At 34.9% G+C, this 288,358-nt stretch overlaps 1 protein-coding gene and 1 long non-coding RNA gene across 5 annotated transcripts; one reads left to right on the forward strand and one right to left on the reverse strand.

The window, feature by feature from the left end:
- Positions 1-5,632: 5,632 nt before the first annotated feature.
- On the reverse strand, positions 5,633-8,913 carry LOC141519962 (uncharacterized). Of its 2 annotated transcripts, none has more exons than XR_012477489.1 (3): positions 8,775-8,913; positions 7,547-7,684; positions 5,633-5,869 (listed from the first exon to the last, which is right to left on the reverse strand). It is a non-coding gene; the product is annotated as an uncharacterized LOC141519962 (long non-coding RNA). The 2 variants fall into 2 exon arrangements; XR_012477488.1 differs by having other exon boundaries at positions 8,702-8,913.
- A 458-nt stretch (positions 8,914-9,371) lies between these two features.
- Positions 9,372-98,087, forward strand: RAB11FIP2 (RAB11 family interacting protein 2). Of its 3 annotated transcripts, none has more exons than XM_074233556.1 (6): positions 9,372-9,929; positions 19,773-20,209; positions 20,928-21,396; positions 35,112-35,438; positions 68,860-68,905; positions 79,164-83,523. In XM_074233556.1, exons 1-6 carry the CDS (start codon positions 9,577-9,579, stop codon positions 79,389-79,391), a joined length of 1,860 nt encoding a protein of 619 aa, XP_074089657.1. In that variant the 5' UTR covers positions 9,372-9,576; the 3' UTR covers positions 79,392-83,523. The 3 variants fall into 3 exon arrangements, with proteins under 3 accessions (XP_074089657.1, XP_074089658.1, XP_074089659.1); XM_074233557.1 differs by lacking the exon at positions 79,164-83,523 and adding an exon at positions 98,069-98,087 and having other exon boundaries at positions 9,373-9,929; XM_074233558.1 differs by lacking the exon at positions 35,112-35,438 and having other exon boundaries at positions 9,375-9,929.
- The last annotated feature ends 190,271 nt before the right edge of the window (positions 98,088-288,358 follow it).

Genomic DNA, 288,358 nt, shown 5'->3' on the forward strand with positions numbered 1-288,358 from the left:
TCAGTGTCTTTGGCAATGTGAAAAAAACACTTGAGGATTGATCACAGTTTTGTGTTTATTTTCAGAAAAAGAATTGGAAGCTGCTCAGAAAAGGTTAACCATGGCAGCCTTCCAAAGGGTAAATTAATTCTCAAAGTGCAGGATAGTGATCAAATCTATATTCCCCTCAAGGGTGAAAGTTCTGCACTCATTGTTTCATCCCATGTTCTTTACTTTAACCAAATAAACATCAGAGATACCATATTATTTACACCAAACAGAAAAGATGTTTCTGATATGAATCTTTGAAAAATTTAGTCAAGACTGGTAGAAACCTTCTAGCTCTAGAAATTATTCTGAATTTCTGTGTCACTCTAGAGAGGCCTCTTAATTTGTCTGAGTTTCAAATTTTTATGTAAAATGAAAAACACAGTTGGGCTACATTTCAGAGAATGATTGATAAATGATTTCTCATTTAGAAGCATATCTCATTGAATTCCCCTCCCTTTTCTTAATTCTAACATGATTTTATAGATTTATAAGATGGTACAGTTAGTATGATAGTTTATAAGTATATAGCACTTTACAAAACTTTATTATTTATTCCTAACAAGAATTCTGTGTGGTAGGTGCCCTTATTGCTTACAGTTTTTGGTAAAGGAATCAAGGGAGTCAGAGTAATTTTGACTTGTCCAAGGTCATACAGATAGTGTTTGAGATAATATTTCAACCTGACTTATTTCAATGCTCTATCCAATAAATTATGCTACTCCTTTTACATGTGATAGAGTCCATTGGTCTTTAACAGTCCTGCCAGCAGGTAAAGGACCAAACCAGATTGGGAAGCTCATCTAGTGCTAAAGGAAGATTTGTTGAAGAGGGAGTGGATTGTTTACAATGAATAAGTTGCTCTCTGCTACCATAAGAAAATGGATAGTGCTCAACGAATGAGTAGTGATCATATTAGATGTTTTTAGCATCATCTTTGTTGAAACCTTAACTGACAGTTCTCAGTCTTTAAAAAGCAGTTAAACATTTTAAATTTTTTGTCACTAGAAAGTTCTTAGGGTTTCCAATAAGAAATACTAAGCCAGATAAACTATTGTTTCCTGAAGGTCTAGTTAGGCTGAGTTTCTCTGAAAGCAAGGAAAGTAATTTTGTCTGCATTTACTGCATTAAGAATTGATGCTCCATAGAGCAGTTGGCATAAGTCATTGAGCAGAAGTCTAAGTTTTAGATTCTGATTTAAAGATTGTGCTAATATAGAGGTAATTTATTTTGGAAACTGGTTAGTACCTTATTTGTAAACACAAACTTTGAAAGTGTTTATCACCTTTAACTATTTTTGAACTGTTGTCATTTTTGTATTTTGTATTTTTTTTAGGAATCAGTCTTTCTCCTGACAGTTAATGAACATTTATTAAGTGCTTAATGTGTAACAAAGACTATGTTAAGTCCTGAGGACACAAATAAGAAAAGGTCTTTGACCTGGAGGAGCTTTGGACAAGTCATTTAACTTAGAAACCTCAGGAATGGAATGGAGAGTGGAGTACTGTACTTAAGATATATACTACGCCCTGTGCTAAGTACAATGAATACAAAAAGAGAATGTAAGGTAGCTCTTGTCTCAAGAAATTCACCAAATGGATACAATTTGAGATCCCTTCCAGTTCTAAATCTAAGTTCTTAAGAAGCTGTATTGACCTAATTTCTTCTGTATTATTTTCTGTATAAGGAAAGCAGAATAATTTAATAGAAAGATTATAAAGTTTGGAGTGCAAAAACAACTATTTGAATCCAGTCTCTGCTACTTATTATCTGCACAATCGTGTGCATTTAGCCTTTTGGAAACTCAGTTTAGTCTTCAAAATGAGAGGTTGAGTTGAATGATTTTTAACCTTGACTCGCTCTAAATATTATGAAGGTCTTTCTTAAACTATTTATTTATGGTGCTAAAAATATCCAAAATATTTAGTGGAGAAAAAAATAACCAGTGATATTACACTGGTAGAACATAAAACCATAGTTTTATTGTATTACCTTGTGATAGTCTCTTGATTTCTTTATTCCTCTGAGTAGTCACTTGGAGAATACTAATTTCCACTATGTAATGTAAATAGAAACTTGAAGTCTCTGAATCTGTTTGCAAGATATGGTAATATACTTGTTTATTTCCAATGGGAAAACACTTCAGTAGTAAGTAGCATAAGTACTCTTTGGAACCTTTATAATGGAAAGAACAATGAGTAAATATCAAGATTTGTGATTGTAGTTCTGGAATATCTACAATGTTTCTGAAATTTTCCTCTGTGACACTCTTTTGATGGGTAGTAAATCAATTTATTGATTCATTTTTATTTCTGGTTCAAACATTTTTATTCATTTAAGCAGAGATCATATGCTAGTGAGTTGAGGATTAAATTTTTTCCACTAATAAATATAGACTTTTCCCAAGCTCTCATCTTTGGAATGGTCTCAGACATTCCAAGACATATCATTAGTCACAGAATAATAATGTTACTCTCTTTCAATCTGGCATCTTGTTATACATGTCATTCTTTTTTTCTTCTTAAAATACAATTTCCTATATCCTAAAATGAGTGTTTAAAACAATTGGAAACGCATAATGGTTTTGACCAAGATTCTTTACAAAGTTAAAGCATATATGTCATCTGACAACAGAACAGATATTTTGACTGCCATATAAAAATAGTCTTTTACCCTAAGAAATTCTGTATAGTAAGTGCACTTTGAGCTGCTCCTGTCTAACCAAGGAACCTTCAGGAATTTGGGGATATGCTTTTTTTTTGGGGGGGGGGTTGCAAGGCAATGGGGTTAAGTGGCTTCCCCAAGACCACACAGCTAGGTAATTATTAAGTGTCTGAGGTCACAACATTTGAACTCAGGTCCTCCTGAGTTGCACTCAGGGTTGGTGCTCTATATCCACTGGGCCACCTAGCCACTCCTAGGGGATATGTTAAACATCCATTTTCACAGTCCCTATTCAAGTGAGTCATAAAAATAATTCAAGAGTTAAATAAAACAACTCTTTTGTCCAAGGATGACCACTCATTTTTGAACTAAAGAATCACATGAGAGACACATCTGCCTCTCCTTTGGGAACACATACCTGGTCATTTTGTGTTTATCCAACATTCATTAGGCTAATTATTCCCAGTAGCCTTTTCCCAAATAAACAATGTTTTGTAGTACAATCTTTCTTGTGCCATTAGGTCAGCATCTACTATATCAGTTACCTCAAGTCCCTTCTATTCACTGAGTATAGCCTTTGGGGAGAATCTTTGTGGTCAAGTGTCTATTGCTTTAATCCCTTCAACCAACATTACTCCATTGTATCTTTTCATTTGACACACACTGTACTTACACCTATGGTTCATTTAGTTAAGCCTTTTGGGATTGTGATATCCCAAGCTCACTGTTTCTCAAAGTGTTCTGTCAGACTCTACTTGGCATCCAAAAAGTATCTTGTAAAGAGGAATTTCTACTTGATAGTTCTTGTCATCTGGCCCTTGATGGGTAAAGATGGATAATCCAGAATTTTTCATTAGATAACAGATACCCCACTCCTCCTCAACCATCCCTAAATGTAGTCTGGTTTAGGATTTCCAATCCATTCTCTCAATAAGCTACATTTAATTCTGGATACAAGTATTCAAATTGTAATATATGGGATTATCTTGTAGCATGGATGTCTCCTTCAACTTGATTTTCCAAAACTCTTCTATTTTCCAAATAGGTACTTGAAATATGAAGGGAAAAATGTTTACCAAATTCAATTGTGCTTAGTCAAGGAATAGGAATATATCTAGCAAAACAAAGGAACAAACAATAAAGATGCATTCCCTGAAGTTGTAAATATGATCAAGAGAGCTCTAAATATAAAATGGAAGGGGAAGCACAAAACTACTCACATAAATTTGCCAAACTAAAAACTGTATCAATTATAATTGAAGAATTGCATAAGTAGACCAACAAAATTCAAAGGAAAGGATATCTAAAATAAAACCAACAATAAAACTCTTGGCCTCAGATATCCATATACAAATGCCAAAAGTATGTGTAATAAAGAGAATGAAATGAAGGTTCTACTTTAAAGAGACAAATTTGATCTCACAAAATTAAGCTTCAGGGGGTGGGATTCATGATTGGAATATGTTTTGGAACAGGCATAGCTTTACTAAAAAATGGAATAGAATAAATAGGGTGGTAGAGTAACATTATGTAATATGAAGTTATGCTTATGTGAGAGAAAAAAGGTCTATGATGGGGAAACAAAGTGAAAAAGCATTTTGGTGAAGATCAACAGCGGGAGAAACAGAAATAACATTGTTGAAGGAGTGTCTAAAAGACCCCCTGAAAACAAGTAGGAATTAGATTAGTAGTTGTTCCAACTTTCAATAAAGTAAGAGAAAAATTCTATAAACTATAGTCCTGATATTGATTTTCATACATGGCAAAGTCCTAGAATATATTATTTAAAGGTATGGTGTGTGTGTGTGTGTGTGTGTATGTAAGAATTTAAAAAAAGAAATGGTAATCACTATGACATCCATATAACAAGTCATACCTGATGAAATATATTTTGCTTTTTGACAAAGTCACTATGTTGACAGATGAAAATACTGTAAGTTTATAAGTATTTTCTATTTAGTAACATTTTTGGACATTCATTTTGGACATACATTTAGTAACATTCTTGGGTCTGAATCAAGTTTTTCATAATACCTTTGATAAGATAAATATTAGCTAGATATTAGTAGGGTCAGGCATTTTGAATGACCTTTCTCAAAAAATAGTTATTAATGAAAAGCATCAGAGGGAGATCTTGGTGTATGCTCAAAATGATCAACATTTTGAAAAAAAAAAAGAAATCAATGACATAGGGTAGCTGTCAATTTTTCATATGTCCTGGAGTATGGAAGAATAATATATTGAATTGGAAAGTCTGGAAAGCCTACCCCAAATTCTTCCTCAGTCATTTACTAGATATGTGATTATTGTTATTTAAATTTTCAGAACCTAATTTTTTTCTTTAAAATGGGAATAATAAGACATGCTTTATCTATCTCCATCTGTTAGCATATCCTATCTTCAGTTATCAGGACCATCAGAAAGGGGCTTTATGCAAAGACCATACAGAGTAATAATACAGCTGAGGATGAATTTTAGCCCTTGGAATAAAGTCTCCACCCTACTTTCCCTTTTTAAACAGGGTTAAATATAACAATGGCAAAGCTATTTTTTTTTCTTTTTTAGACAGAAAGACTGGCAATTTTCTGAACCTAGTAACTACTATCTATCCAATTTCTTTGAAGCTTCTCTCAAGGTAGAGGCTAAGACTACAGTTTTCTCAAGCAGAGTTTCTTGGGTCTGAATCAGGTTTTGCCTCTGAGTACTGATGCCACTCCTTTCTACTTAGTTTAACTTCATTGCACCCAAATTGTATTTTCCTATATTTTTCCTTCTCTATACTTATCTGTATTATTCCCTGTTTGGGAGATGTTTTCATTTATCAGTCTGCTAACGGCCTACTTATTTTGCCTCACTGAAATCTAACATACAATCAAGACATTACTCTTTCAGAATGAAGGACACAACAAATTTCCTAGCACTTTGTATAATCTTTCTTTGTAGTTAACTATAACATATTTATCTGTATATGTGTCTAATTAGCTTAATTGGAGTGAAAATTCCTTGAGACCAAGGACCACATAGTCTGGTCTTGTTTATCTTACTTAGCTTTTAGCACATTTAATGACAAAGAAGGTATTTAACAAATGCTATTGATGAGCCTGCAGGGTCCAGAGTTCTGAATTTGCCAAAAATAACACTTTCAAGTAGGTTTTCTTCTGGTCCTTACTTGGGAAACCTGAAAGGAAATTTAGGTGATGTGAGAAAATTGCTGAGAAATTCACTTGTAGGGCTGCTCTCTTAGTTAGCATGGAATTATGCTAAGTGTATATTATTTATAACATTACAATGGACCATTTTACAACTTCTACGTTAGACCTTGGGCAAGACTATATATTATTTTAAAAATATGTTATTTTCAAAAATGAATTGAAAAAAAATTATAAACATTTATAATCATTTAATAAAGTTTATGTAGCAGTTTGTGTTCAGAAACATATTCAATATAGCTTATTTATGCATTATTATACCACAAACTTCACAGACATCTGAAGCATAACTTTTTATGAATGCAATTTATATATATGCAATTTCCTTTAAAATAAAACCTCATAAGATGTTTAGAGTTTAACTATCAATTTTTTAAATAAATTCTACCACTAAATTGATCTTTTTGAAAAATTTCTAAGAGTCAACTTCTTTATAGCTGACAATTGCCCACTCTGGGTTACAGATAACAGATTTACGCCTATAATTCACATTATTGATCTTTGAATCGATTTGACTTTCCATGCACAACCCCCAAGTCCCATCTTAGAAATAATAATATCATCATGTTCTCTTACTTGAAAGTGTTATATTTTCCTCTTTTTAAGAAAAAGCCCTTGGAAAGACTCAAAATGCATTTTCTTTTGTTCTGAGATCTTTCAGTCTAGGATTATAATGTGGATCTCTAGTGTCTGATAGCATCATCAAACAACATCTAGTCTTTAATGAGACATAGTTCCCTCTATGTATAGAGAGTCATGAAAAGCGTGTGTTTATGTGTGTGTAAGAGGTGCTAAAGGAGTAGCAGAAATAACCTACACCTTCAAGAGAAATCTGTTCTTAAAGTTCTTCAGCTCCCTATAGGCTTGAAAGACTGGAAGATATGGGCAAGGTCCCTAGTATAGTCTTTTATCTCTGTTGTGCTGTTCCTCAAAGTAAGTACAGCATCTCTTCTTTTCCATGATGATAAAAGGGATAATTTTCTCTCTCTTCAAGTATTTTGCACTAAATATTCTTCACATACTTGCAAACATAAAACATTTCATGTAATTAACATGCCCCCAACTTCCCTTAGCGTCTACAGTTCGATTCAGTTCTGCAGTAGGGGCCTATTACTGAAGTAAGTGCTACTGAAAAGGGAGGAAAGGGAAGGGTCATTTAAAGTTATTTTATCTGAGGACATAAAAAATGTTCTCAGATAGTGAGCCTTTGAATGTTGCCTGAATATTGGAACAAAACTTTAAGCTATGAAGTTTTCAAAGTGTGAGTGAGCTAAGGAATCATAAATTTCAAAAATATTGATTGCCTTTGACATCCAAAGAATGCCCTATATTAGGTGCTCTGAGAAACACAAAGATATATGACATAGATCTGATGATTAAGGAGCTTGTAGTCTACTTGGGAAGATAATTCAGCTTTAGCTATATTCAGGACTTTTGTGTCCACCCCCCCACCAGCCCTCCAGGTAATTTTGTCTCCCTCCCCCCCATCAGAATGTAAGCTCCTAGAGGGTAGTGATGGTCACTTTTGTGTTAATTAGGAGCTCTTAGAAATGTTTGAATGACTGCCTTCGTGTCTGTGTGTGTGTGTGTGTGTGTGTGTGTGTGTGTGTGTGTGTGTGTTCTAATTTAAAGGAGAATAGACTTACATGTGGTTACCAGGTGAGTCAGAGACTAGGCCATCTAGAATACAAGTCTTCTGACCTCTACTATTTCTGCTGGGACAAGCTACTTCCAAACCCACAGCAGCAGCAGTCTCCAGCCCTCCATTCCACTGAGGTCTAACCCTAAACAAAAGAAAATCAGATACCCATTCATGTTCAGATAAGATTGTCTGGGCTAGGTCTTATCTTATTTGACTCCAGGTGGTGAAATCTCATTACTAGAGAGTAATTCAGTATATAGGATTTAGAGGTTACCGGTCAAACTTTTCTTTTATATATAAGGTCTGTAGAGATGAAATGATTTCTCCAAAGTTACAATCAGTGATTAGGAACACAATTGGGATTTGAATCTTTATCTTCTGACTTCAAATCCAATTAGGATCGTAGGGGAAGGGTTGGAGCAAAATCTTGATAAGGTCAATATTGGACTATTGACTTTGAGTGGTTAGGCAACCCGAGCTTTAAGTCTATTACCTACCAACCTTCTGCCAACTTAGGGGATCCACAATTGTTTGTTAGAATGATTTTGTCTACCTGGGAAGACAAGGGGAAATGGGCTGGGGAGTAGTCTTTGATATATAGTTTGTTTGATTTGCTTGAATTTATTTTCTAAATATTTAAATTTATTTGGGCCCATGATGTTTCCTGTTAGGTTTCTTGGAGGGGCAGTTTCAAAAAAGGTTTTTGTCTCTACATCGCATAATGCATTCCACAAAGTTAAGACGAGTGTTTTCCCAATTGGATTGCCTAATCTTTTTTTTTTTTAGGTTTTTTTTTTTTTTTTGCAAGGCAAATGGAGTTAAGTGGCTTGCCCAAGGCCACACAGGTAGGAAATTATTAAGTGCCTGGGACTGGATTTGAACCCAGGGACTCCTGACTCCAAGGCTGGTGCTTTATCCACTATGCCACCTAGCCGCCCCGGATTCCCTCATCTTTTGGCCTTTCTCTGAGCCTCCAAAATTGAGGGAATCCTTCCTTGTCGTCAACCTAATGAAAAGAAATACTAAGGCAGGTGGGATGTGTGCTTTAGTTGGTTTTCCCCATCAGTCTGCCAGCTCCCTGAGGGCAGGTGCTGTTTTCTGTCTTTGGGCAGCCCAGTGGCGCTGAGTTCGAATCCGACCTCAGACACTTAATGATTACCTAGCCGTGTAGGCACTTCACCTCATTGCCTTGCAAAAAATATATATATATATATATCTCCAATGCGGCATACAGTACGCCCTTAATGGATGCGCGTTGCCTTGACGACTAGCCGGCGCCCTGGGTCGGTTCCCGCCGTGCCTCAGTTTCCCGCTCCTCCGGCCCTTCCCCCGCCGCGCCCCCCTCGGCCGTCCCAGCGGCCCGGCGCGGCGCCGCTCCCATGGCAACCAGGGAGGCGCCTGACCCTTCACCTCCCCGTCGCCGCGCCCTTCCCGCCCCCCCCGTCACGTTCCAACATGGAGAAGCCCAGACCGGAAGTGCCGCCCGCGCCGCCGGCCGCCCGCCCACCCAAGGGCGCCGCCGGGCCCTAAAAGGAGCCGCCAGCCCGGCCCGGCGTCCCGGCCCATCGCGCCCGCAGCGCCGCGGGCCCCGGGGGGCACCGAGGAGCGTGCGAGGGGAGGCGGCGGCGGCGGCGGCGGCGGAGCAGGCCAGAGGGGCGGCGGGAGGGCGCGGGCCGGGCGCGGGGCCGGCAGGTGCGGCGGCGGCGGCGGCGCGGGCCGGGGGCGCGGAGGAGCCCCGCACCCTCCCGGCGGCCGCGCCCCGCCCCGCGCCCGGGCCGCGCCGCCGCCGACCCCGCGGCCCCGTGGGGGGCAGGGCGCGGGCCTCCCGGGGATGCCGGGCCCGCGGCTCCGCGGGGGCGCGACTCCGGCCTTCCCCGTTATCGTTCCTTTTGGACAGGAAGCCCGCGGAAACGGGGCGGCCTTGAGCTCATTATTATCATAACACCCGAAGACTCAGGCGCGGGGGGCATTTTCGTTTTTATTTTTAGCCCCCCCACCCCGTTGTATTGGGGGACCCCCCCCCCAAAAATCAAAATGATGCTGTCGGAGCAAGCCCAGAAGTGGTTCCCCACGCACGTGCAGGTCACCGTGCTCCAGGCCAAGGGCTTGAAGCCCAAAGGCAAAGGGGGCACCAATGACACCTACACCATCATCCAGCTGGGCAAGGAGAAGTACTCCACCTCCGTGGCGGAGAAGACCCTTGACCCCGTGTGGAAAGAGGAGGCCTCCTTCGAGCTCCCCGGCCTGCTCATGCAGGGGAACCCCGAGAAATACGTCCTCTTCCTGGTAGTCATGCACCGCTCTTTGGTGGGCCTGGACAAGTTTCTGGGGCAGGTGGCCATCAACCTCAATGACATCTTTGAGGACAAACAGAGAAGGAAAACGGAGTAAGTCGGGCAGTTTATTTTCTTGTTTCCGCAGTGCTTTAAAATACAGCGTTTTTGTTTTGTATTTGAAAAGCACAGATTTCCCAAGTGTGACAACTTTTAGCCATTCCGGGCACAGGAGTCAAGAGTTTAAAAAAAAAAACCCACGTGTTCCATTTGATCATGTCTGCTTTATTTTAAAATAATTATCCTTTTAGAAAATGCAAGTCTTAACCTTTTTTTTTTTAGTAATGACTTTTAATAAATGAAGTGTGTACCTTGCAAGAAGAGAGCTCTCCTTTTAACCTTTTAGAATTCTAGGTAAGTATGCTTATAGTCTTGAAAATTAAATTAATTAAAGAGATAGGGTACTTACAAAGCTGAGTAGCCTCCAGAAAAGGATATCAGATGTCTTACTGCTATGTTTTAATATTACAGTTCAATTTAGAAAGCTTAGAACTTGTTCCATTTTAGGATTACATACAGAATAGATCTTGATTATTTCTCTCTCAACTGTTGCTTCCTCTCGAGACCACTTACTTAATATATTCGAAGCATTTGGAAGTCTAGAATTTCTAAGTTACAAATGTCTCCTTTCTGACCTTGAGTATTCTAATAACTCGTCTTTTATATTTTCATTATATCCATGCCAGCATATTACTTTGAAATTACTTCCACAAAAACTAATGGACTTGGACCATACTAAGTGCTTCAAGATTAGATGCTGATTCAATTCTTATGATGAAGCCCTTAATAACATCTTCATTGGAAACAGGGCCTTCTTAATATGAATATTTAGTCATGAGACCTATTTTTAATATAAACAATAAGTAAAAGCCTCAACACAAAATATTAAAATGAAAGTATTTCCAGAAGTAGGCAGTTAACTTCTAATTCAACTTTTAACCTAAGTATAAGTATGAGGAAATAATCAGTTTGTTATATTCTGGAAAGAGGTACATTCAGGTCGACAAATGTGGAGGAGACCAATAGAATGTTTTGAGGGTGAGTAATTCACTCATAACTACAATCAAATTTCCTCTTTGAAAATCATTTGACTAGTGTGAATTAGCCTAATGACATAATTTGACATGCTTTGAATATAAATGCATGGACTGAGGTACATTTTGCTGCAAAACTTTTTTTGGGGGGGGAGGGGCCCATATTCTAAGGCCTAACCCAAGGTTTGTATTACTGATAAGAACTGCCAAGAATGTAAGAAGGAAAGTGATAGTAACTGATTATTCTCTAAGTAGAATATTGCAATACACTTTGCATTTCCTTTTAAAAAGAATTTTATTTTCCATTGAGCTTTTTTTTAATAGTATTAAGAGTTGTTAAGTTGTTTTATGAAATCTTTTATATGCATGTTAAAATTGCTTTATTTTGTGCAAGTTAGATAGTGCTTTTAATGTTTTGAATATAGTATTTAAAAGTGTCATGGCCAAATTTCTTATGCTGCATTTTTTTCAAATTTTATGCCGTATTTACTTTAAAATATTTAATAGATCATGTGTTATTGACCTTGTATTAAGAGTACATTTTCCAACTATAACTTGACCCAACTACAAACTTAAAAATTCTTAGTTCGAAATAACCCTCAGTTTTCCTTGATCCAAGATCTTTTCTTATGCAGAATCATTTATCCAAAAAAATGGCTGTTGACATTTTAGTTTTTACATGCAAAAAGTTTGCATGTATATTTTGACTATTTAAAATTGACGAGTATTGTTTCAAATAAAATTGTGACTTTAAGGTACATTAACTAGGCCTATAATGTTATTGTATCCAAAGTGATTTTTTTTTTCTTATGTTCTGTGTCTTTAACGTTCTTTGCTCTGTGTGGAGATGAATGGGCACCAGGTCGTTTGATGAAGTGTCTTTATTGGTAATATTTCTAGTTTTTTAATATATTTAATAGCTTCCTCTTTCCAGCACAGCTGTACATATGGCCTTGCATAAGACAGACTTGAGTCGCTGGTGTATTACAAAAAAGATATTTAATATTCTGCACAATGCTGAACCTTGTCAGCAATTCCCAAGTGTTTTTTAGAAAAATCAATATGAGTGATGAAGGCTACCAGCTGATTTAGGATTCCCATAAAAACTACAGGGTGACACTTTTTCCCCCTTTGATATTGAACTAAAGAGAAATATTTACAGGTTGACTTATTCCAAATTGCATTATGATAGATAAAGGATGGGATTCTGTAAACTGCTTTCACTGACCTCACTCATCACTTTTTTCCCCTTAAAAGAAGAGAAGATGGCTGAACCTGAATAATTTAAGCATGGGCCTCTAGAGTACTTCAGTCTTCAACTTTAAAAGCTGGCTGGCTTGGTGCAGCCATGAGACTTGAGAAAAATGAAACCATGTTTAATATAAATGGTATAATGAAATTGTGCATGCTGTTATGTAATATCTATTGCTCTTTTATAGCAATACATTGTATGTTTAATGCTCATGAAAAAAAATAGTAGTTGGAATCCCTAGAGTTAGATGCAGACATGAGCTTTTTAAAACTTCTCTGTGCAGCCCTGCCAGTGCACCTGCATTCTGGCCTCTAGCACCCTTAATGCCAATCTTTTCCCCACTTCTGACCAAATAGCACCAATTGTTTGGGAATAGTTCCCACATGTGTGGTGATTTTTCTGACATGGACTAGTGCCCACTAAAAATTGAACTGAGGCCATATTGAGTTTAAATCCAGGACTCAAGAGATGGAAAAAAAAATCAGCATTAATCCACTAAGCCCCAAATGCTATGTCTTCATTTTATCTTCAGGAAGCCTGGGAAAACAAATGCTATCTCTAGAATGGCTCTTGAAGGTCTCATTAAGACTTCCATGTTATAGCAATATAAAAAGAACATCAAAGCAACTGAAATTACTTCTTTATGTTTTAGTTTGTGGATACCTTTATTGATCTGGTAAGGGACTTGTATAATTGCTAGACTACATCTACCATGTACCCACCTGAGTGTAATCTTGTTTACATTAAGTTCTTATTTGTGCTTTCCATTAAAGTTTGCCCGAAGCTTTAGAATAGAGATTCTTAACCCTAGCGTATCTGAACTTAAAAAATACTCTTTCTGGTCACTCTTTTAATATACTATGTCAGTTACAATTTTATGCAATTAAAACACTTCTGAGGAGCAGTCTACTGGCTTTACCACACTGCCAAATGGATCCTCTGCACAAAGACTATCCCTGCTTGGGAGGTGTTTTATAACTTGACTAATTCTAGAAATATAAAATACCCACACTACCAGTCATCTTTAATCTCTGCTTCCTGATAATTAACCAGTGTCCTAAAAATTAAATATATATCCTACAATAAATGTGGCTTAATTGATATTGGATTATCAGAAAAAAATGCTTTAGAATGTTCAAAGGGAATTCAAGTCATTAACTTTTTTTTTTTCCTTTTTAGTTTTCATTTGACTGTGTACAAGCTACTTCACCTCCTTGGGCCTAAGTTTCCCATTTAGTAAAATATGGGAATTGAACTAGGCAAATCCAGTTTGAAATTTTATTCTACTTCTTCTCAGTAAATCTTTTTTTTCTAGGATTTAGAGAGATAAGAAGTTGAAGTCACTGCTGTCATAGAGCTTAATGTCTAACAAAATATGTACAATAATAACTCAAGTCAAATAGTATATAAGTCAGTGTGTTGACAGTGGAGCTCCAGATTTAGAATAAGATATAGTTTTGAGTCCTGGCTAAGCCATTTAATGCCCATGTGACTGAAGGCTAGTAATTTTACCTTCCTCAGCCTCAGTTTCCTTTTCTAACTCAACCTAACTCATTAGTTAGGATCAAATAAGATAATGAATATAAAGAGCTTCATAAGTCTTGAAAGTGTTTTATAAATGTCATTTATCTTTTTTATTATTGACAGTTAAAAAGTACTTTGGTGCTTTAGATGGAGCAATTACTTGAAGGTATAAGACTACCATTTTTTAAAGCAAACGAATATCTATTAAGTGAAATTGTTATGCTTACATTTTGTAAATTGTCATATTATGTTCTTGTCAAACATTTCACAGATTTAGGGTTTTTATGTATAGATTCCATAATTCTATTTTCCTTTATTTTCCCCTTTAGTCTCCTTTTTTTTTTCCATCTTGTTATAGTTCTACTTGTGCTTAATAAGTATGACACCTCTGGATATCATTTATTCATTCTCAATGGATATGTGATGCATTTATCTATTTTAGTAAATTGCTGTTTGTGATGTGTTGTATAACAAATGCATTTCTCTATGAATGTCAATTATTTGATAATTGATAATTCCATAACTATTGACAAGGCAGTGATAGATATTCTTTGTTGGTTTTTTTAATATCCTAAATTCTATGAAAATTTTAAGGCTATTGTCTTCCATTTTCTAGTTCATGTTATTGGATTTTGTATTTGCTTCAGATTAGTGCTACAAGGTTAATTCTTTTTTTTAACTTTAGGTCTTTTATTCCTTACTCAAGTTGTTTAACATTGTTGATTTTTAATTGCTAGTATTGTCTATTATTTTCTGAAATTTTCACTAATGTTAGATGCTTATGAAAGTCAATAGAAATTGTTTTTCCTGAATGATAGCATTGGAGACCTGAACACTTACTTTGAAAAAGTTGAAGTAAATTATGGGCATTATGCACATAGCAAGATTTCTAGATTTTAAGAATTTAAAAAAAAAGTGAGGCACCAGAGCATTTCATAAGAAAGATAAGAGATAAATTCCAAGTCAGTTGCTTTTTGTCTTAGTGCCTTTGATAAAACAATGATTGTTTTTCTTCTTTTGGTGATTCAGGAGGTTAGCATAACAACGGACTAGGAATTAAGAAATCCAGAAAATTGACTACTGCAAACTTGTTTTATGACCTTGGTTCAGTCACTAACTCATCTGGACCAACAGTTTTTCAGTGAAAGTTGAAGGGATTGATTAGAATGATTTTTGACATTTTGTAAAAATCTAATAAGGTGCCTTTTATGTTAATAATAAAAGTAATATAGTATTTAAGTGCTTTTATCATGCTATCTCATTGGTCTTCACAATAACCTCATCTTACTAGATAGTCTTGCCTTGTGGTAGAACTTATACTTCAATATTTTGAGGCCAAATCTAGATCTCTTTCTACTATACCATAGATACCTATCCCTAATAGTATTTCTATAATTAAATAATAACTAATAGTTTAGAGAAATTTTCTTGGAGGTCTAGTATTCAAGTAGTGATCAAGTTCTCAATGTTTGATTTTTGTATATTTTTGTCTTAATGTATAATAGGATTCTACTCATTGTTAGGTCCTGTGCTATGAGCTGAGATATATATATAGCACTTTGAAAATTATATATGTTAGGTATCATCTAGCATGGATAAATTTTCACTCATTCATATTTTCTTATTTGGTCTCTTTTGTGACAGACAAACTAAAACTGAATGGCTTAAGTAGTCATGAGCTTTGCCATGGTGTCCTGAACATTTAACTATAGTTGTATATGTTCTTGTAGCGACATTGGAGAGATCACAGTCCTGAAAGTACATTATTTCCCATGAAGAAAAAAAAGACTTAATAGATTATATTGAATAATTTCTTTATATATAAAGTCAGGATCAATAAATGGCAGCTAATTTTGCTTAATTTATATGTAATCAGTGAAAATAGGAGAATGTGATTACTTTAATGGACTATAATTTTTATTTCAAAATAATTTATGCCTCATTCATTTTATAGAATCTTAAATAATGTTACTTATGGATAATTTTATTTCACATATAGTTCTATACATAAAATTCTTAGTTGAGTCAACTGCAAGGAAGGAGGAGGAAAGAGAAATTGAGAATGAACTTGTATATAATTTCATTCAAATTACTATTTTTTAAAATACATATTTAAAAAGTAATGATTGAACATTCTAGTGCTTCCACCCACTGTGAAGAACTAGTGATATAGTGATGATTGTGTTTGGTGTAGCATATTTTGGGGTCTCAGGACAACTTTATGTTATAGCTCTCTATATACACTTAAACACTTTGACTCTCTGGCTGTATTTGTTGGAATAAATGAATCATATATGGACATCTGCAGAATTATTGTAATATCAGTTTTCCTCCAGTAATGTTGAACACTAAGATGTGTCCTGTTTGAGTTTCCTAGATTAACTATAGAGTCTATATAAATCAATAAAGGATATATTAATAACAAAACTTTTGCATATCTATTCTCTTTCAGTTAGAAAATCTAAAAGTAAGTGGAGATGTAAAGTATCATTACTTAAATTCATCAGAATATCACACCTTGCTTGCCCTTGTGCTATTTAAATATCTAACTCCAGGCCACAACTATTTTAGATACTTTGTTCAGATGTGGCTATACTCTCATTTCTTGTCTTGTCCATTAGACAAAACAAAATCTCTATGTTTACCTGGTACCTAGTTAATGTAGTAGCTTGTGTCTGGCACATTATGCCAGAATTAGGCATTCAATTCCTTTTTAACTAAAAAAATTTTTTTAGGGTTGACTTTCCAGGTTGCTATCTTCCTCCTCTTTAAATCCTTTGATCTTTGATCCTCTGACATTGACCTCCATTCCCTGGCTCCAGGCATTCTCCCTGACTCTCCCTCATGCCTGCACTTCTCTCCCTCATTTTTGCCTTTGGTTTCCTGGCTTTCTTCAATTTCCAGCTAAAATTCCACCTCCAGGAGCCTGCCTGGATTCTCCTCCAGGCTGAGGTCTTTCCTTTATTGATCATCTCTAGTTTATCTGCACATATCTTCTTGGTACATATTTTGTTGTAATGTTATCTTCCCCTTGGAGAGATGCCTCTTGAACAGGGGTGCCTCTTGTCTTTCCTGTATCCTTGTAGCCTTGGTAGGTGCTTAATAAGTTTTGTGATCTGTGAACCTGACTATATAAAAGACTTCTGTGTTAACTTGATTATGAAGTACAATATCCATTCTTGCAGAAGAGTTATTTAAACAAAGTTAATGAGCATTTATTAAGCCTTTACTTGTGCCAGGAAGAATATATATGCTCTTTTGCAGTGTGCTATGGCTATTTGTCTGTATTTTTTTCATGGTTGGTTAAGAATGCTATAACTGAAACCTAAATAAATTATGTTTTGCATGCTCCATTTAAAAATGGCTAGTATATTAGAATGAAGTATTTGAAAATATAAAACAGTTCTATTTTGAAATAGTTTTTAGTATTTCCACTTTTAGTGTACTATTGTGTGAAGCACAGCGATGCTAGCAGGAGACATTTAAGCTCTTTTTTTCTTGATAATCTTCTCTCAGTTTATTAGTGACCAGGGTCTCAACATTTTGCTTAGTCCACATATTTTATAAAAATTCAATTCAACAAACATTTATTAAGCTTCTCTTGTGTCCAACGTATTGTTTTAATCATTGAGGATGTTCCCTTCCCCCTAAATGAGCCCTTACCATCACAGAGTTTTCAATACCTTTTAGTGGGGTTATGGGTGGTGATAAAGGGAATTGGGGAAAAATGTATATAGAAAATATAAAGTATAAGTAACATTTAATATAAAATATAAATAATTTCAGGGACTTGGGGCCAGGTCTTAACAATTTGAGGAGATTCATGAAAAGCTTCATATAGGAGATGGCACCTGAGTTGACACTAAACACATAGGAGGGGGAACTTTCCAGATGCAGAGATCAACTCCCGTAGGTGTGTAGACATTGGCAGATTGTCTTCTACATATTAATTTGGATGAGAGTGACTGGGATAAACATGAAATAACTTTTAGTCATAATGGTTGGAGCTAGATTATTAAGGTCTTTGAATGGCCAACAAAGAAGTTTGTATTTGACCCAAGAGGTAATAGGAAATCCCTGAAAGTCTGTGAATAAATGAGTTATATGGTCAGATCTTTGCTTTAGGAGCTTAGTCAATTTAGGAATGAATGTTGAAAACTTTCTTTACATGTAATTGGGTGAAAAGTTTAGAGTTTTATATATATTTATATGTATATGTGTGTGTATGTATATATATATATATATATATATATATATATATATATATATTTAATGTGTGTGTGTGTGTGAGAGGAATTTCAGTATTGCTGTTTGTGTAGAGGATGGATTAAATTGTGAAATAAATAGAAGCAAGATGACCATTTAGGAGACTTGAATATTTCAAGTGAATGATGAGGGGAGAGAATAGGGCTAATGACTTTGTGAGAGTATACGGAAGTAAAAAGGAGATGTGTAGGTGTGCTTCTTAAGATTTCCCATCTGATTGACTTTGAGTAGGAGATGAAAGAGAACAAAATTAATGGAGTTGGCTCCAAGATGGCAATCCTAAATCATTGTAGGATGATGATACTGTCTATAAGGCAAAGGGAAATTAGATGAAGACATGGGTTAAGGAGAGAAAGAGAAAAAAAAACCATTTTGGACATGTTGAGTTTGAATCACTTCTGTGACTGTTTAGCTCAATGTTGGTAATGTGAGCTCCAAATAATAATAATAATAATAATAATAATAATAATAATAATAATAATAGCTAGCATTTTGAAGGTTTATTTGACACATCTCTAAGGTTTACAAACTTATTAGATAGGTGCTTTTATTATCTGCTTTTTAATCCTGAGGACACTGAGATAGAGAAGTTAAGTGACTTGCCCAGGGTCATACAGCCTAGGCCAACTTTGAACTCCAATCTTTCTGATTCTAAGCCTAGATTTCTATCTTTAGCCCTACCTCATGTAGATTTGGACATCATTTGTTATGGAAGTGATAATTGAAGCCATGGAAATTGATGAGATCATACAGGAAAGGGGGCAGAGGAGCAAGGAGAGATTTTGTCTTTTTTTCTTGTTTTTATTTATGAATCTAATATAAACGTATTGTAAGTACCTTGTATTATATTGTCATGTGATCTCCAAAGTTACAAAATTATTCCTCATTATGGTGAGTTAAATGTACACATTGTACCCAGTTAGTATTTTTAGTGCTGAAGGACTTTGGGAGGCTCATTTTTCAGAGAACTTGATCATTATTTGTCATTGTAAATTGCCTAACTCAAAAAGAATTTTTATTGTTGAGTGCTTTCAGATTCTCTCCTTCAGTATTTTTCAATGTCAAGAAAATTTACTTAGTCCATTAGCAACACTTATCACACATGGAAACATGTTAGCTATTACTGATAAGAATTTTAAAGGTGAGTGATTTTAAAACCATAAAAGAAAAGGTCACTTAAAAAGGTATATTGACACTTCTGTGTTCAGGCCTATTTAGCTAGCTTCATGTTCATGGTGCAGAAATAGTAGGATAAGTAATATGAAAATGGATAAACTTAGAAATGTACAACATAGCTTGTTTTGAAATAGAGATTTATGAAGACCATTTATATGTGGAATTTTTGAGTTTTTGTCTAATGCAAAGAAAATATATCCTACCATGTGTTATCTTTAATTTTTAAGGCCTTGTATATTATTATTCTTATGTGGAGTGTTTTAATATAGATTGACTTGATGCATGTATTTGTTTTAGAAATAGCTGCTACTCTCCCTTATTTTTTTTTTTTGACTTCAGAAATTAAGAGGTGTTACACTTTTAAAATATCAGGAGAAGATAATTGTAGACATATGGCTACCTTCATTTGATTTGTTAGGGTAGGGGATGGGTACTACATAAAACTCTATGTATTTTTAAGGAAATTTAAAATATGCAAACTTTTTAACATATGTTTTGTGGTGCTTTATTAGGTCTTGGGGTTCAAAGATACATTTATTGATGGGAATTTTTTTGAGTATTCTATGATTCTGTGCAAATAATGAACTTAACAGAAATATGGGAAATAACATGCCTGATTCAGTCCATTTTCCCCTTCTTTTTAAGGTGGTTTAGGTTAGAATCCAAACAAGGGAAAAGAGCCAAAGACAGAGGTGAAATAAAGGTCAACATTCAGTTTATGAGGAACAATATGACAGCCAGTATGTTTGACCTATCAATGAAGGACAAAACAAGATCTCCTTTTGCAAAATTAAAAGATAAAATGAAAGGTAGAAAGAATGATGGGACATTTTCTGATACATCTTCAGCAATCATTCCAAGTACTCATATATCTGATGCTAACACTGAACTTTCAAGTAGTGATACACAGATGAAATCCAAACCAAAAAAGCCTTTTCTTTTGGGACCTCAGCGACTCTCTTCAGCTCATTCAATGTCTGATTTAACTGCATCAAATGTTTCCTCAGAGAAATTGAAGACTATTGGTCATACACATCTTTTCAAGCGCCAGTTAGAATCTTTCGAATCTGTTGAGGAAAGTGGTAAGTAAAACGTTTTATTAGATATTTTGTAGAAGTTTGAACTACCCTTTGATTTTCTTACATATAATTTTTAAAGTTAGAAAATGCTTTTTTCTTTTTTTTTAAAGTTTTTAAATCTGAGTTCTTTTTAATCCTTTTATTATTAGCAGGTAATGTAAATTCATTTCTATTTAGAGCAAATTTTTAGCATGAATTCTTTGGTTTTTTTAAAACCTCCTTTTATGGTCCAATTCTCTTTTATTGCTATTTTCCCCCTATATTGAAGACTTTATAACATTTAATTCTGCATAGATTGTGTTACAGGATACACACTTTTCTGGGGTCAAAAATGTCTTTGAAAGTAAATCCTACATGTTAAAAACAAGTTTAATAGTAAATGATTTTAAAAACCCACACAAATCCTTGAAATACTTTTCAGCTTTCTCATGCCAAGAAGATACGCTGACACTACAGTTTGTTTACATCATGTTTTGTCTGAAGCTAAGAATTTACTAGGCATGTGTTTAGTAATGCAATAATTGTCATCAGCTTAGAACCTTATGCCATTATACAGTGGCTTTTTAAAATGCATTATTTTACAGGATTATTTTTAAGGTTAATATCTTAAAATAACTAATTGCTCAACTTCTAAAAGCAGAACCAGTGTGCACACTGAATGTGTCAAATAGTATGATGTAATGTCTCACTGGCTATGTATTAACTACAAAATTGTTTGCAGGAAGTCTCAAATCTCCACATAGAAGAACATTAAGTGCTGATACTTCTAAAATCAACCAACCTGACAGCATAGTTGATGAAGGTGAATCGTCTTTTGGAACACAAAATGACCCATTTACAAATGTGACTGCTTCATTACCCCAAAAATTTGCAACACTGCCAAGAAAGAAAAATCCATTTGAAGAGAGCAGTGAATCATGGGACAGTGGTGTGAATTTATTTTCAAAATCAGTTGAAGTCAAAAAAGAAAATAAAAGAGAGAAAAGGGAGAAAGTTAGTCTTTTTGAAAGAGTGACTGGGAAAAAAGATAGCAGGAGGTCTGACAAACTTAGCAATGGGGGATCGGACAGTTCTTGTGACTTGAAGTCACCTAATGCATTTGGTGAAAATCGCCAGGATTATTTTGATTATGAGTCTACTAACCCGTTTACAACAAACTTCAGGACTACACACATGATGCCATCTTCTAGGTAAGATTAATCTTGGAGGGGGTGTATAGTATTTTAAAAAGTAATGTAAATGAAGGAATAAAATAACCCAGATGTTTGCTTATTTTAAATGCTTTTGCTTTGCCACTCATTCAGTTTAAATTATGACTTTTGTTTACTTTTTAACAGTGGTTTTATACACACACACACACACACACATATCCAATGTCCAACAAATCCTTCTCACTGTTTTCTTACAATTTTTAAAAAGTCAACAGATTTTAAGGAATGATTGATAATCTTTTGGACGAGATGTCGTAATTTACTTGTTTTGAAGTAAGATTGTTATATTGTAGATATTAATGCTTTAAAAGACCAACCCATGCCATATGCATTGAGAGGAGGAACAGACCAGGTGTAGTCTGTAGACTACCTTACACTTAATCTAGATAATATTTTTGATCTTTGAATGAGGAGACATTTTTAGAAGAGAGCAATTTAAGATTTTGTAACTTATGTATTTGTTTCTTTATTCTGTAATATCTCCTGAGATTTCAAATGGATAACTGTTGCTTATGAAATAGTTATAAAAAAAATCATAGCACTATGACTCTCAAAACCAGAAGTAGAATTAAGAATTCTTGATTCACATGTAATGTAGTAGTCTTTATCTGTCAAGGAATATTTGAATTCATTCTTTATTTTAAAGTAAAGTATCAGATATTGAAGACTATGAAATATATTGTTTTAGAGAGATTTGCAGTAATTTTATGTGGAAAAGCAGTGATGAGATTTTGTTTCATAAAGACAAAATCATTTCTTTATATTCTTTTCTTTGAGAAAATTGCCTAACTTCAGAAACTTGGCTACCTTATCCCACCCCTCACCCCCTTTTTTTTTTTTTAAAGTAAGGAAGAATTATATTAAAAAATATTGCAGTTTTCTGTGTTTGAACTCTAATATACAGAAAGAACTGTCAAACAGATTTGGTACTACAAACTTAGAGATAATGTATAGTTTTTTTTTCCTTGAGAAAGATTAGTTGGTTTGCTGTGGTTTTAAAAACTTTGCTGGATTTTTTTATCATGATACTCAAAAGAAATTATCATCATATAGTATTACCATTTCAGTTCATTGAGAATTACATATACATATATAAATATATTTCTGCATATATATTGTTTTAAAATGTCATTTTCTTTATATTTTAATGTCTCATTTCAACATACTGTAGTTTTATATTTCATAAAATAAAAATTAATACAATGTTAATTATGAAAAGAATTCATTTTCTAGATAAGGACATTGAAGTTCAATTAAGCCCAATAATGTTTAACATTTACATAATGCTTAAAGGTTTTTAAAGGTTTGTAATATGATTTATGTAATTGACATCGCACAACTTAAAATAGACAGAGTTGAGACTGAAACCCAGGTATTAATACTATCAAATTCTAGTTCTCATTCCATTATACTATTCCTTCCCCCTTTTGCCTTTTTTTTTCTGATTTCTCTTATATAACATTTTATGCAAAGGTTTGGTCTAAGACAAGATAGTTACTTTAAAGGGCCTGAATGAATTTTGAGGAACTTTAAATTCTAATTAAATGGAAAAGAAAGGTAGGTAGTAGGATAAAGATTTTTTTTTTAATTCTAAAGTGTTAAAGACTATATGGCCTAGGTGAAATTGGTGTGTTCTGGAATCGGATTGTAGCTGTTTGCAAATTAACCCAGTTTGTAAACACTGTTAAAGAGTTTTGAAAGCAAGAATTCCATTTAGCCAGATCTATGCTTGCCCAGTACCTTACTTCAAAGCTAATGCAGAATTTTCCATTAAAACTGGGCTGTTTCATAATATAGTTAAATTTTACAGTGATGAATTTAGGTTATAAGTGACTATTTTCATTAATGATAGACTCTATAAAATACCATAGATTACAAATTTCTTTGGAATCTAGGAACTAACTTCAAAACTTGAACAGAAGGAACTTTTTGGCCATCTAAGAAAGAAAAACAAAAGGAGGAAAAAAGAAAATAGATCATAGCATAGGGCATTGGTTCTCAATATCAGATTGAGCACCAAATTAGGGTCACTGAATACTGACAGAAGAAGTCTTTAAAGAATCCTCTAAAGAAATTCAAAGACTGTCTCACCAACTTCTAGATAAGGTACTTTTGATGGCAAATATAGGAAAATGAAGATAGTAATTAATGATTCCTTTCCATATTCTATCTTTATAGTTCAGGTAAGATTTCCCTTAAGTGTAATGTCATAGTGCTTGGAATTTTTCAAACCCTGTAACGCAGCATGGCATAGTATATAATAAATTCATAGTGCATACCTTTGAGATTATTATTTTGCTAAAAATTTCATCCGATAAAAATGCATAACAAATAGTGATTGCTGGTTTTTACTGATAGTGTATAAAAGGATAAAGAATTGGATATTGACTTAAGAGTAAAATGTAGATCAAACCTTTTGGAAAATAACCTTATCTTGTACATACATTCAGAAGTTATTTCAATACTGAGGAAGGTCTTTTTAAAAATTTGTCTTTTGTTCTTAATTACTTTCCCATCTTATTATCCCTTGTAGTGATAATATAATTTAGTTGATTTTTCTTATTAAAAACAGGAGGAATTTAATCTATTTATTGTTCGTGATGATTATGCATTGGATTATACATTCCAACATGACATGTTGTTTGAATTGTTTTTTGTTAAGGGTTCAGAGTTACCTGAGCTAGTTACATTTTCATTGGTTCTCTTTCCACTTATAAGAATGTTTTGGTCTGGGGAACCATAGGAACTGAGAATCTTCTATTTGAAGTACTTGATTCATAACTGAATTGAATGATAATAGCTGACATTTATGTAGTGCTTTAAAGTTTGCAAAGCTCTTGAGATATCTCTTTGATTTCTAACTCTATGAATTAGTAGGTATTATTATCCTCATTTTCTAGATGAGGAAAAGGCTAATAAAAGGTTAAGCAAATTTCTGATAGTGGCATTTGAACCCAGGCTTCCTGAAACCAGTTCTAATATTCTGTCAACTACGCCCATCAACTGTCCACTCATTGCCTCCATCTTAGGTTTATCTTAAGTGAAGGGTACAGTTTATTTTGCTAGAGAGAACTCTTTGTACCAGGCAATCTGATTACGTTAAGGAACAAGTTTAAAGTATTTCCTGGTTTATCACTCCTTAACCAGTAGAGCCTGCAAAAGGGGAAAAAAGACTTCAGATTATAGGATCATAGAGTGAGAACTTAGAGGTCATGGTGCCTACCCCCTCATTTCATAGATGAGAGAAGGTGGAGGAACAGAAATTAAGTGATATGCTGAGGGTCACACAACTAAGTTTCAGAGAACTTGGTTGTGTCTCTGTTATCATGGTGGTGCACACGGTAATGATGGAAATTTTGATCTGTCCTGACTGTATATGCCACTAGAAGATGGGTTCAAGGTGTCCCTTGGCCCAGACTAGCTGTGTGACCTTTGGTGAATCACTTGATCTCTTAATGCTCAGTGCAACTTTCTAAGACTTGCAGAGGAGATGCTAATTTATTTATTATTTTTTTGTGTTCATTAAGGGCAGGGCACTGTCTTTAGCCTCTTTAGCTTCCCTAGCTCATTTAGCACACAGTAGGTGTGGTACTAATATTTATTGATTGGCAAGTTCCCCATGCCAACAGATGCACTCCCTGCCCCATCTCTTAATTGACTTAATTTTTGTTATTTCAGGTATTGTTTCCTTTGATCTTAACTGTAATCTGAAAAGTACTTTGCTGTGGTATGATATACTTAAGGAAAAAATTGCTAAGTTGGAGATGGAGAACCTAACAATTTGCTGTTGATTTCTTTCTTAATCCTGATTTTTTGGTTACGAGCACAATTTTTATTTCTTTCTTTGAGTTGTTCTGGGAAGTTCTTGGTTTTTTGCTCCATTATTTTCCTAGGTTCTCCCAACTGGATTAATCATTCTAAAGCATTAATTCTACCCCCCACCCTCCTACCCCCTCCTCATTTTCAAAAATTTACAATATTTTTGCCTATTATATCAGATTTTAAATTTCTCTGCTTATCCTTTAATACATTCTATAATTTAGTATCTGACTAATCCAGATCTATCCATTACCAGAAGCCAAAATGCTCTTCCTAGAGTGTCAGTCCGACCATGTCATTTCCCTGTCCAATAAACTCCACTGACTCCCTGTTACCTTCAGGATCAGCCACTTGAAACCTTTATCACCTGGGTCCAAACTCCATTTCAAGTTTGATGGTCTTTACCGCTTTACATGAATCACACGATCCATTCAAACTGGCTTTTTTTTTTGTCCATACATGACTTTACAGCTTTGATCATTCTGCAGAGTCCAGCTCCCGAATGTGGAATGCATCCCCTTCTACTCCTTTTAGGAATCTTTGATGTCTTTCAAAGTTCATTTGAAACATTAGCTTCTACAAGAGCCCTCAAAATGAGAAGCGCCTGCTTGTCCCAAAATTGTCTAGACTTGAACTTGGTCAGTTGGTGAGCAGTGATGAAGTACCTTCTGAGTACAAGAAAATATTGAACATGTGAGGGAGGCAGCATGTGGGTATGCAGCACAATATAGAATTGTATATGGGATGAATTCAAGGGAGTTTTCAGGAGGCAATCAGAGTCAGTAAGCATATATTCAGCTCCTGTTGTGTGCCAGGCACTGTGCTAATTGCTGAGGGAGGCACTGGCAGCTGGAGGATCAGAAAGGTGGCATTTGAGTTGTCTTAAAAGAAATCAAGGCCTTCCATATGTAACATGGGACGCTACCATGATAAGTAGACCAGTATGATTTGAATGTAGTATGTGTGGAAAGAAATACTATGTGATGAGACTGAGAAGATAAGAGGGGGTAAGTTGTAAAGTGCTTTGAATCCTAGAAGTTTATATTTAATCCTTCACATAAAAGAAAGCTGCTGGAGTTTATTGTTAGGGGAGGAATATCACCAGATCTACCATTTATTATTTTAACTGAATTTTATTTTAAAGATCTACCTTTTTCCTTTTAACTCTTCTATGCCCATTGAGAAAAAAAGAAAAACAAAACCCCTCCTACATATAAACATTAATTATTAAGCAAATAAATTCCCTAATTAACTATGTCTAAAAAAAAAGTTTGCTTTCTGAGTCCATCACCTCTCCTTAAGTAGGCTGCATATTTTATCATGAGTCGTTGAAATTGTTTGGTTGTTATGTTTAATTATGTTATGTTTAATTAGAACTTCCAAGTTCTTCTGGTTTTGCTCATCTCATACTGTGTCATTCTGTACAAGTCCCAATTTTCTCTGAAATCATCCCCTTCACCATTTTCATGCAATTTGTAGATAGGTTTAGCTAGTCCTTCATTTATAGACATTCTGTTAATTTTTACTTCCTTGATACTACAAAAATATTTTTGTACATATGTTCCTTTTCCACCTTTTTTGATCTCTTTGGAGTATAACTCTAGTAATGATATTAAGCTAAGCCAAAAGTTATACACAATTTAATAGCTAACTGCTAGTTACATAAATAGTTCAAATTGCTTTCCAGAATGACAGGGCAGTTCACAGCTCTACCAACAATACATTAATGTACCTGTTTTCTCAGGGTCCCTCCAATATTTGTTACTTTCCTTTTTGTTGCTTATCTTTGTCAAACTGATGAGTCTTGAGGTAAAAGTTTTGATTTACACTTCTAATTACTAGTAATTTAGAACATTTTTTTCATATGGCTATTAATAGCTTGAATTTCTTCTGAAACCATGTGTTTTGTCAGCTATCAGTTGAAAATGGCTCTTGTTATGCATTTAAATAGTAGGATGTCTTACTACCCAACAATTGTATGATGAACCTTTTTTTCCTCTCCATATTCTACAACTGTTGAAGTTACAAAAAAGTGATAATTTTGCTTCCTTTTTGCCTGTGTTTATTGACTCATCAAGGGAAATCACTGTGAAGAGAGGGACCACCTTCTTCATCACTTTTAGTAACAACTGCTGACCAGCTGCCACCAGTAGGCATAGGAACCTCAAAATTGGTTGTGCTTCTAGTCTAGCCCTCACAGATATCATCGGAGAAGGAGCCACCAGCTGTTACTGATTGTCACACATAGGCAGACAAGCAAGCCTGGCTGAAGCAGCTGGGCACTCAGAAGGAGAGATGAGGGGGACAAATCAAACCACCTCCAACTTTTTGACCAATATTTTCACTCATACCTTGTTGGAGACAGCGCAGAACATTGAACCCCAAGAACCTTGGGAAGAGCATTGTTTCCATGCCTGTGGCCATCATTCTGGGAATTATGAAATTCTGCATAGAGATTCTGCAACCTGGTAACTATTTCTGAACAGAAAATTCTTATGACCAAAGCCTTAGCACTATTTAGTAGAAATGGATAAATGATTTTAGCAATAAAATTATGGAGGTTGCTCCATGAGGATCATGAGACTTAGCTGAACCCTTCCATAAATGGTATCTCTACTATTACACTGTGAATTCCTTAAGAGCATGGATTGTCTTAATTTTCTTTTTGTAACCATAGTACTTAAATTTGTTGCTTTGTGTTATCATAAGTGTTTAATTCATTCAAATAGCAGTGCTTACAAAAGATAAAATAATTTCTAGTTTATGAATCTTTAATACTTTCACTTGAATGAAAACAATGTAGTATAAAGGAAAATATAGAATGAAAAATATTTTCATCAAATATCCGATAGTAAGAGTGTAGGAAATATATAGGATTGTCAGATACATATAAGGTTAAAAATCATTTACTAATGGATAAATTATCAAAGATATGAATAGTTCCTAATGAAAGACTGCTCCAAATTACCAATAATAGCACAAATGCAAATCAAAACTGAAATTTCACCTTACACCCAACAAGCTGGCATAGATGACAAAAGGTTTATAAAAAGTCAGTGTCAGAGGAGCTATGAAAAGGCAGGCACACTAAAGCATTCTTCATTTGAACTGGTCTGACCATGTTGTAAAGCAATATATAATTCTGAGAAAGTGACTAAAGTTTATATTCTAAAAACAGAAAGGTTCCATATATAGCAGCAGTTATTCATGATAACAAACACTGGGACAAAGTATTAGACAACTGGTGGATGATTAAACAATGTACAATATGTGAATATAATGTAATAATAACTACAGTAAGAAATGAGAATTCAGAGAAGCATGGGAAAATACAAGTTGGTATGATGGGTGAAATAAGCAGAAGCCAGAAAAGAACATACAGAGAGCCATACAACAGTGTTAAATAAAAAGCAAAAAAAGTTTGAACCTTGAGTAGCTGTTAATGACCTGACTTGGTCCTAAAAAAATGTTGAGAAAACTCTCCCCCATTTCTATCAAGGGTATATAAAATAGGTTGCAATATACTATCAGAAAAGCAATGATTTGTGCATCTTTTTCTCTCCTTTGTTTTTAAAGTTTTTGATACAAGTGATCATTAAATAGGGAATGTGGGGAGAATATATTTAGCAAAGAAGAAGATATAAAAACAATTCTGATAAAGTAAAATTTTTAAAATTAGGGGGAAAACAGTTGGAGAACAGTGGAAAGAAGAAATGGAGAATGGAAAAAAAAAACAACCTAAAAGATTTATTAAAAGAAAAAGTAGGGGCGGCTAGGTGGCGTAGTGGATAAAGCACTGGCCCTGGAGTCAGGAGTACCTGGGTTTCAAATGTGGCCTCAGACACTTAATAATTACCTAGCTGTATGGCCTTGGGCAAGCCACTTAACCCTACTTGCCTTGCAAAAACCTAAAAATAAATAAATAAACAAACAAACAAATAAATAGAATATAGAGAATAATCCCAAATAAGGTGATATCTGCTCAGATGAGCATATGCTCATATGAAATTTGCATATGTTTAAATTTTTTTAGTTATTTCTATTTGCATAAAACTAGCAAAATTAGAATATAATTAAACATCACAGGATAAAACCTCAAATGAAGGACCTGAATTACTTGAGTACCATAAATGAAATATATATCACTCTTTAATTACAGAGTGCTGATTTGTTCCATCCATAGCAGCCCTGAGTCAGATTGTTTCCACAAAAAGCAAAGAGAAGGGCGGCTAGGTGGTAACAGTGGATAGTGTACTGGCCTTGGAGTCAGGAGTACCTGGGTTCAGATCTGACCTCAGACACTTAATAATTACCTAGCCATGTGGCCTTGGGCAAGCCACTTAACCCCACTGCCTTAAAATTTGGAAAAAAAAGGCAATGAGAAAATGGGTCACTTTGGAATTGAATATCCACCTATATAGAAGACTGGGCACAGAATTAAAAAAACCTGGATTTATCTGTAATAAACCTAAGCATATGCCTCCTATGCATTTGAGTAGGAGATCAGATTTCCAAACTAAAAGACCCTGCTCTGATATTTCATTCAGGGTTAAAACTGCTTGTCCAGCTTCAGCCTCAGATATCTTTCTACTTTAGAGCATAAATCTGAAAGTATTTGGGACCAAGAACTTCTAATAATATTTTTTATACAAAATCAGAATCTAAAATAACATTTTATACTGTTATAAATATGTGTATATATGTATATATACATACACACATACTATTACATGTTATATACATATCTACTGTTTAGAATCCAAAGGAATATAACCCTGTCAGCTACAGAGATGGCCACTAACACACTTATAAACAGCAAATTGAAAACAATTAAATTTAGAATTTTTTTCAAAAAAATATTCAATAGATGATAACACTATACATGTAATATTCCTAGAAGCCAAATCAAAATTAAACTCTACTGTAATCATTTTAAAGTCAGATGTTGATTTATAAGAATCATTCTCTTTTAAAGGAATATCAATGTATAAAGCATTTTTAAAAAAAAAAGTCTCGTCAGGGACCAGAGAAGAACTTGATTCCTCCATCCCGTCAGAGCAACCTGTTCACTTTAGCTATGGGCATCTCAATGTGTTGTCCCATGTCCGGTGCCTGAGAGCTCCTTAATTACCCAAACTCTGTCTCCGTAGGTCTTGTTAATTACCGTCCCCTGCCTGGGAGGACCTTGTTACTGGCTCGTGGAGCCTCTCTAAAGAGGCCCCAGCAACACATGGAAATTAAAGATGCTTTTCTTTTAGCACCTGTCAACTGCTGTAAATTGAGAAATTTTCACATCAGTTTATTGGACTTACAGCAGTTTTTGTGGGTTTTTTTTCTCATTTTCTTTCTTTCAGTAAAATAACTTAACTTTTTTGTTAGAGGTTTCTGTTTTGTTTCCTTTCGGTTTTGAAGAATATAGATTATCAATCTGTATTATAGTCAGCAGGGTAGAATGGCTTGTCGTCTGCAAATTAAACCACAGGGAAATATAGCACTTAATGAAGAGTTATTATAATGAGTATTGGGATGATAAAGAATAAAAGTTTCAAGTAGTGTCCAGGGAGTTTATGCATAAAAGTTCCCTGTTACAGTAAAGGGAACTAATACTAAATATCTAAGGTCTTATTCATCTTACATTGACTTCATGTTGTAAATCCCTGGGTACTAATACATTAATGGATTTTAAAAGCATTGGCTACAAATTTTCACAAGTGTTAGAAACTGCTCATAAGTAAAAAAAAATCATTCTTAGGACTGGACGGTGAGAGAATGGTAATTATTAGCTTTCACAATTAAACTATGTATTTTCAAACTTAGAACAAAGTAGATTTAAACAACCTTTCACATGATGTTATAGATACACCACTTTATGATAACAGTTTACCTGTTTCTTAGTCATATGACAATATTTTAAATATTTGAAACTTAACCCTGTTTATGTGTGAATCATGGATACATTCTAGGTTACCAATTCATATTGCCATCCAAAAAGCATATTTTAGACCTCAGTTTTAAGAAAGAATACCTAACAAGTTGCTTTGACTCTAAAAAGGAAGAAAATATCAGCTTGATATATGGAAATATAAGTTATTAAAGGGACAAGTATGATTTTTTTCCTTGTCCTCTATACTACTATGAATAAAGGATTATTAATCAGCCCACATTAGCTAATTAGAAGCTGGAATTAATCTTTGTAAATTGCAAAGTGAACTAACTATATGTCCAAGTAACACCAATCCTGTTGGGCGCAATGTTAGAATGTCAGCTACTGTGATGATATTAAAGAGTATTGACAAAATAATATCATCCTAAGAGAGTAAAGTTTTTGTGATTCAGAAATATATAAAAACTACTTAACTACATTTAAGCAGGTATACACTCTCTTCAGATCAGAAATAGTAGCCATGTTCCCAAAGCAAAATTCTCTAGGTAAATCATTTCCCTGAAATTCTACCGTTTTAAGGAATGGTACATTCCTTTCACTGCACGGATTAGTTCCTCTCCATTCTGTCTCAGACCACTTTATTTGAAAAAAAAATTTTTTTAATTGATGGCTTCCATTAACATCACATTTCTGAAGAAATCCTAGTCCTTCCTTTTTTTTCAGGAAGCCATTTCATGAAACAAAGTTTAAAGAAAGGAAAAAAAATAAGAATAATTTGTGTGATATTCTGTAGCCACAGTCCTACATTCAAGGCAGTATGTGCATTTTCTCAATGCTTCTGTAGGACCATGCTTGGTTTCAGCTAAGTTTATATATATTACATATTATTTCAATTTACATTGTACCTTAAATTCTTCCATGATAACACAGAGCCTCAAAAACTGAAGAACAAATTTTTTTTGTTTTTGTTTTTTTTACAAGTCAGTGGGGTTGTGACTTACCCAAGGTTGCACAGCTAAGTAATTATTAAGTGTCTGAGATCAAATTTAAACTCAGGTCCTCCTGATTCTAGGGCTCTATTCACTATGCCATCTAGCTGCTCCTAAGAACAAAATTTTTAATAAGATGTTGCTATGCTAAATACTCATAACCTCTCTTCTACATGGACCAAAAGCATTAAAAATAAAAAAAAAATCTTGCAGAAATCAAAATCATGTAGAACTGAGTTATATGTCATCCTTGCTACCTAGTTATTAGAGTTTTACTGAGGATGCTTCTTAGTGAATCTCTATTCTAATAGTTTTATTTTAGTATAAAAAGCATTATTTAATCACATACAAGAATGTTTAGGACATTAAATATAAAAGAGTGGTAGGGTAAGGGCTTGTCTTAGTATTATTTCTATCTGAAAGCCGCTGAAAGAGATGAGAACAAGTTGATAATAATTAAGGTTTGCAAAGTGCTTTAATTTGATAACAACAAATCTGTGAAGTAGATGTGATTATTATCTCCATTTTACAAGTGAGATAACTGAAGCTGGCCATGCAGCTAATAAATATCTGAGTGGGATTTGAACAGAAAGGAACAGAAAATAAAAAAAAAATAATATACTGAACTGATAATGCACCCTAGATCTTAGGCCAGATTTCAAAAGACTTAGGGAAAAGATAGGATTGTTCTACTGACTAAAAATGTACAGGGTAGGTTAGCCCAAGAATGAAAGACTCAAAAATGAAATTTGGAAATAATTTTCCAAGAGAAATAATAATGAGGAGGAGGAAAAGGAAATTGTTCAAAGAGACCCGTGCAAATCCGGAAGAAAGTCAATCATACACATGTATAAGCAAAGGCGGTAATAATAGAAGAGTGACAGAAAATGCTAAGAATTTTAGTAGCACTAAAGCTTAGCATGAGCTGAAGATAACAAGGAATGCCAAAAGTGGCAATGACAAAGGGTTTTTGAAGGAGCTGGTATTCCAAGGGAACAGTTAGAAGAGGGTTGGTGCAGCAGCTTAGGATAGATGGAATGGTAAGAGAAAATAGAAAGTATATATACTCACATTTTATTTTCTAGTAATATTTTCCTTGAAAGAAAAGAATTTTTTTTTTGTAGTGAAAAGGACAAAAACAATGGCTGAGAGTTGTAATTCAAGAGAAGGGGGAGGGCAGGTATTGGTACTATTGAGTTTGAGTTCAAGAAACTAGACTCTGATTCACTTCAGGCCAAGGTATTTAAAAAACTGGAAGATCCGAATGCTGAGCTATTGTCAGTGATCTTTTAAAAAATCATGTAGATTGGGGAAGGTATTACAATGCATGAAAGATAAAAATTTTGAGTTTTCAAAATAGGGAAGAGAATAGAACCTGCAAACTGTAATTCAGTACATTTAACCTGAATTCTAGCTGAAATTAAAAAAAAAACTTTAAAAAAATTATTTAGTAGTGAACTTCTAGAAAATGAAGGACCTGTCACCAAAAGACTTTGAATTTGAAAACAGATCGTGCCAGAATAATTTTTTTCTGATATTTATTAATCTGGTCAGAGTAATTATCATGTATGAGGTTTATCTACATTGCAGCAGAATATTTGAGTCTCTCATTCTAACCTTGCAGACAAGATGGATAAAAAGAAGCTAAAAGTGTAGTTGGTTTGATTTGAAAGTATGGGAGTATAAGGCAGGAATTTTTTTTTAGCTCAGTTCTCCATCTATAATATGCTAACCTCACATCTAAAAAGAATGCTGAAACAGGCTGTCATAGAGCAGTCCAAGAAGAAAATACAATGAGTCATTTTCCAGCCTAGGTCAACATAAATCTTTGGGTCCTGGTGCCATTGAAGCCAAGAAGGTATTGACTCAGACTTTAAGCCAAATGAAGCTAAGTATTAGAACTAGAGCAAGAAGCAATAATGAATCTAAAAGAGGACAGATCTGACTTGGCAAGGAGAAACAACCAATTGTTGCTCTGACTCTTCAGCTCTTCATAGACCTAGTATGGTCTGAGGAAGAGCCCTGCAAGAAGGGACACCTGACCTGGGTTTGAGGCTGAGTATTTTCTCAGTGATCAGGAGTAGAAATGAGTATGGTTCTTACTCTTGAGCCAGATCTTGGATTTTTGCCTTCAACCCAGGCTGAGGTTTGCAGCTGAGTAAACATGGAGAAATACTCAGACCAAGGATGAACCTGTAATTCTATCACTCTGAACCTACATAATATTGCAGCTAACTGAAAGGGGCAGGGACAAACCTACAGTGGTGTTGCCCAGACTCAAACCCTGGTCAAAAGAGCTTGCAAAAGCTTAAACCAAGAAGACTTGAGTCAAAAAATGATACTGACTTGAGCAAACTTTAAGTCTACAGGTCATGGGCCTGAGATGCCTATGAGAACTTTGAAGAAGAAAACACTGAATTCTTGAAGAAAACAGCAATGAGAACTCAGAAAATTCAAATCCGAACCAAACAATTCTTATATATTCTTTCCAGAGGTATACAGAACTGAACCATAACATGAAGTCCAAGTTCAGGAAGAGAATATTAAGATTGAGTAGTATAAAAAGATCCACCCTAAAGCCTAAAGAATTATTATGGCGACAAAGACATTCAAGATATACTTGGAAGAAGAATCACTCCCAGAAATATATAAAGTCACAGAAAAAAGTACAGCTTAGTCACAAGGTCAGTTAGAATTCTTAGAAGAAATTTGAAGCAAGAATTTTAAAAAGAGTCGAGGTACAAAGTATTAACAAATTGAATATAGCAATATACCACAAAGATGATATTCTGTGAGCATATTAGATATATACTAGGAATGTGTAGGATTGGTTCAATACTTAGTAAACTTGGTAAAACAAATTACAAACGACAAAAGTATTGTTCATCCTTCAGTTTTGAAGAGGACCAGTGACATCATTGGGTGATGTCTTGACTCAAGCATGAATTGGATTTAAGTGAGGCACAGTTGCACAAAGTCACCAGCCTCACTTTCTCTTCCAGAGTCATCCAAGTCCAGTGGCAAGACAAACATCAAGAAGACTGGCGCTGGCTTGGGATGCAGTGGATGACCTTGGCATCTTCGAGGTCTGACCAAACTCGAAGTGCTCCACGACGCCTGCTTCAACCACCTTTATGGCCTATGAAACAAATTGTTCTCATCCAACCATTTGGCCGAGGGAAGTCTTCTCATGCTTGGGGTAGACATCTCCCTAACTCACTGACAGGTTTGAAACCTGTTAGTTACCCTCAACCTGGTTTAACCCATCTGCCAAGGAGGTTTTACCAGGGTGTGGTCACTGGACCTACTACAGCTTCTTGGAGCCACAGGTGAGAGTTGGGTGAGGGGTAGATCTCAAAGTTGGATGAGCAACCTTGAAAAAGGCTCAGTAAGCCTCCACATTGAAAGTGCTAAGCTTCCCCCAAAATCCCATTACTGTATTATAAGATGCAGAAAGCTTTTGTCCAAACACATAGTCTTATGATATTCCTACTAAAAACATGGAATGGACCTCTATTTTATATAATTAAGAACTATAGATCTGAAACCAAGAGTCAACATTACATATGAAATGGAAACTTAACAAAAGAAGTAAAGTGAGGATCTCCACCATCACCACTATGAATTGAAATAGTTAGAAATAGTAACTAAAGCAATGAAAAAAAATTGAGGGGAAAAATAAGCACAGAGGAAAGAGTAAGCCCTTTTGGAAGTAAGATGGTTTACTTCTAGAGAAATATAGAGAAGCAGCTAAAAATTAACTGAACAATAACTTCAAAGTTAGTAAGATATAAGAGAAATGCATATGAATTCTTAGCATTTTTGTATAATACCAACAAAACCCAACAGGAAGATACAGTCAGTGAAATGCAAAAATATGCATTTAAAGTACAGAGCATACAAATTTTATGGGATTTCACCTTTCAAGACAGACAAGAACTATATAAATTCAAATCTAAAATATTCTTTATATAAAGACCTAAGTAATTGGAGAAATAATAATTATTTGTGGCTAGAATGAATCAGCATAATAAAAATGGAAATACTATTCTAAATAAATTTACTTACTAATGAAATTACTGAAAAATATTACAAAGTTTAGAGAAAGAAAAGATAATTAAATTTAACTGGAGGAGTAAAAAAAAAAAAATTTCAAGGGAAATAATGACAAGAAAAATGGGAAGGAAAGGAACTTAGCAGTAACAGTTATCAAACTATACTGCAGATAATTAATCACCAGAATGACTTGATACTGCTTAAGAAATAGACTGGTCCATCCATTCTGGAAAGTAACTTGGAACTATGCACAAAAGTTTCTAAATCCAACAGTGGGCCTAATGCCCCATTGCAAGTAGAAAATGACTCATGTACAAAAATATTTAGAGACTCTTTTCTTAATAGCAAAGACTTGAAAAGTAAGGGGTGCTCATCAACTGGGGATTGACTCAACAAATTATGATGTGCATATATATATATGTGTATATATATACATATATGTATGTATGTATTATACAACAATACTTATGTCCTGTAAGAAATAATCCAATGATTAATTTTAGGGAAACCTAAAAGATTTGTAAGCTGATGCAAAGTGAAGTAAGAGAATAATTTGTGTACTAAAAAGCATTGTGAAAACAATTAACTTTGACTAATTCTTATGAATATGATCATTGATTCAGGAGGACTGATGATGAATGGTAATGGACTCAAGATGCAGAATGAGATGGAGAGAATGTTAGTTTTGCTTGCCTATTCATATTTATTACAAAAGTTTTGTTCCTTTTTTTTCCCCTCTGGGGTGGAGAAATTGTGGGAGAAAGAAAGTAGATTTTTGTTCACTGAAAATTTTTTTTAAAAAGATGTCTAGATCCAAAGAGTTTGCATTAATAATTCTTTAATATTTCCATAGTCACTTGATAGGAGGTCTATAATAGAATGAATCAAAAATTTGTCCCTGTTCTGGTACAATTTTTTTCTTTTTATCAATGATTTGGGTGAAAATTAGATACTAGGTTTTTCAAATTTATCCCCTTGATGATGCTGTAGGGGCCAGGCTAGAAGCAGGTCTGGTGGTTTGGAGGACAGTGCTTTTCCCAAGTCCTTTAGTTATCTCCATCAGGGTTCAGTGGAAGACTAGTTCTGGTGGTATTAGTTTCTCTTGTCTAGCACTACTATCTCCATCCCTTATTTTTTTCTAGTTTTAACTGAAAGATGCCTGATCTTGTTTTCCTTAGCTTTTTAAATTCAGAGGTTTGCCTTTTTAGTAATAGTTTAGGATTTTTGACAAGGATAATTATCCTGGAATGATATTTCAAGCTACTAAGAGATATTTGCTCTATGTGCTAATTAAGTATATTTTATTTTAACTGCATATTTGTGCTTTCCTCTCCTCTTCTCTCCACCAAAACTGCCCACCTACTTAAAACATTCTGAAGTCTTTTCAAACATTTGAATGCTATTTTACTGGCATTCAAATCTAGTTCAGTTTGTCTTAAAAATGTGTTTTTTTTAAGTCATGTTCATATACTTTTCAAAGAAACTTTGTTTTTGATCTGTGTTCCTTTTTTCATAATTTACATTCAGCTAAAGTCTTCGAATTCTACAAAAATAGTTGACTTAGAAAGATAGACAAGAATAAAGATTACTGTGCTATCCTGTGTATCTTTCCTCTTGTGCTACTGCTTGTTTATTTTGAAGATAGTTCCTAAAATTTGAACTATTATTTTGTGTGAAAAAGATATGGCTCTTTGTACTTTTGAAACATCAGTCATTATAACTTTTTTCATGATAAAGGTAAGTTCTTAATAAACAAAGTAATATTGAACTAATATATACTTTCTGCTGCAGTTTGTTTTCACCTGTTCAGTGTTCCTTCCAATGATTCCTTCCTATAAGTAGTCAATTATTGATTACACTGACATAGACTGTAATATAGCAAAAGATTGCTGAATGATCACTACATAGGCAGTGGTCAACACTTTAATTCTGAGAGAATTTAATTTTTAAAATGAATTTGTTGAATTGGCGAAAGTGTAAAAATAGGTACAAGACTTTTAATTGATTAGGGCTATATTGGTGCTGTGACTCATTTGGAGAAGTATGTTATTTCTTAGTGATAAAGATTGAGATTGATAATGAATTCTATATTTAGCATTTTGAAAATATTTTATGTAATTTAAAGAAATCTAACAAAATAGAATGTTTCACCTCAACATTGCTTCATTCAACATTTAGTGTCAGTCACTATGGTAGGCAGTAGAGATTTAGAAACAAAAATTTAAAAAACATTAAAGGGAGTTTAAATTCACAAAATGAATGAATCATCCATATCATCTTTATAATCATTGCAGAATAATAGAATTAGAACCTGAAATTAAGTCTTGAATTTACTACTTAGACCTTCTATATCCTTGGGGGAAACATTTAAAACACTTTGGGGCTTATTTTCTTTATATGTAAAACTAAAGGGTTTTACCTCTTAAAATCCTTCAAGCTTTAAATCCTCTATCCTATTATCATTATAAAAAAAAGAAATAAACTAGTATACTTTTAATAAGCATTCACACCTGGTCATTGATCTTTGAAGATATTGTTCAAAGTACCTGCTCTCTAATAATTTTTTAAAAGATAAATTACATTGACATAGAGAAACAAACTATCCATGACACAGGCAACTGGGTGGAGCAGTGGATACAGTACTGGACCCAGAGTCAGGAAGTCTCATCAGCCTGAGTTCAAATGGGACCTTAGACACTTAAGGTGAGGGAAGCACTTTGTGATTCAGTTTTTGTTATTCAGTTGTTGGCCTCTTTGTGATCTCATTTGGTGTTTTCTTTAAAGGTACTCTGGAGTGGTTTATCATTTCCTTGTCCAGCTCATAGTACAGATTCTGTTCTGTGCTTTCTTCTTTTTTTAGAATTATTTCACTTGTTGACCTCATTAACTCTTAGGTTTCAACTATCATCTCTGTGCAAATAATTCTCAGATTTATTTGTCTACTCCTAACTTCTCACCTCCAGGCTTTAATTTCCAACTGCCTGCTGGACATTTTGATCTGGATGTCTTCTAGATAGCTTAAAATTAACATATCCAATTCTGTGTTTATTATCTTTACATACCAGTCTCCTGCCATTGAGTTAAGGTGAGATAATGCCATTCCATTGAGCAACATCTTCCTGTTATCTAGGCCTCTTGGGAAGTAGAAAAATGTCATTCTATCATATTTCAGTCTCTTGATTAGTCTTCAAGATCTTAGGGAAGAAGAAAAAATATCATTCCATTACCCATTATTCTCCTGCCTTTCCATCATTCCATCGTGCTTGGTCCCCATCTTGCTTCCAGATCTTTCTTGGGAAGAGAGAAAACAAAATGTGACTTCCAGTGTGCTAGGGAAGAGAAGCACCATTGCATCTATTCTTCAGCCTGGTCTCCAGCTTGGAGGAATGGGAAGTAACATTGTTACTTCAGTTTCCTGCACTTTTTCCCCTTACCTGAAATACATAAAGGCCTTGAGAGAACTATAATCTGAGACCAATCCTCCATGAACAATTAAAACCTACCTCAACTTCCTGATTAACAAAATACCCTCTGATGTTTCCCTTTCCCATCCTAGTGATTCTGAACGCTCTGTCTTCATTTGGTCCTGTTGCTTTGTCCCCTTTCCTTCACTAGTGTCTTATTCTAGAACTACCGCCTCTTCTATTTTGTCTTATGGAATGTCTGCCGCATAGGCAACAAATTTGCTTTAATCTTAAATCTTTTCCTTTCCCATTCCTTCTGTCCTCTGGCTGTCTTTGGAATATTGGCTACCTTCTAATGAGACAATGGCCTTAGCCTCCCAGTGCACTGGCTGTACCTTCCCTTCCCCTAAACTCACTGGACAAGATGGAGAAGTTAGTCTTTGTTCGCCATTGTCACTCCCTCCCAGTGACTTCTTTGAGGCTCACTTGATCCAAAGATACTGCCTGTTTTCCTCATAGTTACTTGCCTTTTTTTCCCCTCAAAGAGTTCATGTCCTGACTCACAGTCTTTCCTCCTCTTGTTCTCTTTCTAGGGGATTTCAACATACATGTTGATAATCTTCAAATAAATTCCCAGTTTTTCAGCTTAATCATTTCATAACCTACCTCTCCAGTCTACCGTAGCCAAACACAAAGATGGGTCATACACCTGGTTATCATTTTACTGAGCGACATATTAGGATTTTCTTCCCCTGTTCTCCATACTTTAATGTCCCATATTCAGTCTGGATACATAGATGGCCTTATTAATCTCCTAGGCATCTCATATCCATTCCCTTCTCTCCACTCAAACAGTCACAAGTTTAGGATCTCATCACGGAGCCCCAAGATTATTTTAATAATGGCCTAAATTATCTTTTTGCTTCTAGGTGCTGCTCTTTCTAATACATTTTCCAAACAGCTTTCAGAATAACCTTCCTAAGTTGTGAATGTGCCTCCCTGCTCAAACACCTTCAGTGCCCTTTTGCATCTTGGATTAAATATAAAACAACTTCAGGAACTCTGACTCTACCCTACCTTCCCAGGTTTCTTTCATATTACTTCTTTTCATATGTTTTGTATTTCAGTCAAATGGGACTGTTAGCAATTCACCTTCCTCCACAGTGACTTTTCATGGCTTGTCATCATTCCTGGAGTGCATTTCTTGCTTAAATTCAGTTTTTTTGGTCTCTTCATTTAAGGTGATCCTCAGGGATCACCTCCCTTAAAAGACCTTCCAAATAATACCACTTTTTACTTTCTCCTCAGATTGCTTTTTGTTTACTTCTCTGAGACCATGGTATATCTCCCATGAGCATAAAATATCTACTTGAGACCAAGAACTACTTAGGCTTTATATTTGTTTCCCTATCACCTCATGTAGTGCATTGTATTTGATAAATGTTCATAAATTACACTGATGAATTCATTCTTAATGTATTTAATTGTATCACCAGGTATTTGGCATTAAAAGGGATCTAGGAGAACTTAAAAATGATGACTGACATAACCTTTAAGGTTTGCAAAGTATTTTTTTGTACTTTATTTTTTCAATTACATGTAAAAACAATTTTCTGCATACATTTTTGTTAAGATTTTTTGAGTTCCACATTTTTCTCCCTCCTTTTGTTCCCCTCCCCCTGCTCTAAGAGAAAGTATTTTACATTCATCTTTTAATTTCATACTAACTGCTCTGGGAGGTAGTTGTTAATATCCCCATTCTATACATAAAAAAATTAAGGCTGAGAAAAAGCAAACCAGAATCACAGTTTGAGATATGATTCAAATCCAAATCTTGCGAACTTCAAGACCAGCACCAATGCATTATCATAGTACAACCTCTGTAGTATTGTTGGCAATGATTGACTTCATTGGAAACTTTGAAGAACCACGTCTCCTATTTGTAGAAGGAATAGAAGAACCTTCTGTTCATCCTAGTCCCTCCTAATGTGGATGACAAATTCATAGCTCATCTTTTAGAAACTTTTGAAAAATAAGTTAAAATAGGAGTGTCTTCAATTCCTCCTTCCCCCTTCAACCTTCTTCTTTCCTGGGTGTTATTGTCCTGTTCAAATCTCACTTGTATACAATTGTTTGCATGTTGTCTTTCTGTTAGATTGGGAGCTCCTTGACAGCAGGGATGATCTTTGGCTTTTCTTTGTATCTCCAGGGCTTAGCTTGCTTGTGGCAAGGTCTGGTTGAATAGCTTACTGATTGGTCCCCCTGCCTCCAGGCTTCTCCCTCTCCAGTCCACCCCTCATTCAGTTTGCTTTTAAAACCCTTCCTAACCTAGTCTCCTCCCTCCCACTTCTCTGCTTCTGGCACTAGATTCCTCATCTCTCAACCATCTTACTGTCTCCACAGGTCCTCAGCTTGCCTCTCCTCAGCCCTGCCTCCTAAAGGTTTTCTGTAAGAAGTCTTTCTTGAATGATCTTCCTTTATTGATTATCTCCAGGTTATCTGATCTGTGTCTTGGTTTTCCTTTGCCTTGCAAAAAAAAAAAAAACAAAAAAAAAACCAATGGGATTAAATGACTTGCCCAGGTTTCACAACTAGGTAATTAAGTGTCTGAGACCAGATCCTCCTCACTCTAGGACCCGTGTTCTATCCATTGCACCACCTAACTGCCCCTGGTCTGTGTTTTGTTGATGCATCATCATATGCTTGTTGTACCTGTCACTAGACCATAGCTCCTTAATAGCAGAGATTGTGCATTTTATCTGTTTTTGTGTCTCCAGCCATTAGCATAGTGGGTGGTTAATAAATGCATTTTGCCTGAATGCCTATTCCTTTTTTGAGCTCATGAACTCAAATCTTTTACTGGGATTACTTTTTTTGGTTTGGTTTGTGTTTTATTACTGATGATTGTACTTCAGATTAATAACAGCTAGTAATAGAAAGTAATTTGAAATCATCTAATTTTAAGAGGAATAGAAACATTTCTGTATTTTTCCTTACATGTTATAATTGATTTTGGTGTTAACTTTGTTTATTTGGTGAACTGTATTTTGATATCTTTGGGTACTCAGTGTATCAGTACAGATTACAACCCAAACTATCATATCATCATTTTTGTACAAAAAATGCACCCCAAGTTTAACCCTTCAAGTTACAAAATTTATGAGCTTAATATTAAAGATTTCTTTCCACCTAACAAATGTTTATTAGTCGTTTATAAACACTTTTGTATTATGTACATTTACATTTTGCAAATGTATCTTTAACTTTTTTATCAATTCTTACACAGGAAGCTATGAACTACTTAATTTCTAACAGGTTTATAGCTATATTTGGTCCTTTAGGCAATTTTGAACTAATTAGTATATTGTATAGTAGACTACTAAATATAACAAACTTTTTTTAAAATCTAGTGCAATTGATGAATGGAATCTTTTAATGTAATTAAATATACTGATTAATAGACAGCTACCATATATTTTTATATCATTGTTTTTAAAAACCAAAATATTATAAAATTCATTCAAGATTGAAAAACATGCTCTATATTTTTCTTTTTTTTGTATTGAAAGCATGTCAAGATTTTGTATCTGGGGGTTATTTATAATGTGAATGAATAATTCTAGAGAATAGAAAATGATTAGGAAGCTTGACGTTGTAGTGGATAGAGTGCTGAACTTGGATTCAGCAAGACCTGAATTTGAATCCTGCCTCAGACACTGAGTGACTGATTCTGGGCAAATTATTTACAACTTTTCTTAGCCTTAGTTTCCACAACTAGAAAATAGGGATAAATAGCAGCTACCTCAGAGAAAGTTGTGATGATCAAGTGAGACAGTAGATGTAAAAGCACTATATACCTATTACCTGTTACTCTGACTTTTGTGTTTACATAAGGGCCACAGTTCTAGAGGTGGAGAAGACTTTGGAGATTGGTTGTATTTTATCTAAGGTGATATAATACAGCACCAACATTTTCAGAGAGTTTTTATTCTGGGGGGGATTTTCCCACAGTGTTCTTGAGCAAATTCTTTAATCCTCTAAACTTCACTGCTTCCTTTTCAGTTTCTTTTTATGTGTGGTCTTCCCCCAGATCTCCATTTCTTAATGTACGCAAGAGTTTCATAAATGCTTGTTGCCAATCTACCTACTCACTGTCCTGGAATTTTATTACTGAATGAATGCTTTCTGTTTTAAAGAAGAGACTATAAATAGTCTGATGGTCACCAGGTTTGGGCAACTATTGAACTGTTAACACTTAGATATTATTGGAAGAAGTAGTACAGACTTTCCAGTGAGAAAAATCCCTATTTTGATAGAGGCATAGAGAAATATCAAGGGAATATATTTTTTAGAAAGATTTTATTTTGAGTTTTACAATCCCCCCCATTCTTGCTTCCTCCCCCCCCCACCCCCCCAAAGGCATTTGGTTAGTCTTTACATTGTTTCCATGGTATACATTGTTGTCAGTTGATGACAGAGAAATCATATCCTTAAGGAAGAAAAATAAAGTATGAGACAGTAAAAATACATAATAAGATAATGTGTTTTTTTTTCTAATTTGAAGGTAATAGTCTTTGGTCTTTGTTCAAAGTTCATAATTCTTTGTCTGGATATAGATGCTATTCTCCATTGCAAATAGCCCCAAATTGTCCCTGGTTGTTGCACTGATGGAATGAGCAAGTCCATCAGGGTTGATTATCACCCCTATGTTGCTGTTAGGGTGTACAATGTGTTTCTGGTTCTGCTTATCTCGCTCAGCATCAGTTCATGCAAATCCTTCCAGGCTTCCCTGAATTCCCATCCCTCCTGGTTTCTAATAGAACAATAGTGTTCCATTACATACATATACCACAGTTTGTTAAGCCATTCCCCAATTGAAGGACATTTACTTAATTTCCAATTCTTTGCCACTACAAACAGGGATGCTATGAATATATTTGTACAAGTGATGTTTTTAAGGGGAATATTTTTAAATCTTTATCAAAATCACCATCAAATACAGAGCAAGTGATGGGTTAATACACACATTCATATAGATATGATTGCATTATCTTGAGTTTCTGAGGGAAAAAGACATCTTTGTAATAAGTAGAAACAAAGAATTTTTATGGTGGACTTTAGGCTTGAGTTTGAAAAATATTTTCCTTATGAAATTTATTATGACATTTCTTTCTTTTGGATTTTTCTTTTATTTTTCCAATTACATGTGAAGATAATTTCCAGATTCAGTTTTTGTGAGATTTTGTGTCCCATGTTTTCCTTCCTTCCTCCCCTCTTCCCCTGGCATTAAGTAATCATATGATATAGGTTAGACATATACAGCTAGGTTAAATATATTTCTGTATTAACATTTTTGAAAAAAAAAAGAATGTCATATCTTTCCAAGAGAGTTTAGTATACAGTAGGAATTAATACCTAAGAGATTTTTGATTGAGCTTTTATTTAATAGTATGTTTTCAGAAATCACAAGTTTTCTTCCCTTTCCCTAGTTGGAGTATTACTGAAAAATCTGTGTAAAGTTATCTTTTACATACAGTTGTATTGTAAATGTGTTATTTAAAAGACCTCAGAATTGAATTTTGATATATGAGATCATCATCTCTTAATTTACTTATGTGGCATGAATTTGATTTTTTGAAAAATTCTTTTTCATTCTATTCTTGAAATGCAGCTGTACCTTTTAACTGATTCAGCTTCAGAAAATTTATTTTCTAGATGGTTTAAAGAAACATTAATTGTCCCTAAGAATGAACCTAAATAAATTAAACAAATTGTTTTTAAATAAATTTTCCACAATATGACTACAACTCATCTTTGAAGATTTATTTCATGTTAATTCCCTTCACACTTCAAAATGTTAAAATAGTCTATTTGTTTTCCTTGAATTAGACATTTCATAGTAAATCTTTGAGCCTTCAGACAGGCTAATCTCCCATACCTGGAGTACAGTTCCCTCTTCATTCCCATGTCTTAGATTAGTTAGCTTCTTTAAAGGCTCAGTTTAGGTGGTACCTCCAGAGCAAAATTTTTTCCTGATTTTTTACCTCTTCAACTTCCCACAGTTTTCTGTCTCTTCATATTACCTTGCTTTTAGGTTATCTGTGTCCCTTTTGTATAGCTATCTTAACTCCACACTGCCAACAAAATGTAAAGATTGAGTAGATAAACTATTTGATCTTGGTTTGGGTACTTAGTAGCACTGTTTTGCATATGTCAGGACTAAAATGAAGAAACTGGAAAAATGGAAATAATTGTGTTTATTTGGAATTATACATAAAGAAGCTTAATTCTAGGACCTGGAGGAGGTAGATAGGGGAGTGGGAAGGAGGAGAGTGAGGAGTTATGAGGCCCTTGCCATGCCTCTTCATAAAAAACTCTAATGGAGTATTCTTTTTTTTTAGGTTTTTGCAAGGCAGATGGGGGTTAAGTGGCTTGCCGAAGGCCACACAGCTAGGTAATTATTAAGTGTCTGAGACCGGATTTGAACCCAGGTACTCCTGACTCCAGGGCTGGTGCTTTATCCACTGCACTACCTAGTCGCCCCATCTTATGGAGTATTCTAAATGAAGGTTTGTTGAAGAAGCTGCTGGGGCCCCCTTTTTTTAGTCCAGTTTCTTTTTTGCAATCTTTTTTTTGCTCTGCCATGAAGAACTCAGATATTAAATTTCTATGTTCTGTTGGCTCTGACCAAAATTGTCTTTCCATCTTTCTTTGAGAGCAAATCTCAAAGTTTGTCTTTTCTCTTGTTCTAGAAGCAAGCACATAACTCTTCAGATAGTTAAAGAATTTTTTTCTGCTAGCAAGAATAATTAGAAAATAAGACAAATGATCTTCTTTATTGGTCTTGCAAGAACAATGGGAATCAGTGAATTTCCTGGATGTTGTATTAATAGGAATTGGGTGAAGAACTTCTTTCAGAGTGTAGTTTTTGGGAAAAGAAAGAAATGAAATGGACTATAGCATGGGCTAGAGAACAGCAGTGGGAAGAGAAGATTGACATTAGAAGATGATGCTTCTTTACTCCCCCTTTTTTAGCAACATAGCAAACAGTTGCTGTTCAGTTGTTCAGTTGTGTCCAATTCTTTTTGACACCATGGACTATAGCAAAACAGACCTTTCTATTCTCCACTTTCTATCCTGAAGTCTGACCAATCTCATATTTGTTACTTCTGTTTGACACTATCTCATGCTCTCATTTTTGCCTTCAATGTTTCCCAATATCAAGGTCTTTTTCCAGTGAACCCTGTCTTCTCATTATGTGACCAAATTATTTAAGCTTAAACTTTAGTATTTGTTCTTCCAATGATAATTTCTTTTTTTAAATTTAGCAAATATTTATTGAAAATTTTATAAATTCTGTCAAACATAGCCAGTTAAGTATACAAATGCATTTCAGTAATACATATGAATGATTTAAGAATCATCTATTTAACTTGTCTCTATCACTTGTTCAGATAATTTTAAACATGATTAGAATGCAAATTGAAATGTCAAATAGTATAAATTATTTTTTAATTAGCTGCTTTAAAAACTCAGTACATAGTAGGGCCCCAAAATATTTGGGATACAATTTTTCATTTTTAAAAAGTTCATTATTAATAAAAGCAGCTTGTTCTTAGATCCAAAATAAGACTATTATAAATAAATATTTAGCGATAACTACTTTGAAGCTCGAGTACTTAGAGATTTATTTTGATATCAGCCAATGAATAACCTCTCTTTTTTTTACTCTCAAACTGAATGTTGCACTTTTATTATACTGAGTTTTCTTTGATATTAGAGGAAAAAATAGCAACATGAATAATGCTCCAAAAATAAACCAGTTTCTTTAAGTTTTGAATGATTTGACCTTCTTGTTATCCATGGGATTCTGGAAAATCTTGTGTAGTTCCACAATTCAAAAAGTGTCGATTTTCAGCTTTCCTTATAGTTCACTTCATTATTTGTACTCCATACATTATTTCTGGAAGAGCCAAAGCTTTGACTATACAAACTTATGTTGGCATGATGATGACTCTGCTTTTTAGTATTCTATACAGATTTACCCTAGCTTTCTTTCCAAGGCACAAGTGTCTTAATTTCATGGCTGTAGTAACTGTCTACTGTGATCTTTAAGCCCAAGAATATAAAATCTGACATTGCTTCCATTTCTACCTATATTTGCCAGAAAGTCATGGGACTACTTGCTATGATCTTAGTTTATTTAATTCTTTCACCCTCATCAAGAGGCTTCTTAATCTTTTTCACTTTTTGTCATCAGACAGGTATCTGTAGTTCTGGGATTGCTGATATTTCTTCAGGCAACCTTAATTCCAGATTTTGGTTCATCCAGTCTGGCGTTTCACATTATTACTTATTCCCCCCCCCTTCCCTCTCCCTCCATTCCCCATTATCTATCCCTTTCTTTTCATTTTTCTCTAGGGTAAGATAGATTTCTATATCCTATTAAGTGTGTATGTTATTTTTTTGAGCCATTTCTGATGAGAATGAAAGCTCATTCATTCCTCCTTGCCTTCTCCCATTCTATTCCATTGTAAAAGCTTTTTCTTGACTCTTACGTGAAATATGTTAGCTCCTTCTTCCTCTCCTTTCTCTTCTAGGACTTTAATTTATCACTTATTGATTCCATCTTTTTACTATATTATACCATTACATTCAGCTCCTTCCTGTGCCTTATCTATATATATTTCTTCTGTCTTAAAGCATGCGTTTCCATGTTTGGTTCTAAGATGATCTGGTACTCCACATTCTGTCATATTTTGTTGTGATCCATGTAGTCAGTGAAGTGGTAATAGATATTTTTCTGTAACTCTCCTGTTTTTTTCAACAATCCAGTGAATGTAGGCAATTTGGTCTCTTTCCTGTGCCTCTTTGAAAACCTGCCTGTACTTGGTCTATACATTGCTTAAACCTTTTTTTTTTTTTGCTGAATCTTAAGTATCACCTTACCGGCATGTAAAATGAGTGCAGTTGTTTGGTAATTTGAACATTCTTTGGCATTTGCCCCTTTTAGGATTTGGAATGTAAACTGATTTTGTTTTTCAATCCATTGGTAACTGTTGAATTTCCCAAATTTGATGGCATATTGAGCACTGTACTTTGTTTTAAATAGCTCAGCTGGAATTCTTTCACCTCCACTAGCCTTATTATTTAGCAATGGTTCCTAAGGCCCATTGAACTTCTCAGTCTCCAGGTTAATCTGACTCTAGATCAATAACCATACCATTGTGATTTTTGGTGATGTTAAGATCTTCCTTTTATAGTTCTGTATATTTTTGCCACTTCTTAATATGATTTACTTCTATTAAGTAATTTTTGTCTTTTATCACACACTCATGTTTGTGTGAAACATCTCCTTGATAGCTCTCATTTTGAAGAGACCTAGTCTTTCCCATTCTGTGGTTTTCTTCTATGCATTGCTTATTTAAGAAACCTTATTATTTTCTAAAATTCTGGTTCCATTGAGTAATATTTTTACCTTTTACTCTCTTGGTAAGGCCTCATCAAACAAACATTTTACTTTCTTGCTCTTCTTTTTCTTTGTTGCTATATGTTGCTGTCTCCTATACAGTATTGTAAATCTCTATTCATAGGTCTTCAGGCATTCTTATCTGCCAGATATAATCCCTTAAATCTATTAATCACTTCTACTTCATATTGATAAAGAATGTTATTTAGGTAACATCTATATGATCTGATGGCTTCCCTATTTTCTTCAATTTAAGTCTGACTTCTACAAAAAGCTCTTGATCTGAGCCACAGTCAGCCTCCCCCCCACCCAGTCTTGTTTTAAGAACTTTTTTCCCCTTTGGCTGCAACAAAAGAATGATTTTGATGATGTCCACATATAGAGTAACTATCTGAGTTGTTGAAAAGGAGTGTTTCCTCTCACCAGTGAGTTATCTTGACAAAATTACTAGTCTCTTGTCACATTTCATTTTTGTATTTCAAGTCAAACTTGCCCATTATCCCAATTATTTTTTAATTTCCTACTTTAACATTCTAATCTTCTACTCTGAATGTGACTTCTTTTTAAAATTTTTTTTTATTTTGCAAGGCAATGGGTAAAGGGACTTGCCCAAGGTCACACAACTAGGTAAGCATTGTGTCTGAGGTCAGAGCCACCCCTTTTTGTGGTATTTCTTCCTTTTTTTTTTTTTGGATAAGAAATGAGTTTTTTTTAACCTGTACAAATTCATTATTTCAGCAACAATTTTTTTTATTTTTTTTGGCTTTTCTTGATTTATTTTATATTATTACAATAATCCTGTTGTGAGAGTAAATGTAAGCCCTCCTCCCCCCAAAAAAAGATGAGAAACCTCAGTAATAGTGAGAGGAAAAAAAAGTCTTTCAGTTCATATTCAGATTCCAATGTCTGTCTCTGTCATGAAGTTGTCTTCTTTATCATAAGTCCACCAAAGAAGTTGCTTCAATATTTATCCCACAGTTGCTATTACTAGCTGTAATTTCCTCCACTCTTCTATTTTCTCTCCTTTAATCCTGTCTCTGTTCAAAAGTGTGTATCTGAGTACCCTCTCCCATGATCTTCCTTCCCTTCTATTACTTATTCCCCCCCCCCCTTCCCTCTCCCTCCATTCCCCATTATCTATCCCTTTCTTTTCATTTTTCTCTAGGGTAAGATAGATTTCTATACCCTATTAAGTGTGTATGTTATTTTTTTGAGCCATTTCTGATGAGAATGAAAGCTCATTCATTCCTCCTTGCCTTCTCCCATTCTATTCCATTGTAAAAGCTTTTTCTTGACTCTTACGTGAAATATGTTAGCTCCTTCTTCCTCTCCTTTCTCTTCCAGGACTTTAATTTATCACTTATTGATTCCATCTTTTTACTATATTATACCATTACATTCAGCTCCTTCCTGTGCCTTATCTATATATATTTCTTCTAACATCTCTTATAAATGAGGAGGTTCATATGAGTTATCAATATCTTCTTCCCATGCAGGAATACAAACAGATCAGTATCATTAAGTTCCTCATAGTTAGTCCTTCTCGTCTGTCCTCTCTGTCATTCACCTGAGTCCTGTACTTGGAGATCAAACTTTCTGTTCAGCTTTGGTTGTTTCAGTAGGAAAGTTTGAAAGTCCCCTGTTTCATTGAAAGGCCATGTTTTCCCCTGAAAGAGGATGTTCAGTTTTGCTGGGTAGTTGATTCTCGGTTGTAAACCAAGATCTTTTGCCTTCTGGAATATCTTATTTCAACCCCTATGAGCCCTTAATGTAGATGCTGCCAGATCCTATGTAATCCTGACTATGGAGTCTCGGTAGTTGAATTGTTTGTTTCTGGCAGCCTTTTAGAATTTTCTCTTTGACTTGGAAGTTTTGGAATTTGGCTATAATATTCCTGTAAGTTTTTCTTTTGGGATCTCTTTCAGGAGGTGATAGGTGAATTCCCTCAATTTCTATTTTACCCCACTGCTTCTAGGATCTCAGGGCAATTTTTCTGTATTATTTCTTAAAAAATGAATTCTAGGTGCTTTTCTTGGTCATGACTTTTAGGTAGCACAATAATTTTAAAATTATCTCTCCTTGATCTGCTTTCAAGGTCAGTTATTTTTCCAGTGAGCTATTTCACATTTTCTTCTAATTTGGGGTTTTTGGGGGGCATAGTTTTATTTCTTCCTGATTTCTCAAAGTCATTGGCTTCTTTTAGTCCCATTCTTCATTTGAAGAGTTATTTTCTTTACCAGCTAGCCAATTCTGCTTTTTAAGGCATAATTCTACTTCTTTGCCTTTTGTGTTGCTTTTTCCATTTGGCCTAAATTGGTTTTTAACATATTATTTTCTTCAATATTTTTTGGCATATCTTCAAAGCTTTTGATTTGGCTTTCATGATTTTTTGCATAGCTCTCATTCCTCCTACCAATTTTTTCTCTACCTCCCTTAATTGCTTTCCAAGGTCTTTTTTGAGCTAATCCACAGCCTGAGCCTATTTCTCTTGGAGGTTTTGGGTACAGAAGTTTGATTTTGTCATCCTCTGAATCTTCCATGGGACCACATTAATTTTCTATGGTCAGATTCTTCTTTTTCTTTTGTTTGCTCATTTCTTCAGCCTATGATTGATTCACCACACTTACAAGGCTTTGAGGTTTTTTGGGGGGACAACCCACAGGGACTTTAATTCCTCCAAGGTTTTATGAGAGGCTCTGAGCCCAGACTGCAACCTGGATTTGGGAATGGGCAAACAGCAGAGTCCTGACCCAGGGAGAGCAGAAAGAGACCTCTGTAGTCTCCCCTGATACTCTTACCATCTGTGGGCTGCACTCTGGAGGTACAGACTGACTTCCCCATTCCTGCTACAGGTTCTCACTGCAGGGCTGCTCGGAGGCCAGAGCTCACTCCACCCTCACTCTGATGTGGCAGAATTCTCTCACCACCCCCTTCAAGCTATTCCCGGTGATCCTGGGGCCAGGAGGTCTGGAAACCACCCCCTCTGTGTCCCAGGTACCCCCAAGATCTAGCCACCAGGCCCAGTGGCTTTTTCAACTCCTGTCCTGGTGAAGTAGATCTTTCCTGCAGAACTTCTAAGTTGTCTTGGACTGAGAAATTGTATCAGTCTTTCTGTGGGTTCTGCCCCTCTAAATTTTGGCTAGAGTTGTAATTTGATGATTTTTTTGGGGGGGAACAAGTTTCTAGGAATTCCTGCCTTAGTGGCTACCATCCTGGCTCCACCCTCTTGGTGTTATTTCTTTTTTTTTTTTTTTAGGGGTTTTGGTTTTTTTGCAAGGCAAATGGGGTTAAGTGGCTTGCCCAAGGCCACACAGCTAGGTAATTATTGTACACAGCTAGGTAATTATTGTGTCTAAGGCTGCATTTGAACTCAAGTACTCCTGACTCCAGGGCTGGTGCTTTATCCACTGCACCACCTAGCTGCCCCTCAATGTCACTTTTTGAGATTATTTCACAGTACTGCTTTTCTAATTCTTTTATTGACTGTGAGGGCTACTCCGTTCTTCTAAGTGGTTCTTGTCCCACAGTAGTATATGTAATAATTACCTGAATTTAATTCACCCATTCTTGTCTTTTGAAGTTCACTGACACCCAAGATATTGATGTTTAACCTCTCCATCTCCTGTTTGACATTGGTTCAGAGATCTTTCTTAGTTCTCATGCAGTATTGATCTTTACAAGCTTCAGACTTTGCTTTCCTCATAAGATATATGTAGTTGAGCTTTCTTTTGTCTTTGTTCCAGCCACTTCATTAGTACTAGAGCTACTTGTAGTTGTCCTTTACTCTTCCCTTGTAGTAATTGGATACCTTTCCAGAGGGTTCATCTTCTGTTGTCATCTGTCTTTTAATTTTAATATTGCTCATAGGATTTTCTTGACCAAGATACTGGAGTGATTTGCCATTTCCTTTTGTCATCTTTTGTCAGAACTCTTCACTTTGACCTGTTCTTCTTGGGTCCTGCACAGTATAGCTGCTAGTTTTTCATTGAGCTACAACAATCCCTTCTGTCATGACAAGACAGTGATTATATATATAGGAGGACATAGCCAGCAGGCTGTTGTTGTAAAATCAAATACTTATGTAGTATAAAGAGTGTTAAATAAGCCAAAGAATATTAATAACTGGCAGTTGGATTTATGGGGAATTAAATTCAGAAGGAGTGAAAATTACCATATTTCCCCATGTATAAGATGCTCTCATATATAGGACACACCTTAATTTTGGGGCCTGAAATTTGAAAAAAAAAGTATTACATAAAGGTACTGAACTCAGATTTTATTCATCAACTTCTCATCACCATCAAAACTTCCATCCATGAGCTCGTCCTTATCTGTGTTTGATGATGAATCGCTGTCTCAGGAGAGACTCTGACTGCTCTCCTGCCTGTGCTCTGGACTGGGTTGACCACAAGTACTCCCTGGTCAAGTCTGGTGCATGAGTCTGTTTCATGCACCTGAAGCACAAATTGTGTTCTTTTTTGAAATCAGTCACTTCTTTTTTCATCAGCATTTTTTTTTTTTTTTGCCTCATACTTAACCATCTTTGTGAACACAGGAATTCCAATGACTCTTTGCTCTTCAGGCCATGTCTTCAGTTACTTTTCTAACTCAGGTCACTTGACTGGCTTGCCTCTTATGGCCTTCTTCTACCATGATATTTCTTCTCAGAGCCAGTCTCAGATTGTTTTCTCAGTTGGAGGAGGACCCAACTTAGGTTCAGCAGCACAATTTCCATTCACTTTTGCAAACTAGAGCACTTTGAACTTGAATTTAGCACTAGACGAAAAACTTTTCTGAGCCATTTCTGGACAGAATGTGGCAAAATGTAACCTAATATAACTGTAACAAATGTGAAATAATAAGTGCAAAGACAACAAATATGAAAAAAAAATGGGAAATGCAAGTAGAAAATCTATAACCACTGTATAAGTTGCTCCCAGTTTTTAGACCCCAAAATTTTCAAAATAGGGTGCATCTTATACATGGGGAAATATGGTATATACAGGATTGATAAAGGGAGAACCAGTCTTAAGAGACAATGAAGTGACCAGATAGATACTTATTGAGATGGGGTATGTGAGGAAGAATGGAGAATGAATGTGGACTTGGCATTCCAATATCATAACAACTCTGTTTGGGAGCAGGAAGGGGAAGGATCCCAGGAAGCATTGGGACCTATAAAACCATGAAGAGGAAAGGAAATAGGGACAGAACTTCTTAGTGTTTCCAGATAGGAAGGGAAAGGTGGTTTTTGTTTTTTTGTTCTTTTTTGGCCACTGTGCTGGGAGAGGGGTCAGGGTAACATTCCTATGAGATCATTTGAATGGAAGTAGGATGTATTGCCTATGATTCAAAATAAAGGAGTGCTTGTAATGAATTCAATTAAATTTTACTCTCTCAAAATCATCCATCAATTAAATGGATATATTCCCATTATTATAATCATGTACTTGGCATTGTGTCATTTTGTTTCCTTTATAGGATAACTTTGGACCAGAGATGTGGGGTTGAGCCTCCATTGCTAAGAATGTATTAATATTCCTGTTGCTATATTTATATGCTGCTATCACTGTTCTCTTCTTTTGAGTCTTTGTATTGCTGATGTCACCCTGTGAAGTCTCAGCCTTGGATGACTCCCACCATCTGCCACCTTTGCTCCTATTCACATGCTTTTGAATGTAGGTGGAAAAAAATTACACAACTATTCTGACTTGGTCCACTACAAGTTAACATTACATAACTTGAGCTGTGCCCTCACTGCTACTTTTAGGCAATCCTTTCGCTTCTCTCTTAACAGGTCACTCTCCCATTTTCCACATCTCTTATAAACTTTTTTATCCCTCCTAAATCTTCCCTGGCTTTGAACCTTACCTTGTATTTTATTAGAAAAATTGAAGCCATTTATCATGAACTTCCTCTTTTTCCCCTGTTCCTCATCCTGTGTCTCTGAGTTGCCTTCTGCCACTATTTCCTCTTCCTCCCTGACTCATAAAGAAAGCCTTACCCTTCCACTTGCACAGACAATCCCATTATGTTCTATATCCTTCAACAGATTGCTCCCTCCATCATTATCTTCAGTTTCTCACTATCTGCTGACTCTTTACCTACTGCCTACAAATATGTGCATGTTTCTCCATCTTCAAAAAACCTTCCATTCCCATTGTTATGCTCTGTCTCTTCTGCTTTTGTGACCAAACTCCTTGTAAAGGCCCTCTATATTTGATGTCTCTTCTCTCATTCTCTAACCTGTTGCTTCTGACTTCGTCATTCCACCAAAATTGCTCTCTCCAGTGACTTTTGTAATTACTGTATCCAGTGACCTTTTAAAAATTCTCTTTTTTTCTGGACTTCTGCAACTTTTGACACTGTAGATCATCCTCTTCCTGATTTCCTCCTACTTGTCAAGTCTCTTTTGTCAGTCTCCTTTGTTGGATCTTCATCCATAACCACTAACTATGGGTGTCCCATAGGGCTTTAATCCAGGTCCCTCTTCTTCTATGCCATGTCACTTGATTTCATCACTTCTCATGGAATTACTTATCATTTCTCTTCTGATGATTCTCAAATCTTCTCCTGCCCTCACCTCTCTGCTGACCTCCAATCTGGCATCTCCAACTGCCTTTTAGAATTGAATATTCAATAAACATCTTAAATTCAGCATATCCAAAGGTGAACTCATCATCTTTCCCCCAAGCCTCCCATCCTCCCCTTCCTCTCATGCTGCCACCAACCTGTGGCCAACCTCATTCTTGGACTGTTACTGAAACCTGCTGGGGGTTCTGGGTGTTTCTAGTCTCTCCTCATTCCAGTCCATCATCCATCTGGAAAACAAAATGACACAAGGACAAGCATATGATTATCACATGGGAGCATATTGCAATACATTTTTCTTCTGAAGCACAGGTCTTTCCCAAACTCTGTGAACTCCAGGGACTCATATCCACAGTTCTTCCCAGTCTTTCCCCTTCCCCATCTTCTTATGCAAACTTCTTAGAAAGACTGGTCCAGGAGCAGTGGTCTCCTCAAATAAGACTTGTCTTGGGTATTTTTCTCTGGCTTTTCCCTGTGCTTACAATGCTCTCCCCTCTTTACCTCACTTCAATCCTATCATCTGAGGGAAGAACTTTTCATTGTCTCTAATTCTAATACCTTCCCCCTTCTGATTATTTCCTGTTCGTGGTTTGTGTTTGCTTTTTGTCTCCCTGAACCAATTGGGAGCTCCTTGAGGACCAGGCTGTCTTTTACCTCTTCGTATTCCCAGGACTTGGTACCGTGCTTGGCCCATAATAGGCTCTTAGTGAATGGCTTCATCCAGATGTTTTGTAATTTAGCTGACATATGCTCAAGTGCTTTGAGGACTATCTAGGATATCTAAAACAGCTGAACTTCAGGGCATGAAGGTGGGGAGATAAGATGTATTTTCATGAAATAATACTGTATGTGGTAAATATCACATTGTAGTAAATAAATACTAGAGACATTCAGAGAAGGGAAAGGACATTGTTAACTGAAACTGCCAAGGCATGCTTTGTAGAAAAAACTGGACCTGATCTGGATCTTAGAGAATGGATAGGGTTTGGAGAAGAGGAAAGGAGGGCACAGAGAAAGTTCTGTTAAGCAAGAGAACCAAAATGAGGTGATATATTTGGAAATAGAAATATAGCACAAGTTACTACATAGTTTAGAGTGCTATGTTTTCATCTACATTTTTAAACATCTTTATTTTTTTAAAAAAAATCCCTTATCAACAATGTGATCCAAAGATTTTTTTATCCTTTTATCTGAGGTACCTTAATTTTATCTGTAGATAAGCTTTTCAATTTAAGGTAGCTAAAATGATCAGTTTTATCTTTTGTGATTGCCTCTATCCTTTATTTAAGCATGACCACTCTAGATATTTGCAATACACTTTTCAAAAGCACAGCTATAAGTGTAGGTCTCTATTCCATAAAACTCATTCTTGCTAAATCATCAGTAAATTATATATAGAAAAAACTGTCAAAAATTAATATTATATTGTTTGTTGTCTTTTTCTGTGGAAAATAATTTCCGTTTTCTGTTAGAAAGAAAAAATAACTATATGTATATTACTATTTAGAGTATGTGATATTAGACAAAGCAGTAAATTCACTCCCAACAGAAATTTCATAGGTCTGTCTGAAATTTTACATCACTGATAAACTAATCTTGGTTCTCAACAGTGTTTAAACTAGTAAATTTTCATATCATTTGGGATTATACCTGATTCCAATCGTCCTGATTCTTATCTGGTCACTGGATTCAGATGACTCTGGAGGAGAAAGTGAGACTGGTGATTTAGCACAGCACCCTTTACTCATATCTGATGTACTTTGTCATGGCATCTCCTCCTTGATGTCATAGTCTTTGAGAATGAAGAACTATCTATCATACCTGATAGATTTTTTTTATTATGTAAGTAATAATAATTCAACTGCATACATTTTTTCCTTTTTGATAGTAAATGGCAAAGTATTAAATCTCACAGCCATCTAATTTTGATAAATAGTCCGTCCTTTCACAGATTTCTTTAATTTGTTTTATTTTATGGTTTTTATCAATATTCATTGTTGGAAATTTAAAAAAAAGCAGCTACAGTTCTGAATCTCTTGTCCATTATCTTTACTGTTACTGACCACAAGTTTAATTGTCTTGCCTGTGAGATCTCATAAAGCTGCCTATAGGGCTGTTTTTTCCTACGAGAATATTAATGAGTAATTACTGTTTATCCCTAAGGGCTTTTCTATATTAGATTCTATTTTGTCATCCTTTTGGGTTCATTGTACTTGCACAAACCCAAGGGAGATGAGCAATGTTTTAGTCTATAACACCATTAATTTGGGATGGTAGTTAAGTCTTCTTTTAACAAAAGCAGAAACCTGATAGAGATAAGTCTCTAAAATTCTCTAAGGTTAATAATGTTCTGACATAGTCTAGTTCACATTTATATCTATTTTTTCTTTATTTCATTGCTTAATTTTTATAAATGTTAAAATAATGAATTTTCAAAATGTAAATATGTTTATATGAATGAGAGGATATTTACTATGGGACATGTTTATACTCTGACCCCTTCCTGAAGGAGATGCATTTTATTGAGGTGATATAGCAACTTTTTATCCTTCCCCATCATCAAAAAGAATTAGGCAAATACCCAGAAAAAACATGTATGACATAGGCTATAAAAGGATAAGGAGAAAAATTTTTCATTTGGATTTTTCTAGCATTTTCTTGCTTTCTTGGACTTATAGCATGGGTCAAGAAAAGAATTTTCCTTTTTCTTGTCCCCTCCATTTCCCTCCAAATGTAGTTATAGGCAGATAGTATGAGAATATTTGCTTGCCTAGGCAAGCCTGAACCCTTGACAGTGTTTACTGTTTATATTGTTTAGGTATGTTTTTACCTAAAATACTCACTACTATCCAATGATACTGAGATTTGGATGTTTCCAGCCTTGGCAGTAACCTGTCGAATTCAAGAAGTCAAGGACTTCCAAGTCAGATGCTAGCATCCCAGACCTAGAAGAGTATTGATACAGTATTGCTTCTCAGAAAAAGTATTACAACTAAGGAGATATTAAATCTGACAGGACTTTGAGAGTCCAAACCATGTCCCTGACCAGCCAGGAAATCTGGACCTTGTGATTTACTCAAACAGTGCAGGTCCTTTATGATCATAAAATAACTTTCAGCATCGTCAATTTTAGTAGTCTTCTCTAACTTTTTGGACAATATAATGGGAATTTTGGAACAAATTTGAGTTTTTGAAATAAGCATTATAGTTTGTACTAACTGTACCCTAACAACTTTTCCAACTAACTGTTGCCCTTTATACTTAAAGACAAACAAAATACCATCACTATGTCAAGGTCATTGTACAGTGTGTTTGACTGTGAATTGATCAAATTAATATGACCTCAGAAGGTTCTACCACAGGTCATATTTAAACAGTCTGTGTGATTATTTGGAATGGGGATGTCTTAAAATTTGTTCATCTCATTAATTTTTGCTTTGCCTATAGAGCATAGTGCCTTCATTGATGTGGGCCATGCTGTACTGAATAGACCTGAGCCAGTGTCTTGCTTGTCTTATGAATTCCAAAGTTCTTCAGAGACCCACTGAGAATGTATTTGTAACACTTCTTCAACCCTTTGTGCAAACACTTGCCTTGTATGAGTCCTTTGTAAAATAGTGTTTTTAGGCAAAACATGTGTTTTGCATTTGAATAATGTGGGCAGCTCATCAGAGTTGTACTGTCTGCAGTAGAAATTGAAGGCTTTGGTAGTTCACCTTAAGAAAGACCCCAATGTTTGGTACTTTATCTTGCCAGGTGATCTTTAGAATCTTCTGAAGAAAATTCAAATGGAAACAATTCAATTTCCTGGCATGGCTCTGACAGACTGTCCAGTTTTCACAGGCAAACAAGATCAGCATTACAGTTCTTCTTTCCCAAACTTTTCTTCATAGTTTCCTAAACATGGAGCTAACTGTAGCAAGGCATGCATCAATCTCATCATTTATGTGCATATCCCTGGAAAGTATACTCAATTATCCATAGCATTTAGAATTTCTCCATTTGTTGTAACCAGTGGTCTCACATACAGATAGTCTGGTGCTGCTTAGTGGAGAACCTGTGTGTTTTTGATGTTAACTGTTGGACCAAATTTTTTTTTCCTAAATATTACATTTTTTTAAAAAATTTTCTTTTTAAGTTTTTTTTCTTACTCCAGCTTCATACTAAAACAAGTTTCAACATTTACTTCCAAATCCTTGAGTCCAAAATTCTCTACCTTTCTCCTATCCCACTCTCCTCACTGAGAAAAGCAAGTTACTTGGTATAGATTAAAAATGTGAAGCCATGAAACACTACAATAGTCATATTGTAAAAGTAAACATGATTCCCTCCCCACAAAGAAAAAAGAAACTTTAAGAAAAATAAAATGAGGAAAAAAAGTGTGCTTCAGTCTATATCCAGATACTATCAGCTCTTGCTTTGGGATGGATTGCATTCTTTATCATAAGTCCATCAGATAAATTGCTTCAGTATTTTTCTCTCACAGTTCCTATTGCTGTCTATATTTCCCTCCATCCTATTTGCCCCCACTACCATTTATACTATTCTCTTTCTCCTTTCACCCTATCCCTTATCAAAAGTGTGTTGCATTTAGCTACCTCTCTCTCACATGATCTTCCGTCTCTTCTCTTCTATCACCCAAACCCCTCCCCCCGCCCCCTTCTCCTATCCCTTTCCTCTCTTTTCCTTTTGCATAAAATAGATTTCTATACCCAACTGAATATGCTTATTTCATCTCTGAGCCACTTCTGATGAGAGTATAGGCTCATTCATTTCCCCTCATTTTTCCTTCTTCTGCTCCATTGTAAAAGCATTTTCTTACCTCTTTTATGTGAAATAACTCATTCCATTCTACTTCTTTTCCTTTTTTCCCAGTATATTCCTTTCTCACCCATTAACTCCATCTTTATAATATATTGTACCTTCAAATATAGCTTCCCCATATACCTTGTCTATATATGCTCCTTCTAACTTCCCTAATATACGATATGGTTCACATAAATTATCGTTATTATCTTCCTATGCAGGAATATACTCAGTTCAACATCATTAAATCCCCTCATAATTTGCCCTTTCCATCCACCCTCTCTGTGCTTCACCTGAGTCCTGTACTTGGAGATCACACTTTCTGTTCAGCTCTGATCATTTCAGTAGGAAACTTTGAAATTCCTGTTTCATTGAAAGTACATCTTTTCCCCTGGAAGAGGATGTTCATTTTTGCTGAATAATTGTAATCCAACCTCTTTTGATTTCTGGAATATAATATTCTAAACTCTGAGTCCTTGATGTAGATACTGCTAAATCCTGTGTAATTCTGACGGAAAGTCCATGATATTTGTTAATTTTGGCTGCTTATAATATTTTCTTAACTTGGTAATTCTGGAATTTGAGGATCTTTTTCAAGAGGATATTGGTGGATTCCCTCAATTTCTATTTGTACCCACTGCTTCTAGGATGTTGGGACAATTTTCTTGGATTATATTTTGAAAAATGAAGTCTAGGCTGTTTCCTGGTCATGACTTTCAGGCAGTCAGTAATTTTTAAATTATCTCTCCTGGATCTGTTTTCCAGGCCAGTTGTTTTTCCAATGAGATATTTCACATTTTCTTCTAGTTTTTCATTCTGTTAGTTTTGTTTTATTGTTTCTTGATTTCTCACAAAGTCATCAGCTTTCCTTAGCTTTACTCTACATTTTTAAGGAATTGTTTTCTTCAGAGATCTTTTGTAGCTACTTTTCCATCTGGCTAATTAGGTTTTTTAAGGTATTCTCCCCATTGGCCTTTTGCACTTTTTTTTCCATTTGACCCAAATTTTCTTTAATATTTTTGGTAACTCCTTCACCAGGCTACTGGTTTTCATGATTTTCTTGCATCACTCTTATTTCTCTTCCTAATTTTTTTTCCTACCTCCCTTGCTTCCTTTTCAAAATCTTTTTTTTTGAGCTCTTCTATTGCCTGAGACCAATTCCTGGTTTTTTTTTTTTTTTTTTTTTTGGAGGCTTTAGAGTCCTGCCCCAGGGAGACCTCTGCATTTTCTCCCAGCCCTCTTAATGTGTGGACTGAGTACTACAGAAGCAGTAGCTGGGTGACTCCAAGACCTTTTGCTGGTTCCTTGGGAACTGGTGTATGCTGAGGCCTGCACTTGTGTGGCAGAGTTTTCCCACTGATCTTCCAAGTTGTCCTTGCCATCTCTGGGCTGAGAGGTCTGGAAAATGCCCTGCTGCTATGGACCCAGGCACCCTGCGGGCTGTTCCTGGATGGCTAGAGCCAGTTTGCTTCTGTGCCATGCCCCTTTCTAACCTTGGTGTTATAGTCCCTTCTCATGGATCTTCCTGGGGTTGGAAAATTGTTTCACTCAGTCTTTTCTGTTTGTTCTGTACTCTAGAATTTAGCCAGTTGTTATTTAACTGTATTTGGAGTGGTCTGGGGGGAGAGGTCCCAGGAGTTCCTGCCTTCACACCGAGTCATCTTGACTCTGCCCTGTTAGGCCAAAATTAACATAAGTGGCAAATACTCTGTTGTGTCTCAGTCTCTAGAGACTACTTTTAGTGCACAACCATCAGCAAAGAAAAAGTCATGTACCACCACATCACTTTAGTTTTGGCTTGTAGCCTTTTCAAGTTAAATAACTTACCATCAGTATGGTACCTGATCTCGATTTCATTTTTGCCCTTTTTGAAGGTATCTGATAACGTTGCTGGAAACCCTTTGTTAAAAAAAACCTGGGGACAAATACTCAGCTTACTTCATTCCTTTTGTTACTGAGAAAGCTCAAAAATATCATCCATTATCTAGATCTTGACAAGCATACCAACATACAACTGGCATACATTATTGATGAACTTCCCTGGGCAACCAATTTTTTTTCCCATAAACCCTCAACTGACTTTTTTAAAAAGGCCTCAATGAGATTGATGAATATTGTGTACAGACTTCTGCTCTGCTCTGGGCCTTACTTTTGGAGTTGTTGGGCAGCATACATCTTATGGACCATTTCTTGGCTCTTTCTGAAGCTACAGTGACTTTCAAGTAGATGATCATCTTCCAGGGGAAGGATCAGTCTGTTAAGAAGAACTTTGGCAAGAATCTTGCCAGCAATGACTGAGAGACCCATCTGCCCCCTCCTCCCCTCTCTCTTGATTTTTTTTTTTTTTTTTTGCTAGGCAATGGGCTTAAGTGATTTGCCCAAGGCCACACAGCTAGGTAATTATTAAGTGTCTGAGGCTGGATTTGAACTCAAGGTACTCCTGACTCCAGGGCCGGTGCTCTATCCACTGCACAACCTAGCTGCCCCATGATTTTTTTTTTGGTGAACAATAATGGCATTCTTGAATTCTTGGGAGATAACCTTCACTTGTCATATAGATGATTTCAGTCAGTTTTTGTAAATGTCAACCAAAATAGAATTAACAGTATGAGTTTTGCCATAGGAGAGTGATCTAATGGCATTCAGAACTTCAACTGGATTTCCAGTTAGAGAGGGATTGACTTCAACTTGAAGTATAGGGCAGTGATGATCTGTTGAGCATAATTTGAACTAGCTTCAAGTCCTTATCACTAATGTGACACCATCATCATTGAGTAGTTGAGACGTACCATAGGTCTTTTGATCATGTCTGCTTTGAATTTCTGAATGGAAACTATAAGCCCCTTTAATCCTCCTTTTTAAAATTGCTTTCTTTAATTCAGTTTTCCCCCCTTCAATTAAATTCTATTTCTATAAATTAAATTAACATCTAGTTCTATAAATCATTATGTAGATAGTTTGAATTGTATAATGCAAAATCCATAAATTTATCTAGGTAATATTGTCATTTTTATTAGATAGACACATTTCTATGTGATCATTGTTTTGCCAATTATTTATGTTGATCTGTTTCTTTGAGAAAAGACATTTTAGTGTATGTAAAATAAATTATATTGGCTTTGGTAGATTGATGTTTTTGGTAGTTATTTTGAACAAGATTTTTTTCTGGATCTTGTTACTTCTATTTGAAATTCTGTTGATTTTTATTGACTTATCTTTTATGTTACTATTATGAAATTTTTGGTAATTCCTGGAATTTTCTAAATATACCATCATATGATAACCATGTTATTAACAAAGAAGGATACTTTTGGCTTTTCTTTGATTATATACATACATACACACACACACACACACACACACACACACACATATATAGGTGTGGCTTTCATTTTTTCTCTTGTCTTATATTAATAACACTTCTAGAACTGTCAACAAAATGAGGAAAGAGTAATTCTTCCTTTATTTCTGAACTGACTGGAGAAACATCCATACTTTAGCATTACTAAAAAATACTAGGTCTTGATTTTTAATGAATACTTTATCTTTCAAAAAGATGTTTATAAGCTTATGCTGTTAGGTTTTTTTTTTTTTTAATGCATAAGTGAGTGTTGTACTTGGCTAAGCTTTTTTATACCTGTTGATATTCTTTTTCTTGTGTTTTTGTTTTATCCCTGATATAAATTCCAGCTTGATCGTAATAAAGGAGTTTGATTTTTGGTTTGGGTTTTTTTTTTTTTTTTGGTATATACTACAGTATTTTTGAGAATTTCATTTAAAAAATTTTAGTAAGTATTCATTATTATGTCCTTTCATTGCTTTATATTTCCTTGGTTTAACTTTTGGGTCTGTAAGTTATCTCTTAAAAAGAGATAACTAAAAGGTTTTTTTTTTATTTTTGAGAATAATTTGTATAATATAGGTATTATTTAGGGCAACTAGATAGTGAAGTGGATAGAGTGGAGTCAGAAATACTCATCTTCCTCTGTTCAAATCTGGATTGAAAGGTTTTCTAGCAGTGTGAACCTGGACAAGTCCCTTAACTCTTTTTGCCTCAGTTTCCTCATTTGTAAAATGAACGAGAAGAAAATGTCAAATCCCTTTAGTATTTTCCAAGAAAGTTCCAAATGATGTTATGAAGAGTTGGACAGGATTGAAAAATGTCAAAATAACAATTCTTTTAAAATTTGATAGAATTCTCCTCCAAATCTATTTGTATACAAATTACTCTGTATCAACTCCCTCCCTTCACCACCCCATCCCTCCATCCCCAGTGGCTGTTTTGTAACATTCTAATTCCTTTCCTGCAGTTGAATTATTTAAGATCTATTTTTGTTCTCTTAATTTGTGTGTTTAATGTAGTTGTCAGTTATTTTCATGTGGTCCAATTTATCTATTTTTCTTCTGATTTTCTGGATTTGTTGTTTCTAAATTTCTATTAATATTCAATTCAGAAAGCTTCTCTCTTATTAGTGTATAATAATAATGATGATGATGATGATAATTAGCATTTATATTAGGGAATTTCTAGAAACCAATTTGATGCTATTTTATTCTGTAATTTTTTTATTCTATAAAGAACAATTTGTTTTCTTTTAAAAATCTTTGATCCTCTTAGCTCTCATATAAAGGATTTGTAGGAAATCTTGAGTAATAATTATATTGTTTTGGCTATTACTACCATAATTAATCTTTTCAGTACTTTATAAAGACTATGATTCATCTGACCTATTCACATCATTTTTGTGTATTCATAAGAAGTGAATAAACAATGCTAATTTAAGGAGTCATTGTTTTTAAAAATTCCCAAGGCAGTCTATACATTCAGAATTTTAAATGTCTAATATTTTTTTCAACAGAAATTATAAAAATTTTCAATCATAGTAAAGTAAAAATTTCATGCTGCGGAATATTTTATTTAAACTTTTTTTGTAAAAATTCTTCAGTACTACAAAATTTAAATTTATTATCCTAAAATTCAGTACAGATGATATTTGTATATTTTTAGAATCTCAGAATTTATTCTGTATACTCTTTTTAGAAACACCTTTCTTTTAACCTGTCAGCAACTCAGTTGAGCAGTCAGATTGTATTATTCAATATCTTGTCTGACATGAGGACAGCAGGCCAAAAAGAAAGATATCACAAATTGGTGCCACACTTCGATAAATAAAGACATTTTATTTTTCACCAAGCTAATTCAATCCAGTTCAGTTAACTCATTTTTTACCCCCTTAAGGACAGATCAAAAAAAGACAATCCATGAATGACTGAGTTCATCATGTGTTTGACACATCAGTGTGAGAATAAAAAGCAGACTACAAGGGAGAGTTCCTGTCTTTACACTTTAGACAACAGCCAATAAAAAAAGGCCTCCTATTCAGCTATCCTTTATGTAGGGAGAAGGGGCAGAATGCCTCAGATTACTGTTGAAAAACAGGTATAAATGGGAATTGACCAGGACTTATTCACTAGTCACTTTTCCCCTTCTAGTTGTTACCTTATTATTATAAATTCACCATTAACTGTTCTCATGTTTTTTAGGTGATCGTTGGTTTTCACAGAAGTTACAAAATCTTTAGACTTACATCGATTGGGCTCCCAGTGTTTTGCAACCATTTTGAATTATTTTACCTTATAAGTGTTTTAGATTATTTTTGTATTATTGGTATTTTTAATAGCAAAACAGAAAATTGCTTTAAAAAGATGTGCATATGATTGACTATGTTATAAGGCCAAGTAGAATAAAGTAAAAGCACATTCAATTTCCACTAAAGATTTTTAGTTCTTGTGAAATTATTAAAACCAGATTTTTCTGGATCTTTAAAAACAGATTTTTCTGTTTTTAGGTCATGTAGATTTTGCCCTGAAACTTTTCCTTCCTTTCCTTCCCGAAAGGTATCCTTTATATAATAAAGAATTTTCTTAAAAGGAAAAAAAAGAGGAAGATAAAAAAATCAGTAAAAACAATCAGTACCAAACCAAAAAAACCTTGACATCATATGTAGTGTTATACCATAGTAGAACCCCTACCCTTGAAAATGTCTTTTTATATTTTATTTTTAGACCCAAGTTTGTTGATTATAATCAGTGTTCATTTTCTATTTTTGGTGGTTGTTTCCATTTACATTATTATAATCATTGCCAGTATTGTTTTCTTGGCTCTGCTTACCCTACTTTAAATCAGTTCATGTAAGTCTTTCTGTGATTCTCTGTATTTAACATAGGCATTGTTTTTTACAAGAAGAAATATTTTATTGCATTTATATTTCATAATTTCTTTAGCCATTCTCCTAAATAGTAATCTCCTACTTTGTCTATCTTGATACAAGATAGTGCTGCTTCAGATATTTTGAGATTATATGGAGATTTTATTTTTGTTAGTAGGCTTCTTAGAATATATATGCCTAGAAGTGTAATCTCTGAGTCAAAGGCTTTGGATATTTTAGCTACTTCATTTGTTTAATTTCAAATTACTTTCTAAAATGGTTGTACTAAATTATAATTCTTCCAACAGTATTGTTGGTATATAAGTTTACTTGATATTTAACTGTAGCAGAGACTCTTTCCATTTTGTCATTTTTGCTACTTTGCTTGGGTGTTTGAATCCTCAATTTTGTTATTAGTGATTTGACAATTAGTGATTTATAAGTCTAAAGGACTTATAAATTTGGTATTTTATTGATCCTTTTATCTTGATACAAAAATTGTTATATTTGCTAGAAATAATATAAATATTGTACAATCAAAAAGTGAACATATGACTAATATGTGTAAGTACCTGTTTCTCCATATATACAAATATGATATGCATATATAACATATGGATGTACACTAACAATAGAGAACTAGCCCATTGCATCATAGTCAGATGCAGCTTAAGATTATTATTTTTTTGCATTAAAGAATGGTTTCTTATGTTTCTGATTCTCTGATTCATATCTTTTTTTTTTTTCAAACAAATTTGATCAATTACAGCATCACACTACTGCTTTGAGTCCAAGGCTATAGTCAGCACTTAAAAAAAAAAGCTGCAAATAGAGGTATATTTTATCTCTGCTTTTCATAACTTTCTTTGATTATCTAGTCCTCAGTTTACTTCTTCCACTTGCTTATAAGACATAATACCAACAACTCTCTACCTTCCATCCCAAACTTATTTTATATGCATTATATTTAATGTTCTTTAATCTATGTGCTTTTAATCTTCATTGACATCTCTGTATTTTGTTTGACCATCTTGAATAAAGAAGATCATAGAAATTATTTGCTTTATACATTTTGCTGTGCTTTATATAATCTGATCCTAAACTCATGGTGTTGTAGTATTGCTATTATAATGACCTGACCAAAAGCCTGAGAGAGAGCCCTTGTCTACAAAGAATCACTGTATGTTGGACAGAAAATACTATGTCTTGATATTAGGCTAGTAATAATAACAAATCAAACTTTAGGAATTATAGTGGTTTCTTTGGGGATTATCAGACCTTTACTGTGTCCAATGCAAATGTATGTTATGTGTTATCATATCTCTATTATATGATTTTAAAAACAGTAACATAGTGTTTATGTTTATTTGAATTTTGCCTTTGATATCCACATTCTTTATGTACATATCAAAAAAAGTAAAGTCAAATTAATAATTCTTACAGAAATCCACAGTCCGTTTTTAGGCTTAATTGTGTTGTGTTTTGTAGAAGGTACAGTAGTTTTAAATAATCGTTGAAAATAATTGATAACTACGCATTCAGTTGCTCTTATTTTCCAAATAAGTTTTTGGTCACTCTTCACTTTTTCAAGGACAAACTTTATGGCAAAAGATTCTCATTGTATTCAGAAACAATACTAATTTCTGCTCTTTGACTTTTTAGTATGAATATTTAAAGTTTAAGGCCAGGAATAAGAAATACTTATGCCAAGAAGTGGTCCATGCAACTCAGGATTGAGTCTTAGCAGTAGAGTGATATGTGGAAGGCTAATTTTGCTGAATCTATGAATTAGATGACTTTTGTCTCATCTTTGCATTCTAATATCTTTAAAATCCCATATTTATTTAATTCTTCAAAGATTCATATAAAAATATCTTGAGATACATGTATTTTCTAGTATTGCACATATAGTATTAATATTTATCAATTTAATTTTTGTTAAGTATCTTTGTAAATATTATTTTTATATTCATGTTTACTATTTTAGGAGCAACAGATTTAAGTTTTCATTTCTGAGGTGTATATATAAATATGTAATATTTCCAATTTTTAAATTTGAGATTGTGAATACTATCATTGTTTTCCTCCTATTAGTTATTGCTTGGGATGTTACCACAGAAATTACTTTGATATTGGTTTTAAAGAGTACAAATTTGCATTCAATTTAAACTATACCTACTGTTTGACATTTATGTATATTTTTTTCCTTACTCAGTTTTCATATGAAACCACCAAGCAGTGAAGATCTCAGGAAAATACTGGTGAGTAACAACATTACAAACTATTGAAATTTTTCTTTATTACTAGAGGTACTGCTAATGTTTCTATAAAATAATATCAAAGTACAAACAATGCCTTGTGTATTTAATGTAACAAGATGTGGGATCGACACCCAGCTATAACATTTTTTTTGTAAATAGTCTAATTACAGTTAAAGAGTTTTAAGGTGAACAGAGGTGTATTATATGTGTCCGTATATATTTATGTATTCAAGAATATGGAAATAAAAAGTGCAAGAATTTTTTGTTTATTGTAAAATGGATAACTGAAGCGAAGACAATACTGGAATAGCTTGAGTATCATATGTGAAAAGTATTCAGTTAATCTGGTTTCTGCAATCCAAGAATTCATCTTTTTGCAAATATATTTGTCTTTTGCTCTGATGGCAAAGATTCTCAGTATTCTAAATATCCTATTACCTTTGAAGACTTTATAATCAGATATATTTAGTGCCAGAATAAATGCTTTTTTCCTAGTATTGAATGTTTTAACATTTCCTCAATTTATTTCTTCTGGTTCTACTTCTTTTCTAAAGTAATATCTTGAAATTCATTGCTTAAAGTTAGATTTTATTTGCAACCAACTTTGCACATATTAAAATAAATGATGAGTTGCTTTAGGAAAATATAGGCAAGTGTGGCCATGGTCTTGGTCTTAAAGTTCTCCTTTAAGAGCTGAAACTGGGACTTTATGCTTGAAATCAGTTTGTTCTTAATGTGTATGATGTAGAGGAATACTATTAAGATTTTTGTAAGGTGATAATCACAATTTATATAATGTGATGCTTTTAACATGATGGATTTATTAGGATTTCTTTTATGGACTGCTCAAATTATTTTCTAATTCTCAAACTGAACAGAAAGCATTATAGAAGCAGCATGACTTTGTACTGTTTTGTAAATGAGTTATAAGTTTTGAAGTTTTATAAAAACCTAAGTTACTTTATATCACAGACTAATAGGAAATGTCAGAATAGATGAAGTCAGCCTTTGATCAGATAGTAAACTGAATTTTATCAGCCAGTTACTTAATCTCTAACAAAATAAAACATTAAAAAATTGACTTAACATGGTAGCTATTGTCTCTAAAGTAACCTTAATTACAATTTCTATGTGCTTGTAAATGTACTTCCTCAATTCATGTAATTCATTGCTGTAAAAGCATCTTAAAGAAATAAAACATGAAAATTGTTTTATTTAAAGGATTTAAAGGTGATAAAAGAATTCCTTGATGTGTGATTATTTTTCTTTAGACTACTAACTATCCATAATGACAGTTAAAGGATTACTAGGTGTTGTTAATTTAATGCAAGATATAATTAAAAGCAGAAAATACTTCCTTATACTGGTTGTTTTTTGAGGAAAAAATATTTGAAAAATTTTTATGAAGATTATAGGATGTTTGAAGTAATTTACATTAAGTTCTCCAATAATAGCAATCTACCAGGTTATTTTTTTTTCCCTCTGGACATAGTGTTTTGTAATTAAGTTTGTATGTCTTATATTCTGGTGCCAACACTTGTCTCTGAAAGCACAGTGTTTAAACAGGAGCAGTAGCCAGTTGAAAGGGCAGTGTGAGCTCTTTAAGGCCTAATTAAGAACTGAAAGGGAGATGAAGGGAGTAGGACAAAAGATGTGAAAGTAGCTGAGATGATATTCCCAGAGCAAAGTTCCTCATTAGAACAATAATGAGATGATCAGAGAATGCCAAGCCTTCATCTTATCTCTCTCTCTCTCCTCTAGTTGCCTTGGATGTCAGTTAGTACCCCACCAATATTTGGTTACCAGGACAACCTTTCTTTAAATCTTTAGCTATTTTGAGTCCTGGTAATTTGCTTTTGTTTAAATTTAAGTATTGAAAAAGATACACATTTCTTAGTTAAAAATGCAGAAATTTGCACATAAAGGAAAATATAGATTATCTAGGAAATCAACATCTTATGAATGTATGTATTAATATAAAAAATTTGGAGTAGATAACATTTATACTAGTTTCAGTATTTTTTTACCCTATCCTCAAATCCTTAAAAGATTCCCATGTGGGAATTTTTATTGGTGGGATGAGGTAGGAAGATGTTTTCATTGAATTTTAGCATAAGAATAAACATCTTAAAAACATGTGTTATGTGGCATAAACTAGGAAACAACGTAGAACAATTAGGAATCTCATTGAATGTTTGTTTTGGAGTTTTGCCAAACTATATTTTTCCCCATATCTCTTTTCCAAAAATAGTATATAAACTATTTTTATATGATTAGAAAAATTTTATATTTGAATTACAATTTAGCTCAATAATAGTGTTAATATTGTTCTGTTAGTAGATAAATATATTTATTCTTCATTGAATTCTTGTATTTCTATTTTATTCATAAGTGAATATTTTTGCATCCTTATAACATCAAATGATTTTTTTATTTAGGTTAAGTATCAGAAAGACAATATGAAACTTTTTTTCCAAAAATAGTCACATAGTTTTCTAATCTGGAATAAAATCTGGCACCAAGTTCCAACTGTGTTTTTAATTACTGTGCTCTTTCCCAGAATATAGCTTATAATACATGTGTTCCTAAGATGTTTTCTTCCGACAGAACTTCATGCAAAATTTCTGGGACAAAATACTCACTTAAACCCAAGAAACATTCCAGGAAATATACTCAAAAGTTTATCTAGTGGAAGTATTAATTTCTTTTTGGGGGCATTTTACTTCTCAGAAATTTGTCTATACTTTAGTGTGTTTTGATTCTAAAGACTTAGAGAGTTCTAGAAAAATAAGATATTTGGGGAAAATTAAATTTCCACATGCTAATGTTTTATAATGGTTAATTTAAGCTTCTGATTATTCAGTTAGTTTTGAAATCTATTATTACTTATTTCTGTTTTCAAAAAAGTGTTTGAAACAAAGGTTTTCTCTATAGTATCTTATAATATCAGTATTTTTGGAATTATTGCAAAGAAGTTTGAACAGTACATTACAAATATGGAAAACTGAGTGTGTGTGTGTCTGTGTGTGTGTGTGTGTGTATGTGTGTATGTGTATAATGCATAATTTGATTATTATGAGCATGAAGTTGATAGATGAATGTTATAGTTTGTCAGAATGAACAAGAATACAGCCAGCAACTTCATAATTTATCCTTTGCAGTTTTATTTATTTAATTTTGCTGCACCTACTGATTTGTTGCAGAATCATTAAAGTCCCTGGTAAGGATAAATATTTTAGTGTGACAGTGAAATCTTAGAGTGTTTCATTACTTTTATAAACACAAATACAAACCACACTGCCTAGAATCTTAAACTTGGAAGGAAACTCAGACATCATCAGGAAAAACATCATTTAACACATTAAGAAACAGAAGTCCAGAGAGTTCAGTATTTCAACTTACATTATTATGACTAAAATGATCTATTTGAGGTTCAGAATTTAAGCTCCTATTTCTGAATGGATCCTTAAAGGCCCATATAATATTTTTTCCTACTATGAGAATTGCTTGGAACAACCTTTATCACCCTACTTTCAAGTTGTGCTTGCTTAATTTTTTTTCCTTATAAAAATAAGCTCTCCAGGAGGGGGAAAAACCCTCAAAAATTAATTTTATATTGGAAATGTTTTTTTAGAAATATTTTTCCTTAGGTATATTTCTTAAATACATGTGAAATCATGTACATTAATTTTATTTAAGGCAGTAGGCTTAAGTGACTTGTCTAAGGTTACACAGCTATGTAATTATTAAGTGTCTGAGGCTGGATTTGAACTCAAATCCTCCTGACTCCAGGGCTGGTACTCTTATTTACTGTACCACCTAGTTGCCTTGAAACTGTGTGTGTGTGTGTGTGTGTGTGTGTGTGTGTGTGTGTGTGTGTGTGTTTATATAGTTTGATATTTTAAACATATATAATTTGATAAATGAAATATGGAATTAGATATTTTCAAAAGATCATTCAGAAACTTAGCCAATATGTTTAGGCTAGATTTACAAATTGAATTATTGTACATTGATAGCTATCACTAGTTGAAATCAAGCTAGTACTAAAGATATGTATCCTACACCTATTTACATATTCTTCAGAAGAAAGTTGATTACATGGATAGGAGTGAAAAAAGTCAGTTGCAGCAATTTAGCAGTTATAATATTGACCTCCCAGAAATAGATTGCACCCCCAAAATATTTCATTAAAAGTGACCAAAAATACATACTTTTAAAACTTATATAATCTTCCTTTTAAAACTGATCTATTTGGGAGAAAATTTATTTTTTCAAAGCTATATAAAAATGTTTGCCACATAAAATGTAAGAAAATTTAAGAAAAAAATGGGTATTTTGAGCGTCAAACTCTAAAATTTGGATTTTCACATGTGTAAGGCTAATACAGATAAATCAGTCAACAGACATTTATTTGGAATCCACTTTGAACTGGAATCTGTAGTAAGTACTAAGTGGTACAAGAACAGAGGAGAAAATAATAATTTAAAAAGTTTAATTTGAAATGGAAGAAACTATGGCAGCCTTTAGGTAAGCGGCAACTCTGAGTAAAAAAAAAAAACAGATTTCAGAGATGTAGTGGAGGGAGGAAGATTTGGCAACTGATTATATTTGTGGATTAAGGGAGAGTGAGAAGGTAAAGATAATCTTGGGATGGCTAGGTGGTACAGTGGATGGAGCCACCAGCCCTGGAGTCAGGAGTATCTGAGTTCAAATCTGGCCTCAGACACTTAATAATTACCTAGCTATGTGGTCTTGCGTAAGTCACTTAACCCAATTTGCCCTGCAAAAACCCTAAAAAAAAAGAGAATCTTGATAATGAACGTAAAGTTAGGAACCTTGGAGACTCTGGGTGCCTTTGACAGGAATGGGGAGTTGGAAAAAGGGAACAATTTGGGGAAAAAGGTAAACTCTGTTTTATATATCTTGAGGTTAAGCTCTCTCTGTGACATCAATTTGAAATATCCAATAGATCATTGGTAACACAGAATTGAAACTCTTAGAAGAAGCCAGATGTATGTCAGTGTTTTTATCTGATGGATAAAATAGAGCTATTTATGTATAGATTTATGTGTATCTATGTGTGTGTGTGTAATTATGAGTAGTTAGTAAATAGAAAGTAGATGAGGACCTATGCCTCATTCTCACTTTCTTCTAGCAAGCTGACATTCCCCATACTTGGGCTTCTTCTTGGGCAACTCTTTGATTGCCAAGCTTAGAAATTTCACTTCCCAATGAAACTCCTACCCTTGTTAAATTTTCATTGTTTTCCTACTTATCATCTAATCTTTTACATTGAATTCTTTTGTGCTGCTTTGCAATTGAACCTTTGCCTAGGAGTTAATTGTAAGCACAGGTAGACTTTTAGATATTTTAGGTATTTTTTAGTTTTTTAAAATGGAATTTTCTATTCCATCTCTTCCTGCTGAATTTTGTTAATAAAAGAGTGATGCACAGAAATGTCAGTAACTCATGTACATCTATCTTACACTGTTCTATTTTGTTTGAAATTATTTTTCAATTAATTTTTAGTTGATTCAAGGAATTCTCTATACCATCATGTCATGTCATCTGCAAAAATCTTTAATTTTATTTTCTCTTTTCCTATGCTTATTCCCTCAAATTTCTGTCTTGTCTTATTGCAATAGCTAGCATTTATTGAACTGAAAAATAGTGGTGAAAATCAATATCCTTGTAATACCCTTGATCTTATCAAAAGACCTCTAGATAGCCTCATGGCTCAAAGTTTTAAATAGTTAAGTATCATATTGAAGAGATCTATTTATTTCTGTGCTCTCCTAGTGTTTTAGTAGAAATTAGCTGCCAAATCTTGTTAAAAGTTTTTTCTACATCTCTTAATAGAATCATTATTTTTATTGTTCTTGTTGATACAGTTTATGTGGGTACTTTTTGTAAGCAATCCTGATTTGTAATATGAATTCATCCTGCTCATAATGTATAATCTTTTAAATACAGCCTGTTTCCTAATATTTCATTTAATTTTTTTGTTAATATGTACTGGGGAATTTAGTCTTTTCTTTCTTTTGATTCCTCCTAGTTTAAATATCAGGATTGTAGTTGATCTTTAGTAAGACTTTGTCTTTTCCCATTTTTCAAAAAAACTTTAGTATTAAAATAATTGTCCTTTGAATATTTTGATAGAATACTTTAATAAATTCATCTAGTCTCAAGTGATTATTATTTGAAGGCTTGTTAATGACTTGTTCAGCTTCTTTTCTAAGATTGAGTTATTGAAGGGCCCTATTACTTATTTTGTTAAAGTATATGTTTTATGTTTTTGTAAATATTCATCTATTTCATGTTAATTTGACAGTTTCATGGTCATATAGTTGGGCAAAATAATTTCAGATAATTTTATTTCTTCATTTATTTATCTAATTCAAAATCTACTTATTTTTGAATTGATAATATCCTTAATTTTAAGGATTTCTAATTTAATTTATTATATATTTGTTTCTATTGCTTTCTATTTTGATATTCTTGATATTCAGAGATTCTGTTTTGGTGTTTATTTGGGATTTTAATTTATTGGTTTTCTCATTCTTTTTTGTTGCATGCTGTTGAGCTTTTATTTCTCTTTTGTTGATGAATGTATTTAAACATTTTTCTCCTAAGGATCAGTTTGCATCATTCCAAAAATTTTGATACCTTGTCCCATTGTTATTATCTTTATTGATGAAATGTTCTATTTTTCCTTTGATTTGTTTTTTGACTGTCCATTTCTTTAGAATTAGATCATTTCACTTTTAATTTTTAATCATTTCAGTGGCTCCTAAATTGTATATATTTTTTAATGCACTGAGGACATTGAACAAGTTTAAATTTTCTGTGGTTTTATGAGGTTTTTATGCTTTTTATACTTGATCAGTTTTTATAAAGCCTACAATGTACTGCTGAGCATACGTAGACTCCTTTTTATTTCCATTCAACAATAGCCATAAATATGTTATATATCTAAAATTCTATTCTGTTTTATTTTTTATACAATTTGACTCAGACTAAAAGATGTACATAGAGGTTTGTCACTATCATTCTTTTTTTTTTTTTTTTTTTTAAAATTTTGACAAGGCAAATGGGGTTAAGTGGCTTGCCCAAGGCCACACAGCTAGGTAGTTGTTAAGTGTCTGAGACCGGATTTGAACCTAGGTACTCCTGACTCCAGGGCTGGTGCTTTATCCACTATGCCACCTAGCCACCCCTTGTCACTATCATTCTTTCCTGTAACACATGTAACTTTTTCTTTAAGTATTGGTTACCTCAGTAACTAAACTCATTATTTCAGGCTGTTTGAAACATTTTTTCTTCTTTCATTTGGAAGGTCTGGATTTTGTCTTTGTTTTTGAGAGTTTTCATTTTGAAGATTGTTTCAGGAAATCATGAATTCTTTATATTTCTACTTAGCACACTTTGGTTCTCATTGATTGTCAGTTTTGTGATTTTTTTTTGATATATGATACATAAGTTTTGCAGTTTGTTTTTCTTTTCCTTTTTTTGGATCACAGCTTTTTGACAGTTTAGTGATTCTTATCTCTGCAATTTGTTCTTCAGATCAAGGTGTTGTTTTTTTTTAGTTTTTTGTAAGGCAATGGGGTTAAAAGATTTGCTGAAGGTCACACAACTAGGATTTGAACTCAGGTCCTCCTGATTCCAGGGCCAGTGCTCTATCCACTGTGCAACCTAGTTTCCCGTTTTTTTTAATAGAAGTTTTTTTATTCCTACTTTTTCCAGTCTTTAACTTTTCAGTGTTTATCTTACGATAGAAACTTCTATTCGAGCCATTCTAAAGGATAGTGTTGTTTCTTTGGATACGGTGTTGCACTTTTTAAGTTGTTAATTCTCTTTCCAAGTTTTTCTTTTATAGTACTCATTATTTTCCAATTTTTGTCTGTTTCTTTGATTTTATTATAAAAATAACATTAAACTCTTTATTTTAAACTCCTAAATAAACTTTTGATTCATTTCTTCCAGGAAATCTAACTGAACTTTGTGTCCAGGTTGTGTTTTTCTTCACAATTTTGATTGAAAATATTTAGGAATCATTCTCTTATGAGTTTTGTGTCTTATATGCTCTTGTAATCATTATAGCTTTTTTATAAAGGTGGGATTCTTTTTTCTTTACACTCTTCTTATAGCCTTAGTTCCTGAATTTGGACTTTGTGTTAAGATCCTGCACCCCTCATGTCAGGAGGGAATGAATGAAGCCTCACTTTTTACCAGAAGTTTTTTCCTCTTTAATACTAGTCGCCTTGTCTTGTTGATTATTTTCAATTAAACCAGATTGGATGTGGGTAGTGAGAAGTTCAGGGGACTTTCCTCCTAAACTCTCTTCCTCTGTTTTGATATCCTGAAGAAATCAATACCATTCATGGTCTTCTCCCTCTGCCTCATATCCTAGATCAGGGCTGTTCAAAATGCAGTCCCACCATGGGTTTACTAAATGCTTTAGTAAATGAAGTCGAGGTACCACAGAGTTCTCATTAAAATGACAGATCAAAATATTTTGTCTATTGTTTAATAAAAACTCCTAAAAAATAAAATTGGACAGCCTTGACCTAGATGACATCTATTCCTCACTATTTCCCTACAACCCCATCCCCATTTCCAGCAGATTAAATAATCTGTTGCCAAATGGTAATATCTTTTGAATACGCTCCCTTCTCACTGTGATACTGCCACTACCCTGGTGCAGTTTTTCACCTCTTACTTGGACTGTTGCAAGTAGCCTGCTAGTTGGTCTGGCTGCCACCAGTTTCTCTCCAAATCTAGTCCATCTTCCATTTAAGCTGTTAGGGTAATTTTCTTTGCATAGAGCAACCATCTCTCTTTCTCTATGTCTCTTTCCCTTTCCCTCACTTCTCCCCACCCCCACCATGCACAAGTACATACACATGCATATACACACACCCTTCCCCCTTTTATGAACACTAATGACTCCTTAACTTCCAGGATTACATACAAAACTTTGTTTAGTATTCAAAGCCCTTCATAACCAAAGACCTCCCTCTCCAACCATTTCAGTCTTCTTGCAGCTTATATTCTTTTCCCACCTAGTCTTTGATCTAGTGATAACTGCCATCCTTGCAGCTCTATGAACAAGACACTCCATTTTTTAGCTCTAGCCATTTTCTCTGACGATCACTTGAGCCTGGAATGCTCACCCTCCTGCTTCCTGACTTCCTTCAAATCCTGTCTAAAATCCCACCTTCTTCAAAATGTCTTTCCCAATCCCAATTTTGGTGCCTTACTTCTATTACTTGTTTGTCCTGCATTTGACTTGTTTTTATATATTTGTTTACTTGTCTCCCTGATTTAGATTGTTAACCCTTGAGTTCTCGAACCATCTTTTGTCTGTCTTTGTATTCCTAGCCCTGAGCATAGTGCTTAGCACTCAGTTGACTGTCCATAAATTCTTATTGACTGTCCGAATGGTCACTTGTCATGCAAGTTAGGTTTACTTTTTTGAGTGTTGAATTACATTTCAAATTTAATATTCTGTAGTTTTGTGATTTTGTAACCTCAATCTGTATTGCTATTTTTAAATACATTGAGTATTTAAAATAGAGATGTCATCCTTATAGGTGAGGCCTATACTTTTGATTACATTCTACATCAGTATCTTATATTATGAATACTATTTGTGTGTTATAACTCTAAAGAAGTGAAATTTATGCCCATAAGCCACTCATGAAAATATTATCACTTTATGTGGAAGCACATTATTACACATAGAGATGCTTGAGAAATAAACTATTCACTCTTTATAGTTTCATTCTTTTAAAATTTCTACCTATTAAGTTATTTAGTAGATTTAAATCATTACTATGTAGCACTTGATTCTAATTATAAGCCATATGCAGTTTGTCAAGGGAGATCAAAAACAAAGAAAGGAAATTTAATTCAATTTGAAAAACAATAAATTGTAAAGAGTAGGCATTGTTATTAAAATGAAAAGAAAGCAATGTACTGATCAGATGGAAACTAAATAGGTATACTCATTTTTAAAATACCTTCATGTAGATTTTTATTAGAGATTTGGATAAGCAAATACATACTCGTGCTTTTGTTGTAGCTAAGAAAAATATGTAATAAATGTTTCTTTTTCAGAATTGATTGACAAGATTCATTTCCATTCCTTCTTTGTCTCCACCTACCCTGATGTCCCAAAGCCTTTGTTTGGACCCTCTTGTTTATCTATGAAATAACATCTAATAAAATAAGTATTTTTATCCTGTTCCAGGATAGCAATCCTTTTGATGCCACTGCAGGATATCGAAGTCTTACCTATGAAGAAGTAATACAAGAACTGGTGAAACACAAAGAACTACTTAAAAGGAAGGATACCCATATTCGTGAACTTGAGGACTACATTGACAATCTTCTTGTAAGAGTAATGGAAGAAACTCCAAGTATTCTCAGAGTGCCATATGAACCTTCAAGAAAAGCTGGCAAATTTTCTAAGAGCTAATAAATTAGTAAAACTGTATTTCAGACTTTAAAAAATTCTAGTGGAAGACACTGTATAATAGGTTTAAATTTTGTTGTTTTTTTCCTGTTAACTTCTCAGAAATTAGTTTAAATTTAAATAATAGGGATTGCCAAAAACGTGTCATCTTTGAAGTGAGCTAAATAATATGAATCTTTAAAGGAAAAAAGGCTAGTATCTCTAGATTGTGTAACTTTTCCTTGAACATAAATTAGACCTTCTAAGCCCACTTCCCTACTTTCTGATTAATTTATTGATGCAGACATTTACCTTAGTAATAGTCATCTTCCAAAATGCCTATCTGTTGCAGATATTTTACATTATTCAGATTCTGCCTTCTGAAATATGATGTAATTTATTTTTTTCAGAAAGCAGTTCGAGAATATTTCACCACAGAACTACTAATTACATATATCCACAGATAAGCATTTTATATTTATAATTGGTACTTTTTAAAGGCTGAATTCCCATGTCCTTCATTTGAATATCGGAATGTTTTATTTATTGGTGCAAAACAGAAATCAATTATTAGTATTACTGTTTATGCAGAGACTCTTTTGAATCAATTCTAACCATGTGATACTTGGAGAGTGAACTGTAATGTATTGTAACATTCTAAAATCCAATACTGGTATTCATCAAAAGAAATGACCCAAGAGTGTTATACTTATGTGATTATCTTAGAATATTTCAACTTCAGGATGTTAGATATTTGTTGTAATTCATCATTTTTTTATCCTAAAATTTGAGTTTTGTGTGAAAAATATAAATTTGGTAACAGACTAATAAAATATAGGGGTTTTCTTTTTTTTTGTAAAGATATTGCATGCTTTTAAAGATTGTATGAGTTGTTAAAATGTCAAAGAAAGAAGGAAGAATAGAAAAGATACAAATACTTGAAAATTTATAATAATGGGACATGAGATTTTAGAAATGAGCATAAAATTGGCAATGTTATAGGAATATTGACAAAAGCAAAATTCATTTTAAACATTGAGTTTCAGGTTAGGGATTACATTTTAAACCCCAATAAAGACTAGATAAAGGGACTGTGAATTTTTAGTGTACATCTTTACTCAGAGAGTAATATATATTAATATTTCTTGAAGGCTCAATTATTGATATGTTTTTTCTTCTGGTAAATTTTTCATCACTCTAGAAAGCTTAGTAACTTCCATAGGGCATCTTTAGATATGGTAAAATGCATGTGAAATTATTCATTATTTCATATGGAAATTTAATGGTGAAAGAAGAAGCTACTGTTTTGTTTTTAGACCTAGTTCAGTGACCTTAAAAAAATTATTACAGTGATAGGTTAAGAAGGAATCTTTATCTTCTTAATGTTAAGAAGCTAAGATCATTTCATTTTGGAATGTATCTTTCTAAACCCTCTTGTCCCTGTTCTTTAATGGACTTTGTAATTTTTCTGACACAGCTCAATTTCACTAAAATATATATAATAAAATAGATATGATTCTTTAAAAGAGCTTGATTAAGAACTTCTTTTTAAAACACAATATTTAGAATTATCTTTTTGGTCACTTTAATATTTGTGGCCAGAGAATAATGAGTGTACTTATCCAAAGGATCTGGACCCTCCAAAGCTGGACTTAACAGCATTTATGTATTTCTTTTAACAGAGCATCACTTAAAAAAATTCTGAAATAATTTTCCTAAGTTGAATATAGTTAATTTTATAAAATTATGAAAATGAGAAATGGAAAATTGGTTTGCCCATTTCCCCCCATTTGCTGTTTAGTCTTTAGAATCTATGACTATACCTCAAATATCAATATGTGATTTTTTTTTTTAAATTTGAGGTCTTGATGACAAGTAATTTTGAATCTGGTACCAAAGGTTATGATTTTTATCATTGTGATTCACTTAAATTTTTAAAAAAATCAAACATTTCTTAATTTTTTTTAAAAGATCAAAATACAAGGTTGGGGAATGTTCATTTTTGCCACAAAAGTTCTCATATTTTAGTGAACTTTGGCCAAATATGCTTTTGTATAATAAATTAATGTTATTTTTGCCATAGATACCCACATATCTTATGCCATAAGTATGACACAATCAAATTTGCTTTAAAGGAGAGAGTTATTTCCCTGCATCAAGAATCAATAACCTATTCATTTTTATTGCTGTAAGCCACAATGAGTATTATATTAAAATTTGATTTTTATTGCACTATGTTCCACCTGAAACTATTTCAGTTACTGTTTATTATCACTTAATGTGACTTAGAGTCAAATGCTATTTTCATTATAATTACATTATAAATTAGTGTAATTAAAAGGAGAGAAAAAAACTACTCCTCAAATTTTGTTTATAAGTGAACTATCTTTAATCTGTCCTTGGTTGAAATTAGAAACAAAACTCTTCAATTTCTAGAATTGCAAAAAAAGGCAGAAAATAATATCTTAGCATTTTTTGTATGACTTTATAATTATTCAAATTATTAGAGATTTGATTATACATTTTCTTAGATTACTAATTTAGAAATGGTGGTAAAATTAATGAATTTAGTAATAGAAAGTATGAAACTTATAGACACATTTTTTTCATTTTTGCACTGAAACATCTACTCAAGTATTTCATTAATCTTTTAATCATAAAAAACAAGTTACACAATATATCTCAAAACCTTTCATCTGAGAAACTTAGATTGTATAAATTTAAATGTTTCAATTTTATAAAATCACTTCTATGTATGCAAATTTCATTTCAGTATTAATTCTAATTTAGTGATAATAATATCAGAAGTATTTGCCCACAGTTAATTCTTTTAACTTTCATTTTTGGAATAAATACCAGGGTCATATCTTAAGAGTTGTAAATAAAATGATAACTTATTTCCTATTCATGAAGAATGTTTAACATTTAGTTGTTACTTTTTGCTGCTATAGTTTGTACTGAGCTTTGTTTTGTTGCCTCTGTATGCATGAATGTAGCATTATCCATAGATTAGCCATAACTACATCTATTGCTTTTGGCAGGAAATCAAGATCTAGTTGTAATTTTCCTGCTGTGAAAATGTTGCCTTGTTCTTAAAAAGATTTCATAAAACCTAAGCAAAAATAAGCTCATCAGTGAATGACTTGCTTTCTTCACATGTGCTTCCCCTACCCCCAACTTCCTCAAAGTGGGATGCATTTTCTTTGACTAGGAAAATCTTAAAAAGAAACAAGAACTGCTTTCTTTAATATATCTACAATAACTGTTGTATCAGAGGTTTTATTTTCTTCTATAGCTTTTAAGAAAGAGCCTATCTTGAATTTGTAAATCACACTAAAACTTTTTGATGTTCATATACTCATACATCTTGTAGATATGGTAGGTGTAAGTTGTGTGTGTTAAAATGAACTTTAAAAGCATGTTGATTCACTTACTCTCTTTGAAGTAAGAGGTGAAGGATTATGGCATTGCTAGTTCATGATACTAGATTTAAAGGTCTGTCAGCACTTCCATTGTAAAGTCCATTTTAATGGATTTATAACTTTAATAATCCAGATGTAATCATTGGAAGTCTTTAATATGCAATAGATAGCACCTTAACTAATCTACATATGAAGGGTTTTCAGATGCATTTATTAAGAAATGTAGAAGCTCTTCAAGCATTAAACTAGAGTTGACATCATTTATTTCATTTATTTTCTATGTCAAAGAATCTACTCTTATGTGGAATTGAAATCTGTTACAAATAATACATTTGGGCTTATTCATGTTAGAAGCTTCCAGATGTTTTGTATTTTGAAGTATGAAAAATTGCTGCAGATACTAGAATGTGTATATTTCGCAGGTATGCAAAAGATATAAACATTATTTATAACAGAAGAGTACATACTTGTCTTACTAAAAATACTGTAGTAACTTGTACACATTTTTGAAGGTGCAAAACTCACAAGTATATTTAAATATTGTATAATGTGACACCAAATTTATGTAATCTGATGCATGAAGAATCAGACTTTTATATCACACTCAGTAGGTATTGATTTATTATAGCTGATTAAAGTATGTAATCTTAATATAATTGTCTATAATTTTATTTAATTGCCTGTTTAAAATATTAATAAATTTCCAAAGTACACCACAATAGTTTTCTTTTAGTTTAATATTTACATTAGCATGTGACTTACACATTGTTTGTTTAGAGTGTTTTAATTTACTGTATTCTGTAAGAATGAGTATAAATAAGTATGAAAGCATTTGAGAGAATAGTAATAAATCACCAACATATCTTCTATGCATTTGGTACCTTTAGACACTATTGTTTGAATAGAACATCATATTTTTCATCTTTAGTATGGAAGTACAGATTAAATAGTAATTACATATGTTATTCAAGCATGTTAATCAAAATTAAATTAACACAACCTTAAAATACTGTATTTTGCACATTTCATATATTTAGAGAAGTGGAAAACTTTAGAGACCATTGAGTCCAACTTTCTGGAAAAACAGTAAAAACTGAGGCTGAGAAAGATTAAGTGGCTTGCCATGACATATACTTAATAAGCGTCTAAGATAGCTTTTGAACTTAGTTTTCTTAACTCCAAACCCAGCACTCTGTCCATTGTCCTGCTACCAGTGATTTCTAACTTAAAAAAAATTAGGGTGCAAATAAATGTACTTTAAATAACTGAATTGAGAGGACCTGAAAATTTGTCAATTATAATACCTTACAATTTATATAGGAGTTGAAGTTAAGTATTCCAAAGTATATGGGACATTAAAGTACTCAAATCTTGAAGAAAAATTTATCTAGTTTTCATTGGCTCCATAAAAAAGTAATAAAGAAGAACACTACCAAATAAGTTTTTGAACTTCAGAGAAAACAAACATAATAATTATAGATTATTCAGTGGAAAATTGTGTAGAAAGAGATACTATAGAATCATAACTCCTCTCTGCACTTCATTCTGGGACTATTGGAATAGCTGGGTCTCTGCCTCTAGCTTCTCCTTATGCTAGTCTTTTATTCATTTGGTTTTTAAATTCATCTTTCCAAGGTGTACATCTGACCAGGTCATCCTCCCATTCAGTGGCCCTCTGTCATTTCCAGGATCACATGTAAAGCCCTTCATAACCTCATCCCCTCCTATTTCTCAAGTGTTCTTATACCTGTATTATTGCTGTTGGGCCATTAATCTTAAATATGCTTTGAAGCAAACTTTGTGGTCATTGAATTTATAAACCTTTTCCTCAAATAGATTACTACCAATTTGAGTGTATAAGATTCATTTTCCTTGAGTATTCTCCTAGTTGTTTCCCTGCCTTTTCACTGTCTCTCACAGTCTATTATGGAGCTGATCCACTGGCTTTTCTGACTTAAATTAAACACTTATTTAGCATTTATTTTCTTGACTGAGGCCACTAAATGGAGAGTGTGCCAACTCCAAAGTTAGTAAGATTCATCTTCCTGAGTTCAAATCCAATTCTGGACACTAGCTATGACCCTTAAATGAGCTGGAGAGAGGACTGAATAACCACGGTGTTAGGTACTGGAGACATTACTTAAGTGATGTCTTGAGGCAGTATAGAATAACGTAATTCTCACTTCAGACACTTAACTTTTTTCCATGTCTTCAAAATGGTGATCATAATACTTATACTACCTACTTCACAGAATTATTGTTAGGGAACGTCACTGCAAAAATTTTAATGGGAAATAGTCCTTTTATTAAAGACAAATTTTAATGGACCTGTGCCTTTTCATTCTATACATTATTTTTTTTTTATGTTTTTGCAAGGCAGATGGGGTTAAGTGGGTTGCCCAAGGCCACATAGCTAGGTAATTATTAAGTGTCTGAGACCGGATTTGAACCCAAGTACTCCTGACTCCAAGGCCGGTGCTTTATCCACTACACCACCTAGCCGTCCCATTCTATGCATTTTTTTAACCATGATTTTCCATAGACCTTTCATAGGGCATCTATCCAATAATGTGATAGTTTTGCCTTATTTTTTATTTTTTAACTAAAGATTTTATTTTGTTAATTTTTAATATATATTTTATTTGTTTTCAATTACATACAATGGTATCTTCTACTAATAATTTTTTTTGTGAGATTTTGAGTTTGGCAGTTTTCTCCCCCCCCCCCCCAACAGAATGCAATCTGATAGAGGCTTTACATTTGTATCCATGATAAGCATAGATGGAAACTGAATGTGTTGTGAGAAGAATCAGATCCAAAAGGGCTTTCCGTGATTCTTTTACTATGTCTCGAATGCCAGTTCAACATTTGGAAGGTCCATTTGTTATCTCTTAACATGTGACCTGTCCACCTCCTTTTTTGGCTGTGTATTTCATAGATAAATTTTATGCCTTTTTTTTGAGTCATTATTAGTCTTATATTGTTTCTTTTTTTAAAGACCATCATCTGTCTCTCTTCATTGCCATTTGAATCCCAGCAGCTGAATTTTTCTTTGGAATTCATTATCTTGTCTTTTCCTTATTTTCTCCTTATTAAGCTCCTTCACTTTTTTCCTAGTCTTTCTTTGAAGCAAAAAAGTTTGCTTGACAAAAGAAGACTAGAGAAGAGTGAAAGAGTTCAACTGAAGAAGAAATTTGTGGAAGAGGCCAGAGATTGAATTTGGATTGGAGAAATTTTGAGGAATATAGATGAGTGACTGGACCTAAAGGAGGAGAAAGGACATTGAGAAGGAATGGAGAAAAAAATGACTTGGGAAGGTAGCTGGTAAGCAAAGTAACACATTCATTGTGCTTGAAAGTAATTCATTTTAGAGTATAGTTGCAGGGTTTTGTTTTTGACAAGGCTAACATGTCAGCTTTTCTTCATCCTAGAAAAGATGAAGGGTTTTGGAAAATACCTCTATACTCCAGATGACTGTAGAATAAGTTCCTTTAATAAAAGGAAATGGGAATGATTTTCCTGTGTGAAAAATAAGTGAGATGATCTGAAATGGCAAAAGGGAAATTCGACCTGTCAAAAGGAAAGAAGGAACACTGAATACTTGGAACCAAAATTAATAAATAAAATAAACTTGAAGTTCTTTTCTGAAGAGAAGGGAATCAGCTCCTTTAAAGAAAAAGTGGCTATTTTGTCCTCTTCAGAAAGATAAAAATAGGTCTACAGATCCTGTCAGGTAAGAGGTCATCCAGTAGGATTCAGCCAAAAAAAGGAGTAATGTTTGGAACTTGATAGAAATACTGAGGTAGCTGTCAAGCTAATAGTAATAAAGAGGATTTTTTTTGCTTTCCTGAGGCATAGATTTGAGACAGAACCTGTCAAAAATAAATACAATAGACTTCTGTTGATGTGGGTTTGTACGATGCTGACTAAATGACTCTAGAAAGCATTGCCACAGATTATATTCTTCAAGAAACTAAAGACTAGGGCAAAGATAGTATTTTCATCCATGGTTCATATTGAAGGAAGAAACAGCTTTAGAATCATAGGTTTAGAAAGCAAACAGCCAGTTAAGATAATTAAGAATGGGGTTTGGGATATCTAGATCATAATGTAAAATATAGAAATTTTAGATTTCTCCCTGGGTATAAAGCATTCCTAACACAGAAGCTGGTATGATGTGATTTACTTGGACTTTTAGAAATCTAATTAAAAGGTCTTTAAGCTAGGGATTTTAGTGAGTAGTGCTACATAGGAGGAAGAATAGCTTTTGAGACCTTCAAAAGCTCACAGGAGACAAAATTCAAGAAAGGAGCTAATAGTGAAACCCTTGGCTTTGAATATATATACTTTTATGCATACACATTACAAGTAAGATGCAAACGGTTATAAAACAATGAAGCAAATTTGGTCACTGAAGGATCACTGACATTTGGTAAAATAAGACTCATAAAATATTAAGTATATACTTATTTAAAGAAATATCACTCAGGTGAGGAAATATAGAGATCAGATTGGGGAAATAATATAGTGGAGAACATTTAGGTGAAACTTGATAAAAAGTAGAATAAAATGATTTTGTCATCTGGGTATACTGTAGGACATAGGTGAAGTTTACAAAAGGAAAAATTACAATATGAATTCATTTTTACCAAAGGTAAAAGGGGGCAGTAGTTGTGGTAGGATCAGACAGGAAGTGGTCATTCCTTACAGAGTTTTGACTAGGAGTAAAGCCAGGAATTAAGCAATTATCCAAGATTTCTGGTGACTAATTTTCTAAGAGTTCAGGGGAAGGATTGGTAGGATCTTGTGAATGACTTTCTTAAGGATCAGAAGCAGGAATGAAATTTTGAAGACAAATATATTCTTCTGCCCACTTAGATTTTTTTCAAGATTGGTATTTTTCTTCTTAATAATATTTTTTTCCAATTACTTGTAAGGATAGTTTTCAATGTTTATTTTTGTAAAACCTTTTAACCCTACCTCTAAGATAGAAAGTAATCTGATATGTTATATATGCACAATCCTGTAAAACATTTTCATATTATTCATATTGGGAAAAAATGAATCAAAACAAAAGGGAAATAACCAGAGAAAGAAAAAGAAAGTGAAAATAGAATGTTTTGATCTGCATTCAGGCTCCATATATTTTTCTCAGAATGTGGATGGTATCTAAAGGACCATGACAGGTCCTTTAGAAATGTCTTTAGTCACTGTATTGTTGAGAAGAGCTAAGTCTATCTTAGTTCATCATCACATAATTTTTCTTTCACTGTGTACAATATTTTAGTTCTGCTCACTTCATTCAGCATCACTTCATGTAAGTTTTTCCAGGTTTTTGTTAAATCTGCCGGTTTATTAATTCTTATAGCATAATTCTATTACATTCATACACAAGTTATTCAACCATTCCTCAATTGATGGGCATCTTCTTAATTTCTAAATCTTTGTCCCCACAAAAAGAGTTGCTATAAATATTTTTGTACACATAGTACTTTTCACCTTTTTTTATGATCTTTTGGGCTATAAGATCTAGTAGTGATGTTGCTGGATCAAAGAGTATGCACAGTTTGATCGCCTTTGAGCATAGTCCTAAATTGCTTAAAAGACATATTGTGGGTAGCTCGGTGGCACAGTGGATAGAGCACTGGCCCTGGAATCAGGAGTACCTGAGTTCAAATCCAGCCTCAGACACTTAATAATTACCTAGCTATGTGGCCTTGGGCAAGCCACTTAACCCCATTTGCCTTGCAAAAACCTTAAAAAAAAGACACTGAAGCAAGAGAACACAAAAGATGAATACAAATATGGGGCACAGTACTATGTGGCTAGTGTCTAGACTTCTAAAGTTGAGAACGATCTGAAGCTGGTGAAAAGGATTAAAGGATCCACTGTCCTAGGCAGATTTAACAATGCTTTAGATGGGGTTTTTTTCCCCCTGCAAAGGAGAATAATATCCTAGGTAGGGAGGGAGATAAGAGTAATTAGTTACCCTTCCAGGACCCAGATGAACCAAGGTGTGATGACCGAGTCACTCTGGAATCATGGCAAAATCATTGTGAATAGTAGAGATCCTGCATTATTGGAAAGTAAAGGGGCAGATATTTCCATATTTTAAAAGTGGGGGCAGAAGAGATGGAATTTGCAAACTCTTAAATCCATGAGATTGATTCCAAATCCTGACGAAAATATAAAGCAGGTTTTTAAAGAGTTGGTTAGTAAATGAAAAGAGCTGTAATCAGCCAAACAACATGGTTTCATCAAAAATAACATTATTTCATTTTTTAATACGGTTATCACATTGGCCATCAGGGACTGTTGGAAATGAACATATATTTTATTTAGTGCAGCATTTGATAAAGCCTTTGTGTTTGAAGGTAGTATGATTTAATGTGATACATTTAGAATATAGGCTTCCTGAGGATAAGGAACGCTTATTTTTATAGCCCCCCAATACCACATGAAAAGCCCAGACATTTAATCAGTGTTTATTGAATGAATAGTAAATTATTCACTTGCTGGAGTGTTCCATGGGTCTGTGCTAAGCTATGTACTGTGAATTTATTAAGCATCTCTTCATGGTTCTCGGAGGCTGGGGATTAAAAGAGAAAACAAAAACAATGACTGTCCTCAAGGATTTTACCCTGTGTAGGAGGAAACTGCATTTTCACATGTGAAGAGACTGTCCAGAGTAGGGGAATGCTAGACAGAGATCAGAGGACCTAATTAACTCTACCTTTTACTGCTTATGTGACCTTGGACAAATCATTCTCTGGGTCTCAATTTCTTCATATGTAAAAACAAGGATATTGGACTAGATGGTCTGTATGATCCCTTCTAGCTTTAAATATGGTACTATTATGTTAAATACATTTTTTTAAAAAAGATGTGCAAAGTAAAAAAGTAATTTTGATGGAGAGCACTAGCTTTGGGGGGAAAGAGGGATAAGGAAAGCCCAATATAAGATGGGGTGATCTTTGGAAGTAATCTGGTATTCTATGAGATGTAGTAAGGAGGGGTTTTCCCAAATAACATTGGGTCCTTTAGGAAAATCACTTTAGAATTTATGTGGAAAATGGATTGGAGATAGGGAAAACTTAACAATTAGACAATTAATTGTGTTAATCCAGATGAGAGGTAATGAAGTCCCCATGTGAGGTAGAGAATGAATAGAGAAGGGGACAAATATGAAAGGTATGGTGGTTGACAACTGATTGGCTATGGGGAGACGAGCGTTGAGCAGGAGATGTGGTAGAATTTTCATTTATGGAAACGACTCTTGCAATGCCTTTACTTCCCTGTCTCAAGCCCTTTCTTACTTCAGTCCTTTCATTCAGCTGTCAAAGTTTAGATGCGACCATGTAATCTTACTATTTAGTAAATCCCAGGGATTCCCTATTTTTTGAGGATCGCATATAAAATGTTCTGTTTAGCTTTTAAATTTCCTCATAAATGAACTCTACATACAATGTGTTTCCCCCCCTCACTTCATAACCACAATGCCAGTATGATTATTCATCTGATTCTTAAGCGGTATAGCAACTCACTGACCTTTGAATATTTTTCTCATTAAAAATATTAAGAATTAAATTAGTATTGATAAAGTTTAAGATCTATGTGATCCTTAGTACCTTCTAGCCCCCCTGTTCTGCTTCTTTGCAACCATTACTTTTTTAAATTTAAATATTTAATTTATTTTTCCAGCTACATGCAATGATAATTTCAACAATCATTTTTTTGCAATGTTTTGAGTTTTACATTTTTCTCCCTCCTTCCTTTCCCTCCTCCTGGCAGGTTATACATGTATAACCATTGTTAAACATAGATCATATTAATCATGTTGTAAAAGAAGAGTCAAATTCAAGTAGAAGAAAAACATTAGAGAAAAGAAAATGACATATAAGATAACTTTTAAAATTGAAGGTAGTAAGCTTTGGTCCACATTTAAATTTCAGTTCCCTCTTGGATATGGATGGTATTTTCTTTCATAAGACTTAAAGAATTGGCCATCATAGTTGATCATCACCCAGTGTTGCTATTAGTCTGTATAATGTTCTTTTGGTTCTGCTCACTTCACTCCACATCAGTTTACACTGCAACCTTTATTACTGGAACTAAAGGGACTATCCAAGACTGACAACCATTTTGTATTTTTATTTGCTCAAGCAGTTGTAACCAAAGAATGTAGCATGTGCTGGCCCACCTTTCTGTGATGAGCATCTTTTATACTTGTATAAGAGTATATACTTTTGTACATCTGAGGTTATATAGCTGGGAGCATATATGAAACCTATTTAGCTTAGTAGATTAAAGTACAGTTTAAAATAATAGCCATAGTTTTGGGCAAGATAATTCTTGAAATAAGACAGACTATCCAGCTCCTATATGCCAACAAAACCCTACAATTTACCTCAAACCAAATAAAGATCAAGAAATTCAATAAGAATCAACAAGTGACTTCTGTATTAGAATTGAAATTAATCACTGCCAAAATCTTAACTTACAGTAAGAAAGAGGGCTAGCAAGAAAATCAGCATCTACACAGATTTATTTCCCAGGATGACCGATAATAGTTATTGGTTGAGCACATCTGTCCAGAGGCGAAAAATCACCATGATGGGGATATTAGAAGCCTTGGAGACAACAGTGAGTAGGGATCAACATAACAACTGGGACACCTCAGTGTATGAACTCTTGAGGTCCCTGAGATTTTATCTTGACATACCAGATAGACCAGTGCAGTGATCTGAACCTCAAAAATCACTACATTTTAATCCAGGGAGAAGGTTCTCAAAGAAACTGAGGGGTTGCAGAGCAAGACCATGAAGGACCAACTACTCAGCCCATATCCAAAAATGGAATAGAGGATGGAACTGAAGTACAAAGTTTCAATTCAGGAAATAAAGCTTAAGAAATGAGCAAATGCAAGAAAATGTTAAGCAGTATTTAATTTTAATACTTATTCTTTAATATTTTAAAATTATTGTATCTCTAGAGATGCCCCTAAAGAAGAGAATAACTTCATTAACAATATAGAGATAATTGAAAAAGATGGATTTTTTTCACAGTGACTACACAAACAGATATGAGGCAAAAGATTAAAAATTGTGAAGGGAAAAAAAAACTAGAATCCACTAATTAGAAGTAAATGGTTCCAAGAGAGCAAAAATCATTAGAACAAAATCAAAATAGAAGAGAAAAACGTGTCAAAGTGAGATAAAATTAAAGTCAATGGGTATCTGAAAATTATGATAAAAGATAATTGGGCACTTTAAAAAATCATAAATGAGAACTTGATCTATTAGAATCAAGACAACATAGTAAGGATTAAAAAGAATCCTGAAAGGAACTCCAAAAGGAAATGTGCCAGCAATGTCAATAAAAATGCAATATTCCTTTTTCAAAGAATTAATACTGCAAAACATCCAGACAGTAGTTCAGGTACCAAGGAACTACATTCAAGATCACACAAGATCCAGAAATTTCTCCTGAAAAACCAGAGGAGATTTTGGTATAGAATACTCTCAAAGGCATCCAGGCTTACTATCAAGAATAATTTAGCAAATATCTAAGTAAAATCTTATGGGATGAGGCTTAAAGATTAGAGAACTTGAAAGCATTTTTGATGGAAAGAACAGAGTTAAGTGGGAATTTTGAAATGAAAAAATACAAGAGTCAAAAGAAATCTAGAAAGTTAAATTTCTTTGAGCAATTGGAAGGAGTGCTAAAATAATGATATTGTAATATTAAAATTATTTTTTGGGTAGGTGCTGGGAAGAGAAGGAATAAACATCCCTGTAGAAGCTGAGGATCTTCAAAGGGCATTGAGGGAGTTAAATAAGAAAAATAGAGGTCCTGGAAGGTTCAGTGGTTCTGTTCTGGGGCTTTTGAGAGGAGAAAGAAAGAAAGAAAAAAGAGGGTAAAAGGAATATAATATAGAGAAAGGAGCAAGGAATTGATAGCTGATATATCTCATTGAAGTTCATGAGAACAATATAAAAACAAAAAGAGCGGAGGTGAATCTCACTTATCTGCAATGGAAAAAGGAAGATTGAACATATACATATAAACATACAGTTTAATTTGATATGTAAATATTAGTAGGGAAATAAACGGAGATGGTGAGTGAAGAGAGAGTTATGAGAGAGTAACTTCCTAATCCTGAAGTAGATTTAAAGCAGGAAGGAGGGAGAGAAGCTTAAAATAAAAATTTAAGGGAATATCATAGATTGTCTCTGGAAATTGGAATAATTGGAAAATGACTGACTAAATTGTGGCATGTGAATGTAATGGAGTATTATTTCACCATGAAGAAAGGATAAAAGAATTTCAGAGAATCTACAGAATAAACTACAGAATAAATCTACAGAATAAAGTGAGCAGAATCAGGATCAATGGAATGACCAGGATCAATGGAATGACCCGGATCAATGGAATGACCAGCCTTGTCTCCAGAGCAGCTATGATGCCTATGTTGAAACTTGTCTACATTTTGACAAATAACAGACATGATGCAAAAGAAGACATACATTTTTAAACAAGGGCACTATAAGGATTTCCTTTGCATGGCTAGGACTTTGTATGTCTTTTTCTTCCTTGGTTTTAGTGAGGGGAGAGGGTGTCTGGGGGGAGATGATTAGCAATCATGATGCCCACCCCCCAAAAAAAGAAACATTGAAAAATTTTTTAATGCACAGAACCCCCCCCCAAAAAAGTTGAGGAGTTACAAATAGGTAGGGGAGTTTTGAAAGTAGCATTTAGAATGTTTTAGGTACTTTTTTAAAAAGCAAATTGTATAAAATGGGGATTAATAATTTCACATGCTATCCCTTTTTTGCACAGTTCCCAGCACATAATAAATGTTTAATAAATACTTGTTTATTTGTCTTGATTTTTTATGATATTCATGAGTGAAAATACTATATTTGATGTTTAAGTTCAGGTTAAAAAAATTCAAGCTATTAAGTATCACTTGTCCAATCCTAAAATTTATTAAAGGTTTTAATTACTTATGAGGATAAAATAGTCATTTTCTCTTTAGAATGGCTGCCACATCTATAGTAATAATAATAATACTACTATGATTGATTGTTGTCCTTTGTTCTTGAAGAGGACCAAAATGACATCACTATGTTGAGGTCAAGGTACAGTATATCCAGCTGTGGCTGATGAGACCAATGCAAGCTCAGAAAGCTCTACTATAAGTAGGGAACAGAAAGTCCGTTTGAACATTTGGAATGGAGATGTTTCTAAATTGGTACATCTTATGTTTCTTTTGATCTACTGTAATTCTGCTGTGCTCATAAAGCACATCACCTTTGACATGGGCATGCCATGTTGGTGGCAGTAACTTCCAGGTCTCACAATCAATTCCAAAGTCTTTCAGAGATACCTTGAGATTCTTTTGAGGGGAGAAAGAAAAAAGAGGGTAAAAGGAATATATTATATAGAAAGGAGCAAGGGAGTGATTGTTGATAATTCTCATTGAAGTTCCTGAGAACAATATATAAACAAAAGAAGGAGTAGAGATGAATCTCACTTATCTGCAGTGGAAAAAGGAAGATTGAATATACACATGCAAACATACAGTTTGATATGTAAATATTAGCAGGGAACCACTTCTGATCTGTGTGGTATATAATATATAATAATACTTTTTGGTAAGGTCTTTATGATTTAAATATATATGTACATATATATGATTTATGCATATACATATATGATTTAACTTTGAAAGGTGTTTGCAAGATTTAGAGGCATGGAATATTTACATGGAATTTACATGGAATATTTTTGTATTTTGCAATAAATAATATTTAAATATCAATTAAATACATTTTAACTATATGTTTCTAAAGTAAAGTAATCATAATTGTTATAATTTTGAAATTGCTATCAAATTTTTGTTCTCCCAGAAAGAAGGAATGGCAAATTGTTGTTCTCTATCATCTTCTGAATTTTAGTTTTTCTGAAATCTCTCATCATTTGTCTAGTATAAATGAATAATTCACAATTATTAACTAAGAGATCAGAACTCTAGATATTCTATTCTGATAAAAATAGCATAATATTTATAATGTACTTAGAATAGTAAGTATTTAATAAATGATTATTTTCTTCTTCACTTCCCTTGAAAAACTATTCCTAAACTTTACTGATTTCTTTAACATAGAAAAAATTTCATTTATAATCTGAATTCTTAGACCTTGACTTATATATATATGCTTGATTCATATCCTATACATAGAAAATCTAAATGTTTTTCAGTGTCTTCTTATGATTTGGAGTTGATTTTGCATTTGGAAAGATGGTGTGGCATAAAGAATAATTAAGAGCTAGATTTAGACTCAGATTTCAAATTCCATTATGAATATTTACTAACTGGATCTTCCTAAATAAATACACCAAGAACAACAGTGATAAAAGTCAAAGAGAATCCAAATTCAGTCTAAGTTTATTAATATTTCCACAAAAGAATGGTATACTCCATGATAGCTAAGGCTGTGGGGGTTTGACTCCTCCCTTTTTATGATAAAGAACAGTGTCTATTAACTTAAGCCCCCTTTATTGCTATTCTGGGCAATTTCCCTTTCACTCCAAGATATTGAGAAGTTGGGTGACTGTTACTAATGTCTCCTTTTGACTGGAATGAATAAAAAGAATTTAAAAGAAGCAGCAAAAGCCTAATGTTTTTAGTGTGGGAATTATATCTTAAATAGGAGATACCTTTTGTACTGGAGAAGTATGGAAGGGAAATAAATTATGTGAGGGTAGAAAACAGAAGTTAAAGCCAGACTTGAACAGAAGGAAACCATAGGCATGTTAAAAAGAAGTTTGGGGAAATAACTACGGATTTAGAAGTCCAGCAGAAACAGAGAAATTGATGTATCAGTTTCAAATAATATTACTCTTTATGCTTTCCTTTCTTACTTGAAGAACTCCATTGAAGATGGATACTACTACTTGTAGTGTTGGAATATTGATGTAGCCAGCTGCATGGTATTTATACAAGTTGCTTCTGATTCTCTTTTGATCTTGGTTATATCTTTTGGGGATGAACACTTCTATTTTGTTTGACTTATAAACTTAGAAGACTAAGTAATACCAATAATAGGTCTAAAGAAATAGCTTAACAAAGGTGATAGCAGAACTCAGTTGAAAAGACCTTATTGTATTTCTTCTCTTGATAATATCATCAAAACTATTTGGTATAGGTTAAAAGAATAAAAAATAAATGTAACAGATTTGGTACCCACAAGATCCATAGTAGCATAGTATTCAGCAAGCCTAAAGACTGCAAATATTGGGTTCAGAACTCACTATTCAATTAAAATTACTGGTAAAATTGGAGAGTAATGTCAGAAAAATAGATTTACAACAGTAACTCATACCACACACCACATTGGATACATAACCATAAAAGATCACATTTCTCTAAAAACAGAAAAGAAAGGGTATTTTTATGGATAGAGGAAGTGTTCTTGCCTAAATAAGAGACAGCATAAGTGAGAAAACAGATAATTTTCATTCCATAAAATTTAAAAGTGTTTAAAATAAACAAAATCAACACAATTAAAATGAGAATTGATATATATATATATATATATAATAAGACAATAAATTGTGACAAGTTTCACTGATTAAATCCTTATATCCAAGATATATAGAAATTGATCATGCACACACATATATTCATACATATCCATACCACAAAAACCTGAGATGATTATACAGTCATGTTGGCTACTGTCTTGGAGTGGCTTAGAGGTTGAGGAGAAGATTTTACTTAAGACAGTAAGGTCTTACAAATACTTGTATTGGTAGATGACACTGTGATGCTTACCTGACAGAGCCTCTTAAAAGAGATTCCTTATCAATCAAGAGTTTAATCTAATAGCCACCTAGGAAAAAAACAAGTGTTTATAGAAAACCTATTGTCCAGACTGTATTTTTCAGTTGAATTGACCATCCTATGGAACTTGTCTATTTAAAAAGATATCAAATTTGATATCAGTAACTACTATATACCTATATTTAGATAATTTTTAACAACTTAAAAATTAATGCTGAATTCTTTGTATCTTTTTTAAAAATAAATTTTGAATTACCTTTTGTTTTTATATACATTTTCCAATGTATCTTTTCTGACCCTTTCCCAGAGGGCCACCCTTTATATACAATGAATAAAAAAGAACAAGAAAAATTAATTAAATCTATGGAAAAAAAATCTGATATTATATGCAGTATGCCAACCCTCCAAACACATAGCCCTCCTCCTCAGCAAAGAAACTATGGATTTGGTACTTGGAAGCAACTAGGTGACATAGAGGTCTTGGAGACAGAAACACCTGAGTTTGATTCTAGCCTCAGTTACTTAACAGTTGAGCTCAGTTTCCTAATCTGCAAACTTGGAGATAGATAATAGTGGTACCTATTTCATAGGGTTATTGTGAGAATCAAGTGAGGTAATGAATATAAAGCACTTTGTGGGTCTTAAAGAGATATACAAATATTAACTATTATTATCTTTTCTCTGGAGCTGGGCTTGTGTCATTATAATTTTGCAGCATTCAGTTCTGTTGTTCTTTCCATTTACATTCTATTCATTGTGTTTTTCCCCTGGTACTATTCACTTCATTTTATATTGGTTCATATAAATGTTTACAAGACTTTTCTGGATTAATCTTATGTATCTTTTCCTATAAACAATAATATCCCATTATATAATGCACTACAGTTTGTTTTTAACCATTGGCTAATCTATTCATATCCAATTTGTTTCCAGTTTGTTTCTACTGCAAAAAAAGTACTGCTATAAATATTTTTGCTTTTAGAAGTCATTATTTTTGACAGTGATCTTGGTACAGCAGAGGAATTTCTGAGTCAAAGGATAAAAATTCCATCTTTTAAATAATATTCTTCCAGTGGCAGCAAAGTGACCTAGTATTTAGAATACCAGCCCTGGGATCAGAAAGACATCTTCCTTCCTGAGTTCATTCTGGCTCCAGACACTTAGTGTCTATGATTTGTGACTTTGAGCGAGTCATTTAACCTTAAAGCACTTCATCATTTCACCATTTGCCTCAGTTTTCTCAACTGTAAATTGGACCTAATAATAACACCAACCTCCTAGGGTTTTTTGTGAGAACAAGTAAGATCATATTTGCAAAGTGTTTTCTTAGCATAATGCCTGGCCCATTAATAAAGACATTTTTCTTCTTTCCTCTGTCCCTTTGTCCTTCCTTCCCTCCTTTCCATCTTTTGCTTCTCTCTTCCTTCTAGTGATGTTTGGGTGGAAGTCATGGAACATCATTATCTCTGAAGAATTGAAATTGAAAAGTACTGAAAAGACAATGGAGAAGAAAATGGTAGGTTGGCTACCACAGGTTTTCAATGGTTGGTGGTTGTCCTTCATTCTCGAAGTAGACTAAAATGACATCACTATGTTAGTATCACTTCCATATGCTTGCTTTGTATTTCTCCATAAAATAGTCTTTTTGGCAAACACACATTTGGCAAACAACATGGCAAGCCCAAGGGATTTGCACTCTTTGCAGTAGAGTTTGAATGTTCAGCTCAATAAAGGTGTTCAAGTGTCCAAATGGTCTTCAAGATCTTCCTAAAACAAATCAAATGTAAGATCTTCCTAAGACAATCTAAAGAGAAGTATTCAGTTTCTTGGTATATGAAGATATCATCAAAGAAATGTATGAACAAAAAAATGATAAGTTGGAATACTAATGAGAACAAGGAATCAGTAGTCATCTTGGTTTTTTTTACATTAATGTCTTTCTTATGTCAAGAGAACTTGATCAATGCTCCCCCTAATAATAATAGATGGTCCATATATGATGAACTTATAGGAGGAATCTCACAAGGTAAGCAGGCACCAGTGGGTTATGGTCCAAATTATTAGAGAAACATACAAATTGGTGAAGTCATGGTCTATTGCATCATAACATATCTAAAGAATACACCACTGGCTTGGCATGGGACAAAGAGAAATGCAAGTGAGGCTAGGAAAGATGTGGAGCACTGATTACATGCCTATGTCAAAGCAGAGTCAGAATGGAGTGCTGATTTAGATGAGGCCAGGCAGGCCAATAGAGAAATACAGATAAAAATGCCTCTCTAAAGCAAGCAAGGAAGAATTTGCAGATTGACAAGCTGGGTCAGTGTGGATAGTGGAACAGGTTATCAGACCATGGCTAAAAGGTGGAGAAAGGTCAGAGACAAGTCAGAATTGCTTCCAGAGGGACAGGTGATCAAGGGAGATTCATGCTAAAAACATTATTCCCTTTTAATTATGCTTTTTTGAGACCTATCTCAGTGGATGGAATCTTAGATCTAAAGTCAAGAAGACCTGAGTTCAAATTCTGCTTTAGACACTATATGATGTTTTGACCCTGGAGGATTGTCTGCCTCTAGTAGCACCTCTATCCCAGGATTGTTGTGAGGATCAAATGAGATAATATTTGACAAACCTTGGAGCAGTTATATAACTATTATATAAATGCTATTCTTAAAACAGGTCAGTTTGTCTTGGATCTAAGGAAGCCTAGACTGTCAGGAGTTCCAGTTAGTCCAGATTTCCTTTTTTTTTTTTTTTTTTTTTTTTTTTTAGGTTTTTGCAAGGCAAATGGGGTTAAGTGGTTTGCCCAAAGCCACACAACTAGGTAATTATTAAGTATCCAAGGCTGGATTTGAACTCAGGTACTCCTGACTCCAGGGCCGGTGCTCTATCCACTGCACCACCTAGCCACCCCTAGATTTCCTTTTAAAGTAGTTTACCGATCCTTCACTAAGAAGTCCTCTCTGTTTATCTCAGGAAGCAGTTCCCTGTTCTCAGTAGATCGGCCACAGAGAATTGTTTATGTATATAAATTGAAACTATTAAAAACTAAAATTTGGAAGGAACTTTTCCAAATTAGAGTTGGTTTCCGTTATCTTTGCCCATTATCATGCATAACTGAAAGTCTAATTGATTGCATTTCTAAGAAGCAAGAAAATGAAATGTCACTTTCTCACCCACCTAAACTGGGGCTGCTAATAAGTAGGGGAAGATGGTAGGTAGATGGAGAGAAGAAGCAAGTGGCCTAGATGATCTAAAAACTAAAATGGACCTTTCCTAAATAAGTGAGATTATGCTGCAGACAAATAAACCAAAAGAAATATTGATGTATCACAAACAGCTGTTGACTGATTCAAATGCAGTATTTTTAATTTAATTCAACCGCTTCTATAATATTCATATTGGAAATGTCTTTATTAATGGACTGTTGCTGTGTATAATCTTTATGATTTATAAACTGTAAACTATTTTAATTCTTTACTCATATGTTTACAAAACTATGTTTCATATAAAACTATAAAACATGTAGCTTTTAAAGACCATCTGTTGAGTACATATGCATAATGTGCATTGCTGTATATACAGTAAATACAGCATGAAATTTAAGAAAAGTTTATGTAGAAAGCATAGTCATGAATTTTCAATGTGAATAACTCCTTCGTAAAATTAGATTAATGAGCATTTTTTCCCTAAATTTATTAGAACATCCAAAGCTGAAGATGCTATCTTCCCTTGGGCAAGTTAAGAATATGCCAGATTCTAGGGAAATGTAATCTTTTCTCTCTATGAGCTATCACTTTAACTTTTAGAATTTGGGGAGAGAGGGATATGGATCTGTGATATTATCAGTGTCCTTTATACAAACTCCCTTCACCAGGCAGATGGTTTGAAAGTTTGTCCTAATGGTAATAGAGAGGGTACCTGTTGTCAATGAATGATTTGCTAAAGGTTACATAAGCTATGTATCAGAACTAGGGTTTGAACCCAGTTATCTCTGGGGTCAATCCCTACACATAATCCCATGCTGCTTCATTAGAGAGTAGTATGTAGATGTGTGTACATATAAAGATATGTGAGTCATTGAAGTTTATTAAGATTTTGCTGGGCAGCTAAGTGGTGTAGTGGATAGAGCACCTGCCCTGGAGTCAGGAGTACCTGAGTTCAAATGTGACCTCAGACACTTGATAATTACCTAGCCCTGTGGCCTTGGGCAAGGCACTTAACCCCATTTGCCTTGCAAAAAACCTTTAAAAAAAGATTTTGCTAGTGTTCAAGGACTAGACCTCTGGTGTAAAGGCTTGCCATTCAAAGTTGTGCATGTAAATTGAAACTATTTAAAAACAAAAATTAGAAATGAAATTTTATAAATTAGGATTGGTTTCCACCTTTGCCCATTATCATACATAACCGAAAGTCTAATTAATTGGCATTTCTAAAAAGCAAGAAAATCAAATGCATTTTCTCATCCACCTAAACTGGGGCTGCTAAGAAGGACAAATGGTAGGCAGATGGAGAGGAGAAGCAAGTGGCCAACTGTCACCTGTGGTTCTAAGAGGTTGTAGCCTGCCCATAAGTCATACCCTGATAAACCATCTGAGCAGATGGGCTTTACCCGGGTTGAGGGCAAATGATGGATCTTACACCCATCGATGAGTTTATGGGGATGTCTATCTACTCCAAGCCACACCATTGCCAGTTGTTTGACTTTTGTCCTGCCATTGGATAAATTATATCTGTTTGTGTGTGTGTGTGTGTGTGTGTGTGTGTGTGTGTGTGTGTGTGTGTGTGTGATGTTGTCTCCTCTATTAGAATGCAAGTTCCTTGGGAGCAAGGCTGATTTTTTGCCTTTGTACTGCCAGTACTTAACATAGTATCTGACCAATTTGAGTGATTGATTTAATTTTGATAGATTACTAGATCTGTTAATATTGATTGGGACAGTGCATAAGTCTCTCTTCACTGATGAAGAGAAAATAGTGACTCAATGCTCTAGACCAGGGGTGGGGAACCTTTCTTCTGCCAAGGGTCATTTAGATATTTATAACATCATTCAAAGGCTATTATGTGGTCAAACATTTAATTAATTTTCTCCTCAAAAGCATCTAGATTTATTGAATTTTGAGTCCTATCAGCAGTTGGCTCGACAGTTCCAGGCCAATGAGACCTGTGGGTCAGCAGTTCCCCACCCCTGCTCTAGGTGTTCCTGAGGGGTGAGGTTGGTGAGAGAGCTTGGGGAAAAAAGAGATTCTTTTTCTGGCTTCAGATTTCCAGGCTCTTCTCCAGGTCTGGTCCCTGGAAGGACAGAAAGACTCTGGGAAGAAGCTAACATATTGAGTGGTTTGTCCTTTCTAACTTGTGACCCTAGAGACTCCAGGACGTTTCCCCTTTGGTGAGATCAGGGACTTTCTTTATTAGTTGAGCTGAGAGATTTCACTTCCAATGGGAAAGCATATTCTTTCTAAGTGACAAGGAAGACAACAAGCATTTTTTAAAACCCTACAGTATTTTAGAAACTGTGCTAAGTTCGTTATAAATTTTATCTGGTTTGATCCCAATGTATTGTCTGGTATAGTTTTTATTCATGTAACTTTTCTGATTTCTTTATTTTAATTTTATTTTTAAAGAGATTTATTAGCTCTTCAAAATATGTGATATATAGCTTGGGACATTCTTTCCCCATTAAGGGATAGTGACTGGGAAATAGGGTGTGAACTAAAAATTGTTTCCCATTCACTAATAATATTAGGAAGGCAGGGTGATAAGATTTTAGTCTAGCACCCCTCTTCTCAGAGAGCAGAATTAACCAGTCTCATAATCTCACTCTCCTATCCCTCTCCTGGTGAGAATTAAAATCTCCATTGGAGAAGTATGGGCCAGATTCAATAGAAATTAATCTCTTTTCCCCATGAACCACATTTAGACGCACCCAAATAGATATACATATAACCTATGTGGGGAACACATATACCTTACACAAAGTTAAAAAGATGTGATGGTTTTTGTCTTAAAAAGAATAGTTTCAATAGAGACAAGATGGGAAACTCAGATGGGCATCCATTTCAAGCACTATTTAAATGCATATGCTTCTGGGCAGAATGAGACCACAAAATAGTAAGTCCAGTGTGGCAGTTTGGTTGGAATAAAGAAAGTGTGAGGGAAATAAGTAGTGTAAAACAAGGCTGGAGGCTGTTATTTGTTTTTTCAAAGATAAATAGAATAATAATTAAACCATGTTATTCATATGACTTCTTTTTCCAGTGACTAAATTTAAAAATGTCTTTCAAATTTGAAAATTTATATCATCACAATATCAGATTCATTGCTATTTCTTTGCTCAGCTTAATTGTGTATTTAACTGAGAAATTGTGTCTACTTTCAAGATTTAGGATGCAATGGGGTGTTTTGTTAGCTTTGCTTAGTAATAAATTCTATTCACTCTTGTTTCAATAGTTATGCAGTCAAGTTTTTTTAATATATGCACATCTGTAAGAACTTTTGCTTCAGAGGATCAAATAAAAACTTTAGCTATGAATATATATATATATATATTGTTCTGCTTTCCATATAATTGATATGACAGTTTTTACATTATATGGTGGTTTGGAGAAAAATCATAATATCATAGATTTGGAGCTGAAAGTGATCTCAAGGTAATCTTTTCTAACACTCTCCTTTTAAAGACAAGGAAACTGTAATACTGAGATATAGACTGTTTTTTTTTCTGAAGTTACAGGCAATATGTGGATGAGCTAAGATTTGAATTCTAGGTGTTTTTTTTAAATTCCAAATCCAATTCATTTTCCCTTGGATTCACAGAACTTGTCATAGGAATATTTTTTATATAAGATTTAATAAAGTGAATAGTAATCAATTTGGGAAAATAAAGCAAGTTAGATCTTTGGAGGAAGTCATTCACCTGTGATAGATATGTTAATATAAAGTGAGAGCAAATCAGATAAATATAGAGCAAAGTATATTTATAAATATGATCCAGGGGCAGCTAGATGGCCCAGTGCATAGAGCACAGGCCCTGGGATCAGGAGGATCAGAGTTCAAATCTGATCTCAGGCACTTAATAATTATCTAGCTGTGTGGCCTTGGGCAAGCCACTTAACCCCATTGCCTTGAATAATAAATAAATAAATAGGATCCAAAGAGCTCCTATTTATAAACTTAGTGGCTAGATCCTTGAAATGGATTGTTAGAAGGTTATTATTATATTTTTGGCTTGTATCATTCAAAAGATAGCACAGATCATTATTTTTTTTCTCTCCTTTTGTTTTCTTATTTAATCTAGATTTGTGATTCTATCAGTATACGGAGTTCCTAGGAAGGAAGTTCTTTCAACTAATATTCAATGAGGAGGCTCCCCAAAGCTTTGTTCTGAGATCCACATCCCCTTTTTTCACTCACACAACCACCATTTTGGAATATGACCTCATCACCTGTGCCTGAACTTTCACAATATTCTTAGGATTGGCCCTTGTGCCATGTCTCTCTCTCCATTGTATTCTAGCCTCTCCTCAGTTGTCAAAGTGATTTTTCTAGATCACATGTTTGGCTATGACCCACACTCAGTGGATCTGTATATTATCATTACAATAGCCAAAATCCATTAAAAATTTACTTATTAAAAACCTTTCCCAACCTGAGTCCCATCAACCTTCCAGTCTTCTTACATTTCCTTCCCCTACCTCTACTTTATTATCAGCAGCACAGGCCTTTTTACTCTTTCGCTAACTCAACTCTCCATTTCCAAGCTCCTAGACTTTTAACTAATAGTCCCCATGCTTAGGATACCACCAGGGCCTTCTGGCTTGTCTGACTCTAAGATTCAGTTCGAATTCCATTTTCTCCAGGAGACAGTGCTCAGTTCTTCCATATTGCTGTTACCTTTCCATTTACATTAGGATTACATAGATATAGACAAGCATCAATTGTCTATTTATATCTAATATCTATTTATATTTTGGCATGTGGTCTCCCCTATTAGAATTTGAACTCCATGAGGGTAAGGTACCTTTTTTCTTCTTTTTACAAATCCTCAATGCTTAACACAATGCCCGATTCATCATAAATACTTTTATTAGTAGCTCAATGCCTGGTATATCATAAATACTTTAAAATGCCTGATATATCATAAATACTTTTAATAATAGCATAATTCCTGATACATCATAAATATTTTTAAATAAAGGTTAATGACTGGCTGACATTTTTATTGAAAACTTTAAATTATCTCAGTTGATTCTTACATCAATCCAGTGAAGCAAGTGCTATCATTATTCTTACTTCACAGAAGAGGAAATTGAGGGAGACAGAGGTTAAGTGACTACTTGATGAATTAAGTGTCTGATCCAGGTTTTGAATTCTTATCTTCCTGACTCAGATCCAGGGCAGGGAAGGGTAAGGTTGTGGTCTGAGATTTTTAAATCTAGATTTTTAAACACTAGATTTTAAAAGTATACAAAGACAAAAATTAAATGTAGCCCTCATCTTCAATAAGTTTATGTCCTACTTGACAATATTAGATAAAAATAGTAGTCTATAAGCATTACGTAGGATTCTACTACTACTAGTCTTTTGAAGAATGAAGACTACATCAGTCAGCCAAATGGTTGGAGGTGTAAGTTGCACAATTATGTTTATTAAAGGGAGGGCTATGCTATACAAGACTATATCCTTCTCACTTGCCTTTGCCAGAATCATTCTATCCCAGGTTCTGCCTTTGGGATATGGGGCTATTGGAGATGACCTAGCTTCTGCAGGAATCTCTATTTGGTTTCTATTCCTCCCATATCAGTGAGGCATCACGACCCATCAACAATGCCAGGCAGAGCACTAGTCTGTGCTATGTAAGGATAATATACAACAACCTAGTACATGCTAATCTCTCTCTCAAAGAGCTACATGATGATTGGAACTATGATGGAATATGATCATCTTACAATTTTAATCCAAGCACATGCACCAAATATCTGAATCTGAAATTCCCTTCATACTGAGCAGGATTACTGTGGCCACAATCCCTCATCAGTAGAGCAAAACTAACCTGTTGCACAATAGTCTAATCCCAGTTCATGTTCTCTTTTAGTGGGTGAACAATCCAACCACTCAGTGAATTCTACTTCACAATGACAGAAAGAACCAACGTCACTATGAATGATTAGCCCCCACAAGTCAGTTATCCTTATTGTAACTTTTCTGACATCTCCTACTTAAAACCCCAGAGGTCAGAAGGATCACGGTCTTCTTCAAGAACAAAGGACAAAAATATTATTGGGTAGGATTCAGAAGGAATATTTAACAGCCAATTCTCCAGGAAAAAAAACTATGAAAGATAGATCTATAAATTTAATCTGCATTGACATTTTCCATCCTTAAGTCTAAACCATCAACAAAACAATACCTTAAGGTCTGGCTTCTATACTTGTCTGTTTCAAAAATGCGAATAGTCACTATATACAATTACACTATAAACATTTAACTAAATTAGCTCTCTTACTTGAGTTCAAGATGGTTACATGGCACCTTGAAAGAATATCATGTAGGAAACATATTATCATTTTTCTGTTTGGTTCCAGCAGGAAGAACAAGAGTAAATTTTTCTTGAAATGAGGGCAAATGTCCTAGTAATTAGATTCTCCAAAAATCAGTGGGCCACTTTGAGAACTGATGAGTTTCATCCCCCTTGAGATCTTCAGATAAATTCTTGGATGACTTCTTATTGGATAGGTTGTAAAAGGAATACTTACTCAGGCATAAGCTGGACTATAGTGGCTTCTGAATTTCCTTCCAACAGCTGTGATTCTGTGGAGGTCAATTTTGTACTTTTAGAGGACAATGGGAAGGAGTAAGAAACCTTAACTGAATCCAAATGACAACAACTAATAGAGATTTTTTTTTATTATCGTTTTACTGGGATGTTATCTCATTGCCATTCCTTAGATTGTCTGACTTTGACTCATAGGCAATGAGTTAATAACGATGGACCCCACAGCACTGAAAAGAGATCTGGTTTTGATCTTACAATTAATAGATCTCTTTTTACTAAGGGTTTAATTATACATATAATCATTTATATGTGCTGCTGTCACTATGCCCTGAACTTAAATAAAAAGAAAAGCTAGTTAAACAGTGATGAACTTTCCACTGATGATTCTGAAATAAATACACATTTTACAGAACTTGTCTTTTCCCCACAATCCTATCCCTCTCCCTACCTTTATTATTTCTGTATTGGATACCACAGTCCTTCCAGTTACCTAGGTTCACAACTTTAGAATCATCTCAGATTGCTCACTTTTCCTCACCCCTACATGCTTATCCAGTCAGTGGTCAAATCTTAATAATTTTACTTTCACAACCTCTCACATCTTTCTACTTTTTCCACTCAAATGGCCACTATCCTAGTGGGAAGCCTAATCATCTCTCTCTTGGACCACTGTAGAAGTCTTCTAATGGATCTCTTTGCCTTAAGTCTCTTCCCTCTCTAAATCATATTTCACACAGTTGCCAAAGTGGAAGGTATTTTCCTAAACTACAAATTTGATATTGTCAGGAACCTGCATTGGCTCTCTATTTATTGCTTCTGGGAGAAAATGCAAAGTCCTCAATTCGGCATTCACATCTTGGTCCCAACCCATTCCAGACTTATTAGTTGCAGCTCCTCATCACACACTCTAGAATCTACTCAACTGGCTTTACTGTTCTTCACTCCTGATGCTTCACCTCTTGTCTCTCTGCTCTTGTACAGGCCATTTCCCTTATCTGGAGCATTCCTAATGCTTAGTATTACCTATTATGATTAAAGTTTAGTTTAAGTACCACCTTCCATAGGAAGCCTCTCCTTCCTCTCTCCCTAAATTGTTTTGTGTTTTGTTTATTTGATGTATATATTTACATGTGCACATATCATTTCCCCGATAGAAGGTAGACTCCTTGAGGGTAGACTCTTCCTTTTTTTTTCTTTGCATCCCATGTTCTAGCAGAGTATTTGACACCCATAAATACTTAATAATTGCTTGTTGATTGATTTGAGGTTGGAATAGTACTCAGAAGTAAGGCAATCCTTTAATAACTATGTCTTATTTTTCTTTTCATCTTTTTCTGTACTAGCAAATAGTAGGCACTTTATAATGATTACTGAGTTGAATTAAAATGCTGCATTGTGACATGTCTCTACACTGCCCACATGGAACTTTCTCCCACTAAGGTTCTTAGTCAAATTAGAAATAGAAGAGAAAATGTTATGTCAAAGAACATTAAAAAACCCCTCCAATACCAATCTGGAAATGAGTTATTTTTATGGGGGAGGGGGTGGAAGAGGGGAAAATAAATACCAAATGGCTGACTGGAAAAACATTACATGATTAAGAGCTTTATAAAGAAGGAAAAAATGTGTTTTCCTCTAATGGCTCCTGGGTGGAATAAAATTATTGTGAAAAAGTGTTTCATAATTTGAATGATGGTAAGATTTGGTTGATTTATCCTTATAACTGAGCCTGAGAAATGCCCAAGGTAGAAATAAATAGCTTATATTTAGTGATCAAAGCCCCATTGACCCTAATGATTTCAAACCTGGTATTCATACTAAAAAATAATGCTCAAATACGATTTTCTAGGTGGGATTTTTTATTCTGGTCCTTGACAAGCCTAAGGAGACATTTTTTGACTTGACTTGGTATATTTTGGATAACTGTAATATGCAGAGAATTTCTGAATGACTGTCCTTTGTCGACTACCATCATTGAGTTTTTCTGAAGGCTGGAAAAAGCATAATATAATCATTAAAGATCCAGACACAAATAGATTGGATTAAAAAATAAATTACTTGCTTCTGATCTTTTAAGAGAACAAATGGTTTGTGTATAAACAGCTCCAACTCCATCTGGAATCTCTTGACTTTTTTGACCTTGTACAGTCTCATTTCAAAAAGGGGTGGGCAGAAAGCTGCACACATTTCCCTGGTTGGGGTCTTTCTCTAAGTAACAAACAACAAGCATATCTTGGCATAGAAGTCAGCATATATGAAACACAAAGATGGAAGTAGGCTTGAGAGTTGAATATCATTTTAAAAAGTTAGTAAATCATGTCCAACCTTTAAATTAGTTAACTGGTTTGTGGAATGACTTATTGAAGACCATGATTTAAAACCACACACCAGAAAGCAAGATACTATCGACAAGTGAATATTTCCTAAAGCGCAGCTAATTATAGGTAGTCAATGAATGACATATCCCATTGACTTGTGAAGTCAGTAGTCCCATATTTAACTTGGACACAATGATGACAGTCATGTAATTTCCACTGGCATTATCTAGGTCTATTCAGATATTTTCCCTATATTTTCTATAGGCAGGTAGCACTTTTGCTCAAAATCAAGATTAAAAGTTTTCTAATAGTCCACTAGATATAGGTCCATTGATGTAGGTACCCCTTCCCATAATACCGATGCTGACCTAGCCAGGCCTGCACATTCTGTGTAACTTATTCATGTTTCCCTCTAAATCTAGTCCAAGGGAACTACCCCAAGTTCTGGGAGCCTTCCTCTCCCTTTCTTGGATTTTATGGCTACCAATTAAACTTGTTGACTGTCCATCAATTATTCTTCCCTCTTGCTTTGTGACTGGTCATTCTTTTTCTTTTTTTTCTGACTTATATTTCTCTAATGATATCTTTTATACCACTTCTCATGAAATGAAAATGTAAAATACCATTAGGCGGATATTTATATTACCCAATTTAAACTTCCATTTAACTCCTAGCCTCATCATATCATAGAGGTAACAAACTCAAACTCTTACCAAGCTTGAATGTTTGATTGCATACAATATGGGCCCAACAATACACTTGTATGCCCATTGTCTAAGTATTAGCCTAGCTAAGAAAAGGGTGGAAAGAGCACCCATTAATGATTTTTTTCTGACCACAGCCATTCATAATGATCATCAATTAAGGAAAAGAGGTTGCTGTCTGCATTGATGGAAAGTAATTTCATCTTGATGAAACTCCGAAATATTGAAGAAGTATCTCATTATAGCTGTGTAACATTAGCTAGTTTGGAATTTTAGTTTTAACTGTTACCAGATACATTTTTTATTATGAACAGAACTAATAATGTCACTACTTTGCTCAAAATCTTATACCAGTTTTCTGTTGCTGACCAAAAAATTGAAAATCCTTTGTCTGACATTTAAAGTCCTTCACAATCTGGCACCAGCCTGTGTTTCAGTTTTATTCCATACTACTGTACTTTCATCTATAAGCTCTGTGATCCATCCAGAACACATGCTATGCTTAATACCTACGTTTTTACTTCTAGTGTTCCTCATGCCTGCAATGACCACCTTTGCCTCCTTGCTCCCTACAGAAATCCTTTTCAGTAAAAGGAAGATAGAATCCTAGCTCTTCCTGGAATCATGCGGTCATTAAATCCATTCTCAGTATTTTCCAATTAAGGAAACTAAAACTCAGGTGAAATGACTTTTCCATAGTCACACAATAAGTTAGGGGTAACATTGCAACTAGATAAGCCACTTCTCCAAGATTCTATGAAGCTTTCTGTGATCTTTCCCAATCAAATGTTGGACACATTAAATGTATATTGAATTGATTTAATTATTCAACAGTTACAATTGTTTTCCTATATCTTTAAGGTATATTTCCCCTTTAAGTGTCCAAAGCCAATCATTGTTTTTCTTTCCAGAGAGACTTTTGATGCCACTTACCTTCTTACCTTTAACTCCCAACTTGATTTCACTGAAGTCCTTCTCTCTTGGGGACTTCTCCACTTAAGATGGAATATTGGTAAGGGTCTTAAATCTTAAATGACCTCCCACCTTCTGACTCATTTTTCTTATGCTTTTAGTACCTGTTTCATTTAACTAGTGCTTTGAGGGTTGTGTTTGGTCCCCAAGATCTTGCCTTCATCAGCTTTCACCTAGTCTCTCATTTACCTCTCTTCTACCCTCCCACAAGTATCTCTACTCCTCTCCTCCCACAAAGAAATCTTTAAAGTTTAAACTGAAAGAGTGCCATCTGGCACAGTGTTCTTTCCTAAGTCACCTTTGAAGAATTCATCTTTCTCTTTTTCTCTGAGTCTTCTTTGTTTATCATATCAATCCCTATTACCTTTTAAATCTTCTTCCTTGTTCTGAGGTGCAGTTCTGGACATTAGATATAAAAGCTTGCATAGTTGCAAATAAAGCCTCAAAAGTGAACTAGTTGTGTAACCCTGAGGCAGTCACTAAAACCCTCCTCATCCTCAGTTTTCTTCTATTTCAAATGGAGATAATGTAGCTGTCCAATACTTAGTTCTCAGGGTTACTGAGAGACTCATATGAGTTAATGTATGTAAAAGTGTTTTGGAAACTTTAAAATGCTTGATGAACATCAGCTAGCATTAATATTTTACCTCTCTGAGCATCAGTTTTTTCCATTTTAAAAATCAGCATAATAATATTTGTAAACATCTATTGTGAAACTCAAACCTGAGAGCACAGGACAGGGTGTCCCAAAAGTTTTGGTGCAGTTGTTAACCTGAACAATTTCAATCAATGAAACTTTAATAGTTTATTTATTTTTTATTTTTTTAGAAAGATTTTATTTATTTTGAGTTTTACAATTTCCCCTTTCTTGCTTCCCTCTCCTCCCCCCCCACAGAAGGCATTCTGTTAGTCTTTACATTATTTCCATGGTATACAAATCATATCCTTAAGAAAAATAAAGTATAAGAGATAGCAAAATGACATAATAAGATAATGTTTTTTTCCCCTAAACTGAAGATAGTAGTCTTTGGTCTTTGTTCAAAGTCCACAATTCTTTCTCTGGATACAGAGGGTATTCTCCATTGCAGACAGCCCCAAATTGTCCCTGGTTGTTGTACTGATGGAATGAGCAAGTCCCTTAAGGTTTAATCATCACCCCCATGTTGCTGTTAGGGGTACAATGTTTTTCTGGTTCTAAAACTTTAATAGTTTAAAACTGTAGCAAGACTTTTGGGACACCCTGTATAAATATCATCATCATCATCATCATCATCATCATCATCATCATCATCATCAATTGTCCTGTTCTCGTCTTTTTCAAATAAACTCCAGTAGAAATAGTCATAGGTTAAGTCCCTATCCTACTATTATGGTTATTTTATATTTAATGTTCTACAGATTATTGCACAGGTGCATAAAATAAATTTTTTTTAGATTTTTGCAAAGCAATGGGGTGAAGTGGCTTGCCCAAGGCCACACAGCTAGGTAATTATTAAGTGTCTGAAGCTGCATTTGAACTCAGGTCTCCCTGCCTCCAGGGCCAGTGCTCTATTCACTGCGCCACCTAGCCGCTCCAATAAAATAACTTTTTAATGGAATAATTTTTTTTTAATGTGAGCTAAACTGAACTTCTACAATTTCAGTTGAAAACCTTTTTTTTCCCCAGACTACTCTTGTAGCTGGGAGGATGACGGGGATAATATACTGTTTATCTTCATCTCCGAGATGTGTTATTCTGCTCCTGTGTGGTTTTGATTTCTTCTACCAGTTCTCTATAATTTGAAAGCTTTTCACTCCAGAGTGAAAAGTGGAGAGTGCTTATTTATTTTTAGTAACATCTGAAAACAAACGAACAAAACAAATCAGAACACTGTTCTTAAATCCCAGATACTGGTGACTACAGATGTGTCTCTGGGGGCAGCTAGGTGGCAAAGTGGATACAGTTGCTAGTCCTGAAGTCAGGAAGATCTGAGTTCAAATGTGGCCTCAGACACTGGCTGTCTTCATGCTGTTTGCCTCAGTTTCCTCATCTATAAAATGAGCTGGAGAAAGAAGTGGCAAAGTGCTCCAATAGCTCTGCCAATGAAACCCCAAATGAAGTCATGAAGAGTCAGATATGACTAAAATGACTCAATAAAAAAAATGTGCTCTGATAATCCTTTAGTTCCAGGACATTTTTCTTGTTGAATTCTCAAGAATATTTTGAGGTCTGTATTTATTTACTGTACAGATATTTTTCATTCATTGATTTATGAAAGATGATGAATTTCTGATATCTAATTCTAACTACCAGGTCGTGTCTTGTACATATCTTCTATATACTTTTATATGTATGTATGTTTCTGGTAGGCATTCATCTTAGAGCAGAAGATTTGAGCTGGTTGTATTCACCTTTTCAAGGACAGAGTCAAGTTCCAATAAAAAGGTTCTGATTTTTTCCCAATATCTTCTATGCCTGTCTATTAAGAGAAATAAAGATGAATTTAAAATATGACAGAGAGCTAAACCTCTGCCTTAATGTTAGGAATTTTTCCAATTCAGTGCTCTGGGTCATTGGGATTTATACTTCTAAATTTTTATTTGATATAAGTTTGATAAAACTGGAGAGGAAGGCAAATTATCATGCTGATTTTTTAAAATGGGGAAACTAAGGCTCAGAGAGGTAAAATGTTAATGATAGCTGATGTTCATCCCCTGGCCTTCAGGGGACATATTACTATGTTAAAATAATTTGTAACAGGATGAAGTTGATTAAATCTTTAGAGACAATGGAGATAGGAACAAAACCCACAATCCAAGGAATTCCTGCTTTGAGTTTAATTATACTAGAATGGATATACAAAAACATATAAATGTAAAGTCTTTTTAAAGAGGGTTATTGTTCTGTTGTATATGACTTCATGACCTCATTGGGGTCTTATTAACAAAGATACTGGAGTGGTTTGCTTTATCCTTTTCCAACTCATTTTATATAGGAGGAAACTTTGACAAAAAGGGTTAAGTTACTTGCCCAGGATCACATAACCAAGTCAAAGGTCAGATTTGAACTCAGGGAGATGATTCTTCCTGCCTCTTGGCCTGACCCACTTCACTACCTAGGCTGCCCATTTTTTTTTTTCAGGAGGAAGAGACCACTAATAAATCGGCAAATAAGGAATAATCTCCTATAGGACATAGTACCTGAAAAAATTAATTATCCTGTTGGGTAAAAGTGAAAAAGGTAGCGTACTGCATAGAAGAGACCACTTATGCAAAGGCTCACAAGTGGAAGAAGGATTGTAGTAGTGGGTCAGTTTTTCTAAAACAAAGTTAATATGAAATCAGCCTGGAAAGTTAGGTGGAAGAAGCTTTAAATGCTTTGTATTTTATCTTAGCAGCATTTTTAAGGAGCCACTAAAGATCCATTTGTTATGAAATGCACTATTACTTGTGTTCTTATTAATGGACATCATTACATTGATTTTGGCTTTGAAACAATCAACCTGTCCTATAATTATTTAATATATGCTTGTAATGTAAATTTTGGTAGAACATTTTTGTTGTTGCATCACCATAACTGACATTGAACAAATTAACAAGAGAAAGAGAAGGATTAATCATTCAAGAAAGACAGGAATAAACCTCTGATGTGTTTTAACAAGTTTCCCCACTGATAAATAGAACTAATAGGTATAATTTTCAACTACAGAGACAAAAAAGTCATCCATTGTGTCGAAGAATTTGTACAATGCTCTGGGCAAGTTACAGCTGGATCACTGTAAGGAGTTAGTCTTTTCTGGTAAATGACTCATAAAACCATTACTTCTATGAAGCTTTTCAGTGAACTTAATCAATTAATAGGATTTTCAGTATTTCCTCCCCAAATTAGGTTAAACCAAATATAATTTTTTGCAACTTTCAAATGAAAAGAGAAAGCATAAAAATGCAAACAACCCACCATCAAACCCTCAAATCCCCCTATAGTATGTTATACACATTTCTCTCTGTAGCCTCCAAGCAATTCTCTTTTAGATTGATGGAAGCAGCTTTGGAACTCTAAAGCTGACAAATTTACTTATCATTCATGATAATCGCTCCTGCAGCTTTGGGGGAAAAGTTTTAAGTATCTAAGCATTTGGGGATTACATTATGACATCCTAAAGAAGTCAGAAAATAGCTTCTATGAATGATAAAACAACATAAGTCAGGAATCTGAATCAGATAATCATAATATTCTCTTAAAATAAAGTACTTTCTCAAATTGCATAGTATGCTTCATCTCAAATTGGGAAAATACATTAAAAATTTAAGAGGGTTTTATTCCAACATTTTAAGTTGTTGTTTTGCTACTAACTTCATAGGGAATTTTTATTTGTAAAAATATATCAAATGATATTATGTAAAGTATATAACTCATAGGTAAAGAATTAGGTTATATTGATGTGAGCAGTGAACTGAGAATAGACAGAGGAAAGAAAAGCACAGATAGTTATAGATAGATGATAGATAGATAGATAGATATATAGATAGATAGATAGATATAGAAAGATAGATACATATAGAAGTAAAAAGATATTTACATACATTTTGTTTCTGTATTCTCTAGTCTCATAAGAGTTGGAATCCTTTATACAATTTAAATATCTTCCTCTTTTTTGTTCTATCTTTACAATAAATAAATAGCCCTAGAACAATATCATAAATATTCCGAGCATAAACCATTTTTATTTTGAATGTATTTTTGCATGTATGATGATGATAAAGAGAAATAAGAATTCACTTCCCTGTTAATTATTTCCTGTTTAACCTGTATATAGCTTGTGTATTCACATTTGTTTTCTTGTTTTCTTCCCTGTTAGACTGAGAGCTCCTAGAGGCTAGAGACTTGTCTTTTTTTCTATGTCCAGTGCTTAGTTCAGTGCTAAGTGAATGCTTAGTAGGTGCATAATAAATGTTTATTGATGGACTGAATTCTTCTTCATCTATAAAATGAGAATAATGAGAATAATAATTAACCTACTATCCAAGGGTATGGAAAAGTACATTATTGTCTTGAAATATGTCGAATGTTATCTGGCATAAAGTAAACACTTGAATACTTATTTAATTGAATAAAGTTGAATTAAATATTGGAAAGACTTGAATTTGCCAAGTGAAATAAGTACTTTGGTGGCAGTATACTCTTTAAAATGACTAACATTTATTCTTTGAAGTTTTCACAGGGATTTTCAGAGAGCTGAGATAACTATCTTGCTTGAAGACTGGAGAAGAAATTTGTATGCGAGTGCTGTTTATTATATTAGGTAGAAAAGCTCACCTATAGAGGAGCAGAAGGAAATAAAATCTCACTTCTCTGACTCCACCCTTGGAACATGGCTGTCATCAGTCTTCTACACCAACTTTTCTTACACCAACAACAACCCTAGTCACCACCCTTAACTTCATCCCCATGGAGGGATCTCTCTGAACATATTTGGAGAACAATGGACAATAGGACTGTGTAACCACGACAAACAGTCTTCCTCATCAGTTAGGCAATATTTTAAGATCATAGTTTTACATAGGAGTAAAAAGACCAGAATCATACTTTCCCTACTTTGGGGAGCATATAAAATATAGCAATTTATAAGACTTTCATCAGATTCTTTAGCAACATATTTACAAGATTCAGACCTCACCCTTTCCCCTCTCCCTCTCTCTCTCACCCCTTCCTCTTTTGCCTCCCCTCTCTCTATCCTTCATTCTTTTGTCTCTTCTCTCCCATAATAAGCTTCATTCTATCTCTCCTCTTTCTTCTGAAAATTCATAATAATAAAGCAGAAGCAATTGGGATCAATCAAAACTTTATCTCAGCATTCAAAACTAATTAAATAATACATATGTAACAGAGATAAGAAAATAACAGAAAAAATATGTAAATAAATAACAACATATATAAATAAAAATAAAAAGAATAAAAATATAAATCTAAAAATAAAAGAAGAACAACAGAAAAACGGAGATAAGCTTTGGAATAGAAACTTTTTCTTCCTGGCAAGCAGAAGAGTAAATGGAGGGAGAGAGAGGGAGCAATGTTACCACATCCTTCTAGACAAACTCAGACAGCTCCAGTCTCTCAATCTAGCCTCAGGTAACAGTCTCATGATTTATCTTCTTGTGATAACAGATGTAGTTACCATGGCTCCTCTTCTGTCCCTCGCTCACACTTACTCACTTTGGAGAAATTTCACCACTCTTACACATGGCTTGGTCCCAGGTGATTTCTGCTTTTTGTCCAGGATGAAGGAAGAGCTCACCATTTCCTAGAGCAGTGACTATCCCTTGGTTCCAGGGGCTGGAGCAGAGGTCACTGGAAATTTCATTTACTCAATTGAAACTGATCTCCAATAAAATCCTACACATGTATAAAACTAAATAACAGGTATTTGAAGTTGGATCATGGGGAGTTTTTTCCTTTACATTTTTGAAGTGCTAAGAATTATGCTCTTGATAACATACTTTGGAGAATAGTGGCTAAATTCATGAAAAAACTTCATAGACATCCAGCATTCACTCTTTTCTAACTCCTATCTTAGAGTTTTTAGATAAAATTGTGTTACTTCATATTTGGAACCTATCCTGATACAAACAGCTATTTATGCTTTCTCTACCATTAGTTTACTTCATACTTATTTATCTTCGAACATTTAGAAAATATACTTCTAAAGGGCAAGGACAGATTTGGTTTTGCCTTTGTGTTCCCAGTGCTTTGAGTTTAGTGATTTTGCTGAAGTGAATTGTTGTCTTTGGATAAATTAATTACTGCTTTTCCTTAAAAGAATCTCCTGTCAACATTTTCAAAGTTCTTTAGAAAATAAACTCTCCTACCCCAGAAGTTTTTAAGAACTATGAAAAGTTGAGGCAGAGTATTTGATAGTGAAATTGTCGTCTTCCAGATAAGAGTTGTTGATATAAACCACATTTTTCTGGTATCAACTGTAAATAACTAGTAATTCAGTTAGAGTCAGGGATGTTTTGGAGGCTGCCAGAATTTATGGTTAAATTTTCAGTGTGAACATTTACTCCTTGGAAATCAGAATGTTACAAAGCAAACTTGATTTCTTATTAAATTTCTAGACATAAGAAAGTGATGGAGAAAGTCTTAATGAAGATTAAATTTAAAAATATGTCAAGAGTATATTTTTTGAGAGCTGGTTGTTAAATACTTTTTTTTTAGGTTTTTCAAGGCAATGTGGTTAAGTGGCTTGCCCAAGGCCACACAGCTAGGTAATTATTAAGTGTATGAGGTCAGATTTGAACCCAGGTACTCGGGACTCCAAGGCTGTTGCTCTATTTCACTGCACCACCTAGCCGCCCTGGTTGTTAAACATTTACCAGCATACTCTGGTAGAACATAATTCAAAGGAAGTCAAGGGTATAAGTTAAATTTTAACTAAGGGGTATATGAAGGAATGATTTAATTTAGTCAGGCAGAATTATTTACTTTTCCAAAGCTGTTATTTAAAGAAACATTATGAAATAAATAATATAAACAAATATGAGCATTTTCACATATAAAGCAGGCCAGAAAATGATGATTGTCCATGAAACTGAGAATCAATTAAATGCGGCTCAACTCTTTTAATGTATGTTCAACACAACTTGGTAGTGCCCGCATTGTTCTTCTTGTTTGAACCTCCTTCTAGTCTCTTCTGTGTACAGAATTTTAAATGGTTTATTTGCTTTATCTTCTTTTCTTCACTTTTCAGTTTCATTTTATTTTTATTATTTATTTATTTGTTTATTTTCCGAAGTATATATGTAAAGATAATTTCTGACATTCATTTTTATAAAGTTTTGTCCCTCCTACCCTTCCCTCCCCCACCCTAAGATAGCAAATAATCTGATATAGATTATACAAAGTGTTGAATTTATTTCCCTATTTATCATGCTGTGAAAGAAAAATCAGAACAAAAAAAGAAAAACATAAGAAGGAAAAAGTAAAAAACAAATTTAAAAAGGTTAAAAAATATGCTTTGATTTGCATTCAGATTCCATTGTTTTGTTTTTTCCTCTGGATGTAGATGGCATTGTCTTTGATCACTGTATTACTTGAGAAGACCTAAGTCTATCATAATTAATCTTCACACACTGTTATTGTTAAGGTATTCAGTGTTCTCCTGGTTCTGCTCACTTCACTCAGTTTCAGAGCATGTAAGCCTTTTCTGAACTCTGCCTGCTCATCATTTCTTATAGATCAATAGCTTTTCACTGCACTCATGTACCACAGCCATTTCCCAACTGATGGGTATCTCCTCAATTTACAATTCTTTGCCAACAAAATGATCTATGACATCATTATTATTCTTTCCATACTCTCTGGCCCCCAACACACACACACACACACACACACACACACAGAGAGACAAGTCCTGCCTTATAACAAACATAGATTTTGCATAGTAAAACAAGCACATTGGTATTATAATTTAGAATTTGTGTTATGTCTAAAAATGTGTTCCATTTTGCCACTTTCAATTGTTGACATCAAATTCTTTCCAATTGTTTGCTGCCACAAAAATTGTTGCTATAAATATTATGTACATAAATCTTTTCCCTCTCTCTTTGATCTTTTTTTGTGGCACATATTTAGTAATAACATCACCAAGTCAAAGGGTATAAACAGTTCAGAGTCTCTGGGGCTATAATTCCAAATTGTTTTTCAGAATTTTTAGACCATTTTATATTTCCACCAACATTATATTAAGTTAATTACTTTCCTTACTTTGGTCACCATTGTCAGTCTGATATGGGTGTAGGATGAGGTAAAACACTTCAGAGTTGTTTTCTTTTCCAATATTTTTATCATTAGTGATTTGTATCATATTTTATGTGGTTTTTGATAGCTTATATTTCTTCACTTGATAATTGAATGTTCATATTCCTTGGTCAGCTGTCTGCCATAAAAGATTTCTTATTCATTTTATTTGCATTAATTAGCTACATGGTTTGGATATTAGCCTTTTATTTTTAAATTATTTTTTTAAAATTAACAGATCTATTTTCTTTATTCTACCTCCCACCCCAGTGGAAAATAAAATAAGAAGCAAATTCCTTGTATTAAATATGTATAGTCAAGAAAACAAAGCCTTCCTTGGTTGTATTAAAAAAGCAAAACAAAACAAAAAACCCTCTAATTTTTCACCTTGAATTTACCATCTCTCTGTCAAGAGGTGGATAGAATGATTCTTTGCAATCAAGGATGGTCACTGTAATGGTCAGAATTCTTTACCTTCCAAAGTTCTCTATCTTTAGAGTGTTGTTCTTATTGTATAGATTGTCCTCTTTCTGCTTATTTCATTCTTCATCATTCTATAAAATTGCTCAAAATTGTTCATTTTTATACTGATGCTTTAGTAAAAATTGTTTCTGCTTACTTCATTCTGTATCAGCGTCTTTCCATGCCTCTTTGAAATCCTATGTTTCCTCATTTTTTTTAGGATTTTGCAAGGAAAATGGGGTTAAGTGGCTTGCCCAAGGCCACACAGCTAGGTGTCTGAGGTCAAATTTGAACTCAGGTACTCCTGACTCCAGGGCCGGTGCTCTATCCACTGCACCACCTAGCTGCCCCTGTTTCCTCATTTCTTATAGCATAATAGTATTATATTCATTGCACTCCTTTATTTCTTCCAATGCAGTCTAGTTACTCTCATATTCTGTTTCATTCATACACTACAATTTATTTGACCAATCTCCAATTGATGGTCATCCCTTTGGATTCTAAGGGTTTTTTTTTTGCCACCACAAAAAGATGCTATAATTATTTTTGTACCTTTATCAGAAAAATGTGTCACAAAATTCCCCCCCCCAATTAGATAGCTTTATTGCTTATGTTTGTGCAAGACTTTTTTGCTTTTGCATAACATTTACTCACTGTATCTCCTATGATCTTCTTCATCCCTTATTTGTTCAAGTACTCATCTCCTAAGCAGAGTTGCATAAGATCTCCTTCCTTCTCTAATTATTTTTTCTATGTTACAACTTTTTATATCTAGGTCACATTTATTTAGAGTTCAGGGTGGCATATAACATGAAATGTTGATTTAAGCATAATTTTTCTCAAGTTGCTCTCTGATTTTTCTAGTAAATTCTTGACATTTTATTTCTACAGATAAATTTGTATAGAATTTTTTCTTGTTTACAAAGTAAGTTTTTAGTAGTTTGATTAGTAAGACACTTAATCTGTACATTAATATCAATAGTGTTATTTATATTATATTATTATATCCCAACTATGGACTATAGAATCCTCTCCTATTATTTGCCTCCTTTATTTACTTAAAGTGATTTCTATTTTTTCAGGTAATTCTCATGTGTGTCTTGGTACAAATATTTTATTCCAAATATTTTATGCTTTCTTTAGTTATTTTTATTAGAATTTTTTTTGACTGAGTTTCACTGTAATGTCTAGTAAAACTGTTGCTTTTGGTGGCTTTGTCTTATTTACTGCTACTTTGATAAAGAAATCATATCATCAGCAAAATGATAATTTTTAATTCTTCATCTATTTTCTTTTCATATTGTTAAATCTAGTATTTCTAAAATTATATTAAATAACTATTGTGACAATGATCATCCTTGCTTTATCTCTGATTTATAAGAAAGACCTCTTGTATTTCTTTCTTGTGGGTAATTCTTGTTCTTGGTTTTTGATTGATACTATTAACCATATTAAAGCAAAGTATTCATTTTATTTCATAATCTTTGATTTCTTTTCTTTTTTGTTTATTTTTGCAAGGCAATGGGGTTAAATGACTTGCCCAAGATCACACAGCTAGGTAATTATTAAGTGTCTGAGGCCGTATTTGAATTCAGGTCCTCCTGACTCCAGGGTGGGTACTCTATCCATTGCACCACCTAGCTGCCCAGATTTCTTTAAACATAATGTAGTTATCAAGCTTATATTTGTTTGATTTTTATTGTTCTATATCTGAAATCATCACTTCTATCTTCATTTTGAAAAATTGCCTAATAAATTCTGCTCCAGTTCTTCATTTTAACTGTGTGAATATTTGTTTCTTTTAAACAACATGTTGGATTTTTATTTCTGATCCATATTACTCTCTTCTTCAGTTTTATATGTGAGTCCATCCTATTATTAGTCACTGAAAAAATGAAAATTCTATATTTTCCTCTTCTATATACTCTTTGAGAAAACTCTAGAAAAACATAAAGACGGATGCAAGTGTTGGATTGGCTAGTAGAAAATGGTTCAGTTTCCAAATGATAAGTACTGACTTTATAGAGAGTCTATGAAGCATATGGACACTTGATGTCTTCCCCCTTAGTCTTAGGAAACTTCTTGTTTCTTTTTTTTCCAAAACGAAGTCCTTTAACAAAATGGAATAGTTATAAAAGTTTCATCAAAATATTTACCCCCTTGGGATATACCCTCCCATGAATATACAGAATAAGTTAGAAAAGTTGACATATATTAAGAACCCTTGAGAAGGGCACATACTATGGAACTCCTATGAATAGAGTTCACATACAGATAGAAAATTCAGGGTTGCTGATAGATTCTGGTGAGGTCATTGTGCAACAGCCCCTCTAGTCTCAAATGACTTCTGCTTGGCATTGTCCACTGTTCATCCACATAGAGGCTACTCATCTAGCAAACTTCCAAAGGTTTTTTTCCCCTCTATTTTGATAATAAATGGAAGAAGAAATTCATTGGGCTAAATTAAGCCCAGCAGCCAAGGTTGCTATCTTCCCTTTGCCTATTGACATTTCTCCTTTCATTATATGCATCTATAGTTTTTCATTCATCTATCTATTTTTGATTAATTGATGATTTTGAGTTATTTTTTCCTATATGCATTAGTCTCAATCATTTTTACTATTTTATATTTTACTGCTTCTTTCCCAACCCTAGTCACTGCTGTCTCATCAGTAGGGCAGCTGAATGACTCAGTGGGTTGAATGTTGACTCTGAAGATAGGAGGACCTAAGTTCAAATCCAGCCTCAGATACTTACTAGCTGTGTGACCTTAGGCAGATCACTTAACTTTGATTGCCTCTCATCCCAGGCCATCTCTAATTGTCTTGATTCATATCTAACCTTGGACCCAGATGACTCTGGAGGAGAAAGTGGGGCTGGTGACTCAAATCTAATTCACATGCATGTAATGGCAGCACTTTCTTGATGTCATAGTCTTCTTCAAAATTGAAGGACAAATATCATCAGGGCAATTCCAAAGGAATAGATTTGCCTGAGGGATAGCAGTGTTAAAAAGCCCAGTATTAGGGGTTAGTGAGCTTTTTTATGTCTATCTCCAACACTGACTCCTGTGATCTTGGGAAAGTTCCTTTACCTTTCTGAGCCTCAGCTTTCTTATTTGTAAAATAAGTATTGATTCACAAGATAGCTAAAAGAGAGGGAAGATATCAATGGTAGACTTGATTAATATAAAAAATAGCCAACATATATCATTGACTACTACTAACTACTTTTTCATTTATATTTTTGAAAATGAGTATAACATAGAAGCTAGAGATAACTACTATACAGTAAAATATAAAATGTATATCTATATATATATATATATACATTTGTATAAAGATATAAATTTATAAGTATGGCATAGAAATTATAGACTTATAGGATCTTTGATTATCCACCTTAGGGTTGTGTACTAGGTTTATGTCTGAGGAAGCTTAACTTCTTAGCAGAGAACTCATCTCCCTGCAATTCTCATATTTTAACTTACCATTCCAGGAATAATTATTTTTTCTATACTCTAGAGTTTCTCACTCCAGAAATGGCAAAATAGAGTATATTATATAATGTACAAATATGAATTAGGTATGGAATCAATGCCCTACTACCACAGAAAGGGCTAAACACAATAGCACCATGACATGCATTACAGAATGATCAGAATACAATATAATAATATTAGTGATAGCACAATCAGTTGACTGTTTTTTAAGTCTCATTACAACATATTGTAGTCTTTACAGGGCTGCTATTTAATCATTTCATATTTCACTTTTATTGTTCACAGGCCAAAGAGAGTATTTTATCTGGTCATATCTTTCTTTGTGATGCCAACTTTTCCCTTCACTCAAATCCACTTCCACAGCTATTTAGACATTCTCTCCTGGCAGTGGTTGAATTTCCTAATGCAGGTTTTCCCTCTTTCATCACCACTGATACTCTTGGGTTGCCTTTGCCATTGCCTTGCTGGGACAGATGTTGCCATTTTGACCATCAGCCTCTAGGCCTTCAAAATTTTCATAGTACTAAAGGAAAGGAAACAAAAAAAGGGAGGCAGACCCTTTCAGTGATAAAGGATATGTTCCATGACTTGTAACTGGGTAAGAGTAACCACATTGACCCTCCCTATCCCAAATTCTTCCCATCTCAGGGGATCTCTTTATTCTTTGAAGCTGGAGGAAGAGGGTAGGTGATCTATCCTTTCTTTTTTTTAATTAACTAATTAATTAATTTTGAATTTTACAATTTTTTCCCTAATCTCGCTTCCATCCCCCCTACCCCTCACAGAAGGCAGTCTGTTAGTCTTTACATTGTTTCCATGGTATACATTCATCTAAGATGATGGTGATGAGAGAGACATCATATCCTTAAGGAAGAAACATAAAGTATGAGATATAGCAGAATTACATAATAAAATAATAGTTTTTTCCTAAATTAAAGGTAATAGTCTTTGGCCTTTTATTCAAACTTCACAATCCTTTCTCTGGATACAGATGGTATTCTCTATCACAGATACCCCAAAATTGTGCCTGATTGTTGCACTGATGGAATAAGCAAGTCTATTAAGGTTGATCATTGCCCCCATATTGCTGTTAGGGTGTATAATGTTCTTCTTGTTCTGCTCACCTCACTCATCATCAGTTCATGCAAATCTTTCCAGGCTTCCCTGAATTCTCATCCCTCCTGGTTTCTAATAGAATGATAGTGTTCCATATATATATATATATATATATATATATATATATATATATATGTATGTATGTATGTATAAAACAGTTTATTAAGCCATTCCCCAACTAATGGACATTCACTCAGTTTCCACTTCTTTGCCACCACAAACAAGATAGTAAGGTATTGAATATTTTTGTACAAGTGATGTTTTTACCCTTTTTCATAATCTCTTTAAGGTATAGAACCAGTACTGGTATTTCTGGATCAAAGGGTATGCACATTTTTGTTGTCTTTTGGGCATAATTCCAAATTGCTCTCCAGAAAGGTTGGATGAGTTCATAGCCACACTAACAATATATTAGTGTCCCAAATTTCCTGCATCCCTTCCAACATTGATCATTGCCTTTTCTGGTGATATTGGCCAGTCTGAGAGGTGTGAGATGGTACCTCAGACATCCTTTCATTTTCATTTCTCTAATAAGTAGTGATTTAGAGCAATTTTTTCTTTTCTCTTCTCTTTCTTTCTTTCTTTCTTTCTTTCTTTCTTTCTTTCTTTCTTTCTTTCTTTCTTTCTTTCTTTCTTTCTTTCTTTCTTTCTTTCGGTTTTTGCAGGGCAAATGGGATTAAGTGGCTTGCCCAACCCACACAGCTAGGTAATTATTAAGTGTCTGAGGTCGGATTTGAACCTAGGTACTCCTGACTCCAGGGCCAATGCTCTATCCACTGCTCCACCTAGCCACCCCTAGAGCAATTTTTTTCAAATGATTATGGATCACTATGATTTCCTAATCTGTAAATTGCCTTTGCATATCCTTTGACCATTTGTCAATTGGGGACTGTCTTATTTTTTTAAAATTTGACTCAGTTCTCTATATTTTAGAAATGATTCCTTTGTCAGAAATACTAGTTGTAAAAATTGTTTCCCAATTTACTATGTTTCTTTTGATCTTGTTTACAGTGGTTTTGTCTGTGAAAAAACTTTTTAATTTAATGTAATTGAAATTGTCTAGTTTGTTTTTAGATGATGTTCTCCATCTCTTCCTTGGTCATAAACTGCTTCCCTTTCCATAGATCTGTCAGGTAAACTATTCCTTGATCTCCTAGTTTTCTTATATATATATTTTTATGTCTAAATCCTGTATCCATTTTGATTTTATCTTGGTATAGGGTGTGAGGTGTTGGTCTAATCCAGTTTCTGTCATACTAATTTCCAATTTTCCCAATTTTTTTTTATGAAAGAGAGAGTTTTTATCCCAATAGCTGGACTCTGGGTTTATCAATCAGCAGATCACTATACTCATTTCCTGCTATTGCACCTAATCTATTCCACTGATCCATCACTCTATTTCTTAGCTAATACCAGACATTTTTGATGACCAATGCATAATATAATTTTAGATGTGGTGGCTAAGCCACCTTCTTTTGCACTTTTTTTTCATTGAATCCTGGGAAGTTCTTGACTTTTTATTTGTCCATATGAATTTTCCTAACAGTTTTTTCTAACTCATTAAAGGAATTTTTTTAGAATTTTGATTGGTGGGGCACTAAACAAGTAGTTTAATTTTGGTAGAATTGTCATTTTTATTATATTAGTTTGGCCCTAGCCATAAACAGTTGATGTTTGCCCAGTTATTTAAATCTGATTTTATTTGTGTGAGAAGTGTTTTGTAGTTGTTTTCAAAAAGTTTCTGAGTCTGCCTTGGCAGGTAGACTCCCAAGTATTTTATATTGTCTGAAGTTATTCTGAATGGGATTTCTCTTTCTAGCTCTTTCTGCTGCATCTTGCTAGTTGTAAATAGAAATGTTGAGCATTTATGAGGGTTTAATTTATATCCTGTGACTTTGCTAAAGTTGCTAATTATTTCTAGTAGTTTTTTAGATGATTTTTTTTTGGATTCTCTAGGTATACCAGCATGTCATCTGCAAAGAGTGAGAGTTTTGTCTCTTCCTTCCCAATTGTAATTCCTTCAATTTCTTTTTCTTCTCTTATTGCCAGCTAATATTTCTAATATAATATTGAATAATAGTGATAATGGGCATCCTTGTTTCACCCCTGATCTTATTGGGAATGCCTCTAGCCTATCCCTGTGGCATATAATGCTTATTGATGGTTTCAGATAGATACTGCTTATTATTCTGAGGAATAATCCATTTATTCCCACACTTTCTAGTGTTTTTAGTAGGAATGGGTGCTGTATTTTGTCAAAAGTTTTTTCAGCATCTATTGATATAATCATATGATTTCTGATAGATTTGTAATTCATATGATTAATTATACTAAGAGTTTTCCTAATATTGAACCAACCCTGCATTCCTGGGATAAATCCTACTTGGTCATAATGTATTATCCTAGTGATAACTTGTAATCATTTTGCTAAGATTTTATTTAAGATTTTTGCATCTATATTTATATCCTTCTTTCTTGAAAATTTATTTATCCTATTGTGTTTAAACATTTACTTTGTTTCTTCATCTGAGAAAGTAGATAAAGTTATGAATAATAAAGTCAGGCATTACCAATTTGCGTGTATTATTTTCTGTTCCTATTTGTTGCATTGAAATGAACAATTATGAATAACTAGGAGGGCAAAGAGAGATTTAATAATGATTTTTCTGCAGAGTAAGATTTTCATCTGAGGAATTAGAGCTTGAAAATACTTAATTCATTTTTACAAAGACCTAGAGAATTTTTTTAAGGGTTTCTCTAGATAAATGAGCCAGCAGCAGTGATTGGGTGGATTTATTTGAAAGTAAAACCATTTCATAGAAAGGGGGAGTCTGATGAAAAGTCACACCTGGAAGAAATCTCACATAGAAGTACCTGCCTGCTCACTAGCTTGTCATGTCATAACACCCCTACCATATATAAAATGTTTAGATTTGATTAAAATAGTGAGATAGAGAAATTCAATGGAAATATCAGGAGCCTTGAATTGAAATCCAATTCCAATTTTTATGGATTGTGAATTGAAAAAGTTGCTTACCCTCTCTGAGCCTTCCTTTCTTTGTCTATAAATAGGAATGATAATGTTTGCATTAGCTGTCCCATAGAGCTGTTTTAAGGAAAGCACATTAAAAACTAAAAAGAAAAATCAATAGAAATATGGACTATGACTATTTGCTCACTGATAATTTGCTCCATTTTTTTGCTGCTCTGCAAAATTTGTTATTGCCAAAGGTAATCTGTGAATTAAAAAAAATCTTACTTATCTTCCATCTCCTCACTTTACCCAATCTCTGTGAAATTGTAGTAGCTAATTTAGATTTTTTTAAATTTATCTACAATATAGTTTGGTTTGGGAAATACCATACTAGATATTGGTTAAAAGTCATTTTTAGTGCTAACATAATATGCTTGTGACTATTGAGGAATCTTTTAACTATTGCTTAAGGAATTAAGACTCTTATATAAGCAATTAGCCCATAGATCTCCAGGGCCTTTAAACAAGCAGTTGGAATTGTGTTTTTCCACCACTCTAATCTGTTTTTCTGCGACTTTTTCTTTAAGATTGACCTTAATATTAACTTTAAGCTGTTTCACATGAATACAACTCTATGTTTATATTTATTTATTTTTTGATATATAGAACAATGGTTACATCACTATTGATCCAAATCCACTTCCTCCAGAATAGTTTCAATAACTCTATAGTTAGAATTTTTTTCCCTTTGAACCAAAAGCAGTTGGAGGCAGTAGGTAGCCTGGAATAAGACAACCTAGTGAGTTAGGGATGAAAAAGAAGTACCACAGTGATAAGATCTTGAAAGACCAATCCAATGGAAGGAAGATATGGGAATGGTAATTGCAACATTGATGGTTCCACATTGGGGAAGCTTGTCACCATGGAAGTTGGATGGAGGTAAAAAGTCCCCTTCATTCCATTCCTCCCTCCCTGGGTATAGCTCTGAATCCTAGCATAAACAGACAAAGATTGTGTATTGTATAGTGGAATGAAAGCTACTTTGGGAATCAAGGTACCCTGAATCTCACCTATTTGCCTAACTTTAGTCAAAATGCAAATTTATTTATCTGAGAACTGAAGATAATAGTCCTTGAAGATTCCTATTTTCATGATTCCTCATCACTCATCTTTACCTTGAATTATCCTAATTCATATTCTTAGGAAATATTAAAATATATAAAATTCACTTTTATTGTTGATAATAACAATAATAGGAACAAATATAATCTGATTTGTCTAGAAGATTTTGATTTAACGTTTCAGTGGAATGGAGTAGTCTGAAAAAATAGTCATTGATGATGAAAACAGTATAATTTCAATTTCTCCAGAAGTACCTGAATTGTGAATTATTTTCGCAAGAATTCTTTTGTCTGTCTAACTTTATCTAATCTTCTTCCATGAGATAAGTTATTAGCACAAACACAAATCTGTTAAAGCAGACCTCTGTTTGAATTAATTCATCTCCAGACTGAAGAAACAATCAATATCACAGAGTATTGAGAATAATAGTTTAACATTAATTTTAAGGTATTTGCTTAATTTCTGTCTGCTAACTGATAATACTCAATCCCTGCCTCAGTAATGTCTATTTTGCTTTGTCTTCAAAATTGTCATAAAAAAGGTTTTCATTGTGGCAATGTTTAGTTTTGTTTGTTCTTGACTGTGCATTGGGGGCCAGGACTCCTTTTGCCACTCTTGGGAAATTTATGGCCTCTCCTGACATCTGCTCCCGCCTTCCTTTTATAAACAAGTAAGCAAATCAACTTTTGAAAAACAAATGCTACACCTCTTCTGTCTGAAAATTATCTTTTCTATCTCTTAGCAACCTACTACCTATTTCACTGACCCTTCCTTCCTTTTTTCATTTGAAAATATTTTATTTATCTTGGCCTATGCAGTTTCCCTCCATCTTAACCTTTCTTTACTTATCAGCCTTGCCCTTTTCTAAAATTTCTCCATAATCTTTGCTTCCTAGCTGGTATTTTATGCCTCTTTCATCACTAACCCTTGTCCTGAACTTATCCTATTTCATAGTTCTTATGCATTTGCATTCATTTGGTTTTTTTTTTGCTCACAAACTCTTGATGAGTCCTGCAACAAATGGTTGATATTTTTATGTTAGTATTTTTATGTTGTTAGTTTTTCTTTAATGTTCCTTTCCACATCCCTGCCCCCGAATCTGCCATATTTAATTTTGCCTGAATCTTTCTATATTCACAAAAGTGTCAACATAGTATCAACCTCCTTTCTAAATTACAATAAATTCCTTCTACCAGAGCAGATTGATAACTATTGGGCAGTAACAGTCTGAGAGAATGCCTTAAGGAACTAGACTACAAGAATTGACCTGAGTCATGGAAACAAGTATTTTGAGGAGGGACTGGTCCTCAACAGATATGGAGAGACACTTTTGTGATGTGAAAAGACAAGACCTGGGATGGAATCCTACATCTCTAACCTTTTAGCAACATGACCTTGAATAAGTTATTTAAATGCATTGTTTCATCTGTAAAATGGAAATAATAATGTGTACTTTATCTACCTAACAGAACTACTGTTAGATAAGTATGAAAAAATGTTTTCCTTTCAGTTCTACAGTGTTAAGTTAAAACATTGTGACATAATGATAGAGCCCTAGACTTAGAGTGCAAGGAGCCAATTTCTGATGTGACCTTGGGCAAGGTGTTTGATTTCCTGAATGAGATAATATTTATGAAGCACTTATTACAGGGCATATCATATAGTAAGTATTTGATAAATGTTTATTTTCCTTCTCCTCCTCTGTAACAAAGAAGATTTAGACTGAATGAACTCTTATCTCTAAATCCATGATCGTATGGACCAGTGCTGGGCTACTCACTGAGAGAAAAACCAAATAGTGCTTGTTCTCAAGGAGTTTGCATTTTTCTTGAGGGAATCAAACAGATACCCAGTTGAACAAATGCAAGGTTCCTTAAAAAATAATACAAAAGTCATTACTTCTAACAATACAAAATAATACAAAAATAATACAAAAGTGATTATTTCTAATTATACAAAAGTCAAAACTTCTAACAACTCAGCTAAATAACCCTCGGGTGAACCTGAAGTATATTCTTATTTTGAACCTCTCCATCTCCTTCTTGGTGTAGACCCAACTGAATAAGATCAGTCAATAGGAAGGGCTGCAAGTTATGAATAGAAAATTTCAGGAAGATGGGGAGATATTGTATAAAATTGAATGAAAAAATTAAATGGGATTGACTTTCTGGCCCCAATGATAGTTTGTGAACAACTTGTTGCTGAGGAGACTAGAAAGCTACTCAAACCTAATCAAGGGAGTAAGAGATCTCCAAATCCCAATATGGAGACAATTTCAGAAAAACTAGTGGAAGTTGAACTCTAATCCTAGGGGATTTTTTTTATTGCAGGCAGAAAGATGGTGGTTTGTCTGAAGTATGAATAAAGAAGGAAAAAATGTTTACTCTGCACAGTTCATGAAACAGAAGAACTCTATCTGGTAGATATGAACATTTTGTCCTGTCTCTGGAAAGGTGTGTGTGATGGTGTCATAGGAATCATTCTCCAGACTCTACCCCAGTCTAGGTGAAATATCCCATAAGACCATTTAACTCCCCTTGCTCTAATTACATGTTCACTAAACAAACATGATTCTTAACTATTATTATTTATTTATAACATATAGTTATTGGTATCATTGGTATCCATATATATCCAGTAAGCTAGATCAGTGGTCTCTAAAGAAAGGGCTGTTTCCCTAAGGGATCTTTAGCTGATTCATGGAGTATGTGACAAACCAGTAGGAGAGTGGGACACATGTCCCTTTGAGCTCATAAATGTTTAATAAATGAATTTCAAAAAAATAAACATATATACAACATACTTTATACATGTTTAAATTTAATCTGCATTATTAACATTTCTTCATCACTTTCTTGAGTCTAAAAATCAACAGAAAAACAAATTAAGCCCTGATTCACAGTGTTCCTCAGTTTTACAAAATGTAAATGCTCACACTCAAAATTGAGCAATCAACTCCTTAGCAGTTTGAGCTTACTCTAGGAAATTTCTAGGTTCATGGCATGCACCGATGGATAGATATCATGAAACTTGTCTTAAACACAACCCTACTACTGCCTTTACCTTTTATTACCCAAATCCCAGCATGGCCAACTTCTTTGTGTACATATCTAATTTCTTCCTTTTTGCTTTGAGATGAAGGATTATTTCCTTATATCCTTACAGAAAATTTCTTCTCTCCTCCAGGGCACCCATAGTCTGACCCCAGATCATCTCAGTGGGCACCCCTTGGCTGGTTCAGAGATCCAGGACAACAGATGGTAACTTTGCTTCTCAAAGTTCCTCTTATTTGGACTATTGGAATAATCTTCTACTTGATCTGCCTCATGTCTTTCCCTTTTACAATCCATCGTCCACAAAACTGTCAAAGTCATTTTGCTAGAGCATATTTCTGACCTCTCCCTCCCCTTCTCAATATAGTTCAATGGATCCCTATTGCTTCAAGTATAAAATACCAGCTTCTCCATTGATCATGTAAAACCCTTTATAACTTGTATCCAAACTTTCCATTTGTATTAGGTGGCATTCTTTTTCCTGCATATCAAGATCCAGCCAAAGTGTCCTTCTTTGCCCATTCATAAAGGCTATTTCATTTTCCATCTCTAAGCCTTTGCATGAACTATCACCTATTTCTAGAATGCAAACACTTCTCAGCTCCAATTCTTAGAATCCCTTGTTTCCTTCAAGACAACCTTTCTTAATGAAAACTTTCCTCATCCCCAAGATCCTTAGACCCTCCCCTCAAATTACCTTTTATTTATTTTGTGTCTATTATCTATTTTTTTGTCTCCCCAGTAAAATATAAGTTCCTTGTAGGATTCATTTTTGTCTTTTTTATTTTGATCCCTGGTAAGTCCTGGACACATGATAGAGATTTAATAAATGCATGATTGATCATGAAAAGTATAAACAAATCAGAATATTTGAGAAATTTACCTACTTGGTTTTGGTATCTACAAACATCTGAATGCACAAGCTGTAGAAGGGAGAATATAGTTGGAGCCCAGTGGAACCACCTGCCCTCCAGATTCTGAGTCCTGGGGGAACTTGTGAGACCCAAAGAAGAGTCTAAAGACTTGAGGGTCCTACAGTACCAGAGGAGTGAGTAGCCTTTACCACAAGAGTTCCACACTTGAATACTTCATCATCATTCCCATTTAGATTTGTGCCCATGCTTCTCCCAGAGGCTGTATATTTTTATCAAAGTGTGTACCCCAAGTTTATGAGGGAAATGTTTTATAGCTTCTATTCTTTCTTCACCATCTTTGCTTTGAGCTAATTGGGTTACTGGATGGCTTTTCATGGGAAACATGCTGCTGAGGGCTTGTGAACTACAATTTTAGGAGTAACGAACCAGCCACGTGGTACTTCTAGAACCTAGAGATAATTGCTCCTTTGGGGATTCAACCTATCATGTGAATGCAAGTTATGAGGGGATCCCTAATGGAGCGCAAATATATATTTGAAATAGTTCCTTATATGTTTTCAAACCCCACTATGATCCTGACTTTCTGGACTTTTGTATCTTTCCCAGATAGATATTTTCTTATTCAACATTACAATCCATAACTCTTGTTTGTTGCTTTCATGTCATGAGAATGTAAGCCAGTTCATTAGAAACAATTTTCTTTACTTTCATCTGTATTTCCAGTTCTTTACATAGGACTTGGAACATAGTAAACTCTTAATAAATGCCCTATCTGATCTTGTTTAATAAATAAAAGATAAAACTTTTATAATGTGTAGGAAAGTAAACATTTTTTGAAGGAAACATTATGAAAAGAGCATTTTGAAAATGGACATTTAGAAATGTTTCCATCAGGATGTGATTTTTTGTTGCTGAAAACAGTAGAAGCTCAGATCTGTACTCTTTAAAAACTCAAAAGCCCTATTCTAAATTGCTTTAAATCTTTCTAAATGCATATGGTCAGTAGGTTTTTAATGCCTTTACTAAAACTGTGGAACACTTTTGTATTAATTTTTAAGAATAGCTAATTGAAATCAGAGAAGATAGAAATTTACTATCCAAGTGTCAGTTAAAAACCTTTACATAATTGGTGAATTCAAAATGACTGCTATTTCTTAAGAGCAGCCAGTGATGTATTTCTTTCATTTGGAGCTATTTTTGTGAATTATTTTTTTCTGCTGCTATAGCCATGAAAATGAAGTATTGAAATTTGTATATATGTATTGAGGGCTCTGCTCAATTTCTTTTATTAATAGAATGCATAATCAAAAGTTTGGAGTACATTGACTTATTCAGTTCATAAAGACTATCTCTATACAAGTTCGGTTGAAAATCTAATCAAAAAGTATCCACTTTTGTCTCTTGTTTATGCATCTGGGTATATCTAATGAAGCATCCTTTCATAATGCTAGGAACTTATAAAGTGGGTATTATCTTTATCCCCTGATAGCAGTATTTTATTTATGTACTAGGATGTTGTGAAATTAAGATGGACCGATATATTACTCTTAGAAAAGTTATATTAAAGATAGTTCTGGCTCTGAAGTCAGAACCCATCTTTCCAAATTCAAGTTCAAATCTGGCCTTCTGTGCTTACTAGCTATATGAACCTGGGCAAATCACTTAACTGTGTTTGTCTCAGTTCCTTGTCTGTGAAATGAGCTGGAGGAAAAAAGTGATAAATCACTTTATATCTTTGCCAAGAAAATGTCAAATGGGGTCATAAAGTCAGGCATGACCGAAATGGTTGAACAACAAAATAATCAAATCTGTGGCAATTCTACTAAATTAATTTACATATTCAGTGCCATATCAATCAAATTACCAAAAAAAGATATTTTAGAGATCTAAAAAAATAATAATAAAATTCATCTAGAATAACAAAAGATCCAGAATATCAAGGGAATCAATTATATATATATATATATATATATGTATATATATATATATTTGAAGAAGATCTAAAATTACCAGATTTCAAATTGGATTACAAAACAATAATTATAAAAATAATCTGATACTAAGAAATGGAGTAGTAAATCAGTAAATAGATTAGATACACAATATACAGAAGTAAATGACTATGAATTGTATTTGACAAACCCAAAGATCCAAAATTTTGGGACAAGAAATCGCTATTTGACAAACTGCAAAACTGGTTTGGCATAGACTAGATATGGACAAGCATCTCATATACCTAGGTATAGTGTTGATTTAGTGACATCATAAGTAAATTTAGGGAGCATGGAAAATTATGCTACTTAGATCTGTGGTTAGTTGAAGAATTTTTGACTTAACAAGAGATAGAGACATTGTAGGATATAAAAGGGATAATTTTAATTAAATTAAATATAAAAGATTTTGCACATACAAAATAAGTGCAATCAAGATTAGAAGAAAAGCAGTAAACCATAGACAATTTTTCAATGTTTTTCTAATAAAGATCTCATTCCTTAAATATATAAAACACTGAGTGAAATTTATAAGAATTTGAATCATTCCCTAATTGATAAATGATCAAAGGGTATGGACAGATAGTTTTCAGAAGAATAAATCAAAGCTATCTATAATTATATGAAAAATGTTCTAAAATGCAATTGATAAGAGAAATGTAGAGTAAAACAATTCTGAGGTACTACCTCACCCCAATCAGATTGGACTAATATAACAATAAAGACAAATGACAAATGTTGGAGATGTAGAAGAGTAAAGACACTAATGCATTGTTGATGAAGTTGTGAACTGGTTCAACCATTCTGGAGAACAGTTTGGGACCAGGCTCAAAAGGCTATAAACTATGTACACCCTTTGACCCAGTAATACTGCTATTAGGTCTGTATTCCAAAAAGATCAAGAAAAAGAAAGGATTTAAATGAACAAAAATATTGACAGCAGTTCCTTTGGTGGTAGCAAAGGATTGGAAATTGGGGAAATCAAGTTGTGAGATATGATTGAGATGGAATACATATGAAAAAGAAATGACAGGTAGGATGATTTTAGAAAAGCCTTGAAAAACTTAAATCAATTGATGCTAAGTGAAATGAGAAAAGTCAGAATATCGTGAACATTAACAGCAATATTGTACAATGATCAACTCTAAATGACAACTTTTTTCATGATATAATGATACAAGGCAATTCTGAAGGACTTATGTTGAAAAATGTGATCTTCCTCCAGTAAAAGAACTGATAAAATCGGAATGCAGTTTTTTTTAACTTCATTTTTCTTGTTTGTTTTGGGGAAAAGATCTGCATTTTCTTTTGCAACATGGTTGATGTGGAAGTGTTTTACATGACTACATGTGTATATTCTACATCAAATTGACTTCTATTTATTTTGTGTTTGTTCTACTATGTACTAATTCAAGTATAGCACAAACTATATATGCACATACAGATTTTTCTACCCACCCTCCCTCTCTCAAAAAAATAACTAAAAGCAATGCATATTTGGTACTTCATTGGAGTTATGATTTCATTAATATGATTTTTTTCTCTATTAAAACACATTGCTACCCCATACTTACCAGCCTATCCTGTGTTATTCTTGTCTACATTTCCTCTTAATCTTCCATGGAAAAGTCCATATTTCCCCCTAAATCCATCCAATAAGCCTGAAACCATTTTCTTTTAACATCTGGAGATATATATATATATATATATATATATATATATATATATATATATCTGATTTCTATTGTCTCACATTCTGGCTCCTTTACTAGCTTGTCTCATCATATATTACTTATTTTGTTGTATCATTCAATCCACATAAAAGTTTTTGGCCCTCCTTATTCTAGAAAAGAAGTCATCCCACTTTGTGGATTTTATTCTCTTTTTCTTGATATTATACAGTAATATACATTATTTTACACATTTCTGAATTTCTAAGCTTTTTCTGTGTCACCTACTGGCCTTTGTGTGTCATCTGTGACTTCTGCAAAATTCCTCACAAATTCTTATTTAATTTCTTATGCAAACTCACAATACATGCTGAAACTGTAATGGAAAAATTCACAAAAGGATAACTGTAGTTCTATTGTGAAAGATAATAATTAGTTTAAGTAAAGTTCTGTACTTTCTAGAGAATGCTTTTTCTATAAATATATTTTCCTTAGAGATTAGTGATAAGATTTTGAAAAGTTAAGATTTGATTTAAAAATTTCAGTTAATAAACATTTCAAATTATAGTACACAAGCTACATGAGATATAAAGAACAAAACGAACCCGTCCTTTATCTTCAGGAAGTTTATATTCTATTGGGAAAATGTAATTTATACAGAGATAAGCAATCTAATATGGGAAATGATAAGCAAACAAATATATTCAAAGAACCCATGAACAAGATAAATAGGAAATAATTAACAGAGTGAAAGCACTAGAATTAAGAATGGTTAAGAAAGACATCTAATAAAAGGTGACATTTTTGTTGGGAATTTAAGGAATTCAGGGAAGCCTGGAGAAAGCAATAAGTAGAGAGAATTGTGGGCATGGGGACAGCCAGAGAAAATGGCAGCAGTTGAAACATGGAGCGTCTTGATTTTTGAAGAACAAGATGGCAGTGTCAGTAAATCAAAGAAAGAGTGATGGAGAAATTGAGATGGAAGAAGATTGGTAAGGTGGAGGCTAGGTAATAAAGGTATTAAATGTCCCAAAGAGGATGTATATTGGATGCTGGTGGCATATCCTAAGGGAACTACTTAATAAGTAGAAGGAGACAACCTGGTCAGACTGTATGCTAGCAAAATTACTTTGATGGCACCTCAATGGAAGACGACTTGGAATTGAGAGAGACCTAAGGAAGGTCTTTTTAGGAGGCTTTTACAGTAGTCTAGACATGAGGTGATAAGGGTCTGCATCAATGGGGCGGTAATAGCAAAGGAGGAAAGGGGAGAACATAAGAGAGATAACCTCATATTTCAAAGATAAAATCACTATGTCTTTGCAACACATTGGATATAGGAGCTGAGGGATAATAGGGAGATAATGATGGCATCTTGCTTGCAAACCTCAGGGAATAAGGGGATGTGGTGCCTTGCCAGTAATAGAGAAATTTGGAATTAGGGATTTTTAGGGGGGGAAGAGGTGTTCAGTTTTGGACATGTTAAGTTTAACAAGTTTACTGGATACCCAGTTTGACTGTCCAAAAAACAATTTGAAATGCCAGGAGGTAAGTAAAAGAAATGAAGGATGGATAAATATATTTGAAAGTCATCTGTATAAGGGATGATAATTAAATTCATGAGAGTTGATTAAATCACCAAATGAAGTAGCATAGAAGGAGATCAGGGGAACAGCTAGGTGGATAGAGCACTGGCCCTGCAGTCAGGAGGACCTGAGTTCAAATATGGCCTTAGACACTTAACAATTGCCTAGCTATGTGACTTTGGGGAAGTCACTTAGCCCAAGTCACTTACCTTTTTTTTTAAAAAGGAATCAAGAGGGGTAGCTAGGTGGCACAGTGGATAAAGCACCAGCCCTGGAGTCAGGAGTACCTGGGTTCAAATCCGGTCTCTGACACTTAATAATTACCTAGCTGTGTGGCCTTGGGCAAGCCACTTAACCCCATTTACCTTGCAAAAACCTAAAAAAAAACAGAAGGATCAAGAAAGAACCCTATAAAATATCAATAATTAGTGTGCATAGAGGAGTGGTCAGATGGGACAGGTTGGAGGAGAAGAACCAGTAAAGGGAAGTGTCCTGAAAACCTGGAAATATGAGAGTATCAAGGAGAAAAATTAATCATTATTTCCAAAGGCTGGAAAGAGACCAAGAAGAATAAAGATTGAGAAATAGTGATTGGATTTGACCATTCAAAAATCATTGGTAACTTTAGAGAGAGCATTTTTGGTGAAAAGATGGTATCAGAAACTGGATTACAGTGAGTTAATGAAAGGATGAAAGGGGAGGAAGTGGATGGATGCATCTACTGTAAACAACTTTCTCAAGGAGGCTAGCCATAAAGGGCAGAAGAGATGTGGGTTGGTAGAGGGAATGAAAAAGAATCAAGTGAAGGTTTTTTGAAGAATGGGGGGCATGTTTGTAGATGACAGGAAAGTAGTTGGTAGAGATGGAGAAATTAAAAATAAGCACTAGATTGGGGATGGTAGAGTGGGGCAATCTGTTGGAGGGGATCACTTGAGCAGATATTGGGGTTAGCTTTGGCTATTTGTATGAGTCAGGGCTGAAGGAAGAGATAATGACAGAAAACACTTGAGTGGTAGGAGATGAGGGAGAGGAAAGAAGAGGGCACTCTTGGTAAATGGTCTCAGTTTTTTTATGAAAAATATGAGGCAAGGTTCTCTCTCTCATCTAAAGGAGTGGGTTAAGGGGGAGCACCCCTCATTTAAGGAGGGATAAAAAGGAAAGGAAAAGCTGCTGTGGAGAGAGGGATAGTGAGTGGACAACCTCCTTTCTCCTAGCAGTACATAAGTAGGATTGAAGATAATGGATGGTAGGAGTAATCCAAGCTGAGATTGATAGGATATGATTGGTTATATGCTAAAGGGGTCAGGATCTCAGGAGAAGAGTTCAGTTAGTGGATTAGTTGAACTAATCCACCTAAGAGTCAAAATGGGAAGAAGAAGAGAGACTAGTGTAAGAGTGATGGTCCAGGAGAGAACTGCGGAGTTGAGGGATTGGAGATCATAGTGTGGATAAAGAGCAGACTTTGTTAGTGGAAAATCAATAGATTATGGTCAGATAAGGAGACTTCAGAAGTAAATGTAAGGTAATATGAGAAGGAAGACAATACTAATTCACTTAAGGTAAGTTTTGAAGTAAATTGAGGAATTTAAAAGGTAAAGGAGAAGGCAGCCTATGAGAAAACATAGAGATATGGAGTTGGGTTTTCAAAACAGTCTGAAGAGATTCTCTCAGTGAAAACTTGCCTCTCATTCAAATCAACTTTTCCCACTTTTTTTCCCATCTTTTTCATCTCTTTGCTTCCCTTCATGCCAGAAGTTAGACTTCCTTCTAATCTTGATCTGGCAGATTCTGTAATTCATCTCACTTAAAATATTTGGGAACTCTGATTGATGAAATGACCAATCATGATTCTAGAGTACCAGTGATGAAGCATGTTTTTGGCCCATAGCAAGACTTTACTTACTGATGATACTTAACTATCTCAGATGCATGCCTGGAACTCCTAAGATGAGTGCCTTGCCACTAGTACTCATTAAAAAAACTCATAAAGAGCTTTTGTTTTATATGCTCTGAGGTTTGGAACAATCCTTGGAAGTCTATGTCTGCTATAGTTGTTCTTTCTCCATGAACTGTACCTGGGCTTGCTCCTGTTAGACAAACTTGGAATAAAATCACATAAAGATAACCTTGAATTTAATTATATTATTCACATAAATTATTAGCCTCGCTTGCATTTTCACATTTATTTATTTCATGGAAGTACAAACTACTCAATTTAAGATGAAATTGTGACCTTGTGAAAGGAAATGTGCTATTTTTTTTATTCCCATGTGATGCTGTATTGTACAAGTATTTAAGCAATGCCAAAGATTTCTAAAATTGATTATTTTCTTGCCAGAAAATCCCAACACCCCCCAAATAATTTAGAGTGTGTTTGTCAAAGGGATGACAAGGCTTCATCAAAGTAGTACCAGGACTAGGAAGCCTATCTGGTCCTATGGATAACTACATCAAATGAAGTAGGGTATCATCATGCAAACCTTGAACATAACAGCCAGGTATAGTCTTCAGTAAAGCCAACGGTGTATTTTGTGATTTTGTGTGTCCAAAGAATCAAGTGCAATTGAAATGACTGAATAACAAATGTGCCAGACACTGTGGAAAGCACTTCATAGATATTTCATTTGATAATTATAACAGTCCTGAGAGGTATGTTTTATTTTTATCCCCTTTTACAGTTGACAAAACTGAAACAGAAGTTAAGTGACTTGCTCAAGGTCACACAGATATTAAGTGTCTGAGGCCAGAGTTGAACTCATATCTTCTGATTTCAAGTCTGGCACTGTGCCACCTAGATTCTGTGAACTTAGTAAGCACTTAATGTGTTTTAAAGAAAGGCAAATGGACAAGGAACATTCTGAAGAAGACCTTTAAAATATTGAGGAAATCTTGGCTAGGATTTGTAAGTGGAAATGAAGTTTTTCTGCCTTCTATTCTCAGTGGAATGCCCATTGAAGGAGCAGGATGGACAACCAATGAATGATACCATTAGCAGAGGAACCTGTATGTTTTTTCCTCTTGCAGATTTGTATTGCCAGTGAGGAAGATGGTGAAAGTTCCAGACCATAGAATAACCTCATCATATGTTATTCTGTTTAAGGAGCACCAGGGCCCTTTAGTGACCAAAGCCCAATGAGACAGCCATTCTTTGCCAGCAGAAATAGCTCTGTTAAGAGCCATCCTTCTTTAGTAGGTGCACCTTTATGGAGCTGGCCAGAAGGAAAAGTAATTGAATTTAATAAAAGCAGTTCTCAATATAAAGCCACAGGGAAATATGTTTAACTTCAAAGTCCAGGCTCTTGGTTCCTAAATGTAATTAATAGTTTAGCTGTTTCTTCTATCAAATCTCTATTTGATGGTGAATTAAATGGATTCCCTAGCATTTACTCACATTTTATAGCCCCATAAATACTCAATTGATAGGTATGGATAGATTGATAAGTGCCTCCAAAATGACATTCATTTATGCCCTTAAAATTGGTCCAGCTGCTGTTCCCTACCCAGCCAGTTTAAAAGTCCCATTAGGAAGGCCTTTAAAAGGGTTGTCAAAGGTGAGACATGTAGGAAAGCCATATGCAGTCTCTCCAACTCCTTCTCCCTGGATGCCAACAAAAATATCTACAGAGAAAAATAATTATTCCTTTGCTCAGCAACCAAGCCAAGAGAGAGAATGCTTTTCTTTTCCGGTGCATTTTTAAAAATATGTCATGTACCTGAGGAATGGATGCTTCCTCCTTAGAAGAGGACATTCAAAGGGCCTAACTTCTAATATCAGTTCTTCCATCACCTGCTTATGTCATAGGTTTCTAGGATGGGGTGTTAGAAGTGACCATAAAGATGAGCTAATCTGACTCCCTTGGGAAAGATGTGAAAACTCAAACCCAGTCAGGGGAAGCAATTGCCTGAGTTGTTTGAGGTGGCCTAGACCTCATATGAACCAAATTTGAGAGTTGAACCTATAGCTTTGGACTGAAAACCTAGCACTCTTTGCATTACAGCTCCCTTCTGACTCCCTGAGATGAGCAAAATCTTTGTTTACTTAAGTTAAACTTAGTCCTGCTGAACCTCAATTTCTATATCTGCAATATGAAAAGAATGATACTTGTGGCACAGTGGATAGAGCAACAGGAAAATGAGTTCAAATCTGGTCCTATGTGGTCCTGGACAAGTACTCAACCTCCATTTGCCTCACTTTTCTTATCTATAAAAATAGAGATAGTAATAATATCTACCACCCAGGGTTGTATGAGGATTAAATGAGATAATTGTAAAGCACATGATAAGTACAACATAATTGTTAATTATTATTATTAAATTCAGAGGTTAGTTATGAAGAACATGCTATGTGTGAGCTTTTTTTTAAATCAACTCATCTGTCAGCCACATGTTGGAGTGCTTATTAGCAAAATGCTCAGTGATGAAAACATAGATGGCTTGAAGTATTGCAATGCTAACCTTCGTCAAGGTATCACTGCCTCTAATTTAGCAGATTAAGAAATTTAGGATATAATTTGAAGACTCTAGCTTACCTCAAATACTTCCTACTTTGAGTGATGATTTCTGTTTATATTTGGTGAGTTCTCTGAGTTTTTGTTTTAAACTAACCCAGTCATGACTCTAGACATTCTACAGGAAAAGTCATAATCTATATAAGTACACAGGTTAAAAAAATTCTTTTTTCAATTCTTTAGCATTCTAACTAAAGAGGGAAAGTGAATATATGTATAAGGGGGAGTGAGAATGAGAGACAGAGAGAGTGACAATATAATGAAAACCAAAATTAAGGAATTTATCTATTCTTCTACAAAGGCAGATACAGCTATGAGATTATGTCATAGAAAGGAGTAACTCATTGAAATAACATCCATATATATCCAACTTTGAGGCAACTTCTTGGGTTGAGTAGAATGCAAAATTTGAAGTCAGGAATGTCTGAATTCCAATACTCCCTTGTACATTTACTAACTGCGTGATATCCTAGCTAAGCCACTTACCTTCTCTCAGCCTCAATTTCCTCATCTGCAGAGTGTCTCACAGATTTGTGGTAAGGATTAAATAAAATGATAAGTGTAAAGCACTTTGAAAACTTTAAGGAACTATGTAAGTATCATTATTATTATTTTGAATTTCCAATAAATGTCAAATATCTTTAGTCCAACGAAACCATATTTCAATGAAGAATTGGGAAAAATTTATGGTATTTAGAAAGTAGAACCCATTTTAGGCCACTTATAATTGAAAAAGAATCCTTAGGAAAATCGTAAGTACTTGAAGACTGCAAAACTGTATCTAGTGAGTTCCTCAATCATTTAACAAAAGTATTGATCAGATGAACTTGGTTTTTAAATTTTAAAAAGTTAAAGGATCAACTTGTCAAAGTCACTTGGGTTTTATCTGTTCTTCCTTCTGATACTGTCACTCATCCTCTTCTCCTTAGTTTCATTGATGCTCCTCTTCAATCTGCAGTTTTAATTTTTCTGCCCTTCTTTCCTTCTTCTTGAGGCATTTGGATTAGATCTAGTGGCTCTAGGCAAGTCACTTAATCCTGTTTGTCTCAATTTCCTCATCTGTAAAATAAAATGGGGAAGAAAATGACAAACTATGGTAGTGTCTTTGCCAAGAAAACTCCAAATTGGGTACAAGAAGAGTTGGACAGAATTGAAATTTGACTGAGCTGCAAGCTTACTTTTAAAAATTTCATTTATTTGTTTGTTTGCCTGAGTTCCAAGTTGTCTCCCTGCTTCCTCCCAACCTCACATTAAGGGGGACCAACATTTAATATAGATTTATATGTGAAACTATACAATGTATACTTCCATATATTAGTTCTATCTCTAGAGGTGGAAAACATTTTTTTCTTCATAAGACTTTCACAGTTGGTTTGAATGATATTACTTAGAGTAGTTATGTCAGTCACAGTTACTCTTCTAACAAGTGGCACCATGGCTAGCACACTGACCTTGGAGTCAGGAGGATAGGAGTTCAAATTCTGCACCAGACACTTATTACTTCTAGCTGTGTGACCTTGGGCAAATCATTTAACCCTGATTGCCTTGTATTCAAGGACAACTCCAGTCATCCTGATTCATATCTCATCACTGGACTCAGATGTCTCTGGAGGAGAAAGTGAGATTGGTGACTTAGCACAGCCCCCCCTCACTCAAATCTAATTCATGTTCTTGTCATGTTGTGGTCTTCAAGAATGAAGGACAAACGCCATCATCTAACAGTATTGCTATTACTGTATATGGTGTTCTCTCAGTTCCAGACATTTCACTCTGCATCATTTCATGCAAACTTCTTTATTTTTTTATTTTTTTTTAGATTTTTTTTTCAAGGCAATGGGGTTAAGTGAATTGCCCAAGGCCACATGGCTAGGTAATTATTAAGTGTCTGAGATCAGTTTTATTTCTTTTTTAATTAATCATTTTTTTTCAACTACATGTAATAGTAGTTTTCAACTATAAATTTTTTGCAAGATTTTTGTTTTACATTTTTGTTCCTCCCTTGCAGAAAGCAATTTAATATAAACTATACATGTATAATCATGTTATACATAGATCCATATTAATCATATTGTGAAAGGAGAATCAAATCCAAATGGAAAAAGAAAAACAGAGAGAAAAAAGACAATACTTAAGACAACTTTTAAAAATTCAAGATAGTAAGCTTTGGTCTGCATGTAAACTTCTCAGTTTCTTTTCTGGATATGGATGATATTTTCTAACACAAGTGTTTTAGAATTATCTTTGATTATTATACTGCTTAAATGTGCAAGTCCATCATAGCTGACCATCACCCATTATTATTGTTAGTGTATATAGTGTTCTGATTCTGCTCACTTAACTCAGCATCAGTCCATGCAAGGCTTTCCAGGCTATTCTGAAACCCCATCCCTCATGATTTCTTATAGAACAATAGTGTTCCATCATATTCATCTACCATAATTTGTTCAATGATTTCCCCAAGTGATGAGCATCTTCTCAATTTCCAATTCTTTGCCTCTATGAAAAGCTGCTCTTTATTTCTTATGGCATCTTATTTGATCACAATTATATAACACTGCTTATTAAGCCATTCTCAATTGATAGCATCTTCTCAATTTCTAGTCCTTTGCCACCACAAAGAGAGCTATTATAAATATTTTAAAACATATAAGTTGGCACAGCTAGGTAGCACAGTGGATAGAATACCAGCCCTGGAATCAGGAGGGCCTGAGTTCAAACCCAGCCTCAGACACTTAATACTTACTTAGCTGTGTGACCTTGGGCAAGTCACTTAACTAATTACCTTGCAAACCTTCCCCCCCCCCAAACCACCAAACAAATGATGTAAGTTATTTTTCTTTTTATCAGATCACTCCGGAAACAGAGCTAAGAGTGGTATTGCTAGGGCAAAAGGTATACAGTTTGATAACTCTTTGGGCATAATTCCAAATTGCTCTCCAAAATTGTTGGACCTATTCCCAATTGCACCAGCAGTACATTAGTGTCCTTATTTTTCCACATGGCCTCCAACATTTGCCATTTTCTTTTGTTGTCACGTTAACCCAATCTGATAGGTATGAGATGCTACCTCAGAGTTTTTTCTTTTTTAAAAACTATTTTCCAAATTATATATAGAGATAATTTTCAGCATTCATTTTTGTAAAGTTTTCTCCCTTGCACCCTTCCATTCCCCATCCTATGATAGAATGTCATCTGATAAAGGTTATACATGTACCATCATGTTACACATATTTCCATGTTGCTCATACTGTGAAAGAAAAATTAGAACAAAAAGGAAAAACCATGAGAAAGGAAAAACAGAAAACAAAATTTAAAAAGTGAAGATAGTATGCTATGATTTGCATTTAGATTCCATAGTTCTATCTCAGAATTGTTTTAATTTACATTTCTCTCAGCAATAGTGATTCAGAACATTTTTTCATATAACATAGCTTTTTCTTTTGAAAACTGCTTGTTTATATCCTTTGACCTTCTATCAATTGAGAAATGATTCACCTCACAAATTTGACCCAGTTATCTCTCTCTTTCTCTCTATTATCTATCTCTCTCTATCTCTATCTCTAGCTCTATATATTTGAGATAGAAACCTTTATCTAAGAAACTGCCCATACTTTTTTTTTTCAAAATTTTCTGCTTTCCTTCTAATCTTGGTTACATTGGTTTTATTTGAACAATCTACTTGAATGTTTAATGCAATCAAATTTATCCATTTTATGTCCCACAATGTACTCTCTCACTTGCTTATTCATAAATTCTTCTCTTATAAATAAATCAGATAGGTTATATGTTCCATACTCCTCTAATTTACTTATCTCCCTTTATTTCTAGGTCATGTATCTATTTTCACTTTATTTTGACAAACTGTGTAAGATATTGATGTATACCTAATTTCTACCAGAATGCATTCTAGTTTCCGCAGTTTTTTAATCAAATAGTGAGTTCTTATCCCAAAACCTTAGATATTGACAATTATCAAACATGAGGTTATTATAGTCCTTTACTACTATGCATTATATACCTACTTTATTCTTTAAACAAAATTTTATGAAGATATATTTGTGTCCTGGTCCTTTTAGGACATGTCAACAATTTTCTTTGATGGAACTTTATTGAGCAACTTCATTGGACAAGCTTCAAATAGCTTAGCGCTAGGGACAAAGGGAATTCTAAGCTGAATTCTGAACTAGAAGCAAGAAGTGGAAGAAAAATCAGGACCCCTAGAGAGAATCATTCTTGGGGATGAAGTGAGGATTGCTAGCTCCCTGCTCTCCAATTAGCCATGTTTTGTTAAGTGGAGTTAGTTAATAGTAAGTAACCTGCCATTTTTAAAGGGAGATTTTGTTTTCCAGCAAGAGAGGAAGCAGGAGTTTGGGGTCCAAAAGCTGACCCCCCCCTTTGCTCATCCCAGAAAGAAGTACTAGGTTAGAATTATATCTGCTCCCTTAAATAGTATTAGTTTAAAGGAGACAATTTTTAGTTTCAAGCTTATCTCCTGATTGCTATTTCATAATGGGGAAGGGAAGTTGCATAGCCAAGGCTTGACCCCTTTTCCAACAGATTCCAGTTCTACAGAGAACACACACATTCAAGTAGATAGCAAAGCAAAATATACGAGAGAGAGAGAGAGAGAGAGAGAGAGAGAGAGAGAGAGAGAGAGAGAGAGAGAGAGAGAGAGAGAGAGAGAGTATGGTACCTCAGTGAGAGAGAAATAAAGAGATAGAATGAGTCCTAGATTGGGGGAAAGTCTTTGAAGCCTCCATTAAAACAACCAGGGAATGGGGGACATGATCAAAGTTAGCTTCTTCTTAGATATTCTCTCTCTTCTTTGGAATTCCTCATGTCTTCCCTCTTTACAATGGAAGACAGAAGACAATATGAAGAGCCTGATCTCTCTTTTCTTCCCTGAAAGTGTCCAATATCTGTGGACTTCGGGACTTGGGTTATATTTGTATATTTTTTATGTTCTAAATTTTACTTGATTCAATTACAAAACAAGCAAATTCTATTACTTGTTAGATAAAAATTGGACTAAAATGGCTTATGATTAGGTAGTGCTTCACAGTTACAGAGAATTTTCACATTCTGTCACTTGATCCTCATCACATCCCTATGGTATAAGCAATATAAGAATTATTATTATTACTGTTTTGCAGATGATAAAACTGAGAATTTGAGAATTAAAGCACTTGCTCAAAGTTGCACAATAAGTTGTGGTGGAACCACAACTCAGTCTTTATTTTGTGTTTCTCCCATTACACCTCATTGCTATATGCTATTCACAGAATATGATCTTTGATTTCTTACCTCTGTGTTCTGGCTCACTTTAGTTCTTTCACCTGAAATACTTTCTCCCTATTCCATCACTTCCACCAACTAAAATTCCCAGTCATATCACATCTCAAATAACCCTTCTTCCATCTAGACCATCTTGTTGCCTACAACTTCAAGTGATGTCTTCCCCACTCTGCCCTCTCCTAACATTCTTTTTTGTGTGCTTGGTATCTTGTTTCCCTTGCTAGACTATTAGCAGTTTAAGAGTAAAAAACTGTCACACTTAGCCTTCTATCTGCCTCAGTAATGAAAGCATTTTTCTGCTCAGTAGATGCATAAATGTTTACTGAATCAAAGTGCAAATATTGTTATGTTTTTCAAGTGTAAGATAATCGTTGCCTCACCTGTATAGTGTTGGAGGCTGACTGAAAAGAGCCATAATGAGAAATGTCTAGAAGTCATATCATGCTTAAGTCAACATTCATTCACATGGAGGACACAAAAGAAATAGAAGGCAGAGTTCTGGCTATTAAGAAATTTTGTCATTTCAGGGGTCCCACGATAAATACACAATGAATAATTTGAAGATGATTTAAAGTATCTGAGTCACACACAAGCACAGTATCCAGTCTGTCATATAATTCATTTTATTAAGCCCCCCTCCCAATTTAAAGCAGTTTAATTTTATATTCATTTTAATTACATATTTTGTTAGAAATCTAATACTTAACCATTGATACAAACAACCCAGTTGTCTTAGTTACTTTTTAACCTTCAGAAGGTAATTGATTTCAACACATAAAATATCCTTACACCCACAGAGTTCCTCTTTGTAAGTCTCAGTCAAGATTCTTCTTTTATTCATTCTTATTTACTTTTTTTTTCATGTGATCAAGGTTAGTGTGGACTTCACTCTTCCAGAAGGTTGAGATTAATTAAAGGGAGATTTTTAGAGTATGTGAATCTGGACCTTAACCTTGAAAAAAATTGTACAGGATTAGGGGTTGTATCTGTTCTCTGATACAAGAGAAAGGGCATTTTCATGAGTTTGGATTAGGGGGGAAAGACTTTAAAAAAAGGAATTCTGAAGCAATTCTCAATTCTTAAATAACTCAGAAATCTTTTCTAGATACTCTCTAGTATATTTTGGATTGGGAAGAAAATGTAGAGTATGTGATCCAATTTGGAATACAAAGGAATGTGATGAAAATATGATGGAAATAGTGATTCTATTCCCCTCCCCAGAAGTAATGCTCTGTACCTCCCCCAGAAAAGCTTAGTTCCTTCATTCTCTTTACTGGAGCTAATATGTTGCAGGCAACTTTTCAGACTAGATTTTTTCCCTTATCAGGAAGCATCATTCTTTATGATGTCTAAAGATTTTAAAAGTCGATGTTAAACAAGTTCAAACATTTAACTGTATTAAGCAAGAGTCCAGGTGTGAGCTTTTCTTGCAGAAATGCCTGTGAGCTACTTGGTGGAACATCCAACTCTGAAATAAGCTAACTGGGATTCTAACCTCTTTTCCTTGGTTAAAGAGAGACTACCTTGTACAATTACTACCTTCAATCAAGTTACTTTCCCTGGTGATAGGTGAGAAGCCAAGGAAGATGGCAGCAGCTTCCTATAATTTTACAGTACAGTTTTAAAGGTTGTAGTCATCTTGAAAGAAATGCAGATAGTCTGTATGGGGAAAAATTTGATTCACTAATTACATTATTATGTGTAAATATATCTCTAAATAGGCTATTTAAGAAGACATGTAAATAAACATAGTTATCCATCAGATAAGCTTGGACTTTGTCTATTTAGGTTAGCATTTGGGATTAATGAACAAAAATAAAGAGGTTGGTAAAATTATTATTTTTTTCTACAATGTGCAAATGACCACAGTGGGAGGAGACCCTAACAGGCTCATGGCATTAAAATATCTCAGAGTCTTAGAGTTCATCTGTTCTAGGGGTTCTTCACCTAGGATCTAGGAAACTATTTAACATTTTAATAACTATGTTTCAAAATAATTGGTTCCTTTTATAATCCTATTATTTTATTTTTGTCCTATGCATTTAAAAATTACTTAGCTATGTAACTCAGAACAAGTCACTCAGCTTCTATTTTACCTCAGTTTCCTCATCTATAAAATGGATGAAATTAAGGCCCCTACTTGTCAGGGTTGTTATGAGGATAAAATGAGATAGCACTGGCAATGGTGCACATGAGTTTGTTTTGATGGAATGAATTCATCTTCCTTTAAATTTCATCATCTCCCTCCCAGTAAGTCTTTCTGTCATAATTTTTTGCACATTATATAATACCATAAAATAACTAACAACTTGTTTTTAATGAAAATTCAGCTTTATCTCTTCCACTAAGACACTTAACCCCTTATTCCTTCCTTTGTGACCTCAGTTATGTGCTAGCTAATAAAGATTCTTATCTGCCAGGTTAGAGTCATAGCTAAGTAACTGAACCCTTAGGAGTGTAGGATGTATACACTTCCTTGGAAGTTAGTGAAGAACTAACTACCTTTCAGCCATTGTTTGAAGGTCTTGAACAGATGAGGAGGAGGAAAGATTTTTATTTTTTACTCTTATTTTTTTCTCCCCTTCTTCCCTCTCCATCCAATGACTCCCCACTCCCCCACAACCTGCAGGGTCTTAAAGGTAAGCAAAAAATCCTGGTAGAATTGAATTACAGTTTTCTGGTAGGGGTAGTAATAGCCATTGAAATTCTTGGGTTTTTTGGAGTGATTGGCCATAGGTTGAAAAATGTCATTTTAGAGTTTTGCCGCCTTGGGCAACTTAGGTTGCTGTATTGCTTGCATTTTTTTTGATTCTGCATTTAGACTCTACTTCTTTCCTGTGGGGCAGGTATTACAATTTTCAGGTAGGAAAAAGATGTGATTCATTGCAAAGATCATAAAACACTGGGTTGGGTATCTGAGTTGCAAAATATTTACTAGAGAGCCTTAAAAATAGGGTTGTATGGAGAGACAGCCTTATTTGGTGATGATAGAGCAGGTTAAAATACTCCATTTTGAATTCCTTGCCAACAATGTATAGCAAGAATGAGACATAGGGTTTGAGGTGCTGTCAATAAACAGGATTCAGAAACAAGAAAGGTGAAAATTGGAACACCCAAGACTGAAACTAGAGATTGAGAAAGGAAAGAGGCAGGGAAAGTGATCCAAGGAATCCTAGTAGTAGGTTCTAAGAAGAAAGGGAGATAAGATGGTGGTGAATATCAGAAGATCCTTCTATGTAGGTAATTAGTTCAATAATAGGAAATAGGGGAGTGCTCCTACAGTAGACAGATCTGGAGATTTGGCTGTAAGCAAGGAAGCTTAGGGAATTTTCAACATCAGGAACACCTTGTACCCAGAATTATAGGCTTACCTGGGAGTTGGATAATAATAATAATATTTTCAAAGCATTTTATATGAATTATCTTATTTAATCTTCATAACAAGTCTGTGAGGTAGATATTATTATAATTCTCATTTTTCAACTGTATCACCTGCAGCTTAGAGACTTTAATGAATTTACCTTAGGTAAGTGATTCAGGCTGGATTTGAACTTGGATCCTCTTGACAAGGTACAGCTCTTTATACACTATACTATCTAGAGAAAGAAAAGACTATAATCCTAGCATATCTAGGTTACAGGGTAATGTAACAGGACTGGGCTAGATACAAGAATTTAGTTGCTAAGAGTAGGGTATAAAGCCAGGGGTTTGACCACAAAGAAAAAGTTCTTTTTAATTAAGACGCCAATTGAAGCCAGGATGATCAGTGAGGGTAACTTGATACTGAACCCCAGAGCTTTGAATCTCCCTGTCTGGGAACTGGATATCTCCAGGTTCTCATTGATAGTCTTTGCTCTTCAAATGCCCTGTATCTTAGTTATTTTTCCTAGTTATTTGAAGTTGTTAAAGCAGCCTCATTAGATTGGAATCTTCTTGAGGGAAGAACCTGATTTCTTATTTCATCTTTGCATCAATGTACTTATTCTGTCATGACTGACTCTTTGTGAACCCCTGAACCATATCACAGCAATACTGACCTTGGGGTTTTCTTGTCAAAGATATGGGAAGGATTTGCCATTTTCTTCTCCAGAGGCAAAGATTGACTTACCCAGAGTCAACAGAGTGAGTAAGTCTCTGAAGCTGTATTTGAACTCTGGTCTTCCTGACTTCAAACCCAGTGTTCTATTTACTGAGCCATCTAACTGCCTCTAATTTGCATAATAGGTGCTAAATATTTATTAAATTTATGTGTTGCAATGACCAGGACAGACATTACCTGTAGGGTATAGTAAAATCAGCCAGTAGGTTATGGGTAGAGAGAGAGGCAAGTTTTCTGTTTCTGGCGAAAGTAGTTAAACCATATACCTGGGACCATCAATGTCTCCTTAGGGCACCAAGTTCAGTTCTTGAAGTGAAGAAGAAAAGGGAAAAAAATGCCAGTGGATTTGTCCTGATGCTGTGATGAAGACCTCCTTAGTGTTCCAATATACTCCTTTCCATGTACTTCATAATCCAATGACACTGGCTTCCTTTGTGTTCTTTGCATTTGAGATGTGAGCCAGGATTTTCATTGTCTCTTGCCTGAAGTCTCCCTTCTCCTCTTTGACTACTAACTCCCTTCAAATCTTAGCTTTAAGTCCCATATTCCACAAGCAACCTGTCTCAAGGGGCAGCTGGGTGGCACAGTAGATAGAACAATTGGTTCTGGAGTCAGGAGGATGAACTTCAAATACAGTTCAGACACTAGCTGAGTGTCCTGGACAAGTCACTTAACCTTAATTGCTTTGAAAAAAAAGAAAATTGTCTTAAGCTCCTTTAATTCTAGTGCCTTCCCTCTGTTATTTTCAATTTACTATAAATATATATATATATATATATATATATATAAATAATGTGTATATGTGTGTGCAAATGTGTATATTCGCATATACACATACTTATAATTTACACATCCTGTTGTACAAAGTTGTTTATATATTGTCTCCCCCATTAGAAGATGAGCTGCTCAAATATTTAAAATGTTGCCAGCCACATAGTAGGGGCTTAATATTGGAGGGTTAATTGGTTGGTTGGTTGGTCTTTGTCTTTCGTTATCAAAGAAGACCAAAACAACTTACTATATTTGAGACAAATTACAACGTGTCCTACTATGACTGAATCAGACAAATACGAGCTCAGAATGCTCTACCGCAGGTTGGGCACAAATAGTCCGTGTGAACACCTGGGCTGGGTACTCTAAACTTATGTATGTCACATTTCCTTTGAGCTGCTTTCATTCTGCCTTCCTCATAGAGCACAGCACCCTCACTGATGGGGGCACGGCATGCTGGGCAGTCCTGTGCCAGTGTCTCCCATGCTGTATAATCAGTTTTAAAGGTCTTCAATGAGACCATCAGGGTGTCTCAGTGTTGCTTCATATGATTCCCGTGTGAGTGCTTGCCCTGTGTGAGCTCTCCATAAAATAGGTTTTTTTTTTTTTTTTTTAGTAACTGTATGTCTGGCCTTCCAACCATCATGGTTGTACTCTCTGTAGTAATGTTGGAAAGCTAGTTAGTTAGTTTAGCTCAAGAAAGGACCTCAGTGTCTGGGATCTTCAGAATCTTCCTAAGACAATCTAAATGGAAGAGATTCAATTTTCTGACATGGTAGATTGTCCAGCTTTCACAGGCATATAGCAATGAGGTCAGCACAAGCTCTGTAGACCTTCAGTCTGATACCTCTTCTCTCCTACACTTTCAGAGCTTCCCAAATACTGAACTAGCTCTGGCGATGTGAGTGTCAACTTCATTATCAGTGTGTACTTCCTTGGAAAGGACATTGCCAGGGAAAGTGAACTTGTCCACAGTACTCAAAACTTCTCCATTTGCTATAATCAATGGTTCCACATATGGATGATGTGGTGATAGCTGATGGAGCACCTGGCTTCTTGGTGTTAATTATTAGACCAAAAGTAGCACAAGCAGTAGAGAATCAATCCATACTTTGTTATATCTCAACTTCAGAGGCTGCAGTCACCTACAAACAGAAGATCATGCACCAGCACACCAATGCTCCCTCTACTTTGTTCTTGGCTTGTAGCCTATTCAAGTTAAAGAATTTGCCATCAGGGTGAGAGCTGACCTTGAGGCCCTGCTCATCCTCTGTGAAGGTATTTCATAACATGACTGAAAACATGATGGGAAAAAGCATGGGAGCAAAGACACATCCTTGCTTCACTCCATTGATGACTGGGAAATCTCTAGAGCATCGTCCACTACTCAGAACTTGGGCATGCACACCTTCATGAAATTGATGTACAATACTAATGAACTTCTCCAAGAAACCATATTTTGACATAATTTTCCATAAACCTTGGTGACTGATGGAATCAAAAGCCTTGGTCATATCTACAAATATTGCATACAGACCTCTGTTCTGGTCCTAACATTTTTTCTGGCGTTGTTGGGCAGCAAACACAATATTGGCTGTTCCTCTATTCTTTCTGAAGCCCTACTGGCTCTCAGGAAGATGACCAACAGGTGAAGGATCAGCCTATTGAGAAGGACTCTAGCAAGAATCTAATTGACTGACTGATTAAAAGTAGAGTTACAATCACATGAAATTAAATTATAGCACAGATCTCTATAGAGGATGAATTTTATTTAATATAAAAATTGAATTTCCTAGTCACAGTTTAAGAAAATAAGTCACAGGTCCTTTACCCATGATACTGATGAATTCTGGTCAGGTCAGACTGGCCATCCTTGGATTGTATATTCCTGATTTAGATAAATTTTTGTCTAGGGTTTTTATTGTTATTGTTGTTGAATTTGTTTTTTTTTTAACAATTAACAAAATCTAGGAAGGAATTTCCTTCATCAAATAAAGCAAAGCTGAATGATGGACATAAGTATGCATGTGTGTGTATATGTGTGTGTCTCTAACCACCTTATGTCATAATATAAACACTTCCAGGCACTGCAGGTATTGCCTCTTAGAGCTCAGAGAGCACATATCATCCTTACATGCTTTGTAAAGCCCCAGTCTTGTTAATCTAGAAGCCTGTACAGATGGACTAACTGAAGCTTTAGTCATTATACTTAATTGGACGACTAGCCCTCTGAGCTGTCTATAAACTGTGTTCACAGTGAGGTAATTAATAACGCCACTTCCTTTTGGGAGACATATCATTAGCCATTATTTCTAGAAACATGACATTGATGTCTTTATTCGGAGAGGTAATTGCAGGTTTCTGAAAAGAGTGTATGGTTTACCCAACAATTCCCCACAAATGACATCATCTCTGAAAAGTAAAACCCACAAAATCTGTCATTTTGAATTCATAGATGGGATTATGTTCCCTGGTAGTAAAAGAACACTTGAAGGAGGGAAAAAATAATAATAATGAAGTATTTTGGTACAGAAACAAGTGAGGCAATGAAGATAAGACTTGTTTTTAAAAATGTTAATATTACCTTAGCAGACCTGGCTGAGTTGATGCTTGTTGGAATTAATGCAAGATGCCAAACAAAGTAGGGAGCAACATTTTATAGCTGCCGTTTGATAGTATTTTTCTAAGCAGATCTTTCAAAAGGTTCAAAGACTAGTTCAATACGAGCATTAACATGTAGAAACTCAGAAACACAAACCCAGTCATATGTCATTCTCTGCAAGGAAAATCAAATGAGATTTTTGGAATGATTTTCATTGTAGAATTTAGGTGAAATTTTGTCAGCAAATTTTCTTCCTGATGAAAACTATGAAACTTAAATCAATTGCTTTTTTCAAGATTCAGAAACTGAGAATAATAACAATATCTCATATCATCATAATGATTTAAGAAATGTGAAGCGCTTTGCATAAAATATTGTAGCTTTGGGTTGTTTTTTTGGGGGGGAGGGACTGTAGTTTTTTTAAGACCCAGATGATGAAACTAAATTTCTGAGAGAGTTAGTATTAGCGGAGTTTAAAAGGATCAAAGTGGACTAAATTTGAAGTGTCTGCAGACCTGTTTCAAATTCTGATCAGCTACTTAATAATAACAAATAGCTAACATATATTTATATGTTACATACTATATAATTATATAGCTCTTATTGCATTCAGGCACTGTCCAAGCGCTTTACAATTATTATCTCATTTGATCCTCACTACGACTCTTAACAGGTAGGTAGGAACTGTTATTTTACTTGTTTACAGATGAGGAAACTGAGGTTTCCTCAGAGATTCAGTGACTTGTCCTGGTCACACAGCTGCCGTCAAAGCTAGATTTGAACCTATCCTGACTCTAGGCTCTGTGCTCTATCCAATAACCACCTTGCTGCCTCTATGATATAAGACAAGTCACTAAACTTTTTTGAACTTCAGTTTCCTTAAAAAGTTTGACTAGATGACCCATAAGGTCATTTTTTACTCTTAACTCCTAGCACGCTGTGACTTACCAGGCTGGTGGTCAAACCCAAATGTTCAGACACTATGGTTTGTGCTTTTTTCCACACCAAATATATGTCATATTTAGCTGGATTATGGTTCAAAATTCTCACATATCTTTTCAAAATTTGAGAAGGGGCATCTTAACAGAGCAAAGAGCAAGGTAGTGAGATTTGTTTATCTTGAATTCAAGATACTTGCCTACCTTCCAGAATTTTTTGCCCCCCAAATCATTTCCAAAATCAAGTGTGTTATTCCAAGGCAGATTCTCCTTATCAATGGAGAGCACAACTGGATGCTAATCTCCATTCTCAGAGAGGGAAGGAAGCTTTTTATAGGACTTTTTGACTTGTCCTAAATTACCTCCTTTGACCTAGAGTCTTTTGACTGTTTCCAAGTTATTCAAAGATTGTTGTGCACAAAGGTCTGAGCATAGACTCTGGAGTAACTAGAAAACTTTGGTTTTCCATGTTTCAGTTAGTTTCTCAGACAGAAACACTTCTTAGTGTCAGAAAATGATGATGAAAAGGTATTGACAAGACTGACTTGCTTTTAGCCTATGCAGAGAAGGAGGAAAATGAGAAGAATTTTCATTAAACTGTTCTAATCAGAAATGGATTTGAGTTAAAGGAAATATGATTTAAATTTCTGAAGGAAACTTGCTGAAAGAAAATATTTCTCTTTCACATGTTAACTTAAAATAAATTATGGACCACAGGCCTGATCTTCAGAATACTTGCATAAGAATCCTTAGAAGATTAATGTTCGACTTTTCCCATTCCTGGTATGTATCCAATAGGCAGCTTAATTTTATATTCTGGTCCTTGAGAACCTGCAGAGAGCTTCAAGGTTTTGAAAATTATTGTCTTATGAATTCTTTGGTGTAGTATGTCTTTGTTTTGTTTTGTTTCTGTGCCCCCACTTTTTTAATCTGATAGACAAAATTGTTTTAATCTGAATTTGTTTTGTATACTAATATCTATCTTCACATGTGGTAGTTAAATTTATAAAATTATTACAGAAAACTGCCTCTCTTCAAGGTATTCTTTTGATAATAAGTATCCACAAGAATTAGAATTACTAGAATTTAAAATTGCTGTATCAACTTTAAGATCAAGCCACTTAAGTGAAGCAGGCATATTATGGAAGATGGAAGAGTCAGGATACCTGAATCTTGCCAGGAGTATCTCTGTCTCTGCTTCATACCTGCTGCCCCACCTCCTGCAGGACAAGATGTCCTTACTCAAGCCAAGCTCATCACTTTTAAATGTACCAGTCAAGCCTTAATTGATACCACCTCCTTCAGCCTCTTCTCCCCTCTGACTGGAGGTTTGAGTACCAAAATCCTTCCATTATAGAGGGAAGAAACTGGACTCTCAGGTCACTCCATTTTGTTTCTGCTGCCCTCTCTGCCCACTTTCCTATTTCCTTTAGTTTGTTGTCCCCCCCTTCCCATTTTAGATTGTGAGCTCCTTGAAGGCAGGAACTCTCTATTAATTTTCATCCCCAATGCTAGCCCAATGCCCAGAAGGTCACACTTGCTTAATGTCTACTAGACTGTATTGTTCTATTTTATCATAAGACTGAAGGCTCAAGGGACCTTAGAGACTTGTCAGCTCCTTTATTGTGTAGATGAGGAAGTTGAATCCCTCAGAGGGATGAGAAATGTCTTGTTTAATATCACAGAAATAATAAATCATATAGCCAAGACTTGGTCCTTGGTCCTCCAGTCTAAATCTTGTGCTATTTCAATTATAGCACAATACTTTAGACAAATCATTTCACTTTCTTGGATCCCAATTTTCTCATCTATAAAATGAATGTTGAATCTTATTTCCATAAACGTTCCTCCATTATGTTATAGGTCTTCATTGTCTTATCCTCAGGTAGTTCTAAAGTGTACTGTCACAATCCTAATATATTTGGGGGTAGGGGAGAATGAGAAAGGAAGCTGGGAGCGTGAAAATGGTAAGGAAGGGAGAGCAGAAAGGAAGGATATTTGACAAGTAATTTCTCATAACTGTATCTGTTGTTTTTTTTTGTAATTCAGCAAAATAATTTTTTGGTAATTTAATTGCAATGGAATTGAATTTATAAGTAAGGTAAAATTGTCCTTTTTATTTTAATGAAAATTTAAGACATTATTTGGCCAAGTGCTGGCCTAATGTTCTATTTACAGTACAGGGACAATAAATGCTTTATATAAGGTTTTTCACTTAAATAAACAAATGTCCAGGCAGTATATCAAGATGTTTCTTGTCTTTCCTTTCCTGCCTTAGTGACACTGATAAAATCAGAAACTTCTCTCTCTCTTTTGGATTTTCAAGTAGAAAAAGAGACTAAATTTAGACATGGCTGACTTTCCCTTGGTCCACTGAACCCGAACCACGTGGTTATAGGTTGTAAGAACAAGAAGACCATTGTCCTCTTCATTAATCAAATCCATTCAGCCAGGTAAATCTTTAAACAAGATGAATGGGTCACATTTTTAAAAGTAAAATAATTCACTAGAATTTAGATGTTTTTCTCTTTAATTAGTTTGATGAGCTCCAAGTTTGAGGGCTTGTCAAACACATAGTATTAACCCTGTGATACTGACCTAGGGAAAGAAGTCTAGGAGAGGCAGGGGAAATTAGCTGAATAAGAGACCTTTTCTGCAAAGCCTTTTCTCCAGATGAAAAGAATCATTACCACAATGATACTTCTAATTATACTGTCATTAGGATACTCCTCCAGTTTGCTATGGTGCATGAAACTTGGCTTTTGGACACAGAGTTCCAGTTGTGAGTAGCATTTAACCCTTTCATTCAATAGTGAAACTCATATGGTACAAGGAAATCCCAAAAGCTGAATTATTTGGAAAATCCATTCCTTTTTTGCTTTTCTTTTATGATGGACTTAATGGGCAAAAAGAAAAAAAAAGTCCTATGGAAAATTTGGGTAATGAAAACCTCCCCTTTACTTCAGGTGCTCCAGGCTCACAAGTGTCATTGCTAAATCAAATTCAGACAATTCAATCTGATCTTATGGAGTTTGGTATATTATAGAGTCAAACACCAAAAAAATAAACACCTAAACCCTGAGTTCATTGTATATTTAGAATTTTAGTAATGCCACAGTAGAATTGGAGGCCCCAGTCTACAGACTTGGGGCAATACATATCCCAATAAGAACCCATTCTTTTTTTAATATGCTTCTTTACCTTTTGAAAAGAAGGGAATTCCATCAGGTGTGTGTCTACATAAAATATTTTTTTTAATGTGATGCTAGTATTTTGTTACAAATGGAAGCCTTGAACCTAGGCATTTTCCAGTTTCTCATATAGAGGATGAACTAAATCAGTTTCCATTGATTACTGATTGCAAATAGGAATTTAGAGAGCTTGTCAGGATTATGGATTTGGAGTTAGACATCATTTTGTTGATCTCACCCCACCCCCCAGGTGAAATGACTTGACAAGCAGAACTGGGAGTCGAATCCAGGTTTCTTGTCTCCAAACCTTATCATATTCCCATGAGGCCCTCCACACCATATTGCTTCTTTCTCAGGTACTTTCCTTATAAGAACAGACAATTGAATATTGGAAATGTATTCATAGGAATAAAGTACATATTCTCTGAATTTTTTCAGAATTGTAACTATTCTTTGGGACAATAGATAAGGAAAATTTTGGGAACAAACAGGAATAAATCTAAGCCTTTCCACAAAAAGTTTTGAAGTAGTTCTGAATTTTCTAATTTTTTGATTGCCTAGGGAGGTTTTTATGGAGTATATATGCATATATTATATATCTATGTCTTTTTGTCTATCTACCTATATATGTATATATGAACAGTGATTTGAACTACCTAAAACAAAGACTAAACTAACAGGGAATTCTCATTTGATGACTCATTATTGTGGAAAGAAAACAGTCGTAAATGATAGTCACATAAATTGAAACTGCTTCCACTGATCCTGGATTTTTCATTTAGATGAATGGGGTTTTCATTAAATCCAAAGAAAGACAATATTTAAAGAATCTCAGATATTCCATTAACAAATACTTGTTAATGACCAACTTTAGTAGTTACTAACAACATTAGTTACTAAACAACTTTTAGGTGATTAAATTGAATCTTGGTTTTTGTTTTATTTTGTTCAACCAATCTCTCTGGGTTCATTTCATTCTCTCTGCTGACATTGATTTTTACATTGAGAAAATCCTACTGATAGGTAGGAATTTGTTGATACACCTGGAACATAACAGTAGACACCAGAAATCAGATATTAAGTAATCATTACTGTTAACTTGAGTATCTTATTCGTGTACCTTACTGAATACCAATTTGGCACAGAGACGGACCAGGAAGACCTGGGCTCAACTCTGACTCTGACGCATCCTGCTTGATTGACCCTCGACAAAGCACAAATACTCATGCTTTGGATAATTCTCTAAGATTCTAAATGGCAGAGAAGGTGCTGACATATATTGATAGAGTTTTCTTACCAGGAAATTCCACATATAAATGAAATCACAGGTCCAATCCCTAGTTCTACTATAATAATAATACTAATAATACCTCATTAATAGAAAATGCTTTATATTTTACAAATATTTTCCTTATAATTCCACATTTAATAGTATACATGCTATCTTAATATTTACAGGTAAGGGAATTGATGTCTAAAGAGATCCAGTGACTTGGTCAATGACACATGATTAATTCATAAGTGAATAAACTGGAACACAGAATTCTTACTTTATTGCCCCAGATTGTTTGATGATTTGAAGGGTAATAATAACGGTAACTATAATTTGTATGGCACTTTAATGGGTAAAAAACACTTTCTTTGAAACATCTAAGAAAGAAGTAATATCATTCCAAAATTTGTAGATGAAGAAACTGAGGTTCAGAATGTTTAAAGCACCTTGCCCAAGGTCACTGAGCTAGTAAGAAGATGTATGATTCCCTACCCTAAAGAAATTCAGTTTAGTAGGCAAGTTAGGGCACAGATACACAAAGAAGCTTGCTACGCAGCAACATGATTATAAGAAAAATAAGAAGTATGAAATGCATTAATTCACAAGAGGAAGAATTTTATTTATTTATTTATTTTGGTTAGAGAAATCAAAGAAAGCTTCAGCCAGAAGATGAAATTTGCATCAGAATTGGAAGGGTATGATTCCTCTAGTCTTTGAATTGGGTCAATTCTTCCAGTAAACTTTTACAAGTGTAAAGGTAACATGGAGTAATGGATAGAATACAATAGCCCCATTTGTATTCAAAAAGATTTGAATTTGAATTCTGCTTCAGATATTTGTTAGCTAGGTGACCTATGGGCACTTGATTCCTTTCAACCTCCCTTTCTTCATCTGTGAAATGGGAGTAATAAATGCACCTAATTTGTAGGATTTTTGTTCCAGGATTGGGTGCTTTGCAAACCTTGAAGCACTATCTCTGCATAATCTATTATTATTAAGGTAAAAAATATGAATTGAGAAGGTGATATTCTAATATTCTGATGTCCAGTTATTGCCAACTATATATGATAGCAAAAATCTACTGGTGAATTTCTGAAGCTTTTATAATTAGATTATATTTCAATGAATTTTCATGAAAATTGACAGTTTTTTGGGTCACTTTTTGTAAGCTTTCTGTACAAGAGATATACATTAAAAGTTTAAATTAGAAAGTTTTTTGAAACATCTGAAATAATTTAATGTTCAAATTATATGAATCAAAGTCTCCTTTTGTGCCATATTGCCTTGAAAAAAAGTTTTCAACTCATTTTCTGTAAAAAAAAAAATGGGGTCTGAAATTTACTTTAGGTATATAATTAGAGACCTAAAATGTATGGCTGCTCACTGAAAACTATATCTCGGAGCTCTTTTGCAATACAAGTTAATTAACTGGATTTAGATATTTGCAAGATGATATATTTAATGGGATTACTGCTCATATAATGTTCTCAGTGACTGATTTGCAATCTAAGCTCGAGGAACAGAATACTGAATTTCCAGCTCTTTGAGAGTTAATGTTGTGTTAAAGAAAAGTACAATTTGAACCCCATTGTTCGTGAATAGCTAAGTTATTTGAGTGAAATAGAGCCTGGCCCTACAAGGGCCGCACCAGGCAGATGCATGGGCAGGAGCGCGCAGAGCATTACATTCCAGCAACTGCTCAAGGTAGATATCCCCACACCTGAACTCCCCATAAGTTCAAGGCAATTGTGTGTCTCGTCAAAATATAATGGCCCATTATTCACAGTCTGTCTCCCAAGTGGGATCAATTAGATGCTTTTGCTCCACAGGCTTCAAGATAAACACCCATGTTAGAATTGGTTGAAGATGAAAATGAAGTCACATATAACCATTCCACATCCCCAGGCCCAGCCATTGTGAGGATTTAATGTTCTAAATCCTCCTTTCAATGCATGCATTCAAAATATTTGTGATTATTTTAACTAGGTGGAGTGGAAAGGAAAGTAATAATTTGCTCTCAAGGAAGAAAAATAGTAGCTTGGGAATTGTCAGCCTTCCAAAAAATAATTGCCAATTGGAACCTATCTTCTTTTTCTTTTCTTTTTCTTTTTTTCCCCCTTAAAAAAAGGCAAATACATTTCTATCCATCAGTCTCATTATATTGCTATCATTTCAGTCACAGAACAGGATGTCTCTAATGAATATAATTTAAATCTGTCTAATCAGAGAACTACTTTTAAAATGGCATTTGAATCAAAATGTTGAAATTTATTAAATGTATCAATATTAGCTCAGTCAAATAGCCATCTTGGAAAAAATTATATTCTCCCTTAGTTGGAAGACTGCGTAATATATTTTACACAGAGTATCTCATTTTTTACTGGAGCTTAGTGAATTTCTTTGCTTTTAACCTACATGAATAAAATATGTTAGTAACCTATAACTATAAGCAGCTTCTTTTCTTCTGTATTGCCATTTTATTTTAGTGCTGTCAAAAGGAATGATATAAATGGAAGCATACATATGTATATATACTTAGGTATACATATATAATGTGATATGACAGATTTTTTTCTCTCTTCTTATAAGGAACTAAATTGTCTTGGACATTAATTTTTGAAAGTGAACCATGAAACTACAATGCATATGATGTTGAATAGGGATAAATGTTGAATAAATCTTTAAAAGAATCAGAGAGTGAACAGTGTTCTGGCTAATTCCTAAGGTTCTTGTGGAGGAAACTCTAGAATAGCAGTTCTCCAACTTTTGTTCTCTGAATCCTTTGATACTTTTGAAAATTATTAAGGATCTCCCCCAAGGGCTTTGTATTGGAAATTAAAACATTTTTATAATGAAAAAAAATTTGATTTTCCAGATTCCCTGAAAGGGTGATTGGAATTCCCAGGGGTCATGGGCCACACTTTGAAAACCATACTCCAAAGGATTCATGGGAACAACAGAGAAAAGAATCATACAGGGCAAGATGTGGATGGGTTGCACTTGCTCTGATGGATGAAAATGGCCATATTGATGAGATCTCAGGAACACTGAAGAGACATCATGGTGTAGTGGATAGAAAGAATACTGGAAATCAAAATGCCTGAGCTAAGGGTCCCACATCTGACAGTTACTACTTATGTATGACAAGTCACTTAAACTCTCTGGTCTAAAGTATTAGGAAAAATGAAATTAATTCAGTGCAAAATATATGATCATTATTTTTGTTGTTGTTAACTTTGATTTTGAGGTGAAGCAAGAATCCTTCTGGTCTAGTATTCTTTCCTTCTTTCTGTGATGCCTCAGACTTTTCCCTACCCTTAAATGCTTCAGCAAACAAATGTGCAAACTAGTTGGTTTCTATATGTAAGAATTAAACAACATGAACACATGAAATTATTTATTTTGTTTTAGTTGCTATTCATGGTATATTATTTCCTGTGTTAGTCACTGCTGTCACAAGTCATGAAAGCAAACTTATTAGATTCAGAATGCCAAATCCCCCTTCTAAGAACAGTATTCTATTGTGAAAGAGATTTAAAAAGAGAAAAATATCTGAAAAAATTAAAATAATTAATTTTAAAATGCTTGAGGAGCTAAGAAAAAGTGTGTTATTTTATAGCCCTTCAGGATTAACTATGTAGTTCTAGGTATAATGGCAAAATGTGAAATCAAATTAAGATCCAAATATTTAAGGAACATTGCCTAATTACTCAACTCAACTGCACCAGAACACTATTGAAAGGAAGTAGGGGCCAAGAACAAGGACAGAAGAATGCATGGTGGAATTTATGATTTATATTCTTGTTCCTCTTGGTCTGTTTTCTAGCCTCAATGAACCTAATCCCTCAGCAGACTTTTAGCAGGTATTCTAATATACATTAGCAATAGGTATTCATTCTAAAAATAGATATTTAAAAACCCACTGCCTTGATTATACTATAAGTTTCCTGAGGACAAGGAATAAGTCTTATTTATTTGTATGTCTCCTTGTATTTATTAGCATAGTCCACATGGGTAGCTAGGTGGTGTAGTGGATAGAGTGCTAGGCCTGGAGTCAGCAGGAATTGAGTTCAAATTTGACCACAGATATCTACTAGCTGTATGGCCCTGGGTAAGTCACTTTCTGTACCTCAGTTTCTTCATCTGTAAAAAGAGGGGCTTGGACTTACTGGCCTTCAAGTTCCATTTCAGGTCTAAGTCTATGATCTTATGACTTGGTAAGACTCATAGATTCGTGGGTTTTTTTTTTCTTTTTTTAGAAATATTTTTTCTTCTGATCAGAATCAAATGACTCTGACCTAGAAATACTTTATATCTGTTTCCCAAAACAGTGACTATTGTTCATATTCTAGACTCATACCCAGAACTCAGTTGCTAAACTTTGTTTGCAACTATAACAGTCAATAGACTTCTTTTTTTTTTTAGTTTTTTTTTTTTTGCAAGGCAAATGGGGTTAAGTGGCTTGCCCAAGGCCACACAGCTAGGTAATTATTAAGTGTCTGAGACCACATTTGAGCCCAGGTACTCCTGACTCCAAGGCCAGTGCTTTATCCACTATGCCACCTAGCTGCCCCAATAGACTTCTTAAAAGATATGACCTTAAGAAAAAATCTTGAAAACTGCAACAGAATTGGGCTTAAAGGTCTTATATTAAAGTCTTTCAGTGAAAATTTTTAAATGTGCAAGAATGTTATAATGTATATGATTTATGTTAGGGAGAGAACTGTCCTTGAATATAACTTAACATGTGCTGCTGTGGGGATGAGCAATGATCCTTTCCACATTGCATGCATGATTTGTATATCTAATACCTTTTTTTTTAGGTTTTTTTTCGCAAGGCAATGGGGTTAAGTGGCTTGCCCAAGGCCACACAGCTAGATGATTGTTATTAAGTGTCTGAGGCTGGATTTGAACTCAGGTACACCTGACTCCAGGGCCGGTGCTCTATCCACTTCACCACCTAGCCACCCATGTATATCTAATATCATATATGTAATTACATATATTTCTAGTTTGGAATTTTTTTTTACCTGGGATCTGTGGATAGATTGGGGAGTGGGAATGAGGAGCTGTGAGCTTGAAACAGAAAAATAGTTACCTCTTTATTTTCACAAATTACTGACAAGAATTTACCATTGCCTTCAATTATGAGTAGGCCCATAGGCCCATAGGTTTCACCATCTTGCCAAAGGGGTACATGATGGGGGAAAAAAATAGGTGAAGAACCTGTCTGTTCTCGGGAGAAGTTTGACCCATGAGCCCTCTGTCCAGGGGAAACTGCCTTAGCTAATCAGCAATCTGCAGCATCATTAAGTAATACAGGATTCCTGGTGGAAGAGTTATGTCTGGGTGAAAAGATAACTAATTTTAAGTTGACATAAACATCCCCCTATTTATCTTGAACATTAAAATCCATATTATGCCCTTGATCCCTCTGCAAAATCTTCTAGTTCCCTTATAATGTGAGTTACAATTGCTCAATCAGAGCAAGATAGAACCAATTATAAGTAATTTATTATGTTTTCTAACCTTTTGTGTCACTGTAGAATAAGATACGTAGTTGATTACTTCTTGAAGCCAAGTATACCATTCCTCTCTAAAGACTTAAAAAGATTATTTTTTGGTAATCATTTAAGCCTGGTCTTTAGTTCTCCACTCAACCATAGAGATTTATGAATGTTTGTACATTTTATACAACTATCCTCTGAATCCAAATGTGCTGCTGTGGGGATGAGAAATGATCCTTTCCACACTGCACATATGAGGTCTACCTTTAGCAGTAAGATGCAGCGTGGTAGAAGAGGAGAGGCATTGAATTTAGAGGCAGAAGTCCTGGTTTGGAGCCTTGATTCTGCCATTCATTTCTTACATGGCCTTGGGCAAGTTATGTTGCCTCCCTGAGCCTTGGTATACTCATCTGTAAAATAGGGATAATAAGGTTACTATCTTCCTCACCTAGAGGAAAGTGCTTTGAAAATCTCCAGTGTACTAAGTACATTAAATTGCTGAGTCTAAAGTGAGTGGACCTGGGTTCAAATCCCACCCCTCATATTTCTACTCCTGTGACCTTGGGCAAGTCATATATCAAGGTTTTAGTTTTGTATAAGAGAATCAGAGAAAAAACAAGAAAAACAAAACCAAAATGCATTTCTGCCTAAAATATAAGTCAGGGAGAAGGTCACTTCTTAAAGGGTATTGTTACTTTCTTTGGGTTCATATACAAATTCTGTTTTCCATTAAGTCATAATTAAAACTATTCATGTTTTAAACATTGTGAGACTATGGGAATAGTGCCTAGTCTCGGAAAATGCCAGATATCTGTGTGAGGACAACCAAAACAGAGACAAGAGCTTTCCAAAGTGAGCCTGTGACCCTTCATGTCAAGCTGGCCAGTGGAAAAGAGTATCTGCTGTTAGAAAATCAGCACCACTGGACTTAGATTCAGGGAGATTTGGATTCCAATCTGTATCAGACATTGTCTAGCTGTGTGACCAGGGCAAATCATCCTGAAACTTTAGTGTCTCTGATCCTCAGTTCCCTCATCTATAAAATGGGGATAATAGTACCACCTACCTCATATGATTGTTATGAGGATCAAATAAATTAAAGTAGGGAAAGTATCTCACAAATCTTAAAATGCTCTATGAATATGAAGGAAGCAAGCAAGCATTTATTAAACAGCTACTAAATATGAACTATTTTTCAATCAATCAATAAATGTTTATCATCTGCCTATAATTCCTCCAAAACTCCATATGCTCCTCCAAAGTATATTCATTCTATTAGGTGGAGACAATATGTAACTTAAAAGCTATAACTCTCCATTCCTTTCCAGAAAGGGTTCAAGGGTCATCCATCCACAGGCCAGGCACCATGTCTGAACTGCTGAGGGGGTGAAGGTCTATCTTCCTCTTCCCTATGTTAATAGCTGGCCATGAGAAACATGTGTGGTATTTTGTTTTGGTCCTATTTCCTTTGTCCTTTCTAGTTCTAGACGTAGAGTGACCACAGTAACCTTGGAGACAAGATCCTAAGGTTCCAGAGGTACAGCCAACCAGCTCATGAAGTAAGTCCTGAGAAACCACATTGTCTGGGTTTCAGAACCAAGGGCCATGAAGGGCTTTGGGTTTGGGACTTGGTGGAACTGTGCTATATAGGAAATGAGCTGACCTGTGAACCTCATCCCTTTCTCCTCCCAGAGTGCAAGAGAGGGTTTATCTCCCAGGTATTGGAGAAGATCTTTGTTTATTCTTGTGATAACTCTGAAGAAAATATAACTTTGTAAAAACTGAGTTATTAAGTGATTAAATGGAACTTTAGAGGAACAAAATCAAGAGTTCTGGAGCCAATGGCAGGGACCCTAGGCATTCCTAAACCCCTTAATATGATCAGAGAACTCTAGGGCAGGGGTAAAAATGTAATACCCCTGCCTTGAGGCACTGAGGAGTGGGAGGCAGGCAATGTCATATATGTGTTTATAAAATAAATAGAAAGTAATTTTTGTGAGACCTCACTAGTAGCTGAAGGGTGGGGATGGGAACATGGATTAGAAAAGGCTCCATGAAGAACATGGACAATATAATTATTATTATAGCCTTACTCACATTATGATGTCAAGAAAAAAAATTGGTTTTGCATGAGGTTAAGTGACTTGCCCAAGGTCACATAGCTAGGTAATTATTAAGTATCTGAGGTCATATTTGAACTCAGGTCCTCCTGACTCCAGGGCCAGTGCTCTATCCACTGCACCACTTAGCTACCCTTAAGAAAACCTTTAAATTTCATTTTAATTTTTTTATTTGCCTGGACTTCCTTCTCTGAAGGAATTAGTGAGCTCACTGAAATAAAAGTTTTTCTCCTTTCCTCCCTCCTTCCTTTCCCTTCCCTTCCCTTCCCTTCCCTTCCCTTCCCTTCCCTTCCCTTCCCTTCCCTTCCCTTCCCTTCCCTTCCCTTCCCTTCCCTTCCCTTCCCTTCCCTTCCCTTCCCTTCCTTCCTTTCATTTTTTGTCAGTTCCTCAAACCTGCCTTGCCAAATGATTTGGGTTATTGAAAGTCATATTGTCATTGTCTGGGATGATAGTTCCCATTCTCTTTGAAGGAGGGGCATGGGGGGGGTGAGTACATAGCACCCACAAAAATGAGGGGGAAAATAGCCATTAAAATTCTCTACAATGAACTGAATTCCTGTTTGTAATTTTTGAAAAGAGTGACAGGCATTGGTTACATGAAGATAAGAAGTCTGGGATAGGTAACAGCAGGTAATTGAACTCTTCTGTAGTAAATGAAAGGGAACAACTTAGATACTGTAAAGATGACAGTTTGTTAGAATGTAAATGAATAATATCTAAATGAGCTGTATCTAAGAATTTGTCCATCCCTTGCCACCAATTTAAATAAGTCTCTCATGGCCTTGTCAGGAATTGACTTTGCCAGATGCTATATATGTCTCCTCATCAAGTGTGAGCGAAAAGTCCCCCAGTGTATTCAGAAAGAACTGGTCAGACCTACTCTTAAGAGCAAATTGAGTTTTCAAATAATGATTCTGGCCAAAGCTAGTGAGCACACGTTAACTCCTTCAGAGATGGGGCCAAGGAGCTCACATTCAGGATGCATTAATCTGAAAACAAGTGTACTTTTGTGCCTGGACAGTATTATTTTCATTGCCATCAATTTAGTACATAGATAGACTGTGATTCTAGCTTCACTATCAGGTTGCCCCCCAGGCTGAGACCCCTAAGCAGGCCACTCTATTTAATTTAGACTAATCTGAAACTGAGTGAAACTTTGTACCCTCTCTGATTTCTCCCTATCATCATGAACACTCTTGTTTCCCTTTCCCCTAAATGACCTACTCTGAGCTTCTAAAAAAAGAAGGGAGGGATGACCTCCAGGTAATATAAATGGTTATTCAGTTCTGTTGACAGCATATTTAAGTAAAGATTTTAAAAAAAGAAAGAAAAATATATATTTTTTTTTCACCAACACCTAGTAGAGTAGGAATTACTGGGAAAGCAAGAAACCTGTTGCAAACCTATAGTCCTTTTTTAAAAAAAATTGGTGTTTTCATTGATTTTGAGTTAATTGTGGATACTACCATTTTTAGAGTTTGCCTCCTAGAGAGGGGAAAGTAAATCTGACAATCCCTTCACTTACCCTCCTTCCCTTTGTTCAGTTGAATTAGGGGCAGGTAGAGTTCCACATAGAAATAAATTATACATAATATGGAAAAAATAAGAAACACAAAAGTCATCCTCTATATTTTCCCCATACATTTTGCCTAGATAGCACAGAGTTTTTAAAAATATTGTATGAAGTATGTATTTTGATAATTTAAATAAGTATTGACTTTGGAAAGTCTCTATGCATCATCTGCCACCCTGGCAGTTACTCAGCCTTGGAAAAAACAACCACCACATTTTAAGAAAAGTAGGTCTTTATTCTCTTCAGTTTTTCATTTTAAGTAAAAACACAAAGGTTAAAGGCTTCAAGAGAGTGGAGGAAGGGGAAGGGATCAAACTCTTTTCAGATCCCTTACTTTAGACAAACACCCTTGCCTTCTAAGGTTATCTATTGATTCCCGACTCCCACCCCCATTCTTATGTTATTCAGGAAGCTTGAATAATCTGATCAAAGGACTGGAATATTGGGTCAGCTTGGTTCACTTTAGGAAATTGTGTGTGGGGGAAGCCATGCTCTTCAGTTTACCTATAATAATCAGTATATCCTAAAAACTTTTTCATTGGGAAATGGGGATTGGAGGCTACCCTTAGGGATTGCCTTCCTCCTTGGCCAAAAACCCTTTCCTGTATTTCTCCTGTCCCATATGCTTCCATCTTCACTCCCTTCCTTCCTCCTTCCCTCCCTTCCTTTCCTTTTCCCCTTTAGAAATGTTTAATTTCAGCTACTACAGGATATCCCATTAGAAGGATTCATTAGGCATCTGGTGAAACTGGACTGCATTTCCCCTTTCCTGTATTCTCTCTTTCTTCTATGTTAGTTTACCAGATTCTAATCACTACCACCCCCTCCCTGACTCTAGCTCCCCATCTCCTTTGGAGAGCAAATGAACAGAAGTTGCTGGAAGATTTATAGGGAAGCAAAGTCTTGTCAAGTAACTATTCTGGCACGAATGAGCAAGTCTTACCTCCTATGCAACACTTCCCCCTCTTCCCATTTAAAATTATGTTTTTAAAGCACTTTGCAAGGCTTATTTCATTAATCCCCATAATATGCCAAGGAGGAAGGTCAGTGCTAATATCCTCATTTTACTTTTTGGGTGAGGAACCTAAGAAGCTAGAGTCAAATCATTTCCCAAGGTCACCAATCTGTGACTGACCTAGGATTTGAACTCAGGAGTATTTAAGTAGTATTTTCCCCTAATCAGAAATGATGGAAGGGAAAAGGTGAGAGTCTGGGAAAAGCAGGATCAGCCCCAGGCAAAACTGTGGGATAAGTGAAGTTTTCTTTGTGCCCCTGACTCATTCCTTTTTAGAGACTTGTCATCCCCTCTCCTTTGAGCTGAAATTCTCCCACCCTGTTCCCAAGAATGAACTAGCATTAGTTTAGTCCACTAACTAACTCTTCTGTCATGGAGGAACGTGGTTTAATAAACCTGCTCATATGTTAGGGACAAAATAAATTTGTTCCTTTTAACAAGAACATTTGTTTTTTTAAAAGGGTACCCTAAGGACTCTGATAGTAATTATAGATGAGGTGTTGATCTTTCTGGTTAAAAGGAATTTCAGTATCAGGAATTTCTCACAGCTCACAGACCAGACTTTAAGCAAAACAATGCTTAACAAAAAGTAATAAATTGGTAATGGTTGAATTTCAGATATCATGGAGTGGTATTTGTAGATGGGGTGGCCATTCCAGGTCACTTTTAATTATTCAGACAACTAATTGGTAGAAGTTTAAAATTTGATGTGCAAACATGAATTATGGTCTCCCCCAAATTGTCTGCAATAATTTGAGACAAAACTACCCCAATCACTCACTTCTTCAGCTTGGAGCAGAGAGTTAACATGTTTGAGGCAAAGACACTTACCCAACTCACTAGAGCAGAATTCTCTAAACTTCATGATTGTCCAACTAAATCACCAAGAGATGAGTCCCATTGCAAGAAACCTACCAATTGACCACTTTGGTTAGTATTTCCTGCATGTAATTAATCAATCAATTGCCCTATATTTATTGAGGGGGATTGCACTGGGGATAGAGAAATCTTTTCTGACATAGAATTTGAGGTAGAATCCTTGATGAATGAAGAAGATTTGGATTGGGGGAAAAGGAGAGGAAAGAAGGAAGGAAGACTATTTCAAAAAGAAGGAAGAATATGAACAAAGGCATAAAGGCAGGAAAAAATACTGAGCATTTGGGAGTTTTAATAAGAAAAATCTCTCCCTATTAGAGTGAAAAGTAGGTGTTGGAGAATCATAAGATAGAGGGTAGATGGATAAGATGGGGAAAATGTAGAGGATCTTGAAACCCAGGCAGAGGAGTTTAACCATCGGGGTATATAGGTAGCCCTTGTAGGATATTGAGTAGTGTAATCCTGAAAAATATAAATGTTGCTAAGGGCAACAGGGTGACTAAGTGGCATCTGGACCTGGAGACAGCAGGACCTGAGTTCAGATTTATCCACAACATTTTTTTCCTTCCTTTTCAGTTAGGTGGTATAGTTTATAAAACCCTGGTCTTAAGAGTCAGGTAGATTTGAGTTCAAATTTAACTTCAGACTAGCTCTGTGACCCTAGGCAAAGCACTTCATCTCTCTCGGTCTCAGTTTCTTCATTTGTAAAGTACAATTAACAATGGTATATAAGACTTTTGCTCAAATTAGATAATGTGTAAAGCACTTTACAAATGTAAAAGTGCTACATAAATTATTATAATATTATATAAGATTACTATATAATATATTAATATAATAGTTTATTATATAAACTAACTTCTTATCATTAGAATGTTAAGATCCTTTAGGACAGACCTGTTTTTGCCTTTCTTTGCCTGGTATATGATGCTTAATAAAAATGCTGACTGACTGACTGATTATACACATATTCACTAGATGCATTGAATAGTGGGAGGTGATGGAGGAGACTCAACCATCATTTCAGAGCAAATTACTCCCAGATCTATCAATTCAGTCCTATGTTCTCTCAGTAGTTGCAGTCCAGCTTCACCAAATATTTGCTGAATCTTCCTAATTGGATATCATGTAGTACTTGAAATTCAACATTTCTAAAATAGAACTCATTATTTTTCCCCTGAACCCTCCCCTCTTCTTACTTTATCTATTTCAGTGGAGACAAACACCATTCTTCCAGTCAACTAGAATCATCTTTGACACTTCATTCCTTATACCTTTACCTCCCATACCTAATCATTTGCTAAGACTTGTCTATTTTAACCTCTTGGATTCCCTCACAAACATGCATTTCTTCTACAATCACTTCCATCATCACTTCTCTCCTATTACTATAGCCTCTTTCTTCATAATCCTATGTTTAATTTTGACTATTTCTATATCCATAACCTCCAAATTTACATTGTAAAAACATAGGTCTGATGGTATCATTCCCCATTCAGAAAGTACCAATGACTTCTATTCCCTTCTAGGATAAAATACCACCTCCTCTCTTTGACATATAAAGCTCTTTCTTAGCATAATGGAAAGGACTCTCCTTCATGCACTCTATATTCCAGTCAAACTGGCCCACTTGCTAGTAGTCCCCATATCATCTGATATTTTATTATTAATGTATGGGTCCTAATCAAGCATGAATGCTATCCTTCCCTTATTCTTGAAGCTTGACCATATTTCCCATTTCTTTTGTACACTAGAATGCCTCTAAGAATCCTTTATTACAATACTTTTTGTTGTAAAGAATGGGAAAATAGGGGTAACTAGGTGGCACAGTGGATAAAGCACTGGCCCTAGAGTTAGAAGGACCTGAGTTTAAATCCAGCCTCAAACACTTAATATTTGACTTGCTGTATGGCCTTGGGCAAGTCACTTAACCCCATTGCTTTAAATAAGTAAAATTTAAAAAAAAAGAATGGGAAAATGGATAAACAAATAGCAAACTAAGAATATTATTGCATCATAGGAAACAAGGAATATGAATAATTCAGAGAAACTTGGTAAGACTTGTATAAACTGATATGGAGTGAAATAAACAGAACCAGGAGAACAACTTGCACTATTACCATGAAAATATAAAAGAAAACAATTTGGAAAGGCTTCAGAACTCTTATTAACACAGTGATCAATCATGATTTTAGGAGATGGTAGCTGAAGCATGCCTCCTACTTCTCTGCAGAAAGCTGAGGAAGTACAGGTGCAAAATGAAATGTTTTCAGAGATTTCCAGTGTGTGAATATGTTTTGCTTGGCTATATTTATTTTTTTCAAAGTAGGCTTTTTGGGAGAAAAGAAGGCATGAGTTGGCATGGGTAGTAATTTGCTGTTCAGTCATATCTGACTCTTCATGACCTAGATTGAGTTTTTCTTGACAGAGACATTGGAGTGATTTGTCATTTGCTCTCTAACTCATTTTACAGATGAGGAAATTGAGATAGAGTTAAGTGACTTGACCAGGGTCACATAGCTAGTAAAAGCCTGAGGACAGATTTGAAGTCAGGAAGTTGACTGAGATTCTCTCCACTGAACCAACAAATTGGGTAGTGATCATGATAGTAAATAGAAAAACACATCAATACAACATCATATAGAAGAAAACAATAAGACATATCAATGTTGTTACTTTCTTGTAAGAAAAATTGTATAAAACAGAATTTCGTGGGTTTCTAGGCCATCTTCATGTTTGTTCTTTGAATTTTGACTTGATTGTACATGTTTCTAACTTGGGAGATTGGAAGGAAGGAAACAAAATTGCTCCCAGATAATTTTTTATTGGGACAAATATAAAACAGCAACAATGACAATAAAACAAAAACAAGGCTATGCTAAGTCCTTGAAAAACAAACAAACAAAAACCAAATAAACAAAAATAATCAAGAGTCATGTAAATGATAGCTGCAGTCTCTAAGTTATTAAGATGAAGTAGATGTTAGTAAATAGCATTTAATTAAAAATGAGCAATTAGAAGCACCCATCAGGTACAGACAAGGTACTAAAATAAACTCCTGAGTGACTTGACCTACACATGACCCAAGTGACTGTTTGAAAACATTTGCTAAAAAGTAATGAACTTGTAAGTATATAATCAACTCTAATTTATTTTGTTTTTATCCTCTGAAGCTTGTTTGTATATATTAATTTACATTTGCATAGTTACTTTTTCCCTAATGAAGGACATGATTTAGTATGTAATAAAAAAATATAACTTAGTTCAGTGTTCCTAAAGAAGCTACTCATGGGTTTCCTGATAATTCAACACTACATAAGCTGTGATAATTTTAGGTTCCTTTTCATGTTAATTATGATTCTAAGAGGAACAACTAAAAGTTTATGGTGTGAAACATTGATTAGTGCACAATAATACATGATTTACAATGGATTGTGTCTGACCCATCTCCTTTTGGGTTTATATTGAACTGTATATGTTTCTGAAACATGTACACTTTAAATGTGTACAATAAATACACGTTTAAAATGTATATAATATGTATACATGGAAATGTGTACAATATGTGCTTTTTAGCTTCTGCTACATATAAAGATTAAAAAATCTTTGTTCCAAAGAGTAAACACTGGTTTCCTATTATAGCTTCATAATCCAATAATAATACTTTTCATTAGATCCTAATATGATCTCAACTCATTTGTTTTCATATATAGATGAATACTCATAAACCAAGAAATGTTTCACTTGGTAAGATTATTCTTGGATAGAACACTGGTCCTGGAGTCAGGAGGTCCTGAGTTCAAATCCAACCTCAGACTCTTATTAGCTGTGTGACCCTGGGCAAGTCATTTAACTCTGCCTTTCATCCAGGGTCATCTTCAGTCAGCCTGATTCATAACTGGCCACTGGACCCAGATGATTCCATAGGAGAAAGTGAGGATGGTGACTTAGCACAGCCCAACCCCAACTCCCACTCAAATCTAATTCAGGTGCTTGTCATGGCATCACCTCCCTGATGACATGGTCTTCTTTGAAAATGAAGGAAAGCATTGTTATTTTCTTCCTAAGATGAGTAAATAAGAATTTTATATCCAATACCACCAGCCACCACCCTTTTGTTTTTAAAGTTTTTTCAAGGCAAATGGGGTTAAGTGGCTTGCCCAAGGCCACAAAGCTAGGTAATTATTAAGTGTCTGAGGCCAGATGTGGACTCAGGTACTCCTGACTCCAGGGCCCGTGCTCTATCCACTGTGCCACCTAGCCACACACACCACCCTTTTTAAAGAGAGGAAGGGAGATATTTCCAAATGATATAGATCATCCTGAGTCTCATGCGGATGTATGTGCTCACATTATATTCTTAAATTTAAATTATGCCTACAACAATTCTTTCTGATCATCTTTCCTCTGCTAAAGGAGCTATAGTGGCTATCTATTGCTTCTAGAATTGAAAATCCTTAACCTGAATCAGTTCAACTTTTCAACACCAAGAAAGTTCTGCTTCTCCCCAGAATTAAGCTCTACACCATGGAACTTGCTTCAGTTTGGGTCAACACTTCCTCTCTACCCTCATTCCCTTCTTTCCTTGATTGAAAGGTTGGAGGACACAGCAAAATATTCCACCCAAAGCTTCCTTTGCTTGAGGGCTCACACTTTCCAGCCACCTTGGTTTTGACTCTATTGATGTTATGCTACCATGACAAGTATCCTCTGGTGTCTTCCCCCTCCTTATCATGCAGGATTGTAGTTTCATTAGATTGTAAACTCCTTGAAGGCAGGTATTATCATTTGCCTCCTTTTATATTCCAGAGTTTAGCTGAGCATATTATATATATATATATATATATATATATATATATATATATATATATATATATATGTATAGACTATACTTTAAAAGTGTTGAGATCTGAATTCAAATCCAGTTTTAGATATGTACTAGCTGTATGAACTTGGGCAAGTCACTTAACCTCTGTCTAAATTTCCTCCAATATAAAAAATGGGAATAATAATATCACTTACTTCTCAGGATTGTTGTGAAGATCAAATGAGATAATATTTGTAAAGAATTTAGAACAGTGTCTGGTGCTTAGTAAGAGGTAAATAAATAGTAGCTATTATTATTGTTGCTTCTATTTGTGTATTGTCTTCTTTAATTAGATTATAAACTCCTTGACAACAGGAATTGTCTTTCTTTTTCTTATCTCTAGTTTGGTAAATAGCTTATCACAAAGGAGGCACTTAATAAATATTTACCAATACTATTTCAAGTTACTATTTTTTCCCCCTCTTTGGTTTTTGTGGGGCAGTGAAATTGAGAGAGAGCTTGCCCAAGGTCACACAGCTAGTGAGTATCAAGCCTCTGAATTCAGATTTGAATCTGTCTCCAGGGCCAGTTCTCTATCCAATGCTCCACCTATCTGCTCCTCTAAGTTACTACTTCTCCATACACTGTACTTTAGCCAAATTGAACTACTTTCTGTTCCCCATAGATAACATTCATGCTCATTTGTAGACTTTTGTGCATGTTTAGTCATTCAGTAAGCATGGAGTTCTTATTTACTAGGATCCAGGCAATGTTAGAACTGGGAATATTCCCTGCCCACAAAGAGGTCACATTCAAAAAGAGGGGGCAATATGTAAAGAATTATATACAATCCAAGAAACATATAGAATAGATGGGAGCTAATCAGTCTCAGCAGGGATGACAGTAGCAACTGGGAAGCTTGGGAAGGACCTCTTGCAGCAAATGTGAGATGTCTTGAAAGAAGAAAGAAGAAAGGGAAACTGAGTCTGCAATGAGCATTCCAGACCTGGAGTACAGTTTACACAAAAGCACAAAAGTAGGAAATGGAGTATCATGGGTGAAGAATAAGGAATAGGCTTTTATAGTTGGACTGTAGAGTATACATAGAGGAGAGTAAAAGTGTAAGAATACAAGAATGGTAGCAAGGGTCATGGGTCAAACAGAAGTTTATTTGGGACGGGGTTAGTCAGCACTACATTTAAGAAAAAATATTTTGGCAGATGAATGGTGGTTGAATTAGAAGACTATTGTTATTATCTGGGGATGTGTGAACTACGCTGGTATCTATCTGTGTAAATGGAAAGAAGGGGGCATATTAAAAAATGATGTGATGGCCAAAAAGACAAGCTTTGGCTAGTGAAGTCAAAGAAGACACTGGATTGAGGGTCTGGCTACCTGGGAAGATGGCAGTACTTTCAACAGTAATAAAAAAAGTAGGAGAAGGGTTTGGGTGGGAAAGACACTGGTTTCTTTTATCTACATGTTGAATTTGATATGTCTATAGGGCATCTAATTCGTGTTCTCAAAAAAGTGATGGCAATGTGGGACGAGTTCAGGAGAAAGATAATGGCTGGATGTGTAGATCTTGGACTCATCTACATAGAGGATACTTGAACCCTTGGAAGCTGATGAAATCACTCAGACAGATAATATATAGGAGAAACAGAAAAGGACCTAGCACAAAGCTTTTAGTGACACCAATGGTTAGTGGGCATGACATGGATGAATATACAGCAAAGGAGACCAAGGGGTGCTTAGAGGGGCAGGAATAGAACTAAAGACAAACAATGTCATGCAAATCTAGAAAAGAGAGAATTCAGAAAGAGAAAGTAAGTCTTTAGAGAGGTCAAAAAAGATGAGATGTACCCAATGAGAATATTCTCTGGCCCCATATGAATGAATACACACACACACACACACACACACACACACACACACACACACAAAGAGGCTTCTTGTCCATTCCCATCGATCACTAGTGCATGCTATGGTAGCAGAATTGAAACCTGGTCTTTGTGACTTCAAGCTGACCCTCTATCCATCAGACTACACTGCCCATCTCCTTGCCTATAGTAGAGGCTCACTCTATACTTGCTGAATTTAGTTACTGATTTATAGCTACAAATCTTTGGATGAAGGATAGAGAAGCCTGCATTTTTTTTTTTGCTTTCCTCTTCCTTATATTAACTATAGAGAGAAAATTTGTTCTTTCTTTTTCTTCCTCTTATCTCTTCTTTTTTCTGTCTTCTTTTTCTTCTTTCATTCACTCTTGTCTACTTTTTTCTCTCTCATCTCTCTGTCTCCTCTTTCTCCTTTATCTCTGTCCTCTTTTTCTTCTCTCTCCTCTCTCTCTCTTTTTCTCTCTTTCTCTCTTTGTCTCTGTCTCTCTGTCTTTGACTGTCTGTGTCTACTGTCTGTCTGTCTGTCTGTCTGTCTCTCTCTCTCCCTCCCTCCCTCCCTCCACAGCTGTCTCTGTTTCTTATCTAATTGCATCATTTTCTTTCTTTCAATAAGAGACAACATAAGTAAATCAGACTACAGTATTAAAATTAAAAGCATGACCTTCTTAGTACCTCTAGCAATAGCCCCATTCCCAGAGACACCGCTTTGACCCTCACTCTACGTTCTTGGAAACGTATCACAGAATTCTAAAGGATTACCCTGAACTCATGATTATGAAGTTGGATCTGTTACATGGGGAGTTGCCTTTTACAATATCATAGCCTTGGCAATGAACATTCATCTAAAATTACCAAGAAGAAAGCTATGGTTCTATCAAGAAATTAATTTTAGCTTGACCCAGGCAGAGAATGCTTTTTGTAAGATAAGTGGTGATTGATGTAAGTGAACAAGCTTCCATCTATCTCTGTAATATATGAAATTTGTGAGTAAAAAGTGTGTCTTTCTGGAAAACCCATTTAGGCTGTGCCTTCATCAGAGGCTTGATATTCAGTTTCTAGAAAGGTTTTTGCATTGACTGTTTAACATTGAAATTCTTATGTAGCACATAAAAGTATGGTATGTGACCTGTGGGCACTAATGGTCCCAATTCTTAGCCTTAAAGTTAGAAGGGGTTTGAGAAATCAACTGCTCCAAACTTCTCATTTAAACAGATGAGGATGATATATCAGGGTTTAAAGAAATCTCAAGAGTTCCAAGAGTTTTCTTTCATGATGTCCATAACTTAGAAGAGTGTAAACTTCTTATCATATACTGAATGCAAGCTCCTTGAGAGCAGGTACTATTTTGCTGTTTTTGGATTCCTTACATAGTACTACCATACATTAGATGATTAATAGATGTTTGGTGATTGATTGGTTGTTTGATTGATTGAAAGGAGGGAGTTGTTGAAGACAGGAAGACACATCATCTTTCTACTTGCCTAATGCCATTCTAATCCTAAACTTTGACCTCTCTGATATTTTCCATCAAAAAGGATATTAAACCTGAACCTGAGGAAGGTATTATGCCATAAACACAGATGAAGATGAAAACCAGAATCTTTCAGAGACTTAAAAGTTGAGGTGGCTTTTCTAGTTAAGTCTAATAAAATAGAGAGACAATGCATGAAATTAAGTAGGTTTAATAAAGTGTTCAGCACCCTTCTATTGGGAACAAAGGAATTAAAAACCTCTGATTAAATCCCTCAGAAGGCTTGAACTTGACTTGAAAGACTGCCCCTAGGTGAGAAAGCCCTGTACTCCAAAGTTTGTTGAGCAAAGCATTCAGAGGAGGGGATATCTGTCATTGGTGTGGCTCAAAAAAATTATACCATATGAGAAAATGTCAGGGTGGTGCCTGGATCACCTGTGTAACTGAAAAGGCAAACAACTCAGGAAACCAGTAACAAGAATGAGCAATTACTGTATTACACTCTAAGCTTGCTGCCAAGTTATACAGAGAATAATTGGCTGCTTCTGACATGCACATTGCATTGACTGCTTCAGAACCAGGCTCTGCCACACATGCAACTGCGGAATGGTTTCCACAATGAACATGAGCTCCATTTCTCATATTGGTTATTTCAGGATAGTACTCTATCTTTGTCAGCTATATGGATGGGGAAGAATGAGATTTGGGTAGATTGATATTTTAAAATTCAGGGAGGAGATGGACTAAGGGACTCTTAGCTATCTTTTAGGTCCTGAGATAATTATTAATACCTACAGTTCTTAGTGGTTATATAATGTTTCATTTGCTTCTTATAGACATACTATGAAGAACAGGTTTTGTTATTCTCATTATACAGATGAGAAAATAGCCTTGGTAAGGTTGAGTGACTTGCCCAGGAAGAACATCTAGGAGTTTGCAGAAATTGGACTCTCTCACATAGTCCACCCCACTTTATAAACAATATATTTTTTTAATTTTATGATTTAATTTACTTTATGATTCTGTGAGCTTTCAATATCTCTGTCTCTTTCTGTCTCTCTGTCTCCCCTCCATATATATATATATAAAATCATAAAATTTCTTCCTATATATTGGCAAACACTATATATTATATAATATGTATATATATATGCTGTGTATGTATATGTATGAGTGTTTATTATATCATGTCTATATATACATATAATTGAGTATATAGATCAAAGTTATTATAACATTGAAGAATCAAAAGTGTTGAATTTAGATACCTGAAATTGAATATTGAATCTGTAATTATGAAACCCTGGACAAGTCACTTAACTTTCCTGGACTCAGTTTCTTTGCCTACAAAATAAAGTGATTCGTCCCTTATAGCTTTAAAGTCTACAATTATATGATCACTTTAGGGGGTGGGGGACAGAAGAAGTATTATGATGATTATTGTTGGTAAAAGCATTAATTTCTGTTTATTTCTCCAAGACTGAGCACATTGAGGTCATTCAGTCAAATGACAGAATGACAGAGGTCATTCAGTCAAAAGTTAGTGAGGTATTTTTTCCTCCTTCCACTAAAGCTTCAACTCTTTAGTTCTTTTAAGCAGTGGTTTTTAACCTAGGATCTATGAACATATATTTTGGTAAAACTATGTTTCAGTATAATGATTTCTTTGTAATCTTATGCTTTTAATGTTATGTATTTAAAAGGATTATTATATGAAAGGGTACAAGACTTCCCCAGACTGTCAAGGTTAAGATCTCCAGCAAAGTGTTGCCTATTTTCTGGATGTTGTTAGTCCCACTTGAATGGAAATAATTGATGGACACATTGCACTGGACAGTCTGCATCTGATTACACCCAGCCATACCTCACAAATTCTGTAAGGCTCACACACTAATTCTATTTTAAATGCAACTTTGTGTAATCATGTCTATTAAGAACTGGGGTGAAGTTGTGAAGTTTATGGTTGTCAACAGCCTAATTTAGGATCCAAGCAGGAAAAGTTTATTGCATGTGAGAACTCACTGGCTCCAAAGCTGCAGAGGAATCTGTTATTTGACCAAAGATGGGGGTTGGGTCTTCAAGGAAAAGAGCTCTGGGTAGGATAGCTAGGAAATAAAGTATTTATTATCCAGAAAGAAAGATATTTCAGTGAGGAACTGTTTCTATTTCTCAGTCAGTTAAATTGAAAATATTCAACCTGGGAGATAGATATATAATATAGAGTTAGAAGGGACTTTAAAAAACATCTAATCCAATCCAATCTGCCCATGTAACAGAAACTGCAACCCAGAGGGGCTAAAATTACTGGTATTAGGTCACATTTGTATTAATTAGGAGCACCTATGGCACCCCTTTCTCTCATGTGGAGTCCTCAGAAAAACTACCTTAGGTTCAAGGTACTCTGTGAGTTCATATTCCCTGAAAATGCATGCTTATGAGCCCCCATCAGTTGGTTTACTTTCTCTCTAGTCAACCAGAGGATACAATTAGTTTACAGTCTAGGCATTTAATGAAATAGTGTAATAAGAAAATTTGAAATAAACCCTCCTCTCCCTCCTCCAAAGCATGGCAAATTCTCTCCACAGAGATAACTATACTTTCTGTGGGGAGTTTAATCATGCATAGAAGTGCTTTTTTTAAAATGTGAATTCCTATTAAGTCAAGTGAATAGCCCCCACCTTCATTTTTGTGATTCATTTTTCAACCTAAACAATGGTTGCACAGTTATCACTAAAATTTTTTCTTGCTAATTTTTTTGGTAAGTCAATAGGGTTAAGTGACTTGCCCAAGGTCACACTGCTAGGTAATTATTAACTGTCTGAGGCCAAATTTGAACTCAGGTCCTCCTGACTTCAGGGCTGGTGCTCTATCCACTGCACTACCTAGCTGCTAGATGGCACAGTGGATATATCACTGATCTTGGGGTCAGGAAGACCTGAGTTCAAATCCAACCTCAGATATTTATAAGCTATGTGATCTTGGGCAAGTTACTTAACCCTGATTGCCTCTCATCCAGGGGCATCTCTAGTTGTCCTGATTCATATCTGACCACTGGACCCAGATGACTCTGGAGAAGAGTGAGGCACAGCACCTCTTCACTCAAATCCAATTCATGGATTTGTCATGGCATCACTTCCATGATGTCATGGTCTTCTTTGAAAATGAAGGACAAAATCACATATGGGGTTCCCATATCTCCAATGTTGATGGATCATATGAGAAAATTTTTGTAAAATGTGCTTAAAACAGTACCTTGCATAGTAGGAAATATATAAATGTTTGTTTATTTTCTCCTTTTCCCCCTTCTCTGGATTTCTCATATCTTTTGAAGATCTCATTGCATTATTCCCATTAGGTCTGTTCTTTGTTGGGTGTGATGAATTTACTAGTTCATTTTTCTGTGGGACGTATTCCTTCCTACTCTCCTGGGCTCATCTCTTTAAGATCAGTCAAGCCATAACTTTTTTTCTGCTATAGAACTAAGGCTAGAACCTCTCCTTGATAAGGGTAACCATGCCCAGCTAACAAAAACCAGGTCCAGTGTCCATAAAACTAAAATCAGGTCTTTCTTCTTTTTTGACCTTTGGGTGTATGAAGAGTGTATCTGTTTTCAGGAAGCAGTAATACCTTTAGTTTGAGAGCTTGCCAAGACCTTTTTAGGGTTACTCACCCTCCTTTGGTGTTCATATGGTACCAAACTCTCTGGTGTGACTTCAAGAAAATGTAGCATGCACAATAGCCACACCCTGATAAAGTCCATTTAGGTAGGTGGTTAAACCAGGTTGAGGGTAACTGACAGCCTTAGCCCTGAGTGCATTAATGAGGTATCTACTCCAAACAAGGGAAGATTTGCCCCAGCCAAATGGACAGTTCAGAACAATTTTCTACAATAGCCATGAAGGTGGCTGAAGTAGGCACAGTGATCAGACATTGAAGATGCTGAGGTCATCTGCTGCATCCTAGTCCTTGGGGTGCATCCCTGACTTTTGTCTTGCCACTAAACTTAGATGGCTTTGGAAGATACAGTGGGGCTGATGACTTTTTAAAACTCTGCCTCATTTAAATCCAATCCATATACAAGTTGGAACTTTACTCTGTGAATCATCAGTCTTCTTCAAAACAAAGAATGAATCAGACATCAGAGAAAAAAGTCTTCCAAACTTCGAAGATCTTCACCTTACCTGCAAATGAATTTAAGACAGGGGAAGGAGGCAAGGTCATTTTTCTCCATGCAAGGAATCTGAATTTTTCTTTTGATGTTGCAAATCTGTCAGTAATTTGATTTGCATTGAAGCCAGAAAAAACCTCAGTCTTTCTACAGTAGCAAAGACAGGATCTAAACTTGGGTCATCTCCATGTTGTATTTATTATCCTGCATGGTTTCAACTCCAAAGAAGATACCTCTTCCAGGATAAGGTCATTCCTTTTTTTTGGTGCTTTTTGCAAGGAAATGGAATTAAGTGACTTGCCCAAGGTCACACAGCTAGGTAATTATTGTATAAGGCTGGATTTGACTCAGGTCCTCCTGACTTCAGGGCCAATGCTCTATCCACTGTTCCCCAAGCTCATTACTTCTAAACTCACCACCATGCTGTTAATTCAAGCCTTGATTGACTCCCCCTCCATCCCCCTTCTCTAAATACTGATGAAAGGACTTAGAGAGTGAAGTATCAAACTCCTCCTAATGCCTTCCTTTATAGGAGAAGACAGAAACAAGAATATTAGTTCACTTCACCTTGCTTTGCTGCCCTACCCGGTTTCAATTCCCTGGAACATCCCTGTCTTTTCTTTCATCTTTCATAAATTGTCTCTCTTTTTAAATTGTAAACTCCCTGAGGGTAGGGACTATCTTTTTATTACTTGTATCCCCAGAACAGTGCCAGGAATAGGTAAGTGTCTAATATGTGTTTATTGGACTGAATTAATGCCAAATTCTGTGTTCTTCTCTGGATATTTCTGATATGTCATTGTATTTTTCTTATCAGCCCTGTTACTTATTGGGTATATTGATTCCTCGAACTCATTTTTCTATTGGGCACAATACCATGTGGCTTGGTGCTTTGAATTTGGTTTTGAAGATAATGCAAGAACAATTCAAAGAGGTTGGAATTTGGAGAAAACATAGTACAGTGTGAGGTCTAAGATCCCTAACATTTCTAATTCTATGACCTTCCCTGTATTTTTTTTATTATACTATTAGACTACTTTTCAAACAAAAATGGAGATAGGTTGGATTATAAATCATGGACTATAATTATTTTACATGCATATATATATATAATTTATAATCACAGATCTATAACCAAAAGGGGCATCAGAAACCACCTACTCAAACCCTATCATTTTACAAATGAGGAAGCTGAGGCCAAAGAGGTTAAGTAACTTGTCAAATCACATATGTAGTGCATGTTATGGGCAATATAATGTTATCTCAAAATATTTTATTAAAGATAATTATGGTGACATCATGCTATACTTCTTGAACATACTAAAAATTTCCGTGTGTGTATGTGTATATATATATATATATATATATATATATATATATATACATACACACACACACATATATATATATATATATATATATATATACATACACACAAATATAAAATCTCATTTGTCCCCTATCTATTTATATTCAAGAGAAAGGTCAGCAGTAAGTCATATCATTAATGCCTTATTACTCTTTGCTTTGCCCCACTGTCTTATATTAGTACATGAATCTTTTATATGTGTTAGCTTTGTCTTTACAACTAGATTGTAAATACCTTGAAAGTAGGGAATGTCCTCTTGCTTTATTATCTCTTAAAACATTAAGTATAGCAGAGAACATATAGCAAACTCTCAATGAATACATGCTGAAAGAAAGAATAATTGAATTTACTTGTCATTCCCTATACTTTAATTTGGGGTACCATAAAATAATGGAAAGAATTCTAAACTTTGAATCAAAATTATCTGGGATCAGAAAACCTAAGTTTGAGTTTCTAGCCTCATCATTTTCCAGCTGTGTGACTTTGAATCAATTAACATCTATCAAATGGCTATAGTAATACTAATATTGCCAACCTCATAGAACTGATGGGAGGATCAAGTGAAATAAGGTGTATTTGTAAATATAAATCCCCATGTAGATGTCAATGTGTATTACATTTAGACATATGTGTAATATGTGTCTACCCCATGCATGCTCCATTTTTATAGTAAGATAAGGTAAGATAATTTAATAAGAGATTAGTAATTTGAATGTATCTTGCTTCTTCCATATGAAATTATTTGGGAAAAGATACAAAAGGAAGATGAATGAGAAGCTAAAAAGAAAGTGATTTTAAAGGTTTTTGGAATTATGAAGAAGAGAGATTGAACTGAGGGAAGGAAATTTTATTGGGGATTGAAGAGAAAAATAGATGGGCTAAAACACTCATGTTGAAGGACACAGACTCAAAGAGATGATCCTAAGGAGAAAGAAGATTTGAGAAGGAGTAAAAAATTATAGTTGTCCTCTGGAGCATAACTGGGGTTAATCACTCCACAAACATTAATAAGCATGTAATAAATACATAGTTCTGTCCCTTTACCTACTTTATAGGATGCTCACTTTTACACTAAGAAGGTAAATAACATAATAACCTTGAGATTAATAAAATAAAAAGTTGAGTGTTTCTACCAATGATGCTAATGGGATTATAGTAGATTAAAACAGTATAGTGGCAATTCCTGTGTTGAAGATAGCCTTCCCCCCTCCTAATAATGTGCCACATCTAACTGTTCTCCATAATAGCTTCTAGTAGAAAGGACACATTCGAATGGATCTGACTTCTACTAAATATGGAGTATAGCTCATTTTGCAATAATCTGCAAAATACGCTGTGTTTATATGTCTTCCATTACTAAGCATACAAATTTCAGTATGGTACCATTTCTAAAGGAGCAGGGCAAATAAAGGGGATTGAGGAATAACTTTTCTTTGATTCTCTAAGTTATCAGGAAGATTCAAGTAGGATTTCAATGAGAAAACAAAATTAAAAAAAGAAATCTTAAGAGACAGAGAGGAATGGAAGCTCTAAACTAGGGGTTTGGAGCTTGTCAAACTAAGAGAGAGAAATAAGAACCTTTGAAAGCAGAACTAATTGATGAGACTTTTTATCAAAATGGAAGGAGTTTAACTGTTGCTGCTTTTTATGCATGGATTGACAGTGTGCATTCATTATTTCTTTCAGCTAGGTGATTCCCTGAGGAGAGAACTGAAGCAGCTATTTGTCATTCTGATGACTACAATAATGATGTGTATTGGCTTCCCAGGAAACATATCTAAGATGGGATAGAGAACTTCCTAAAATATGTTAAACTAGATGGCTTCTATCCATTTTTGGTGATTCATAAAGGCCTAAATGAAATTGTCAAAAAGAACTGAGAAAGCATTCATTGCTAAAGATATTATAAAGTCAGGCTAGAAACTAGAGATACTATAAAAAGGTACCTTTAAAATTATTTTTGCTAATTAAAGTTAAAATACTCAGAAGAAGGTACATTTGGAAAGTGAGCATCTGGTTAAAATAAGGTATTTGAAAATGGGATTTGCATTTCTGGACATGGACTTAAAAATATAAGAATGACAGGCCCCTGGCCAGAGATGGAGTACACAGAACAAAGGCTTTTGTTTTTGTTGGGGCCTTGTAACTCTAATCAAATGTAATACACTAAAAGGGAAAATGATTTTGAAAGAATATGATTAATGTATATATAGTAAGGTAGAAACCAAAGACAGTAATGACAGTTTAGGAAACACATGAAGTAAAAATTATAAACCAGATGAAATTAGAGCTCTATCACAAGATAGCATATCGGAGTTCATTGGCATCACTGAGAATTTTTGAGGTAAATTTCATGTCCAGAATAAGGAAGTAAATGAACAAAGGGGGAAAGATAAAGAGTAGCATTAACTATTAGGGAGATATACTCATTCTAAGAAATATAGGAAAGAAGGAAAGAATGGCAGAGAGTATTTGGGTAAAGATTAATAGAGGTAGAAAGAGACATGATACAGTCATCAGAATACCTTACATACCATGTTGACAGAAAGAAGAAAAAAGATGAATTTGGGAAACATACCAGAACCCCAAAAGAACAGAATGATATAGTAGTGATTTCAGACTTCAATTTTTGAGATATCTCTTGGAACAACTAATAATTTATTGATTTGCACTAATGATTATTTCATCTTTAAAAAAGTAAAGAGACTAGTGAGTAAAAATTTTATTCTTCAACTAATTCTCTCCAATAAGAAATAAATGGTTACTAGAGTGAAAATGATAGGAGTCTTATAGAGGAGTAACCTCTCCATCTTAAGAGTTGGAAAGAAAGAAAAGTGAATCTGCAAATGGTCTGACACATCCTAGATTTTGAAAAAGCCAATTTCAATAGGTTCAGAAAAAGGGCAAGAGGGATCCTATGGTCTAAAATTCCCCAGGGAGTTATCCCAGTAAAAATAGAAAGATTATCACGAATAAAATTCTGAAACTCCTCTTTTATAAAAATAGTTGCACTAATGAATTGTTGGTGGATTAGTGAATGGATCAAACCATTCCAGAGAACAATTTGGAACTAGGTTCAAAAGTTTGAAAAACTGTGCATACACTTTGATTCAGCAATATTAAAACTATTGTATCTCAAAAAGATCAAAGGAAAAGGAATTAAATGTACAAAAAAATCATAACTTGCTGTAAAATTTTGTGATATTATTTTATTGTCTATGGTACCATTTAGCAAAATGTAGTACCCCTGATTATCTCTTTAATTAGTTTTATTTTTGTTTTTGTTTTGTCTGAGATCTCAATTTACTACTTCTAACTTTATACTCCAACTGAAGCATAATAGACTCTGTTCCAAATTCTTATTTTAATTTTGTTCGTATCTTTGTTTCAAGTGTGTCTCATAAATAATACATTGTTGTCTAGTTTCTAATCTATTCTGCAATCCACTTTGATTTTATGAGAAAGCTCGTGTCATTCACAATTATGATTACTGTGTATTTCCCTCCATGCCATTTTCTTCTGTTTACTCTTCTCTCTCTCTTTTTGTTATATCCCTCCTCAAAAGTTTGTTTGGCCTCTGATCACTATCTTTCTTTTTTTTAAATTTTTATTAAAGATATTATTTGAGTTTTACAGTTTTCCCCCAATCTTGCTTCCCTCCCCCCCACCCCCACCCTACAGATAGCACTCTGTCAGTCTTTACTTTGTTTCCATGTTGTACCTCGATCCAAATTGGGTGTGATGAGAGAGAAATCATATCCTTAAAGAGAACAGAATTCTCAGAGGTAACCAGATCAAACCATAAGACATCTGGGTTTTTTTTCCTAATTAAAGGGAATAGTTCTTGTACTTTGTTCAAACTCCACAGCTCCATATCTAGATACAGATGGCACTCTCCTTTGCAGACAGCCAAAAATTGTTCCCAATTGTTGCGCTGATGGAATGAGCAAGTCCTTCAAGGTTGAACATCACTCCCATGTTGCTGTTAGGGTGTACAGTGTTTTTCTGGTTCTGCTCATCTCACTCAGCATCAGTTCATGCAAATCCCTCCAGGTTTCCCTGAAATCCTGTCCCTCCTGGTTTCTAATAGAACAATAGTGTTCCATGACGTACATATACCACAGTTTGCTAAACCATTCCCCAATTGAAGGACATTTACTGGATTTCCAATTCTTTGCCACCACAAACAGGGCTGCTATAAATATTTTTTGTACAAGTAATGTTTTTACCCTTTTTCCTCATCTCTTCAGGGTATAGACCCAGTAGTGGTATTGCTGGGTCAAAGGGTATGCACATTTTTTGTTGCCCTTTGGGCATAGTTCCAAATAGCTCTCCAGAAGGGTTGGATGAGTTCACAGCTCCACCAACAGTATAATAGTGTCCCAGATTTCCCACATCCCTTCCAACAATGATCATTATCCTTCCTGGTCATACTGGCCAATCTGAGAGGTATGAGGTGATACCTCAGCAAAGTTTTAATTTGCATTTCCCTAATAATTAATGATTTAGAACATTTTTTCATATGGCTATGGATTGCTTTGATCTCCTCATCTGTAAATTGCCTTTGCATATCCTTTGACCATTTGTCAATTGGGGAATGGCTTTTTGTTTTAAAAATATGACTCAGTTCTCTGTATATTTTAGAAATGAGTCCTTTGTCAGAATCATTAGTTGTAAAGATTGTTTTCCAATTTACTACTTTTCTTTTGATCTTGATTACATTGGTTTTATCTGTGCAAAAACTTTTTAATTTAATGTAATCGAAATCATCTAATTGGTTTTTAGTGATGTTCTCCAACTCTTCCTTAGTCAGAAACTGTTCCCCTTTCCATAGATCTAACAGGTAGACTAGTCCTTGATCTTCTAATTTGTTTATAGTATTGTTTTTTATGTCTATGTCCTGTAACCATTTGGATCTTATCTTGGTAAAGGGTGTGAGGTGTTGGTCTAATTTAAGTTTCTTCCATACTAACTTCCAATTATCCCAGCAGTTTTTATCAAAGAGGGAGTTTTTATCCCGGTGGCCTGACTCTTTGGGTTTATCAAACAGCAGATTACTATAATCCTCTCCTGCTTTTACACCTAGTCTATTCCACTGGTCCACCACTCTATTTCTTAGCCAATACTAAACAGTTTTGATGACTGATGCTTTATAATATAATTTTAGATCGGGTAGTGCTAAGCCACCTTCGTTTGCATTTTTTTTTTCATTAAGCTCCTGGCAATTCTTGACTTTTTATTTCTCCATATGAATTTACTTATAATTTTTTATAGCTCATTAAAGTAATTTTTTGGAATTTTGATTGGTAGGGCACTAAAAAGATAGTTTAGTTTTGGTAGAATTGTCATTTTTATTATATTAGCTCTACCTATCCATGAGCAGTTGATATTTGCCCAGTTATTTAAATCTGATTTAATTTGTATGAGAAGTGTTTTATAATTGTTTTCAAAAAGATTCTGAGTCTGTCTTGGCAAATAGACTCCCAAGTATTTTACACTGTCTGAGGTTACTTTTAATGGAATTTCTCTTTCTAGCTCTTCCTGCTGTTTCTTGCTAGTCATATATAGGAAAGTTGAGGATTTATGGGGGTTTATTTTATAACCTGCAACTTTGCTAAAATTGCTAATTGTTTCCAGTAGTTTTTTTAGATGATTTCTTGGGATTCTCTAGGTAGACCATCATGTCATCTGCAGAGTGAGAGTTTTGTCTCTTCCTTCCCAATTCTAATTCCTTTAATTTCTTTTTCTTCTCTAATTGCTGATGCTAACATTTCTAATACAATATTGAATAGTAGTGTGATAATGGGCACCCTTGTGTAACCCCTGATCTTATTGGGAATGCCTCTAGCCTCTCCCCATTGAGTTTAATGCTTGTTGATGGTTTCAGATAGATACTGCTAATTATTTTAAGGAACAGTCCATTTATTCCTACACTCTCTAGTGTTTTTAATAGGAATGGATGCTGTATTTTGTCAAAAGCTTTTTTAGCATCTATTGATATGATCATATGGTTTTGATAGGTTTGTTATTGATATAATTGAGTATACTAACAATTTTCCTAATATTGAACCAACCCTGCATTCCTGGAATAAATCCTACTTGATCATAATGTATTATCCTAGTGATGACTTGTTGTAGTCGTTTTGCTAAGATTTTATTTAGGATTTTTGCATCTATATTCATCAGGGAAATAGGTCTATAATTTTCTTTCTCTGTTTTAACTCTTCCTGGTTTAGGTAGCAGTACCATATTGGTTTCATAGAAAGAGTTAGGCAGAGTTCCATCTTTCCCTATTTTTCCAAAGAGTTTATATAGGATTGGAACCAATTGTTCCTTAAATGTTTGGTAGAATTCACCTGTGAATCCATCAGGCCCTGGAGATTTTTTTTTAGGGAGTTCACTAATGGCTTGTTGAATTTCTTTTTCTGAGATAGGGTTGTTCAGGTATTTAATCTCTTCTTCATTTAACCTGGGCAACTTATATTTTTGTAAATATTCATCCATTTCACTTAGATTATCAAATTTATTGGCATAAAGTTGGGCAAAATAATTTCAAATTATTACTTTAATTTCCTCCTCATTGGTGGTGGGTTCACCTTTTTCATTTATAATACTAGCAATTTGGTTTTCTTTTTTCTTTGTTTTAAATCAAATTGACCAGAGGTTTATCAATTTTATTGGTTTTTTCATAATACCAACTTTTGGTTTTATTTATTAATTCAATAGTTTTTTTGCTTTCAATTTCATTAATTTCTCCTTTGATTTTTAAAATTTCTAATTTGGTATTTGGGGATTTTTGATTTGTTCTTTCTCTAATTTTTTTAGTTGAATGTTTAGTTCATTGATTTCCTCTTTCTCCAATTTATTCATATAAGCATTTAGAGCTATAATATATCCCCTGAGAGTTGCTTTGAATGAATCCCATAGGTTTTGGTATGTTGTTTCATTATTATCATTATCTAGGATAAAATGGTTAATGCTTTCTATAATTTGTTTTTTGGTTCACTCATTTTTTAAAATGAGGTTATTCAGTTTCCATTTTGCTCTGGGTCTATATCTCCTTGGCCCAGTATTGCATATGACTTTTATTGCATTGTGATCTGAGAAAGATGTATTCACTATTTCTGCCTTTCTGCAGTTGATCATTCGGTTTTTATGTCCTAGTACATGGTCAATTTTTGTATAAGTTCCATGTACTGCAGAGAAAAAGGTATATTCCTTCTTATCCCCATTCAGTTTCCTCCATAAGTCTACCATATCTAATTTTTCTAACAATCTATTTACTTACCTAATTTCTTTCTTGTTTGTTTTATGATTTGATTTATCTAGATCTGATAGCGGGAGGTTGAGGTCTCCTACTAGTAGAGTTTTGCTGTCTATGTCTTCCTGTAATCCTTTCAGCTTCTCCTCTAAGAATTTGGGTGCTGTCCCACTGGGTGCATATATATTCAATATTGACATGACTTTATTGTCTATGGTACCTTTTAGGAGGATAAAGTTTCCTTCTTTATCTCTTTTAATGCTATCTCTTTTTGCTGCTGCTTTGTCTGAGATAAGGATTGCTACCCCTGCTTTTTTTACTTCAGCTGAAGCAAAATATATTTTGCTCCAACATTTTCCCTTTACTCTATATGTATCTCTCTGCTTCAAATGAGTTTCTTGTAAGCAGCATATTGTAGGATTCTGGTTTTTAATCCACTTTGCTATTTGCTTATGTTTTAAGGGAGAGTTCATCTCATTCACATTCAAGGTTATGATTACTAATTCTTTATTGCCCTCTGTGCTATCTTCCCTCTGTTTGTATTTTTCCCCCTTTCCCCCCTTTTATCCATATTCCCCAGTATTTTGTTTTTGAATACCAACCCCTTCAGTGTGTTTGCTCTCCTATATCACACCCTCCCCTTTCTTTCCCCTTTCCCTGTTCCCTTCCCTTCCTTTTGTTATTTCCCCTTATTTCCTCCACTCCCCTTCCCTTTCTCTGTTCCCCCTCCCCTTTTCCCCTTCTACTTCTTGAAAGGTTAGATGTTTTATAAGTTAACTGAGTATGTGTAGGTTGACTTTAAGCCAAGTCTGATGAGAAGAAGATTCAGGTGTTTCTCCTCTACTCCCTTCTTCCCCTCTATTACCGTAGGTTTTTTGTACCTCTTAGTGTAATGAGATTTGTCCCATTCAATGCCCTCCCTCCTCCTGTCTCTTTCATGTCCCCCTTTTTAGGGAGGTAGTGTTTTTTTTAGATCATTCTATCTAAGTCATAGAACATTCTGAGTGTCTGTCCCTTCTAGTTCAGTATATTCTGTTGAATAGAGTCCAAATTCCTGAGAGTTATTAGAGTCTTTCTCCCCAGTGGAGTTAAAGCCAGTTACACCCCATTAGATATCAGTCTCATGGATAGGTCATGGATGTCCATCATTTCTGGCTAGGTATATTCTCTCTGTTAGAGTTACCTTTCTCAGGATTTATGAGAGTCTCTACTCCCCCACCCCCTCCCCCATGCTGGGATATAGCCAGTTTCAATTTGCTGGATTGCATTTTTTTCCTTTTACCGCCCCCCCCTTTTTTTTTACCTTTTCATGTGTCTCTTGAACCTCCTGTTTGATATCCACATTTTCTGTTTAGCTCTGGTCTTTTCATCAGAAATTTTTGGAATTCTTCCATTTCATTAAATGTCCATCTTTTTCCCTGGAAGAGAAGGCTCAGCTTTGCAGGAAAGTAGATTCTTGGCTGCATTCCAAGCTCCCGTGCTCTTCGAAATATCTCGTTCTAGGCCCTTCAATCCCTTAAAGTTGATGCAGCCAGGTCCTGCATGATCCTTACTGTGGCCCCTTGATATTTAAATTGTTTCTTTCTGGCTGCTTGCAGGATTTTCTCTTTTATCTGATAGTTCTGGAGGTTGGCCTCAACATTTCTTGGTGTTTTCCTTTTAGGATCTTTTTCTGGTGGGGATCGATGTACTCTTTCAGTAACTACTTGCCCTCTGATTCCATGATGTCAGGGCAGTTTTCCATCACTAGATCCTGTAATATTAAGTCCAGGCTTTTTTTCTCTTCAATGTTTTCAGGAAGTCCTATAATTTTCAGGTTTCCACTCCTCGATCTATTCTCGAGGTCAGTGGTTTTGTTGATGAGGTATTTCACATTTGCGTCTATTTTTTCTATTTTTTGATTTTGTTTAACTGACTCTTGCTGTCTCATGGAGTCATTAGTTTCTGTAGACTCCATTATTTTTGGAGGGGAGGAGTTTTCTTCATTAACCTTTTCCAATTGGTCAATTCTACTTTCGAAAGAGTTTTCCATTTGACCAATTGAGGTTTTGAGAGAATTACTTTCTTTTTGAATTTGCTCATTTGAGGATCTGAGAGAATTATTCTCATTTTGTAATTGTCCGATTGATGATCCGAGAGATTTATTCTCCTTTTGTGTTTGTCCAATTGTACTTTCTAAGGTTTTGTTTTCTTGTTGCAAGGTATTAATTGTCTCCCCCAAATTTTCCAGTTGATTTTTAAACCCCTTCCTCATTTCTTGAAGATGTCTTTCTGTGCTGGAGACCAGATTGTATTCTCCTCAGATGTTCCAGGTCTCTCTGGGTTGGGGTCTTTCCCTTCCAGGAATTTTTCTATGATCCACCTTTCTGCTGACTCTTCTTCATTATGCTAAGACCTTGAGTTGGGTGGGACTGGTTCACCTGGGCTTGGGATCTCTAAAGGCTTTACTGAGTGCAGTTTCTCTGGCTGGCCAGTAGGAGGTGCTGGTTGCCCTCTCTGGGGTGTCTGTGACCTTGGTTGTGAGGCCTTCTCCCTTTGCTTGAGGGAGGGAATTGGAGCTATTGAATTCTTTTGCCTTCACTCAATGGTGGGCTTTACCCTGGCCTGAGGTGATTCCTCAGCTGGGCTGGTTCTTTTGCTCACACACCTGGGTCTGAGGCAGAAATAATTTGCATTTGTTTGGGAGGAGGCCTCAGTGCAATGGAAGGGCTGAGAAGCCCAGGGATGGTGTCCGCAGCTGTCCTGCACCAGACCTCTCCCCGTAGCCCCTTCCCCAAGCTCCAGGGGGACAGCACCAATACCAGTGCCTCTGCTTCCCCGCAGACCCAAGCCCCCTTCGTCCAGCCCCCTTCGTCCAGCCCCAACGCTGATCCAGCAGGTCTGGCTCTCAGGCTTTCAGACTCCCAGTTCCAATTCAGCTGTTGGTCTGGCTGATCTTCCCTGGGAGCTCAGACTCACCTGCCAGTACTCAGCCAAGGCTGCTGCGGGAGACAAATCCTGAGGAAGATTTTCCTCTCCTGGCTTTTCTTTCTGGGTTTCCTGGTTCGGATTTCTTTTAAGAGGTTTGTTTCATGTGATAGATGGGGAAGAGATCAGGAGACTTTAGAACTGTGCCTGTCTTCTCTCCGCCATCTTGGCCGGGAGTCTTTCCACTATCTTTCTTAATGCACTATCCCTTTTGACATATGTCCTCTTCTTTCCTAGTCACATATATATATATATATATATACACACACACACACACACATATATGTATACCTCCTCTTTGAACCAATTCTAATGAGAGTGAGGTTCAAGCATTGTCTGCCATCACACTCATATGTAAAATCTTCTATTTTTACACATCTTTTTTATGTGAGAAAAAATTTCCCATTCTATATCTCCCTTTACTTTTTCCCCCAGTGCATCTCAGTTTTTCACTTCATTTTTTGAGATCATTCCAACATATTCAATTAAATTCCTTCATTTGTAGACTTCTGTAGACGCTTTCTAACTGTCCTAGTAATTAGTAAGTTTTTAGGAGTTACAACTACCATTTTCCCATATAAAATGTGGTCAGTTCAAATTTATTGAGTCCTTTATGATTTATTTTTCATACTTAACTTATTATACTTCTATGGAGTCTTGCATTTGGACAAAAATTTCCTATTTCCTAGTTTTTGCCATTAAGAATATCCGAAAGTCCTCTATTTCATTAAATATCCATTTTTCCCTTTAAACTATTGTTCTCAGTTTTGCTGGGTAGGTTATTCTTGGTTGTAATCCTACTATCAAAAATTTACTGGGAAAAAGAGAACTTCTTTAATGTGGAATGATAAAGCTCATGTGTTTTTAACTATGACTGTGAAATATTAATCAATTACTGATCATTTATTTTTAACCACATTTTCAAATTACATATATAGTTTATTTCTTATAAATAGTAAAAATGTTGAGGTATATATGAAATTCTGTGTAGGCTGATAGGTTGACTCCAACCAGCCTGTCTTTTAGCTAACTTTCCTATTTTTGCACAACTGAGCTCTTGCAGAGCTCAGCTAATGGGCTAAATTCCTCCTAAATTTCTACTAAATGCAAAGTTATGGATTATAGGTCATAGTGTCTATAGGTTACCTGGGGCTGGAAAACCTCTATGCCCTGAATGTTTCTCATCTGTCAGAGTTCTCCATTCCTGTGGAAGTTCCCTTCTTGATGCAGGACAATTTTACATGATAACAATGGAAGGTCTCAAACTAGTCAACTTCATTTCTGATGTTACTAATTTATATCTAAAAAAATTCTCTCAAAACTTTATTCTGAGTCTCTGACTACTGAAATGCCTTGAAACTCATTTATTGGCAATTCCTAACCTTGCTTAGAATGTCTGCCTCAGTTTTCCTTATTTTCAGATTTTTATCACAACAGATCCCTTATATTTTAGCTGTTTCTATCTGACTGTTTTTTTAATATTTTCTCTTTGACCTGGGAAGGCTAGAATTTGTATTAATTTTTCACAGTTCTCATTTTGGGTTCTAATTTAGGTGGTAAATAGTGGATTCTTTCCATTTCTATTTTACTTTCTGGATCTAAGATATGGGACAATTTTCCTTTAAATATGATGTCTAGGTTCTTTTCTTGATCCTAGCTTTGCTTATAGCTGCTTTCATGTTGCTATAGTCCAAGCTTATGTTTGGGTTTTCCCTGTAAGTGTAGTAGAGTTTTATCATCAAATTCTTTATTTTTTCTGTTTGCTCTTTACCCCAGCCTATTTCTTGACTTTGAAGTTTATGTTAAAGTTAGTTTACCTCAAGGTCAGGAGGTACTTTTCTAAGCTTCAGCCTTTTTCATGCTTCTGTTTCAAAGTTGGTTCTGGAAGTCTGCAAGTTTTCAGTGTTTTCAAGATAATATGAACTGGAGAGAAGTAGATTACTGTTCTTTTGATCTGTGCTCTGTTCTTTATCCTTGAGAAGTTTCTACTCCCCCACAGTCTCATGCACTAGTTCAATTCTCTTTTACAGCCCTAAGCATTAGTGCTCCATTCTGCTTTGGAACTGCAGCTAGAGTCCTTGTTCCCTTGTGACCTACTGTATGCCCTACTCTTCACCCTGGAACTCTGATGCAGAATGACATTGTTCAATAGTGTTGCCAATCAGCAGAAACTGTACCCACTGCTAGCAAAGGGTCTTCTGTAATCTCTTTCTAATCTATTGTCTGACTCCCCTTACCATTTCTAGACTGAGAGCTCTGGCAGTCACTCTTGTATCTGCCTCCAAGGCTCACTGCTGGTGTTGCTACCATATGAGCTCCAGGATGGCTCCTACCCTGTTGTCAGAGACCTCTCTTGCCAATCTCCTAAATTTTCTTATGTTGTTGGATCTCCCATTCGAAAATTTGATTTGATTTATTATTTTAAAGTTCAAAAGAAAATGTTGGGAAAATTTTACTTGGTTGCTGCTTCTACTTCCTCATTTTGGCTCCTAAGGCTAAGTTACTTAGTGAATTCCCTATATAGATCCACATCAATCTTTAGATAATTCCTCACATATTTATCACACTGCTTAGGGCATAGTAGGCACCAATAAATATTTGTTCCCTACATTCCCCTTCCTAATGAGATTTAAAAAGAGAGATGTGGGCAAGAAAATAGTAAAATTGGATAGATTTACAATTAGTTCAATGACTAGTTTTAATGGCTCATGTCAATTTGGATGATTTGTAGTGAATTATTAAGTGTTTGTGCTTGACCGTGTGCTCTAAGGAACTTTATTGATGATTTGGATGAAGATATGAATGACAATGATTATTTAACTTTTAGATGACACATATCTGGGAAGGAAAGCTAATTTATTGGATTTCTGAGTCAGGATAAAAAAAAGATCTTCATAGGCTAAATCTGTTGGCTTCCGGCATAAGATTCCAAGTTACTCAAAGGTTTTGCTTATATTTATATAGACCTGGCATCTAGTAATAGATTCTTATAGACTAACTGATTTGATCCCAGGAATTAGGAATATGAACTAGGAACAAAATGTGGAAGTAAATGAAAAGGCAAATTTAGGTTCACAAGGCAATGGGGTTAAGTGATTTGCCCAAGGTTACAAAGCTAGGTCATTATTAAGTGTCTGAGGCTGGATTTGAATTCATGTCCTCCTGACTCCAGGGCTAGTGCTCTATCTACTTTACCACCCAGCTCCCCCAGAAGAGTTGTTAATTAATGAGTTTCTAATGTCTTTACTACCTCTAAAGGTGAAGGGCCAAGCTAAGCCTGTAGAAACTTGATGTGAGACACAGATCAGATCATCCAAACAGACAATGGAGTGAACTTCTTAGTACTTTTATAGTAATCAGTTCTCAGTATCAGTGATAGTAAAATGTCATTTCTCGAGGTATTTGATTATCTTACATTGAAATACTCATAACATATCTAAGCAAAAAGATCACCATAAGGATAATGAAACTGAGGATGACCAAAAATACAGATCAGAAACAAATACCCTCCAGACCTATTGCTCAGAACCAGGGGAAAAGAGAAGGAACATTAGAAAGCTGCTCCTTTTCTTCTCACTGGTTCAGTGATGTTTTTGCTCTATGTGAACTGGGATTATTTCCTCTCTCAATGCAACAGATAAGAGTTCCTAAAATAGCATAGTAGAAAGCATAGAAAAGAGCAATTCAAAAAGAGTTAATGGCTTAGGCTCATCAGTTTTAAAGATACAGGCAGCTAATCAAAGGAGACAATGCTCATTCATGTGGTAGCATAGCCGGAGACTCCATGGTAGGCAATCTGCACATGCTCCAGAGATCCCTAAAGAATCTTTATGTTAGCAGAACTGGACTTGCCCAGAGAAGCCAAGGTTATATAGTGATGATAGTTTATGTGCCAGCTCCTGTAGTGGAAGATGCCTTGTAAAGAAATTATTAGAGTTTGAGGAGATCCTCCAAATAAAATTAATGAACAGGTGATGATGTGACTTAACAGCTAAGTGATTTGGTGGATAGACCAAGGAATAGTGGATAGAGCATCAAAAAACCCTGAGTTTCAGTTTGTACAAACTTAGCTTATTTACATTTTCCAGTTGTGCAAACTTGGACTATTTACTTAAACTCTTTGTTTCAGTTTTCTTATTTGTAAAATGGAAATAATAATAGTGCCTAGCTCACAGGGTTGTAAAAATAAAATGAGATGAATATGTAAAACACTATATAAAATCTTATTTTTTTTTAAAAAGGAGAGGTTGGACACATGGGAGGATAGATAATAATATGTTGCCAAATATGAGTACGAATTAAGAAATGAGAAAGGCCAAAAGCCTTCTTGAGGCTAGGATCTTGCTTTCTTGTACTCATTACAAATAAACAGATATGTATTAAGCACCCAAAACTTAACAGCTGTGCTAGTTTCAAAACAGAGATAGATTATTATAATTCAAAGCTTCATATCTAAATATGTCATGAATATTTTCTTCATGAAGAAAAACAGAGGGTGCTGGTTTATGCTAGGTTCTGAATAAAATCTCCAAACCAAGGAATCCATACTTGACAAGAATGTCATTTTTATATTGTTTGATTTGAGCAATGAAAATTTGTATTTACTTATAGAATTATAGAATGTAGAACTGGAAAGCATTTTAGGTATCATTTAGCTTGCCCACTTAATTTGGTAGGTATTAAATGGCAGGGCTATGATTTGAACCCAGAATTTCTCTATTCAATTCAGTTTCCTTACTAGACTGATAATGCTAAGTAGAATAATTATCCTGTAGGCACTGGATCAGTGATAAACAACACCCCCACAAAACACATATGTATGGATATGTATATGTATGTGCATATGTATATTTATATGTATATATATATATATATATATGCATGCAGTTACAAAATAAATTTTATTTCCATCAAAGACATTGTAAAGCAGGGGTTGATCTTTGTTGCATCATAGGCCCCTTTGACAGTCTGACAAAGCCTAGGGAACCGTTTTCATGTTTGTCAATGAGTAATATTATATAGATTACAAAAGAAATCAAATTATATTGAAATAATATTATTAAAATATTTTTAAAAGTTCATAGACCTCAGGTTAAAAATTCTTGGAAAAAACTTAGACAGAAAGAGAAATCTCCCTATAGATAGTAAATTGTGTCTGGAAATATGCATGGTAAGGGTGAACTATTGGTCTGTCATCCATCTTTGCTTTTTAATGTAGAAGATTTGTCTCAGGGAATAACTTAATTCAACTTGGATTTGTTCTCTTATCAATGGTTCCCAGGTGAAATTGAACTGGATTCTGAGACAAGAAACCTGGATTCTGGTCCAAGGCTGCCACAGACTAGCTATGTGACCTTGAGCAAGTCACAGACTCTCTCTAAGTCTCCCCATTTATAAAATGAAGGGGTTTACTTTGAAAGTCTCTAAGCTTCCATCTGGCCTTAACATTATATGATATTAATGAAATGAATAAGATTAAAATGGTATCCAGTTAATTCTCTGAATAAATACAAGGGGGAAATTTATTCAGCTCTAAATAGAAAAGATTATCTAGGAATAAGAGAAATCCTGAAAGATATTAAAGAAAGATGGATTCAGGTATGTGTCCCTTAGCAACAACATACATATGCTTGCCAGTTGGAAAAGTGATCTTTGAGTTGGCAACATAGAATTGTTAGGAGGTATAAATTTATGTTTCCCCATTGTGAGTGGTGTGGTAGCACCTTATGTAAGGTACAATATGTGCTTTCTGCTGTTTTGGAAGAGAGATGGTGTAAGGCAGAAATATTTGACGGTAAACATATTTTGCTCTGAACCTTATTTTACATCCATGTAGAATGAAAGTGAAAGCTTACCTAAGAACAGTAAGCAACCTGTTTAATCACAGCTACCAGGATTAGGGGTGGAGGATGCTGAGGGGGCATTTTATAAAAACAACTGTTTTATGAAAAGTTTTAATTACACACATAAAATCATAAAATGCTCAGTAATTATAGCATATTGATTCTATTTTCTGGAAAAGCTAAAACTATTTCATTATACACAGAATCAATAAACATAATTAAAATATGAGCTCATGAAAACAGTAATTAAATGTACTTAACAGCTTTTGTGGCTTTCCCCCATATGGTTACTGTGGGAGTGTGAATCTGGCGGGCTAGATAAATGTAACAAAATAAAGTAAAACCCTAGGAAAAGATTACTGTCATATCATAAGCAAATACACTAAAGCCCAGCTCTACCACAAGGCCCATTAAATCACAAAGTTGACAAAAGGAGTTATGTTTATAATTATCACAAAATTTGACAGTTTTCTATGTATATGTGGATTAATGCTATCATGGCCTGGATTCCGAGGATTGATAGCATTTCCTATCATGAACAACAATAGGGAAGGGCCTTCCCTTTTTAATCTGCCAGTTGTTTGTGTTGACTCCCTTTCTATTTGAAGGTAAGCTTCTTGAGGTTAGGATCTATGCTTTCTTGTACTCATTACAGATAAACAGATGTGTATTAAGGACCTAAAACTTAGCAACTGTGCTAGTTTCAAAGAAGAGATAGGCTATAATTATTTAAAAAAAAAAGTTATCCCAATACTTAACAGGCTTAGTAGAAATTTAATAAGAGTTTTAAAAGGCAAGTTCCTTGTGACTCAGCATAGTATCATTCCTTGACCTTGTATCTGTAGAATGCAGTATAATGGTTTGTGCTGCATCCCCAGCACCTACCACAGTGTCTAACTCATGGAAGGTATTTAATATAGGCTTTATAGATTTATTAGTTAGCTTTATAGGAAAAGCTATATAAAAGTGTGGTTCCAAACCTTTGTCAAAATATCACTGAAATTTACATGATGATTTTATTTTATATTTGAAAAAATAGAAAATTGTGCACAGTAGACTTTAAAATTCATGACCAATCATTTTTATTATACTATACTTGTTTCATTCCACAAAGGAAAAATAAAATATAATAGTGATTTTAAAAATCACTGAATCACAAGGTGGGGAAAGAGGCAAAAAAAAATCCTAGAAAAGAGGAAAGAGAACAAAATGGAAAGAATTAAAAATCTTTTTGCATAGCACAAGAGAGGTAGTTTCAGGTAGTAATTAATATTCATTCAGTAGAATTAATAAAGCACCCTAAATGTAGCATATTATTCTAGGAACTATGGGGGACATGGTTGTGAAAATGACCTAGTCTCTACTTTCAGGAAGGGTACATTAGTCCCATATTGATGGCTCCATAAGTAGGACAGAAAAATGAGATGTGTACAAATAATAAAAGTAAAAATCTGCTAGTGTAATAAATTATGTGCAAAGTTCTCTGAAAGTTCATAGAAGGGAGAATATTAGTTATAACTGAGAGGATCAGGCGTGGCTTGATGAAAGAGGTATCACTTGTTTGGAAAAAAGGACTGAAGTGGGAGTGGGTCATCCAGGAGCAGAGAGAAGCATAAGCAAAAGCCAGATGGTGGGAAATTGTGTGGTATAGCTTCAAAGAATAGTAAGTGATCTCATTTGTCTATAGAGGTAGATAAAGCTGAACAGGTAAGTTGTGTCAAATTGTGGATGTCGGGCAAAGGAGCTTGAATTTTATTAATTTTTTTAAAATATATTTTTAATTACAAAAATTGTTTTCAGCAATCATTTTTGGTAAGTTCTACATTTTTCTCCCTCCTTCCCTTTCCTCTCTCTTTCCCCTGACAGAGAGCAATCTAATATAGGCTATACATGTATAACTATTTTAAGCATATTTCCATATCAATCATGTTGTAAAAAAGAATCAGATCAAAAAAGGGGAAAAACATGAGAAGAAAAAACCATAAAACATAAAATTTAAAAACTGAAATTAATAGACTATGGAGAATCAATGAAAGTTTTAGTGAAGAGATCACATGATCACAGTTTTATTCTTCAGTAAGATTAACCTGGCAATAGCATGAATGGTGTATTATAAGGAGAAAGTTTCAACAGGGTGGTAACTGAATACTATTAAAGTGCTTTAAATAAGAAATGAGGGCCTACACAAGGGTGGTGGCAATGGCAATGATAATGGAAGAGATGAATGCAAATTGTGAAGTAAAAATAATAGCATCAAGCAAATGATTAGATATAGGAGACAATAGAGAACATATAATAAAAAGGTTAAGAAGAAAAGAGGAAGGAGGATCAGGGACTATTCTCATCTGTAATACTAGTCTCTACACATTTCTTATCTTTTCCTTACCCTCCTTTCCTCAGGTATCTAACCTGAATGGTCAGCTTGAACTCCTCTTCATAGTTAAGACTGCTACCTCTTCAGTTAGTGTAGCATCTCTTCCATTGCAGGTTAGGCTCAGAATCTATGTTTTTTTATCTGAATTCTTTGAGTTCTATCACCTTTTGCACTTAGAACATGTTTTGGGAATGAGATGTTCAACTATTGGATGTAGCTGTTTATGGTACTACACTTTGAGCCCATAAACATGAAATGTCTCTAGAATGTATTGCTTTTCATAAATGAGCAATTTTTAAAGCTGAAGACAAACTAAACATTGATGGAAATTAAAAAGGAAGACTAAGATGAAAAATATCTATTAAAAATGAACTCTAAAATGTTTTGATTATTTTGGACTTGGACACAGATGGAAGTTACTCCATTGCCAAAATAATTCACTGAAAAGTACCAGCTGTGGGATATAGAAAATTCAAGAGAGTCACACATTGCAATCTATGAAAAGAACTGTATTGACAAGAAAAAAAAAGTTTTACAGATCAGTTAATTTCTCAGTGAATCAGCCAGCCAGATGAAAAGCTAAGACTGCATCTGCAGACGTTTTGTGTAAGAATTAATATTCATGCAGCAGCTCTTAGGAAAGCTTCTTCTTCTGAATCCTTAATAGCCACCTACATGTGTGATAGAAGAAGCATACCACTTCTGTTTAGAAGGGAATTTTAATAATGGAACTTTAGATTCCCGAATGAGCAGTTTGGAGAAGACGTGGTATATTGTTTCTTTCAGTAAGATCAATTTGCTAGCATCTACATATTACTTTAAGTGTTTCAAAGTGCTTTACATATAATATATTCTCTCATTTGATTATTACAACACTACTCTGAGGTAGATGTTATTATTATTATCCTAATTTTTACAAATGAGGAAACTGAAACTGAGAGAGGTTTAGTGGTTTGCCTGGAGTCACATAGCTAGTAAGGGATCATCATTCAAGTCTTGCCTCCAAGGTCAGTGCTCTATTCACTACACCACCTACACCACTACACCACCCTCAGGTGCTGCATCACAATGATGCACACACAAGTGTTAAATGAATAAACTCCATCCCTTACTAATTTATTCACCCTTAGTTTGATGAAGTATCAATAATAGGAGACCTTTCCTTGCAATCATCACACAAACACAAAGCCCATGCTCAAGGATGAAGCCCATGAAAGATGGTTCATCTCTCCAATAGAGTTCTCATTATCAAAAGATATTGGGTGATTTCTGAATTTTTGTTTGAGAGCTCAGAATTTAAGCTTATTGCCATTCCATCTACCATAACCTGAAACTGATGGAATTATTGGTCTAGTTTAGAGAGCTAGGATGGTGTGGTGGTCATGGGAGAATTTGTACTAGTCTATAGTTCCAAATTCCCTACAACTATGAGTATAACATGTTCTGAATATAATTATAATAATAATATTTTCATGTGAATAAATTGCTTGCTCTACTAGTTTTATTGTAAAAGAATCACATTTGAAAGTTTAAAAGTCATATTCTGTAGGAAGACTGACTGCTCTTCATGTTGGGGAAAAAAAGAGGGGAAATCTCTTGTGCTTAGCTTCTCCTGGAGATCTGCCCTCAGTTGATATGACAGCATCACCACTAATGGAATGGAGTGATTAATGTCTAATTTATTTTTAATTTCAACCTTGCTCTCAAACACTGCCTGGGACCTAAGAGACTTCTATTTAGTTCCAGGCAATGTGACTTCATACAATTTTTACTAATCCCCAGAGAATAGATCAACATAAAAATTTGATTATAAGTTGACACTCTGAAACTACATTTTTATCGACTCAGAAGAAATAGTTAAATACATGTACATGTATGAAAGTTTCATACATGTATATGTATGAAAACTGGGCTTGTCAGAAAGACTTGAGTTTGAATTTTGCCTCTGACACAGGAGCTGTCTGACCATGTATTAATCTCTTTGAGACTCAATTTAATCATCTGAAAATGGGAATTAAAATATCTGTAATATCTTCTTGATAGGGTTGTCATGAGGCTCAAATGAAATGTCTCTAAAGTTCTTTGGAAGCACTGGGTACATGATGATTATTTTTATTAAAAATAGATTTAGAATTGAAAGTGATTTTACAGGTAGAGTCTAATTCCCTCATCTTGTAAAAGTGGAAACTTGAGTCCAGAGAAATTAAATTGTTTGATTAATGGCATACGACTAGTAAGGATCTGAGAAAGGAATCAAATCCTGGTCTTCCTGACCGAATCCACCTCTCTATTTGTTATACTATGATTGTCTCTAACCATGTGAATTTATTTAGAGAAGCAAAGGGGTTTGTCATGGCAATTAAAGAGCAGGTCATCACCACCAGAAATTACAGGAACCCTGATTTGTTGGTCAATGAAAATTATGCAAGAAAGCAGTAAAAACTGAACAATAAAGTCCTTCAAAATGCACAAACATCAGCATCCACTAAAGGAATTCCTAACCTGGTGGCCAGAATTAACAACTGATGACTAACAAACAAGAAACTTCGTATCTTTCTTCATCAAAAAAGAAAACAGATTCCTTAAAATATTTTTTAATTTAGCAAGTGGACTGTACTGAAACAAGAGTATTGTCACAGATAAAATATCTATATAACATTGATTCATAAAAATTTAATAATAATATTTTGAGCAGAGGTGATCATCCTAAATACTCATACATAAATACAACGTGAATGAAAAGTTTTTAAAACACAAGAATTAGCAGGAGAAATTAATGGGAGAAGGTAATAAAATATAAATCACCTCTGTTGTCTTATCATTTATCTGAAAGATACTTTAAGCTTATAAAAATGAACTTGTAGATCAATAATTTTAATTCTGTACAAAATTAATGATTTAATATGTTCAATGATCTGCAGAATATGAAATAGAAAAGAGAGAGATAGAGAACTGTCCCAGGAAAATCTATTTGTCTGAACTCCAGTGAACTAAAATCATAAGTGAGAAAATAAATCAATTTCAATAAAATAATTTTGATGATTACCTTTTGTTGTTATTAAGTCTTTTCACCTCTTCATGAGTCTATTTGTCTTTTTTTTGTTTTGGCATAGACACAGGAATGGTTTGTTGTTTCCTTCTCCAGCTCATTTTACAGATGAGGAAACTGAGGAAAACAGGGTAAAGTCATTTGCCCAGAATTAGACAGCTATACAGCTAGCAAGTGTCTGAGGTCAGATTGGAGTCAGGAAGATGAGTCTTCCTGACTCTATGCCCGGCATTCTATCCATCCTCCTTCAAAGCTGCCCTGTTGTGCATTGTAATTCAACTCAATTCAATAAACACTTAAAAAACACTTAGCTATGATGGGCTCTGTCCAAAGTGCTAGGGTTACAAAGTCAAAATGAAAATTAACCTGCCCTCAAGGATCTTATATTGTACAAAGGACAGAAATACAAATTTGAGGTAACTTGAGGATGGAAATAATACTCCTTGGTACCTTGGAGCATAAGAAAAGACTTGCCATGAGAGGAAAATCTGAACTTTGATTGAAGACATGGGTTTTGAGAGAATATATATTCCATGTATAGTGGGTGAAAGAGGAACAGGAAACAATGGTTTAATCTCCTGAATCTATCAATTTATTAGGTAATGCATGGCAATAGTCTAACAAACTGTGGCCAGACCTCCTCAACTTACCTTGCATATAGGGAGAAACAGACTTTTATACATTGAAAACAGTTAGTCAGATGAAACCAATGAATTAAAAGGAAGCAATACAATATTGGGCAATATGATTTCTCATTAAAAAGATTAGGGATTTTTCCAAGTTAAGAGAGGGAAAGTAAACAGGTGAAATTCTCTGAAATCAGAAAAAACAGGTGTTCCACTAGTCCCAAGTGTTCGTGAATAATCACAGGAATATGAAACAATAACAGACTGAACAGAACAGGGTCAGTTTTTAGATAAGACATATGGATTGTTTGAGATGTACAATTATGGGTAAACTCCATGCATTAATCTTAGGATCTGATTGTGTTTCTGATCAGGATCTCTGAATAGTAGATAGAAGAGATCTAGCTTCCCAGATATCCAGGGCTAGGTTCAAATAGTATCATGAGGTTTTCTCCCATTTCCCTCAGTTGAATAAAGTTCTCTCTCAAGACAGAAGATGGACTAGACTCACCACTGCTTGCTGCTCCAAACCCTTCACTATGCTTACATGTATGGGGGAAACACATAGAAATAAAAGATGAAATCAAGAATTGAAGGAGAAACTAGTCAGTGTGATTAGAACACAAAATAAGTGAAATAAAGTTGAAAAGGGAATTTGGAACCCAATTTGGAGAACCTAATTATTAGTCTGAAAAGGTTGTATTTTATTTTGGAGGAACTAGAGTTACTAAAGAGGAGATTGTCTTGGTTAGGTCTGGGGCTTGGTGAGACCATTTCTGAATGGTGATTTGACTTAAGAGAAGATTGACTGGGGAGAGATAAAATTGTGAACATAAGACATTATAAAGGCAGAATAGTGAACATTTGGCAACTAACCTAATTAGGGATCGACACAAAGGGCAAAGGAGAGAGAGTTTAGGAGTCAGGATAATTAGAAGTAGATAACTTTGGTTAAAAATGGGAACATTGAGGTATAGATTTGGGTAATTAATGGAAAAGATGGAAAAGTTCCCTCTTATTTCATTTGCAGAATGTATTGTCAATCTATGTCTACCATCTCTTTCAAAAGGCATTTATATTTGTGAATATTTTCTGTATTAATTCTTAAACTGATTTGTCTCTGAATTTTTATAGACTTTTACTTCACACACACAATAGTTCAAAGACTATGAAAACCCAATGAAAACTTTCATGATACCTACTATGTCTTACTGCTATAATAATTTATATACTGTTAAAACTTACTTGTTGAAAATGCTTATTTATTTCCATTTCTACTTTTTATTTTTTTGAGGGGGGTTGGTCTAATTTCATATCATTATTTAATTTATGAAATGCAAATTGGTGAGCCCTCCTTTGACCTTTCACATTTTTTGCTACCAGAGGGTATCTAAGGTTTTTTTTTCATAAAAGCATGAGGTTTTTGTTGGCTAAGAGAAGGCAGAAATATTTGAATCAAGCAATCTAAGTACATCAACTTCCATTTAAACTGCTATTCAAACACTGATATGACAGAGTACAAAATTTGGAATGTTTTCAAGGAATATGAGCATATTCAATTTAAGAAGATTCTAGTTAATACTTTAAAAAAAATACAAACTAAAGTTTCACTAATGTTAAATTGCTTTCCTCACTTCTCCTACTGTGTTGGCAAAAATATAGTTTCTAGCTTAGCCTTGCCTGAATTCTTTGAGTGAATTTTAACAGTTACAAAGCTAAAATAGAGAAATCACTGAGAGGAAAGATATTTTTGGCTAATAGTAAATTAATGGTCAAATGAAATTGAGAGAAAAATTCAGGAAAGTATTCAAGAGGTTCAGAAACTCCGAAAAAAAGGTCTCAAATTGCCTGACATGGGAAACTGAATGATGGAGAAGAAAGGAAGTTAATTAAATGGGAGAAGTTGGAGAAGCAAGTCCAAGAAGTGACTAATGGGATGTTAAACAAGAGGCTGATATTCCTACCACATTTAGTGGTCCAGGGGATGACGTCCAGATGGGAAAAAATACAACCTAGCAGCACATGAATACAGTATACATCTATGCAAGCACTAGACCAAATGAACTCTCAGGTGCTTTCTAATTCTAAGATTCTATGAATAAACATTTTTAAGTTCTAAAGAAAAAAAACATCTTTAAAATTGTGGTGATAAGACACTACATAGCCAAAAGTAATTGTGTATTTTTTTTGTTGTTGTTTTTTTTAGGTTTTTTTTGCAAGGAAAATGGGGTTAAGTGGCTTGCCCAAGGCCACATAGCTAGGTAATTATTAAGTATCTGAGACCGGATTTGAACCCAGGTACTCCTCACTCCAGGGCCAGTGCTTTTATCCACTACGCCATCTAGCCGCCCCTAATTGTGTATTTTGTAAGGTAGAAATGGAAAGACTTTTTCCTTGGTAGAATTTTCATTAATATAGAAAGTATCTAAGATGAATTTATTAGTCATTTGTTTTTATTTTAAATTAACAAATCTAAAGAATATAGCACTTGTGAAGAGAGAGGAAGGATTTGGGGTCAAGAGCCCTCTCTTCACCTTTTGACTCTGATACTAGATCCATGAGTCTCAGTCTTGCCATTTATAAGTTAGAGATAATACATAGCATATCATGTGATTCTTGGAAGAAAGTGCTTTTTCAATCTTTAAATGGAATTCAGCATAAAATAGTAAGAATGACATATTAAGAAGAAAATGTGCTAAACTTCTTTTCCTGCCATTGGAAGTATAGGGGGAGAAACTTATATTAGACTTTTCTGAATATACCACTTCACTAGTGTTGGAATTCTAAAAATGAACTCATGCTTGTGGGTTTTAGAAGTTGGAAAAATTTGGATATCCACATGAACACAACTGCAGGGGCAATTTTCAATCAGGATATGTAGAATAAGTGGAATATTTTGCATCCAAGATGACTTAAAGGGTATGACCAGTAGGCAGAGCCAAGAATAGTTTAGAAATTCAACAGGAGTTAAATAGTCACCTAATCCATGATGTAAAGTTTTGGACTTGTCCCCACAAATTTAGGATGTCAAAGAACAGTCCTATTTTCTAACATGCTAATTGGTTATATATACTTACTCACAGATAGCACATTTTTAATTGCCACAATATCTCTGTTGTGCTTATAATGTCTGTTGCAACAAAAAAGTTTATTTTTATTAAATTTTTCTCTCTATAAAGACAAATCAACAAAGCATTATTGTGTTTCTTAAATATGACTAAACTCATCTTATTAGTAAAAAGTGAAGAAGGATGTGTCATATTATTAGAAATGACATGATGTATATATAGCCATATGTTTTCAAAGGGTTTTCTGTCAGTGTTAATCAAAACTCTTCAAAATTTATGAACCTACTGAGCAGCATGTCAACCATATGGGAAATATCTCCCCTTCAAAATTGAGAATTTGAATTAATAATAAACACTGCCTAGTGAACCTAAATGAACGCGACACATTAATGTTAAAATCCAAGAAAAGGGGAAAATTGCATTGGAAGAAAATAATCTTCTGTGAATAGATCTCATTTTAATTTTTTTTAGCACATATTCCAACAGTTCCATCATTCTATTCTGTCTTCATTCTTTCTTGCATGCATATAGTCATGACAGAGACAAATGCAATCAATCATTCCCCAAGAGTATTCTGAAATACCAAACTATCAATGTTTATACTTTCTTAGTGTTTTATGAAAAATAATTTGGAAAGTTGATTTTGAGATGAAATAAAGTCCTCCTGGAGTTAAGAAAAATACATTTCCTACTATTTACACATTAAAATTTGTCCCAACTTTGGGACATAACTTATCTTTAAGAACATCCTCATCCTAAAAAGGCATATCATCAATATATTTTTGTGACTTCATGTCATTTTAATCACTTTACCAAGTTAGGGGGGAAATTTTATTTTTAAGAGCTACGATATTCATTTCAGATTGATATCTGTCCTTGTATATATACAAGTAGTTTTTTAAGGAGAATCTTCTTGTTAAATTAGAGATAATTAAAGTAGTACTTGGAGAGGTTTTTATCATGACTAGATGGATCAATGTCCACTTTGGGCCCTAAAAAAAAGTACCTTAAAATGAATTTTGATGAGATTTTGATCAGAGAATGTCTAAGATCAAGCAAAACATGACTTAGTACAGACTGAATATATATTTCTGGTTTGGAAATTATCTACAGCAATATACCTTATTCCAAGTCTATAAATTAGTAGGCAAATTTTATAGAATATCTTCTGGGGATCATGACTTGCTTATTGTTATCTAACTGATAAATACCATGACTGGATTTGAACCTATGTTTTCCTGGCTTTAGCCAGTAGGCTATCTAGTATATCACAATGCTTCTTTCAAACTGAAGATGAGTTATACAAAATGTTATTAACAAAAACACCAACTTGATTCTCCTCAGATATATTAAAATGAGTATGTTGTACTCAATAATATAAATCATTTGGGGAAGAAAAGACATTTTGACAAGAACTGGGGGGGAAATTGGTAGAAATTCTACTTAAGTCAACATCTTATGCTGTGGAATATAATAAGTTTAAAATGAATATGCAACTCATAATAAAAAGTATCAAGATTTAAAACAAATTAGAAAAGAATGAAATTAGAAATCTTTCACAATTAGATAGGGGAAAATTCTAAACTAAATAAGAGACAGAGGTGATCATAAAAGGTAAAATAGATAATTTTAACTCTATAAAATTAAAAGACATGTTCAAATAAAACAATGTTAGAACTGAAATAAAAATGATATTTTATTCTAAAGAATAATTCATGGAGCAACTAGAGAATTCAGAAAAGATGAATCAGAATGATCAAAGGAATAGGCTATGGTCACAAAGAAGTAAAGTTAAAGGAATTGGGATTGTTTAACTAAGAGAAGTGAAGGCTAAGGCTCAGATGGGACAATTTTACCTTTAGTTATATTACTAATAAAAGTGTAACATTCAAAAAAGAAATTAACATAAATATATAAAAATCAAAAGCCACTTTCTAATATATAATTAGTCCAGGAATGTGAATGATCAATTTTAAAAGAAGAAATTTTGAAACTTTAAATAACCATATAAACATACTCCAAATAACTCATAACAAGACAAATGTAGATTAAAACAATACTGAAGTTTTTTTCCTCATAACTTAAAAATATTGATCAAGATGACTAAAAAATTGTAACAGAAGATATTATGGGAATTATAGGCACAATAATACACTGCTGGTAGAACTGTGAAATTTCTGGATGTCAATTGGAAATTATTATTTTTTTAATTACTGAAGTCTCTATACCTATTTGATCTGGCTATCCAATGACTAGACATATACCCCCCAAGTAATTGAAAGACAGAAAGAAAAGTCTGACAAAATATTCATATAAATACTTGGTAAATACTTCATAAATGCTTATTGTAGATTATAATGATGACAATAGCAAAAAACTGAAGGCAAAGTCCATTGATAAGGGAATGATTGTTTAAAAATATTATATAAAAACATAATAGAATATTATTACCCAGTAAGATATATTGAACACAAGGAATTCAGTGAAACGTGGCAAGGGATTATGAAATGATGCTGAGCCAAGAATATACACAATGACTACAACTATATAAATGAAAAAAAGTTGGATTCTGAAAGACTAAAAAATTGGTGAACACCTCATGTGTCCAAAAAATTTATTTCTTTTCAAGTCAAAAAAGTAGAAGACTACTATGATAAAACAATGTTTACATTGTCAGATGTATCAAATGTGTGTTTAGTGGGTCAGTTTGTAATGGCAACACTATAAAGATAAAAGACATCAATAAAACATTTTTAAAAATAAAAGTAAAATCTGTAAATCAGAGAACTGTTTCCTTTAATATGCAAACAATAAAAAAGATCTCTAGTTAACATTAACTCCAGTTAATGATTGCTAATTAACAGAATATGAAGAGAACGTGAAGAAACTGAAGAATTAAGAAAAAAGAAGTCAAAATGATCAAAGGAATAGGATATGATCATATATTATCAATAAAAGTGAAGAAAAGTCAAAGGAATTGGAATTGCTTAACTGAGAGAAGAGAAGGCTAAGATTCACGCAGATGGGGTGATTTTTTATTCAGATATGTAACAGGTTTCATGAAAAGGAATTTTGATTATTCATACCTACAGAATATCAAAACAAAGGGAAGTCTAATGTGGATTATATTATAATTTCCCCTGTATACATAATTAGCCAAGTAAACATGTACTTTTCAAAACTAAAGTGATAATTATTTGACAAGGAATAAAATAGTGGATAAAGTCTGTATGAAAGAAAGAAGTAAGCATGCTTATCCTAAAGTAATGAAGGCTTCCAATGGAAATGATAATAGTCTTCCAGTATTTGAAAGGTTGCCAAATCTCAAAATTAGAAGAAATTAGATTTGTTTTACTTGAATCAAGAGAGCAGAGCTAGGACTAGTGGTTGGCTGTTACAGAGACAGGATTCAACAGAACATAAATATTTACTTTCTAACAATTAGAGATGCTCCAAAATAAGTAATCTGCTTCTGAAAGGCAATGACTTTTCCACAAAAGATAGTTTTGAAGCAAGATCTGGATTTTTTTAAAATTTTGGATGTTATATAGAATATTTATTATTTTAAAAGGAATTTGACAAGATGACCTCTAAAGTTAGTTACTTCCATTTCTAAGTTCCCTTTACACTTTGAACTCAAATCTTAGCAGTTCTAATATCTCCTAGATCCTGTTTAGCACACCTTTATAAAATCTCTCTTCCCTGGGTTACTTCTGTTTTCCTGGGGAAAAAATGCTTCATTGGAAGCTCCTTTGATATAGTTTGTTTTTTGAAATAACACTTTTATTGCTTTGAGTGCTTGAAGTAAAAAGTTAGCAATAATGTCTTCTATTGATGTCAATCTGAATATCCTCGGAAACTGTAGAATTTCAAATTTTGGAAGTCATAAATGAAAGAAGAAACCATGAGTTCTGAAGAATTTAGGCATCAATTTGTCTTATGATTGGATTGGGATGTAATGATCTTTTTAGGTTCTCACTGACTTAATTTGAGCCTACATAATGCTCAGGATTGGAAGGGTCCTAGACCTTTGTGTTCTAGACTGGTCCAACCCAATTTTGAGTATTATATTCAGCTCATCACAGTTCAGGCAGTCCACTGATAATAGTGTCCAGAGGAGGTCAGTTTCATGTCATATGAGTATAGATTGAAGGAACTAAAAATGCTTAATCTGGAGGGGCATGACAACTCTTTAAGTATATAGAGGGTTAGGAAGAGGAAATAGATTTGTTTTGCTTGCCCCAAGAGAGAAGTAGGAGCATGGTACAGATAGGGGAAAAAAGTCAAATTTTGGCTTCATGTCAAGATACAATTACCAACAACTGGTTGTCTAAAAGTGAAATAGGCTGTTCAGGGATTGTGGGCTCCTCCTCATTTAAGATCTTCACGCAAAGACTTGATGACCACTCATTGGGTATGTCATTGAGAGAGTTCTTGCTTAGGTACATAGAAGTTAGAGGAGATGACCACTGAGGTCCCTTCCAAGTCTGAAATTCTGTAGCTGATTATCAATTAGTTTGACATTATTTGATAAGATATACTATATATATGCATCAACTCTCATGGCCCTCATTTTCCTATTAGTTTGCTTGCTATTTGTTGTTATGCATTTTGACTCTCTCCTTTTGTATTTCTCAGGAACTCATGAAACTCACCTAAGCATAGAGCTGCTTTTGAAATTCGTTGCTGTAGGGAATAGGTTCTTTAATCCTTTACGATCAAAACGGGGTTTCCTTTATTCCTTTTAGAGAAATTCAATTGTAATTATACACCTGACCTGCTCAGCCTTCTTTCTCAAGCTTTGTGATTGACATGGCAATAATTTGTGTGAATCAAGAAGCTATTCGTGGTTTTATTTATTTATTTATTTATAATTGTCCTCGGGTCCCTTTACCAATTCCGACTTAAGGAGCAAGAGTGAGAAATCTTTGTTTCTTTATCCCTCATGAGGTCTTATAGTCCTGAGAAATATTCAAACATGTTATTTTCTTTCTGCTCCTGAACTAGTCCTGAATCCAATTCCTTTCATTGGTATTGGTTGAAAAGAGGTTTAATAAAGCTGGCATATTCTAACGAGGGACACTCCTCCCTGCACCTGTTTCTTTCTTCTCTTAAAGACTGGTTACAAAGAACCAAGTACAAGGAGGAGAATTCTTAGGGTTTCTCAGCTCCCCCTGCCATTCCTTCAACCTTTGGAATTTTCTGACACTATTGGTTATGCCATATGATAGCCTATAACAAGTCCTATTCCTATTGAGAATTTCCTCTTAACCTGGGAATCTACATCAACCTACAAACATTCTGATGATGAAAAATAGCAGGGCTGTCTGGGTTGACCAGTGATTTTAATTTTATTTATCTATTTTTGCTCTGCCATATGCATCTTTTCTTGACTTGTCTGAGGAGGATCCTTTTTTTATTTTATTATTTATTTATTTGTTTGTTTTATTTAATATTTATTTATTCTCATTTTGTACAAATGGTTTTTTATACATTTAATAAAATATTCTTGTTTAAGAGTAAACAAAGTACCCCTCCCCCAAAATATAGACTCTCTTGAGCGATAAAGTAAAAGGGAGAGAAAAAATTAAAATAAAAAAAAATAATAGTAATAATTGTAGGTATGGCCAGGTGGTGCAATGGATGGAGCACCAGCCCTGGAGTCATGAGCACCCAAGCACACATCCAGCCCCGTACACCCAACAATCACCCAGCCATGTGGCATGCAAGCCACCCAAACCCCACTGCCCTGCAAAAAAAACAAAAAAAGAAAAAAAAACCCAAAATAAAATAAAATAGTAATAGTAGTAGGGGTGGCTAGGTGGCGGACAGAGCATTGGCCCTTGAGCCAGGAGCACCCGGGTCCAAATCTGGCCTCAGACACCCAACAATTAACCTGCTATGTGGTCCCAGGTGGGCCACCCAGCCCCATTTGCCCTGCACCCCCCAAAGAATAATAATAAGAAGAAATGTGCTTGAGTCTTTGTTCCAACACCAACAACTCTGTCGCGGTCACATTCTTAATGATAAGTCCATGGCAAAAGTTACTTCTATATTTTTCCACTGTTGCCATTGCTGATTGCAACTCCCTCCTTTCATATTTCTCCACTACCATGTACTATATTTTCTTTCTCCTTTCACTGACTCTGCTGTAGGGCAGCTGAGTGGCACAGAAGACAGATCCCTGGCCCTGGGGCCAAGAGGCTCTGAGCCCCCATACCACCCCTTAGGCCCAGCATCCATCTGGCCCCATGGTCCCGGATAGGCTGTCCGATCCCAGCCCCTTGCAAGAAGTAAAAAAGAAAATGTGTTATATCTGACCACTCTCCCCCCATGGCCCATCCTCTCCTCCATCACTCACATCAAACCCCCTTCCCCCTGTCCCCCCCTCCTTCTTACTCCAGATGTCTATACCCCATTGAGTATATATGCTGTTTCCTCTCCTAGCCACCGCTGATGAGAGCAAAGATTCCCTCTTTCCCCCCTGCCTTCCTCCCTTTCATATCTTTGCAGGAGCTCATTGTAATAAAGAAAAATCTTATTATATGAAATATCTTGGCCTATTCCCCCCTCTCCTTTTTCTTTCTCCCATTACATTTCCCTTTTTTCTGTTAACTCCATTTTTACTCCATATTTTATCTTCAAATTCAGCTTTCTCCTGTGCTTCAACTATAAAAACTCCCTCTACCTGCTCTATTAACAGAGAAGGTTCATATGAGTATTATCAGTGTCATTTTTCTATGCAGGAATACATGCAGTTCATCATTAAGTCCCTCATATTTTCCCCTTCTCCTCCAATCTCTATGCTTCACCTGAGTCCTGTATCTGAAGATCAAATCTTCTGTTCAGCTCTGGCCATTCCAACAGGAATATTTGAAATTCCCCTGGTTCATTGAAAGTCCATCTTTTCCCTGGAAGAGGACATTTATTTTTCCTGGGTAGTTGATTCTCGGTTGTATTCTAAGCTCTTTTGCCTTCCAGTATATTATATTCCAAGCCCTATGAGCTTCCAATGTAGCTGCTGCTAAGTCCTGTGTGATACTGACTACAGCTCCACGATATTTGAATTATGTCCTTCTGGCTGCTTGTAATATTTTCTCTTTGACTTGGGAGTTCTGGAACTTGGCTATAATATTCCTAGGGGTTGGTTTTTTGGGATCTCTTTCTCGGGGGGATCGGTGGATTCTCTCCATTTTTATTTTGCCCTCTGCTTCTAGGATATCAGGGCAATTTTCCTGTAGTAATTCTTTGAAAATGATGTCAAGGCTCTTTTCCTGATCATGACTTTCAGGTATTCCAATAATTTTTAAATGATCTTTCCTAAGTCTGTTTTCCATATCAGTTGTTTTTTCAATAAGATATTTCACATTTTCTTCTAATTTTTCATTTTTTTGGTTTTGAAGTATTGATTCCTGATTTCTGGCAAATTCATCAATCTCCCTGAATTCTATTCTTTGTCTGAAGGATTTGTTCTCCTCAGAGAGTTTTCTTATCTCTTTTTCCATCTGGCCAGTTTTGCTTTTTAAAGCATTCTTCTCCTCAATAACTTTTTGAACTGTTCTATCCATTTGACCTAAGCTGGTTTTTAGCATGCTATTTTCTTCAGCATTTTTTTTTTTGGATTTCCTTGACTAGGCTGCTGACTTCATTTTCATGTTTTTCCTGCATCTCTCTCCTTTCTTTTCCCAATTTTTCTTCTAACTCCCTCATTTGATTTTCAGAGTCTTTTTTGAGCTCTGTCATAGCCTGAGCCCAATTTCTATTTTTCTTGGAGTCTTTCAATGCAGGAGCTTGTGCTTCTTCATCTTCAGACTGAGTATATTGATCCTTCTTGGGATCATAGATAATGTATTTCTCAATGGTGTTTCTCTTTTTTCTCTGCTTGCTCATTTTCCCAGCCTGAGCCTGGTTTTGGGGTGCTTCCTGAGCTTTTGGGACACTCCTATAAGGGTCTCAGTATGTGAAGCTCTGTCCTCCCTCCTGGTCTGTGAATGACCATAAGTGCTCCCCTCTGCCATGGGGCTGAGGTGGGGGGTGGCCCTGCTGTTCTATTGGGGGGCCTAGACTGCGATCAGGATCTGAATGTGGTCAGAGCTCCAGAGTCCTGTTCCAGGGGCAGAGCTTGGTAGTCTCTCTTCACTCCCCTCCCTCAGCTCAATGGGCTCATGGCCTGGAGGCTCCTGCTTACCTGCTCCACCTGCTTCTGTTTCCTGGATCTGGCATGCAGTGGCCAAGCAGTTTGCTGTGTGCCCTGAGGGCTGGGCTCCATGTGCTCGCTCTGGCAGAGGTATGGCCTCTGTTCCCCCAATTTGTGCCCAGTGCTCCCTGGGCAGTAGGTCAGGAAACTCCCCCGCTGCTGTGAGCTGGGGCTCCCAGCGCCCTGGGACTGCCTCTGGGAGGCTGACGTTATTTCTCTCTGGCCGGCCACCCCTATGGTAGTCCGCCCCTCGGATCCCGGGGAGCAGAGCCTTTCTGCTCTTCTCCAGGTTACCTCACTGGGTCCCTCTGTGGGTTCTGTCTCTCGAAAATTCAGTTAGAGTCCTTAGTTTCAAAGATTTATGAGTGAGCGCCAAGGACAGGATCCACACCTGTCTCCATCTTGGCTCCACCCCACTCAGCTGAGGAGGATCTTAAGGAGAAAGTGTAACAAACTTTGTTATCCCTCCTGAGATTTTATAGTCCTAAGACTATAAGCAAAATCAGTTCATATTTCCATAGTGTTATGAGAATAATGATAATAGTAATAATAATTACAAGTTTTCAAAATACAACCATCTTTTTTAAATCACAATAAGAGGGAGGTGCTTTTATTGTCCCCATTTTAAAGATGAGAAAACTGAGGCAGACATAGATTAAATGACTTGCCCTTTGTCACAGCTAGTAAGTTTTTGATGTGGGGTTTGAATTTCTGCTGTTGTCTTTGCCTTCAAGGGCTTATAGTCTAATAGAGTGTCAGGATATCTGCTCAAAAATAAGATACAAGGAAGAATACCAGAAAGGCAAAGGAGAAGTTCATAAAGTGTCCTAAGAAAATGGAAGGAAGGAGTGATCATGTCCAGTTGCAATTCAGGGCTGGAAGGGCATAAAGACTTAATGAAATGAGCTTGAAGGAAGATTTTAATAGATCGAGTTGAGGAGATTTAGCAGCTTTTGCTAGTTCATAAAATAGGAGAATTAAGAGACTAGAGAATAAGAAATAACCCATTTTGGCTAGAGTATCGCATGTATGAAGAGAAGAGAGAAAAATTAGGATAGAAAAATAGTTTTGAGCCAGTTTATGGGGAGCCTTAAATAGTTGACCTATATCAAATATAAATATTTATTTTATATCCTATTCTACATGTTACAGGATCTAAAATATTTAGGTAAACTCATGACATAGTTGGGTCCATGCATTATGAAGATGACCTTGAAAGCTATGGACATTATTTTTATTTTACATATGAGGAAACCAAGGGTCCAAGAAGTTAGATGGTTTAGCTATGATCACAAAATCCCAACTAAAAACTCCTAACTTCAAGTATAGGCTTTCTTTTGCTACTCTATATTGCTTTGAAGCATATGTTCAAATATCTATTTGAAATATGAAATAACTAATAAGGAAAGTATGTTATTTTCCTGTTCAGGAGACATGTCTGAAAGATGGTAAAAGATTTAGCATAATTCTCGGTGGCATAAGAAATGGCAATAATACCATGTTGGAGCAAAATTTCTAAAGCCCATCAATTTAATTCCTATTGCTGATATAAAATATTATACAAATATATTAGGAACTGAGAATAGGAAATTAAAGAATTCCTCATAATGTTTCTTGTGTGCAAAATTTCCTTTTCCCATTTTATTTCCTAGGAAGAACTTACTGGCTACAAATTCTGGTACTCAATTAAAAAGTTCAACTGATTTTTCTGTACTTTATTACATGTTATTCAAATGATAATTCATAATTTAATATTTCAGTGTATCCATAAACTCATCAACATATATACATTCTCTGTTGCAGATGGTAATGTATCCATACCTTCTTCTTTTTTTTGATGTTTTTAATGATTTATTTAATTTTCACATTACTACAATAACCTTCTTGAAAAAGTAAACCCCCTCCTCCAAAAAGATAGAAAAACCTCAAGAGTAATAAAGTGAGAGAAAAAAATGTACTTCAGTCTGTGTTCAGATACCATTGATGCTGTCTCTGGGATGGGTTGCATTCTTTATAATAAATCCATCAGAGAAGTTGCTTAAATTTTTTTTTCCTACAGGTGTTATTGTTAACTACATTTCCCTCCATTCTATTCCTTCCCATTCATATTTATTCTATTCTCTCTCTCTCCTTTCACCTTTTCCTTCCCCAGAAGTGTCTTGTATCTGACTACCCTGTCCCAAGATCTTTCCTCTCTTCTATCACCTATACCCTGCCTCCTCTTTCCTTGTTTGCCATCCCTTTCCTCTTCTTTTTGCCTCTAAGGTAAGATAGATTTCTATACCTCATTGAGTGAATATGTTATTTCCTCTCTGAGTCATTTCTGTTGAGAATGAAGGCTCATTCAATCCCCACCTTTTCCCCCCTCCCACTCCACTGCAAAAGATTTTTCTTGACTCTTACAAGAAATCTCTTATACCATTCTACCATCCCTTTCCCTTTCTCCCAGGACATTCTTTTTCCACCCACTGACTCCATCTTTATAATTTATTATACCTTTATATTCAATTACCTCCTGTGCCTTATTTATAAATGCTCCTTCTAACTACTCTTAAAAATGAGAAGGTTCATATGAGTTATCAGAATCTTCTTATGTAGTCCAATATCATTAAATCCCTCATAATTAACCCTTCCCATCCACCCTCTCTATGCTTCACTTGAGTCCTGTACTTGAAGATCAAACTTTCTGTTCAGATCTAGTCATTTCAAAAGGGAAGTTTGAAAGTCCCCTATTTCATTGAATATTTATCTTTTCCCCTGAAAGAGGATGTTCAGTTTTGCTGAATTATTCATTTTCCATTATAATTAAACCTCTTTTGCCTCGTGGAATGTCGTATTCCAAATCCTACAAGCACTTAATGGGGAGGCTGCCAAATCCTGTGTAATCCTGACTGTAGTACCAAGGTAATTGAATTGTTTCTTTCTGTTGGTAGTATTTTCTCTTTGAAGAGAGTTTTGGGAATTTGGGTATAATATTCCTAGGAGTTTTTTGGGGGGAGGGTGATCTCTTTCAGTAAGTGATTAGTGGATTTCCTCAATTTCTATTTTACCTTCATCTTCTAGGATATCAGGGAAGCTTTGCTGGATTATTTCTTGAAAAATAAAGTCTAGACTCTTTTCCTGGTCATGAAATTTAGATTAAACTAATAACTTTTAAATTATCTCTTCTGGATCCATTTTCTAGGTCAGTTTTTTCCAATGAGATATTTCACATTTTCTTCTAGTTTTTTTATTCCTTTGCTTTTGCTTTATTGTTTCTTGATTTCTCACAAAATCTTCAACTTCCTTTATCTTCATTCTAAATTTGAAGGAGTTATTTTCTTCAGAGAGCTTTTTTATCTCCTTTTCCATCTGACCATTTCTACTTTTTAAGGCATTCTTCTCCTCATTAGACTTTTGGACTGCTTTTTCCATTTGACATAAACTGGTTTTTAACAATTATTTTCTTTGGTATTCTTTTGGTATCTCCTTCAAAAAACTGCTGACTCAGTTTTCATGATTTTCTTGCGTTGCTCTCAATTCTCTTCCCAATTTTTCCTCTACCTCCCTTACTTGCACTTCCAAGTCTTTCAGTCTGAGAACCATTCCTATTTTTTGGGGAGACTTTGTATACCAAAGCTTTGACTTTGTCATCTTCTGAGTGTATATTTTGATCCTTTTTGGGACCAAAGTAATTTTCTATGGTCAGATTCTTTTTTCTTTTGTTTGTACATTTCCTCAGTCTATGACCTGATTTTAATGCACTTCCAAAGCTTTGGGTGTTTTGGGTACATCCCCTCCAGGGACCTTAATTCCTCAATGTCTTAGCAGAGACTCTGACTTCTCTCCTGGCTTGTACTCTGGTCTGTGTATGACCACAGGCACTCTCCTCTGTCCTGAAGTTATGAGGAGGGTCCTGCTCCTCTATGGGGCCACAGACAGGGCCCTGCATCTAAGTATGGACAAAGCAGCAGAATCTCCTGCCCCAGGGATAGTAGAGAGACCTCTGCAATCTCTCCCCATCTCCTTACCATCTGTGGCCTAAGCACTTTGGAAGCAGCTCCCAGGTAACTCTGCAGGTTCCCTGGGCTGTCCTGAGTCCTGAGCTAACCTGGACTCCATACTCACTCTGGTGCAGTAGAGTTTCCAGCTGACCCTTTAAGTCATCCCCAACTATCCCCGGGCCAAGGGGTCTGGAAACTACTCCTGCAGCCATGAATCCAGGCACAACCAGGGATCCAGGCATCCCTTGGGCTACTCCTAGAAGTCTGGAACCAGTTTGCTTTGGTGTGATGCAGCCAGGGCCCAAGCTGTGCTGCAGCTCTTTCTAACTCAGAAACCAGTGGAATAGACCTTTGGATCCACCAAGTTGTCTTGGGATGGAAAATTGTTTCACTCAGTATTTCTGTGGGTTCTGCCCCCTCTAGAATTTAGTTAGAGTCATAGTTTTAAGGCATTTGAACTTTTCTAGGAAATAGCTCCTGGGAATTCCTGCCTTTGTGCCACCAACTAGGTCAGTACCCATGCCTTCTGATCCTGAGCAAATCTTGTCCATGTTCTTTCATAAACCCTTCAGGGAAGATATTACTAATATATTGAGCACTTCCTCTAGGTTTTAAAATATTGTAGGGGTACTATCACAACATCAGGTTTATAATATTTTGTCCCATTCTCTAAGTATGTGGATAGTTCACTTGGTTTTCTCTCATAAATATCTAAGTAATATGTCACTTACACTTATCATCTATCCTTGTATAATGAGTCACCTGAAATGTTGATTCATCAGAGATGTTTATTACAATTTTTAGTCAAATAATATTATTGAAAAAAATCAAGATTGAAAAGTAAATTTTTGTATCAAAGAGTCACTTGAGATCATAGGACAGGCTATACAATTTTCTTAATATGATTTTTAACCATTCTTTTTCTTCTGTTCAATCACTGACCTTGTTCATGGGTCATTGGCAGGGTCTGTCCAAGATCAGTCAATAAGTTGCCTATCCAATTAAATATCATAGCCTAAACAATATGAATTCTTTATTACATAGTTTTTCCTGTGACTAATCTTTTTTGAGTAGTCATACATTTTATTGAGAAGAATCTATAGTATTCTGGGACTTGATTAAGTTAACATGATGTCATCCATAAGCATTAGTCCCTTATCTTCACCATCCCTTTTCCATTTGGACTTTGGAAAGGGCAGCTTCCATGACAATGGTAAATGCCTTCATTGTACAGAGATGTGTCTAGTTGATGCCTTGTTTTATACTGATGATCAGTAAATAAAATTATCTTTATGATTTTATCTCAAGGAAACTTTTGTGATTTTAATCAGCAGGGAGCATTCTGGGTTGGAAGACATTTTTGTGAATAGTTATGAGTGATCATATATGTGTTCCAACACAATTCCTTGAGGGAGTCCTACTCTATCAATAACCAAGAATCCATTTCTTTCTTTTTCTTAAAATATTTTTGTAATTACATGTAAATATAATTTTAATATTAATTTTTAAAAATTTAGAGTCCCTATGATTTCTTTCCTCCCCTCCCCTTTTCCCTCATTGAAAAAGCAAGTAATTTAAACAAACAAATAAAAATAGAACAAAAAATAGATATAAGGGGGCAGCTAGATGGCACAGTGGATAGAGTACCGGCCTTGGAGTTGGGAGGACCTGAGTTCAAATCCAGCCTTGGACACTTGATATTTACTTAGCTGTGTTACTTTGGACAAATCATTTAACACATTGGCTTGCAAAAACAAAAAAAAACAGGCAAAAAAAAGAAAAGGCAAGCAATTTGTTATGTTTTGTCATATTTTCATATATCGTTATGTGAAAGAAAACACAGGACCCTGCCCCCCCCCAAAAAAAACCAAGAAGAGCAAAATAAAGTTTAAAAAAATATGCTTTGATTCACATTCAGACTTCATCAGGATAGCATTATTTATAAAAAAGTACTTTGGAATTGTCTTGGATCATTATTTTGCTGAGAATAGCTACATCATTCACCGTTGATTGTTGGACAGTATCATTATTTCTGGGTATAAAATTCTTCTGGTTCTGTTTCTTTCACTTTTTATCAGTTCATGTAAATCTTTCCAAGTTTTTTCCTAGAAGAATCTTGCTTGTCACTTCTTGAAGCACAATAATATTCTGTCACATTCATATACCCTAACTTGTCTGGCCATTCCCCAATTGATGATCATCTCCTTAATTTCCATTTTATCCAAAATCAAAAGAGTTGCTATCAGTGGTTTTTTATAAATATTAATCCTTTTCTTTTTCCTTTAATCTCTTTGGAATTTAAGCCTAATAGTGATATTACCTGGTCAGCAGGTATGCAAAGTTTGATTGCCCTTGGGACATACTTCCAAATTGCTCTCCAAAATGATTGAATCAGTTCACAACCTCACCAATTGTGCATTGGTGTCACAATTTTTCCACATCTCCTCCAACATTTGTCATTTTTCTTTTCTGTCATTTTGGCCAATGTGATAGATATGAGGTGGTACCTTAGAATTGTATTTTTTTTTAAATTTGCATGGTCTTAACTTGCCAATAGTGCCAAGACATGATTTGAATTCTGGTCTTCCTAATTGAAATTTCAGTCTTTTAGTCTTCATGCATTTATGAGGATTCAAAACTGGTTGTATGGTCAAACTTGAAAAGCAATCTTTCATGACTTATCAATTTGGAGAGAGAGCTCTAGTGATTTACCCTAGGGATTTGTTATTGGATCTTTGTAGTTAGTAGTTTTCACCAAGGTTTTAGATTAAATCTATGAAATTCTAAGCTTGTGAAATTTTCAGGTTACATTAATATTAATTGACAAGTTAAAAGAAAGACAGCTTCCCATCAAAATGGGATAGAGCAATTTAATAAAATGATATTTAACCAGAATAAATATATTTGAGGCTAAAAAAATCAGTTTCACAAATGCTAGTTATGGGAATCATGGTTATACAAGTCTAGGCTACATTTAGAGAGAAACTGTGTCCCAAATAACTGATATACTCTGCTATTCCCTACTGTTCTCAGAAAATACCATACTGTGTATGACAGACGTTTAAGAATAAAGAGAGGGAAGCTGGTCTGAATCTGGGAGAAGGAAATTAGAAGCATAAGAGAATTAAGAATATGTTACATGAAAGTCAGTTGAGAGAACTAGGGATATTTAACCTACAGATGAGAAAGCTTAGGGAGAATGTGATAGTAGCCATTTGGGGAAGAAGTCAGACTTTTTTCTACCTAACCCAGAGGACAAAATTAAAGGTAATAGTTGCAAGTGTAGAGGGATAACTCTAGACTTGATAAAAGGATAAAATTTCAAACCATAGCAGTTATCTCAAAGTGGAAGAACTGCTCTGGGTAGTTAAGGGGTATTCCTTATTAAACTTCTTCAGACAAACATTTGTTGGGAATCTGAGGCTTTGGATAGGTACTTGGTCCTCCTTCAAGACTCAGTTCAAGTCCCATCTTGTCCAGGAGGTCTTTCCCAGTCTTTCAACTGCCAAATTAGACATTGTCTTCCATCAACTTGCTACATATTTTGTATGTACTATGTATGTATATATGGAGGAGCTTATAGATCTCTTGTATTAGAACGTAAGTTCCTCGAGGGCAGGGACTATGTTTTTGCCTTTCTTTGAATACCTAGCACCCAAGACAGTATATGACATAGAATAATCACAATAAATGCTTGTCGACTTGTTGACTTGTATTGGAGTACAGGTTAGACTAGATCAAATCTACAGCCTCTTCATATTCTGAGATTATGCAACACTATGATCTCTTTACCAATTTTCTTCCAAATTAACCTGGAAAAATATAAAACCAAACCAAATCTGCACTTTTTCTTTGTATAGCTCATTTAGCACTGAAGAGGATAACTTTTCTCTTCATTCTATCTTTGTATATATAATAGATGACCTCTCTGAAACACTAATGCCCTTTCATGGCACAAACTATAAAAGCTTAACATTATTTGAATGCCAACCAGGCTATCTGCGTTAACAATCAGACCCGCAGTCCTGAAGAGCAGGAAAATGTTGATTTTGACCTCAGTAGAAATCAGATCTGCTTAACACAGCGATGATGATAGCAAACATATGGAATTGATTAAATGAATAAATAACCCTACTTAGTTTTGCATAAAAATATGTGGTACCCAGGTCAAAGATAATCCCTAATTTTTCTATGCATAATAGATTCTAAAGTGTAAACATCACCAGTAGCCTGAACCAAACTAGATGCTTTAAGTCAACAGTCAAAGGTGCGATTGTAAACTCAGAAATATTGATAATGTTTGTGGATATCACCAGACTAAATTATGCTAAGGGTCCACAGCAGTTATGAGTTCCTGCTCTATCTAAAATTTCAGTATCCAGGCTCATCTATGTCAGAATTCTGACCAAAGTATCTCCCTCTCCCACAAAGATTTGATGTCTTTTTTCCCCCTTATTATCTGCAATGGTAGATTAATACTAAATAATCTTACAGAAAATAATTTCCTAAATACAGTGACATGAGAGCACTCAACTTCTTTCTTTTTTAAATGGCTCTAGATGTTAGAAAAATATTTATTATCTTCTCATAATATTTTCCCTTTCCTTTCTATAATAGTAGTGAGGATAATGGTGATGCTAAATTACATTTATGGTTATACTTTATGATTATAAAGCTCTTTACATGTACTCTCACAGTTACTGAAGAAATAAAATTAAGTATTCCCTAGAGTGCAATGAAAAGATAAATGGTAGAGACAAATAGACTGAGGTGTATTTCCAACAAAGAATTGCCTACCAAAAGTAATTCCAACAATATGTTCTAATAAACATGGGGTGTGGGTCAGTAATGAAGGCACATTGAGGGAAGGTCAGAATGCACACTTCATTGAAATGAACTGTAAAAATATTCCAAAGAAGTTCCCTAGTATGTTGAATAGAACACTATGTAGGACTTACAGGAGAACAAGGGCAAGAATCACAGACTTAGAAAAGATGGATGAGTTGAGAGTGGTACTTTTGAAAGGAATCCCTATATCAGTGAAATCTTAGATGCATTTAAATATCTCATTTGAACCTCAAAACAATCCTGTGCTAAAGGCATTTTAGTATTATTATCCACATTTTATAGATAAGAAATCAGAAACTTGGACAGGAAAGTGATTTGCTTAACACTATTCAATTAACAGATATCAGAGCTAGGTTTTCCATCAAATAGTTTAATAGTTTCTTTCTTTTTTTTGTTTTTTGCAAGGCAATGGGGTTAAGTGACTTGCCTGAGATTACACAGCTAGGTACTTATTAAGTGTCTGGTGTCAAATTTGAACTCAGGTCCTTCTGACTCCAGGCCTGGTGCTCTATCCACTGCACCACCTAGCTGCTCCTCAATAGTCTTTCCATTACACTTTACTTCTTTTCTCAAGAGCTCAAAAGTTTAATTTTCTTTCCTGGGTTCTTATTTTTTCCAGAAAAAAAAAATGAACTAGATCTGTGTGGAGAACTCCCAGTGAGGAAACTCCCTTCATCTAATCAAATTAATGACTGCAATGCAATTTTTAATTAAAGAATTGCCCAGGGCACTGTGAGATTAATGCACTCCTCAACTTAACCCAGAGTGATACTTGAACCCAGGTCTTGCTCACTGCAAAACCAGCTTTCTCTCCATTATATACAGAAATAAAATTACACAGAAATAAAATTAGCTCAGTATAAACTAAAAAAAAGTCAGAGTAGAAAACAGATGCAAGTTTCATTGGGATGGCCACTTCCTTAAAATTACTCTTCCCATATTTCCCTATTGCAAAGTAAGCTGGACATGAAGGGATTGGTTACAATTCAATGGGAGGTTGCTGGTATTTAAGAACATCAGAAAGTAGGCATGTATATTTGACATAGGTCTGAAGCCACCTGGATGCTTTGATTGTAGGAATATGGAAGGAGAGGAAAGTTCAGAGTTCACATTTGCATTTCATTATAAGAGCAAAGAATGCATATATACTTAGGAAATGGTACTCTACTACTGAGACCCTAGAGGATGGGAAACCATTGTACCAGAGAGTAAACTATGAGAACAAAGTCTATGAAATTGAATAAAAGGAATGAGAATCTTTGCTGCTGTAGGAATTTTCTGTGAGCCTCCTTCACCTGTATGGGTATTCTGATGTGGGTGATCCCAGAATTAAGGATGTTGGACTGGTTGCCAGAATTTCCTCCAGGAAGGTATATATTCACACAGGATAAATACTATAGAGCACTGTGTAGACTCTGTGTAGAATGATGTATCAGAGTTTGCCATTGATTTTTCAATTTCCAAAGATGAGTAGCTTTAGGGGGCATAGGGCAACCAGTGATGCTCTGGGGTAGGCTTCCCTTCTCTGTCACCTTGGATGGGTCCAGAACCTGGGAGAATCAGCTCTGGAAGGTACTGCAGTCATTGATAAACTCATGACTCATGGCACAACAAGATTACTAAATGCATGTCTTTAGAAGAGTCAAAGATTAGATATCTTCATTAGCTATTCCAAGAGTATTGTCACTTTACCTTTAGGGTCCGTAGGGGCAGCTATATGTGCAGATGATAGAGCACCAGCCCTGAAGTCAGGAGGGCCTGAGTTCAAATCTGTCCTCAGATACTGGACTCTTATTAGATATGTGACCTTGGGCAAGTCACTTAACCCTGATTGCCTCACATTCAGGGTCATTTCTAGTCATCCTGATCCACATCTGGCCATTGACACCAGAGAAGAAAGTAAGACTGGTGACTTAGCAAAGCACCCCTTCACTCAAGCCAAATCACAGTGTATCACCTCTCTGATGTTATGGCCTCCTTTGAGGATGAAAGACAGACATCATTGTGACCCATATAAACTCATATTATTGGAATATGGAGCTCCATATGATTGGAAAGCTAGGAGAGATTGCACTTGACTGACCAATGCCATTACTAGAGAAAGAAATTCCAATGCTTGAGAGCTACTAGAGCAGTATATATATATATATATATACATATATATATATATATATACACATATATATATATTATATATATTTATATATATATTTATATATACATGCATATATAAATATATATAGATACATACATAAATATATATATGTATATGACCTCTACCTGATTACCTGTAGGGAGTTAGCCAGTTGGGAGTCATTTGAGGCTAGGAGAAGATAATTTTAGTAGCAATCATTAAGAAAGGTTTCAATGAGGAACATCAGACCTACTTAGCAGAATTAGATAACCGATAGGTCATGGTGTACATGATTGTTCAACTCAATGATTGACTTACTAGTTTAGCAAGTCTGAACTACTCACCACAGGATTTCTGTTTTCAAATGGGTCATTACTGTAGTCACCAGTTTATTAGGTAAGTATGGGATATCGAAAATTTGAATATCACTAAAAATATTAAAAATATTTTTAAAGCAAGATAATGATTTTGAGATTGTAAATTTGGGGTTGGAGAGAGTTGTTTAACTAAACTCTGTTACATAATGGATTTTGTGTGATTGTAAATTCCTAGTTGGAGTCTATTTCGATTAATGCATACCATGGAAATGATGTAAAGATTGTTAGATTGCCTTCTGTGGTGGGGAGCGGGGAGGAAAGGGAGGTGGGGGGAAAAGTGTAAAATTCAAAATCTTACCAAAAATTGATAGGTAGAAACTACTATTGTATATAATTGGAAAACAAATGAAATATTTATTTAAATAGTAAATTCCTAGTTGGATTTCAATTTCTTTTCATATGTTCCATCTTTCATATCTTAAAACAGAGGTCCCCTCTAATTTGCCATCATATACATTCCTTTGCCAATAGGTTTCCAGTTCAGTTGTAATACATTACTCTTTCTTAGATCTATGTTCTCTTTGTATAATAAATATATATATATGTATAAGTATATATAAAATATAGTCCTTAATGTGGTTCTATTCTTTGCTTCTTGGTTGATATGTTTCAAATTTGTTGCAGTTTGACCTTTGTTTTCAAAGAGGACTAATGACATCATTGGGGTGATGTCTTGACTCATGGGTGAATTGCATTTAAGTGAGGCAAAGTTGTACAAAGTTGTTAGCCTCACTCTTCCATAGTCATCTAAGTCCAATGGCAAGTTAATGACAAGATGACTGGCAAAGGCCAGGGAATACAGTGAGTGACATTGACTTTTTTACTTTCTGACCAAACTCTAAGTGCTCCACAGTGGCCTGCTTCTGCTGCTTGAATGGCTTTTGGGACAAATTTGTCCTATCAACTGATTACTCTGGGGAAAGTCTTCACTTGCTGGGCTAGACATCCCTGTCCCTTACTAACAGGTTTAAGCCTGTTGGTTACCCTCAACCTAGTTTAGTTTGTCTGCCAAGATGATTTTTCTGGGGTGTGGCCTCTGCGCATGCTACAACCTCTTGGAGTCACAGGTAAGAATTAGGTAACAGGTAGATACCAAAGGTGAATGAGCAGCCCTGAAAAGTACTAGACAAGCCCTTATTCCAGAGGTGCTGGTATTCCTGGAATATCCCATAAACCTCTAAGCATCAAATAAATAATCTAGAATGATGTGAGTGCCCATTTCTAATTTTTAATCCCATCTGTCATTGTTATAAAATGTTTTCTTTTGTTTTGTTCTAAAGTGAATCCTTCCAGATTATTTTTCTCTTCTGGTTCTAAAATTAATACCAAATTTTATGAACAAATTTGTGAGTCCTTATATATGACACAAAAGTATTAATACAATTAATGTTTAGTAAAAGTTATGGTATATTGGAAAAACATTGGATTTAGAGTCAGAAGGCCCAGATTCAAATTCTAACTCTTTCTGCTTGCTACCTGCTCTTGGTTGTTCTCCAGATCTCATTTTTTTCTTATATGTACTATGAGGCAGTACTAAAATGGTCACAACTTCACAGATTTAGAACTGAAAGAGACTTTCAAAGCAATTAAGAATGGAGTGGACTAGATGACCTCTGAGGTTGCTTTTATTTCTAAATCTATGACCATGTCATTGTCAATATATGGTATGAGGGTGAATCTGCATCAGTGAAAGGTGTGCTACATTGATAATCTCAATGATTCACCAAAATATCAAGATAATGGTAGAATATTTCTATGGAGAGTTCTTAATTGACATATTTTGACTACCTACTATATATGAAGTCCTATGTTAGTCACTCTACAGAAATAAAGGAGTATGTGACATAAAACTGATCTGAAAAAAATAGTTGATGGGAAAATATTTACAAACAAAAGATGATAACTAGCAAAATATAAGGTGAAAAATGATGGTGACATTAAGTATAATTTGAATAGAGAATTCACAAAGTAGACAGCTTTTATGTAAGGTTCCAAAGGAAAGGCTGAATTTTTCCGGCAGGTGAAGGCCTAGTATTTTAAATTCATGGTGAGGAGTAAGGAAACTGTATGATTGAGGTTATGACGTCAGGAATATGCATGTTGTTATTTTTTATCCTTCGTTCTTGAAAAGAGCCATAGCATCAGGGAGGGGTTGCCATGTCGACCTCACTTTCTCTCCAGAACCACAAGGGTCCAGTAGCCATATGTGGATCAGGACAGCTGGAGCTGGCCCCAGATGTAGTATGAAACATTGAGCTTTTAAAAGCATTGTCTTTCTCAGGTCATAATTCGATTGAGGTGACACCTATTCTGTGATTAAGATAGATAAGACAAAAATGAAACGAAGAATGGTCTCTTTTGTATAGTCAAAAAAAAACTGGAAGAGGACTGTGACATCAGGGATGTGATGCTGTGACATGCAAGTGACTTGAAGTTAAGTGAGCAAGCACTGTGCAAAATCACCACCTTCACTTTCTTCTCCAGAGCCATCTGGGTCCAGTGGCCAGGTATATAGATCAAGACAATTGGTGATGGCCCTCTATCCAGTAGGGAACTTTGGCCTTTTTAAGCTAAAAATGAATGAGTAGACCAACCTCACCTTCATGTTGTAAACTTTCACATAAAGAGAACTTCTGGGTCACATGATTAACCATATGCAATATTAGAGCTTTCTCTGATCTTACCAAAGTAAGAATTATGCTTAAGATTTAAACTATGCCAATAATCTGCATACTCTAAGACAGACTCATCAGACCTCCTTAAGCAGCCAACAGAACATCCTGAATACATCCTTAACTAGATTAAAATGTAATTGGAAAATATCTAACAAAATATGATATAACGAAGATAGTTAATTTGTAGTTTTCTATGTTAGTATGCAGCCTGTAGGTTTATATTTAAGTTTGAACCAGTGATCTAAGACACCAAGAACACTAATGAAGTAACAATCCAGTGAACTAACAGCAAGGAACTAACAGCAATTCCTAATTCCTAATATACTTTAGTCTCTACAGGCACGATGTTCTGGAAGGAATACACAATCTTTGGCACCTACTCACAATTTCTCTTACTGCAGCTGTAGCTTCTGACAGTGTATTCTTTTGTATATTCCCGCACATCATTTTTCTGAGACAACAAGTCCATAATTCAACTCTCTCTACTTCTATTCTGTGAGGAAGAGGTAGAAGGAAAGCAATGTTTTCCCTTCCTGGGGGGGGGGTGGGGGAACTCAACCAGATTCCTAAGGAGTAAAAGGAATTGGGACACCTAAATAAGCCCCAGTGGATCCATGTTGTAGGGGAGGCTCTCTATGCATGAAAGAAGGAAACTGGCATTAAACTGAGACCAGTTCTGTGCCCTCAAAAACACTTGGGATAGAGATTGAGACCAATGAAAATGAATTTCTAGTTTAACTTTGAGGTATGTATGAGTCAACTCCTACTGACTTGGTTTATGAGAGTCCATTGTTAAATTTTCATAAGGAGCATTTATGCCCCATAAATAGGCAAATACTAAAAATCAGGACTAAATTTATTACTATGTTGATTGTCTAGAATCAAGAAAGTAATGACAAAAATATTAATAATACAATTAAAAATTTACAAATATGTGATATATCTATATATCATATGATTTTCAGTTAACCAATTGTTAAACATTTATCAGTATATTCCTGCTCATAGGTTCAGCCCTCAGGAAAAGCACCATCAAAGGGGAAGGAGTCAGTAAGTGAGAGAGAGGGGGGAAAAACCCAACAACCATACTAAAATGACCAAACATCTCAAGAGGGAAAAAAATTTCAAACCTGGAACACAAATAAACCAACAGATAAGATATTAATAACAAAAGGGAATATGGTCACCATATCATTGAAGCAGGTCCAAACATCCCAAAATAAATATTAGAAGATAATAGAAAAATAATTGAATAATAGAAAATAATTGGCAATGTAGAGGATCTATGGATTCTTAGGGGAGCATGGAATTGCAACAGCATGTTCCCAAATGGTTTAAGTAATAAATAAGAACTGTAAAAGAGGATTTTATTACATATAACAGAAATAATCATCAGAATAGAAAAAAAGAAAAAAAGCAAAGTAAACACATCTTGGTAAATCTCACCAAAGAAACAAAAGAGAAGACAATTAATTGGGCATGCAAATGCACAGAAAGAAAGGACAATTTGGAAGAGAGAAACAAAAAAAAGTAAGCAAAACATAATTGATCTTGAGAACAGGATTTGTAGATATAATGTAAATATCTTAGATCTTCCAAGAGGACACAACAAAACAAAACAAAGCTCTAAACACCGCAATGCAAGAAATAATGAAAGCTTTACATGGAGAATAAACTGGAAAAGTAAGTTTAGGCCAAATCTAGAGGACTTTAAATGTGAACCTGAGAAATTTGAACTCTACCATTAGGTAATGGGGAGCCACTGAAGGTTCTTAATGGGAGAATGGCTGGATGCAAACAGTGGTAACTATATCTCTCAATTGGTAGATTGTATCTGTAGGATTTTCAGGCTAATAGTCTGTTTATTTAGCCATCCTCTACAGAGGCTCTTAGTACATTAAAGCATACTTCAAAATTTACTGGCTAACTTTGGGAACAAAAAAGCAAACACAAACATAATATATTACTTTGACACCTGAACAAATATCACTTTGTTATGCTAATAACCCCTAAGGAAACCAGCAGCCCTTAAACAAACTCACTTGATCATTGAATTGTAATCTGCACAGGTAGAATCTACTAATTGCTACTCATTGTTTTGTGTTAAGTGAATTCAACTCACTTTTTTGTTTTTGGGTTTTATTTTTTTGGTCCTTAGCCTTTCTTTGTGTTTCCATCAAAGTCTTCAACAAATATTTATTGAGTACCTTCTATGTACAGCATGTTAGGCTCCTTCCTACCCTGAGGGAGCTTGTTTTCTTTGTTAGTTGCCTGGCCATTTAGCCATCTTCAACAAAAACAAAATTTTCAAGGAACAGATAGATGAGGTAACTATTATTGTGAATGAAATGTCTGCCCTTTCAGCTTCAGCCAGAACTATAGGTCTAAAGAAAAGGAAAGACTGACATGGACTGACAGGACTAAAGAGAACTAGAAGGGATTTTCAAGATCATCCATTCAACCCATATACCAACAAAGAACTCAGCCAGAGTTTATGTGCCTACCACATGCTACCATACTAATAGGGGAGATGTCTTATAAATAAATAGGTATGTGTAAAATATAAACAGATTAAAAAGACATCTCACCAAGCACTGAGTTCACTCTCAAAACTTTTCAGCTTGGTAGGAAATTCCAGAACTTCTATTCCAAAGTAGGAGCTTTTGAGAACCATTGAACTTCAATGTTCAAAGAGAACTTTCAATGTGCTAAGGCAACATGGAATAGCAGAGAGAGTCTTTGGAGTCAAAAGAACTCAGTCTGAATTAATCTTGGTTCTTCTATTAAGACCCTGTTTGACATTTGATCAAGTTATTGAACTTCTCCAGTCTTGATTTTCTCAGATATAAAAGGAGGCTATTGAAGAAGATGATTTCTAAGGTCCCATTTAGTTCTAAATCCTATGATTCTGTAAATGAGGTGTGCAGGGCTATGTGGATTTAGAGGAGAGGAGAAGTAGCTTCAGGAAGATGTTTTTTGGTTGGGCATGAATTGGATAGGTAGAAGAGAAGAGAGGGAACAATGTGAACAATGTATGGAGAAAGGAAAATGTGGGGTAGGATAGATTTGTTGGTGTTGATAAACTCCAATATGACTGGTTCATGCAAGGAATAGAGAGAGAGATGTCTGGAAACATGGGTTTGGACCAATTTATATAGGGTATTAGATGCCAGATTAAGATTAAGTTTTATTAGTTGGAGGTGGGAGAGATGTAAAAAGATGGCATGAGGCCAAAAGCAGGAGGACTTTGGTTCAAATTCGACTTACTAGCTGTGTGATCTGGACAGGTTATTTAGCCCTGTTTGCCTCAGTTTCCTCATATGTAAAATGAGGTAGAGAAGGAAATGGCAAACGGCACCAGTATTTTTGCCAAGAAAACCCCAAATGAATCAGATACAACTTAAAAATGACTGAAAATCAGTAATAAGAAGTATAAATGTGTGGTGTGATCAGAGTTGTTCTTTAGGAAATTTTACCTGGTATCTGTTATAAAATAATTTGAAAAAAGAGAGATGGGAGGCGAGGTCCTTGGAGGTGGAGAGCAAGGAGAGAGTCTACTGCAACTCAAGAGCTGAGTAGGGCAGAAGAAGCAGTGTATTAAAAGAAGACTATACCAGAGAGAGATCTTCAAGTAGAGGGTATACAAGATGAGAGAGATGCCACAGTATAACTTCCGGAGCCAGCAAAACACGGACACAAAGTCCTGAGGGCAATGATGCTCTGCAATGGCAGATTCTTATTGAACAAAATGGAAAGTTGACCTGGAGGCATATATAGGCCACAGATTCAAACACATCAGTAGGAATGTGAATCCAATATTCATCTGTACTGACATAGAAGTAGGCATAACATAATGAGCAGATATTCTATCTTATAGATATAGAAGTCCATTTCACTTTTTTTTTCTTTGTTAAAGCTGCATTCCAAAGATTTAGAGGCGAAGATCTCTTTGGAGATAAAATTCCAGATGAGGAGGAAATTAAGAGGGAGATCCATCTGAAATTTTGTTGGGTGTCAGATATAATATGAGAAGGATACTGGTATCCTCTGCAAAAATGCTAGAACATCTGTTACATTCAGCATAACAATGACAAAAAATAAAATTGCTCTCTAGTGGGGAAAAACTACTAATCGATCAATGTGCAGTGTCTGGCCTATTTAAGGGAAACTGCCAAAAGAGCTCCAGAAGAGCTAGTACAGGATGAAAGTAATATTCTCTCTATGAAGTTATGCCAACTTCTAGGACTCACTAACTCAGAATTCTCACGCTTGGCACAGTTAGACCATGACTCCTAAATTATTCCCACTAGCTATTAGAAAACCAACAGCCAGTCAGATTCATTATGGTTTTATTATTATTGTTGTTGTTGTTATTGTTTTCAGTTAAAAAAAGTATTGTCTTATTAATTAGTGTGATCTGGTTGGTAGATACAAAACACATTGTCAAATAAGTTTCTCTCCATTCATTTTAATGCATAACTGTACTAGTTCAGATGAAAAGACTTTACTTTAATCTGGGTAGATATTAAGAAACAAACAGCTGGGATGTGAAAGTCATAATAAGTATTTGGTCTCCAGATTGGGTCATTTCGATTGATGGAGAAGTTTTTGAAAAGTTTTTTTATATGCAATTCATGTAAGCAAACTCTATTATACTAAATAAAATAAACCCTCTGTTCTGGGTGAGTTTTTTAAAAAAATAGCACATTGACATTTCCTTATAGGAAAAATGAAGCAAGGCTTACAAGGAAAGGCAACAAATATTTATGTAGAAAAGACACTGTGCTGGGATTACAAATTCAATAAACAATTGCCACCACCACTATCACCACCATCAGCACTACCATTACCACTTAATTCCTACCACCAAAGAGTTTACATTCTGATGGTGTAAGACAACATTCAAAAGGGAGCTATCAAGGGTACGGTAAGTAATGAATACCTGGCACAAGAGCATGATTTTGATGTCCAGAAGTCAAGAGTAGGTCTGGGAGAGGAGGGAGGGTCAGATGGGTTCCTCCACAGAAATGGAGTCAAAAGGAAAAGGGGCAAAGGATCAATGGGAAAAGAGGACCTGGGTGGTACAGGTGATGTTCCAGTGTAATAATATCTAAAGGAAGGCAAGATTAAGACTAGATAACTAGATAACTAATCACTGCTCTTACCAGTTATCTTGAATTTTGAAAACCTGAAAAATTCAATATAAAAATTCTGTGACAACATATTCAGAATTGGATGGTGTGCACTCCAGGTTGGCTGAAATTCAGCCAGGAGCTTTGAAGAGAATAGGCAAATATATGATCAGAATAATCTCGATATTGAGGAAGTCAGTTTGTGGAAGCAAAGAAAAGCTACTAAAAACAACAAAAATTCAGAAATTATAATTAGGGAATCCACACATGATAGCCCCAAAACTAATCCTGGTCGATGCAGTTTTCATTTAGGGAAATTTTAGGAGCTGGTTAAATGCAAGATAGGGTAATATTTCCAATTGTCTAAGTAAATAGAATTCTAGGTATTCCAAAATCCTGCTTTAGATAATACAAGAGTGTTCTTGACTCACTGACATCCTTATATATAGCCACTACTCTACACTGTCCCTTTAAAAAAAATTTAAGAAGATAAACTAAAGGTTTATTTTAAACTATTACACGTTCCTAATTAAGTATCCAATTAAGAAACATCAGAACAATGCCAGGTAAGTCTATATTTATATAGTGCTTTCAAGCTGTAGAACATTTTATATATCATTTGAGTTGGTAGAATATAAACTCCTTGAGAGCAAGACACTAGTTCAATTTTGTCTTTGTAGCCCCAGAGTAGGTGCTTAATAAATATCTATTGAATTGAATTTAAACTTCCTAAAAAAAAGCCACTGCCAAGTCTTATTATCACTGTCTTGAGGAAACTAAGAGTTAATTTAGAGAGATAAAAAGCCTTGATTGAGAAACTACAGCTAGTAAGTGAAGGAGCCAAGAGCCAAGATTTCCCAGACCTTCTGTCTGTAATCCTAGGGTGCCCCTCAACATCTTGAGAACTGTTGTTCACCAAATGTACATTCTTCTGAACTTAGGATTTGGCTCAAAAAATGTTGTAACACATACTAAAACCTATTTGAAAGTATATTAAATTCCAAGACCCTGCCAATGAGAAGGAGTAATATAGACTTTCCACATTCTGAAACTGAGCGTTCTGCTTCCAAATACTATTATTGAACTTTATCAATAATACAATGACCTCCTTTAAACACAAGCCTATTATTGCTCTTTCATGCTTAACATTTATGGGAGTATTCAGTGTATTTTTATTAGAACAATATTCCCAAATTGAAAATAGACAATTTTCAGCTCTTAATATTTTGTTTTTTACTTCTCTGTCTTTGGTGATTATGCTACTAATCCTTAGTTATTGAATGAACATTGCCTCAGACAAACTGAGACCTGGTGAAGACCTTAATTTAGAAAGACCCAGGTCAGACATTGTGTCTTGGGTCATTGCTAGTCATTTTGATTGTTATCTTGCCATTAGACCTCAATGACTGGTGGAGAGAGTGAGGCTGATGACTCTGTGTATCTCTGCTTTACTTAAATCTAATTGGCATATGAGCCATGGCATCATCTTCCTGATGTCATTGGTCCTCTTCAAAAATGAAGGATGAACAGCAACAATCCTTCCATTATTTGAGGCTAGAATTTCTTTCAAAGTCTTTGAACTCCCTTGCCTTTCTCAATCAATTGCTAGCTTAGTATTATTCATTCTGTGCTCTCTATTGCTGACTTCCATTGCTGGCTTCTCATTTTGTATTTCTACTGAAACCATCCTAGTGTAGGGCTTCATCACTTCTGTATTCTAGCTTATTAACAATGTAATGTTATTTATAATTTTTCCCTATTTCTAATTTCTTCCCCTCTAATTTATCCTTACCTTCTTTCAGTCCAAGTGCCATTATGTGAAATTTTCCTGATTTCTGAGTTCTTAATGTCCTCTCTCTCCTCAGGTTATTTTGTACTTATTTCTATATTTGTACATATTATTACCATCAGTAGAATATAAGTCCCATGAAGACAGGGACAATTTAGTTTTTATGTTTGTATTCTTAATATATTGAACATTACAGATTCTTAGAAAAAGTTTGATTTGCATATTTTGCCAATCCTAGACAGGTTAATCTTCCCAATGCACTTTTATGATCATATTCTTCTTCTCCTCAGAATTATCTGTGGCTCCCCAATATTTGCTAATTGAAGAAATTGTAAACTCTTTATTTTAAAATCCTAGTCCTCCTACAATCTGGCCCTGACTGACATTTCTAACCCCATTTCAAATTTCTATATTCTAGTCAGTTTAAGCTACTGACCATCTTGGATTCACATCATCCTCCTTTACTAAAATGAATTATCTCAAAATCTCTTCTCAACAAACTCTTTGCCCATTAACAGCCTATGAAAATTTTCCTTCAAGACCCTTCCTCTATGGAGACTTCCAAAATTTCCTTGTCTGGAATTGATTTCCCCATCATCAAATTTCTCATTACACTTTGAACATTCCTTTTGTCTCTATCATATTCATCCTTATGGAAAGTATATGTATATAGGAAAATTCCTCCCACCAACAAAGACTATAATATTATTGATGACCTAGCAGCTGTCCAAAGCACGTAAAATTAAATGACTTGTTCTGTCTAGTATAGCTATTATCAGAGGCAGTGGATGGTTAGTCGATGCAGTGGATAGAGTACCAGACCTGGTGTCAGGAAGACCTGAGTTCAAATTTGACCTAAGACATTTACTAGCTTGTATTACTCTGTACAAGTCACTTAACTCATCTGTACAATGAGATGGAGAAGGAAATGGCAAATCACTCCAGTAGCTTTAGCATAAACAAACCAGAAAAACAAAGCAAATAGAATCATAAAGAGCTGACTACAACTGATATGACTCAACATAACATCAACATCAGAGAGAGAATTTAAACCCAGCTCTTCTAGATTCCAAGCCTAAGATTCTATCCACTCCATTATGTTGCTTCTCATTCTAACCTAGCAGGCAACTCCGTATTACAGTAGACACAGTGGACCTAGAGGCAGGAAGACCTGAAGTCAAATTTGACCTCGGACATACACTAGCTGTATGGATAATAACCTAACTATCATGTACCTGCCTAGCAGAATTATTGTGAGAATCAAGTGAGATGCTCTTCATAATGCATTTTGCCCAGTGCTTGTTGCAGAATAGGCACTTTAAAAATACATACCCTAAACTTCCAAATTATATTATAGTTATTTGTATTTCTGCTTTTAGTTTCTGTCAAACTATAAATACCTTAAGAGCAGGGGCAGTGGTTTTTGCTTTTCATCTTTGAATTTCCCAAAGTACTTTGCACATAGAAATTACTTTAAAATTCTTTGAATGAAATGAATTGAATCAAGAAAGGTACTGTACCTTACTATAGTTTTCTACAATATCCTAATAATTCCATAAGTCTTTACATCTGAATTTGAGTTCTGTTGACAATGTATTGCCCTCCCCAAAATAGAAAAATATATATATAAAATAAATTTTATTTGTGTCGAACTCCTTTAAAGAGTCAGCTATACTTGCCATCTTCATCTTCTCCCCTTCCTCACCCCCCCCCCCCAACTCCCTACTCAACTCTTTGCAACTGGGCTTCTGAGCTCAATGCTTTCCTAAAATCTCTCTCAAAGGTTACAAATGTCTTTTCTTATTAAATCCATTGCTTTTTTGAGTCTCTAGCCTTCTGGAAATTCTCTCTGATTTGGGTACAATTGACCACCCTTTCAACTTCATTTTCCCCTTATTTCTGGATCATTACTAACTTCCTGTTTATTCTTCTATCTCTTAGATAGCTCGGCTACATTTGGTGCCATCTTGTCAGTCAGTCAGTCTCTCTCTCTCTCTCTCTCTCTCTCTCTCTCTCTCTCTCTCTCTTCTCTCCCCTCCCAAAGAGAAATCTTGGAAATGAAAGCACAAGAAAAAAAGATTACTAAGAAGTCAAAATCTAAAATAATTGAGGAGAAAGTATAAACAGCAATTAGCACCCCTAAATGACTTTTTTGCCACCAGAAAGTAATACCAACAATAATAATAATAACAGCAACATATAGGATTACAGAAAGTAATATTAGGGCACCTTTTCCTCTTGGAAAAGTGGCTGTCCAGGAAAGTGGTTTTGACCTAAGAAAAATGTCATTCCCCTTAGATTAGCAGTATTTGGGGGGTACAGAAAGATAGAATTCTAGTTTCATACTCATCACTTTGAGTTGAGCAAAATGGCCAGCTTCAGTACATTTGCTCTTGCACCCCTTTAGATACGAATAAAAGTCTCCCACAAAGATAGCCAGGCCAAATTCCTGAAATGTCTATCAAAACTTCCCCATGGGCTGGCAAACCCATGTGGAATGTACAAAAACCTACATGTGTAACATTCACCTTTGTGATTGTTCTAATCTTTATGCAGCATTAGGAACCAGTAATCTAGTAGAGGTACCATGTTTTGAACTTTATCTAGAATGTTATTCTATTTATTTTCTCCTACAAGAAGCAAAGGCATATCAAATTTATATATATATATATATATATATAGATATATAGATATATAGATATATAGATATATAGATATATATTGCCTTCTCCAAAACTTCTCAGAATGCTTCACTGACATATCATTTATAGAAGGAAGGGTAGTTTTGGTGATTAGTTGAGGTATTCCACACTTGTGCCTACTTGATTAATAATTCAGATGTCTGGAGTGCTGATTTGGCTATTCCAATATTATGAAATCAAAATGAGCTCATTGTCCAAACTGGCATGTCATGTCTTTATTGAGGTAACTTAAATATTTATTGGTAGTTCTATTAAGGCAGTTGAAAATTTGCACTTCCCACGTACCTATCTCATTTGGGAGATAGCTCAGAATGAGAGCGCCCTCCTTCAAGTGGCAATCAGTAACTGGGAAAATTCTCTAATTTCTCTTCCACGAAGTTTGAGGTTTCAGAAGAAAAATCCTGGAGTGTGTTAAATATGCAATTATGTTATTACAGAAAACAAATATGGGGCTGACGTGAGAGAAATATTTTACTATAGTATCATAGCCTACTGTTGAAAGAAGATCATCACTTCCTCCTCCTCCCCTCTCTGCCATGCATTTGGAAGGGCATTGCTTCTGTTCCGTATACATATGTGTATATATATATATATATATATATATATATATATATATATATATATTTATAAGCCTTTGGTAAATATAACATTATTTCAAAAATTACTGTATACTGTACTATACACTAAAATAGATTAGACTCTCTGTGCTTTTTGTCATCACATCTAATGCAACTATTATGGCAACATTATGGTTGGACCTGCTTAGTGTGTGTGTGTGTGTGTGTGTGTGTGTGTGTGTGTGTGTGTGTAGACACACACAAGTTGCAAATGAAAAAAGAATGCCCAGAGAATATATACCATGAAAGTTCAAAAGCTTTATTTATTAGGTTTAATAAGCATCAGCATTTGGCCTACTCAGTATTCCAGATGACATATTTTCCCTGATAAACTTGTACATTTTCCAGAAGGAATAAACCCAGCATATTTCTCAGTCATTCTCATAGTCTAAATTCACTAGTTCTTGCTGAATGAACTAAATTTGCCTTGCTTTTATGGTTTTCCCATCTATAAGAGGAGTGAAAAGAAAGGCATGTATAAAAAAAGGTTAAGTAGCACCAACATTAAGTACTATTTGCCATAATAGTTTCTATCTTCCATAAATAAAAGTGTGCCTAAAGGTAATATGACAAAATGGAAAGAAAGCTAGGAAACTGAAGATGCGGATTCTAGTCCCAACAATTCATTTAAATTCTTGATGACTTGGTTTCTAAATCAATAATAAATATTCAATAATATTTTAAATGCCTATTATGTGCTAAACTTCTTTAAATTGAAATTTATATGTAACAAAACTATGATATATGGAACATATGAATGAATGAATAATATATCTCATTCCAACTGCTTATTCAAAAATACAAAATAGATTGTGAACATCTTCAATAGGTGGTAATACTTTTCTTAAATTTACTACATTTCTCTGAGAACTTAACTCAATACAGATCAAAAGGTTTTAACTAGATATTTTTGCTCATTGACCATGTTCACTAGATATACAAATCTTATCTGTTGCCAAGATATTTCCAAATATATTTGCAAGGCTATTGATGTCCATTAATGTACTTAAAATAGATTAGAAATACTGACAAATATTTTCATTCAAAGTGTATGATCATTTTCAGATTATTCTCAATACTAGTCATTAACCTTACTCACTACTCTTCTGTAGAACTTTCAGAGTTCTTTGAAAATATAGTTTCATAAATATATACTAAATAACCTTAAAACCTTTATGAATAAATATGAGTTTTTAAGTTTTGTGAATCTGTATGTTAATTCTGGGCCATAAATAAAACATGAAGAAAAAGTCCAGCATGTTGAATATCAGGGGAATAAGAGGAAGAAAAAGAGGGATAATTATCAGTTTAATGTGGGCACATACTTAACCTTAAAGATTTTCTTAAAAATTGATGACATCCTAAGTATATATTACAAGAGGATTCTTTAATTTAAATTGGAGGAAAAAGGTTTTATATTTGAATTACTGCCATTTTTGCAGACTTTAGGTTAAAGGTAATTGTGAGAATTTTTATTTCTCAGGGAACCTGGTTTCTTTCATTTATTTAAATGCTTCTTGTCTCACACATATGTGTTATGGATCTATGACCATGTAATTCCCAGATTGGGATTTGAACTTTCAAAAACCACATAAAGAAAGACTGCTCCTGACTCAACTGACTCTATTTTGCTTTCATCAACTAGTATGGACATAAAGGACAAGAGGAAACATCACTGGTACCAAAAACAATTTCATTTTATTTGTCTCTGGAGTGCTCCAGGATGAAGAGTGTATGAATAGTGGCATCAAAGGTGAAGTTGTATAGCCCCAATGGATACCTAGTGTATATTATAATTTATAGCAGCTCTGCTCCATTCCCTAGGCCCCAGGCTCCTTCCATTTAACACAACATTTCACAGAGTGAAATGGGATGATGAATGACATGATCTCTCAACGGTCATGGCATGGCAACTTCTGAATGAATCTGACATAACAAGGGCACTGAAGGTGTTTCGCAGTCTACCCTCCACAATGGCATGTGTGGAATTAGAAAAGAAGGCAGGAGAAAAGGGGTTTGGTTATGAATTTTTCCCCACAGGCCAAAAAAAGAGTCAACTAGGTTTGTAAATGTCATCTGAGAAGATATCAAGTTTCACCATGCATGTTTTATAACAAACCTGATTTGGTGCTTAGGGCTAATGTATCCCTGAAATACTAATTTTTTTAAAGTCATCTATCGTGGGAACCCTGAACAATTTTATCACTGTGTCTTCCCTTCAAAAGTGCAGAAAGAAGAAATAACATTAAGCATGGCAAGGGCACTGTGCCCAATTTGGAGCATATCAAATTTATTTTGAGAGATCAGACAAGGGTTGAATTATAATAACTGCAATATTAATACCTTACATAATTTCAACCCTAATGCTTCATTGTGGAGGTGATCCTAGACTCTGCGTGGCTATGCCAGTGGGATTGAAGATCTGGCAAGTGTTACCATACTGGAAAGGCTTCAAATATATACTCAGTAATAGATTATCCTCTTTCAAGGGGTAGTCTAGTTAAGTATTATGAGACCATGAGGCTGACTTCTAGGGAAAGAATTCTTTGCTTTGGAATAGCCTCAGTCTATTACAGCTGCCTTCTATTTCTGCAGGAACCATTGGAGAATGTCAGAAGCAGAAGCAGAGTGCTAAGAACAGAGCTTTTGACCACTCAGGAGCCATACCTTAATTATTAGTAAATGTAAACTCCTTTACCACTGGCCAGTGAACTGACATACTAGAGTTTATTAGAGCAACTGAATCATATTAATATTAACACTCTCACAATAAGTGAAATCAGTTAGCACAAGGAAGCGGTTAGTTAAGATGGCTCATAGGTTCTCCTCTGAGAAGACTTGGTTGAATTGTTTTAGTGTATGTACAAAACTGAAAAGAATCATTTCATGGGACACTTGATCATCTTGTATGTTAGTGTTTGTGATGAACCTAAGTAAAAAAGACCTCTATGTAGAGAATTTATAGATTTGTTCCCAAGGATAAGGAAGTAGAGAAATTTTATGATTAAAATAATGAGTTAGCCTTCATTTTAATAGTCAGGAACTTTAGTGAAAAGGGACTCTTAAGAGTAAAAACATGGTGAAAATAGGGTTCAGGATCAAGATACAAGAGAGGGCGAAGACTTATAGACTGAAGTAAAGCTTTATACTTGTTTCTAAAATGGATTTTTCTTCAGGAAGAGATTAGAGTAGTACAAGACAGGAAAAGAAATGGTTACCAATGAGAGAATAGTTTTCAAATCAACTTTTGCTCTATAGTTAGATTCTTTATTTGAATGAATAAAGAAGTAAACCACATTAAATGACTTGATAGAATAAACATAAAATATATGGCAAATAATTAAAACAGTTTAAATAAAAAGTTATTGATGGCCCCAAATGGGAAGTGGATGAATGAACAGACATTAACTTTAACTATTTTTTATGGGATTTATTCCATAAAAAAACATTCCCCCAACAAATGATCAGGCCAACAGAACCTAGAAACAGTTTCAAACCATTTGGTTTTTTTCTCCAGAGAGAAATATTATGGTCAAGGAGGTCACAACTTTGAAAAAAAATTATACAGGATAAGATAGAAGCTTTCTAGCAGAATCACCTGAGAAAATAGAGAGAAGCAGCGGTTAAAAAATGTGTTTGCAGAAGGTTTGTCATGAGAACCAATTAAACCAATGCATCTGTGGATCACTTAAAGGATATTTAAGGATGAAACTCGAGATAATCACTTCAACATTCATTCAGAATTCAATAAGATATTAATACATTGTATTAAGTACTAGATGAAAGAAGTAAGATTTAGTCCCAGCCTTTATGCATTTATATAGAGGGATGATAAGACACATAAATGTATAATGCTCATTAGAAAATGATAAATGCGTAAGAGTACAAAGTGCTATGAGATTAGATGTAGAAGAGATAACATCCAAGATGTTATCAGGAAATATTTTATATAGCAGATAGCATATAAGTTGATCTTTGAAGGCCATATTAAGAGGTAAAGACTGAAGGCATATTCCAGATTTGACAAATGTGAGCAAAGGAACAGAAGCCAAAAAATCCTAGATGAATTTAGGTCATAGCATTTTGTCTGAGTATGATTAAAACATGAGAATCATGGCAGGAAAAAATGTGAAGTAAGACTGGAGGGTGACTATGAACTATATTTTATAGGGCCTTGAATGCCAAGCAAAAGAATCTGACCTTTATTTTTTATGGAAAATGGGGAGTGATAAGATAAAATTGGGGCAAAGTCTCACAAAATAATTAATAAATATAAAGTTTATAGAATTTAGAGCTGGAAGGAAACTCAGATATTATGTAGTCAAACACCATTTTAAAGAGAAGGGAACTAAGGGATTTATCCAAGATCATGCAATAATTCAAAACCTAGGTCTCCTTATTCCAGATTCATTTCATCTCAATGTCCAGAACTAGTGTGGTCTGGTTGTGACATCAGCATGGCATCTGAACTATCACTGTCTTCTATTTTTCTCTTGGTTGATTCCCTTACCTCAACTTGCCTTCACACTCTCATAAGTCTAAGGGTTTTCACATGGTGTGGATGTATGGTCACAACCATTACTACATGGTTATAATTCAAACTCTCTCAGAGATCTGGGGGGAAGTCAGAGAAGGGCTTTGGAGTCACACCTATTACTTACCTTCTGAACTCCTATCAGTATGCTTCCTTATTTAACAATTCCTTCACACTGACACTTTTGACTCTTAAACATGAAGCATTTAGTAAACAATAAGGCAAAAGCAACAATAATCAAAACATTTATTTAATAGAAATCAAAGGCATGAGAAATCAAAATAATAATTTAACCATAAACCTAGGTCAGGAGAGTGGGCACAGACTTACAGAAATCTAGAAGAGAGGTACTTGAATCTAGGGATGAGTCCTGAGATGACTCTACTCTGAGTACCAGTTCTTGATACTCTTAGACTCTTCAAAGAACAGCCTAAACTACTTGGCAAAACCTTGCTTTTTCCTGCTACCTCTTCTCCTTTCAAACCACACAGCTCTCCAGTGTTCAAGGTAATTCCTCTGCTATTCTTGAGCCACTGAATCAGTTTAAAATTATTTTTGTACCTAACCACTCTTGTAGGGTGCTCAGGGAGTGTTGAGCTATTATTCTTTTGTATCAAACAATTTCCAATTTCCTCATATTTGTTCTGAAGTTCTGAAGAATTTTTCCCTTTAAAATGTTTGATTGTGGGGCAGTTAGGTGCCACAGTGGATAGAGCACTGGTCCTGGAGTCAGGAGTACTGGAGTTCAAATCTGGCTTCAGATACCTGATAATTACATAGCCTTGGGCAAGCCACTTAACACCATTGCCTTGCAAAAAAACCTTAAAAAAAGATTCCTGAAGCTAGAGATAGACAGTTCACCAATGAAACTTCTTAATACTATGGTGATCTAGAATTACACATTCAAGCTGACTGCAGTAGAATCTTAATTCCATATGTTAAAATGTTTGATTGTGACAGGGACATGCATCCTTTCAAATAAAGGATATTATGTTTTCTCCAATTAAATTTTAGAAAAGTGGTGTCTCTTCTCCAATAAGGGGAAAGGAATAGGTATATTTCTGGAGCACACTGCAACCTGTGCAAATATTTTGCCATTTGATGCTCAGAACAACCCTAGGAGATAGAAACTATGCCTATTATATATTATATATTATATATTATATATTATATATTATTTTATGCCCATTTTATAGCTGAAGACACTGAACCAAGAGAGTTTAAGTGACTTGTTCAGGGTCACAAAGCTAGTAAGAATTTGAGACTGGATTTGAACTCAGGTCTTCTAACTCCAGGTTCTCTGCTCTATCCAACAAACTGTTTCCAGTAGAAACAACCACCTAACAAAATATATCTGTGTTTCTTCCTTTCAAACCATAGTGGATAGTAAAGGAAAATAGAGTAGTACCACTGAAAGATTTTACCCCTTCAGGATACAAATGATGTAAAGGGGCCAATACTGCCTTTCTCCATTTTGTCAGTTTTTATAGAAGCATTGTCTCTCTCTTCTAATCATTTCACATCATTCCTGAAGTTAAACTAAAGAAACCACTTGGATTGTTTTAAGAAAATTAGGAAACCATTTGTGACTTTTATAGAGATTACACAATATTCTTTCATTCATACATTCAGTACATTTTTTATTGATTGCCACATACAAGACACTGTACTAAACATTGTGGGGAATTTGAAAATGCATAATAAGTGAAGGAGTTTATAATTCAGAATCATAAGCAAAATAAAGAATAAAATATCAACCAAAATTTAAAGTTAAAATGAACTTTAATAAATAGACTTTTGAATTTAGTTGTGAATGATTTTGATATTATAAAATGTTTTATTAGTGTTCTTAAAAACATCACAATGCCTTATGGTGGGATCCATTATCAATGGGGAAAAAACCTCAATTATATGATCCTGTAACATTATGATTTGATAGTAAAGCAGATAACAAAATAGATGAAAAAATCAGAGAAATCATAATTAGGATAAAAGTAGAACCCTTTGCTCTCCTTAAGGATGTGTGTGTGTGTTTGTGTGTGTGTGTGTGTGTGTGTGTGTGTTGAATATATATGTATATATATATTCATATAGATATGCATTTATAAAGATATATATACATATACATATCCAATTATATGATATATATGCAAAATATCTATATAAATGCATGTTTAATTTATTGTCTAGAAGATTAAATAAAAATAAAGTATTTATCTAAAAGGATTGTTGCAGAATCAAATGTAAGTGTATATTTTTAATCCTTTACTTTTATAAGCCAAAAGAATAAATAACAAAAACTTCAAAAGAATGTATCACTCAATTACATGAAGTAAATTAATTGCTCTATCTATTTTTATCAAGGATATGATATGGGACCAATCACTGACACTACCTTCTTACATTCTTTGACTTTTTGATCCTACTGCAACTTCCTATATAAAATGTAAACCTTGTAAACGGTGCATTCTTCTCCATCCCTATATACTTGTTTAACCTATACTCATAAAGTGAAGGTTAGGGTTGTTTAATTGCCTACCTGATTAACAACTTCCTGGACTAGCTTTTGCTTTTTAAGAAAGATTTTATTTATTTTGAGTTTTATAATTCCTTCCCCCCCATTCTTGCTTCCCTCCTTCTTCCATGGACTAGCTTTTTAAGTGCATAATATTCAGGGGGTTTTTGTGTTTGTATATGTCTTGGTATGGTATATAGGTCACAGAATCATATAATGTCAGAGGTGGAGCAACCTTATGGTCCATTTAGTTCAAATATATGTAATTCCTGGCCCCAAACCTACTGTTAAATATCTCTCCTTATTGATGTAGATGAAGTCCCTGACCTGAATGAAAGGCAGAGAGAATGAGTTCCAGAGTCTTCCAGGAGAGACTCTCTTCTGGCAATTCTGACTTCCAATTTTAAGAAAGAAGATGGAAGACACCAACTTCCTTTCGGTTACTGAAGGTAGAGGCTAAGAAGACATGGAAGGAGTTGTCAGTCTCCATCTCCAGTTTGCTCTTTAGACAGTGTAGGGAGTTTAGTCTGATGTCATGAAGATTAGGATTCAAATTCCTCCTTATTACTCTCCTGACTACATTCCTCTGGGATATTTTTTATTTCTCCATGATACCCCAGTAAGCTCTTTATTGGGAAAACCTCATCATCCTGCAAGACCCTATCAGGCTGGATACTTTACTTCTTCGTCACCCTCTGCCCTTCTGAAGAGTGAAGCCATAAAGTCCAAAAATCTCCATTTAAGGAGGAACTCAGATTAAAACATTTCTTTGTTTCTCAACTGACTGCATTACTCTGGGAATCTCCAACTTCTCACCTTGCCACAATCTTTTCAATTTCCTTTTGAACTTGGTCTTTTTCCTATTGGCTTGTAAATTCCTTGAAGGAATCTTTTTGCCATAATTTGCATTCCCAGCATTGAGAACATTGATTAGCACTGAGAATTACTGAGAATTGCTTAATCAATATTTATTTTTGTTGACTGATTTCAGATATTTACCAGCTATGTGATTCTAGGCAAGTGATTTAACTTCTCTCTTCATCTGAATCCTCATCTGTAAAATGGGGATAATAATACCTAACCTCACAGCATTATTGTGAGGATCAAATGGGATAGTGGATGTAAAATGCTTTATAAAAATTAAAATGCTATTGTAAATGTCAGCTATTATTATTATTACTTACATGGTTTTCTCAATTATCAAGAATTGAATTTCTTCAAAGGTTATGGGAAAGACATAATCTTATATAACCTTTACAATTTAATTTTGCCTAATTTTTCTGCCTCATTTATTATAGGAAACATGCTACTAGAAACTTAGGGTTTTAACTCATACAGCCATTGTTACATTGCCAGAAATCTATTTTGGTTCTTTAGTGGAAACCAAATCAAATTGTAATTCAACAGTGAATCACTAGAGTTGTAAAGTTATGTAGTCATAGAATCCTAGAACTAGAAATCAATCTAACATTTCATCTTGTTTTTGCCATCTCTACAGAATCCTAGAAAAGTAGTTTTCTAGCCTTTATACAATGCCTCCATTATTACCTTATAAAACAATCTATTCCATTTTTGAACAATGCTAATTGACAATAATTCTTTTCATGAATGTATCTAAAATCATTCTTCTATCTTTCATAGAAAGGAAGTGATAGATAAGACCCACATATATCTATCTATTGCATGTGTTTAATAGATGACAATTCTTGTTATTTCTATCCTTAAAATAGCTTATGGGGGAGGGGGAGAAAGGAAGAATGAAGTAACACTTTTTTACCTTTGATTGAGAAAGGAGAAGGAAATTCTGTAAGAGAAAAATTGATGTTTTTCTATGTCCATTAATAATAGCTTAATTATTTGTGAGACTAATTAGAATCACTATATTAAATACTGAATCAAAATACATTAATAATATAAATAATAATAAAATTATATCCATAATTGAATCTCGATGTCTAAGGAAGCAAGATGTATTTTACGACATGACATTTCCCCTTTCTTCCCCAGCACCTTTTTACCAATGTTAAATAATAACCAATAACATCACCAATTAACAGAATTCCCTCTGAATCACACCCCATCCTTCCCAGTTCTTAATAATAAAGGTGAAATCTATTCTTAATAGAAGAAGGGCTTAAACCATATCGATTCAAGTTAGATACAGGCAAAAATATGTCCCTGTTGCTGAAAATAAATGCCCCAAGAGGGGGTGGACAGAGATGGTACTCAAGTTCATAAAATCAGTTTTCAAATGTGAATAGTCTACCTCCCTTGTGCAACTCATTGAAGTACAGAAATCATCCAATATAATCTTGATTCTGGAGGGAAAAAAAGGATACATTTCAACCCTGATAAAGGGACGAACATTGATTTCCCCATATCCTTCCTTGGTTCCAGAATCTTCACCTTTAGAATCTCAGCACTTCCCTCTAGAAGCATTGCTCTGACCTCAGGGTGGTTAGGCAGTATCTCAGGGATCAAATTGTCCCAGAATTTTCTCTGTCAATCAATTAATCAATCAACAAGAATTGGTATATTCATTTCTGTGTTGTTTTAAATAAGACTTTCCCAAGGGTCTGCACTGATAATGTTGGTCCTTTTCCTTGAAAGTCTCCCAAACAATTTATTTGAAATCAATGATATTTAGGCCTCACCTCTATAAGGGCAGAGATGGTCATTTCACAAAAGAGAGCTTGGCTCTTTGATATCTTCAGAGATGCCATGTATGTAGACTTTTCTGATATAAAATCTTTATGTTACATTTTGGATTTGTGTTATATTTTGGATGTCTCTTAATTTTTGAAGAGATTTTTAAATGTCAATTGTTCTTTCTCTTGAATTGTTCTAAAAAAATCTTAATTCAACTGATTTTTTTAAAACCTGGCAACATGCAAACCAAATTTTAACTCCTCCTTTAACTCCTTAGGAGTAAGAACTGAATTTGTGACTTTACTTGTAATGGGGACCCCTTAGTGAAGAAAACACCTCAACCATGATGATGAACATTTGAAGAGTTGCCTATTGAAATGAAAAAAAATTAAATGCTTTGTCCAAGATCACATGATGGTGTGTGTATGTCAAAAGCAAGACTTGAACCCAAGACTGCCTCGCTCCAAGACCTATCCATTATGCCAGACTGTCTTGCTTCCTTCTCTTCATATGAGATGAAAATGGGAATTTGCTTTTTCTGCAGAAATATATAATTTTCAGGGAGTTGGTCTTAAAAAAACAACAACAAATTTTTGGCAATGGTTTGCCTTGAAGCATTCTTTTCTTTTTTTTCCTGCTAATAAATAAATGCTGTGCTTCTCTTGAAAGGCATAGGAATCTATTCTGCCTCCCAAGCCTTTCCTTCTAACTATGGCATATTAAGCTAAACATGGTGGTTAACAGCTTAAGTTAATTCTGCCATGTGTAGGACTTACATAAATTCATGGACTTTATTACAAACTCAGCTGCAGTGTAAATTATTGGGTAAACTGTTTTCATCTCAAACACTTTCAAAATCCACAACAAAAATAGTAGGCCAGCTGCCCACACTACAAGGAGAGACCCTCATTAGATGTCATTTGCATCCTATTAACCACTGAGCTGTGGGTCATTCACTGCCTGTCAAGCATTCAACTCATTCTTTTTGTGTTAATTAGCAGAGAAATAAGGAGTTAATGAAGATCTTATGATCTGTGATGATTCATCTGTGTTGTTTCAGATGAATCCCTGCTCTCTGACCACTCCACTGAGCCCCTAGTTGCTGAATAACAGAGAAATAGATGGGAGGGAGCTTTTCCGAGGCCCTGAGAGTGGTGTTCTCAAGGGGCCTTTTGCATGGTGGGCTTTGTTAGCTCAAGATTAGAAGGAGTTAATTGCTTCAAGATTGCTGGGAGATTAGGTTACTGGGTGTGTTGTATCTATGTAAGCATATGTCAGGGGTAGTTAGAAGATAGAAGATGCTTATTTTAATAAACTTATGAAAGGAAGAATTAATTTGTCATTACATTGGGAATCTTACTTTATTAACTTAATTTGAAAATGTAAAGCTGTCTGAAACACTGGTTTTCACTCACTTTCCTTCTGAATATGGATGAATCTTAGATTATTCCAATGTGCAACACTGTTGGTTCAGGGCTCTTTCTGGGAATTTTCACTCAATTTTGGAGGTGACCTCTCACTTTGGGCAAGTGAAACAACAGTAGCAGCTTTAGTAGTTGTTCTGTTGGGTATGACTTGGTCTTGCAAAGAATACATTTCAACCCTGATAAAGGGATGACCATTGATTTCCCCATATCCTTCCTTGGTCCAGAATCTTTACCATTAGAATCTCAGCACCTGCCTCTAGAAGCACAGCTCTGATCTCAGGGTGGTTAGGCAGTATCTCAGGGACCAAAATGTCACAGAATCCTGTGTCAATCAATTAATCAATCAACAAGAATTCATTAAGAATCTACTATGTTGCAGTCTCTGTGTAGACTCTTGAGATACAAAGACAAATAAATTGCATCTTGTGTTTCTTTGCCTAATTTGTTCCCTTCATCTAGGACTACTGGCTATGAGATATTGCCTAAGTTCTAACAAACACTGTAAACAATTTAATATACTTTGTATTCCTCAGGTTCCAAAATGTTCTTTTATTTCTCTCTTCTATGCTTTTGCTCATGTTGTTTGAAGTCTCCCGTGTCTTTTAAGATACAGTTGAAAAATCCTGTTTGAAGCTCTCCCTGATCAACATATCTGGATGCAATGTTCCACCCTTAGAACTGTAATTCTTTTTTCGCACCACTTAGGAAAACTCATAATTATTTCTATCTATCTATCTATCTATCTATCTATCTATCATCTATCATCTATCTATTTATTTATTTAGTTCTTGCAAGGCAAATGGGGTTAAGTGACTTGCCCAAGGCCACACAGCTAGGTAATTATTAAGTGTCTGAGGTCGGATTTGAACTCAGGTACTCCTGACTCCAGAGCCAGTGCTCTAGCCACTGCACCACCTAACTGCCCAACTCATAATTATTTCTGTTCATACCTCTCTATCCTCCTCCCATCTCTAGTAGTTTGAAATAAATGTGTGTTGCTCAATACAGAGAAAATTAAGATTTGCAATTGGGGGGGCATAGTTTCCTCACCTGGGAGTCCTACATACCATTGAAATCATAGATCCTTCCCTATCTCTATCATAAGATTTTCTTTATATTTACCTTATTGTCCATGTATTTCATTCTCTAGTAGAATGGTAGGCTAGTTGAGGACAAGGACTGTCTCATCCGCCCCCCCCCCCCCTTCTATCCCTAGTACCTACCACGGAGCTATGTATATAAATGGCATTTGATTTGTTTAATGAATTGAGAGAAGGAAGGGAAGGAAGAATTTTTTTAGCATCTACTAGGTGCTAGGTGTTTTACAAATATCTCATTTGAACTTCACAATAACCCTGGGAGGTAGGTATTATTTTTATCCCTATTTTACAAATGAGAAAACTAAAGCAAAGGTGAAACGACTTGTCCAGGGTCACACAAGTAGTAAGTATCTGGGACCAGATTTGAACTTAATACTAACCTGATTTCAGGGCCAGTGTGCTTACCTCCATTGTCTCTATGGATGAAATAGAATATTTTATCGCTTTAACAAACCCCTCAAGAGCAAAGACTAGATCTTACAAATATTCCTCCAAATATGAAATACTCTCTCCTGTCACTGCTACCACTTGGAAATGTTGGGTCTTTCAAAGTTCAGTTCATTTGAAGTATCCTAAACAGAGAATTTCCTTATTTCCTCCCCCCCCCAAGTTATGAATAATCTACATCTCCCACATTACGTTTTATTTAATTTATATGTGCATGTTGTTTTCCCTCCAAAAGGTTATATGTTCCTCCAGGAAGAGACTATTTTGATTTTGATTTGAAATATTTTTTAGAACCTGTGATTTCACTGGTAGATGAGCTCCTGAGGAGCAAACTTACTCTATAATTCAGATCTTCCATTTGTAAGATTTAAGAGTTACCTGGAGAACCCACATGTCAAAGAACTTGCTTGCTTATGCAACTAGTATGTAGTCAAAGGCAGGACTTGAATCCAACTAATTTCATATCATGCTGCTTTTCACATAGTAAACCCTTAAATGCTTGTTGAATTGAATTGTAACTGAATTCCAAACCCATGACTTTGTACAGCAACTATTATTCAATAAATATATGTTGAATGAATGGAGTGAACTTGGGCACATCATAGAAGGGAGAAGATCATTTATTTTCCTTGACAATATTCTACTAGAGTTCAATAAATAAAATGCCATACTGCTTCTTGAAAAGATTGACCTATGAACATAATAAATAACCTGTGACTTCAGTCCCCCCACACAAGGAAGGAACCCTATACTTTTAAAACTGTGTGTGTGTGTGTGTGTGTGTGTGTGTGTGAGAAATACATACATGTGTGCCTACTTTTTCAATTCTACCCTGTTTGCACAGTAGTCAAAGATATCTAATAGCTTTATAATAAAGTTGGGTAGATGATGTGATTTATTTGACAAATTAAGATATCTTTAGGTTGAGAAATAGAATTGGACTGATGGCTAAGATGTTTGATTTTAATCCCAATTCTGCTATTAGCAAGCTGTGTGACAGGGAAATAATTTTGTCTCTTTGGGTCTCAGTTTCCTCATCTGTAGAGTGAAGAAGTTAAAATCAGTGCTTTGAAAGTTTCCTTCCAACTTTGCCATTCTATGGTTCTCAAACATTCCATTTCTTAGGGGAAAAAATCTATTGGAATTATAGATGATACAGCCTGGACAACAATGACTTTGGTCTCCTATTTTGAAATCCTGTTAGCACCTGAACATTACCCTTTCCTGAGCTGACATTAAGAGGCACTGAAAGGAAAACTAGTAAAACTCTAAAAAACCAAGATGGATCATATTTACACTCTGATTTTCAAAAGAGTCTGACTGCTTATAAAGGAAAAAAACATACCATAGAGGAGGTTCCATAATTATAATGTCTATAGGGTCCTCCAGGATAATGTCAAACTTTGTTGTTATTTTTTCACTAGGCAAAGTAATTCAAACTCTCTGGACTTTCTCCTTCCAGCACATTTAGCTTATCAAGTCAGATGGAGAGAACCCATAGATAACAAATAGCATACCCTGAAAAAAAATAGCTATTGAACCAACTACTTTATAAAACATAAAATGAAATAAGCAAAGAAATGGCCAACAATTCAACTTTATTTTAAACTTGTAAAGAATATCCTTATTTTATTGTGAGAATCCAGTCAAGTTGTGTCAATCTCATTCATTCTCAGTGTTGATTGGGATTCAGCTAGAACTTGTCTCCATATTTATAACAATATTATTCAGATGTAATTCGGACTAATTTAGGTCACAGAATAATAACTTCAGCACTAGAAGGGATCTTTTCTTTTTACAAGTGATAAAACTGAGATCAAAAAGTGACTTGACTTACCCAAAGATATAGGTCCAAGGAAGATTTATGATATTGAGATTTGACCAATATTTCAGATGTGCACATAAATAATATATAAGGCTTAGTCTCAGAGTCAGAAAATCTTGCCTCTTACACATACTTATTATTAAGAGATGGACTAGTCAAATAATTTCTCAAGCAACTCTCTAAGACTAAGATAACTCTAAGACAAATGAATTTCTAATCTACATCAATGGAGGGAATTTCTATATTGACTTCTCTACACTGCTAAAATCACATCTGAATAAAAAATGACAAAGGTTATAAATTTAATTCAACTCTATATAGTCTTATATGAGTAATTTTATTTAGCAAGTTTCCTTCTAAATTGGCAGACCTTGGGAGGCTTTAATATATTTAAAAGTTGATAGAAGTTTACAAAGTCAAAGTAGCCCAAGAGAGCAAAGAAATGAAGGTCAGAATGATAGTCATATTTGGAGTCATGGGTTCAAATGTTGCTTAGTTATTTCCTAGCTGTGTGATCTTGGGCCTTGATTTCCTTGTTTGTAAAAGAAAGGGTTGATTTTATGGCTTTGAAGACTCTTCCAGATCTTTATCTATAATCCTATGATGTTATGAATGAGACTTCAGATTTGTTTACTTGTCCATCTATCTCTTTTTTTGAAGTTGGTTGGAAGAATATCACAGATCCTATTGCCTGAAATTTCATAACCCTTGAGAATACTAAGTATTTAGTAATGGAGAATTGACTTTGTCTTGCTGCCTCACATTAACATTATTTTAAAAGATTCCAATTATCTCTTTACCTTGTAGGCATGAGGTTAGAGGAAGCATGATGAGCTAATAGGAGCTCTCTGCATAGCTGAATCAACTGGATGGAAAATTAAGAAGAATATGCCTGCAGTTCATAAACTGAAGGAGTTTAGCTAAAGCTCTAAGAGAGAAAAATATTGGACCGATATTTGCAAGTGAACTGATGTGAAGAGTGAATATAGAAACACTAAACTTCTTACATTTGAGTTAGGGTATGGGTTTCATTGCAATTAAAATGCTTCCAACACATTTTAATTGCTTTTCAATACAATAAGAGTTTTCTTGCATAGGTTCAAGCTGGTGATTCATTGATATGAAAAGAACAACAAAATAATCATTAGCGAGTAGGGAGTGAGGGGGCTGAGTTGGTGTAAAATGTTATTTATGATAATAGGCTGAATGCACGGAAAGGGACCATCTCCCCAAACATCGTTTATTTCCACATCTCCTGACCTTTGCTGTGAGAAGCAGAGTCATGAATCAGTTATGAACGGCCATCACTAAACAATGAAAATAAATGATGCATGAATTTATTTGTACATCTGGATAATAATGCTATAAATATGGAGGCAAGTTCTGACTGAATCCCAATCAACTCTTGGAATGAACTGGGATTTGACACAACTTGACTGAAATCTTTCAGTGAAATAAGAATGTTCTTTGCAGGGTTTTTTTAAAAAGTATTGTTGGCCATATCTTTGTTTAATTCACTTAATGCTTTATATGAGTCGGTTCAACAACTATTTTTCTAGGATGTACCATTATTGATGTACATTTTCTTTGGATTCTCTCCACAATTTGTAACAGATGGCTTGTCATACATTTACTCCCTAAGTAGCAATAGTGATGTTAAAAATGTATATGTATATGATATATATGTTACATCTAATAACAGTAATCATAGAATTACGGTAATGGAAACACACACACATTATAGTTGTTTCTTTGTAAAAATTATTATTAATTTATTATGGGGATGGGACCAACTTTATAATTTCATTCATGTGAGGAACTCCTAAACTAAAAATTTCCTCCAAAGATAGTTTCTTTTTAAATTCTAAGTTTACTAAGCATCACTTTAAACAAATAATAAAATATAAAATTAGGAATGAAATCTTACATATGATCCTAGGCAATTAACAAATTAGAATAAAAAATACAAACACAAAAATCCCAAACAAACAAATATTATGTTTGCTAAAGTATTATGCCTCTCAAGTCTTCTTCTTTGTTAATATGAATTAGAGTCAATATGTTCAGTGTAGTTTTGCATCACTTTCCATATATTTTTCCTTCTTTGTACTTTTCATCTTTGTTAGTAGCTGAGCTGAGATTAAACCCAAATCTCTATCAGTCCAACTCTAGTTCTCAATCCAAAGATATCATTATCTTCCAAAAGATATCATACCATCTACCCAAGTTTATTATAAAGCAACTAGATATTTCCACCTTGCTATCTATTCATCAAAGCTAATAGGTCATTTGAAATAATATTAGTTTTGCATAATTTTCCATACATTTTATCTTCTTTGTATTTATCATCTTTATATTGTTGAATTACAGGTCTGAAGACTGGAAAGGAATCTCATCAGTCATCTAGTCCTTGCTTACCCTGCAAAGGATCTATACTAGAAGACAGCCAACAATTGTTCATTTCACCTGTTCATGAAAACCTCCAATGAGGAGGAAAATATAATAAAGCTCAATACTGGCCAAGGCAAGGGAGCATGTATTTTTGAGTTAATCTCAGTTATAATCTTATCTTATTCTAAAAAGTAGAAGGATTTGGAATGGCACAGTCTCATTCAATTCCCATTCACCCTTGAACTATACATTCTGATCTAAAACTTCCTATCTCCTCTCCCCAAGAATAACTGTAAGGGCTTATTCATTGATGTTTAATTTGAGATGCTTCTAAAATATTGAGTAATAACCTTGGAGATCTAGGGGAAAAAACCCTCACTAGTTGTCATCAAATTTACTTTCTATTTCTAAGCAATTCACATCTGAACTGGCCATTTAAAAGTCTTGAAGAAAAACTATCTTGCACCTTCAGTAATCTTTTTCTAGGAGCAGCTAGACTTTGAAATAGGAAGATTTGAATTTAAATTTGGCCTCAAATACTTAATAACTATCAAGACATTTAACCTGGCTTGCCTCAGTTTCTTCAACTGCAAAATGAGCTAGAAAAGAAAATGGCCAACCACTGCAGTATCATTGCTAAGAACATGCCAAATGGAGTCATGAAAGGTCAAATATAACAGGCCAATAGCAATCTGTTTCAAGGTTTAATGAGTCATGGCAATAATTGTTTCTTTATATAAAATTTTAGTCCTTTATGATAAAAGTTTGTGGTTTATTTGTTATAAATTATGCTAGAAGACTTTGCTATTTATCATTATTGGAGTCATAACTAACTAGGAAGACCAGGATTTTGACCCAGGACATCAAAATTTAGAAGATGAAACAACTAATATAAATAACTAATTTTCCCTGTCACTTAACTGAATTTCTGTGGATTACTTCCTTTATTTTTGCATAATAGATTGCACACAGAGTCACTAACACAAAACCTTTTCCATGTTTAATTAGTTCAATGTCTCATTGTGGCCAACTATCTCTATTAGATTTTGAAGTCTAGAATGGAACTTAGGCCTGAAAATATCAAGGCTCTGTTGTGGACACCTACTCAACTTATGAATTCACTTATCATATAGTAGCAATAAAGCCTGGAATTCTTTGTCAGTGCATAAAATTTTGTTCTGATAAGCATATTTCCTTGCTTTAGTCTATTCTTTTTCCATGAACAGCTCTTTAATTCATCAAGATCATTTTGAATTTTAGTCCTGCTTGCCTTGAGAGCTAATCCTCATTGTTAACCAATAATAACTATGTATACCTTTTATAATCCAAGTGATAAAAATCTCAACTAAAACCAGGTTTTTTTAAAAAAGTAACTTAATTTATTTTATATAACTCCCTCTTAAGAGGACATTTAGAATTGAATTTGGTTCATTTTGCATTCAACCCTGCAGAAGCATGGTTGAATCTTAGTCTCAGTTTAAATATATATATATATATGTATATATATATATATATATATATATATATACATATATATATATATGTTTCTCAAGAGACAGAATCAAAAAGTCTTTCATAGGTTAAAATATGATAGATATAATAATCCCTCAGATCTACTGGCTTTATCATTTTTATGAATGAATAATATCCTTAAATGTACATTTCAGAAAACAGAAGTATGGCTTAATCCCTAACACCAGTATCCATTTTAGTCAACATGGCCATTTATCACTTTCTCTTTTACTTTCTTTTTACCTTCTATTCCCATTCCCTGCCCTATTAAATTGATTACTTGAACAAGGACTTGATTGATGCCCAACATCCTTTACCAAAAGGGACCCAAATTCAGTCTCCTTTTTGAGTAATATGCCAAAAACTGGTAACAAATATTCTAGATTTGGGGGTAGAGAACCTTAATATTCATGATGACTGACTGGCATTGTCATGAATTCATAATGAGGACAATACTATCAAAGAGGGATCAAGTCCAAAGCCCTTAGATCTCTATGAAATACAGTATTCTGTTTACACACTGTAACCTCATCTTTCTAAAGAGAACTCAAATGGGAGGTTTAGTTTTCTCATTGCAGCTGCACCCAGAGTCCTTGGTCTTCTGGTCTCCTGACAGCAAAATGACCTGAGCAACTGGAAGGAGCTGGTTACTATAGGAGAGAGGAGGAAAAGTTGAAAATGGACAAAGAGAGACAAGACCAAATCTACCAGCCAAAAGACAAAAGTTTTCAATAATGCCAGATTGTCAAGATTTCTATGAACTTGGTGGCATATAAAACAAGCCATAAAAAATAATTTTCATTCTCTGATTATATATGTCAGATCCCCAAATAACACAATCATGTTATTTTGCTAAAGATATCCTGATGGTGGATCTGTAGATGATTTACATAAATGAATCATTTGCATAAATTAAATTAACAAGTATAAATATGTGCTTATAAAATGCTGATACTACTTACTACCCTCATAAAAATAAATTATGAGGGATGACATATGATAGGACATGCGGTTTCTGGGTAATCATTGCATGCCCCTGAAGCATGTTTGGCATTTTGTTGCCAAGAGAAGAGGGGAGTTTAACTCAAATGAATGCATTCCTGAGAATGCTATTCTGCATGGTAAGTTGTAGAAATGACTTATGAAAGAGGAAGCCATATGCTAAAATGTTGGAAGCAAGACCACTGGTCTATTAAAGGCACTTTGTTCAAAGGAAACACATGACCTGGGGGAGGGGAGTCTCATAAATACCTTTGCCATTCATTTACCACCACACTGATGCTTTCTTTTTTTCAGCATGTGGACCACTTGTGTGAGAGAAAGCACAAGTCTCTCAGAAACCTACCCCAACTAGTCCAGTGATCATTTTACAGGAGAGGAAAAGTAGAAATACAAATAAATAGAAAACCACACTTAATAAGAAAATGTCAAACCTGATTTAATGGACAAATTGGTATTGCTTTGGGTGACATTGCAATGAGAGATGCTATAATCATGAAATTATGCGAAGAAAGAAAAATAAAGGCTAACATTATAAATATAGATTTCTGGAGAATCCTCATGAACAAGCAATGGGGGATATTGGATGGGCAAAACACCAGCATCTGTCAATTAAAGGTCAATTTTTGAACGAAAAGACAAATGTAAGTCATTGAACAGTGAAAAAAAGTTTGCTTTGCTCCAAACACAACAAAGATATACAACTCCACACCTGGTCTCCATATGAAAATTGTCTGGTCATCAGGGCAAGATATGGTCTTCAAGTGTTCACCAAATCAGAGGGACCCCAAAACCAGGTGAGTAGGCCTTAGGTAACTAGAAAGATGCATTAAGGAAGGCAGGTATACAGAATCCAAGGTGATCTTTTTTATCTAAATTGTATTATATTTTTGCCAATTACATGTAAAGACCATTTTCAACATTTATTTCTGTAAGATTTTGATTTCCATATTTTTCTCCCTTTCTCCCATCCTTCTCGTCTCCCTAAGAGAGCAAGCAATCTGATATAGGTTAGACATGCATAATCATGTTAAACGTATCTCCATATTAGCCATGTTGTGAAAGAAGAATCAGAACAAAAGGGAAAAACCACAAGAAAGATAAAACGAAAAAAATTCAAAATTGAAAATTGCATGCTTCAATCTGCATTCAGATTCCTCAATTCTTTCTCTGGCTGTGGATGGTATTTTCCATCACAAGTCTTTTGGCATTGTCTTTGATCACTGTATTGCTGACAAGAGCTAAGTCAATCATAATCCATTATCACACAATGTTGCTGTTACTGGGAACAATATTCTCCTCATTTTGCTCACTTCACTCAGCATCAGTTCATGCAAATCTTTCCAGGTTTTTCTGAAATCTATTGGCTCAGCATTTCTTATAGCATAATAATATTCCATTCTATTCAAATACCACAACTTGTTCAGCCCATTCCCCAATTGATGGGCATACTCTCAATTTTCAATTCTTTGTCACCACAAAAAACTTCTATAAATACTTTTGTACATTTAAGCACTTTTCCCTTTTAGATAATCTCTTTGGGATAGAGACCTAGTAGTGATATATAGATGGATGACAGGGTATAGCCTTTGAGCATACAGATGACTTTTGAAAGTAAAATTACTGTTATTCCAAAGTAAGAGGATAGGAAATCTTGGTTCTATCATAGATCTATAGACCGTATTCATATTTCTGTGATGAAGAAAGGACTTTTTAACTGTGTGTGTTGTGTGTGTGTGTGTGTGAGAGAGAGAGAGAGAGAGAGAGAGAGAGAGAGAGAGAGAGAGGAGAGTAGTGAACCCTTTTGACTGTGTAATGGAGCTTATGGATTGCTTCTCAGATTAATATTTTTAAACAATTGAAAAAAAGGTGAATTTCAGTTAGACATTAATGAAAATTAAGATGTAATTATTTTTCTTACTCAAGTGTGTGTATTAGCTGAAATCTAATCATGGTCCCTAGGTTAAGAACACTTGCAGTCTGGATTTAAGTTTGCTATAAGCTCTCCTGCAAATGATGTTGCTGAAAAAGAAAATATATCATTTATCCTGGCATAATGGCCAAAAGATAAAGTGCTAAATTTTGTACTCTTTCATCAGATCTCTAGGCAATCAGTGAGAAGGGAAAACACATTTAAAAAACAAATACTAAACACCAGGCTAAGATATTTGGGGGTTTACCCTCTCAATATCATTCTGCTCTCCTTGACTGGAAAACAATAGATCACAGACCAAGCCCCACTGGGACATTATTTGGATCCTTACTGTCTCAGAGTGAAAGTTTTGTCCAGAAATTCTGAGTCTTCCCCTCCCAGATTAATTGTTTTATTAATTTGTTAATTGTTTTAACAACCTGCCCCCCTCAGTTAAATCCAATTCACATGTATGTCATGGCATCACTTTCCTGATGCACTGGTCCTCTTCAAAAATGAAGGACAAACAACAACTTTGTGTCAAGTTATTATGGTAAGGGATTTATAAATATTTAATCCTCACAATAACCCTGTGAGGATGGTACTCTTATTTATCCTTATTTTATAACTGAGTAACTTGAGGCAAACAGAAGTTAAATGATTTGCCCATGGTCACACAGCTAGTGGGTATCTGAGGCTAATTTGAACTTTGTCTTTATGAGTCCAGGGCCAGGACCCTCTTCACTGTACCCCCTAGCAGCCTCAAAGTGAAGCCCAGAGGTTATTTTATTGTTTTTGCATATTCTATTTAAGGATGGTTGGAAGGAGAACAAACTTCCTTTTTCTGTAGGCTAACCTTGGCAGGAAATTATTAGGAAGAACCATGTAAGGTTTTAGAAGACATTGGATCTGGGGAATTATGAGTTGTATCCATTATTGTTAGTTTTATCTCTAAGATCAGAAAGAAATTAATAATAATAATGATAATAATAATAATAATAATAATAATAATAATAAATGATGATGATACTTCACATTTATATAGCACTTACTATATGGTAGGCAATGAGCTAAGTACTTTCAAATACCATTTCATTTGATACCATCACTATCCCTGAGAAGTAAGTGATATCATCCTCATTTTACAGATGAAAAAACTGAGACAAGCAGAAGTTAAAGGACTGACCCAAAGTCACTTAGCTAGTAAATGTCTGAGATCAGATTTTAACTCAGTTCTTCCTCACTCTAGGTCTGGTGCTCCCCATACAACTGTAAAACTGCATTCTTTCCTCACTCACCAGCTGATATTCCATATGATTATAAGAGTCTTTGGATTGGGGTGGGTGAGGGAGCCAAAGCTGACTCAGATTGGTTTTCGGGAGAGGTAACTGTTAAATTTTCAGAGAGAGATGTACAGTTTAGAAATTTGCAAAGTGCAAATCAAGGCTTGATTTATAGTTTTGATTGTGTGAACTTTAGATAGTGATGGAGAATTAAACTTAAAAGTGTGCAAGTGTCCTTTTTTTTGAGAACTAGTTGTTAACTATTTATCAGCATACCCCTGAAGAGGAGTGAATGAAATCTGGCTCCTTAGTTCCCAGGTAACCAGCTCTGCTCAAAAGCTAAAATTATTCTCTCATGAGTCACTGTCCTTTCTCTGTAATTCAGGAGACTAGCCTTTTCTGAGTTCTCACCCTCTCCAAGTTAGTTTGGAGCATTAAACCTCATTCTCTGGGGCACTTGACTTTTCCCTTAACTATAAGGAAACTGCTCTTTGGGGTTTATTCTCCTATTTCCTTGGTCTCCTTTTTGTGGGTCATTTATCTTCTTTCTCCCAAGGTTCCACTGTCTCATCTCCTACATTCTCCCCTTTGGTGATCTCTCTCCCTATGTGTACAGTATTATCTTGAAGAAAATGATTCCTAAATATGTACGTCTTAGCCTCCAGTTTTTTCTAAGCTTCATTATCACATTTCAAACTGCCAACTGGCTATTTCTGCCTCTATATCACCCAAAATGTATGCCCAAGAGTTAAAGGAGGACCTTCTCTACATTTCCCTTAACCTGTCTCTTCTCACACTTTACCCAGAGTTGCTAAGGATGCCAGATACTAACTTCAGTAATTACTGATTCCATCTCTCCCATCTCTCCTCCTCCTCCTCCTCCTCCTCCTCCTCCTTCTTCTTCTTCTTCTTCTTCTTCTTCTTCTTCTCTCTCTCTCTCTCTCTCTCTCTCTCTCTCTCTCTCTCTCTCTCTCTCTTTCTCTCTCTCTCCAAGATGCCAAGTCTCTAATCATCCTTCATACAGTCCATGAGATTTATGTCTATATGCAACCTTTCTGGCCTTATTACTCCCTTTCTATCTATAAAAAATAAAAAAGCAATAATCCATGCTGTAAAAATTCCCATTCTAATCAGTGGTAGCATGGCCTGGAACATAAAGAACTGACCTCAAAGTCAGAAGACCTGAATTCAAATATTCAAATGCTGATTCAGTCGGCTACTTGCCTATGTGAACTTGAAGCAATCATGTATCCTTTCAGGGAATCTATACTTCAATCTCAAACCATAAGTTGCAGAGAAGAAGTCAAGTTACAATGCTGGAGGGAGTTTCCTCACCTGGATGGGAGGACAAGAGACGGTAGCCTTGTGGGGGGGGGGTAGGCATAGTGGAGGAAGTCCAGGGAGTCTAGAGAAGAGTTTGTAGAGGAATAAAAAGATGCTCAAACTATCTTTCTGCCATCTTTTTATTCTTCACACCTAACTCTGTGCTTTACACATGCAGTAGTCATTGAATAAACGTTTCTTAGATTTTTGTTTGTTGTTTTGTTGATTGCTTCTCCAGTAAGGAAAAATGCCATTGAAATTATTGGTATGCAGATTAAAGTTTGATTCTGAGGCCAGTAGCTTAAATCTCCAGACTTTTAACATTTAAGTTTTTCTAAGGAGTTCCCATTTTTTCCCTTGCTCATAATTCTGTGAAATATTTCTCTTTTAAAACCTTCTTTCTTTAAAAATAACCTTTATTCAGTTGAAAGTTTTTTGGGGGTGTTGTTGAAAGTTCAATTATTTCCTTCAATTGTGCTTTAAATAAAACGCTTAGCTTTCATTCTTTAAAAAAAAAAGGCACCGGTGAAATTCTTATCTTTCCTCTTGAGCTTGGACCAACCAAAATATTTCTTTGCTCTCATTAACATCCTCTGCAAGCTTTTTAAAAGTTATAACTTGTATGACTAGAAGTTTCTAAATAAACTTTTGATCTTTCCCATTCTTCCATGTCATACATGAATCCCTCCCCCCACAATGTTTAAATGTATTAATAAATGAATGGATGAAAGCGTTTCTATCAGCACTTACTTTGTACCAGACCCTATCTTAAGTATCAAGGATATAAATATTATAAGGTAAAACAGTTCCTGCCCTCAAAGAGCTTATATTCTAATATGTGAAGACAACCTATATAGGAAAGTAATGGTTAGGGAAGGGGTTTCTAGTCTTGAAAATCAAAAGGTTGGTGAATAAAGCCAGAGATCAATTAGATCATAAATCCTTTCCACAAAGAATAGTGATGTTGATTTGATTACTGTAGCTAGAGCAAAAGAGAGGAGATAGGGAGAAACAAACCACGGCAGCATAGAAGGCAGATGAGCAAGGTGCATCATATTTTGTCTATCCTGAACTCTCAACAGAGCTACAGTCCCAGAACCAAAGTTGGAGATCTGACTTAGAAGTCAAGGATAGGGAGATGAGAGTGGTCTGTAGTACAAAGATTACTCAAGTGTGGAATAGTTGAGTTTTGAGCCAACTAGCAAACTCATACCAATCAGAGAAGCATGGCTGTAGAATGAGAGATATTAGTACATTGCTTCCCAGGATGGAACTTGTAGCTGGTCATTAAAGTGGCATGATTTACAGAACTCCACCAAATTCTTAGTTTTTCCTTGGGTAAATTCAAGCCACACCATGCTTATGAAAGTCAATTGGGGGTACTAATAGATCTTTAGACATGCTGTACAATTCCTAGTCTCTGTATGCTTTTTTCATATCTGGAGTACTTTTCAATGAAATCTCCATGATCTAGTTAAAATGATAGTTTCCCCAGGAAGCCATTCACTAATCCTTCCTAACCCAATCCCTCCCCATATGCAAATACTCTACCAATTTCTTAATTTTTTTCCTCACTCTGAACTGCCTCAGATGGGCAAGCATAGAAAGATTTTGATTTGTATAACTAGAAGGAATATCCATATTCTTGAAGTCAGTCTATTCAAATCCAGAAATATTAGATAATTTAGCATATCCTATCTTGAATTATAGTTGTGTTTGTGCACTTTTTGATAGACTCCAAGTTTCATGAGGACAAGTACTTATCTCTTATTTATCTTTGCTCTCCAACAGTGCCTATCCCTGAGAAGCCACAAAGTTGATGAATGTAGCCATGAGGCAATCACTTCACACATCTTTTTCATGAGGAATTGCAATATTGATATATTACTTTGCTTAATAAATATTTAATTAAATTTAATTGGGAAAATATATGCACTTCTATTGCATAAGAAAGTACCAGTTAGCTGTCTGCTAATTTCTTCTACTATTACCTTGTTCCTAGAATAATGATGCAATAGGAATTAACTAACATTTAAATAGAGTTTAAGGTTCACAAAGTATTTTCTATATATTATCTCATTTGATCCTTACAATAACCCTGGGAGGTAGTTGCTATTACTATTATTCCTATTTCACAGATGTGGAATCTAAGACACAGAGGTTAAATGATTTGTCAAGGATTAAGCAGCCAGTACTTGAGGCAAGAATTGAACTCAAATCTTCCCGACTCTAAGTCTGAATCTCTATCCATTATATTGCCTAGTTGTCTGGCTCTACACCTTACTAGCTAAATGATTCTTTAACCTATTTAAAAACCAGTTGTAATAGTTCAGGCCAAAGGTGATGAGGATCTGAACTGAGAGTGGTGCCTATATGGATGTAGAGGAGGTGATATATCTGTATTATGTTGTGAGAAAAATAATGGCAAGATTTGGCAATTGATTTGGATATGTATTGTGATAGAGAATGAGGACAATCTGGGATTGTCTAAAGAGATGGTATTTTCTCCCTCCTAAGAGTCCTTCAAGTAGAGGTTGAATGATTACTTGCCAGATATGATATAGTAGGTATTCCTTTGTGTTGAGTTTGTAATAGATGTATACTAAGTTTCCTTCTTATTCTCAAATTCAGTGAATCTGTGGGTCAATAACACCAAGACTGGGAACCTGGGTAACTGGGAAGATGATTGTACCCTTGGAAATAGTAGGGAAATTTAGAAGAGAAGAAAGTTGTTGACTTACGTTTCAGGTTTGCTGAGTCTGAGATGTTTCCAGAACATCCACATTATAATGTTCAATATACAGTGGCTGATGGGGGACTGGAGAAAGATTAGAATTAGGTATAGATATATAGATTTTGGAATTTTCTGATGGGAGCTTTAAGTGAGAAAAGAAAAGAGTGCTCAGGACAGAGTTTCATGACACAATAGGAAACAAAGTAGTGATGGGACAGATGAGAGGAGAAACAAGAGAGAAGAGCAACAAAGACTTACAGAAAAGGTAACATCCAGGAGAAGGTGATCAAGCGTCAACAATGAAAAAGAGATCAAGTATCCCATAGGATTAGGACTGAGAAGAGATAATTAGATTTGATAATTAACAGATCATTGCTAAGTTTGGAGAGAATGCTTTCAATTGAATGATGAGATTGGAAGCCAGCATGTAAAGGTTTTGGAAAAACTCCTAATAGTGGTCATCTTTTCTAAAAAAAAGTATAATTATAGATAAATACTTTTGCTTCTCTCAGTTCTCACTGATGGACTTAAGAGGACTTAATCTTTCAAATTCAAAAATTTGCCTCCAGAGTTGGAAATGTCCAACTTGTATTGCTATTTGATCACTTATATTCAGAGAAATAAACAGAACAGTAGAGGAAGAGGTTCAAAGGACAGTTCAGTTTCATCAATGTAGCACATATTTTCATGGTCATGGATGAGCATGATATATCTATTTATCTATCTATATTTATAAATATATATTTATGTAAAATCATTCTATATATATACTTATTTCTTTCTCTGGATACAGTTAGCATCTTACTTTATATGTCTTTTGTAGCTAATTTGGGTATTTATAATGACTTATTTGCTCCAAGTTGTTCTTGAAGCAATATTGCTCTTAATGAAAACAACTTTCTCTTGGTTCTAGAACTTATACCTATTTGACTTATATGATGTTAATTCCTTAGGGCTAGTTTATGAAATTCATGAGTATCTCTCTCTCTCTCTCTCTCTCTTAATATATATATATATATATATATATATATATATATATAATATTTTAAGGTGGAAATTTAGAAGAAATGCCACATAAATTGAGGGAACTATTAGCAAATTAGAAAATTTAATGGATCTAGAAGTCCAAAATTGGGGAATAAATTCAAGTTTTACATTTTATACTATAAGTTCATTACTTTGGATTTAAATAGTTCCTTTCTTTCAGAGATCTTCAGTTTTTATACATTCTTACTTTGAATAATCTATAAAGTATGTAAATATCATTAATAATGTCCTCATTTTAATGACCAATTCACTGTCTATCAACAATTGATTGAAATAGATATTTTAAATTTCCTATAGATATCTTAGAATTGTAGGATTTTTTTTAATTAAAAGAAAGTTTAGGGATTGTCTCTCCAAAACTAATTTAGTTCAAAGGTGACAAGACTGCAGTAGGAAAGTTAGGATTTGAACATAGGTTTTTTGAGGCCAAATGCCAAGCTATTTTTTTATTAGACCAGATTCACATGGTTGTAAGAGTGAAAGTAGCACAGAGTAATGGAAACACCACTGAATCAGAAAGCTAGGGAAATGGGTTCTGATCCTGAATCTGTTGCCAAAGAGCTTTGGACAAATCATTCATACTCTCCATATATCATTTTTTTTCACTGGTAAAATTAAGACATTGGATTAGGAGATCTCAATGTGCATTATTGATCCTATGTTTTATATTAAATACACTTGCTTTCCTAAATAGAACCTGACCATATTTGAAAAGTGTGTTACATGATCATCAAATAAAATTTCAAGTGTGCTATAATAGAAAGATCTAGGGAAATCTGGGTTCTAGTCTTGAATCTGCCTCTCCTAGCTATGACCTAGTAACAAGGCACTTCATTTTGCAAATCCAATTCAACAACTGCTTATCACGCCTGCTGTGGGTAAGCCACTGTTCTCAAGTTTACTGAACCTCAGTTTCCCCCTCTGTAAAATGAAGAGGCCAAGGAAGATGATTCTTAAAGCCCTTTTCTATCTTTAAAATGTGGTTATTCCTTGGGAAAATACTTCGGAAGCTTGGAAGAAATGAGAGAAAAAATGTAGTAGGGGAGGAAGGAGGGAAGGAGAGAGGAAGAGATATGGGGCTACAGGAGGAAGCCCATAGCCCCTCAGTACATCAAGCTCCTGGTTATTGACTGTCAGGTCCTGAGAGCTTCCCTGGCAGTACAGCCTCTCATTATAGCCAAGCAAAGGTTTAAGGAAGACCCATTGGAAGTGTAGGCTTCCTGGCAGTGGCAGCAGCAGCAGAGACAGCCAAAACTGGGGGTGGATGGGGAATTTATCCCCCCTTCATCTCTCTGTGACATCAATCAGAAAGGGCCAGCTTTTGAGCTGAGAAAGAGAGGGTGGGGGAGAAATAAGCAGAAGTAATTTATTCGGGATCTTTGAGAGGATAATAGCCAATTATTTGTTTATAACACTGGTTAAATTTTCATTAGGCAGATTAATGGAATATCATGTACTGTCAACATTGGACTGAGGGGTGGTCTGTAAGAGATAAACGGGCAAACAGGCGCTATGTCTCTCTGAGTAAATTAGTTTTTGCTTTCCTGTTTTTCATATGAAAATGAAAAGGTGGCCAAGGTGGTACATTTTAAAACAGGTCTCAAGATGGGCCAAATCCGTTAACTATGAAAGCTGCTCCCGTCATAAATACATTATAATAACTTAGCATCAGGCCTATAATTTTGATTTCATGAAAGTCTGGGATAATGTCGATTTTTAACCTGCTCTCTTAATACATATTTCCCCTTGCTGAAGTTCAACATGGCTAGTGGTGAGGTGAAAGCGTATTACTTTGGGGGCCTGCTTTGGTTGTGTAATGTGTTCAGTATTACAACTGGTAAGTGCTAGAGGTTCTGTGCTCTTTCTTGTGTATCCTGGTATCATCATTTTGTGGATGGTAGGAGCCGCTTTCTCTGAGAGGTACCTTTTTTATCCGAAGCATATCCTCCCCCCACCCCCCGGAACAGTTGCTCATTGTTCCATTCTGAAAGTAGACAAGGAGACATCTTCTTGGTATTATGTTCCATAACAAAGGAAGGTCCCCAGAGCATGAGACCTGAAAAAGTTATAATCATCTGGACTATGAATTTTTAAAATATTCAGTCCTCAATCTTTGTGTGTTGGAATGTTAGCTATCCTTCCAGATTTGACTCAATATTGTTGGACTTGGAAGCAGGAAGATCTGGATTCAAATCCCATCTCTGACACTTAAATGCTCTATGGAATGTGACCAAATGTTCTGTAAGTCTCAGTTTCTTCATTTGTAAAAGTGAAGATAAATATATCTTCAACCTTATAGGACTGTGCAGTTCAAATGTGATAAATTAGTGCATATTCTATCAATGGCAGTTGTCGTCTTTGTCATGATTTTCATTTCTGTCACCTGACTTTTCATATTTTTCACAATACTTTGTACCTGTCCCATGGACTTTTCATGATCTCTGTTATATTTTTGATACTAGGTTTTATACTATATGTCCTTGCATGGCTCAGATCTTTTTCATTTTTGTGCCTCTCCTAGCCCTGTGTACCTATTAGGTACTTAATGAAAATGTATTGAATTGCAATGGCTACAGTTTAAGCAAACTAGGAAATAACCCAAACCCTAAAGTGGTCTTGTGGTCATATCACTATTTTGTAGTTGAAAACTTAATTTGCAATTAAAAACCTTTTTTATTTTAATTATTTTTATCAAACCATTCATTTGTCCTTGTTTGCTTTTTTTTTTTAAATAAGGCAATGGAGTTAAGTGGCTTGCCCAAGGTCACACAGCTAGGTAATTATTAAGTGTCTGAGGTCAGATTTGAACTCAGGTCCTCCTGAATCCAGGGCCAGTGCTCTATCCACTTCACCACCTAGCTGCCCTTCTATCAAACTATTCAAATTTTTAGTTAGAGCTAAGTGCTTCCTTTTAAAGATTCTGTTGCTTGAGAAGACAAATAAGGACATTTTTTCATATATAGATACACATATATACAAATATGTATATGTAATACATATACAAATACATATACAAACATGTACATGTATATAGACATATAGATATATGTCTATATTATAACTATTTAATACATATATATTGATATATAGACATATAGATATTTTATATCTACATGTGAATATACAGATATCTATGGATATATAGCTGTATATATGAACATATCTATATGATTCTACTCCTGGACTATAGGATAAAAACTAACTAAATGAAATCTGTTCTTTTTGTGAAATTCCAGGATATTTAGGGACAATAGCCCAGTAAAATTTCAAGTACACAAATATATTGTGCTTCAAACTATTTTGTGTCACTTTTGTTCATTTCCTTTTCAGGATCTCAGTGCCCCCCAAATAATGGTATTTACTGACCTCTGATATGAGTACCTTATCTTCTTAGGTTAAAATTATTCACACTAAGATGTGAATGAGGTTCATCTTCTCAGAGAAGCATTGTATTATTTAAAAGGACTTCCTTCACTCAAATAAGCTTATCTTATTGGTGGAATGTATAAGAAGGGATATTATTGAGCAGGGAATCTTTCACATGCCTCTTGCCTACCCGGGGGCCACTCTCATTATGCTTCTTGTCAACCTCCCCATCTTGAGGGGAGTCTAATAGGGAATAAAATATATAGAATTATTATTTCTATGCCTTCCATGACAGCCCACCTTCTCACTTTTGTAGTTGGGGAAGGGACAGGACTGGGATGGCTTGGAAACCTGTAAATTGGTAGTCTATAATTGTGGAGAGCTTTCTGTAGAGAAGCTCTCCATGTTTTGGGGGCCTCTGACATTGTTGTTTTTCGAGACGACCCAACATGAATTGGGAATATAGGCACAATTTGACTATATGGAGTTGCTTTTCTAACCAGAGTTGAAACTATGGTGGCGCATTAAAAATTAGAGAACTCTGACAGGACTTTAACATTTTCACAAGTTGGCACCCATTTAGCAGGAATAATTAAATAAAATAGGAAGCTACCAAATAAGGTAACTCCTATTGAATTCAAACAACCTCTCTTCCCTTCAAATTTTTCCTGCCTTCATTGCTTGACCACTGCTAGACAAACATAGAGTAGGGTTCTGACCAAAATAGCACACATTTTTCTTCTGAGTTTTTGAAAGACAGTGGAATTAAGTGCCTTGCCCAAGGTCACACACCTGGGTAATAATTGTCTGAATCTGGATTTGAACTTAGGTCCTCCTGACTCCAGGGTTGGTTCTCTATCCACTGTGCCACCTAGCTGCTCCCTAGCTCATTTTTCTAAAGCATTTTAAGATTCACAAAATGTTTTCAACTGAAGAAACAGTCCCAGAGAGAAAAGGTGACTTATCCATAGTCACACAGTTAATAACAGAGATTTGAACTCAGATCTCCTGTCAACCTATAGGGATGGAGAGGACGGGGATAATCTTAGTGCTACTTAAACAGTAGAAAAATCTCAATTTTCAGAAGTTTAAATGTACAGTGATAGAACACAGAGTCACAAACACCTTTCTTTAAATCTCTCCTCTGGCACTACTAGCTGTGTGACCCTAGGAAAGTCATTTTATATCCATGTGCTGCTGCAAAATAGTTCTAATAGCACCTCCCTCCCAGGGTTATTTGAGGAAAGAATGAGGTAGTATTTGTAAAGTGTTTTGTAAATCTTAAAGTAGTATATAAATACGAATTATTTTGCTGTTATTATTATTTTTCAGAGTTCAGATCTAAGGACTCACTTAAAGTTCAAGTCTGACTACAAATTAACCAAAGACTAGCTTAGGTTTGGATTCAGGAATCTGTTCAGTCTTGCCTCAGTGGATACCTGTGTGTGTCCTCAATTCAATGAGCTTCAGATTTCTAATCTGTACCCCCATCATGGTTCTTAGGGTCCTAAATGACACTTAGGATCCCAGTTTTAGAGATGGAGATAGACCTTAAATGTCATCTAGACCAAATTCCGCATTTTAAATGGATGAAGCAGAAAGCCAGAGAAATGAAACAACTTGTCCAAGGTCATAGAGACAGTTTGTAGCAGATCCAGCAGGTCCTCTGACCCCCAATCTGACACCTTTTTAATGTATGATAAGGCAGACTCCTGTAAATCTTAAATCATGGCAGATAATCACTTGAACTCAATAAAGACAATCTTCTTTGGTTAAATAGATTAGTAGCTCCATGGAGATCAGAAACTAGGATGTTTTTATTTGGCGTCCATATAGATTCTGAAAATAATAGGCACTGACATTTTTACTAATAATTAGCATTTATATAGCACATATAATGATCTCATTTAATTCTTATTGTTATCTCCATTTTATAGATGAGACAAATAGAGACGAAATATGATTTGCCAAGGTCACACAACTACTGAGTGCCTGAGGCAGAGTTTGAACTCAGTTCTTCCTGACTCCACAACTGATGCTCTAATTAGCTGTACTATCTAGTTGTTAATTGTGGTTACTTTCAAAGAGTAGGCATGGTAGTATCTTAGAAGGACAAATGGCATTGTCATTTCAGACTGATCATCTCTAACAAGATCTTTTTGGGAATTCTGGATTAAAATGCCATTTGGGTAGGAATTCAGCCAAACTAATTTTGTTTTGGTTGTTGAGTCATTTCAGTTGTGTTTTTATTTATATACATTTGTGAACCACAGAGAAGTATTTGTGACCCTATCAGGGATTTTCTTGGCAAATATATTGGAGTAGTTTGCCATTTCCTCTTCCAGCTCATTTCACAGATAAGGAAAATGAGGCAATCAGGTTAAGTGACATGCCCAGTACATATCTGAGGTTGGATCTGAACTCAGGTTGTATTGACTCCAGACACTGCACTTTCTCCATTGTGCCACCCAGCCACATTGTTGGAGCGTGCTATGATTATAATCTATTTTTAATTTAATTTATTTTTGTTTTATCTCATTCAAATTTTACAAAACCCTGCCAAGCAGTTATAGGACTGGGATTTCTGAATACATTTTTTTTGGCCGTGAGACTCTGAAAGGCTAATTTACCAATTTACATATAGTAAGAGGCAGGTCTAAGACTTGAACACAGATCTTTAAGTTTTAAATACAGAGCCCAATCTATGACATAACAAAGGCTTTCAGGCTGGTCTGCTTTAAAACTGAATTCTGCTCTAAAGCAATAAATGTTGTTCCAAGACCAAGAGTATAAGGAAAAGCTGTACTTTCCTGATTTCAAATATGAATGATGTCCCCTGGGCTAGAGCAATCTTGTAGTGAATGTAATTCACATTCTTTTGATGGTTTGTACCCCATCTAATTATCAAATCCTGAAGTCAGAAAGCTTCTAATGCAAACCATTTTTATGGCCATAATTAGATCTAAGGCAAACGTAACCACGACGTGGTCTGAAACTTCACAGTGATGCTCAATCAGGATCTGATATATCCTAGGAAAATGATATCTCACTATTGATACTTTTTCTCTGGAGCACAAATGAGAGCCATGTCCAAGTGATTTAGAAACCTCAAAAGCAGCAAAAAAAGAAGTCATACCCACATTCTTACATCCTATGAAAGTTCAGATTCTCATATCATATCCAAGGAACATTTTGCTGTGGTCATCTTAATGGAAACCCTATGAAAGTCTTCTGCTACATCAGGGTGTTAAAGAAGATCTTCCTTTCAGAAAACCACATGAAATGTTATTTTCAAGAAAATTCAGGAACTGATAACATTGGAGCATCTGTCTGCAAACTTTTGTGCCCAATGGGGTGAACAGCCCCGAAGTTGAAACCATATGAAGCCATATTGTGTTTTGGATTGATCCCATACTCACTCCTCTGATTCATGGGACTTCTAGATTTCCCTTTGAAGCTTCCAAGATCAATCTTTTGGCACCCGGACCAGGCAGAAGGATGCACTCAAGGATTCCAGTTCTTAAGGAGAAAATGAGATATTGATACAAAGACCACTTGAGATGAGAAATGAGTTATTTCAGAAATACTTCATTAACAGCTTCTCTGCTCTTAATTTTTAAACTAAGTTAAATTAATTATTAAATTTCTGCTTGAGATTTGGAATCTGACTTGTTTGGTTCCTTGCAATTGCTGGAGATGCTCTCAGTGGCTGATCATGATATCCTCTCAATGATGTGAGGTTGAGTCTACATCTTGGAGAGTCACTCATCATCATAACTGCCTTTTGTCCTCATACTGTTCTCAGCTCTGATAGCTTCACAGTGGGATTTGAAGTTGTGGCTCAGATTGTCCTTAAAGTATTTCTCTGTTTGCAGCTGCCCTGTTTCAGATCCTGCACAACAGATGTATTGGGATGCTCTTGTTTCCATTCTGGGCACTCATCCAACCCAACAGAACTCATTTGTCCTAAGTATTGCTTAAGTGTTATTGAACCGTCTGTATTTTAAGACCTTGCCACTGATGACTTTGTGTTTAACTGGTTAGCAAATATTTATTGGGGCACTGATGTTGTATGAAACATGGCAGTGAGCCATTTCAGAGATGGAAGAAATTTAGTGTGCGTGTGTCCTACCCTCAAAGAGTTTATGGTCTAAATACAGTGGCAATATTCACATATTCAGAATAATGAATGATTTGCAAGATACTGTTTTAGGTGACAAATGAGTAGTATGGAATAAGTACTGTGGGGGATCATAAGAGGCAGAGGTTACCTATTGGGCTCAGAAAAGGTTTTATGGAAGAGGCAGAGCCAGAGTTGAGTCTTGGATGGAAAGGGGAGAGGAGAAGGAAGGGTTCATACCTAAGCTGGTTGAAAGAGAGGTGCCAGGGGATAATGGGAGGAGTGACTCTGCTCCTTATTGTTCATGTGATCCTGGCTTCCTAGATCCTTTCCAGCTCTAACTATGATCTGAAAAGTTGATCAAGACACTCAATGTGTTTTATAACTGTTTGGAATCACCTAACTCTTATATTCAAATTTCACAACTTTTACTTTGTGAGCTATATATAAAAATAGCTAATTGCTAGCTGTGTGACCTTGGGCAAGTCACTTAACCCTGACTGCCTCTTATCCAGGGTCATCTTCAATCATCCTGATCCATATTTGGCCACTGGATCCAGATGGTTCTGGAGGAGAAAGTAAGGCTTAACACAGTCCCCCTCACTCAAATCCAATTCGTGTGTTTATCATGATATCACCTCCCTGATGTCATGGTCTTCTTCAAGAATGAAAGATAAACATTATTATTGATTGCTAGCATTTCTATAGTACTTTAAGATTTACAAAGTGATGTACAAAGTATTAACTCATTATATTCCCAACAATCCTGGAAGGTAAATGCTACTGAATTCTATCTTATAAATTAAAAAAACTGAAGACGGAGAGAAGTTCAGTAACTTACCCAGGATCACAAAGAAATTGCCTGAGATTAGATTTGAACTCAGGTCTTTCTACTTTAGCTACACTATAACCATTGTACCAATTGCCTACTTATACTTCTATACATCCTTAAGTGATCTACTGGCACCTTCTCTGTGATCTGGATTTTGTTGCCACAGTGGTACCACACCAAACCACATCTACTTACCTTCTCAAGGACTCTGGTCTAGAAATAAATCTTGAGAATGGCTTCTACTCCAAATTCCCATCAAACTATTGGCCTTTGACTTTCCCCAGTGTTAGAATGTTAGAAGCTCCTCATTTTATTGGAACTGGACTTGACTCACCCATAAGGCATCATCTTTTCTAGGTATTCTTGTATGTTTTGAGAATTCTCAATATCATACAGAAACTTCTATATGAATGAGTGATTTTTATGACATTTATAGACTTAGCTATAAAATTCCTCAAAAGACTAAAAAGAAATCCTAACATCACCTTCCATGTCTTTTATGGTGTCTTTGTGTCTAACTTGGGCTCAGCTCCCTTGAATGAATTGGGTTGTGTTATTTGCCCCTGCAACAGTTCTTTGATGAAATGTCTTGAAGGTGACCTGACCATTATCTTTCTCTTCATCTGTGCTCTTAATTAACTAAAATTTTCTAAAAATCAGTTAATGATGATTTCCTCTTCCAGTTCATCATGATCCCATTCACAATGATGAGAGAGACAGAGAGAAGAGAAGACAAAGGGTCTCAACAGAAGACTAAGAAGGAAGAGAGCTATTGATTAAGGAGGACAAGAGGTAGAGAGTATATCCAATAAACCTTTAGCACTTACTGCCTGCTAAGTACTTTACAAATGTTATTTCATTTGATCCTCATCTATCATTGTGAAGTAGCTGTTATTCTCCTGATTTGACAATTGAGGAAGCTTCAACAGAGTTTAAGTGATTTGCCTAAAAGTTTACAACTAATCAATGTCTGAGGTTGAATTTGAACTCAGGGGTTCCTGACTCTAAGCCCAGAGTTCTATTCATTCTACCATCTAAGTGAGAATTGGAAAGAAGAGTAAAAGGAGAAATTCCATCTCAAATCTTTTCTGAGCATACCATGCTTTCATTATTCCTTTCATTTCTGGAAAACTATGTAGTGGATGAGAGCACCCAAGAACCAATCATTGAAAGGCAACTTGTAAAGTCATGGACTTTTTTGATCTGGAAAAGACCATAGAGATCATTTAGTCTAATCCTTTTTTTACAGATGAGGAAACTCAATGAGGTTGGGGCACAGGAATGGGAAATGTTTAAAGCAGTTAAATAGTGGAATCAGAACATGGTCCCAGATCTCATGACGATGATTCTAATATACTTTCTAGTCCATCATCCTACCTCCAGAGTCATCATGTGAAGGAGAGGGATTAGATTTATCTTGCTTGGTCCCAGAAGATAGAATCAGCACTAGTGGGTACAAATTATAGGGAAGAAGACATTAACTCAATATAAGGAAGAACTTATTAATTAGAGCTGCATAACAGTGGAAAGACTGGTAAGTCTCTAGTAACTGGACTTTTACAAATGAAAGTTGGAAGACTCTCCATAGGAGGGAATTTAACCTTAGGGAGTAACTAAATTAATCTCTGAAGTTCTGAGAGGTTGATTCTATTGGTACTGGGGCAGATAGAAATCAAAGAGAATATTTACCAATTCCTCAATATAATTTATGGGAAAAAAGGCTAGTGTCTGAATTGGACTTTCTTGCAAATATATTCTCATGTGAAAAACTGGAGTCAGATTATCTTGGGTCATAAGCCAGAAAACCCATTCTGATAATAGTTCAAAACAGAGAAGCTGAATCCCAGAAAGCCCAGTCCTGCCAGTGGGCTCAACCCCCATAGGTGATGTCATGGAGATGATAATCTCCAAATTGCCTCTAATCCTATAATGGCTTCCAAACCACATATTACACCACACGTGACAGCCCAATTACTAATACCTCCATCCCCTTCCCCCATTTCCATGTATGCAAAGGATGGGTAACTTTACATCCCTATAACTCACTGAACATGAAACAGCCAATTAGCTGGCAACTTCTAGTGTGGGACAAGGAAAATGATCATTTTTATCACATTCCAAAAGAAACCATAACCAAATAACCATAACAAGAATTGAATCATATCCAAAGCCTACTTGTAATCTAGCAGTGTTGTACAGAGCCAATGCAGTCTCTAGGACCTCCCAGCTGTTCTTTCATCAGTGAGAGCCCTTGTGGTTTCTTCAAGCCACCAGAGTAAGGGAATCCAGAGAAGTCCAATTCCACATCTTAGAATCTCTTTTTGTCAGTCCTTGGAGTCCAAGGATTCCAAAATGAGACAAAGACAGACGTTCTGGGTAAAGTTCTCCCTGTCTTCTGAGTCCCATTTTACTGACCATTCATGAAACATCCAGTGGATAGGCATTACAGAAAATTCAAAAGGGCAGACTATGTCTGAGAGAGGCCAGTCAGGTAAACAAATGAATCAAAGGGAAAGGAAATAATCTGTAATAATGAAACAAATAAAATTCCATGGACTTCATAAGTCAATGAGGTCAAAGTTTTGTCTCTAAAGATAGATTATGCCTAAAATTGATCAAATGACACAGGTAAAAAAGCTCTCAAATTCTCCTCACCTACAAATGTATTCTAATCTGGATGCATGTTTTCTCTGGAGGTCATAGGGAAAAGAATAGGATAGGAATGAGATCTGTGATTTCACTGGTGTAGAGTTCCCAAAGGAGGAAATGCCTTCAGCCATGCAGGTTGCCACCTTCTGTACCACTTAGAGTTGCCTAGAACACAAAGATACTTACCTAAGGTTACAGAGCGCTATTTTGGCGATGAGAGTTGAATCCAAGTCTTCTTGCCTCTGAGGTCAGCTTTACTGTCATCATAATCCTAATTTTCCTTGTAAACCTGAAAACCAACCCGGTTTTCTTTATATTCTATCTGCCTACCTCAGCTTCCAAACATCTATGCTATTTCTTGTACATCTTTGTAAATCTTGTACATCTGAGCTATTTCTTCAATATTCCTGCCATATTCACCTAAGATTAAATTTGATTCAATTCAGTTAACACTTAATAAATTTCTACTATGTGCCAGGAGTGTGTACATGTTGGGGGGAGGAGGTTATAAAGGCCTACCAAAAACCCAAGCAAAACCCAAAACAATCTAACCTCCAAAAAGTCCAAACCCCAACAAATATTCCCTTGCCATATGGAGCTCACATTATACTGGAGAGGGTAGGGTAAAGGGAGGCATAGTATATAGATAGATGTGCAATATAGATGCAAAGTGACTTCAGGAGGAAACTCACAATTTGGAGAATGAAGAAAATTCTCATAACTTGAGAACTTGAGAATCTCAGCTTTGAAGGAGTTTTAAAAACAAAGGTGTTGAAAGAGAGCATTCTAGGGGTGAGGGATAAACTTTTGCTCTTTGGGGTGGGTGGATAGGTGAGGAGGAAGCAATATACAGTTTAACAGGAAATATAGACTCAGATTGTGATTCAAATTCCAAACAGATGAGTTTATATTTTATTTTGGAGGCAAAAAAAGATCAGTGATATGATCAGCCTTTTACTTTAGGAACTTCAGTTAGAAAGTTTTGTGGAAGATGAATTGAAGAGGAAAGAAACTGGAACTAGGGAGACTAGCTCAAAGGCCACTGAAATAGTCTAAGTGACGGGTAATGAGGGCCTGAACTAGAATAGTTTTAGGGTAAGTGGAGAATTAAGAAAGGAAGTAAGAAATGCTCTCTTTACCACTCTTACATACTTACCCATACTTACCCTCTGTCCTCTGAATTCTCAGCCTACTTTGCCCTAACCAGGACTTCTCTCAAATTATACTTCCAAAATCATTTCTTGAATGTGGAAATACCATATCACCACCATTTTTTAACCCCTTAACTTTGAGTGTCTGACTTATACTGACTGTTTGACCCTCGCCTCAAATATATCATCCAAGGTTGGTACTTTTTTGGCATAATATTTAATAGCCCACAAAATCACCCTTACCTTCTTTTTGTATAAATAAGAAACGTTTCAATAGTTAAGGGGGGAAATTATCTTATTTTAGGTCTAGGGAGGAGAATTGTGAGAGAATTTGCTGTAACTAAAGTGAATACCTGAAATATGTATATTTTCAATTATATAGAAAAATATTTTTTGACATTCATTTTTTAAAATTTAGTGCCAAATTCTTTCCTTCCTACATTTCCCTCTTCCCTTATTGAGAAGGTAAGCAGTTTGATATGTTATGCAAATATATGTCATACAAAACATATTTCCATATTAGACACCCCCAAAAAAACAAAATCCAAGAAAAATAAAGTTTAAAAAGTAAGCTGCAATGTGCATTCAGACATCATCATCAGTTTTTTCCTCCCTCTGGAGATGGATAATATTATTCATCAAAAGTTCTTTGGATTTATCTTGATCTTTGTATTGCTGAGATTAGTTGAGAATAGTCATTCATAGTTAATCATCTTACAATATGCTTTTTACTGTGCACAATGTTCTCTTTGTTTTGTTCACTTCACTTTGCATCAGTTCATGTAAGTTTTTTCAGATTTTTCTGAAAGTATCCCACTTGTCATTTCTTGTAGCACAATAGTATTCCAATATAATCACATACCACAACTTGTTCAGACATACCCTTCTTGTTGGGGAACCCTTCAATATATAATTCTTTGCCACCACAAAAAAAGAACTGCTATAAATATTTTTGTACATTGTAAGTCTTTTTTCCTTTTTAAAAAGTCTCTTTGGGATGGTAATATCCCTAGATCACAGGTTATGCAGAGTTTTATAACCCATTGGACATAGTTCTAAATTGCTTTCCAGAATGGTGGGATCAGTTGACAACCCCCATTAATAGTGCTTAAGAGTTTCCCACAACCTCTCCAATATTTGTTATTTTATGTTTTTGCCATATTAGCCAATGTGATACGTGGTACCTAAGAATTGTTTTAATTCTCAATCCTCTCATTAGTAGGGTTTTAGAGCACTTCTTCATATACCTAAAGATGATTTAGATTTCTTCTTCTGAAACCTTTGGTCATTTCTCATTTAGGCTCTAATTTTATTACAAATTTGAATTGATTCCATATATATTTGAAATTACACATTTTTTCAGAGAAACTCTCTTTAATTTTTTTCAGTTAAGATTACTAATTATATTTACTTCCATCCAATTTTCCCTAAATTATCCTTCTCTTTCTCCTGTCACCCTACCCCTTCTCAAAGGTATTTTGCTTCTAACTACCCATTCTCCCAGTTTTTCCTCCCTTCTATGAACTGCCCCCTTCTCTTCCCCTCTTCCCTTCCTACTTCCCTATATGGTAAGTTTGATTTGTATTCCCAAATGAATGTGTACATTATTTCTTCTCTGAGCAAATTCTGATAAGAGTGTTTCAAACATAACCCCTCACTCCCCACTCCATCTTCCCCTCCACTACATAAGTTCTTTCACACCTCTTTTATGTAAGATAATTTATAACATTCTCTCACCTCCCCTTTCTCCCAGTGTATCCTTCTTTATCACCCCTTAATTTTATTTTTTTAGATAATTTTCCCATCACAGTCAACTCCCACTCCTTCTGTTTTAATAATGATAAAGTTCTGAGGAGTTTCAGGTATCATATTTCCATGGAGAAATATGAATAATAAAAAAATTGAATCCATTATGATTTGTCTTTTCTGTCTACTTTGTTAATGTTTCCCTTGGGTCTTTTATTTGGAAGTCACATTTTCTATTTGACTCTAGTCTTTTCATCATGAATGATTGAAAATTCTCTGTTTCATTAAAAACTATTTTTTTTCCTCCCAAAGGATTATTCTCAGCCTTGCTGGATAGGTGATTCTTGATCCTAATCTTTACTTCTTAGCCTTCTGGAATACCATATTCTAATCCATCTGATCCTTTAATGTTGAGTCTGCTAAAGTTTGTGTTTGCCTGTCTGTAATTTTGTGATATTTGAATTGTCTTTGCTAATTTTCTCCTTGACTTTTTGCCTATAATATTCCTGTGAGTTTTCATTTGGGGATTTCTTTCAGTAAGTGTTTGGTAGAATCTTGTAATTTCTATTTTACCCTCTGGTTCTAGTATATAAGAGCAATTTTCCTGGATAATGTCTTTAAAGATGATGTCAAGGTAATCTGATAATTCAGGTAATTTGATAATTCTTAAATTATCACTCTTCAATAAATTTCCCAGGCCAGTTATTTTTCCAATGAGATTTTATTTTATTCTGTTTTTTTAAATTCTTTTTATCTTTTTTTTTTTGATGTCTCCTGGTGTCATTAGCTTCCACATACTAATTTTTAAGCAATTATTTTCTTCAATGAACTTTTATACCTCCTTCCATTTGACCAATTCTATATTTTAAGAAGTTCTTTTTAGTGGACTTTTGTGCCTTTTTTTAACCACTTGGTTTATTCTGTTTTTTAAGGTTTTATTTTCTTTGATATTTTTTGCCTTCATTACCAAGTTATTAATTCTTCTCTCATGATTTTATTGTATCATTTTCATTTCTCTTCCCAATTTTTTCTTTTATTTGATTTTGAAAAACAACTTTTTGAGCCCCCACAGTAAAGTTTTTTGGCCCTGAGATCAATTTACATTTTCTGGTCTTCTTCTGAGTTTTTATTTTGATCTTCCCTGTCATTAAAGTAACTTTCTATGATTCGATTAATTTTGCTGTTGTTGCTCGCTATTTTTAACTGACTATTTCTTGACTTTCATCTTTAGATTAAAGTTAGGCTATGTTCTTAATGTGGGGGGGTACTGTTCCAAACTTCAGGATTTTTGCATAACTATTTTCAGAGCTAGTTCTGAGGTCTGTAAATTTTCAATTTTTTCTAAAGAGTGGTATTGTCTAAGATGAGATGTGCTCCTTGCTCTCCTGGCTTGTTCTTTTTGTTTGTTTTGTTTTGTTTTGTTAAGCAGTGGGGTTACATGACTAGCCCAAGGTCACACAGCTAGATAATTATTAAATGTCTGAGGTCACATTTGAACTCAGGTCTTCTTGATTCCAGGGCATCACCTAGCTGCCCCCGCTCCGGGTTGTTCTTTAGTCTGTGAACAACCACAAGCAAGCACTCTTTTCTGCCCTGTATCTGTGACTGGGGTCCCCCCTTCCTTGCTGCCACATGTTTTAGTGTACTTGTTAGTGCTTCCTTGCCCTGGGGCCCATGACCCAGAACCACCTGTGGGCAATACAACTGAATCCAGTGTGCAATGCCAGCAGAGGATCTCCTTCAATCTATTTCTGTCCAGTTATCTAAATCCCTTAAATATCTATGACCTTGGATCCTCAGAAGCCTCTGCTGCAAATTTGGTCACCCCCCCCCCCAAACCTGCACTGGCATAGCCTACATTGGACAACGTTGCATTGTGTTCCACTCTTACCCTCATGAGACAGACCTTTCTTGCTGACCTTCTAAGCTTCTTGGGCTGCAAAATTGTTTCACTCTTTCCCTTTGTTGGTGTTGCTCTCCAGAATATGTTTTGAGGCATTATCTTAAAATTTGGGGGGGGGGAGAAAGTTTGAGAGAATCCCTATCTTGAATCTGCCCATTCCCTGTAGCCCATTTCTTTCTATATTACTATTTCTAATATAAATTTGGTTAACACAATTTTTCTCAAAAATAATACCCATACTATTATATTTGTACTTTACAACAACCCTGTAAGATAGATTCTAAAGCTCTTATTATCTCAATTTTATAATCAAGAAAACTGAGACTCAGAAAGTTACTTATAGTCTCATAACGACAATGTGACATGAGTTGGATTTGAATGCAGGCCTTCTGACTATGTTAAATTGCTTCTCTCTTTCTCTATAGGCTCTTCATTTAAAGAAATCTAAAGGAAATGTGGCATTTAAGAAGTTTGTGCTAGCAGGAGAAAACTGCTACTTCTATACCCTTGACTGAATAATGGAATCTTATGTTTTGTGGAAGATAACAGTGATAATGTGTCCCCCACATTTTTCTCCCACCAGACACAATGTCACAGTGTGGTTCATGTGTTGAAAAGCATGTATCTCTGGGGGCAGCTAGGTGACACAGTGGATAGAGCACAAACCCTTGAGTCAGGAGGACCTGAGTTCAAATCCAGCCTCAGACACTTAGCAATTAGCTAACTCTGTGACCTTGGACAAGTCACTTAGCCCTATTGCCTTGCAAAAAAAAAGAAAAGATAAGAAAAAAGAAAAGAAAAACAAGTATCTCCTTCCTGCTAATAAAGAACAAAGAAAAAATGGCACAATACAGCATTTTCCAAGTCATATGATGTCAAGGGGAAATTTTTTTTTCTGAACTTAAAAGAAATACATTCTAATAGACCAAATAATACAGTGAGGTCACCCTGAAAGATGATGAGGAAAGAATCAATTAACTGCTAAAGAAGTCTCTTTCAAATAACCACTCATCATTCAAATGTAATATAAAAACAGGGACTGGTCTCTTTTTCCACCAATAGAAAAACAATCTACCAGCTCTATACCTTAAATAATCTGTAACCTTTTTCAATGTTTCTGAGGCATTTTATTTTTATCCACACTGTTTACCCATCAATCTCCTCACAGATATCTACAGTCAGTACCTTAACTAGCAATTTTGGTGACTGGAGCAAGCAACATGAATTGTGCTTCAAATAAGGAATATAAATCACACCTGATGCAAGCAACATAAAATCCATCTTCCAATCAAATTATATATATATATATATATATATATATATACATATATATATATATATATATATATATATATATAAAATTTATGGTGCAAAATCATACAAGAATTTTTTTAAAAAGCTAAATTCAGTTGACCAGACAGGAGAATTGGTTTCAATAATGCCTCTATGCTGCTGAAAAATATATGCATTTTCCCACACCTTGTGGCAAAGTGCTGCTTGCTTTTATCTAGTTATAATTCTGTATATAATTTCTCATCTGTTCCTTACCCAACATTCTATTAATTAGCACTTCCTTCTTTAAAATGATGTTATACTCATAATAATAACACTGGGACATGGTAAACTTTAATATGCCAGATCCTCATTATTAAAGATCAGGGAAATTATATTCTGAATTTGGTAATATTCTAGCTACACCTTATGATAAACTCATTCTTTTACCAATAATCATTTATATAAGATATATATGACACTTCACTATTAGCAAGGATATTTAACTAACCATAACACCCAGACATGCAGGATAACAGAATAACTTATATTTTGGTTCTTGTTGCAACTAGCATATGAATCCATTAACTTATTGCCACTAGAATACCTCCAAAATCAATCAAAAACACTTGTTGTTCCCCAACCAAAAACCATGACTTCTCCTCCAAATGAAAGAAATAAAGTCAGGGACAGAATTCTCAAGTGATGATCAGGTTTTAGGATCTTTAATATTGAATACATCCATTAGGGAGAAGTATGGCGGTCATTGTCTATGAATGAGAGACTATTCTTTGCCTTTCATGAGCTGAAGTCTTCCAGCAAACTTTTGGGAGTATAAAAATAGATTTCAACTAAGGATAGATGTGAACCCAGATGGATGTGGTTGGGGTTGGGAAGAACATCTTGAACTGTTTTTCAAACATTTTGGTTTCGGCAAAAACCAAAACATGTTTTGCCAATC

This window comes from Macrotis lagotis, chromosome 4 (genome assembly GCF_037893015.1).
Source record: "Macrotis lagotis isolate mMagLag1 chromosome 4, bilby.v1.9.chrom.fasta, whole genome shotgun sequence".
Taxonomy (NCBI): domain Eukaryota; kingdom Metazoa; phylum Chordata; class Mammalia; order Peramelemorphia; family Peramelidae; genus Macrotis; species Macrotis lagotis.

Coding starts and splice junctions, on each gene's coding strand:
- RAB11FIP2 (XM_074233556.1), top strand. CDS start 9,577: ATGATGCTGTCGGAGCAAGCCCAGAAGTGGTTCCCCACGCACGTGCAG. Junction 9,930..19,772: donor AAACAGAGAAGGAAAACGGA/GTAAGTCGGGCA, acceptor CTTCTTTTTAAG/GTGGTTTAGGTTAGAATCCA. Junction 68,906..79,163: donor AAGATCTCAGGAAAATACTG/GTGAGTAACAAC, acceptor ATCCTGTTCCAG/GATAGCAATCCTTTTGATGC.